The sequence below is a fragment of the Salmo salar genome, chromosome 01 (assembly GCF_965601325.2).
Source record: "Salmo salar chromosome 01, fSalSal1, whole genome shotgun sequence".
NCBI lineage: Eukaryota > Metazoa > Chordata > Actinopteri > Salmoniformes > Salmonidae > Salmo > Salmo salar.
The window spans coordinates 64098166-64386523 of NC_138291.1; the positions used below are offsets into that span (position 1 = coordinate 64098166).

Consider the following 288358-nt stretch of genomic DNA (forward strand, 5'->3'; position numbering starts at 1 on the left):
CTCTCTCTCTCTCTCTCTCTCTGTCTCTCTCACGATCTCTCTCTCTCGCTCTCTCTCACAATGCAAAGCGGAAAAACTACTTTACAGCACACTGCGTTCAGAGAGAAGCTCTCTTCTGTTATGTAAATCAGAAAAGATATTGCCAGAGACTCAAGGTTAGCCTAACACCAGCTTGTTTGGTCGCTATGCTGTGAGTGTTTTCATTTCCTCACAAACAACACACTCACTCTGGTACTGCAGTCAAAGTCATTATGTGACGCTGTTAGTAAATGTATTTTTCAAACTGACTTAGCCTGTAAGTGATATAGGACTGTGTCAGATTCTATTGAATGACAGGTAGGACTGAATTCCATCCATTACGTAGTGTGGGTGCGTGTAAATGCTTAGATAAGTACATTTTAAAAGGTGCTTGACAGACATTCTACCAATGAGCATCCTAGGAATCGATTCCTTTATAGTGGCAGATGGGTCATTTAATGGGATTATGAGTCTTAATTGACACTGTGTGTGTGTGTGTGTGTGTGTGTGTGTGCGTGCGTGCGTGCGTGCGTGTGTGTGTCTTGTTGCTGACAAGGGGAATGACATAAGCTCTAGAGAAAATCTTGAGGAAAGCTGTGGTCGACAGGTTGACAAACAAAGACTCCCTTACTCCTCTCTGGTTTTACCTTTATTGGTAAATTCTATTTGAGATGTAGATGCTGGTATCAAGCCAATTGATTAGACCTAGAATTGCCTCTATACAGCACACCACTTTACATTACAGTATATGGAGGGATGAAGTACATAAACAGAAACCTCCATCACCTCTTAGGAGGATGAAATTGGGTATAAAAAAAAAATAAGTATTTGCGAAATTCCAATAAATACATTTTCCGGGATCGATTTTGGGGCTGGGAGTAAATTCAATAGCATCTCCATCCTCTTCCCCATAAAACAACTAATGTCATCAACTGCAAACCTGTGCCAACTGAGTTATGCTGGAGGGAAATGTATTAGCTTGTCTCCAATTTACACAATAGGGAGGACGGAAAGTCATTTCAATGCTAATGGCATTGACAAATGCCTTGTAGACTTTCCATTTGTTGAGAGGATCTGAATTGTCTCTAAATTGAATTGTACTCTAAATTATCACTTAAATCGGGTTCCATAGTGAGTTATGCATATACGATGGAAGACTCGTTTGTTGTCTTGGGATGTAGGGAGTCTTCAGTTGGTCTGGGAGCTAACTAGATATTTCTCTCCATCAGTAAACATCCACCTCCTTCCCCCGCCATCGTTTTCTCTCCCTGTCTTTCTTTCTCTTTCACTCTCTATGCTGTATTACCAGGATGACAAAGAGTAGATTGGACCCAGGGTTATCTCTCTCTCTCTCTCTCTCTCTCTCTCTCTCTCTCTCTCTCTCACAAACACACACTCTTTATCTGTGCCACTATTGTTCTCCTGCAAGTGTCTGGTGATGCTACCTTCTTTTGTGTTTTTGTGTGTGTGTGTGTGTGAGTGCGTGCGTGCGTGTTGTCTATTACTGAGGCCTCTCCAGACAGGTGAGATAGGCTATACACTTAATTGTTGCCTCTAGCAAACACATCACTCTGTTTCATGCTCCCTTGTCTCTCTTACTCAGACCAACTCCTGTGACATTTGACATGATGTCAGATAATAGCCAATCCCTTGGGCAAAGAAACAACAGAACCCAGCTCTGATTTCCACCATCAGAACTGATAGTGAGGCATCCATTTCTCATAGAACCCCTCATCATGTAATTCCCAATAGCAGAGAGCACTGTCAATGTCAATACCCAATAAGAATGGAGTATCTGATGGAACTGGGGCACTGACAAGACCCCAGTCTGACAGTTGAATGACAGGTACATGCTGATTGCACAGAGCCTATGAGGGGGAGAGGAGGGTGGAGCTAGATGTGGGGAATGAGTAACTGACTAGTCATAACTCAAAGAAGAGATTTCACTTCATGCTGACATTGAAAAATGCACTCAATATTTCAATATTTATGTACTGGTATAGATTTAATCTTTTAAACCAATTGACAATAATGAAATGCAAATCAGGCTCTATTTTTTTGCTCTATTTATAAAATACCAGAGTCTGGCATAACAGAAGCTACAGTCCAATTTAGACTGTTAGGCTACATACGAGATTAGGAGTGTATGAGTGTTCCTTATCACTATAGGATAATAAATAACACCATCTTTGTTTTCAATATTTTCCAAGCACAAGCAATTAATTGCATCTGAACAAATAGGGTACCTGATATGGGAAAAACCTCCTGAATATCCAAATAGCTGGTGACAAGTGCCCACAACCATGTAAGGATGATCAGCATCAAACTGAAAGCCTATTTCCTGCAACTAATATAAAACACACTTGTTCACATAAGTAATTAGTGTTTATTTCAAGATTATTTACGATAGTGGGTTGCAACGAGACCGAGTCTAAATTAATGTCATGCTGTAGGCTACTGATTTCCCTAGCTTCCAGAGAGATGTCTTTATTTCTATTCATTGAACGCTGCCAGCTCAATCGGTCTGGTGTGGACAACTTGCAGTTCAAATCAAAGTTTCCGATTATCATTTAGAACGAAAGCAAACGTTTTATCAAAAGATGGTGCTTCTCTCTCTCTCTCTCGCTCTCTCTCTCTCCCTCTCTCTCTGTCTGTCTGTAGGGTGAGTTTATCTCCATCCTCAGCGGACACTGACGTGCTTCTCTAGCAGCATAACAAAGTCTCCCTTTCTCACTCCCCTCCTCCTCTCTTTCTCTCCCTGTCCATTCCAATCTTTCCCGTCCCCTCTCATCGCTGTCTCTCCTCTCTCTGCACTGACGCTCCCGCACCTGCTTCTCCCCACTGCCCATCAGACACCGACTTAAGCCGCATTCAGCCCGGGAATGATGTCCCTTTCTCCCAGACACTACGGGAGTAGCGGCCGGTGGATATCTGCGAAAAGCTATTTCTGGTTTATCGAAAAGGTTGTGGGCTGAACGCATGTGAAGATTGCGTTTGGGATTAAATGTTTTTTTGTTGTTGAGGGGTTCGTTTTGTCGCTCTCTCGTTCGAGGGATATGAGGCACTTCTCCACTTTCATCTGGGAGGAGACTCATCAGCAAACAGTCCCTACGGGACGCGGACGTGACTATGTGTTCATAACCCTAAACGGGATGAATTTTGATATTTATTAGTTTATTGGAGATAAACAAAGTCCTCATTTCTAAAAATGGGTCTTACGTGGTCACTTAAAATCGCTTTGGAGAGTGCAAATTGTTGTTGCACGATCGTGGTGGGATGCTTGGATGTGATGGAGTGAGTGAAATAGAGTGAGTGCACGGCTCGTTTATCACCTAACTTCGGCAAAATGAAATCGCTCTTCTACAGCCGCTTCTTCATTCTCCTGCCCTGGGTCCTCATCGTCATCATCATGATCGATATTGACACCAAGAGGACACCCGTCCGAAGTCCAGTCCTGGGCCGCGCTGGGGGCGCACAGCAGCATGACAGAACCAGACTTCCTCGGGCCAATCGTTCCGCTCTCCAAGTAATCTACGCCATCACCCCGACCTACAACCGGCCAGTCCAGAAAGCTGAACTTACCCGGCTCGCTAACACCTTCTGCCAGGTTCCTCGCTTCCACTGGATCGTAGTGGAGGACTCGAGCGTGCGCACAGAGCTGGTGGCTCGCTTTCTCTCCCGCTCCGGGATGCCATACACACACTTGAACATCTTTACACCCCGCCGATTCAAACGGACCGGGATGCCTCGTGCTACTGAGCAGAGGAACACGGCTCTGTCGTGGCTACGGTCGCATCGCTCGCGGAAGGACGTGGGGGTGGTATTCTTCGCAGATGATGACAACACATACAGTCTGGAACTGTTTGAAGAGGTAATAAAGCACATTAATGACGGATAGGCTACATGGCATGTGATGTCATTAACACACACACAACAAAACTTATCAGTTTTCTAGTACAAGAGTTTTCAGATAGCCTATCTGTGCAATCAGACAACGTATTGAAATAAGCGCGGGATATCTTCAAGGGTCATCTAAGGTCCTTGAGGGCCACTGTGTCCAGGCACTGATTCTGGATAGAACAAAAACCTGCACATACATTTTACATTTGAGTAATTTTAACTCAAACCCAGAGTTAATTTGCCTAAAACTTGTTTCGAGCAAGTTGGATCTGTGATCTTCTAAATAATTTTCTATTCAAATAACCTCATCGACAGCAGGGGCTCATCTCTCATTGATTTAAAAATGTGGTTGTGCATCAGCAGTTTTTCGCTTGTTATGTTAGTCACTGACAGTCACTCAATTAGCCCATGTCAGCTAAAACGTTTTAGATTGGTAAATTAGCCTAGCGGCCTGCTATCTAAACTTGTCTTAGTTATGGTCGAATAACCGACTGGGGGGCGCCATTGATCATAGATATCACATTAAAAACTGCAAACATTTGTGTCCACCCTATGGCAAAATGTGTACAATTATAGGAAATTAGCTGTAAAAATGCAATTTTTTTCTCTCCACCCCACGAAAAAAGATTATAGAAATGCATGAAATTAGTTATACAATTGCAAAAACTTCTCTCCGCCCCATGGCAAAATGTGTAGAATTTCAGGAAATTTACTCTAAAACTGCAACATTTTCCCTACGCCCCATGACATAATGTTCACTGCACCCCACTGATTAACATTTTTTGTTGTTGAATGAAATGAATTAGAAAATTGCTAAATCTTCTCTCCGCACCATAGAAAATGTGTAGTATTACAGCAAACTTGCTTTAAAATTGCAACATTTTCCCTACGCCCCATGACATAATGTGTAGAATTGCAGGAAATTAGCTGTAAAACTGCTAATTTTTCTCTCCGCCCCATGGAAAATGTTCTAGAAATGCATGAAATTAGTTATACCATTGCTAAATATTCTCTCCACCCTATGGAAGATGTGTAGTATTACAGAAAACTTGCTTTAAACTGCAACAATTTCTCTACAAAATATGTAGAATTGCAGGAAATGTAAATGTAAATGTAAATGTAAAACATCAATGTTTTCTCTTCACTGTCAAGAGGGTGGCCTTAGGTTTTTAACCTAAATGCCATCAGACCTCAGTATAAGACCCAGATGCTGACAGTTCGAAGTAACAAATGTTTATTACATAAACAGGGGGCAGGCAAACGACAGGGAAGGCAGATGTCAGTAATCCAGAGCAAAGTCCGAAAGGTAAAGAACGGCAGGCAGGCAGACTCAGGGTCAGGGCAGGCAGAATGGTCAAAACCGGGAAAACTAGAAAACAGGGACTAGAGAGAAAAACAGGAGTACGGGAAAAACACTGGTAGACTTGACGAGACAAGAAGAACTGGCAACAGACAAACAGAAACACAGCTATAAATGCACAGGGGATAATGGGGAAAATGGGCGACACCTGGAGGGGGGTGGAGACAAGCATACGACAGGTGAAACAGATCAGGGTGTGACAAATGACCTGTAATTTAAGATTTGAAACTGCTAAATTGTCGCTATGCCCCATAGGAAAATGTGTAGAATTGCAGGAAATTACCTTGAAAACTAGACAGAAATTATTGGATTTGAAGAGGGGGCCCAAGACCTGGTTAGTCAAATCAAATCAAATTTTATTGGTCACATTCACATGGTTAGCAGATGTTATTGTGAGTGTAGTGAAATGCTTATGCTTTTAGTTCCGACAGTGCAGCAATATCTAACAAGTAATCTAACAATTCCACAACAACTACCTAATACAAAAAAATCGAAGTAAAGGAATGGAATAAAAATAAATACATATAAGTATATGGATGAGTAATGACTAAGCGGCATATGCAAGATGCAATAGATGGTATAAAATACGTTATATGCATATGAGATGAGTAATGCAGGATATGTAAATATTATTAAAGTGGCATTATTAAAGTGACTAGTGATCCATTTATTAAAGTGGCCAATGATTTCATGTCTGTATGTAGGCAGCAGCCTCTCTGTGTTAGTGATGGCTGTTTAACAGTCTGAGGGCCTTGAGATAGAAGCTATTTTTCAGTCTCTCGGTCCCAGCTTTGATGCACCTGTACTAACCTCACCTGCTGGATGGTAGCGGGGTGAACAGGTAGTGGCACGGCTGCTTGTTGTCCTTGATTATCTTTTTGACCTTCCTGTGACATCAGGTGTTGTAGGTGTCCTGAAGGGCAAGTAGTTTGCCCCGTTGATGCGGTGTGCAGATCACACCACCCCTGGAGAGCCCTGAGGTTATGGGCGGTGCAGGTGCCATACTAGGTGGTGATGTAGTCAGACAGGATGCTCTCAATTGTGCATCTGTAAAAGTTTGTGAGGGTTTTAGGTGATAAGCCACATTTCTTCAGCCTCCTGAGGGTGAAGAGGCACTGTTGCGCATTCCTCACAACACTGTCTGTGTGGGTGAACCATTTCAGTTTGTCCGTGATGTGTACGCAGAGGAACTTAAAACTTTCCACCTTCTCCACTGCTGTTCCATCGATGCTCCCTCTGCTGTTTCCTGAAGTCCACGATAATCTCTTTTATTTTGTTGATGTTAAGTGAGAGGTTGTTTTCCTAACAGCACATTCCGATTGCCCTCACCTCCTCCCTATTATCTGTCTAGTTTGTTTTGGTAATCAAGCCTACTACTGTTGTGCCATCTGCAATTTTGATGATTGAGTTGGAGGCGTGCATGGCCACGCAGTCATGGGTGAACAGGGAGTACAGGAGGTGGCTGAGCACACACCCTTGTGGGGCCCCAGTGTTGAGGATTAGCGAAGTGGAGATGTTGTTTCCTACCTTCACCACCTGTGGGCGGCCTGTCAGGAAGTCCAGGACCAAATTGCACAGGGCGGGATTTAAACCCAGGGCCTCAAGCTTAATGATGAGCTTGGAGGGTACTATGGTGTTAAATGCTGAGCTGTAGTCAATGAACAGCATTCTTACATACAGTTGAAGTCGGAAGTTTACATACACTTAGGTTGGAGTCATTAAAACTCGTTTTTCAACCACTCCACAAATTTCTTGTTAACAAACTATAGTTTTGGCAAGTCGGTTAGGACAACCTACTTTGTGCATGACACAAGTCATTTTCCAACAATTGTTTATAGACAGATAATTTCACTTATAATTCACTATATTACAATTCCAGTGAGTTAGAAATGTACATACACTAAGTTGACTGTGCCTTTAAACAGCTTGGAAAATTACAGAAAATTATGTCATGGCTTTAGAAGCTTCTGATAGGCTAATTGACATCATGTCAAGTGGAGGTGTACCTCTGGATGTATTTCAAGGCCTACCTTCAAACCCAGTGCCTCTTTGCTTGACGTCATGGGAAAATCAATAGAAATCAGTCAAGACCTCAAAAGAAAAATTGTAGACCTCCACAAGTCTGGTTCATCCTTGGGAGCAATTTCCAAATGCCTGAAGGTACCACATTCATCTGTACAAACAATAGTACGCAAGTATAAACATCATGGGACCACGCAGCCGTCACACCACTCAGGAAGGAGACACTTTCTGTCTCCTAGAGATGAACGTACTTTGATGCAAAAAGTGCAAATCAATCCCAGAACAACAGCAAAGGACCTTGTGAAGATGCTGGAGGAAACAGGTACAAAAGTATCTATATCCACAGTAATAGAAGTCCTATATCGACATAACCTGAAAGGCTGCTCAGCAAGGAAGAAGCCACTGCTCCAAAACCGCCATAAAAAAAAACTGACTACGGTTTGCAACTGCACATGGGGCCAAAGATTGTACTTTTGGAGAAATGTCCTCTTGTCTGATGAAACAAAAATATAACTGTTTGGCCATAATGACAATAATTATGTTCTGAGGAAAAAGGGGGAAGCTTGCAAGCTGAAGAACACCATCCCAACCGTGAAGCACGGGGGTGGCAGCATCATGTTGTGGGGGTGCTTTGCTGCAGGAGGGACTGGTGCACTTCACAAAATAGATGGCATCATGAGGCAGGAAAATGATGTGGATATATTGAAGCAACATCTCAAGAGATCAGTCAGGAAGTTAAAGCTTGGTCGCAAATGGGTCTTCCAAATGGACAATGACCCCAAGCATACTTCCAAAGTTGTGGCAAAATGGCTTAAGAACATCAAAGTCAAGGTACTGGAGTGGCCATTCCAACGCCCTGACCTCAATCCAATAGAACATTTGAAAGCGTGTGCGAGCAAGGAGGCCTACAAACCTGACTCAGTTACACCAGCGCTGTCAGAAGGAATGGGCCAAAATTCAACCAACTTATTGTGGGTATCTTGTGGAAAGCTACCCGAAATGTTTGACTCAAGTTAAACAATTTAAAGGCAATGCTAACAAATACTAATTAAGTGTATGTAACCTTCTGACTCACTGGGAATGTGATGAAATAAATAAAAACTGAAATAAGTCATTCTTTCCACTATTATTCTCACATTTCACATAAAATAAAGTGGTGATCCTAACTGACATTTCTAACTCACAAGGAATTTGTACTAGGATTAAATGTCAGGGATTGAGAAAAACTGATATATTTGGCTAAGGTGTATGTAAACTTCCGACTTCAACTGTAGGTATTCCTCTTGTCCAGGTGGGATAGGGAAGTCTGCTGTGTGATGGCGAATGCATCGTCTGTGGACCTATTGGGGCATATGCAAACTGAAGTGGGTCTAGGGTGACAGGCAAGGTGGAGGTGATATGATCCTTGACTAGTCTGTCAAAGCACTTCATAATGATAGAAGTGAGTGCTACAGGGAGATAGTCATTTAGTTCAGTTACTTTTGCCTTCTTGGGTACAGGAATAATGGTGGCAATCTTGAAGCATGTGGGGACAGCAGATTGGGATAGGGAGCGATTGAATATGTCCGTAATCACACCAGCCAGCTGGTCTGCGCATGCTCTGAGGATGCGGCTAGGGATTGCGAGGGTTAACACACTTAAATGTCTTACTCACGTCAGCAACGGAAAAGGAGAGCTTACAGTCCTTGGTAGCAGGCCGTGTCGTTAGCACTGTATTATCCTCAAAGCGGTCAAGGAAGGCGTTTAGTTTGTTTGGATGTATGACGTCGGTGTCCGTGACGTGACTGGTTTTCTTTTTGTAGTCCATGATTGTCTGTAGTCCCTGCCATATATGTCCCTTGTCTGAGCCGTTAAATTGCGACTCCACTTTGTCTCTATACTGACATTTCGCTTGTTAGATTGCCTTGCGGAGGGAATAACTACACTGTTTGTATTCAGCCATATTCCCAGTCAACCTTCTATGGTTAAATTCGGTGGTTTGCACTTTCAGCTTAGCGCGAATGCCGCCATCTATCCACGGTTTCTGGTTAGGGTAGTTTTTAATAGTCACAGTGGGTAGAACATCTCCTAGGCACTAAAAACTCACTCACCGAATCAACATTTAAATCAATATTATTCTCTGAGGCTATCCGGAACATGTCCTAGTCCGCGTGAACAAAACAATTTTGAAGCGTGGATTCCGACTGGTCAGACCAGCGTTGAATAGTCCTTGTCACGGGTACATCCTGTTTGAGTTTCTGCCTATAGGAAGGGAGGAGCAAATTGGAGTGGTGGTCAGATATGCCGAAGGGAGGGCGGGGGAGGGCCTTGTATGCATCGCGGAAGTTAGAGTAGCAGTGATCCAGAGTTTTGCCAGCACGTGTACTACAATCAGTCAATATGCTGATAGAATTTAGGTGGTCTTGTTCTCAAATTTGCTTTGTTAAAATCCCCAGCTACAATAAAGGCTGCCTCAGGATATATGGTTTTCAGTTTGCATAAAGTCCAGTGAAGTTCCTTGAGGGCCGTCGTGGTATCGGCTTGAGGAGGGATATACATGGCTGTGACAATAACCAATTAGAATTATCTTGGGAGATAATACGGTTGGCATTTGATTGTAAGGAATTTTTGGTCAGGTGAACAAAAGGACTTGAGTTCCTGTATGTTGTTACAATTACACCATGAGTCGTTAATCATGAAACATACACCCCCACCCTTCTTCTTCACAGAGATATGTTTATTTCTGTCGGTGCGACGCACAAGAATCCCGGTGGCTGTACCGACTGCGACAGCATATCCCGAGAGAGCCATGTTTCCGTGAAACAGAGTATGTTACAATCCCTGATGTCTCTCTGGAAAGTAACCCTTGCCCTAATTTCGTCTACCTTGTTATCTAGAGACTGGACATTAGTGAGTAATATACTCGGAAGTGGTGGGTGGTGTGCGAGCCTCTGAAGTCTGACCAGAAGGCCGCTCCGTCTACCTCTTCTGCAGCGACGTTGTTTTGGGTCAGCCTCTGGAATCAGTTCAGATGCCCTGGCTGTTTTGGACAAAGGAACCGCTTCGGAAAAGTCGTATTCCTGGTCGCAATGCTGTAAAGTTGATGTCACTCTGATATCCAATAGTTCTTCCCGGCTGTATGTAATAACACTTAAGATTTTCTGGGCTAACAATGTAAGAAATAATACATAAAAAACTAAATACTGCAAAGATTCCTAAGGACTAGAAGTGAGGCGGCCCTCTCTGTTGGCACCATCTAGTCCGGTCATGTCCTGCAGCAGTCATAGTAAAACTCCTTGTATGCTATTTTTATCGAACTCTAAAAGTCGGAGCTGTGTTATGATTTTGAAGGGGTCCCTGATGAAAGTGCTATCAAAAAAGGGGTCCCCGTGCCCCAACAAGTTTGGGAAAGTCTGTCTTAAGTTACGATTTGGGGAGATAAAGAGCCTTAATCTGTGCTTAATGGCAATGTCTAGCTACAGCTCCAAAGATAGGCCTGTGTAAATATCAGTTATATGATTGGCTGATAGTCAGCCTGCTCTCCCCACCTCATCCAGGACATTACAGAACTCCTCTCCATGGTAATAGTCTGTCATAGTTTGGTAATGACCTGTCATATAGTGATAATAACCTGACACATAGTGGTAATAACCTGTCAAACATGTTATGCTGTTGATTTTAGCATTGCACAAATAGTGCTGCTGTCAAACATAGGCACATTTTTTCATTTAGCAGTTTTGTGTCCAAAATAAATAATATAGAGATAGACCACATTAGAACTGAATTTGTAGTCAATGAGCAAAAACATTATGAATAGCCTATAAATGCATTCTTAATAACATCCTATTCAATTCTCTCACAATACCACCACTATTCAATTACTACTAAGTGAGTGAGTGACGTCACTATAGGCTTACTGATTTTAGAAGAGGTATTTTATCATCCTCGACGCGATGAAACAACACCTGAAAGAGATTCTGTTATTACTCTCTTATGTATTATGTCTGAGTTGAAGAGGAAACCATCCAGAAACAATTTGCATAAAGACAGATTATTGTTGTTTTCTCTGTTCTGAAGCATTAACAAGTCACGGCTCGGTGCAATTCATTATGTGCGCAAGACATTCCGCCAGCTTTGCTGCCTCGAAATGGGGTGTCAGCAAACAGAGTCGTCCACATCATAGCCTAGCCTACCTCTCTCCTCTCCCCACTCACAGACAGGCCAGACGGCTACTTTCGGTGAGATTGCATTTTGCCCTCGGGCTGTAGGGAGTCGTGAGCTAGCTGTAGCGGTAGAACTGCAGCATCGTAGTCAATACTGAATGGCTCCCAAGTGTTTAGTTAAACATAGTCTGTCAGTCAGAAATATGTATTTGTCTGACTTGAAAATTACTGCAACCAGACAGCTTGTCAAATAAACCTGTTCACTTAAAGGCTTACCAATGGCTGAAAAGAAGAGGACACAATTTGATCTCTCCTGCCTCAACATGGGTATAAACGACTTGCGAAATGAGAAGAATATTAATTGGTGTGAAGATAGGCATACATACGTGACAATAATTGGACTTGAAATACACTGACACATCGTCAGGACAAATTAAATCAAGGGCCATAGTTTCGGAGTGTACAGTAGGCCCATAGAGAGGGCACAAAGGAACCGCAAGAAAGAACAGAAGAGCAAAATCCAATTCCATCAAACCGATGTGAGCAATTATCATAATTACATACTGGATAGTTTTCTTCTCTCTGGGAGCTAAAGCAGAAAGGAGAGAATCTCACAGAGAGAAATTGTCTGTGGCTGAGTGGATAGAGGGGAGAAGGGAGAAAGAGAAGGGTATTGTACTGAAGAAGATAGAGGGGTGAGAAAGGTGGAGGTGAGAGGGTTGATGAATGCAGAACTTCCTCCAGGGGAAGGCCTGCCAGCTCAATGACCTCTCCATTACGGTTGACAACTCCACAGTGTCGCCCTCACAGAGTGCAAAGAACCTTGGCGTGACCCTGGACAACACCCTGTCGTTCTCTGCAAACATCAAAGCAGTGGCCCGCTCCTACAGGTTCATACTCTACAACATCAGTAGAGTACGACCCTACCTCACACAGGAAGCGGTGCAGGTCCTAATCCAGGCACTTGTCATCTCCTGTCTGGACTACTGCAACTCACTGTTGGCTGGGCTCCCCACTTGTGCCATCAAATCCCTGCAACTTATCCAGAACGCAGCAGCCCGCCTGGTTTTCAACCTTCCAAGTTCTCTCGTCACCCCGCTCTTCCGCACACTCCACTGGCTTCCAGTCGAAGCTCGCATCCACTACAAGACCACGGAACAGTAAGAGGAACTGCCCCACCCCACCTTCAGGCTTTGCTCAAACCCTACACCCCAACCCGAGCACTCCGTTCTGCGACCTCAGTTCTCTTGGCCTTCCCACCCCTGGACTGGGCAGCTCCCGCTCAGCCCAGTCCAAGCTCTTCTCTGTCCGGGTACCACAATGGTGGAACCAGCTTCCCCTTGAAGCTAGTACAGTAAAGTCCATGCTCATCTACCGAAGACATCTGAAACCCTATCTCTTCAAACAGTATCTTAAATAATCCTCCTCCTCACCTTGACCCCCCCCCCCAAACAAAAACACTTAACCAGCACTTGCACTTGAACGCCACCCCCCCACACCAACCCCGTTCTAGCTCTGACTCTACTGGTAGCTACGTTATTGAAGAAAAATCTACGTTCTATGCCTTTGATGTATGGTTGTCCCTCCTAGCTATCTAAATCGTGCTGCTAAATGTATAAAATGCAAAATGTAGCACTCACATCTGTAGCCATGAAATGCTTTAAACGGCTGGTCATGACTCACATCAACACCATCATCCCAGACACCCTGGACCCACTCAAATTTGCATACCGCCCCAACAGATCCACAGATGACGCAATCTTTATTGTTCTCCACACTGTCCTCTCCCACCTGGACAAGAGGAACACATCATGGCGTACACATCACGGACAAACTGAAATGGTCCACCCACACAGACGGTGTGGTGAAGAAGGCCCAACAGAAATGTGGCTTATCACTGAAAACCCTCACAAACTTTTACAGATGCACAATTGAGAACATCCTGTTGGGCTGTTTCACCGCCTGGTATGGCAGCTGCACCGCCCACAACCGTAAGGCTCTCCAGAGGGTGGTGCAGTCTACATAATGCATCACCGGGGGCAAACTACCTGCCCTCCAGGACACCTACAGCACCCAATGTCACAGGAAGGCTAAAAAGATAATCAAGGGCAACAACCACGCGAGCCACTGCCTGTTCACCCCGCTATCATCCAGAAGGCGAGGTCAGTACAGGTGCATCAAAGCTGTGACCGAGAGACTGAACAACCGCTACTATCTCAAGGCCATCAGACTGTTAAACTGTCATCACTAACACAGAGAGGCTGCTGCTTACATACAGACTTGAAATCATTGGCCACTTGAATAAATGAATCACTAGTCACTTTAATAATGCCACTTTAATAATGTTTACATATCTTGCATCCCTCATCTCATATGTATATATGTATTTTATACCATCTATTGCATCTTGCCTATGCTGCTCTGTCATTGCTCATCCATATATTTATATGTATATATTCTTATTCCATTCATTTTCTTAGATGTGTGTGTATTAGGTAGTTGTTGTGGAATTGCTAGATTACACGTTAGATATTCCTGAACTGTCTGAACTAGAAGCACAAGCATTTCGCTACACTCGCAATAACATCTGCTAACCATGTGTATGTGACCAATGCAATGTGATTTGATTTGACCAAGTCTGGAACCAACAGGATCCTGAATAGCTTCTATCCACAAGCCATAAGACTGCTAAATAGTTAACCAAATAGCTACCCAGACTATTTGCATTGACCCTTTTTTCACAGAATGAAAAAAGGGTCATTATCCTGTTATTATCTATCCTGTTACCTAGTCACTTTACCCTTACTCACATGAACATATGTATATTGTATATAGCTAAGTTATAATTCCTCATTGTGTATTTAGTCCTCGTGTTATTCTTTTTTTCTATTATTTTTCCATTTGTCTCTGCATTGTTGCGAAGGGCCCGTAAGTAAACATTTCACTGTTCGTCTACACCTGTTGTTTACGAAGCATGTGACAAATAACATGTGATTAGATTTATTCCTCCATCCTGTCCTCTCCCATTTCCTTCCTTCTTTCCTTTTCCATACTCTCCCCCTCTTCTCTGTCCTCCTTCTCTCCCTTTTTTTCACATCCCTGTCATGTTCTACCCCCTGCTCCCCCCCTCCTCATCCCTGTCCTTGTCTATTCCCTCAGGAGCAGTGTGAGTCTGTCTAAATGCTGGCATTGTCTACCCTTCAACCCTGATCCCAACCCACCCCCAGCTGGTTTGAAAGGAAAGAGATAGAAACAATGCCCTTAGAACACAAACACAAACACAAACACACACACACACGCGCGCATACACACACACACACACACACGCCCGCCTGCGCGCACACATGTTATTATTCACGCAGACACAGCAAACTCACCTCCATCCCCCACACAAACACATCATGCATCACTGCATCACAATTTCATAACCTCTTAATTTTCTCTCCTCTAATTTGATTCATTATTTTTTTCTCCCTCTCGCTCTCTCATTGCTCCTGCTATGCATATTAATGACACATGGAGAAGGCTTGATTAAAATCCGAAAGTGCATTTGAGCACACAATGAAATGACAGCTTCTTCTCTGGGGGAGAAACACATTTATAATGGATTTGTACTGCATAATTTAAAGTCCCATTGTATATGCATACCCTTCATATATTACCTCTGTTAATATGGTGTAAACAAAGGTAGCCTAGGCATTCACTGACTAAGTTGCTACTCAATATTAGATAGATGACATGGCTGCATCTCAAATGGTAACCTGCTGTATTCCTCCATTCCCCTGGTTCTGGTCTCTACCACTCAGTCAGATGATGCCTCTGGACAGTACTTCCCTTTCAGACAGAGACCGGGAACTCAGCCACTGTGTCTCACTCCAACTTAATGGGTTCTGGTTTCCTCCATGTCCCAAATCGCTATCAAAGAGCCATTGGATGTTATGGCTCACAAAAACAATATTTTTTTAATATTCACTTTTCCACTTTTATAGCTAGAATTCTCTGCAGATGGATTCTGTCTGAAGGGTATTGACTAACTCAGGTGTTAGAGGTTGATGTTGGTTTTGACAGTCTGGGTCTATGGCTGCAGAGGCTGGAGCTTTTAGTCAATCTTTACAGTTCCCAGGTCTCCCTATGCTTTTCGCTTTGAGGCGCTGGTCCAATTGAACATTCATCCTTCTTTCCTCCCTTCCTTGAAGTAATCACTGATCTGTATGTGATTGGATAAATGAAACCACAGTTCTTTCATCCCGCTGCTCTCGTCAATGCTATTCTCTCAGATTAACATATGACTGCTACCCCCGTAGGCACTCCTGTAGATCTGAAAGTATCAGAGAGAAGCAACACTATGATAGACGTTTCCTTCTGAAAGGCTGGGAGGAATTTCCACTATATTGCTCACAACTATCCAATCATGTCAGACTTATAGGAGTGCCTTGTGGGTAGGACAAGAAGTACATTTGTAAGTCAAAATACACTGGATGCATTTTTAAGGATGCATTTTAAACACCTGAACCATCCCTTAGTCTCCATTAATTGGAGGAATTATGCATATCCAAATGGGCCACAGAAGCTGGACAAAACCTAATTAGAACCAAATGAATGTCCACTCATTTATTTTGCTGCTCCCTAGTGTCATCTATATGATTCATCCACAACAGTCGTCATCAGGCTACTCAGGTTAAAAACCATTCAAAGACCGTTACAGGTAGAAACGATGCTGTACCACGAAGCTAAAATAAGACTACACACGGGAGCAGAAAACATTGAGTGAACGGACACTCTCTCTCTTTTCGTTACCATTTTTATAGACCCGACCAGAAGCCTTTTGGAGCAAAAAACTGTAGTGGAAACAGAAAGGGGGGAAGGGTTTTAGTGTCGCGCAAGGTCAAGGGCCACAGCATTAGAAGAGAGGGCTTCAAAGATGTGTCCATCGCTCAGGGGTAAAGGGGGGAGAAGGAAGGAGAGAGAGAGAGAGAGAGGAGAGAGAGAGAGAGAGAGAGAGAGAGAGAGAGCCTTCCCATCAGTCTATTGAGTGTTGAGAGTAAGAGAGGAGACATGAAAGATGTAGGCCCTGCCCTGACCGTTTGTGTGACAAATCACACAGCAACATTGTCGCTCTGTAATCCAATATTGTTTTGTATGTTTTGCCCCTTACAAGTGACTTCTTTCAGGTGGTTTGATGTTCTGTAAAGAGAATTGCACTAGAATGGGATCCGTAGTGGGGTTGGAATAAGGAATGAAATGGCACACACACACACAAGCGTACACACACAAGGGTACATATGCACACACAAGCAAGCATATACAGTGCCTTCAGAAAGTATTCACAACCCTTGAATTTTCCATATTTTATTTTGATACAGTGAAATGGAGTAAAGTGATATTTTTTGTTACTGGCCTACACACCATAACGTCAAAGTGAAATTATGTTTTTGGAAATTCTTACAAATTAATTAAAAATTAAAAGCTGAAATGTCGAGTCAATAAGTATTCAACCCCTTTGTTATGACAAGCCTAAATAAGTCCAGGAATAAACATTTGCTAACAAGTCACATAATAAGTTGCATTAACTCACTCTGTGTGCAATAATAAGGAGGATGGGAGGAGATGTGCACATCCTGTATTTCTTAGAGATGGGACTTAGAAACAACCTTACGCTTCTTTTAGAATGAATATGCAGTCATATCGTTTCACACCGTCACACGAAGCACTGGATATGTATGTGCATCAGTTAATCAATCAACAAATCAATCAACCAATCAATCACACACACATTTCCATGACATGTTTTACCTCTGTTCCATAGCTAACCCTGCTGCTTTGTCTTCAGAAAGTATTCAGACCCCCTGACATTTTCCACATATTGTTGTTACAGCCTGAATTTAAAATTGATTACATTTAGATTTTGTGTCACTGGTCTACACACAATACCCCATGATGTCAAAGTGGAATTAGGTTTTTATAAATGTTTACAAATTAATACATTAAAAGCTTAAATGTATTGTGTCAATAAGTATTCAACCCCTTTGTTATGTCAAGCCTAAATAACTTAAAGAGTAAAAATGTCCTTAACAAGTGTCATGGCCATGACACAAGTCAGATAATAAGTTGCATTGACTAACTCTGTGTGCAATAATGGTGTTTAACATTAGTTTTGAATAACTACCTCATCTCCGTACCCAACACCTACAATTATTTGTAAGGTCCTTCAGTCGAGCAGGGAATTTCAAACACAGATTCAACCACAAAGACCAGGGAGGTTTTCCAAGGGCTTGCAAAGAAGGTCATCTATTGGTAGTTGGATAAAAAAAGCAGATATTCAATATCTCTTTCTGCATGGTGAACTTATTTACACTTTTGATGGTGTATCTATACACCCAGTCACTACAAAGACACAGGTGTCCTTCCTAACTCAGTTGCCGGAGAGGAAGGAAACCGCTCAGGGATTTTACCATGAGGCCAATATTTAAGAAAAATACATATATATATATTTGGGGTTTGTTTCAATTCTCCCCAATTACGGGATATCCAATTGGTAGTTACAGTCTTGTCCCATCGCTGCAACTCTGGTACGCACTCGGGAGAGGCGAAGGTCGAGAGCTGTGCATCCTCCGAAACACAACCCTGCCAAGCCGCACTGCTTTTTGACACAATGCTCGCTTAACCTGGAAGCCAGACGCACAAATGTGTCGGAGGAAATACCGTATACCTGGTGAACGTGTCATCGTACATTGCCACATGAGTCGCTAGAGCGCAATGGGACAAGGATAACCCGGACGACGCTGGGCCAATTTTGTGCCGCCTCATGGGTCTCCTTGTCGCGGCCGGCTGTGATAGAGCCTGGGATCAAACCAGGATCTGTAGTGACGCAGCTTGCACTGTGATGCAGTGCCTTAGACTGCAGTGCCTTAGGCCCTTCCATGAGGCCAATGTTGTAAAACAGTTACAGAGTTTATTGCCTGTGAAAGGAGAAAACTTAGGATGGATCAACAACATTGTAATTACTCCACAATGCTAACCGAATTGTCAGAGTGAAAAGAAGGAAGCCTGTAAAGAAAAAAAAATATTCCTAAACATGCCTACTGTTTGAAACAAGGTACTAAAGTAAAACTGCAAAAAATGTGATAAAGCAGTTAACCTTTTCCTGAATACAAAGTGTTATGTTTGGGGCAAACCCAATACAGCACATTAGTGAGTACCACTCTCCATATTTTCAAGCATAGTGATGGCTGCATCATGTTATGGGTATGATCGTAATCCTTAAAAAAAATAAACAGAATGGAGCTATGCAAAGGCAAAATCTTGGAGATGAATTCACCTTTCAAAAGGACGATAACCTTAAACACATGGCCAAATCTACTCTGGAATTTCTTACCAAGAAGAGTGAATGTTCCTGAGTGGCCGAGTTACATTTTTGATTTACTGGAAAATCTATGGCAAGACCTGAAAGTGTGTTTTGTTTGACAATGTCACGTCCTGGCCAGTATAAAGGTTAATTAGTATTGTAGTTTGGTCAGGACGTGGCAGAGGGTATTCGTTTTATGTGGTTCGGGGTGGTGTGTTTGTTGAAGGGGCATTTTATTTAGTATTCCGGGTTTTTTTGGCACTGTTTGGTTTCCATGTATTCTATGTTTAGTCTAGTATGTCTGGTTCTATGTTTGGTTAATTGGGGTTGGGACTCTCAGTTGAAGGCAGGTGTTGTCTATCTGCCTTTCATTGAGAGTCCCATATATTAGGTTGTGTTTGTGATTTGTGGGTGATTGTTCTGTGTTGAGCCTTATGCTTTGCCAGACTGTTTGTTGTTGTTCGTTCGTTCTAGTGGTTTGTTATTTTGGTTTTCATTTTGAAATAAATAAACGTCAAGATGAGCCTGCACTTACCTGCTGCGTTTTGGTCCTCCTTCACCGACGACAACTGTGACAGAATCACCCACCAACTATGGACCAAGCAGCAGAAGAAGGAGCAGAGGGACTTCGAGTTGGACTGGCGGGAGAAGTGGACCTGGGAGGAAGTTCTGGACGGGGCCGGACCTTGGCACCAGGCTGGGGATTATCGCCGCCCGCAGTGGGAAATTGAGGCAGCCAAGGCAGAGAGGCGGAGGTACGAGGCCATGGACGCGCTGAGGGTGAAGCACGAGAGGCACCCCCAAGAATTTTTTTTGGGGGGGCACACGGGTAGTTTGGCTAGGCATAGGAAGAGCCGGAAGCCAGCTACCCGTGGTTATATGGAGGAGCGTATGGGGTGGAGAGCGCCATGTTTCGCTGAGGAGCGCACTATCTCACCCATACGCACGCACAGTCCGGTGAGCGTTGTTCCAGCCCCTCGCAGGTGCCGTGCTAGAGCGGGCATCCAGCCTGGTAGGAGGATGCCTGCGCAGCGCATCTGGTCGCCGGTACGCCTCCGAGGACCAGGCTACCCAACTCCCGCTCTACGCACGGCTACCATCAGGCCCCTGCACAGCCCAGTCTGCCCTGTACCAGCACCCCGCTCGTACAGGGCTACTATTTCCATCCAGCCAAGACGGGTTGTGCAGGAGGTAAGATCAAGACCGACTGTGCGCCTCCATAGCCCTTGGTTTCCAGCTCCTGTCTCTCGTGCGGACCCGGAAGTGCGTCAACCCAGTCCGACTCGTCCTGTTCCCGCTCCCCGCACTAGCCTTCAAGTGCGGAAACCCAGCCACGCCAGTCAACAGTCGTCGGAGCTGCCCGCCAGTCAACAGTCGTCGGAGCTGCCCGCCAGTCAACAGTCGTCGGAGCTGCCCGCCAGTCAACAGTCGTCGGAGCTGCCCGCCAGTCAACAGTCGCCGGAGCGGCCAGACTGCGCTGAACTGCCGGAGCGGCCAGACTGCGCTGAACTGCCGGAGCGGCCAGACTGCGCTGAACTGCCGGAGCGGCCAGACTGCCCTGAACTGCCCCAAGTTGCCAGACTGCCCTGAACTGCCCCGAGTTGCCAGACTGCCCAGACTGTCCCGAACTGCCAGACTGCCCAGACTGTCCCGAACTGCCAGACTGGCCCGACTGCCCCCCGGCGATGCCAGAGTGGCCCGACAGCCTGGAACGGCCGGAACCAGAGCCACCTCCAGATATAGGTGGGTTGGGGAGGGGGGGTGTAGCACAGTGCCGTCGTTGACGGCAGCCACCCTCCCTTCCCTCCCTTCAGTAGAGAGGAATTTTGGTTTTGTTGTTTGGGGTTGTTTTTTTTGTTTTTTTGTTTTTTAAGGTGCTTCCGGGGTTAGCACCTTTAAGGGGGGGGGGGGGGGTACTGTCACGTCCTGGCCAGTATAAAGGTTAATTAGTATTGTAGTTTGGTCAGGACGTGGCAGAGGGTATTCGTTTTATGTGGTTCGGGGTGGTGTTTTTGTTGAAGGGGCATTTGATTTAGTATTCCGGGTTTTTTTGGCACTGTTTGGTTTCCATGTATTCTATGTTTAGTCTAGTATGTCTGGTTCTATGTTTGGTTAATTGGGGTTGGGACTCTCAGTTGAAGGCAGGTGTTGTCTATCTGCCTTTGATTGAGAGTCCCATATATTAGGGTGTGTTTGTGTTTGTGATTTGTGGGTGATTGTTCTGTGTTGAGCCTTATGCTTTGCCAGACTGGTTGTTGTTGTTGTTGTTGTTGTTGTTGTTGTTGTTGTTGTTGTTGTTGTTGTTGTTGTTGTTGTTGTTGTTCGTTCGTTCTAGTGGTTTGTTATTTTGGTATTCATTTTGAAAATAAATAAACGTCAAGATGAGCCTGCACTTACCTGCTGCGTTTTGGTCCTCCTTCACCGACGACAAGCGTGACAGACAAGTAATTATTTTTTCTCAAAAAGAGAAGGGGCAAAATTATTGGCACCCCTGTTTTCAATACCTCACCTTGGAAGATAACGGCACTGAGACTAGAATCTTTTATTTGATTTGAGAACACAAAATCAACATTTTGCAACGGTCATTTCAGTCTCTGGACTTGAACCCCATTAAAAACCTGTGGTTTGAATTGAAAAGGACAGTCTAGAAGCGCAGACGAAAGACATCAAGGATCTGGAAAGATTTTTTTATGGAGGAATGATCTAAGATCCCTCCCAATGTTCTCCAATCTCAAAAAACATTTTAGAAAAAAGTCTCTGTGCCGTTATCCTGGCAAGGTGAGGTATTGAAAGGTATTGAAAACAGGGGTTCCAATACTTTTGACCCCTATCTTTTTGAGCAAAAAAAATAATTACTTGTTTTTGAGAATTCAATATAGCTCAGTATATATATGTATTATTTGTTTTATAGTCTTTTTTGCTCATCTTTATCAAGGATGCCAATTATTTGGACTTGGTTGTAGTAACTGTCACACACACACACACACACTCCAAGGCTACACACTTCCCCACACAGAGTCTGGATCTACACTGCTCCCGTCTGTGTGTGAATTCATTCACAGTGAAAATGTACCATTTAGTGTAGAATCCCGAGAAGAAAGCCGTCTAGCCAAGCTTATTTTCCTCTTTTCAGATTTCATCAGACATCTCTGCTTTTCCACGAAAGCTAATTTAAAGGGAACCATAGTGCTCTCCCAGAAGTTTGGTTGGTGTGTAAAACCCATAATTTCAGATAAGCAAAAGGGTGTGATGGGTCTGCACTCAAAAAGATGTTGCATAAAACATACTTAAATGTTTTATTTGTTGTATTTTATCACTGTATCAGGGATAGCGTACACAGACGTTTGCAGCCTTCAGTGTGTGGGTACACATTTTTCTTGAAAAATTATATTTTTCAGTGAAGATAATATCAAAAAAATTATATTTTTGGTTTTCCACAAAATAAATGTGGTTGTTGATCAACTTCATAGCTTTATCTTTTTTTAGGGGGGCAGGGAGTTCTACATATGGACACATCTCAAAAGTCTATAACAGCCTTCTTGTCTGCTATCCTCTATCTACACTGATATGAAAGAGCTGGACAAGCCTGGAGAAAATTCACACCAAGAATCCTATTGCTTTGACCTCTCCTGTGTTTTCAGATCAGTGTGTCTGTCTGTGTGGCCCATGGGGCTTCTGTGTGTTTGTGTTTGTGTGTCTAACTCTCTCTACCTCTCTGTGTCTCTAGATGCGTTCAACACGGGGTGTGTCAGTGTGGCCGGTTGGGCTGGTCAGTGGGCGGCGGTACGAGCGTCCCATAGTGGAGAAGGGCAAAGTGGTGGGCTGGTACACTGGCTGGAGGCCCGACCGTCCCTTCGCCATCGACATGGCAGGTAAAGCGCATTTACTGTAGTTAGTCATCTACGGTAGAGGAACAGACACCAGTGGTTCCCTTTCAGTTGTTCAACTTCTTACAGCACAGCTATGGGGAGTTTGCTAGCGACCTCTACTGAAGAACATTAGAATCATGCCTGACATTGCCAATGAACACCGTGACTCACATTTTTTTTTTTTAAACGTTGGAAGACTAAATGTATCAGGCTTTGCTCCAACTTAATTGTCCCACGTAAGGAGGGCGTGCTCATCCTTCTGGATGTTGAGTTTGGTAAAGTTTGGTAACTATACTAACCAAAATATAAACGTAACATGTAAAGTGTTGGTCCCATGTTTCATGAGCTGAAATGAAAATCCCAGAAATGTTCCATGCGCACAAAATGACTACTTATCTCAAATTGTGTACACAAATTTGTTTACATCCTTGTTAGTGAGCATTTCTTATTTGCCAAGATAATCCATCCACCTGTCAGGTGAGGCATATCAAGAAGCTGATTAAAAAAGCATGATCATTACACAGGTGCACCTTGTGCTGAGGACAATAAAAGGCAACTCTAAAATGTGCAGTTTTGTCACACCACATGCCACAGATGTCTCAAGTTTTGAGGGAGCATGCAATTGGCATGCTGAGTGCAGGAATGTCCAACAAAGCTGTTGCCAGATAATTTAATGTTCATTTCTCTACCATAAGCTGCCTCCAATGTTGTTTTAGAGAATTTGGCAGTATGACCAACCGGCCTCACAAACGCAGACCACCTGTAACCATGTCAGCCCAGGACCTCCACATCCGGCTTCTTCACATGCGGGATCGTCTGAGACCAGCCACCCCGACAGCTGATAAACCTGTGGGTTTGCACAACTGAAGAATTTCTGCACAAACTGTCAACTGTCATGGAAGCTCATCTGTGTGCTCGTTGTCCTCATCAGGGTCTTGACCTGACTGCAGTTTTGGCGTCGTAACCAACTTCAGTAGGCAAATACTCACCTTCTATGGCCACTGGCACCCTGGAGAAGTGTGCTCTTCACTGATGAATCCCAGTTTCAACTGTACCGGTCAGATGGCGTGTGGGCGAGCGGTTTGCTGATGTCAATGTTGTGAACAGATTGCCCCATTGTGGCGGTGGGTTATGGTATGGGCAGGTATAAGCTACAAACAACGAACACAATATATTTTATTGATGGCAATTTGAATGCCCAGAGGTACCGTGACGAGATCCTGAGGCCCATTATCGTGACATTCATCCACCGCCATCACCTCATGATTCAGTATAATAATACACGGCCCAATGTTGCAAGGATCTGCACACAATTCCGGGAAGCTGAAAATGTCCCAGTACTTCCAAGCGTGTTCCAGTTCCCGCCAATATCCAGAAACTTTGCACAGGCATTGAAGATGAATCGGACAATATTCCGCAGGCCACAATCAACAGCCTGATCAACTCTATGCGAAGGAGATGTGTCTCGCTGCATGAGGCAAATGATGGTCACACCAGATACTGACTGGTTTTTACATTTAACATTTACATTTAAGTCATTTAGCAGACGCTCTTATCCAGAGCGACTTACAAATTGGTGCATTCACCTTATAATATCCAGTGGAACAACCACTTTACAATAGTGCATCTAAATATTTTAAGGGGGGGGTTAGAAGGATTACTTTATCCTATCCCAGGTATTCCTTGAAGAGGTGGGGTTTCAGGTGTCTCCGGAAGGTGGTGATTGACTCCGCTGTCCTGGCGTCGTGAGGGAGCTTGTTCCACCATTGGGGTGCCAGAGCAGCGAACAGTTTTGACTGGGCTGAGCGGGAACTGTGCTTCCTCAGAGGTAGGGAGGCGAGCAGGCCAGAGGTGGATGAACGGAGTGCCCTTGTTTGGGTGTAGGGCCTGATCAGAGCCTTTTAGATCCATGCCCCTACCTATTTTTCAACGGTACGGTACTGTGACAACAGTGCCTCCGTGTTTGGCTATGGCCGACCTGGGTACATTGTCGGCCATTGCTGGAGTTCCTGTACCCATTAAAGGGCCAGGTTTCAGGCGGGCTGTACAGTACCAGGCGCTCTTTGCCCAAAAGAGCGCACCCCTCCCCTTTTAGATCCATGCCCCTACCTATTTTTCAAAGGTACTGTATCTGTGACCAACAGATGCATATCTGTATTCCCAGTCATGTGAAATCCATAGATTAGAGCCTAATTCGTTTATTTAAATTGACTGATTTCCTTATACGGACTGTAACTCAGTAAAACAATGAAGGCTAACAAGCTGAGTTTGGGTTCAAGTCCATGGCCAAATAACATTAATAGAAACTCACATTTTATTGCCTGGTATGTCTCGGTGTGGTGCATGCTACGGCTGCCTCCGCTCGGGTCAGTAACAGTGACTTGCCCGGCGGCTGGCACTGTTCCCCTAGTCCATGGTGTGCGCAGGTTCCCTTGGCAAACGTGTGGAATTCTTATGGCTTCCTCTCACAGGTGCCCATACCTTGGCTAGGTCTGAGTAAAGGGACCCGGGGATGAATTGGGGCCTGGGCCGGATCAAATGCCTTGTCTGCCTGGGCTGAGGCATGCAGAAACTGCCCTAACTCAACCCAGTTGCTGTGCGCTCTGTCGCCAACTAAGGGCGAAGTGAGGCGACTTGAAGGGAGAGGGCAGTGGGGTCAGTGAGCACTCCCTGCCTGCCGCCTGTGCCTGCCTCAGTCAAGCACCGTTCACCTCTCTTCCCAGACTTGGTTGATTATCCAATCTTATGTGGACGGGATCAGGCTAGCTAAACAGCGCTGCATAGCATGCTAGCCAGGTTAGCTGACTTTTAAAGGCGAGCTAGTGTACTGCCACTGGCTATTCCTACCTCCCATGGTGGGATTTTTTGTGTAGCGCAATCTCTCTCTCTCGTTTAGCACACGTAGCTTTCAGTCACTTGGTTATTTTAGATGAACCGTGTTGCATTCGGAGAGATCGAGACCGAAGGAAGACACCATTCATTGTTCTTTGGCTAGTTCTTTGTTGGCAGCGGGCTTTGCAAGTGCTAGCCCACGAGGATAATGCAGATAGCTGGGTTCTGGCATAGCAAGACTAAGAAGCTGTATGGCTGACGTTGGCTAGCATACGGTACTGTGACAACAGTGCCTCCGTGTTTGGCTATGGCCGACCTGGGTACATTGTCGGCCATTGCTGGAGTTCCTGTACCCATTAAAGGGCCAGGTTTCAGGCGGGCTGTACAGTACCAGGCGCTCTTTGCTCAAAAGAGCGCACCCCTCCCCACAGGTGGCATATTACTGGATTCATTGCTGATTCCTCCCTCTAGCTCACTAGTCCCTTTGAGGTGCTTAGTGATACAGATTATGGACTCGGTAGGTGGTTTTGCAATCATGCTTTTATCCCACACACTGTCGCTGTGGTTCTTATGAACTCCAAAATGAGCTGTCTGTCTCCTGGTCAATGCGTTTCATTCCTGGGAATTGGATTCAATTATGTATCGCCCTGTCTGTTATCACCGATGGGTACATTTTTCAGCGCTGTCTGTCCCTTTTTCCAGCTGGGTTACAAGGTGCAGTGTCACCGGTACCTATGACTGGTGGGCATGATAACCTCTATGATAAAAAAAAATGTTTTACATGCATACAGGAGTTATTTCAGCATGTCATGTGGGAATTGATGGTGCCACTCCAGGGGCTCATCCCCTGGCAGTGCAGTTTTTAAAAGGTATGAGCAGTCTTAGGCGGGTTTCTAAACCAATTGCGCCCACTCGGGATTTGGGTGCAGGTAGCCTATGACCACAGGTAACCTAGGGGTTAGAGCATTGGGCCAATAATCGAAAGGTCGCTGGTACTAATACCCGAGCAGACAAGGTGAAAAATCTGTCAATCTGCCCTTATGGCTGGGGCAGGAGAGGGTCATTAGGCAGCGCGCAGATTGTGAAATACACAGGTACAGCAGGATTTCCTATTGGGTTGGAACTCTGAATGGTTTGCCGGTAGGCCATTTCATATTTTGTCAGCAAAAGTCGGGCCAGGACGTGATTTCATATCCCCATAGCTGTGTTGTACCGATTTGTCAGACTGAAAGGGAATGTACAGTTATGACTATAACTACTGTTCTCTGAAGGAGGGAAACGAGGAACAACAGCTATTCGGACCCGTTCCGCCCAGTTCTGGGCTTGGTGAAGAGCGGTACTGAATTGAAAGAATGAATTTGTGCCTGGTGTTTATCACCTGTGGAAGGCGGGGCTTCCGGTGAGGCCCTGTGTTCATTGGCCTTGTCAGGCATGATTCTAATGTTCTTCAGTAGAGGTTCGTAGCGCACAAACTCCCGATAGCTGTGTTGTACCAAGCTCCCTCTTTCAGGAAACAATTGTTATAGTCATAACTGTACGTTTTAAGTTTGGGATGCATCCCATCTTGGTGGTGTAAACTGCTCCACACTATTAATGGCCTTTTGTGTTTGGGGTGAGGAGTGGGAGACTGTTTTTGTTCCCTCTCTGAAAGGGTCAGTCAGGGGCAAGCTTCTGTAAGCACATTTAAAAGTTAAGTGGGACGCTGTGATGCTGCTCACCACTTCAGCCCCCTCTCTCTCTTTCTCCTGTCTCTCTCTTGCTCTCTGCACAAAACAAACCCATCTAGTGGTCCCTCCGGCATTAATGGTCCCACTAACCACACACACTAACACTCAAGCGTGCACATAAATGGACACAGCCAGACAAGTCATACACACAAAGACACCCACGTGTGCTTGCATACACATGCACAATAACCCCCTTTAATCACTATACATATACATCCAATGTAGAATGGGCAGTGTTGAGCAGTGAATAAATTGCAGCGTTTGCCTTAATAACTTGTATTGTGGTATTGGAGGCTATTGTTAGCAGCTAAGTGAGCCAACTAAGCTGTCCCATCTCTACTCCATCCCATTTAATAGGCCACAATTCGACCAGAGAATGTGGAGATGGTTTAGTATTCTTCTGGTGTAGGCACAAACACACACAATTCTGTACATCTCTACCCTTATTTTACCTGGTAAGTAATAAACATTTCAAAACGAAGATGTCTTGATTGCGTATCAAATAAAATACCATTTTAATTGTCACATACACCGAATACCGTGAAATGCTTACTGACAAGCCCTTAACCAACAATGCAGTTAAGAAAATTACTAAATAAACTGAAGTAAAAAATAAAAGAAGTAACACAATAAAAAAACAATAATGAGGCTATGCAAATAGTCCGGGTGGCCATTTGATTAATTGTTCAGCAGTCTTATGGCTTGTGGGTAGAAGCTGTAAATGAGCCTTTTGGACCTAGACTTTGTACTCCAGTACTGCTTGCCATGCAGTAGCAGAGAGAACAGTCTATGACTTGGGTGACTGGAGTCTTTGACAATTTTTGGGACCTTCCTCTGACACCACCTAGTATATAAGTCCTGGATGTTAGGAAGCTTGGCCCCAGTGACGTACTGGGCCATACGCACTGCCCTCTGTAGTGCCTTCCGGTCGGATGTGGAGCAGTTGTTATACCAGGCAGTGATGCAACCAGTCAGGATGCTCTCAATGGTTCAGCTGTAGAACCTTTTGAGAATCTGGGGACCCATGCCAAATCTTTTCAGTTTCCTGAGGAGGAAAAGGCGTTGTCGTGCCCTCTTCAAAACTTTCTTGGTGTGTTTGGACCATGATAGTTTATTGGTGATGTGGACACCAAGGAACCTGAAACTCTTGACCCGCTCCCATGTGAAAGGGGGCGTGTTTGGCCCTCCTTTTCCTGTATTCAACAATCTCCTTTGTTTTGCTCATGTTGAGGGAGAGGTTGTTGTCCTGGCACCACACTGCCAGGTCTCTGACCTCCCCCCTATAGGCTATCTCATTGTTGTCGGTGATCAGGCCTACCACTGTTGTGTTGTCAGCAAACTTAATGATGGTGTTGGAGTTGTGCTTGGCCACGCAGTCGTGGGTGAATAGGGAGTACAGGAGAGGACTAAGAACGCAACCCTGAGAGGCCCCCATGTTGAGGATCAGCGTGGCAGATGTGTTGTTGCCTACCCTTACCACCTGGGGGTGGCCCATCAGGAAGTCCAGGATCCAGTTGCAGAGGGATGTGTTTAGTCCCAGGGTCCTTAGCTTACTAATGAGCTTTATGGGCACTATGGTGTTGAACACTGAGCTGTAGTCAATGAACAGCATTCTCACATACAGTACCAGTCAAAAGTTTGGACACACCTACTCATTCCAGGGTTTTTCTTTATTTTTATTATTTTCAACATTTTAAACTAATACTGAAGAGATGAAAACTATGAAATAACACATATGGAATCATGTAGTAACCAAAAAAGTGTTAAACAAATCAAAATATATTTTCTATTTGAGATTCTTCAAAGTAGCCACCTTTTGCCTTGATGACAGCTTTGCACAACCTCTTGGCATTCTCTCAACCAGCTACATGAGAAATGCTTTCCAACAGTCTTTCTTGAGCACAGGGACTATGGTGGTCTGGTTGAAATATGTAGGTATTACAGACTCGGTCAGGGAGAGGTTGAAAATGTCAGTGAAGACACTTGGCATGTGGTCAACGCATGCTCTGAGTAGATGTCCTGGTAATCCGTCTGGCCCCAAGGCATTGTGAATTTTGACCTGTTTAAAAGGTCTTGTTCACATCGGCTACGGAGAGTGTGAACACAAAGTCGTCAGGAACAGATCCGGCGTAGTAGGATTCAATCTTAGTCCTGTATTGACGCTTTGCCTGTTTGATGGTTCGATCGGCATAGCGGGATTTATTATTAGCATCTGGATTAGTATCCCGCTCCTTGAAAGCGGCAGCTCCAGCCTTTAGCTCGGTGCAGATGTTGCATGTGATCCATGGCTTCTGGTTGGGATATGTACATACGGTCACCATGGGGATGACGTCGTCGATGCACTTATTGATGAAGCCGGGGACTGAGGTGGTATACTGCTCAATGCCATTGGATGAATCCCAGAACATATTCCTGTCTGTGCTAGCAAAATACGCATCCGCGTCATCTGACCACTTCCATATTGAACATATCATTGGTACTACCTGCTTTAGTTTTTGCTTGTAAGCAGGAATCAGGATGATAGAATTATGGTAAGATTTGCCAAATGGAGGGCGAGGGAGAGCATTGTACGCATCTCTATGTGTGAGCAATACCTCAAGACGAGCAACACCTCAAGACAACCTTAATATTATTTCCCGGAAAACCGGAAAGTTGTATATTATCCGTGTCGTCGTTCAGCCACAACTTGGTAAAACATAAGATATTGCCGTTTTTAATGTCCGTTAGTTGGATAGTCTCAAACGGAGCTCATCCAGTTTATTCTCCAGTTATTGCTCGTTGGCCAATAGAACAGATGGTAGAGGCGGGTTACCCACTTGCCGACTAATTCTCACAAGGCACCCTGATCTGCACCCCCAGTATCTTCTTTTCTTAATGTGAATGACAGTGATTTGTACCTTTTCCGGGAGCAACATTATATCCTTTGCGTCAGACTCGTTAACCTGTTAGGGCTAGGGGGCAGCATTTGCACGTCTGGATAAAAAAAATGTACCCGATTTAATCTGGTTACTAATCCTACCCAGTAACTAGAATATGGATATACTTATTATATATGGATAGAAAACACTCTAAAGTTTCTAAAACTGTTTGAATGGTGTCTGTGAGTATAACAGAACTCATTTGGCAGGCAAAACCCTGAGACATTTTCTGACAGGAAGTGGATACCTGATGTGTTGTATTGACTTTAAACCTATCCCATTGAAAAACACAGGGGTTTAGGAATATTTTGGCACTTCCTATTGCTTCCACTAGATGTCACCAGCCTTTACAAAGTGTTTTGAGTCTTCTGGAGGGAGATCTGACCGAACAAGAGCCATGGAACGATGATGTCCCATTAGACACCTGGCGCGCGAGTTCATGTTGGGTACCCTCGTTCCAATACGTTATAAAAGAGTATGCATTCGTCCACCTTGAATATTATTCATGTTCTGGTTAAAAAAGGCCCTAATGATTTATGCTATACAACGTTTGACATGTTTGAACGAACGGAAATATATTTTTTCCCCTCGTTCATGACGAGAAGTGCGGCTGGCTGAGATCATGTGCTAAGAAGACGGAGATTTTTGGACATAAATGATGAGCTTTTTTGAACAAAACTACATTCGTTATGGACCTGTGATACCTGGAAGTGACATCTGATGAAGAGAATCAAAGGTAATGGATTATTTACATAGTATTTTCGATTTTAGATCTCCCCAACATGACGTCTAGTCTGTATCGCAAAGCGTATTTTTCTGGGCGCAGTGCTCAGATTATTGCAAAGTGTGATTTCCCAGTAAGGTTATTTTTAAATCTGGCAAGTTGATTGCGTTCAAGAGATGTAAATCTATAATTCTTTAAATGACAATATAATATTTTACCAATGTTTTCTAATTTTAATTATTTAATTTGTGACGCTGACTTGACTGCCGGTTATTGGAGGGAAACGATTTCCTCAACATCAATGCCATAGTAAAACGCTGTTTTTGGATATAAATATGAACTTGATAGAACTAAAAATGCATGCATTGTCTAACATAATGTCCTAGGAGTGTCATCTGATGGAGATTGTAAAAGGTTAGTGCATCATTTTAGCTGGTTTTATGGTTTTGGTGACCCTGTCTTTGACTTGACAAAACATTACACACAACTCTTGTAAATGTACTGTCCTAACATACTCTAAATTTATGCTTTCGCCGTAAAACCTTTTTGAAATCGTAAAACGTGGTTAGATTAAGGAGATGTTTATCTTTCAAATGGTGTAAAATAGTTGTATTTTTGAAAAATTTGAATTTTGACATTTATTTGGATTCAAATTTGCCGCTCTTGAAATGCACCTGCTGTTGATGGAGTGCACCACGGGTGGCACGCTAGCGTCCCACCTAGCCCATAGAGGTTAAAGAAAGAATCTTTGTCCAGTTCGAGGTGAGTAGTCGCTGTTCTGATATGCAGAAGCTCTTTTCGGTCATAAGAGACGGTAGCATGAACATTATGTACAAAATAAGTTATAAACAATGCGTAAAAAACACACAAAATAGCACAATTGGTTAGGAGCCTGTAAAACGGCAGCCATCCCCTCCGGTGACATTTTCCAATAGTATGTCTTCACACTGCAGAGTTCATTTGGCAGCATTAGAGCTGTGAATCATTTTGAATAAGATTCTACCAACATTGCACAACTCTTAGGGTAACATACTCTATATCCATTGTTTTTGTAGAAATCGCTCAAGCTCATCCATTCTGTTGGTAACAAGGACGTTAAGTACTACTGCAAGACAAAACAGCAAACATTTTAATCTACAGGATCAGGTCAAATCCAATACAACATAGCTCAGAGTGAAACCCTGTGTATTTTCAAGTATTGTGGTGGCAGCATCATGTTATGTGCAAAAGGTGTGTAGACTTTCACTACTTTACATATGATGCACAGAAACAGAAACATAGAGAAAAGGACACAAGGAAATGAAGCCAGGAAAGGAAGCTGGATGAAACTATTGAGACAGAAACTGCATTGATAACAGGCAGGCATTGCTAACAGATGCACAAATCTTCATACCATTTTAGCTGCAGGTTAAGAGATTAAGAGTCTATTTTATAATGGCTTTCATACCCATCTATCACACCTGTTACAGCTTCTGGGCTTTCACTGTGGTATCACTTATTGTTCAGTAATATGCCTGATAGAACAAGGAGGCAAGGACACATAATACGCTATTCCATGCAGCCATTAGCACACCCCATTCCCAACGTGAGTAAAACATTTAAACGTGTTAACCCTCGCAAAGCTTCCAGCCCAGACGGAATCCCTAGCCGCGTCCTCAGAGCTTGCGCAGACCAGCTGGCTGGTGTGTTTACGGACATATTCAATCAATCCCTATCCCAGTCTGCTGTTCCCACATGCTTCAAGAGGCCCAGCATTGTTCCTGTTCCCAAGAAAGCTAAGGTAACTGAGCTAAACGACTATCGCCCCGTAGCACTCACTTCTGTCGTCATGAAGTGCTTTGAGAGACTAGTCAAGGATCATATCACCTCCACCCTACCTGATACCCTAGACCCACTCCAATTTGCTTGCCGCCCCAATAGGTCCATAGACGACGCAATCGCAATCACACTGCACACTGCCCTAACCCATCTGGACAGGAGGAATAACTATGTAAGAATGCTGTTCATCGACTACAGCTCAGCATTTAACACCATAGTACCCTCCAAACTCGTCATTAAGCTCGAGACCCTGGGTCTCAACCCTGCCCTGTGCAACTGGGTCCTGGACTTTCTGACGGGCCGCCCCTTGGTGGTGAGGGTAGGAAACAACATCTCCACCCCGCTGATCCTCAACACTGGGGCCCCAAAAGTGTGCGTTCTCAGCCCTCTCCTCTACTCCCTGTTCACCCATGACTGAGTGGCCATGCACGCCTCCAACACAATCATCAAGTTTGCAGATGACACTACAGTGGTAGGCTTGATTACCAACAATGACGAGACGGCCTACAGGGAGGAGGTGAGGGCCCTCGGAGTGTGGTGTCAGGAAAATAACCTCACACTCAACATCAACAAAAAAAGGAGATGTTCGTGAACTTCAGGAAACACAGAGGGAGGACGCACCTATCCATATCGACGGGACAGTAGTGGAGAAGGTGGAAAGTTTTAAGTTCCTCGGCGTACACATCACGGACAAACTGAAATGGTCCACCCACACAGACAGCGTGGTGAAGAAGGCGCAACAGCGCATCTTCAACCTCAGGAGGCTGAAGAAATTTGGCTTGTCACCAAAAACACTCACAAACTTTTACAGATGCACCATCGAGAGCATCCTGTCGGGCTGTATGACAGCCTGGTACGGCAACTGCTCCGCCCACAACCCAAGGCTCTACAGAGGGTAGTGAGGTCTGCACAACGCATCACCGGGGGCAAACTACCTTCCCTCCAGGACACCTACACCACCCGATATCACAGAAAGGCCAAAAAGATCATCAAGGACAACAACCACCCGAGCCACTGCCTGTTCACCCTGCTATCATCCAGAAGGTGAGGTCAGTACAGGTGCATCAAAGCTGGGACCGAGAGACTGAAAAACAGCTTCTATCTCAAGGCCATCAGACTGTTAAACAGCCATCACAACATTGAGTGGCTGCTGCCAACATACTGACTCAAATCTCTAGCCACTTTACTAATTAAAAATTGGATGTAATAAACGTATCACTAGTCACTTTAAACAATGCCACTTTATTTAATGTTTACATAACCTACATTACTCATCTCATATGTATATACTGTACTCTATACCATCTACTGCATCTTGACTATGCCGTTCGGCCATCGCTCATCCATATATTTATATGTACATATTCTTATTCATTCCTTTACACTTGTGTGTGTATAAGGTAGTTGTTGTGAACTTCTTAGATTACTTGTTAGATATTACTGCATGGTCGGAACTAGAAGCACAAGCGTTTCGCTACACTCGCATTAACATCTGCTAACCATGTGTATGTGACAAATAAAATTTGATTTGATTTAGAACTGACCCAATAGGCAGATCTCACTGGACTAACTCATACACTGTGGATCTGTGTGTTAAACTGGTGACTTCAAAATACAGGAAATACACAACACACTCTCGCACATACACATAAACGTGCATGCACACTCACGCATAAACTCTCACACAAACAATCTCACAATGTCTCAGTGGAGAAGTAGCATACCCATGTGAGTAGTTTTTTGGCCTAGAAAACAGTGTGCTCACTGGAAACGAGGAGGCAAGGACACATAATACGCTATTCCATGCAGCCATCAGCACACCCCATTCTCAGTAGGATGGCATATTCATTGAGTGTACAAATCATTAGGAACACTTGCTGGAACCCCATGACAGACTGGCCAGGTGAATCCAGTTCAAAGCTATGATCTCTTATTGATGTCACTTGTTAAATCCACTTCGATCAGTATAGATGAACGGGAGGAGACAGGTTAAAGAAGAATGTTAAAGCCTTGAGACATGGATTGTGTATGTGTGCCATTCAGAGTGTGAAGGTCATGACGAAAGATTTAACTGCCTTTGAATTGGGTATGGTATTAGGTGCCAGGTGCACCGGTTCGAGTGTGTCAAGAACTGCAACGCTACTGGACTTTTCAGTTTCCTGTGCGTATCAAGAATGGTCCACCACCCAAAGGACATCCAGCCAACTTGACACAACTGTGGGAAGCATCACTGTGGAATGCTTTTGACACCTTGTAGTCCATGCTATGACGAATTGAGGCTGTTTTCAGGGCAAAAGGCAGTGCAACTCAATATTAGGAAGGTGTTTGTAATGGTTTTCACACTCAGTGTATACTGTAACTGAGATAAGGAGGGTAATATGAGATACTGTAGCGGGCTCTTCCTGTGTCAAAGCTTGGCATTCTCAATGCATAGTCATGAACAACAAACACACGTGCACACACACTCAAATGTCTTACCTGATCTCTAGTATGCAGTTCACCATAGTGGGATAGGGACCCAGTTCCAATAGTTCAAGGTTATCAATGATCTGTATATAATTACGTCAAGGAGTGATGCAAGAAATGAATTGATCCTGTTGCCCCTCTCAATTGCTCTCTCCGAACAGTATAGCACATCCAACTGAATTTTTGTGTAATCCTCTGACCATGATCATAGAAGGCCTTAAACCCTCCTCTTCCTCTTCTCCAGGTTTTGCAGTAAACCTCCAGGTGGTTCTGGGGAGCCCGCGGGCGCTGTTTAAGCGCAGGGGTTCCCAGCCCGGCATGCAGGAGTCTGACTTCCTGAAGCAGATCACAAAGGTGGGAGACCTGGAGCCGAAAGCCAACAACTGCACAAGGGTGAGTAGTCTAGCCTATCACTGTTACCGTGGCAACAGTGTTATTAGGTCAACAACAAAAAAGTTGTCCTGACAGCAACACTGTTTCCATTGGTTAAACTTTCTGGGATGAAACGCAATCTCCTAATATAGCCTCTTGTCTGACTGTGTCATCTCATCAGTTAGGCTAACCCTCTCCCTCCTCTCCTGTGCAGCATAAGACACTAGTAGAGTCATCATCATTATCAGCCCATTAAGTTAATGGGGCCGCTGTAGGCTGATATTAATATACACCATTAGCAGGATGTGACATCATCACTTATCACCCACGGTTACATTGCCAGCAGGACGTGACATCATCCCTAATAACAACCCAGCCAGGCTCCATGTACAGTAGGTTTCCCTTAGTTACAGATCTGGGATAAGCTTACATTCTTCACATGCTAACCTTAAGCATCAGAGAGGAAATATACTGAACAAAAAAACCAACAACATATAAAGTTTTGGTTTCATGAGCTGAAATAAAAGATCCCAGAAGTGTTCCATATGTACAAAAAGCTTATTTCTCTCAAATATTGGGTACAAATTTGTTTACATCCCTGTTATTGAGCATTTGTACTTTGTCCAGATAATCCATCCACCTGACAGGTGTTGCATATCAAGAAGCTGATTAAACAGCATGATCATTACACTGGTGCACCTTGTGCTGGGGAAAATGAAAGGCCACTTTAAAATGTGCAATTTTTTCACACAACACAATGCCATCACAATGCCTCAAGTTTTGAGGGAGCGTGTAATTGGCATGCTGACTACAGGAATGTCTACCAGAGCTGTTACCAGATAATTGTATGTTCATTTCTCTACCATAAGCTGCCTCTCCAACGTTGTTTTAGAGAATTTGGCAGTACATCCAACCGGCCTCACAAGCGCAGACCAGGTGTAACCACTCCAGCACAGGACCTCCACATCCGGCTTCTTCACATGCGGGATCGTCTGAGACCAGCCACCCCGACAGCTGATGAAACTGTGGGTTTGCACAACTGAATCATTTCTGCACAAACTGTCATGGAAGCTCATCTGTGTGCTCGTCGTCCTCACCAGGGTCTTGACCTGACTGCAGTTCGGCATTGGAACAGAGATCAGTTGCCAGATGCTCACCTTCGATGGCCATAGAAATGCTGGAGAAGGGTGCTCTTCACGGCTAAATCCCGGTTTCAACTGTACCGGGCAGGTTGCAGACAGCGTGATTGAGGAGACTTATCACTAGACACACTGGCACAGGGCAGTCTGTCCACACTTTGGGTGTGAACAGACTGGACTGCACGCAGGCACCCCCCCCACCCCACCCCCCAATTCTTCCCAACCTCTCCCAGAACATCTTATAACACATGGATTCTAACTAGATTCTGATCTTCCCTACAGACAGGACTAGAATATTGGTTGGGGTTCGGGAGAACAATGGAATGCACACAAACTGCGCAGAAATGTTGACACACACATGCTGCTCCCCACCCTCTGCACCGCTTCGCTGGCTGCAGCATTGGTCTCATTGGATATGCACAGCGGGAAAATTAGCAGCCACGTGCAGGAAATTACATGTGGAGACGGGAACGGATAGCACCACACACCAAACAATCAATCACTGCATGTGTGTGTGAACACAGAAATGACCACCATCGACTGGGTTGGAAATAGAAGTGAGCCACTTCCACATGTACTATAGTCAAAGGTAGAACTATCAGTCTGTTCAGTCTGAAACACTCCCTCAGCATTTGAACAGGCACCATTCCTTTTCACAGGGTTGTCTCTGCTATAGTGGAACCCTTGCTTTCGCATACCCAATTATATCAGTTCACTGGTGTGCACTCTAATCCTCTCTCCCCCTCTGTCTCAGGTGTTGGTGTGGCACACTCGTACAGAGAAGGTGAATCTGGGCAACGAGCCCAAACATCGACAGGACAGTATGGTCATCGAGGTCTAAGGGGCGGGATAACCAGGGAGGAATAAACAAGCCCATTGGTCGGACAGACTGCCAGTAATTTATGGAACTACACTACAGATAGCACCTTGCTTGACCATAACCTTGACTACACTACGATGGACACTTTAGACCAATTGCATGGATGGGAACTGCTGCCTGAATGTTGTGATTGGCTCAATGAGGTCCCCGATTCATTTGTAACTCAAAGTGGACCAAAATGCACTGAGGTGACCTGTGCATTCCCAGTGGACTCTGCTCTTGTACTGCAATATGTGGACCAGTCCCTTATGAGGGGACTTCCTCTGAAGTATGTGGGGTAAACCTGTCTGTCTGTGTGTGTGTCTGTCTGTGTGTGCCTGATCATTGAGTATGTAAGTTCAGTTTGTATGAAACGGAACAAGATTTGTGTTCAGTATGTGTGTTTATCTGTAAAAGGAAGTGCGAAGTAGATCACTTGCTGGGTGCCGATGAACGGTGGACATTCAACATGTTGAATAGTTGGGAAAGGACCAGAAAATGCAATCGGATGTTCTATGGTCAGAGGTGACAGGATAGCCACCAGTTGTGTACTGCCGACATTAATTTTGGTCTTCTTGGCTTCAAGTGTCTGTGGATCTGACACACTGGACTACAAAGAACAAACTCCAGGAGTACAACTTTGATTCCAAATGAACCCTCTTGTAAAAGAAGGAAAAAAGAAAAGAAAATAACCAAAAGATAAACTACAACTTTACAATAAAAGAGTCATTGGACAAAAATGGTCACACAGTTCATGGCTATTCACTGTTTAATGCACGGAAACTTTTTTTCTCTGTACTAGGCACCAGAAAATGTAAACACCATTAGAAATAAACCTGGAGTACGCGCTGTGTGTATGTGTGTGTTCTCATGAGTGTATATATGTGTGTTTGTGTGTTCTCTCGTTATTGCTTGGCAGAGGGATAGAATCTCCACCTTAGAACTACACTACACAATATCTCTGTGTGTGTATGTCTGTGATTGGGTGTGTTTGTTCTGTTGTATGTTTGTCCCATATTCCCCCATGTCCTATAGTATTTCTTTACTTGGATTTCCTATTTCCCCACTATAGAATCTATTGAATGACACAAAGCAGGATTAGACAGAGATTATGACATAATAGAGACCAGGAAGTACACATGATTTTGAGACAACTGTTCCAATCCCTGACAGCTCCATTCGGTTCCCAATGTCAACACAGTTCCTGAATCATCTGGAGCTTTATGTCGTCACTGTTATCATATCTTTCTTCATATCAGTCTGGTCTCCTTCCCCACCCATCCCTTGTTAGCTCCTTGCCCCACTGACTGTCTTCCAGGTTTGTTTGCCTCAATCTAATGTCTGATTCATACTATATGGCCGAGCCGAACCATACTGCGCCGGCTCAGATATTGTCTTTTCACATTGTCATGTCCAGCACGGTTCTAGCAACTAATGTGAACACGTAACCAGGCTTGGCTCTATATAGTGTGAATCATACATAACTGTGGGTCTTGTTGTACTGCACACAACCAAACACCACAGTAAGATAGGGGACAGTAGAACACAACATGACGGGGAGGGATAGGTGGGAGGCCTCTATCTCAGACACACATACAGTAATACAGTACTGGATCATACAATGTTTTGCTACAGGGGCTCTGATTGCCCAGAGGGGAGGAAGGGGGAGGGTACAGTACAATATACACACATGAGATTGATTGGGTCACCAACATGATAGCCTTATCTTCCATTTCAATATCTATTTAATCTCTATCGGTTTTGGTAATGATACCTTATTATTATTAGACGCTTGTTTCTCTTTCGCCAATATGTTTTTGTTTTTTTACCAAATGAAAAAAAGGTAAAAAGAAGATGAAAGTGAAAGTCACATGTAGAGATGCCAGTCTGTTTTCACTCGAGACTCCGCCCCCTTTCCCTTTGACTCTCCTCAACACACAGAGAGAGGTAGAGAGAGGTAGAGGGAAGGTCTCTAAAGGAATGATAAAAGGGAAGGAGGGAGGACAGTGGAGCAGTCCATAGATTACCATCTGTGTGTTTCCTGTTTTGGGGTTGGTGGGAGAAGGTAAAGGAGGGGATTTGGGGGGTACATGGAAGCTCTGCCTCCCGTTCACATTTTTCCCCTGTCCCCTCCCTCACTTCCACAGCTGGGTGCTGAGGGTCTGGCCCGAGGGGGGTCCCACCCACCCCCCTACAGGAGCACCTGGTTGGACAAAGCTGGGTGGCGCTGACACACTACCACTCATGGCGATGCCCGACATCTGCTGGGTCATCTGAGAGAGAGAGAGAGAGAGAGAGAGAGAGAGAGAGAGAGAGGGGGCAGGGCAGAGAAAACAGAAAGGTTAGAGGGTTGTACAAACCCAGTTAAAGAACTCTAGAATAACATGAACAACCTGCTTAACACAGCAGACATTATTCCCTTACTGCATATATAAGGACCAGAGAGTAGACCCTCCTTCTCTCTTTTCTCCTTCTCAGTCCATTTCCTTTATTTCACTCCCATCAATTCTCCCTTCCCTATCTCTCCTCTGCTCTCCTCCCCCCTCTCCTCTCTTGCCTCCTGTCCAGTTCCAAACCATTATAAATGCACCTTCATGCCAGGGGTTTCCATTAGCCGCTTTGGTCCGCATTTCTTTTGGTGGGAAAAGCCGATATAAAAAAATCCCATTGCGAAATAATGCTTTCTAGCTTATTCATTGATGGAAATACCAGTTGATGGAAATACATTTGACTGGTCATGCTTATCGGTCTATAGGTTAATTAGCATAATTTGGTGGAATTCCATTGCCGCGTGTGTACAGTATATTTGTTGTATATCTTATTTATCACATGCACACAGCATACAGATACAGAACCTTTGAGTGGAACATCTTTCAGATAAACGCAAAAGCTGCTGCTGCATCTTGTGGTGCTTTCAAGACAACTGGAAACTCTGAAAAATGCGAGTTAAAATCATGACGTCAGTGATCTTCAGTGATCTTCAAGTCGGAGCTCTAGAAAGAGGCCCGAGTTCAAATTCCGAGTTGGTGATTGTTCAAAGTGATTTTTCCCTGTCTGAGATTTTTTCTTCTTCTCCCAATTCCCAGTTGTTTTGAACGTGGCATCAAACGCGAACAGAAGGCAGGCATCATCAGCACATCACACACCCCTTTGCAATGTGCTAGAGGCAGTATGCCTTTTTCTAAACATATACTTACTAATTGTTTGAAATCGGAATGTTTTAATACATATTATGAGTCATATCTTACCTTGCTTCAAAGTAGCCTATTAGATCTACATTTCTAACAGATATTTTCATATACAGTCCCAGTCAAAAGTTTGGACACATCTACTCATTCAAGGGTTTTTCATTATTTTTGCTATTTTCTACATTGTAGAATAATAATGAAGACATCAAAACTATGAATTAACAAATATGGAATCATGTAGAAACCAAGAAACCAACAAATCAAAATATATTTTAGATTTTTCAAAGTAGCCACCCTTTGCTTTGATGACAGTTTTGCACACGCCTGGCATTCTCTCATCCAGCTTCACCTGGAATGTTTTTCCAACAGTCTTGAAGGAGTTCCCACATGAGCACCTGTTGGGTGCTTTTCCTTCACTCTGCGGTCCAACTCATCCCAAACCATCTCAATTAGGGTGAGGTCGGGTGATTGTGGATGCCAGGTCATCTGAAGCAGACCTCCATCAATCTCCTTGGTCAAATAACCTGGTGGTGTGTTTTGGGTCATTGAAAAACAAATGATAGTCCCACTAAGCACAAACCAGATGGGATGGCGTATCGCTGCAGAATGCTGTGGTAGCCATGCTGGTTAAGTGTGCCTTGAATTCTAAATAAATCACAGACAGTGACACCAGCAAAGCACCCCCACACCATCACACCTCCTCCTCCACGGTGGGAACCACAAATGCCGAGATCATCCATTCACCTACTCTGCGTGTCACAAAAACACGGCGCTTGGAACCAAAAATAAAACATTTGAACTCAACAGACCAAAGGACAGATTTCCACCAGTCTAATGTCCATTGTTCGTGTTTCTTGGCCCAAGCAAGTCTCTTCTTCTTATTGGTGCCATTTGGTAGTGGTTTCTTTGCAGCAATTCCACCATGAAGGCCAAATTTATGCAGTCTCCTCTGAACAGTTGATGTTGAGATGTGTCTGTTACTTGAGCTCTGCGAAGCATTTATTTGGGCTGCAATCTGAGGTGCAGTTAACTTTAATGAACTTATCCTCTGCAAAAGAGGTATCTCTGGGTCTGCCTTTCCTGTGGCGGTCTTCATGAGAGCCAGTTTCATCATAACGCTTGATGGTTTTTGCGACTGCACTGGAAGAAACTTTCAAAGTTCTTGAAATTTTCCGGATTGACTGACCTTCATGTCTTAAAGTAATGATGGACTATCATTTCTCTTTGCTTATTTGAGCTGTTATTGCCAAGATATGGACATGGGTCTTTTACCAAATAGGCCTATCTTCTGTATACCACCCCTACCTTGTCAAGACACAGCTGATTGGCTCAAATGCATTATGAAGGAAAGACATTCCACAAATTAACTTTTAACCTGTTTGGGATAGGGGGCAGTATTTTCACGGCCGGATAAAAAACGTACCCGATTTAATCTGGTTCTTACTCCTGCCCAGAAACTAGAATATGCATATAATTTGTAGATGTGGGTAGAAAACACTCTAAAGTTTCTAAAACTGTTTGAATGGTGTCTGTGAGTATAACAGAACTCATATGGCAGGCCAAAACCTGAGAAGATTCCATACAGGAAGTGCCCTGTCTGACAATTTGTTGTCCTTCTAGGGCATCTCTATCAAAAATACAGCATCTCTGCTGTAACGTGACATTTTCTAAGGCTTCCATTGGCTCTCAGAAGGCGCCAGAAAGCGGAATGACGTCTCTGCAGTCTCTGGGCGAAAAAAAGCAGGGGTTTTTGTGAGTGGTCAGGCAGGGAACAATGACAGTGGAGTGCACGAGACGACTCGATTATTGCTATTTTACGAGAAAAATAGCATACAAATTGATTTTAACCTCTTACATCTAGACGTTCCGCTAGCGGAACACCTGCTCCAATATCCAATGATAGGCGTGGCGCGAATTACAAATTCCTCAAAAATACAAAAACTTCAATTTTTCAAACATATGACTATTTCACAGCATTTTAAAGACAAGACTCTCCTTTATCTAACCACACTGTCCGATTTCAAAAAGGCTTTACAGCGAAAGCAAAACATTAGATTATGTCAGCAGAGTACCAAGCCAGAAATAATCAGACACCCATTTTTCAAGCTAGCATATAATGTCACAAAAAACAAAACCACAGCAAAATGCAGCACTAATCTTTGATGATCTTCATCAGATGACAACCCTAGGACATTATGTTATACAATGCATGCATGTTTTGTTCAATGAAGTTCATATTTATATCAAAAACCAGCTTTTTACATTAGCATGTGACGTTCAGAACTAGCATACCCCCCGCAAACATCCGGTGAATTTACTAAATTACTCACGATAAACGTTCACAAAAAACATAATTATTTTAAGAATTATAGATACAGAACTCCTTTTGCACTCGATATGTCCGATTTTAAAATAGCTTTTCGGTGAAAGCACATTTTTCAATATTCTCAGTAGATAGCCCAGCCATCACGGCTAGCCATTTAGACACCAATCAAACTCCGATTTACTATTACAAAAGTTTCATTACCTTTGTTGTCTTCGTCAGAATGCACTCCCAGGACTGCTACTTCAATAACAAATGTTGGTTTGGTCCAAAATAATCCATCGTTATATCCGAATAGCGGCGTTTTGTTCGTACGTTCCAGACACTATCCGAAATGGTAAAGAAGGGTCGCGCATGGCGCAATTCGTGACAAAAAAAATCTAAATATTCCATTACCGTACTTCGAAGCATGTCAACCGCTGTTTAAAATCAATTTTTATGCCATTTTTCTCGTAGAAAAGCGATAATATTCCGACCGGGAATCTCCTTTTCGGCAAACAGAGGAAAAAATCACAAAGACGGGGGCAGCCAGGTCACGCGCCTAAGCCCACAGTCCCTTGATCGGCCACTTGAGAAAGGCGATAATGTGTTTCAGCCTGGGGCTGGGATGACGACATTCAGGTTTTTCCCGGGCTCTGAGCGCCTATGGACGACGTAGGAAATGTCACGTTAGAGCAGAGATCCTTAGTAAAAGATAGAGATGGCAAAGAAGTTCCAGAAATGGTCAGACAGGCCACTTCCTGTAAAGGAATCTCTCAGGTTTTGACCTGCCATTTGAGTTCTGTTATACTCACAGACACCATTCAAACAGTTTTAGAAACTTTAGGGTGGTTTCTATCCATATATAATAAGTATATGTATATTCTAGTTACTGGGTAGGATTAGTAACCAGATTAAATCGGGTACGTTTTTTATCCAGCCGTGAAAATACTGTCCCCTAGCCATAAGAGGTTAAACAGCGTTTGACATGCTTCGAAGTACGGTAATGGAATATTTTGAAATTTTTTGTCACGAAATGCGCCCGCGCGTCACCCTTTGGATACTGACATGAACGCACGAACAAAACAGAGCTATTTGGATATAACTATGGATTATTTCGAACCAAAACAACATTTGTTGTTGAAGTAGAAGTCCTGGGAGTGCATTCTGACGAAGAACAGCAAAGGTAATCAAATTTTTCTTATAGTAAATTTGAGTTTGGTGAGCACCAAACTTGGTGGGTGTCAAATTAGCTAGCCTGTGATGGCCGAGCTATCTACTCAGAATATTGCAAAATGTGCTTTCGCCGAAAAGCTATTTTAAAATCTGACACTGCGATTGCATAAAGGAGTTCTGTATTTATAATTCTTTAAATAATTGTTATGTTTTTTGTAAACGTTTATCGTGAGTAATTTAGTAAATTCACCGGAAGTTTGCGGTGGGTATGCTAGTTCTGAATATCACATGCTAATGTAAAAAGCTGTTTTTTGATATAAATATGAACTTCATTGAACAAAACATACATGCATTGTATAACATAATGTCCTAGGAGTGTCATCTGATGAAGATCATCAAAGGTTAGTGCTGCATTTAGCTGTGGTTTTGTTTTTTGTGACATATATGCTTGCTTTGAAAATGGCTGTGTGATTTATTTTTGGCAGGGTACTCTCCTGACATAATCTAATGTTTTGCTTTCGCTGTAAAGCCTTTTTGAAATCGGACAATGTGGTTACATTAACGAGAGTCTTGTCTTTAAAATGGTGTTAAATAGTCATATGTTTGAGAAATTGAAGTTATAGCATTTTAAGGTATTTGTATTTCGCGCCACGCTGTACCATTGGATATTGGTGAGGCGTTCCGCTAGCGGAACGTCTGTCCCTAACAGGTTTAACAAGGCACACCTGTTAATTGAAATGCATTCCAGGTGACTACCTCATGAAGCTGGTTGAGAGAATGCCAAGAGTGTGCAAAGCTGGCATCAAGGCAAAGGGTGGCTACTTTCAAGAATCTCAAATATAAAATATGTTTTGATTTGTTTAACACTTTTTTGGTTACTACATGATTCCATATGTGTTCTTCCATAGTTTTGATGTCTTCACTATTATTCTACAATGTAGAACATAATAAAAATATAGAAAAACCCTGGAATGAGTAGGTGTGTCCAAACCTTTGACTGGTACTGTATGTCACATGAAACCGCTCGCATGTACAGTGCCCTTTTGACAATGGTGTTTTCCCGCTAATTGCATTATGGAACGAACATTGGAACAAATGCGTAGCCTACTGCATTGTGCACATTGCTGCTCTTATACTGTGAAGAAATAGTTTATCAACATTTTAAGCTAAACATTCTGATCTTTTGCATCAGACTCATATCTTTTTAACGTTTTTATTTTCTGTAGCCTAGGCCTACTGGTTGTATGAATTTGGGCTCTATTGTCCCACAACTGTCCCAGAGTCTGCTTGGAATAAGCCATTTCTTTCTCGACCAGCTGATGAATAGAACAGGTAGCCTAAACTTTTCTACTATAGTAGATTGAGATAGGCTAGTGATTTTGCTGTTCGTTACTCGTCTTGTTGGCTGAGGAAAAGTTAATGAGGATAGTTCATGTTCAAAGTGCACATCAGAATTCAATAAGAAGGACCACACATAGTGGCATCCTCCACTTGCATGTCCTGTTCATATGAGTTACCATATTCTAAATGTGATGTCTGTCATTCTGTGCACTGTGGGGGGACACCCTAATTAGGTAACTCCCCAATGCATATGAGTCTGGTAAATAAAAACGATGCCTTTCCAATGTCTGAACTATCAGGCTTGTGTGAGACGCGTGTGTTTGTGTGTGTAACACAGACGAGCCTAATGACTCCAGAGCACTTCGGAGTGTCGCCCCCCCCCCCCCCCCCCCCCCCCCCATCCTTCCCAAAGGTTAAAGTCCAACAGCTTGCCCTGAACCCATTACAGTACACACACGACCGATCATATCACGTACTTGACAAAGGCAGAGTGTCTGTGTGTGTGTCGGTGTTTGGTGTGTGTGTATATATGTGTGTGTGTGCGTTGTCAGTGGGAGCACAGTGATTTATTATCTCTCATTAACCTCCTGCAGTCATCAGGATAATGACAAGAGCTCACACACACACAGCGGTCGGATAAGGGAACAGGGACACACACAGGGGGGGGGGGGGGTTCCCCCATGTTCACCCACTGTGTTGCTGCATCACTGATGTGTGTGAGAGGGGGTGTGTATGTTAGTTACCTGGTTCATATTCCACTGCCCCTGCTGTTGTTGTTGCTGCATGGCAGCGTACATCCGGGGAGTACCCGCCCCCGCTGGCATAGCTCCGCCCTCAGGCCCCGTGATGCCTTGCTGCATGCCCATGTAACTGTTGGGCATCGTCAGGCCGACCATCACACCAGAGTTCTGCCCCATCATGGCTCCTCCTCCCTGGGCCATAACCCCACCCATCATGGTGGTGGGTGGCATAGCTCCGCCCACTCCTAGGAAGGTCTGGAAGGTTGGCTGGCCGGAGGGCTGGCTGGGGAACTGCTGCATCTGAGGCTGGCCCATATAAATAGCAGCAGCAGGAGGAGAGGATACGCACAAATACACACAGAAAGGGAAAGAATTTGGGTCAACACTTAATATTAGCAGAGGCAATACATCCACAAGGTTACCTGCACTCGATTTCTGCTGCAATAACACTACATAAAGAATGGGTTCACACTACTGTGTATGTACTATGTATGTATGTAACGTTACCTGGGGCAGCAGGCTGTGGGTTGACCATAGTGTTGCTCTAGAGGGAGAGGATGGAGTCCTTGGAGAGCAGTTTCTTGGTCACCTCCTCTGTCTTGATGCTGCTGGTGGTGCTACTGTTCTTCTCACTGAAGAGGTCCAGATCAGCCTGGGGGGCAGCTGCACCCCCTGATACCCCCATTGATGCTGCTACCGCTGGGGCACCTGGGACTGCACAGGAGAGGGCCTGGAGGGACAGAACAACACATAGGAACATCAGAGAGAATGGGTAAGTGTGTGTGTGTGTGTGTGTGAGTGAGTAGGTGAGTGAGTGAGTGAGTGAGTGAGTGAGTGAGTGAGTGAGTGAGTGAGTGAGTGAGTGAGTGAGTGAGTGAGTGAGTGAGTGAGAGAGAGAGAAATGTGACCAAATGTATTTACTGACGTCAACCATGAGCAGAATGCACCAACACACATATATTGCAAAGTCTACACACTCTTTGCTTCACATTTTGATGCCAAAGAGTTTAAATCTAAAAAGGGATTACATTCTCCAAATTAATAACAAATGATGTCTTCACACTTCAGAGCTAATACTTGGTTGAAGCACATTTGGCAGCCATTACAGCTGTGAATCATTTGGAATAAGATTATATCAACTTTGCACAACTCTTAGGGCAACATATCCATTGTTTTTGTCAAAATTGCTCAAGCTCAGTAAATTTGGTTGAGAATCATTGATGGACAGCAATATTCAAACCTTCTCAGATTTTCAAGCAGATTTGAGCCAGGACTGGGACTGTACCATTCAGGAACACAACGCGTCTTGGAAAGCCATTCTGGTGTGTCTGTCTTTGGCATTAAAATGAGTGTAATTGTTCCACTAAAAAATACCACTCTACCTCAGGGTTAGGTTTTCATATTTCTTTTGATTCTGACAAACTCACTGGTCCCTGCTGGTTGCAAACACACCCATAACATGATTCTGCCACAACAATACTTGAAAATATAGAGGATCAACAACATTGCATTCATTCCACGTCACTGGCTTGTATGACAAAGTGAAAAGAATGAAGCCTGTGCTAAAATAGCCACTCTAAATCATCCATTCTGTTTGCAACAAGGCCATTAAGTAAGGGTGCGTTTGTAAATTCACTCTGACTATCTACTCAGATTTCAGAGCGCTCTCGTCTGAGTGTGCCAGAGCACAGAATAACTGACGAAATTACAAATACAAAACACGTGTTGAATATGTCCGGTGTCAGTAAAGTCGGCAAAAAAGCATAATTAAATTGTTGCCAGCAGCACAGTTGCAGTCACCAACGCTCTGGATAACGTGAAAACAGCCTAACCAGCTCTGCTAGGGCAAGTTAAATGGTCAGAGTGAGGTGTTCTCTCATTTTTGTCTGGAAGTAGCTTGCAAGCTTGCTAACTTTAGCCAGTTAGCATGGGTGTTTGACTGCCATTGAGGACAGAACGATCGGATGAACCCTACTCCTTTGCCAGAGCGTCCAGTGTGCGCTCTGAATGCTCCGACAGTGAAACGCTCTGAATTTACGAACAGACAATCTGACAACGCTCTGAATTTACGAATGCCCAGAGCGCAGTCTGGCACTCCAGAGTGAATGTGACATCATGACAAAGAAATTAACTTTTTGGCCTACATTTAAAACAACAGGTTTGGGTCAAATCTAATACATTTTATTTTTACATATTAGTCATTCACCATATGCTCTTATCCATAGCAACTTACAGTAGTGAATGCATACATTTCATACATTTTTTTTCTCCATACTGGTCCCCCGTGGGACTCGAGCCCACAACCCTGGCGTTGCAAACACCATGCTCTACCAACTGAGCCACACAGAAACCCTCTGCATTTTCAAGTATTGTGGTGACAGCATCATGTTATAGGTATGCTTGTCACTGGCAGGGATGGGGGAGTTTGTCCAGACCAAAATAAAATGTGAAAGGAGCAAAGGCCAGATAAGAGAGGAAAACCCACTTCAACCTAATCCCAGGACAAAAAAATAAATATAGTGTGACAATTACACAATGTTAATTTCAAAGACACACCACAATAGCTTTCCAAGAGGTGCTGAGTGTTCCCGAATGGTCCAGTCTCAGTCCTGACTTAAATTTGCTTGAAAATCTGAGACAATATTCCCAACCAAATTCTTCAGCAATCTCGACCAAAACAATGGATATACCCTGAGTGTACAAAATATTATGAACACCTGCTCTTTCCATGACATAGACTGACCAGGTGAATCCAGGTGAACGTTTTGATCCCTTATTGATGTCACTTGTTAAATCCAATGTTAAATCCACTTCAGTCAGTGTAGATGAAGGGGGGGAGACAGGTTAAATAATTATTTTTAAGCCTTGAGACAATTGGAGACATATATTGTGTATGTGTGTATGTGTGCCAAGAAGAGGTGTTGTCACCTTAAGTGAGTTGGACGATATTAATTAGACTGGCACAGGAGAGAAAGATGAAGTGAGGTTGAGCATGAGGAGACACACACCCTTTATAAAAAAAACTTTTAAACAGAAATATACCTTCCCAATTCCGACACCCATTAAGTCTAATGGATGGGGAGGGCGAATATGAAAAGGTGCATGTATGTAGGCAGGGAGGGCTAAGGTAGAGGCTGCCGAGAGGAAGAGAGGCAAAGGGGAGAGGACAGGTGAAATGAGAGGAGGGAAAGAGAGGAGAGAGCAGAAAAACGGAGTGAGCTGATGAATAAGATAAGGTGAGACAGGATGGAAGTTGTGCGTGATTACCGAGCTTCACACACACACACACACACACACACACACACACACACACACACACACACACACACACACACACACACACACACACACACACACACACACACACACACACACACACACACACACACACACACACACACACACACACACACACACACAGGAAGGGCTTTGTGGCATTCGGCTGCTTAACAGGCAGTGCTGGACTCCCATCTGTCTGCAGTCCCTTTGAACACTGAGGGTATGAACAGAGTGAAGTAGACGAGCAGTGTCTCGTACTCACACCTGTACACATGCCCTTGTACAAACACAGAGACTGAGACAGACAGCTGATACAGACACAAGCAGGTGATTAAGCACATGATATGTAATTGGAGCAGGGACTTAAACATCCATGAGCATGACCTTCTACTGTCTGTGCACACACACACACACACACACACACACACAACTCATGATGGATCAACAACATTGTAATTACTCCACAATACTAACCTAATTGTCAGAGTGAAAAGAAGGAAGCCTGTACAGAATAAACATATTCCTAAACATGCCTACTGTTTGAAACAAGGTACTAAAGTAATACTGCAAAAAATCAGTTAACTTTTTCCTGAATACAAAGTGTTATGTTTGGGGCAAACCCAATATAACACATTAGTGAGTACCACTCTCCATATTTTCAAGCATAGTGGTGGTTGCATCATGTTATGGGTATGATTGTAATCCTTAAAAAAAATAATAAACAGAATGGAGCTGTGCAAAGACAAAATCTTGGAGATGAATTCACCTTTCAAAAGGACAATAACCTTAAACACATGGCCAAATCTACTCTGGAATTTCTTACCAAGAAGATAGTGAATGTTCCTGAGTGGCCGAGTTACACTTTTGATTTACTGGAAAATCTATGGCAAGACCTGAAAGTGTGTTTTGTTTGACAAGTAATTACTTTTTCTCAAAAAGAGAAGGGGCAAAATTATTGGCACCCCTGTTTTCAATACCTCACCTTGGAAGATAACGGCACTGAGACTAGAATCTTTTATGAGATTTGAGAACACAAAATCAACATTTTGCAATGGTCATTTCAGTCTCTGGACTTGAACCCCATTAAAAACCTGTGGTTTGAATTGAAAAGGGCAGTCTAGAAGCGCAGACGAAAGACATCAAGGATCTGGAAAGATTTTTTTTATGGAGGAATGATCTAAGATCCCTCCTAATGTTCTCCAATCTCATAAAACATTTTAGAAAAAAAGGCTCTCTGCCGTTATCCTGGCAAGGTGAGGTATTGAAAGATATTGAAAACAGGGGTTCCAATACTTGTAATTACTTGTTTTTGAGAATACAATATAGCTCAGTATATGTATTATTTGATTTTTATAGTCTTTTTTGCTCATCTTTATCAAGGATGCCAATTATTTGGACTTGGTTGTAGTAACTGTACACACACACACACACACACACACACACACACACACACACACACACACACACACACACACACACACACACACACACACACACACACACACACACACACACACACACACACACACACACACACACACACACACACACACACACAGGAAGGGCTTTGTGGCATTCGGCTGCTTAGCAGGCAGTGCTGGACTCCCATCTGTCTGCAGTCCCTTTGAACACTGAGGGTATGAACAGAGCGAAGTAGACGAGCAGTGTCTCGTACTCACACCTGTACACATGCCCTTGTACAAACACAGAGACTGAGACAGACAGCTGATACAGACACAAGCAGGTGATTAAGCACATGATATGTAATTGGAGCAGGGACTTAAACATCCATGAGCATGACCTTCTACTGTCTGTGCACACACACACACACACACACACACACACACACACACACACACACACACACACACACACACACACACACACTCGGGAGAGGTGAAGGTCGAGAGCCGTGCGTCCTCCGAAACACAACCCCGCCAAGCCGCACTGCTTTTTGACACAATGCTCGCTTAACCCGGAAGCCAGACGCACCAACGTGTTGGAGGAAACACCGTATACCTGGTGACCGTGTCAGTGTGCATTGCACCCGGCCCGCCACAGGAGTCGCTAGAGCGCAATGGGACAAGGATAACACGGCCGGCCAAATCCTCCCCTAACCCGGACGACGCTGGGCCAATTGTGTGTCGCCTCATGGGTCTCCCAGTCACGGCCGGCTGTGATAGAGCCTGGGATCAAACCAGGATCTGTAGTGATGCAGCTTGCACTGTGATGCAGTGCCTTAGACTGCAGTGCCTTAGGCCCTTCCATGAGGCCAATGTTGTAAAACAGTTACAGAGTTTATTGCCTGTGAAAGGAGAAAACTCATGATGGATCAACAACATTGTAATTACTCCACAATACTAACCTAATTGTCAGAGTGAAAAGAAGGAAGCCTGTACAGAATAAACATATTCCTAAACATGCCTACTGTTTGAAACAAGGTACTAAAGTAATACTGCAAAAAATCAGTTAACTTTTTCCTGAATACAAAGTGTTATTTTTGGGGCAAACCCAATATAACACATTAGTGAGTACCACTCTCCATATTTTCAAGCATAGTGGTGGTTGCATCATGTTATGGGTATGATTGTAATCCTTAAAAAAAATAATAAACAGAATGGAGCTGTGCAAAGACAAAATCTTGGAGATGAATTCACCTTTCAAAAGGACAATAACCTTAAACACATGGCCAAATCTACTCTGGAATTTCTTACCAAGAAGATAGTGAATGTTCCTGAGTGGCCGAGTTACACTTTTGATTTACTGGAAAATCTATGGCAAGACCTGAAAGTGTGTTTTGTTTGACAAGTAATTACTTTTTCTCAAAAAGAGAAGGGGCAAAATTATTGGCACCCCTGTTTTCAATACCTCACCTTGGAAGATAACGGCACTGAGACTAGAATCTTTTATGAGATTTGAGAACACAAAATCAACATTTTGCAATGGTCATTTCAGTCTCTGGACTTGAACCCCATTAAAAACCTGTGGTTTGAATTGAAAAGGGCAGTCTAGAAGCGCAGACGAAAGACATCAAGGATCTGGAAAGATTTTTTTTATGGAGGAATGATCTAAGATCCCTCCTAATGTTCTCCAATCTCATAAAACATTTTAGAAAAAAAGGCTCTGTGCCATTATCCTGGCAAGGTGAGGTATTGAAAGATATTGAAAACAGGGGTTCCAATACTTGTAATTACTTGTTTTTGAGAATACAATATAGCTCAGTATATGTATTATTTGATTTTTATAGTCTTTTTTGCTCATCTTTATCAAGGATGCCAATTATTTGGACTTGGTTGTAGTAACTGTACACACACACACACACACACACACACACACACACACACACACACACACACACACACACACACACACACACACACACACACACACACACACACACACACACACACACACACACACACACACACACACACACACACACACACACACACACGGTCCATTTGCACTGTATTAGGGCAGAGACCGATTAAGGTGACAAGCAGGCGGCTCTGGAGTGTTGAAATAGGTATCAATGTTCTATAAATACCCAGGCATTTGCATGTGGCCCAATGAGGAGCATTTTCCTAATGTTGGATCTGTGTGTCTGCCTGACTACCTTCTGGATCATTAGCGAAGTGGGAGTAGGAGAGAGAGGATGAGAGAGAGGGAGGAAGGGGGGGTGTGTCTGGTCAATGTGGAGGGAATAAATAGGTAAAAGAGGAAGTTACAGTGGGGGAAAAAAGTATTTGATCCCCTGCTGATTTTGTATGTTTGCCCACTGACAAGGAAATGATCTGTCTATAATTTTAATGTTAGGTTTATTTGAACAGTGAGAAACAGAATAACAACAAAAATATAGAGAAAAACGCATGTCAAAATGTTATAAATTGATTTGCATTTTAATGAGGGAAATAAGTATTTGACCCCATCTCAATCAGAAAGATTTCTGGCTCCCAGGTGTCTTTTATACAGGTAACGAGCTGAGATTAGGAGCACACTTTTAAAGGGAGTGCTCCTAATCTCAGTTTGTTACCTGTATAAAAGACACCTGTCCACAGAAGCAATCAATCAATCAGATTCCAAACTCTCCACCATGGCCAAGACCAAAGAGCTCTCCAAGGATGTCAGGGACAAGATTGTAGACCTACACAAGGCTGGAATGGGCTACAAGACCATCGCCAAGCAGCTTGGTGAGAAGGTGACAACATTTGGTGTGATTATTCGCAAATGGAAGAAACACAAAAGAACTGTCAATATCCCTCTGCCTGGGGCTCCATGCAAGATCTCACCTCGTGGAGTTGCAATGATTATGAGAACGGTGAGGAATCAGCCCAGAACTACACGGGAGGATGTGGTCAATGATCTCAAGGCAGCTGGGACCATAGTCACCAAGAAAACAGTTGGTAACACACTACGCCGTGAAGGACTGAAATCCTGCAGCGCCCGCAAGGTCCCCTTGCTCAAGAATACATATACATGCCCGTCTGAAGTTTGCCAATGAACATCTGAATGATTCAGAGGACAACTGGTGAAAGTGTTGTGGTCAGATGAGACCAAAATGGAGCTCTTTGGCATCAACTCAACTCGCCGTGTTTGGAGGAGGAGGAATGCTGCCTATGACCCCAAGAACACCATCTCCACCGTCAAACATGGAGGTGGAAACATTATGCTTTGGGTGTGTTTTTCTGCTAAGGGGACAGGACAACTTCACCGCATCATTTGACGGGGCCATGTACTGTCAAATCTTGGGTGAGAACCTCCTTCCCTCAACCAGGGCATTGAAAATGGGTCGTGGATGGGTATTCCAGCATGACAATGACCCAAAACACACGGCCAAGGCAACAAAGGAGTGGCTCAAGAAGAAGCACATTAAGGTCCTGGAGTGGCCTAGCCAGTCTCCAGACCTTAATCCCATAGAAAATATGTGGAGGGAGCTGAAGGTTCGAGTTGCCAAACGTCAGCCTCGAAACCTTAATGACTTGGAGAAGATCTGCAAAGAGTGGGACAAAATCCCTCCTGAGATGTGTGCAAACCTGGTGGCCAACTACAAGAAACATCTGACCTTTGTGATTGCCAAGGGTTTTGCCACCAAGTACTAAGTCATGTTTTGCAGAGGGGTCAAATACTTATTTTCCTCATTAAAATGCAAATCATTTTATAACATTTTTGACATGCGTTTTTCTGGATTTTTTTGTTGTTATTCTGTCTCTCACTGTTCATATAAGCCTACCATTAAAATTAGACTGATAATTTCTTTGTAAGTGGGCAAACGTACAAAATCAGCAGGGGATCAAATACTTTTTTCCCCCCACTGTAGTTTTTTTTCCAATTGTTTAAGCACAATTTTGAAAACAGGGCCCGGTTTGTCAAAACACTACACACAATTAGCACAACCCTACACCAAAGTAGCACAACACTTCAGATCATTTGCAAAATGGAACACTTTTGTCAAAACTATACACGACTTCATAAAAACAATATTTTGTTACCATACGAAACACACATTTCATATGACTTCAATCTTTTTGAACCAGTTACACACTGCTGTTGCTAACCTAAAACACTTTTTGCAAGTCTAATTGTCAGTGATTAGAGTACCTTAAATGAAGTACACAGAGAAAGTGCAACTATACAAACACTACACAAGACCACTGCTGCAGACTGAGGAAAATATCATTTATTTCTCTCCATATACCCAAATCAGTCAACATGTCAACATGGAGAATCACAACAAAACATGTCCCAGTTTTCACGCTACTACAGTAGTGTGCATAACACTGGTAGCTCAGCAAACAGACAAACGTAAAATACTGTATCCAGTACAGGTTACAATTACAGTAAACAACAACAAAAAACATAAAAAAATAATCTGAAAAAAACTGACAATATTGTACAGAAAATACTACAGTAAACATACTATACATTATCTCTTCGCCTAGCTGGATCTGGCCAGAGAATTTCATCAACATCACAAGCAATATCCTCATTAGCAAGACAACATGGGAAAAACCGTCTTGAATGTCGAATCCATCCTTGCACAGCTGCGGCGTCGACTTGGTCACAGGCGTCCTCCATGGCCTGAATGAGGGGTACCTGAACCTGGGGCTGGAGATCGTAAACCTTCCACCGCCATGCAGAGAAAAACTCTTCGATAGGGTTTAGAAACGGAGAGTATGGTGGAAGGTATAGTACTGTCAACTGTGGATGGTGTTGAAACCAGTTCTGGACCAAAGCAGAGCGGTGGAATGACACATTGTCCCAGATGACAGTGTAATGCATCTGGTGCATTTCATTACCTGCTGTGACGATGTGGTGCAATCGGTCCAAAAATGCGAGAATGTGAGGTGTTGTAAGGGCCCATTTTGGCATGACGGAGGAAAACCACATGCTGTGAAATGGCAGCGCAAAGGGTGATGTTACCCCCACGTTGCCCTGGGACATTGAGTATAGCCCTGTGGCCAATGATATTTCTGCCTCTCCTTCTTGCTTTTGTGAGGTTGAACGCTGCCTCATCAATATATATGAATTCATACAGAATTTCCTCAGCATCCATCTGCAAAACTCCCTGAAATACAGAGAAAGACAAGATTGTGTAGTTCAGGATCGGTCTAGTATACAGTCAATGTAAAAAAGTAATGTGTGCAGTATGCAACATCACAGTGCTAAAGTGAACAATACAAACCTCCACATACTCATGCCGCAGCCGTTTGACCCTCTCGGAATGCCACTCAAAAGGCACTCTATAAAGTTGTTTCATTTGAACCTGATGTCTTTTCAGGATGCGTGCCAGTGTTAACTGAGAGACCTGATGGACATTATTGAAAATGCTATGGTCACCGATAATGTTGGCTTGTAGTTCTCTGAGCCTGATAGCATTATTGGCCAAAACCATGTTTATTATCTCTCTCTCTTGTTCTTGCGTGAATATGGGCCCCCTTCCTCCTTGTCGTTCCCGACCCTCAGTCCTATGTAGAGAATAATACATGTAACTTACTGTACAATGACACAGGAAGGGGTATCACAAGTGCTGATATGGTGCATACAATAAGCGGCTGATTACTGTAACTGTAGACAGATCTTTTACATGTTTTCCTGTCGAAAAGTCCTTATGACAGATGCCACTGTATATCTGCTAAGATTTGGATGAACTCTCAGTCCAGCCACCCTCAGCGTCAATCCGTGGTTCACAACATGGTCCACTAGTGTTGCATGAATGTAATTTGCTAAGTTTGGTCCTCTTCTTCTTTGTGCACGTTCTCCTCCTGCTTCAGGTCTGCCTCTGCCTCTGCCTCTGCCTCCTCCTCCTCCTCCTCCTCTGTGTACTCCTCCTCTCACCCTCACTCTTCTTCTGACTTCTTCCATTTTGGTTGAAGGCAGGTGAACCTACCTGCAGCATTTTTATAGTGCTTAAACCTGATTGGTGTGTCTACAATTTAGCAATCATGTGTTTGTGCACCTGATGGCTGTGTTTAACAGATTGGCTCATAGGTGTGGTAATTTGACAGTCAGTGCTTTGGAATTGCAAGGAAGTGACATCATGATATACTTCTGTGTCTGATGTATACAAGTGTGTTTAGTGTTTTGCAAATCACTGTGTGTAATGTTTTGCAAATAGTGTGAAGCTGACAATGTGCTTACAGTTGTGCAAATCTAGCCTTGTGTTTTGCTCCTTGAGTGTAAGGTTTTGCTAATTGTGGGAAAAGTTACATTTGAGTGTGTAAGCAATCGTAAAAAACTGCAAAGCAGGGACTGTCCTTCTAGTGGACACAGTCAGGTACACAACACACACACACAGATCTGTGCATAGCTGGGCTCCCACTTTAGCACACGTTGTTCCAGTATCCATATTATATTCCCCTCTGTTGAATCCCCACAAAGCTGTGAATTAGAAGTGGCATTTCCATCCAACAGCCATTTCCCACTGTGTCAGTATTCATACACTTCTACACTCAGACCCACAAACACTAGCAGCGTGTGTTCCAGCCAGCCTGAATCTGGCAGAATGTACACACACTCAGGCATGCAGGCACACACTATCCCCCTCTGATACACCATCTGCAGTCAACAATCCTACTGAGCAATGTGTCCGACAGACAGAAGGTTTTGTGTGTGTCTGTGTCTGTGTGTGTGTCTGTGTGTGTGTGTGTGTGTGTGTGGAGGGGCGGGGGTGTTATTTTACTGGCCAGGGAAGAAAGAGAGAAAAAAAGAGAGAACAGATTGAAAGACTAAAAACCGACTAGTGGGAGAACCCCTTCTCTATTTCTCTCCATCTCCATCAATATTTCTCTTCCCACTCCAATCTGTCAGCCTCTGTTTTTCCAGAATATTCAGAGAGAAAAAAGGCATGCTTGGTTGAAAAGCTGGGGATAACACAAATCCCAGATCATGAAGAGCTCTAATCATATTTTTATAATTGACATATTCAGAGATAGCAGAGCATACCCGAAATCCTGTTTTATAGTTGAGGGAAAGCAGCTCAGTGCTGTCTTGTGTGTGTGTGTGTGTGTGTGTGTGTGTGTGTGTACGTGTGTGTGTACGTGTGTGTACGTGTGTGTACGTGTGTGTGTACGTGTACGTGTACGTGTGCGTGTACGTGTGTGTGTACGTGTGTGTGTGTGTGTGTGTGTGTGCAGCCACAGCTCAAACCAGTAGCACAAAATAATAATGGGCAGCCAGTAGGAAAGTGATGTGTGTATTCATGTGTATTCTTTCTTTGTGTGTCCGAATTCATTCCACATGCAAGCAGTGCAAATGTATTGAGTGTGTTCTAGATGCACGGTATGAAGGCAGGGAGGGGGAGACAGGGATGGGAAATCAAGGGGAGGGGGGGAAGCAGAGAGGACAGAAGGAGGAAGGATGGAAGGAGGGACGGAGGGAGGAGAGGAGTTGAGTGATAGATGGAGGGAGGAGAGGGGTAGAGATGGATGGAGGAGAGGATGGAGGGTAGTGGGGATGAGTGAGGGATGGAGGGAGGAGAGGGGTTTAGAGATCAAAGGAGAGGCTGAGAGAGAGAATGCAGGGGGTTGGTACCAGGCTAGCAGTGGTAGTTTGAGGTACGTGTAGCGGGTTGTCGGGGCTCCCAGGTGGCATGTAGCCGGCGTGTGCTGGGAGCCATTCAACGAAAGAGGGGAGATCCATGTTCTGTGTGTCGGCAGGGGAGGGCCAAGGGAATAGGGGAGTGGGATGGGGACGAAGGTAGGGGTGGGGGAATAACTGTGGCACCTCTCAAACACACCTCATTGACAAAAGTTTAATTTAAACAACTGTTTTCCCTCTCTCTCTTTTTTCCACATCTGTTCTCGGACTGGTGAGACAGCTGAGAATGCCAGCTCGTCTCTTCCAGTCTCTGTACGACTCTCAGACTATACTCTCTTTCTGTTCCTGCACTCCGTCCCAATCTCCCTCTTCTCCATCCCTCTCCGTTCCCCTCTCATCCTCTTCCCTCTCCTCCCCCGTGGTAATGTACAGACATTATTGAGGTGTGTCCTTTCTTCTGACAGACCTGTAACCGACAGTGTTAGCTGTGGCTGGCGAGCTGGAACACACTGCCTTTGTTTACACTGTGAAATGTTAACAATGCACTCCAACCTCGCTCCAGCTCTCTGAGGACATGGAATGGGAGACTGCACACTGTGTGTGTGTGTGAGGGGTGTTTGAACTAGGGTCAATGTGTGTGTGTGTGTGTGTGTGTGTATGAATGAATACAGAGGTGTGTGTGTGTTCTTACTGCAGAGGAAAACAAAGCCCAGTGCTGCAGTCTGTCTTCACTGAACACAGCAATTGTGTCCATAGGGGAGAGGACATAGGCAGACAACACTGGGAGGTTGATGGGGAGAGTGGTGAGAAAGAAGATTGTGAGATATGGGATTGTGGAGATGTTGGGTGCGCTAGAGCAGGGGAGTCAAACTCATTCCATGGTGGGCCCAGTGCCTTCTCGTTTTTGGTTTCTCCTTTCAATTTGTGTCCAATTAACACCTAAACAACTAGTTGAGGAGAGTTCCTTACCAATCAGTGACCTTAACTCATCAATTAAGTACAAGGGAGGAGTGAAAACCTGCAGACGCTAGGCCTTCCACGGAATGAGTTTGACGTGCTCTGGAGGGAGAGGTGGTATCTGAGTGTTGTCGGAGGACGGCAGAGGGTTGGACACCATTGGACCAAAGATGTCTTCATCGCTGATGGGTGCAGCAGCCGAACTGGTTGCAGCTCTGCCTGCAGGTGCATCTGAGAGAGAGAGAGAGAGAGAGAGAGAGAGAGAGAGAGAGAGAGAGAGAGAGAGAGAGAGAGAGAGAGAGAGAGAGAGAGAGAGAGAGAGAGAGAGAGAGAGAGAGAGAGAGAGATTAAACATTGACTTGTAGGCAGGATTGATTGGGTGTAAAGTCTTATCTGTCGTGTGTGTGTGTGTGTGTGTGTGTGTGTGTGTGTGTGTGTGTGTGTGTGTGTGTGTGTGTGTGTGTGTGTGTGTGTGTGTGTGTGTGTGTGTGTGAGAGAGAGACTCCTGGTTATCCATGATGTGTGCTGCCTACACCCCTTCCCTCCTCAAGATGTAGGAGGATGTTTTCAGAGATGGATTTATGTGGGGTTCAGAACCTCAATGTGCAACGAAAAAGCACAGTCATCTCTCTCGAAACAATGCCATCTCAAAACAGTCAACTAAGAGAAATAATAACTATTGTACCATTTTACCATTCCTTTCTGTTGGATATGGATTTTAATTAATTGAATCCTCAGTGATTTCACTTCCTAAGTTCAAATGGAATTGAATTTGTGGATACATTATTTTTGGAACCATTAATCAGAATTCCAAAGACAAGTCATACGGAGGATATACATGTATATGATGGGGATTATGTAGGGATGTGCATCTCTCATTTCATGAACGCCTCGATACGCATCTAGATGCATGGGCTCCGATAAGAGACAGGAATGATACCTTTTAGTTTGACATGAATCAGTGAGATTCGTTTTGATTCGGAGAACGAATTGATGTGATTTGGGTTCGATACACTAACATTTTTGCATGAACATTCATTTTCTATTTTAAATTCATATCTGCTGGTGATGGGAGCTCAGGAGCTGGGCCTCTCTGAGCTGAGCCATTGGACAGACTGAGCATCTACCGCCCCACTATCAGATTAGGGGTGGGGGAAATGTAGGCATTTTGTCCCCCCACCTTTTATCTTAAATAACCCACTGATTAACTTGTTATATTTTGAAATCAGCATGTAATTTAGCCAATTAACATAATGCAGCTTTGGATTTTACTCCAGTCTCGAAATTGAATGATTTAGGCTGTTTGGAATTTTACAGATAGCTTCTCCTGCGCTGACCAATAAATGTGAAATTATTTCTGTCCTTTATGAAATTAGGGTCCAAACCTGTTCATGTAAAAATGACCAAATATACTAACTGTTTAAAGCAAAATTATGTCTTATGGAGTACCTGAACAGCCTAAATAAAATCGGAATGATTGAAAACCCCAATCAGCAGTTGGATGTGAGTTGCGTCCACTCTAGTAGGCTACACAACTCAGGTAAAACACAATTTTCTACAGTGCATTAGGTAACCCAGCAAATTACAATGGTTGTCACTCAACTGATAAAGCCTATGATTTGACATTGCGAAAGCCATTTTACATGCTGAAGGGGCCAGATGTACGAATAGCCTATTAGAATAACGGGCAGACCTGCCTCTCATTGGCGCAGCTGTATCTCCCCCACTGTGCGCACTTATCTGACAGTCATTCACAGTTACATGCATAAAAGTTTGATAGGCTACCGAACTGAAGGAGAGGACCCTTCAATTAAGTCACAACAGATAAGAGGTATTTTCAGAAGAAGAAAATATGAGTAAAATAACAGTGAACTGGAGATTCATAACGTTTGAATTGGTTTTCTGACCTATGCACGCTTCATTTGGATCGGTTTGGGCTCCCACAGACCGATGCACTCATATCTTAAACATTTGAACCAGGGACCCCTACATACAATACCCCATAATGTAAAAGTGGAATTCTGTTTTTTTCCTCTACATTTTTACAAAATAATAAAAAATGAAAAGTTGAAATGTCTTGAGTCAATAAGTATTCAACCCCTTTGTTATGGCAAGCCTAAATAGGTTCAGGAGTAAAAATGTGCTTAACAAGTCACATAATAAATTGCATAATTTTAAACCGCAATAATAGTGTTTAACATGATTTTTAAATGACTAATTTATCTCTGTACACCACACATACAATTATCTATAAGGTTGCTCAGTCAAGCAGTGAATTTCAAACCCAGATTTAACCACAAAGGTTTTCCAGTGCCTCGCAATGAAGGGCCCCTTTTGCTTGATGGGTAAACGTTCAAAAAGCAGACATTGAATATCCCTTTGAGCATGGTGAAGTTATTAATTACACTTTGGATGGTGTATCAATACACCCAGTCACTATAAAAGGTACAGGCATCCTTCCTAACTCAGTTGCCGGAAAGGAAGTAAGCCGCCCAGGGATTTCACCATGAGGCCAATGGTGACTTTAAAACAGTTAGTGTTTAATGGCTGTGATAGGACAAAACTGAGGATGGATCAACAGTAATGTAGTTACTATGTGTACAAACACATTCCAAAACATCCATCCTGTTTGCAACAAGGCACTAAAATAATACAGAAAAAAAATGTGGCAAAGCAATTCACTTTTTGTCCTGAATACAAAGTGTTAAGTTTGGGGAAAATCCAATACAACAGATTACTGAATTCCACTTCATATTTTCAAGCATAGTGGTGGCTGCATCATGTTATGGGTATGCTTGTAATCGGTACGGACGGCAGTTTTTCAGGATAAAAAATGTACATAATGGTGCTAAGCACAGGCAAAATCCTTGTAGAAAACCTAGTTTAGTCTGCGTTCCACCAGACACTGGGAGATGAATTCACTTTTCAGCAGGACATTAACCTAAAACACAAGACCAAATCTACACTGAAGTTGCTTACCAAGAAGACAGTGAATGTTCCTAGCCGAGTTACAGTTTTGTCTTAATTAAATCTACTGGAAAATCAACAACCAATTTTACAGAGCATGACATTTTTTTTTAATAATGGGCAAATGTTGCACAATCCAGATGTGTAAAGCTCTTAATTTGGGAAAGGTGTGCCGCTAGCGGGACACCTCGACAACATCCGGTGAAATTGCAGAGCGCCAAATTCAAATTAAATTACTATAAATATTTAACTTTCATAAAATCACAAGTGTAATACATCAAAATAAAGCTTAACTTGTTGTTAATCCAGCCGCCGTGTCAGATTTCAAAAAGGCTTTACGGCGAAAGCAAACCATGCGATTATCTGAGGACAGCACCCCACATACCAACACATGAAAAACATATTTCAACCAGGCAGGTGTGAAAGTCAGAAATAACGATATAATTCATGCCTTACCTTTGATGATCTTCTTCTGTTGGCACTCCAAAAGGTCTCAGTTACATCACAAATGGTCCTTTTGTTCAATAATGTCCTTCTTTATATCCATAAAAACTCAGTTTAGCTGGCGCGCTTCAGTCAATAATCAATCCAGTTTCCCTCCATCAAAATGCATACAAAATGAATCCCAAACGTTACTAATAAACTTTTCCAAACAAATCAAACAATGTTTATAATCAAACCTTAGGTAACCTAATACGCAAATAAACGATAAAATTTAAGATGGAGAATAGTATGTTCATTACCGGAGATAAATAAAAAAGAATGCACTTTCTTCCACACGCTTGGAAACACTCCAGCCAAAATGGGAGCCACCTAGAAAAACTACAATTTCTGGGTCATATTTCCAAAAACCAGCCTGAAACTCTTACTAAAGACTGTTGACATCTAGTGGAAGCCCTAGGAACTGCAATCTGGGAGGACTTGGGCTTATAATTATAGTACTCACCATTGAAAATAGTGGTAAGCTGATGGGGGGGTGGTTTGTCCTTGGGGTTTCGCCTGCCATATCAGTTCTGTTATACTCACAGACATCTTTTTAACAGTGTAAGAAACGTTAGAGTGTTTTCTATCATTATCTACCAATTATATGCATATCCTAGATTCTGGGCCTGAGTAACAGGCAGTTTACTTTGGGCACTCTTTTCATCCGGACGTGAAAATACTGCCCCCTATCCCAAAGAAGGAGACTTGCCCAGAAAGACTCACAGCTGTAATCACTGCCAAAGGTACCTCTACAAAGTATTGACTCAGGGGTGTGAATACTTATTTAAATGAGATATTTCTATATTTCACATTCAATAAATTAGCAAAAATGTCTAAAAACATGTTTTTACTTTGTCTTTATGTGGTACTGTGCGTAGATGGGTAAGAAAATAAATATAGGCACTGTAACACTGATAGAACACCCATAATTGATCCCTTTATGTGTGAACAAAATTGAGCCCCTTGAGAGAGACAGAACAAGGGAAATCATTTAGAGAGAGAGAGAGAAAAAGAAAGAGAGGGATGAGTCGTGAGTGCATGATGGGGAGTTTGACCAGAGAGAGGGAGAGGGCGATGAAACGAGAGACAGCGCCACAGGCTTTTCAATTTCTCTTCTCCCCTTGACAATAGCCTCCCTTCATTCTTATGGTGAAAGGTTGGCCATCATCTCAGTCAGCCGGCTACATCTGACCATCAATTATGGGATGGCCACTCTGGGAGCGAAGGCTGGGGGAGCCATGGAAACGTACAGGGCTCCATTAGGAAGACACATGGTTTAATTTGAGGGTCCTTTCAGACAGACCCAATCCTCCACCCCACTCCCCTGGCCACATCAGTTTAAACAACTTGACACCTCTCGCGCCTCTACACGCCTCTTACACTCTGTCACACTCCCACCCCCCCGACACACACACAGCGAGACAGGGAGAAAGAGAGCAACAGAGAGAGAGAGCGAGACTCGGGCTGTGACTGGTAATTGAATAAATGACCATTATGGATGAAGACGGTCATGAAAATAAAATAACTGTCAAAACCATTTAATAAGGCATGCATGCATTTTTCGAAAAATTTGTAAAAAAATGTATATACATTATTTTCATGCAGATAAGCTTTACCTAATTGCGTGAGTATTTACTAATGATTATAAGCAATTGTTTTGCTAACTTAGTTTGTCTATTTAACTGTCTACATCTCCTCCTCTTTCCAACTGTCACTTGATGCTCCAGCAGCAAAACCACTAGATGCATGGGTGTGTAGAAGCTCTAGCTTATAGGCTATGGCACTTGATGTGCGTACTTTCTTTTGTACAATGCGCATTTTCATAGCATGCTAGTAAATAAATAACATCAGTCTTCTTTTAAAAAAGGTTGGATGTGTCTGACTATTCGTTCATTATTCAACAGCAGTTGACAAATTGAGCACGGCCTAATTTGACACGGAGTCTTCTCTTAATTTATAGATGAATCATTGCTGATAAATAGGCCAAGCCCGTCGTCCGGGTTTGGCCGGGGTAGGCCGTCATTGTACATAAAAATTTGTCCTTAACTGACTTGCCTAGTTAAATAAAGGTTAAATAAATAAACAATACATTTCATCTACACTGATTGAAGTGGATTTAACAAGTAACATCAATAAGGCATCATAGCTTTCACCTGGATTCAGCTGGACAGTCTATGTCATGGAAAGTGCAGGTGTCCTTAATGTTTTGTACACTCAGTGTAAATGTTCATTCAGTTTCCTAAAGTAGCCTTTCTGGACTCCATCTCTTTAATAAGAATCAAATGCTGATTTCATCTTGTAAAAGGCTTATTTTCAGTAGCTTAGGCTACATCATTTCTCTCATTACAGCGTCCTCTCTTTGAAGAATATATGCCAATGATGGTGTCAAATCTGATTAAAAAGTCGAACGAGCACTAGATGGAGCGTGCAAGCAAGATGAAACATCATTACGGGAGCAAACACTGAGTCGAGAGAGAAGATATGTGGTCAAGCGATCAGAGGATCGGTCCCGCGAGTGCCCAGGCCAGTCGAGAGCACAAATTAAACTTGTGTGACTGAGTGAGCAGAACATCATTGTCACAGATCAAAAATAAACATTTCTTAAACAGTACATATATAACTGTAAGCAAAGAAACGTGATTTAAACATGTAAATTGTCCACCAGCAATAGTCACTTGTAATTGTCAAGTTCTCTCTCTCATGTCTTGGCACCTTTGGGTTTGGATTTCAGGCTGATGGGGGTGGCCTTAAAGATGGGTGCGTGTCTAGAAACCTTAGATTGGCCACTTACACTGGAGTCAATGAACTAACAAATTCCTGACATTGGCCAGTCCAGTGTTGTGATTGGCTATTACTAGCCTTCTGTTTGCGATGCACTGCAGAGCCATCTGTTAAGCTAGCTACCCGGTTTGAACAGTAAGCACCGGACGACTCGGGAAACCCAGCAGTTTAGCCAAATTAATTCGGAAATAAGTTCTAATGGGTATACTATTTATACCGTGAGTTGAGTGTAATCTACCCGCTAAAGTTAGCTAGCTTATTACGTGTTAGCCAGCAAAGTTTGTCTGTAAAACAAAAGCAGACAGTCATAGCAGACACCATAAGGAGTCTCAGCAGATCAGATGTTATCAGAAAGCCAGAGCCATCTGTGGAAAAAGTACAAGTAGAACAAAGATAAAGTGCAAACAGAATAAATGTACCATTCAACATAAGTTCCCACCTAAAACAATTCATCTCTGCTTAACTCCTCACTTCCTCTCTACCTGCCTCCTTCTCAAAACCTGTCTGAGGCGGGGAACCTTCGGTCGTCTCCTCCAATGGGATTTTAGAAGGAGGTGTGATGGTCAGTCATTGCATCTATAGCACTGCCTATGAATTTTAGTGTCTCCAGCCCCATCCCTCAGCTTTTTACCTAAACAGGGGCGGGGAGAAGGCTTTGTTATTGTTCAGCTCCTGATTTCCACTTTAAGAAACACTTAAATGAGCATGTATGTTCACGCATACATGACTGTTGGGAGTGTGGTGCCATACCTTTAGCTCCCAGGTGCAGCAGAGCTGACACACTAAAGATGATGTTTCAGCAGATGTCTTGATCACCCTCTGGCTGTTGTCCAGACAGCGGTAGCGCTGGAAGGTGTCCCAGTGACTGTTTGTGGCCACGTTACCTCCCTCAGAACCAGTGAATACCTACAAGTTCTTACAGTGGGGCATCAGCATAATCTATAGACAGGCAGAACGATACAGGAGCTGGAATTAGATTTAAAATGGAATCAAAGTCCCAACTTAAAATCCTTGTACAATCCATAGACATTGGTAAAAAGGTAAACAAAAGTAGGGCACTGGAGTTTGAGGAAGGTGGAGCGACACATAGGTGCTGAGTTGTGTAACACGGAACCCAAACCGGCTGTGCACGTGCGCCATTGTGCGCTATCATGCATACATTTATTTTGTCCCCCTACACCAAACGCGATCACGACACGCAGGTTAAAATATCAAAACAAACTCTGTACCAATTACATTAATTTAGAGGCAGGTCGAAAAGCATTAAACATGTACAGCAATTTAGCTAGTTAGCTTGCACTTGCTAGCTAATTTGTCCTATTTAGCTAGCTTGCTGTTGCTAGCAAATTTTTCCTGGGATATAAACATTGAGTTGTTATTTTACCTAATCCACACATAAAATGGTCAACTGAATAGTTTCTAGTCATCTCTCCTCCTTCCAGGCTTTTTCATCTTTGAACTTATATGGTGATTGGCATCTTAACTTTCATAGTATTACCACAATGACCGGCAAAACAGTTCGTCTTTCAATCACCCACGTGGGTATAACCATGAGGAGCTGGCACGTGGGTACCTGCTTCTATAAACCAATGAGGAGATGGGAGAGGCAGGACTTTCAGCACGATCTGCGTCAGAAATAGGAAGGAGTTCTATTTTAGCCCTTGGCAACGCAGACGCTCGTTGGCGCACGCGAGGAGTGTGGGTGCAATAATTGAATAACATTGATTTCTACATTTATTTTGCAACGCTCACGCACGCGACGTGTCCGGTCTGGTCAGCATGTAAGGCGTAAGATGAGTTGGTGACTAGCTGGTCCAAACTTGGCGTCCTCTGCCTCATTGGTGTAGTGGTCCTGGCTCCACCTGGTCAAACGTGTTCTCTCTACATATACGGACCTGTCTCCTGAAAACAACTGGATTGAGAGAGAGGAAAATAAGATGTCTGGAAATGTCACAGACAGAGTTCAATTGGAGTTGAAATGTTTTAGTATCTTAATGTTACATTCAAGGTAACAGTCCATTTTAAGACTGCTGTGGCTGTGTCAAAAGAGGCAACTATGGATAATAATTTAGCCAAATGAGTGATAACACCATGTGGGACTGAACTGAGTCGAGCTTTAGGGCAATTCCACTGAGTCAGATTTTTCACTTTAAAATGTATGTCAAACAAAAACCAATGATGTCAAAGTGAAACAAAATGTATAACTCTATGCACAATGACTACTTTTAACAATTTGCAATCATTGGTTTCTTTGACATCTTTTAAATGGAAAAATCTGAGTCTCAGCAGTACTCTGTTACTGTGGAATAAAAATCTAATGTTCAATGTGTTTCCATTGTATTTTCAATTCTACTGATTGTAACAAAACTAACTGTTGCTTTAAATAGAAAAGGTGCCTACTCTGGTCTTGGCATGTGCGCTCTGCAGGTAGGTTAGTCTACATGATGAGATGATAATGGATAAGAGCGAGAATATTTTTATTTGTCAAACAGCAGTCAAGCATCGATCATCATGTCACCAGAATAATTTATTGGACATTTATTGGAAAGAAGCATCAAGCTCATACCTTGCACTTTCACCACCCTGTGAAGTTCATCATAATTTATTTAATCTGTAGTTTAATAAACTGCATGGGTTCCAGAGTCATAGTGGGAGGACCACACACCATTTCGTTGCGTGACTCCAAGTTTACTTCGATATGATAGTTATTAATAGGGATGCACGATATATCGGTGAACATATCGGAATCGGCAGATAATAGTTAAATATGGCAACATTGGTATCCGCCCGATGTCTAGTTTAACGGCGATGTTAAAAACCGATGTCAAAGCTACCGTGCATACCTATATAACGTAGGTACATGATGTAATGATGCCACGTAAAATTTTGCACAACACGTGCAACACAGCATTCCTAACCTAGCCCACAATGTCTGCTGTGTGGTTGAGCAGTCATTTGAAAGAGTAAGAACATTTCAGCGAGAAAACTCAAAGGTGAAATCCATTAAAGCCAAAATAATGGAATTCATTGCCCTTGACAATCAATCGTTCTCTGTCGTGGGTGATGATGGCTTTCGCCAACTGGTCGAGCACTGGTACACACTACCAAGTGCGCTATTTTTCAGATGTTGCCCTACTGGAGTTACACAGTAATAGCGTCACTGCTATTAGCTTCACGACATACATACTATGGAATGCCATTTGGGTCTTTGCGTGTCAAAAAAGATACAAAGCTGTGGGGGGGGTTCAAATTTGATAGCCATTTGGTAGCCATTTGATTAGCTGTTCAGGAGTCTTATGGCTTGGAAGTAGAAGCTGTTTAGAAGCCTCTTGGACCTAGACTTGGCGCTCCGTTACCGCTTGCCGTGTGGTAGCAGAGAGAACAGTCTATGACTAGGGTGGCTAGAGTCTGACGATTTTTAGGGCCTTCCTCTGACACCGCCTGGTATAGAGGTCCTGGATGGCAGGAAGCTTCGCCCCGGTGATGTACTGGGCCGTACACACTACCCTCTGTAGTGCCTTGAGGTCGGAGGCTGAGTAGTTGCCATACAAGGCAATGATGCAACCCGTCTGAGCTCGATGGTTTAGCTGTAAAATCTTTTGAGGATCTGAGGACCCATGCCAAATATTTTCAGCCTCCTGAGGGATAATAGGTTTTGTCGTGCCCTCTTCACGACTGTCTTGGTGTGCTTGGACCATGTTAGTTTGTTGTTGATGTGGACGACAAGGAACTTGCTCTCAACCTGCTCCACTACAGCCTCATCGATGAGATTGAGGGGTGTGCTCGGTCCTCTTTTTCCGGTAGTCCACAATCATCTCCTTTTGTCTTGATCATGTTGAGGGAGAGGTTGTTGTCCTTGCACCACATGGTCAGGTCTCTGATCTCCTCCCTATAGGCTGTCTCATTGTTGTCAGTGATCAGGCCTACCACTGTTGTGTCATCAGCAAACTTAATGATGGTGTTGGAGTTGTGGCTGGCCGTGCAGTCATGAGTGAACAGGGAGTACAGGAGGGGACTGAGCACGCACCCCTGAGGGGCCCCTGTGTTGAGATTCAGCGTGGCGGATGTGTTGTTACCTACCCTTACCACCTGCAGGCGGCCCGTCAGGAAGTCCAGGATCCAGTTGCAGAGGGAGCTGTTTAGTCCCAGGGTCCTTAACTTGGTGATGAGTTTTGAGGGCACTATGGTGTTGAACGCAAAGCTGTAGTCAATGAATATCATTCTCACATAGGTGTTCCTGTTGTCCAGGTGGGAAAGGGCAGTGTGGAGTGCAATAGGGATTGCATCATCTGTTGATCTGTTGGTGTGGTATGCAAATTGGAGTGGGTCTAGGGTTTCTGGGATAATGGTGTTGATGTGAGCCATGACTAGCTTTAAGCACCAGCTGTCAGAGCAGCTCACAGATCACCGTACCTGTACATAGCCCATCTATAATTTAGCCCATACAACTACCGCTTCCCCTACTGTACTTATTTATTTATTTATTTAGCTCCTTTGCACCCCATTATTTCTATTTCTACTTTGCACTTTCTTCTACTACAAATCTACCATTCCAGTGTTTTACTTGCTATATTGTATTTACTTTGCCACCATGGACTTTTTGCCTTTACCTCCCTTATCTCACCTCATTTGCTCACATTGTAAATAGACTTACTTTTCTACTGTATTATTGACTGTATGTTTGTTTTACTCCATGTGTAACTCTGTGTAGTTGTATGTGTCGAACTGCTTTGCTTTATCTTGGCCAGGTCGCAATTGTGAATGAGCACTTGTTCTCAACTTGCCTACCTGGTTAAATAAAGGTGAAATAAAAATAAAAAATAAATAAAAATGGTCAGCCCTTCAAAGCATTTCAAGGCTACAGAAGTGAGTGCTACAGGTCGGTAGTCATTTAGGCAGGTTACCTTAGTGTTCTTGGGCACAGGGACTATGGTGGTCTGCATGAAACATGTTGGTATTACAGACTCGTACAAGGAGAGGATGAAAATGTCAGTGAAGACACTTGCCAGTTGGTCAGTGCATGCTCGGAGTACACGTCCTGGTAATCTGTCTGGCCCAGCGGCCTTGTGAATGTTGAACTGTTTGAAGGTCTTACTCACATCGGCTGAGGAGAGCGTGATCACACAGTCATCCGGAATAGTTGATGCACTCATGCATGTCTCAGTGTTACTTGCCTCGACCCGAGCATAGAAGTTATTTAGCTCGTCTAGTAGGCTTGTGTCACTGGGCAGCTCTCGGCTGTGCTTCCCTTTGTAGTCTGTAATAGTTTGCAAGCTCTGGTACATCCGACGAGCATCAGAGCCGGTGTAGTACGATTCGATCTTAGTCATGTATTGATGCTTTGCCTGTTTGATGGTTCGTCGGAGGGCATAGGGAGATTTCCTATAAGCTTCCGGGTTAGAGTCCCGCTCCTTGAAAGCGGCAGCTCTACCCTTAGCTCAGTGCGAATGTTGCCTGTAATCCATGGCTTCGGGTTGGGGTTTGTACGTACAGTCACTGTGGGGACGACGTCATCGATGCACTTACTGATAAAGCCAGTGACTGATATCGGTTATCAGTATCGTTTTTTTGGGGCAAGGAAAATATTGGATATCGGTATCGGCCAAAAATGTCATATCGGTGCATCACTAGATATTATATCAATATTTGAGTATAAAGGTGTTTACGCTGTCATTTCTCGCATAATTCCTTTTACCGACACAAAAAGATCCCACCATGTAGAACAAACAAATTATCTTTCTGCATTTATAAAATTGTAACTAAACTTCTTGTTTCCATCACAGCTGTCGTACACTTTTTTTATATACGGTATTACTTTACTCGCATAAAAACTGAGGATGGAAACATGGTTAATAACTTTCACAAAAACGCAGAATAGAACCATCTTTCTAACCAATAAAGTTAACAGTTAGCAGCTGGTCATCATCCTCTCTACGTGACAAATGTCCTATGCACACTGCCTTCATACAGCATCAAAGAAATGAGAGGAAATCTCAGTACCACTAATGATTACGTTACGGGGGTGATTGGTGGATGTCATGGTTACCTACAGGAAGTCCCAAGAGTGCTGTGCATAGAGGAGAGCCAATATAATGGAATTCTGTATCATCTGTCTCTGTCAGCTGAGCAGAGAACAACTTCACCACCACATATTAGTAACAGTGGACTGCATGGAAAGAGGGATGGAGCAAGAGAAATTGTTTGAAGTCATTCTCGTTTTACTGTGTATACAGATACTTTTGTACCTGTTTCCTCTAGCATCTTCACAAGGTCCTTTGCTGTTGTTCTGGGATTGATTTGCACTTTTCGCACCAAAGTACATTCATCTCTAGGAGACAGAACGCGTCTCCTTCCTGAGTGGTATGACAGCTGCATGGTCCCATGGTGTTTATAGTTGCGTACTATTGTTTGTACAGATGAACTTGTTACATTCAGGAGTTTGGAAATTGCTCCCAAGGATGAAGCAGACTTGTGGAGGTCTACAATTTTTTTTCCTGTGGTCTTGGCTGATTTCTTTTCATTTTCCCATGATGTCAAGCAAAGAGGCACTGAGTTTGAAGGTAGGCCTTGAAATACATCCCCAGGTACACCTCCAATTGACTCAAATTACGTCAATTAGCCAATCAGAAGCTTCTAAAGCCATGACATCATTTTCTGGAATTTTCCAAGCTGTTTAATGGCACAGTCAACTTAGTGTATGTAAACTTCTGACCCACTGGAATTGTTATAATTGTGAATTATAAGTGAAATAATCTGTCTGTAAACAATTGTTGGAAAAATTACTTGTGTCATGCACACAGTAGATATCCTATCCGACTTGCCAAAACTTTAGTTTGTTAACAAGAAATTTGTGGAGTGGTTGAAAAACGAGTTTTAATGACTCCAACCTAAGTGTATGTAAACTTCCAACTTCAACTGTATATCGACATAACCTGAAAGGCCGCTCAGCAAGGAAGAAACCACTGCTCAAAACAGACATAAAAAACCCAGACTAAGGTTTGCAACTGCACATGGGGACAAAGATCGTACCTTTTGGAGAAATGTCCTCTGGTCTGATGAAACAAAAATAGAACTGTTTGGCCATAATGACCATCGTTATTTTTGGAGGAAAAAGAGGGAGGCTTGCACGGCGGTGGCAGCATCATGTTGTGGGGGTGCTATGCTGCAGGTGGGACTGGTGCACTTCACAAAATAGATGGCATCATGAGAATGGAAAATTATGTTGATATATTAAAGCCACATCTCAAGACATCAGTCAGGAAGTTAAAGCTTGGTCGCAAATGGGACTTCCAAATGGACAATGACCCCAAGCATACTTCCAAAGTTGTGGCAAAACGGCTTAAGGACATCAAAGTCAAGGTATTGGAGTGGCCATCACAAAGCCCTGACCTCAATCCTATAGAAAATGTGTGGGCAGAACTAAAAAAGTGTGTGCGAGCAAGGAGGTCTACAAACCTGACTCAGTTACACCAGCTCTGTCAGGAGGAATGGGCCAAAATTCACCAAACTTATTGTGGGAAGCTTGTTGAAGGCTACCCGAAACGTTTGACCCAAGTTAAACAATTTAAAGGCAATTCTACCAAATACTAATTGAGTGTATGTAAACTTCTGACCCACTGGGAATGTGATGAAAGAAATAAAAGCTGAAATAAATCATTCTCTATACTATTATTCTGACATTTCACATTCTTAAAATAAGGTGGTGATCCCAACTGACCTAAGACAGGGAATTTTTACTAGGATTAAATGTCAGGAATTGCAAAAAACTGAGTTTAAATGTATTTGGCTAAGGTGTATGTAAGCTTCCGACTTCAACTGTAGCTAGCTGACATTAACCTAGCTTGCCTCACCAATAGCCTGGTTTAATAACAGAAGAACAAATAACTACTTATTTCAGTATTGAAATTGAAGTCATAGTTGATTAGCTGGCTAATTGGTTAGCTAGTTTCTCTACTGAAAAACTATAGAACTTACCTGTTTATTATTGTCAGCCATCTTTTACCTTTCATCTCTATGGTCAAAAATCTGGTTATGGAGCAGTCAATCTGTGATTTGTCCAAAGACCTGACCAATTGCATTTCAGGAGACTGCTACAATGTTCCTTGGCTAGAATTTCTCCTTGTTATAAAATTATAGTAAGTGGTTGTGAGAGCAAAATGGATTTTGGAGAGCGAGCTGGAAAATGGGTGTGAGAGGGAGTCAGGACGTGGTGTATTTGTGAGAGTGCAGTAATTTTTTAGTTTTGACATGTAGTAAGTAATTTACTGCATGCGGAAATGCAGTTCTGCTCACTCAAAGCCACACTCGCCAGCTCTCAAGTTAAAATTTGTGCTCACCACGCTGGCCTGCGCTCGCAGGACTTGCTCTCTCACTCAATGATGTTTCATCTTGCTCGCGTGCGCCATCTTGCGCCCATTTGACTTTTGAATCGGATTTGACACCATACCAATGCTATTGCCATCGATGAACGCAGCAGCCTTTATGGTAATGTTTCTGAAAAAAAAAAACTGAAAAAAAACAGACTTCAAAAATACCTTTAAGAAAACAATGAACAATTATGTCCAAGTCAGGAATTTATCAAAGTGACATGAGTGAAGAAACACTATACAGGAAGTAGCTAGCTACATAGCTGCATTAGGTTGTCTGCCGGGTTGTTTATTATTAACTTTAAAAAAGGACATACTTTTGAAGGCAAATAAATTCTTTTTTTTACAAGGTTTACAGTACCTTGATCTGATGATGCACTGATATACTGGTGAGTCTTCAATTCCAGTTGTGTTACTGATGGAACATCTTATTCTAGGTAGGACTGCTATGTACACGCAACAAGCATTGTACCGCCACCATTCACAATACTTGATTATGCCATTCTGAGTGCAAATTTAGACAAAATAAAAAGACCTAGCTAGCTAAGACAAAGTCAAAAAGTTCCTTTAAAAATTGTAATTCATTTATGCGTCGAAATAGGATCGTATTCATTTTTTTTATTTGCAGAAAAGCCAACAGACAAGGACAAGGTAGGCATATATCTTTATTTTGACCTCGTCATGCGCTAATGTTGTGTCAATCTGAAAAAATGCGATAGATCCTCTCCAACCTGGCATTTCTCCATTTGTGGATTAATAGTTATGAGTAATATGAAATGCCATGAAAGAAGTGAAGTGTAATGTCTTGTTTGAAATAGGTTTCATTAAGAAGCATATCCATGTAAAAGAAAAGTGTATGCTACTGATAATAATGAAGTGTAATGGTAATAGTGAAGTAGCAGAAAAGCCATGTGTTTCTTTTGAGTCTGATATGCTCCAAATTACCGTAACCTCAAATTCCAGAGAGAGAGAGAGAAAGACAGAGACAGACAGACAGAGCGAGGGAGCGAGTCGGGCATTTGGAGTATCCATTTCTAGGATCTGGGATATGTTGGTCATGCCTTACCCAGGCCTAGAAGGTCGATGGCTGACTTGGGGCTCCTCTTGGGACTGACTTTGGACTCTGTCTGAAGCTCCACCTTCTTCTGTGAAGACTGGAAGGAAGAGCAAAGAGAGAGCAGAGTCAGCACACAATCAAAGATATGTAGAACACAGCACTAAGAAACACATTTACACAGGTCTAAACAGGATTCCATATGGTTGGACAGTTGTATATTGTTGTAAAGGGTTGAGCAGAATTACTGTGCACCATTATCATTCCATGTTCATCAGGCACACAGTTATGGTTACATAGTTGAGCTACACAAAGGCCTACAGTAGTCATTCTGAAACACAGACACACATTGGCATATGCCCTCTTTCGTAAACGGTTTACATCTCTAGGAATCGGGACTAACTGATTGTAATTGGCCATCATCGCTGACTAGTTGGTGACCGGATCTCATGGCTGGCTCTAGATTGTGATTGGATGTAAGGACTGGCTCTAGCTTTATTGACTGGTTATCAGGGCTGGCTCTAAATTGTGATTGGATGTAAGAACTGGCTCTAGTTTGTGATTGGCAATTCGGCTGTCAGGCTAGGCCTATTTGTTGTTGACAGTGGAAACCTAATCTGAAGTGAGCCCAGAGATCGATACAACTTCAGCAACACCGGTCAAACAAAGTGAGCATTCTAATCTGTCACCATCCTGCTAGGAAGGAAAACAAGCTGCACACTGCCTTCCATGCCCATTACCATCACCTTTCACATCTACAGCAGAGCATCACAGAACTGCATATCAAGTAGAGGACAGTTGAAAGCTGTAAACGTCCACACAAAGTAGCCTAAACGCCCACACAAAGTAGCCTAAACGGCCCACACTAAGTAGCCTAAAAGCCCACACAAAGTAGCCTAAACGGCCCACACAAAGTAGCCTAAACGCCCACACAAAGTAGCCTAAACGGCCCACACAAAGTAGCCTAAAAGCCCACACAAAGTAGCCTAAATGGCCCACACAAAGTAGCCTAAACGCCCACACAAAGTAGCCTAAACGCCCACACAAAGTAGCCTAAACGCCAACACACAAAGTAGCCTAAACGCCCACACAAAGTAGCCAAAACGCCAACAAAAAGTAGCCTAAACATCCCACACAAATTAGCCTAAACGCCAACACAAAGTAGCCTAAAAGCCCACACAAAGTAGCCTAAACGGCCCACACAAAGTAGCCTAAACGACAACACAAAGTAGCCTAAACACCCACACAAATTGGCCTAAATGCCCACACAAAGTAGTCTAAATACCCACACAAAGCTAAAAAGCAGACGAGGCTGAAATGCTGCGAAGATCAGCACAAACTAACCCGTCGACCGATTAATCAGAATGGCCGATTAATTAGGGCCGATTTCAAGTTTTCATAACAATCGGTAATCGGCATTTTTGGACACCGATCATGGCCGATTACATTGCACTCCACGAGGAGACCGCATGGCTGGCTGACTAACTGTTATGCGAGTGCAGCAAGGAGCCAAGGTAAGGTGCTAGCTAGCATTAAACTTATCTTATGAAAAACAATCAATCAATCTTAACATAATCACTAGTTAAAACCTGTTGGGGCTAGGGGGCAGTATTGAGAATTTTGAAAAAAATATGTGCCCATTTTGAACTGCCTCCTACACCAACTCAGAAGCTAGGATATGCATATTATTAACATATTTGAATAGAAAACACTCTGAATTTTCAAAAACTGTTTGAATGGTGTCTGTAAGTATAACAGAACTCATATGGCAGTCAAAACCCTGAGACAAATTCTGACAGGATGTGGATATCTGATGTGTTGAATTACTTTTAAGCCTATGCCATTGAAACACACAGGGACGTATTAATCATTGAGCACTTCCTACGCCATCCACTAGATGTCACCATTCTTTACAAAGTGGTTTGAGTCTTCTACTGTGAAAACTGACGGAACAAGAGACTTGGAACGTTGGTCATAAGCGGATGGCCGATACTGCTCTGGCGCGCGTGTGCATGTTTGGGTACTCTCGTTCCAATACGTTTTAAAAGAGAATGCAATCGTCCGCCTTGAATATTATTGAAGTTCTGATTGAAAAAGGCCCTAATGATTTATGCTATACAACGTTTGACATGTGTGAACGAACGTAAATATTTTTTATTCCCTCTTTGATTAATAAGACAAGTCTGGCGGGTGACGTTCATGTTTTTGAGTATCCTACAGGACGCGTTAACAACATGGAGCTTTTTGGACATAAATTATGAGCTTTTTCGAACAAAACTACATTTGTTATGGACCTGGGATTCCTGGAAGTGCCTTCTGATGAAGATAATCAAAGGTAAGGGATTATTTACATAGTATTTTTGATTTTAGATGACTCCAAGATGGCGCCTAGTCTGTATCGCAAAGCGTATTTTTCTGGGCGCAGTACTCAGATTATTGCAAAGTGTGATTTCCCAGTAAAGTTATTTTTAAATCTGGCAATGCGGTTGCGTTCACGAGATGTTAATAACCTCTTACATCTAGACGTTCCGCTAGCGGAACACCTGCTCCAACATCCAATGATGGGCGTGGCGCGAAATACAAACTCCTCAAAAATACAAAAACTTCAATTTTTCAAACATATGACTATTTCACAGCATTTTAAAGATATGACTCTCCTTTATCTAACCACACTGTCCGATTTCAAAAAGGCTTTACAACGAAATAAACATTAGATTGTCAGCAGAGTACCAAGCCAGAAATAATCAGACACCCATTTTTCAAGCTAGCATATAATGTCACAAAAACCCAGAAGACAGCTAAATGCAGCACAAACCTTTTATGATCTTCATCAGATGACAACCCTAGGACATTATGTTATACAATACATGCATGTTTTGTTCAATCAAGTTCATATTTATATCAAAAACCAGCTTTTTACATTAGCATGTGACGTTCAGAACTAGCATACCCCCCGCAAACTTCCGGCGAATTCACTAAGAATTTACTAAATTACTCACGATAAACGTTCACAAAAAGCATAACAATTATTTAAAGAATTATAGATACAGAACTCCTCTATGCACTCGATATGTCCGATTTTAAAATAGCTTTTTGGTGAAAGCACATTTTGCAATATTCTAAGTACCTAGCCCAGGCATCACGGGCTAGCTATTTAGACACCCGGCAAGTTTAGCACTCACCAATATCAGGTTTACTATTATAAAAGTTTGATTACCTTTTGTTGTCTTCGTCAGAATGCACTCCCAGGACTGCTACTTCAATAACAAATGTTCGTTTGGTCCAAAATAATCCATCGTTATATCCGAATAGCGGCGTTTTGTTCATGCGTCCCAGACACTATCTGAAATGGTAAATCAGGGTCGCGCGCGTGGCGCAATTCGTGACAAAAAAAATCGAAATATTCCATTACCGTACTTCGAAGCATGTCAACCGCTGTTTATCCTCTATGGGCTAGGTGGGACGCTAGCGTGCCACCCGTGGTGCACTCCATCAACAGCAGGTGCATTTCAAGAGCGGCAAATTTGAATCCAAATAAATGTCAAAATTCAAATTTTTCAAAAATACAACTATTTTACACCATTTGAAAGATAAACATCTCCTTAATCTAACCACGTTTTACGATTTCAAAAAGGTTTTACGGCGAAAGCATAAATTTAGAGTATGTTAGGACAGTACATTTACAAGAGTTGTGTGTAATGTTTTGTCAAGTCAAAGACAGGGTCACCAAAACCATAAAACCAGCTAAAATGATGCACTAACCTTTTACAATCTCCATCAGATGACACTCCTAGGACATTATGTTAGACAATGCATGCATTTTTAGTTCTATCAAGTTCATATTTATATCCAAAAACAGCGTTTTACTATGGCATTGATGTTGAGGAAATCGTTTCCCTCCAATAACCGGCAGTCAAGTCAGCGTCACAAATTAAATAATTAAAATGAGAAAACATTGGTAAAATATTATATTGTCATTTAAAGAATTATAGATTTACATCTCTTGAACGCAATCAACTTGCCAGATTTAAAAATAACCTTACTGGGAAATCACACTTTGCAATAATCTGAGCACTGCGCCCAGAAAAATACGCGTTGCGATACAGACTAGACGTCATGTTGGGGAGATCTAAAATCGAAAATACTATGTAAATAATCCATTACCTTTGATTCTCTTCATCAGATGTCACTTCCAGGTATCACAGGTCCATAACGAATGTAGTTTTGTTCAAAAAAGCTCATCATTTATGTCCAAAAATCTCCGTCTTGTTAGCACATGATCTAAGCCAGCCGGACTTCTCGTCATGAACGAGGGGAAAAAATATATTTCCGTTCGTTCAAACATGTCAAACGTTGTATAGCATAAATCATTAGGGCCTTTTTTAACCAGAACATGAATAATATTCAAGGTGGACGAATGCATACTCTTTTATAACGTATTGGAACGAGGGTACCCAACATGAACTCGCGCGCCAGGTGTCTAATGGGCCATCATCGTTCCATGGCTCTTGTTCGGTCAGATCTCCCTCCAGAAGACTCAAAACACTTTGTAAAGGCTGGTGACATCTAGTGGAAGCAATAGGAAGTGCCAAAATATTCCTCAGCCACTGTGTTTTTCAATGGGATAGGTTTAAAGTCAATACAACACATCAGGTATCCACTTCCTGTCAGAAAATGTCTCAGGGTTTTGCCTGCCAAATGAGTTCTGTTATACTCACAGACACCATTCAAACAGTTTTAGAAACTTTAGAGTGTTTTCTATCCATATATAATAAGTATATGCATATTCTAGTTACTGGGTAGGATTAGTAACCAGATTAAATCGGGTACATTTTTTTTATCCAGACGTGCAAATGCTGCCCCCTAGCCCTAACAGGTTAAAATCCATTTTTATGCCATTTTTCTCGTAAAAAAGCGATAATATTCCGACCGGGAATCTCCTTTTAGCTAAACAGAGGAAAGAAAACAAAGCATTCGGTCGACGCGGGCACGCGCCTGAGTCTCACAGTACTGTAACCAGCCACTACCCAAACACGCTACTTTGTTTCAGCCAGAGCCTGCAAAGCCACGATTCAGCTTTTTACCGCCTTCTGAGACCCTATGGCAGCCGTAGGAAGTGTCACGGGACAGCTAAGATCCTCACTCTTCAATAAACAGAGACAAGAAGAACGACACCTTGTCAGACAGGCCACTTCCTGCCTGAAACCTTGTCAGGTTTTTGCCTGCCAAATGAGTTCTGTTATACTCACAGACACCATTCAAACAGTTTTAGAAACTTTAGGGTGTTTTCTATCCATATGCAATAAGTATATGCATATTCTAGTTACTGGGTAGGAGTGGTAACCAGATTAAATCGGGCACGTTTTTTATCCAGCCGTGAAAATACTGCTCCCTAGCCATAACAGGTTAATCTATAATTCTTTGAATGACAATATAATATTTTACCAATGTTTTCGAATAGTAATTATTTAATTTGTTGTGCCGATTGACTGGCGGTATTGGAGGGAAAATATTTCCTCAACATCAACGCCATAGTAAAACGCTGTTTTTGGATATAAATATGAACTTGATAGAACAAAAAATGCATGTATTGTCTAACATAATGTCCTAGGAGTATCATCTGATGAAGATTGTGAAAGGTTAGTGCATAATTTTAGCTGGTTTTCTGCTTTTGGTGACGCCTGTCTTTGCATTGACAAAACATTACACACAGCTATTTTCAATGTACTGTCCTAACTTAATCTAACTTTATGCTTTTGCCGTAAAGCCTTTTTGAAATCGGACAACGTGGTTAGATTAAGGAGATGTTTATCTTTCAAAGGGTGTAAGATAGTTGTATATTTGAGAAATTTGAATTATGACATTTAATTGTTTTCAAATTTGGCGCCCTTGATATTTCACCTGCTGTTGATAGGGTGTACCAGGGGTGGGACGCTTGCGTCCCACTAGCCCGTAGAGGTTAAATACACATGTTTGGTGATATTAATAGTTAATCTAGCTTGTCCTGCGTTACATATAATCGATGCGGTGCCTGTTAACCTCTCTGTGCTAGGCGGGACGAATTCGTCCCACCTACGTAACAGCCAGTTGAATCCTGTGGCGCGATTTTCAAAACCTTTGAAATGCTATTACTTCAATTTCTCAAACATATGACTATTTTACAGCTATTTAAAGACAAGACTCTCGTTAATCTAACCACACTGTCCGATTTCAAAAAGTCTTTACAACGACAGCAAAACATTAGATTATGTCAGCAGAGTACCCAGCCAGAAATAATCAGACACCCATTTTTCAAGCTAGCATATAATGTCACAAAAACCCAGAAGACAGCTAAATGCAGCACTAACCTTTGATGATCTTCATCAGATGACACACCTAGGACATTATGTTATACAATACATGCATGTTTTGTTCAATCATGTTCATGTTTATATCAAAAAACAGCTTTTTACATTAGCATGTGACGTTCAGAACTAGCATACCCCCCGCAAACTTCCGGGGAATTTACTAACAATTTACTAAATTACTCACGATAAACGTTCACAAAAAGCATAACAATTATTTTAAGAATTATAGATACATTACTCCTCTATGCACTCGATATGTCCGATTTTAAAATAGCTTTTCGGTGAAAGCACATTTTGCAATATTCTAAGTACCTAGCCCGGCATCACAGGGCTAGCTATTTAGACACCCAGCAGGTTTAGCACTCACCAATATCAGATTTACTATAAGAAAAATGGTCTTACCTTTCCTGTTCTTCGTCAGAATGCACTCCCAGGACTTCTACTTCAATAACAAATGTAGGTTTGGTCCAAAATAATCCATAGTTATGTTCCAACAGCGACGTTTTGTTCGTGAGTCCCAGACACTATCCCAATGGTAAATAACAGTCGCGCGCACGGTACTGGGCAGGAGTAGTAACCAGATTAAATCGGGTACGTTTTTTATCCGGATGTGAAAATACTGCCCCCTAGCCCAAAGAAGTTAATTTATCATTGAATCACAGCCAACTTCGCCAAACAGGGATGATTTAACAAAAGCGCATTTGCGAAAAAAGCACAATCATTGCACAAATGTACCTAACCATAAACATCAATGCCCTTCTTAAAATCAATACACAGAAGTATATATATTTTAAACCTGCATATTTAGTTAAAAGAAATTCATGTTAGCAGGCAATATTAAACTAGGGAAATTGTGTCACTTCTCTTGCGTTCATTGCACACAAAGTCAGGGTGTATGCAACAGTTTGGGCCGCCTGGCTCGTTGCGAAGTAATTTGCCAGAATTGTATGTAATTATGACATAACATTGAAGGTTGTGTAATGTAACAGCAATATTTAGACTTATGGATGCCACCAGTTAGATAAAATACAGAACGGTTCCGTATTTCACTGAAAGAATAAACGTTTTGTTTTCAAAATTAGCGTTTCCGGATTTGACCATATTAATGACCTAAGGCTCGTATTTCTGTGTGTTATTATATTATAATTAAGTCTATGATTTGATAGAGCAGTCTGACTGAGCGGTGGTAGGCAACAGCAGGCTCGTAAGCATTCATTCAAACAGCACTTTCCTGCATTTGCCAGCAGCTCTTCGCAATGCTTCAAGCATTGCGCTGTTTATGACATCAAGCCTATCAATTCCCGAGATTAGGCTGGCAATACTAAAGTGCCTATTAGAACATCCAATAGTCAAAGGTATATGAAATACAAATGGTATAGAGAGAAATAGTCCTATAATAACTACAACCTAAAACGTCTTAACTGGGAATATTGAAGACTCATGTTAAAAGGAACCATCAGCTTTCATATGTTCTCATGTTCTGAGCAAGGAACTTAAACGTTAGCTTTTTTACATGGTACATATTGCACTTTTGCTTTCTTCTCCAAAACTTTGTTTTTGCATTATTTAAACCAAATTGAACATGTTTCATTATTTATTTCAGACTAAATAGATTTTATTGATGTATAATATTAAGTTAAAATAAAAGTGTTCATTGTTCATTCATTATTGTTGTAATTGTCATTATTACAAATATATATATATATAAAAATCCGCCGATTAACAGGTATCGGCTTTTTTTGGTCCTCCAATAATCGGCATCGGCATTGAAAAACCATAATCGGTCAAACTCTAAACCCAACCCCCAAAAATACCATCACAAACCAATATAGCCTACTACAAACCAACCAAGTCTACCAAACCCTACACATTAACATCACAGAGACCAACAGGGAGGAAGAAGCCGTATACACAGTTCCCTGATACTGTGCTTCTCATCTTTGGGAAAAAAGCTTAAGCTGGAGAAAAACAAACAGTTCTGTGAGTCTGGCCCCCTCTGTCACACAGAGATGTCACCAGCCAGCCCGACAGCTGCCTTATTAACACTACAAAAGACATTGATAAAGCTGCCACTGTCTGGAGTTGTGTGTCAAGACAGCCCCGGAATGAAGGAGAGACGGAGAGAAAGAGAGAGAGAGACTTTACGACTTTAAAATGCTCTTTAGTAAAACTAAAAGACAACGAAGGGCATTATGAAATAGGAGAGGACTGACACTGAAGCATCACTGTAAGGAAAAACAAGTCTTCATCAAAAGTAGGACACACAGCTCCATAGCAACACTATACATAACATTGAAGCTTAAGTCGAAACACAAAACAGCTCTCCAAATCATGGACTGACTAGAAACCTGTTCTGAAACACACCTGAACCCAAGCATTATTCATCAAGCCCAGGGTATCTGCAATGTTTCTCTGGGCTGGGAGTCTTGGTTGTTTGATGTATGTGTGTGGTGGCGTTTGGGGGTGATGGAGCCTTACTGTGGTGAATGGTTCAGAACTGCTGCAGCCTGACAGACTTTAACAGTCTCTGACAGGCTCAACACACACACACACACACACACACACACACACACACACACACACACACACACACACACACACACACACACACACACACACACACACACACACACACACAGCTTCTCTAAGAGGTTTTGTCACAGAGGGAAGATCCTAAGCTGCCACACAGGAGTGTTTCTTCCAGAGCTAAATTAATCTGACAGTCTCACACACACACACACACACACACACACACAAACGATGTTCACACCCCCTTGAGTCTACCTCTAGATTGTTGGAGAAAGGCCAGGGCCAGTGTTTGGGAGTTGATGTGAAAAAAATGAATCAAATCCCCCCCCCCCACACACACACACACACACACACACACACACACACACACACACACACACACACACACACACACACACACACACACACACACACACACACACACTCTTTGTACACGCAGACGCACAGAGCTGATGAGGGGACCATTCAGAAACAGGAGTCAACACGCGTGTGTGCGCACGTGCAAGTGTGTGTGTGTGTGTCTGTGTGTTGTGTGAAAGCCTGCCACTGATATCTGTACAGTTCCACACCAACAATGCAGAAAGCTTGCAAATGTGGAAACTGCCAGACAGTGGCTATAAAGCTGGGCTTTAGAGAACGTGTGTGTGTGTGTGTGTGTGTGTGTGTGTGTGTGTGTGTGTGTGTGTCTTTTAAGTGTAGCTGCTTGGCTTGGAGGTGAGTTGTTTAGACTGAGCTCACACTAAAGCTACCTCTCTCTCCATCTCTTTGCAGATTCCCACATTAAAGACCTCCGTGATAGGCTCACAGGGCACTGTTCAACGCAAGCGAATGCAGCCCTGTTTTCCAATTTTGCTCTTATTATACAACATTATTCAGCCACCTCGCATAAAGTAATTCGATGTATGTTTTTTTACACCCCATCCCAGCTCGCCCGCACAGGGGGTGTCACAGAATACTTTCATATAAGCCTGAATTAGAGACTCTTTGGTGTGTTTGTGTGTAATTCGAGTGTGTCTGTGTGTATTGCGATGCTGTGTGTGCTATCGCACAAAGGGCAGATACGTGGTCATTCGCTCCCTGTCTGCGAGAGATAAAGTTTTAATTGCGAGTTTTTACACAAAAGGCTTTATAAATGCTTATCTCTTGGCTTCGCAGGAACAGAGCGAACACTGTTTGAGTCAGTCATGGTGAAAGACCAAACGAGCTCAATGCTGAGCTGACTGTGGTTGGACAAGTCACACATTCAAACTCACACACACTCAGAAAGGACAGAAGGTAGAAATGTAGAGTTCCTGGAAATTCAGCTCTCTTTTTTTACTGTATTTTCCCAGGGTGTGCTCTGGTTGAGAGCGTTTGAGATATAGCCTATACAAATCTCACCTAGGGCCCCCCAAAAGGCTAGGCCAGCCCTGTTTGTGTGAGTGGGCAAGCAAGGAGGTAAGCTGTTAGTCACAGGGTACTTCTGCTTTCACACCATGTGCTCAAACCAACTCCCATGGACCAGAGATGTGGTGTAGCATGTGTATGGGACGTCTCTCCGTGTGTGTGTACAGTGCCTTCAGAAAGTCTACACACCCCTTGACTTTTTCCACATTTTGTTGTTTTTACAGCCTAAACTAAAAAATGAATTACATTGAGATGTTGTGTAACTGGTCTACAAACAATACCCCATAATGTCAAAGTGGATAAATGTTTAAAAATTAATAAAAAATGAAAAGCTGAAATGTCTTGAGTCCTTTGTTATGGAAAGCCTAAATAACTTCAGCTGTAAAAATTAACAAGTTACATAATAAATTGCATTGACTCACTCTGTGTGCAATAATAGTGTTTAACATTATTTTGAAATGACTACCTCATCTCTGTACCCCACACATACAGTTAACTGTAAGGTCCCTCAGTTGAACAGATTCAACCACAAAGTCCATGGAGGTTTATCAATGCCTCGCAAAAAAGGGAACATCAGGTAGGGCCTTTAAATGTTTTTATAAAATCAATAACTAGGGTAAGGGCAGAGCTCAGGGATCACTAACATTTTGAAGCTGTGCCATTTGCTCGTGCTCTGCTGCGCAATACAGTCTTATCTGACTAAGATCATAACATATAACAAGTTCTTCAACCTCGTCAAATATAAGACAGTACAGATTATTACACAATAAATAATAATGTTTCTTGAGTTTTGTTGGGGTTTAGAGTGACGAAAAGTAGCTTACAGCGAACTGCTGTCTCATGTCTCTTCATTGAGCAATGTTTGGAATCAAACATGCTTTTCATGTGTTTGAAACCATTCCATTTCAGCCATTACTCTCCATTCTAGCCATTATTATGTGCTGTCCTTCCCTCAGCAGTCTCCACTGGTTGCTATGGATACTCACCAACTCAGAGCCACCATGAGCAGCGCGCAGGGAGCGAGTGACAGACAGAGAGAATCTAATGGATTTACTAATGGAGGAAGTGATTTCTGATTTCAGGCCGGGCCTTGAATTTGGCAGAAGCAACCGGGCTTGGGTAGGGTAGGCATGAACGTTGTAGGCATGGTAGGGCTCAGGCAAAAAATTGCCCTTGAAACGGTCTCAGCTGATCTTCCTTCTCCAGCAGTGTATATCGAGGCTATCGACTAGCCTCCCTGTGGCTATGCTATCGATCCATGGCCCGCTATCCCCCCACTGAGAGAAGAGCGCGGTCTCTGTGTGTGAGTGTGTAAAGAGGGGGAGGCAGTTATTAGTCACCTGGATGCTGCTCGTTTGGGCTGCCAGTACATGTGTGTGCATGTTCGTGTGTGTGTGAGTGTGCATGCAAGAGGGGTAGGCTGTTAGTCACAGGATACTGCTGCTTTGAGCCCCATTCAAACCATTTGCGCAAACTAACTCCTATCAACCAGAGATAGCACATGGTGTAGTATGTGTATGTGACGTCTCTGTGTGTGTGTTGTATCCTATATCCCTCTCAGAGCCCATCCCTGCCCAGATGTGCTGTGCCCCCCTGTCCCTGATACAGTACCCCTGAATCCCCAGACTGTTACAGTAGCTGTCACACACACACACGATCGATGCAGGGAACAGCACTAGTTCTCCTTTGATATTTATTTAAGGACTGAAAAAAATAAAACATACGCTTCCGCTCCGATGGGAGGGAGAAGCCTTGTTGTTTGGCAGGAGGGAGGGAAACAGAGAGCGAACGAGAGAGAGACGGTGAGACAGAAACTGAGAGAGCTCAGAAAAGCTTGTGAATGATAGAGTGAGTGGAAAGGATAGATAGAGGGACTGCCTTGTGCATGGCTGTCTATGCACAAGGCAACACACCTGTGTGTCACCCGAAATCACACCACTGTTGTATATGCCATTACCTCAAAATGTACCGCAGTTTGTGTACATGTTTTGCCCTCTCCATCTCTGTACCCTTCCCCCTCCCAATAAAATACACTGCCTCACCACCCCTCTTCCCTCACATCCTACACACTATCACACGTACACACTCACTGCAGGTGTCACACTCTGACTTTGCACTCAGCCAGAATTCAGCCAATGAGAATTGACACAGAGAGAGGCCAGCAGATGGCCAGAATCATGGCTAGAGCTTAATTAGGACTACAGCCCAAAGGCAGTGGACATACAGGGGACGAGGGGGGGAGGGGGGGTAATAGAGATAGGAGAGAGGAAAAGAGAGTACAGATGGAGAGAGAAAAGGAAGGGCAAAGGGATGAGAGAGAGGGGTGTGATGGATAGATGGAAAAGAATAGGTGAGAAAGCATCTGTGCACGTTGAATTTGTTTATCAAAATGTAGAACTACATAGCCTTCAATAGCGAAGAGAATCATAATAATACTAGTTAAACCCAGTCAGTAGGCTATCCAACTAATCAGATGCTGAGGGAGGATCACTCTGATGCAAGTAAGTTACCTAACAGCAGCCAGATGTTATTTCATACCACTAGTCCACGGATGGGCAACTGGCGGCCTGGACGCGGACCCAATGTTTTTTTGGAACTCAGCCAAGGTCTCAATTTACTGTTGAGAGAGAGAATACACAAGTTGCAATTTCGAAATGTGCTTGTGCATCAGCAGTCACTCAATTAGCTCATGTCAGCGATTTTGTTTTTTTGATTGGTAAATTAGTCTAGCGGCCAGCTATCTAAACTTCTAGTAGGCATGGCCAAATTACTGACCAGCGTGGGGCCCATGAATCATCAGTTATCACATCACATGGCAAAAAGCGGGGAATTTCATCAAATTAACTTTAAAACGTACATTTTAAAAGGGGAGGGGGGGGCGGGGAATGCAAACCAACGAGCCACTGAGGACCCTCATGACGAGTTCCGGTCTTTTGTGGCCCCCACTCCCATCAAAGTAGACCATCCCTGCTATAGTCTTTACAGCTGAGCCTAGGTCTATACGTCCTCATCTAACATCTTCTATACGTTATCACCCCATCAAAACATTATCTAGTATCTATCTGCTAGTGGTCCCTAATGGAAAAGCATCTAAACCATAGACTGTGCAACGCTTTCTGCATCTCATAACATTGATTATACCATATCTCTCCCCTATCTCTGAATCATCCTAGAAGACAAAAGTATGTGGACACCTGCTGGTCAAAAATCTCATTCCAAAATCATGGGCATTCATTTGGAGTTGGTCCCCCCTTTGCTACTATAACAGCCTCCACTCTTCTGGGAAGAGTGCTGCGGTGACTTGCTTCGATTCAGCAATAAGATCATTAGTGAGGTCGAGCACTGATGTTTGGCAATTAGGCCTGGCTCGCATGTCGGCTTTCGAATTCATCCCAAAGGTGTTCGATGGGGTTGAGGTTAGGGCTCTGTGCAGCCCAGTCAAGTTCTTCCACACCAATCTTGACAAACCATTTCTGTATGAACCTCGCTTTTTGCACGGGGCATTGTCATGCCTGAAGCAGGAAAAGGCCTTCCCCAAACTGTTGCCACAAAGTTGGAAACACAACATCGTTTAGAATGTCACTGTATTCTGTAGAGTAAGATTTCCCTTCACTGGAACTAAGGGGCCCGAACCATGAAAAACAGCTCCATACCATTATTCCTCCTCCACCAAACTTTACAGTTGGAACTATGCATTCGGGCAAGTAGCGTTCTCCTGGCATATGCCAAACCCAGATTTGTCCGTCGGACTGCCAGATGGCGAAGCGTGATTCATCACTCCAGAGAAAGCGTTTCCACTGCTCCAGAGTCCAATGGTGGCGAGTTTTACACTACTCCAGCCGACTCTTGTTATTGCGCATGATGACCTTAGACTTCTGTGCAGCTGCTCGGCCATGGAAACTCATTTCAAAAATCTCCCGAAGAACAGCTCTTGTGCTGACGTTGCTTCCAGAGGCAGTTTGGAACTCGGTAGTGAGTGTTGCAACCGAGGCCAGATGATATTTACGCACTTCAGCACTCAGCGGCCCCATTCTACGAGCTTGTGTGGCCTACCACTTCACGGCTGAGTCGTTGTTGCTCCTAGATGTTTCCACCTCACAATAACAGCACTTGACTGGGGCAGTTGGCCGGAGCAGCTCTAGCAGGGGAGAAATTTGATGAACTGACTTTTTGGAAAGGTGACATTCTATGACGGTGCCACGTTGAAAGTCACTGAGCTCTTCTGTAAGGCCATTCTACTGCCAATATTTGTCTATGGAGATTGCATGGCTGTGTGCTCGATTTTATAGACATGTCAGCAACGGGTGTGGCTGAAATAGCCGAATTTACTAATTTTAAGGGGTGTCCACATACTTTTGTATACAGTACCAGTCAAAAGTTCAGACACCTACTCATTCAAGGGTTTTTCTGAATTTTTTACTATTTTCTACATTGTAGAATAATAGTAAAGATATCAAAACTATGAAATAAGACATATGGAATCATGAAGTAACCAAAAACACATGTTAGAATCACCTTTGGCAGCGATTACAGCTGTGAGTCTTTCTGGGTAAGTCTCTAAGAGCTTTGAAACCTGGATTGTACAATATTTGCCCATTATTCCTTAAAAGATTCTTCAAGCTCTGTCAAGTTGGTTGTTGATCATTGCTACACAGCCATTTTCAAGTCTTGCTGATTTAAGTCAAAACTGTAACAAGGCCACTCACGAACATTCAACGTTGATAAGTAACTCCAGCGTGTAATTGGCCCTTCGTTTTAGATTACTGTTCTGCTGAAAGGTGGATTTGTCTCCCAGTGTCTGTTGGAAGGCAGACTGAACCAGGTTTTCCTCTAGGACCTGTGCTTAGCACTATTCCTTTTCTTTTTATCCTAAAAAACTCCCTAATCCTTGCCGATGACAAGCATACATATAACATGGTGCAACCACCACTATGCTTGAAAATATGAAGAGTGGAACTCAGTGATGTGTTGTGTAAGACATAATACTTTGTACTCAGGACAAAAAAAGTGAATTTCTTTGCCACATTTTTTTAAGTATTACTTTAACGCCTTATTGCAAACAGGATGAACGTTTTGGAATATTTTTTATTCTGTACAAGCTTCTTTCTTTTCACTCTGTCATTTAGGTAAGTATTGTGGATAACTACAATGTTGTTGATCCATCCTCAATTCACCTATCACAGCCATTTAACTCTGCAACTGGATTAAAATTGGCCTCATGGTGAAATCCCTGAGTGGTTTCCTTCCTCTCAAGCAACTGAGTTAGGAAGGAGTCCTAGATCTTTGTGATGACTGGGTGTATTGATACACCATCCAAAGTGCAACAACTTTCCCATGCTCAAAGAGATAATCAACGTCAGCTTTTTTATTTTTTACCAATAGGTGCCCTTCTTTGTGTGGCCTCCCTGGTCTTTGTAGTTGAATCTGTGCTTGAAATTCAGTGCTCGACTGAGGGATCTTAGAGATAATGGTATGTGTGGGTTACAGAGATGGGGTAGTCATTCACAAATCATGTTAAACACCATTATTGCACACAGAGTTAGTCCATGCAACTAATTATCTGACTTGTGTCAGGGCCGTGACACTTGTTAAGCACATGTTTACTCTTTAGGCTTGACATAACAAAGGGGTTGAATACTTATTGACGCAATACATTTCAGCTTTTAATGTATTAATTTGTAAACATTTCTAAAAACATAATTCCACTTTGACATCATGGGGTATTGTGTGTAGACCAGTGAAGCAAAATCTAAATGTAATCAATTTTAAATTCAGGCTGTAACAACAATATGTGGAAAAGGTCAGGGGTCTGAATACTTTCTGAAGACAAAGCAGCAGGGTTAGCTATGGAACAGAGGTAAAACATGTCATGGAAATGTGTGTGTGATTGATTGGTTGATTGATTTGTTGATTGATTAACTGATGCACATACATATCCAGTGCTTCGTGTGACGGTGTGAAACAATATGACTGCATAATCATTCTAAAAGTAGCGTAAGGTTGTTTCTAAGTCCCATCTCTAAGAAATACAGGATGTGCACATCTCCTCCCATCCTCCTTTACCTTGAATTCCTGCTGCTTTGAGAGGAGCAATTATTCTAAATGTCCCATCTTCCTTTCCTCCTCCCCCCTCCCCCCTCCTCTCCTCTCCCCATCCCTCATTCCCTCCCCCCTCCTCCTCTCCCCATCCCTCATTCCCTCCTCCTCCTCTCCTCTCCCCATCCCTCATTCCCTCCCCTCCTCCTCTCCCCATCCCTCAATTCCCTCCTCCACTCCCCATTCCTCATTCCCTCCCCCTCTCCCCATCCCTCATTCCCTCCCCCCTCCTCCTCTCCCCATCGCTCATTCCCTCCCCTCCTCCTCTCCCCATCCCTCATTCCCTCCCCCCTCATCCCTCATTCCATCCCCCCTCTCCTCTCCTCATCTCTCATTCCCTCCCCCCTCCTCCTCTCCCCATCCCTCATTCATTTCCCCCTCCTCCTCTCCTCTCCCCATCCCTCATTCCCTCCCCCTCTCCTCATCTCTCATCCCTCCTCCCCCTCCTCCTCTCCCCATCCCTCATTCCCTCCCCCTTCTCCTCTCCTCATCTCTCATCCCTCCCCCTCCTCCTCTCCCCATCCCTCATTCCCTCCCCCTTCCTCCTCTCCCCATTCCCTCCCCGCTCCTCATCCCTCATTCCCTCCCCCCTCCTCCTCTCCCTATCCATCATTCCCTCCCCCTCCTCATCCCTCATTCCCTCCCCCTCCTCCTCTCCCCATCCCTCATTCCCTCCCCCTCCTCCTCTCCTCTCTCCATCCCTCCCCCTCCTCCTCTCCTCTCCCCATCCCTCATTCCTTTCCCCTCCTCCTCTCCCCATCCCTCATTCCCACCCGCTCCTCCTCTCCTCTCCCCATCCCTCATTCCCTCCCCCCTCCTCCCCTCCTCTCCTCTCCCCATCCCTCATTCCCTCCCCCTCCTCCTCTCCTCTTCCTCTACCTCATTCCCTCCCCCTTCCTCCTCTCCTCTCCCCATCCCTCATTCCCTCCCCCTTCTCCTCTCCTCTCCCCATCCTTCATTCCCTCCCCCCTCCTCCTCTCTCCATCCCTCATTCCCTCCCCTTCCTCCTCTCCCCATCCCTCATTCCCTCCCCCTCCTCCTCTCCCCTTGCTGGGGTGTTCTATAACTGGATTCAGTGCGTGGGAGTGCGGACGTTGGGACGATTAGAGTGAGTGAGTGTGTGTGTGTGTGCAACCACTTACAGATTGCGTGTGTGTGTGTGTGAGTGTGGTCATTTAGAGAGAGGGCTCGGATGGAGTCATAAAATGACACATTCAAGGAGGGGGATGAACAGAGAGAGAGAGAAGAGCCAGGCTGTCAGCATGTTCCCTCTGCTATCCTCTCTGAGATTAGCAAGCTTTTAGCGTGTCAGCACCACACACACAGACCCTTGAGCTTATACAGTATACGGAAAGAAACACGTAAGCACACACACACACATAAATATTTCCCAACAAACACACAGCCTCATAAACATACAGCCCCACACACTAAAATATCTCCTAGACTCCGGGTCCGATCGACAGCAGGAGCCCAGTTGATAAGCATAAGTGAGGAACAGAGATGAGCAAGTGACAGAACTGCAAATCCACTACACACACTGCTGCATCACACACACACACAGTTGTCATCACATAGACACACACACAGCTGTCACCACACAGCCGGACACACACACACACACACACACACACACACACACACACACACACACACACACACACACACACACACACACACACACACACACACACACACACACACACACACCACGTCAATCAATCTGCTCTCAGACTGCAGGTCAGCACAGAGGGCACATTCTCCTGCTTTCTGATTCCCAGCATGCTTTGCCTTGAGTCTGGGTCTCTGACAAGGTCGGGTGGAGTCAGAAAAGGACTAAGCCGGGTCACTCACTGTTGCGTCATTGAAGTTGTTGAAATAAAGCTGTGGATAGCTGGTGTGTGTTCAGTGAGTCACAATTTAGGATCCCTGTGTGTTCAGCAAGAGGGTTGGATGTTCCATGTTCAGTAAGAGCAGTTTATGTTCAGTATGTGTTCAGCTAAGACTAAGAGTACTTAGAGTAGTGTTTCAGACTGTGTTCAGTGTGTGTTGAGTAGCGGGTGTGAAGCAACAGAACTAGAGAATGTTCAGTGTGTGTTCAGTATGGGTAGTGTTCAGTAAAGCCTGGGTACAGTACAGTGTTTTTTTCCAGGCAGTCTCTATTCCCTGTGGCCAGTGGAGCAGAAAGCCCCATCATCACTATATAAACCAAGACAGAGCACACTATTCCACAGGCCATGGAATTATTCACATAACTAACCTTGACCCAGCAAACACACACACACAAAAATCAAATTGTATTTGTCACATGCTTCTTAAACAACAGGTGTAGACTAACAATGAAATGCTTACTTAACAGGCCCTTCCCAACAGTGCAGCGCACAGTCTGTCAGGAGCCTGTCGAACGAATGCGAGAATGGCGTGGACGCGCGCAGACACTGCATTATTCACCATGGCCTAGAGCCACTCAGTCCGAACAGGAAAAGCTCCGCAAGCACGCGTGCGTGAGTGTGCACATAAATACATGCACGTGACTCACCATGACCCCAAACTACCGTCTTGTCTTTACCTTCCCAGAGGAGTCCTTTCCTCCCTTCTTTTCCTCCTTCTTCTTCTCTCGTTCCGTCTATCAAGAAATAGACACTGGAGGTTAGGTCAGCAATGACAACACATAAAATAACACACCTGGATGGGGCACACACAGTCTGAATTAAGAAACACACACACACACACACACAAACAAATTCATCAGAGGTTGAAAAACTCCCTAAAAATAGGTTTACCCCTTATTCACTTTTACACAGTGGCACACGCACGGCAAGAGAAGTGATTCAGCTGCACTCACACCGACACGTGTATAAACTCTCACACCTTCTCTTTCAGACGATTTGCCCTCTTGTGGAACAATTTAGTGTAGCTATGAGCAATTCAAATCTCATATGGAGTTACCGTCTTCTCTTTCAGAGCAATAAGAGCTTGATGATTCCCTGTCTGAGTCATTGTGCTTAGTGAGGGGCAGTGGGCTGGTGCATCCATTAGCAGCCTCCATTATTCAGCCATTCAACCTCTTCACCATGGGGTTCATTCAGGATTGAGGTGGTTGGGGCGGCAGGTAGCCTGGTGGTTAGAGCATTGAGGCCTGTAACCGAAAGGTTGCTGGATCGAATCCCCGAGCTAAGGTAAAAATCAGTCGTTTTGCCCTTGAACAAGGCAGTTAACCCACTGTTCCCCGGTAGACCGTCAATGTAAATAAGAATTTGTTCTTAACTGACTTGCCTACTTCAATAAAGGATAAATAAATACAAATTCCCTCATGTCATGCACGTAGGGCTGGCACAATTACTGTATAACCGATGGTTACGGATGAAGATCGCCGTCCAAATCTTTTATTAGAACGGTTATTACAGAGACCGCGGTCAATTGGCTGGCCAATTACCTCCATCCAAAATTCCATGCCCGTCACAGCCCTACAAGCATGCTGCAAACACTCACACACACACACACACACTTGGAAGTGTACTGTGATGGTGCTGTATGTGATGAGGGGGCATTGGAAAACCATTACAAGAAAGAGCACCACAGCGTAGCAGAGCCCAGCACACAGAAAGGACCAGCACTGCACAGGTAAGCAACACAACACAACACCAGGTGGCATGACGGTAAAACGTCAGACCCCCTGCCTGTTCTTCTCAGCAGCCTTTGAGGAGGGAGAGGCTGCCGCTTCAGAACACTTCTACAGGGAGGGAAAGAGGGAAGAGGGAAAAAAAGAGATAGGATTGGGGGGCAGGGGAAGGATGAATGGAGAGAAAGAGAGGGGTATATAGAAAGAGGTGGTTAGAGGCGGAACAGGGAGAGAAAGAAAGAGAAAGAAGAAAGGAGGGAGGCATTAGAGGACATGGAAGAGAAGGGAAAACGGAGGGAGAGCGACAGCAGGGGGGATAGATAAAAAGAGGAGGATTAGTAAGCAGCCAGTTGTGTAAGCTAGGGCATTGTCACTACCCAGCCTAGCAGAGCCTGAGACAGACAGTCGTCATCACATTCACCAGAAGGTCACACACACTCCCACAAGATCTAGAAGCAGAGGACAAACTCATATGGTGAAGGATATGGGAAATCACACACATGCGCAGGCAAACACACATGCCAAAGGCTAGAACAATTCTGCTGTGATTGAAAGACCTCTGTGGGCCAGAGATTTACTGTGTGTGTGGGTGTGTGTGTGTGTTGGACACCACAAAGGCCCTTTCTGCCTGGGCCAAGTCAAGTGGCTGTATCTGATCACCTGAGTGACAGCCTTACTCAACCTCTACCCTCCCTGAGAGAGAGAGAGAGAGAGCACCTAAAACCCTCTACTATTCACTGCCAACTAGGCTTCTCCTAGCTTCTCTTGGCCAACCTCAGTAGGTCACTGACTACCTGAAGCTGCACTGAGAGCACTTCAACACAGGGGAGCAAAGCTAAGTTATGCTATCTCCCTAGCCAGATCAGCCCTGCATACAGCGCTGTTTAGGCTGTTAGGAAAAAGCCACTAGCGCTCGTTAGCAATCGGCATCTGGGGGTAGGCAGAGTGTGTGTTCAGAGAAAGTGAGAGAGAGCGTGCATCATTTTCCAAATCTGTGTTTATATCCCCCGTCCCTCTCTTTCCCCCTCTCTAAACTACCTAAGGGGAAAAACACACACGGAGCAAGTCTTGTTCTATCTGAAGGGAGTTTTTAGCTCTGTCCCTGTCTGTTATTCATCAAACCAGCCTTTCTCTCGCCTCTGGATAAAAAGAGGGCCTAGGAGAGATCTGAATTCAGGGTATTTTCTTGAGTGTGACTTTTGTTCTGTCTTTTTTCCCTTCTCTTACTTTGATGCTAAGAACGGAGACGGAGAGGCAGAAACAGCAGTAACAGGCACATTTAGGATGAAGCTGAGGAGTGGTGGAGAGAGAAAAGAAAAGAGGGGGTAAGTGATAGAAAGCGAAACACAAGATGCAGAGAGAGAAAATAGAGTAGAGGAGACAAAGAGAAAAAGAAAGAGGGAGAGAGGGGGGGGGTAAATGATAGAAAGAGAAACATAAGATGCTGAGAGAGAGAGAGAGAGAGAGAGAGAGAGGGAGAGAGAGAGAGAAACAGAGGAGACAAAGAGAAAAAGAAAGAGAGGGGAGTAGATGACAGAAAGAGAGACAAGATGCAGAGTGAGAGAAAAGGGGAGAGAGAAAGAGACAGGGATATAGAGGAAGAGACTCAAAAGAGTGTGTGAGAGAGAATGTGAGAGAAAGGACAGTTCTGGTGAAGGATATAAAATATGTTGGTATCAGAGGCAGGTCAGGAGTGTAGTGTTAAAATGGTGACCCATGTGACAGCCTGTTCCCTGCTGAGGGGTGGAACACCAAACTGAGGAGCCCATCTCTAAAGACACCCTGTTTGTTTTTGATTTCATCTAGCTAGGACAGCATGACATTTTCACTATATATAGAGGCTGATTTTGGGATTAGGTGGATCTCTTTATCTTGTGCCATTATCTCGTTCTCAAGCCCCTTGTCACTATCTTCTTCTGGGCTTTTGGAGTGAACTGATTGGCCAAGTAGTGTCAGGTGGTCTTAGACAGCGAGCTTGTGAGGTCTTGTTGACTTCAGTAAAATTGACGTAATGTGACGTGCGCACTTGCCCACTCGCACAAGCACACACAGGCCGTACCATGTTACTCATGGCAGAACAATGGGCTCATGCATGGACTGCTACAACAGATGTGTTCACCCACAATGCATCATTGTTTTCTGAGTGATGTTGGACTTGACACAAGGGCTCTATTCTCCCTCTCTCTCTCTCTCTCCCCACACACACACACACACACACACACACACACACACACACACACACACACACACACACACACACACACACACACACACACACACACACACACACACACACAATATAAATTCACATTTCGCAAACGAACACATTAACATGCACATACAGTACACACCCTATTCACAATCTATGTACACAACTAGACATCTTTTCCGAGCTCTCTTAACACGTATCCTCAACCTCCATCTGTGCAAAACGACTTAAAGGGGAAGTTGACCCAAAAACACTTCTGGGCACTTCTGGCTGTTTGTCAGTACCCCAGACAGTTTTTAGGTCCATTGTTGGAGTATTTAGAGTTCTGTATTATTATATCAAAATGCTGAAATTCTAAAATTACCTAAAAAGCATAAAAAACTGTGTAGTTATTATTACATAAAAAATGATTGATGTCTAGGCATTGATTTGCCAAATAAATGTGTTGTTTAATGTAAAAAGTATAAAAAACAAAGACCTACAAAGGTCTTCCATATAGTTTGTAATCTGGTACATACTCTTCTTCGTGGTTCTAAGATGGATAATTACTGGAGGCAGGGCGAATGAGCGTCTTACTATATCGGTCTTCAAGAAAGGAAATCAGAACAAAAGGGAGTAAAAAACAAAGATGGTAGCTAGCTAGGCTAGCGGTTAGTAATCTCTGAAGTAATGTAAGTGTAGGCGAATAGCGTTAGTAGTCGAGTAGCTGAATGACGTTGGCCAAATGACGTTGGCTGGTTGAAACCTGGTTCTGTTCCCACTGTCTTTCCACCATGGACAGAAAAGCTCCAACCATTCAAGGTACACTACATGACCAAAAGTATGTGGACACCTGCTTGTAAAACATCTCATTCCAAAATCATGGGCATTAACATGGAGTTATTCCCCCTTTGCTGCTACAACAGCCTCCACTCTTCTGGGAAGGCTTTCCACTAGATGTTGGAACATTGCTGTGGGGACTTGCTTCCATTCAGCCACAAGAACATTAGTGAGGTCGGGCACTGATGTTGGGCGATTAGGCCTGGCTCACAGTCGGTGTTCCAATTCATCCCAAAGGTGTTTGATGGGGTTGAGGTCAGGGCCAGTCAAGTTCTTCCACACAGATCAACAAACCATTTCTGTATGGACCGCACTTTGTGCACGGGGGGATTGTCATGCTGAAACAGGAAAGGGCCTTCCCCAAACTACTGCCGCCAAGTTGGAAGCACAGAATCGTCTACAATGTCATTGTATGCTGTAACATTAAGATTTCCCTTCACTGGAACTAAGGGGCTTAGCCTGAACCATGAAAAACAGCCCCAGACCATTATTCCTGCTCCACTAAACTTTACAGTTGGCACTATGCAATCGGGCAAGTAGCGTTCTCCTGGCATCCGTCAAACCCAGATTTGTCCGTCAGACTGCCAGATGGTTGTTAATATGTGTATGTGAATAACTCACGTCAGAGAGTTAGATAAGATACAAGCATAATCCTTTACTCATGTATTACATGTTACAGGTCACTACACCCTAATCAGACACTCATAATGCACCTGTTTATCTATCCTAGATCGGTGCCCCACTAGCGCCATCTCTAGGTTCGCATTATGTCCATTATCAACATCTTCCTTTTCATATAGAATTAGATTGAGCACTTCATACCATTTTAATACCACAGTGAAAATACCTATTTACATTATCAACACCTTATTTTTTAAAATGTATTTATAGATTAAAAAAAATCTCCATCTCTTAAGGGACATAGACAGGGGTGGTCTTATGTTAGCCCTTGTCCTAGTGTGGCACACTGGTAGCATATTGGGCACCTCTGGGAGCCTCAGGGCCTCTCCTTCCTCTTCCACATCCTCCTGAAATTGTCGAGGCACAGTCGGCAGAGATAACTGCCCTGGTGGGGTCTTCCCCTGTCCTGCCCACACCATCCAGAGGATATTCACAGTCTTCCCATGTGGACCTCCTGTGCCCTATGCTCTCCTGAACTGGGCGTATGTCCCTCCGGTTCCTTCGATACTGTTGGCCCTTTACTTCCACTTCATATGACCTATGCATCAGGGATCCCTGCTCGATGGAAATGCAGGTTTTAACTAATTAAACAACAAAGAATATGATCTACATGATCAGTCTCTGTGTGTAAAATAAAAAAAGTGGTTAATGTAAACCCAACTCACAGCTAAAAAAATGTAAAGAAAGCAATCCAATGTTATTTGTTGCCTAGACTTTACTGCAAATGATACTCAAGTCTTGAGAATAAACAATACACTAATATTGCAGTTAGCCATGACAGCCTTTATAATAGAACACTTGTGACCACACACATCTGAATATTGCACTTGGGAAAAAAACATCTTAAAGTAGAAATAGAATGAAACAAACAGGCATTCTATTTTTGCTCTATTATAGTGGCCACTATAGACATCGATAAAGTGCACAAGGCTACATGTGTGCAAAAGTAACGTTTACCGAGTAAAAGAAAAGTATAATTCCCCCTCACTCACACGTGTTACTGTCAAGTTCAACACAACAAAAACAATATCTTTGGGCTACAATGCACATTATACACTTTCTGTCTGTGGACATCTGTTCTACAATGTGCCAGCAAAAGTGAGAAAGAGGGAAAGTGTGCGGTGTTCCGTTCACCTCTATAGTGGCTAGAGGTCGACCAATTAATCGGCATTATCGATTAATTATGGCCGATTTCTAGTTTTCATAACAATCGGTAATCGGCCTATTTGGACACCGATTATGGCTGATTACATTGCAATCCACGAGGAGACTGTGTGGCAGGCTGACCACCTGTTACACGAGTGCAGCATCAAAAGGATCTTGTGGCTGCAAGGAGCCAAGGTAAGTTGCTAGCTAGCATTAAACTTATATTATAAAAAACAAATCAATCTTCACATAATCACTAGTTAACTACACATGGTTGATGATATTACTAGGTTAACTAGCTTGTCCTGCGTTGCATATAATCAAAGCGGTGCCTGTTAATTTACCATCGAATCACAGCCTACTTCAACTTTGCCAAACAGTCTGCAACACCACTAAGCAAAGGGTACCACCAAGCAAGCGGCACCATGAAGACCAAGGAGCTCTCCAAACAGGTCAGGGACAAAGTTGTGGAAAAGTACAGATCAGGGTTGGGTTATAAAAAAATATCAGAAACTTTGAACATCCCACAGAGCACCATTAAATCCATTATTAAAAAATGAAAAGAATATGGCACCACAACAAACCTGCCAAGAGAGGTTTGCCCACCAAAACTCACGGACCAGGCAAGGATGGCATTAACAAAAGCACATTTGCAAAAAATCATTGCACAAACGTACAGGCTGGCAGGAACATCAATGCCCTTCTTAAAATCAATACACAGAAGTATATATTTTTAAACCTGCATATTTAGTTAAAATAAATGCATGTTAGCAGGCAATATTAACTAGGGAAATTGTGTCACTTCTCTTGCGTTCAGTGCAAGCCGAGTCAGGGTATATGCAGCAGTTTGGGCCACCTGGCTCGTTGCGAACTGTGTGAAGACCATTTCTCCCAAACAAAGACCGTAATTAATTTGCAAGAATTTTACATAATTATGACATAACATTGAAGGTTGTGCAATGTAACAGCAATATTTAGACTTAGGGATGCCACCCGTTCGATAAAATATGGAACAGTTCCGTATTTCACTGAAAGAATAAACGTTTTGCTTTCAAAATGATCGTTTCCGGATTTTACCATATTAATGACCAAAGGCTCGTATTTCTGTGTGTTTATTATAATTAAGTCTATGATTTGATATTTGATAGAGCAGTCTGACTGAGCGGTGGTAGGCAGCAGCAGGCTCGTAAGCATTCATTCAAACTGCACTTTACTGTGTTTGCCAGCAGCTCTTAGCAATGCCTGAAGCACAGCACTGTTTATGACTTCAAGCCTATCAACTCCCGAGATTAGGCTGGCAATACTAAAGTGCCTATAAGAACATACAATAGTCAAAGGTATATGAAATACAAATGGTATAGAGAAAAATAGTCAACGTGTCATAATTCCTATATTAACTACAACCTAAAACTTCTTAACTGGGAATATTGAAGACTCATGTTAAAAGGAACCACCAGCTTTCATATGTTCTCATGTTCTGAGCAAGGAATTTAAACTTTAGCTTTTTTACATGGCACATATTGCACTTTTACTTTCTTCTCCAACACTTTGTTTTTGCATTATTTAAACCAAATTGAACGTTCCATTATTTATTTGAGACTAAATAGATTTTATGTATGTATTATAATTAAGTTAAAATACTCAGAAACTCTTTGATTAACTAGTATAGGCCTACTATTCATTTATTTTATTTCAGACTTGTATAGCCTACTGGATTAATAGAGATCTACTTCCTCAAGTTATATTGTTAGGGTGAGTGACTCAACTTACAATGGCTAGTCATTTAATTTTTTTCTTGTGCTTTATGCTATTTTCTCCATGACTCCTGCTCGCTTTGTTGACTATGAACTTGCTTGTTTACCCGAACGTGAGACAGACGATGTTTGTTACCACACTTGCAACTCTTACTCTCTATTGGTTACACAGCCTCACATCCTATTCTAACCACCTCTTGCCAGCTTTGAATTCATGTTACCTGATGAAATTGCTGTACAATATGATCTTGTTGCCATCTGATGCACACTCAAATGTCATAAAAAAATAAACACTGCAAAGCCTTCCCTGTCCTCTGCCATTCCCTGATTGTATTACTTCTAATGATATCTGGAAATGTGTATGTACACCCTGGCCCATCTACTGTCGCTAGCCCCAATTCTGACTTGTGCACTGATTTCTGCTACACTGATTTCTGCTATCGTAAAAGCCTGGGTTTTCCGCATGTTAACACTAGAAGCTTATTACCAAATGTGGACCAATTGAAAGTGAGTGTAGGTTCACAACTCCAATCCAGATGTGTTGGTCATTACTGAGACGTGGTTAAGAAAGAGTGTTCTAATCACTGATGTGAACCTTTGTGGTTATAACCTTTTTCGGCAAGACAGATTTTACAAAAGGTGGTGGAGTGGCAAACTTTACCAAGGGACACCTTCAGTGCTCAGTTGTCTCCAAGTCTTTGCGCTCTCCTGGCCCCTTACACTAAGACTGAATTTTTCCTGCTAGGTGACCTAAACTGGGACATGCTTAAACCACCTGACCAAGTCTTAAAACAATGGGACTCCCTAAATCTCTCTCAGATTACATCCAATTCCACAAGGTATGACTCCAAACACACAGAAAAGGTTACTCTCCGTGATGTTAACCTCACAAATAATCCTGATAGGTATCAGTCTGGTGTTTTCTGTAATGACCTTAGTGATCACTGTTTTACAGCCTGTGTTGTAATGGTTACTCAGTTAAATGACTTGTCCTGATCTGTCAGATGCTGTAAAACCTTCCTTAATTACTGTAAATGTGTATAGAATCAGCTTGATCCCCTCTGTCAAAGATGCTTGGACCTTTTAAAAAAATATATTTTCAGTGGTATTGTTAACAAGCACGCCCCATAAAGAAAAGTGAATTAAGTTCAGCTACTGGTTCGACTGTCATCTGGCAGAGTTACTCCACCTTAACAACCCCATTTGGCGAAAGGCTCGGCACTCAAATACTCAGGCTGACTGGCTGTTGTTCAGGCAAATTACAAATAAGTGCACTCAGGCTATCCGGAAGGCCAAAGTTAGTTACTTTAAGGAGCAGTTCTCTCTCTGTGGCTCTAACCCCAAGAAGTTCTGGAAAATGGTGAAAGACCTGGAGAATAAACCCTCTTCCTCACAGCTACCCATGTCCTTAAATGTTGATGATGTTGTTACTGACAAGGAGCGTAAGGCTGAATTTTTTTATGCACTACTTCATTAAGTCAGGGTTCCTATTTGACTACTCCATGCCTCCTTGCCCGTCCAACATTTCCTCATCTCCCAGCCCTTCTAATGCTCCTCCCTCTTTTTCCCTTGCCCCACTACACAGTTTCTCCCTGCAGGCGGTGCATTCTTTATTTAAAGCAGGAGATCAAGCTGATCCTAACTGTTATAGTCCAATTTCTATCTTGCCCTGTTTATCAAAAGGGTTAGAAAAACTTGTCAAAAATCAACTGACTGGCTTTCTTGATGTCTATAGTATTCTCTCTGGTATGCAATTTGGTTTCCGCTCAGGTTATGAATGTGTCACTGCAACCTTAAAGGTATTAAATTATGTCACCATTGCTCTTGATTCTAAGCAATGTTGTGCTGCTACTTTTATTGACTTGGCCAAAGCTTTTGATATGGTAGACCATTCTATTCTTGTGGGTCAGGGAAGGAGTATTGGTGTCTCTGAGGGGTCTTTGGCCTGGTTTGCTAACTACCTCTCTCACAAAGTACAGTGTAATTAGTCACAATATCTGATGTCTCAGCCACTGCCCAACACCAAGGGAGTACCCCAAGGCTCGATCCTAGGCCCCACGCTCTTCTCAATTTACATCAACAACACAGCTCAGGCAGTAGGAAGTGCTCACATCCATTTATGTGCAGATCATACAGTCTTACTATATACTCAGCTGGCCCCTCCCTGGATTTTGTGTTAAATGCTCTACAACAGTGGTCACCAACCTTTTCTGAGTCAAGATCACTTTCACAGTTAAAACGCAAGCTGAGATCTACTGCTCAGATTTTTTTTTTTACATTAACCTCACACAAATATTTTGTAGGAATGAGGTTTGGGCAGTAGGCCTAATACATTATCACAGCATACTGGCTATATGATTGGCCTGCAATATTGTTAATCAGACCATATTATATTTCAAAACTCGAGCTTTGATAACAAAATTGATCAGTTGGTTTAGCACTTGTGAGGCACTGTGGAGCATTAAATGAAATAATTTGCTTTTTTATTTTCCTGGACTGATGGTACCTGCATCGGATGGTCAACGAGGTCAAATCATGACGTCAGTGATCTTCAGGTTGAAAAGTCGGAGCTCTAGAAAGATTCCCGAGTTTACGACTTGGAATTCCGAGTTGGATGATCGTTCAAAATGATTTTTGCAACCGCCTCTCATGGTCCCTGCTCTCTCCTTCCTTTCCTCCGATGAGACTGACCAGAGAGAGGAAACAGTCTTCCACCTGATGGCAACACTCGAGTCGCACCGCATCTGCCTCATGCACAAATTCATGTTGTTCCTACGACTAGAGAAAGTTCAATATACCTTACTATTAAAATCAACACGACGAGCTGCTAATAATAATAAAACGCAGGGCAATCGATACTTGACTACTCATTCATTGCAGCTGCAGCCCGAGCGGAAATACAGAGAAGCGCGTTTTGTAATAGTATTGAATAAAAACAGTGGCAGTGCTGAATATAAACTTAAACATGAACACACTCAGAAAAACAGCAGCTCTTTGCTGTATTCGTTGACAGTGTCTCTGTGGCCATAGTTTTAAAAGTTATTAAATTAGACTTGGCTGTGGCCAGGGTTCCATCTTTACGACGGACTTGACACTTATAGGACACATCACCACTCTATACTCCTCTGTAAACTGGCCATCTCTGTATAACTGGCACAAGACCCACTGGTTGAAGCTCATTTATAAAACCCTCTCAGGCCTCTCTCTCCCCCATCTGAGATACCTTCTGCAACCCTCATATATTTTTATATATACACATATATACACACACCCGTTCTGCCAGTCACAGCCGAGTCACTCCTCTTTTCAGTTCACTGCAGCTAGTGACTGGAACGAACTGCAAAAAAATAAAAAATAAAAACTCAGCCTGGACAGTTTTATCTCCATCTCTACATTAAAAGACTTAATCATGGACTCTACCTTTTTGCTGTTGTCTGTGCCCAACAATGTTTTTTCTGCCACCATGTTGTGCTGCTACCATGTTGTGCTGCTACCATGTTGCGTCGCTGCCATGCTGTGTTGTCTTAGGCCTCTCTTTATGTAGAGTTGTCTCTTTTGTTGTGATGTGTGTTTAACCTACATTTTTATTTTTAATCCCAGCCCCCATCCCAGCAGGAGGCCTTTTGTCTCTTGGTAGGCCGTCAGTGTAAATAAGAATTTATTCTTAACGGACTTGCCTAATTTTATAAAGATTTAATAAATAGAAATTGTAAAAAACTCCCAACATCGCCCTGGTTGAAAAACCAACTAAGGTGACATGTTTCAACTTTGCAACTAACTCTAGCTAGCCTAATGATGGCAGTGTGATGTTGTGGAATGCCATCAATAACATGGCATGCAATAATTGGTGGTTGCGTTCAGTGTGACTGCTATGTACTGTAGACTACCAAGAACAGCACCATTCTCTACCTCAGGTGTATTCATTCCGGTAAACTCATGAGCATAGAAATCAGAATGAATAGAACAGGCTTGGAACCTCTAAACCTGGCAATTTGACTGGTCAACTCATGGGTACACTTGCAATAGCTGCCTTGTCACATTTTATTTGTCACATTTCGTGAACAACAGGTGTAGACTAACAATGCTTACTTATGGGCCCTTCCAACAATGCAGAGAGAAAGAAAATAGAGAAATAGAAAAGTAATAACACGTAATAATAACAACACGTAATAATAAAAGTAATAAATACACAATGAGTAACAATAACTTGGCCATATACAAGGGGTACAAGTACAGAGTTGATGTGCAGGGGTACAAAGTAATTGAGGTAGATATGTGCATATAACTAGGAATAAAGTGACAGATAATAAACACTAACAGCAGCGTATGTGAGGAGTCAAAAAATTTGGTGCCAAAAGGGTCAGTGCAGATAGTCCAAGTAGCTATTTTGTTAAATATTTAGTAGTCTTATGGCTTAGGGGTAGAAGCTGTTCAGGGTTCTGTTATTTCCAGACTGCATTGGAACCGATTGCCGTTCATGATGCAATAATTTCCATGGTAATGTAGAATGTCCATTCAAATGATGCTAACTGATGTGGCTCATACAATGGAATGTATTTTTTTTATGTCAGTTGAGTTGATTCAACAAATACCAGCATAGATTGATGGCTACACTTCCTGCTTTTACTTCCTGCTTTGCTCCTATGGGTAAACTCACAATGGCCAGCAGTCCACCCATTATGCCATCATTGTCTTGAATGGGTACACCAGTTCTATTCAATGAGGAGATTTGATTAATCTGGCCCGGGCAGGCATGTTTTTCACCAGTGAAGTTTGGAACCGGGCTGCCTCCCAGGCGTGAGTCAGCACATTGAGTAATGAGTAAGATTCTGTGTTTTACATAACCCCACAGTTCTCAAACCTTGTACCTAGAGATCTACCGTCCTATAGGTTTTCAATCCAACCCTAATCAAGCTCACCTACTGGAGTGAAAACCTACAGGACGGTTGCTCTCCAGGAACATGTTTGTAAATCCACGGTCTAACTAATGCTGAGTGACGGTGTAAATGGAATAGTAACTGTGTAATTGTTGTTTTATAATAACATTAAATAGTTTCGATTTTTTTTTTTACTAGAATGCTATTTCTTGAAAATGTTATTTGTATATGACGCTATGAGCCTGGGGTAAGGTTGGTTGGATGTAATTGTTGCCACCACAGAGGCTGAGAGTACCCGTCATTGGCCTGTTCTCCCCCTCAGCATCCACTCCAGGGTGATCCGACGAAGGACCAGTCGGTATTGTCTAGATAGACAGAAAATAAATACATGGCAGTGTTATATACAACAACAAAGAAATAAATAGGCCTAGGCCTATACAACATAAAATAACAGTCTCAGGGATCATTAAGCATATTCACTTATAAGCCATATTGATGATGTTACAATACATTTAGCTAATATAGCAGATGCTCTTCTCCAGAGCGACTAACAGGAGCAGTTAAGATTAAGTGCTTTGCTCATAGGCACATACAGATTTTTCAACTTGTCGGCTCAGCGATTCGAACCGAAAGGCTACCTGCTGCAATACTATTGACAGCTCTCTTGGTCTTGTATACTTGAAGACTGTAATAGCCAACTCAAGTGTGAGGCTTTTTCTTCTTCTTCTGTGTGGGTTTACAGGCTCTTTAGAATATTATTGGTATAAAAGCTAGACTGGCAACTGCAAGAAACATGTTCTTCTCTACTACCAGTATTGACTTTATACTTCTTACACTTTTCGGTAATATAGACCCAGATTGTGAGGTGCGCGTCCCATACATACTATTTCTATGGCGCACATCCACTCGTTCTAGACACTGTTTACCTAGCCAACATGTCATCATTGTCAGACAAACTTGAGAGGGACTACAATAGCCAGTTACATTATGGTATGCAGGCAGGATACTCAAAAATACAGTTGGAAGGGTGTCATTAGGTAAGCTATTTATTATCTTAGAGAGTAATATAAATATCCTGTGAGTAATATTAGCGAAAACACTTACGCTTCAAAGAGCTTCCCATTTGGAACGCCAGGTGTGGCACGTCGTTTCCAGTTGTTCCTGGGCATTCTGAAGAAAGTCTCCAACACACCAGGATTGATGAGACACAACAAATCGGAGTGTTAGTTATATATTACATTTTACATTTACGCCATTTAGCAGACGCTCTTATCCAGAGCGACTTACAAATTGGTGCATTCACCTTATGATATCCAGTGGAACAACCACTTTACAATAGTTTGCTCCAACTTGTTCCACCATTGGGGTGCCAGAGCAGCGAACAGTTTTGACTGGGCTGAGCGGGAACTGTGCTTCCGCAGAGGTAGGGAGGCGAGCAGTCCAGTGGTGGATGAACGCAGTGCCCTTCTTTATGCGCCATTTTCTGCTGCATTGTCAGTCTGATGTTCTACCTCCTCAATTATCGGAATAAGCAGGTCCCATTCAGACATTCACTGTCTGTTGGTAGAGGTAGGTATCTCCAGCAACTGCACCACCAGTCAATGTGCGTTCTGGGAAGAGCCTGTGTTTCCTCAACATCTGCTCACTCATTTCTCTCAGTCAGCCCGCAAATGAAACTCGGCCTCAGAATAATCGATATGGCACAAGAGTACCATTCCGAAAATAAGGCAGGTCTCCAATTCCCTCTTCATTCTTAGTCTGACATTCTTAACTATAATTAGATTTGACGATTGTTTACATCCTTCAACCACACCCACCTCGGAAGTCCCGATCTTGGTCAAAAACAACAAAATACATTGGTAAAACTTAGCATACTAAAATAAGTTAGATGAAAAATTGTGCAGAGCAAGTCATTAAAATGACTATTGGGGTCATGGGAGAGCGTTGTGTTTGGGAGGTATTTATGATGGACTTTGATGTTGCATGTGGTTTCTATGGGGAAGGCAGGGGTAGAATCAGCTTATTACCTACATCTAAATGCTCAAGCAATGGACATAAAAACTGTCTGGAGACCTGACAAACAGCCAGGAAATTGTTATAAAGGGCCCAGAAGTGTTTTTGGGTGAACTTTCCCTTTAAATGAATAATGAGTCATTTTTAATAATTCATTTGCATATAAAAAGGCAGTGTCTGTGTAGGTGGCAGAGACAGATACTAGATCAGAGTACGCCTGCTAGCAGAACCTGAGAGAGGGAGAGATTTCATTTTTGTTTATCATCTATTCCACTAGCTTTGGCAATGTAAATATGTTTCCCATGTTAATATAGCCCTTTGAATTGAGAGAGAGAGAGACATCTCTCTCTGTGATGTGAGAGTCTGCATAAAGTGTGCATACGTCATGACTGAGTATGTGTGTGTGTCAGCTGAGCTATCAGGCGAATGCTAGCTAGCAGGTGTGAGTGGACAGGGGGCCCCTCAGGTGGAAAATGGGCTTTAGACACTCAGTGATCTGAGAGATGTGTGCATATGCAAGCATGAGTACAAACAAACACACACACACAGATGGGCATGCATTCAATCACCCACGCATACTTTACATACCAGTACGCAGCCACCCACACAAATAACTCCCATACGCAGCGGATTCACTTACAAATCTCACACAAATAATGCTAACCCCACACAATGTGCACAGACACACGGCCATTATACATGCCAATTGCTGTGTAACAGATCAGTGTTGTGGACAGTGTGTGTGCGTGTGTACACTTACTGGAGCTGTTTTGAGGCCATTCTGGTCATAGCATTTCCTCCTTTCATACTTATCCCGGATGAAGAACTCCACTGCTCTGAGATCAGGGGTTAAGGAATACCACTGTGGTTCACACACACACACACACACACACACACACACACACACACACACACACACACACACACACACACACACACACACACACACACACACACACACACACACACACACACACACACACACACACACACACACACACACACCACTCGCTCCAGTGGCATTATTGTATTATGGCCTGGGGGTAGAAACTTTGATCATAACACTATAGCACCGCTACTGAACCAGGAGGAAGAGTGGAGGGAGAGAGAAGAGAGATGGAACTAGAAGATGCAATGGATAGGGGGCAGAGAAGGAGGATAACAGGAGGCAAAAGGTGAGAGGATGGAATGGTGTGAGGAATAGGGGAGAAGCGAGAGACAGGGGAGGAAAGGAGGAAAGAAAAGGAGAGACTGAAATTCACAACGCGGAACGACAAGAGAAAGAAGGAGGACACTGTCAGAGCAGTAGGAAAAATACAGACCCTTGACAAAAAGTGTGTGAATCTATTTGGGTGCTTCTACTGTAGGCACATCTTTATTCACGCTGGAATGTATATGAGATGAGTCAGAAGCCAGGGCAGTGTGTGTGTGTGTGTGTGTGTGTGTGTGTGTGTGTGTGTGTGTGTGTGTGTGTGTGTGTGTGTGTGTGTGTGTGTGTGTGTGTGTGTGTGTGTGTGTGTGTGTGTGTGTGTGTGTGTGTGTGTGTGTGTCAAGACAAATAGAGGGAAACTATCTGACAGAGAAGTAAAAGAAGAGGAGGAGATGGGAAAGATGGGAGCGAAGAAAAGAAAGACAGACAAAGGAACCATGAAAAAGGAATGGCACTTCATCAATACAAGAATTTGAAGGACAACTTGAAAGCTAAGCAACACACAGCCTTACATTTTAAATACTCCAACTACCCACACAGTGAATATACTGTACGTAGGCCTACATATTCTTTCTACCTCTATGCCTTAGAGCTACCGTCAGACCTAGCAGTAGCCACCAAAAACGCAAAACTGATGACCACACCAAAACAAAAGCTAGATATCAGATATATTAGAGAACTATCTTGAAACAAGCTGACGGTGTGAATTCAGTCTGAGTTTGAACAGGAACAGATGCTATTAAGAACACACAGCTGTCCTGTCCTCGTTATCAGAACAGCAGGCAAACCAGATACCATGCTGTCATGCTGCGTTATAACCATGCACTCAAAAGGTGCTGTGTCCAAATGTGTGTCTCATCATAATATTGGTTCCAAAGTGAAATGGGCAAAGGAACTGTGTTTTGAAGAGTAGGGTGGTGGTCAAATGCAGATGCACACAGAGGCATTAATTATTATAACTACACACAAAAAGGATACTGGTCTGCCTGTGGCCATCTGAAGTTGTCTGGGAGGAGGGCTTCATACAGCTGTTTGGCCTTGGTGTTTCCTATGTCCACCATACTCTACACACACACATACACACACAGGGAGAGTGATCTTAAAGTCTTCAATATATCATAACAGTAACACTTTACTTGACACTGTGTCATAACATGTTATGACATGGTCATAGCCACGCAATATGTCATAACAACTGACAGCCTGTTAAATGATCATAACACTGTCATTACATATATTCAGACCTGTTGTGACAGTGTTATTGTATGGCTGTTATGACCCCCTACATAAGAGTGTCAAAACCCACAAAACGTACCACGGTAGAGATTTTACTGCTGTTATGACACCTACATAAGAGTGTCAAAACCCACAAAACCTACCACACAAGGCAAAACCTTTAATTACACCATAAATATACTGTTGACATGTAGGCTGTGTTATATAAAATGCTTTGAAATTGACCATATTAAATTATCATTGCAATTGCGCACACATTGATGTCAGACATTCACCTTCCTCAGTGCTCTATTGCTGATGACTGGGATCAAATCAAATCAAAGTGCTGTACAGAAACCCAGCCTAAAACCCCAACAGCAAGCAATGCAGGTGTAGAAGCACGGTGGCTAGGACAAACTCCCTAGAAAGGCCAAAACCTAGGAAGAAACCTAGAGAGGAACCAGGCTATGAGGGGTTGCCAGTCCTCTTCTGGCTGTGCCGGGTGGAGATTATAACAGCACATGGCCTAGATGTTCAAATGTTCATAAATTACCAGCATTGTCAAATAATAATAATCATAGTAGTTGTCGAGGGTGCAACAAGTCAGTAACACAAGAGTAAGTGTCAGTTGGCTTTTTCATAGCCGATCTTTGAGAGTATCTCTACCGCTCCTGCTGTCTCTAGAGAGTTGAAAACAGCAGGTCTGGGACAGGTAGCACGTCCGGTGAATAGGTCAGGGTTCCAGCAGGTCTGGGACAACAGGTCTGGGACAGGTAGCACGTCCGGTTAACAGGTCAGGGTTCCATAGCTGCAGGCAGAACAGTTGGAACTGGAGCAGCAGCACGGCCAGGTGAACTGGGGACAGCAAGGAGTCATCAAGCCAGGTAGTCCTGAGGCATGGTCCTGGGGCTCAGGTCCTCCGAGAGACAGAAAGAAAGAAAGAGAAAGAGAGAATTAGAGACAGCATATTTAAATTCACACAGAACACCAGAAAAGACAAGAGAAATATTCCAGATGTGACAGACTGACCCTAGCCCCCCGACACATAAACTACTGCAGCATAAATACTGGAGGCTGAGTCAGGAGGGGTCAGGACACTGTGGCCCTATCCGATGAAACCCCCGGACAGGGCCAAATAGGTAGGATATAACCCCACCCACTTTGCCAAAGCACAGCCTCCACACCACTGGAGGGATATCTCCAACCACCAACATACCATCCCGGGGCAAGGCCGAGTATAGCCCACAAAGATCTCCGCCACGGCACAGCCCAAGGGGGGGCGCCAACCCAGACAGGAAGACCACGTCAGTGACTCAACCCACTCAAGTGACGCACCCCTCCCAGGGACGGCATGGAAGAACACCAGTAAGCCAGTGACTCAGCCCCCGTAATAGGGGTAGAGGCAGAGAATCCCAGCGGAAAGAGGGGAAACCGGCCAGGCAGAGACAGCAAGGGCAGTTCGTTGCTCCAGCCTTTCCGTTCACCTTCACACCCCTGGGCCAGACTACACTTAATCATAGGACCTACTGAAAAGATGTGTCTTCAGTAAAGACTTAAAGGTTGAGACTGAGACTGCGTCTCTCACATGGGTAGGCAGACTATTCCATAAAAATGGAGCTCTATAGGAGAAAGCCCTGCCTCCAGCTGTTTGCTTAGAAATTCTAGGAACAATTAGGAGGCCCGCGTCTTGTGACCGTAGCGTATGTGTAGGTATGTACGGCAGGACCAAATCGGAAAGATAGGTAGGAGCAAGCCCATGTAATGCTTTGTAGGTTAGCAGTAAAACCTTGAAATCAGCCCTTGCCTTAACAGGAAGCCAGTGTAGGGAGGCTAGCACTGGAGTAATATGATCAAATTTTTGGGTTCTAGTCAGGATTCTAGCAGCCGTATTTAGCACTAACTGAAGTTTATTTAGTGCTTTATCCGGGTAGCCGGAAAGTAGAGCATTGCAGTAGTCCAACCTAGAAGTAACAAAGGCATGGATTAATTTTTCTGCGTAATGTTTGGACAGGAAGTTTCTGATTTTTGCAATGTTACATAGATGAAAAAAAGCTGTCCTTGAAACAGTCTTGATATGTTCTTCAAAAGAGAGATCAGGGTCCAGAGTAACGCCGAGGTCCTTCACAGTTTTATTTGAGACGACTGTACAACCATCCAGATTAATTGTCAGATTCAACAGAAGATCTCTTTGTTTCTTGGGACCTAGACCAAGCATCTCTGTCTTGGCCGAGTTTAAGAGTAGAAAGTTTGCAGCCATCCATTTCCTTATGTCTGAGACACAGGCTTCTAGCGAGGGCAATTTTGGGGCTTCACCATGTTTCTGTCACGTCCTGGCCAGTATAAGGGTTAATTGTTATTGTAGTTTGGTCAGGACGTGGCAGAGGGTATTTGTTTTATGTGGTTCGGGGTGGTGTGTTAGTTAGGAGGGCGTTTGATTTATTATTTCCTGGTTTTGGGTTATGGTCTATGTTTATGTATTTCTATGTGTAGTCTAGTGAGTGTGTTTCTGTGTTGAGTTAATTGGGGTGGACTTCCAATTGAAGGCAGCTGTTTGGTGTTGCCTTTGATTGGAAGTCCTATATTAGTTGGGTGTGTTTGTCTTGTATTTTGTGGGAGATTGTTCTTGGATTGCTGTGGTGCCTTCAAGGCTGTCATTTTGTCGTTCATCGTTTTGTTTATTTTTTGTATACGTGTTTGTTTGGTTTTTCCTTCTTTTCCGGTAAATAAAGAAGATGAGTATACACATACCTGCTGCGTTTTGGTCCGCCATTTCTAACGACGAGCGTGACAGAATCTCCCACCAACTAAGGACCAAGCAGCAGAAGAAAGGGGACTTCGAGTTGGACTGGCGGGAGAGATGGACCTGGGAGGAAGTTCTGGACGGGGCTGGACCTTGGCACCAGGCTGGGGATTATCGCCGCCCGCAGTGGGAAATTGAGGCAGCCAAGGCAGAGAGGCGGAGGTACGAGGCCTTGGACGCGCTGAGGGAGAAGCACGAGAGGCACCCCCAAGAATTTTTTTTTGGGGGGCACACGGGTAGTTTGGCTAGGCCTAGGAAGAGCCGGAAGCCAGCTACCCGTGGTTATATGGAGGAGCGTATGAGGTGGAGAGCGCCATGTTTCGCTGAGGAGCGCACTATCTCACCCATACGCACACACAGTCCAGTGCGCGTTATTCCAGCCCCTCGCAGGTGCTGTGCTAGAGCGGGCATCCAGCCTGGTAGGAGGATGCCTGCGCAGCGCATCTGGTCGCCGGTACGCCTCCGAGGACCAGGCTACCCAACTCCCGCTCTACGCACGGCTACCATCAGGCCCCTGCACAGCCCAGTCTGCCCTGTACAAGCACCCCGCTCGTACAGGGCTACTAGTTCCATCCAGCCAAGACGGGTTGTGCAGGAGGTAAGATCAAGACCGCCTGTGCGCCTCCATAGCCCTGGGTTTCCATCTCCTGTCTCTCGTGCGGACCCGGAAGTGCGTCAACCCAGTCCGACTCAACCTGTTCCCGCTCCCCGCACTAGCCTGGAGGTGCGTGTTGCCAATCTGGTACGCCCAGTACCAGCACCACACACCAGGCTTCAAGTGCGTAAACCCAGCCTCGCCAGTCAAAAGTCGTCAGAGCTGCCCGCCAGTCAAAAGTCGTCAGAGCTGCCCGCCAGTCAACAGTCGTCAGAGCTGCCCGCCAGTCAACAGTTGTCAGAGCTGCCCGCCAGTCAACAGTCGTCAGAGCTGCCCGCCAGTCAACAGTCGTCAGAGCTGCCCGCCAGTCAACAGTCGTCAGAGCTGCCCGCCAGTCAACAGTCGTCAGAGCTGCCCGCCAGTCAACAGTCGTCAGAACTGCCGGAGTGGCCAGACCGCCCCGAACCGCCGGAGCGGCCCGACCGCCCCGGACCGCCGGAGCGGCCCGACCGCCCCGGACCGCCGGAGCGGCCCGACCGCCCCGGACCGCCACCGCCCCTAGCTGCCAGACTGCCCAGACTGTCCCGAGCTACCAGACTGTCCCGAGCTGCCAGACTGCCCAGACTGTCCCGAGCTACCAGACTGTCCCGAGCTGCCAGACTGTCCCGAGCTGCCAGACTGCCCAGACTGTCCCGAGCTGCCAGACTGCCCAGACTGTCCCGAGCTGCCAGACTGCCCAGACTGTCCCGAGCTGCCAGACTGCCCAGACTGTTCCGAGCTGCCAGACTGCCCAGACTGTCCCGAGCTGCCAGACTGCCCAGACTGTCCCGAGCTGCCAGACTGCCCAGACTGTCCCGAGCTGCCAGACTGCCCAGACTGTCCCGAGCTGCCAGACTGCCCAGACTGCCCCGAGCTGCCAGACTGCCCAGACTGTCCCGAGCTGCCAGACTGCCCAGACTGTCCAGAGCTGCCAGACTGCCCCGAGCTGCCAGACTGCCCCGAGCTGCCAGACTGGCCAGACTGCCCCGAGCTGCCAGAACCGGAGCCACCTCCTGATATAGGTGGGTTGGGGAGGGGGGGGTGTAGCACAGTGCCGTCGTTGACGGCAGCCACCCTCCCTTCCCTCCCTTGTAGTAGAGGGGAATTTTTGTTTTCTTGTTTGGGGTTGTATTTTTTTTTTTAAGGTGCTTCCGGGGTTAGCACCTTTAAGGGGGGCGTACTGTCACGTCCTGGCCAGTATAAGGGTTAATTGTTATTGTAGTTTGGTCAGGACGTGGCAGAGGGTATTTGTTTTATGTGTTTCGGGGTGGTGTGTTAGTTAGGAGGGCGTTTGATTTATTATTTCCGGGTTTTGGGTTATGGTCTATGTTTATGTATTTCTATGTGTAGTCTAGTGAATGTGTTTCTATGTTGAGTTAATTGGGGTGGACTTCCAATTGAAGGCAGCTGTTTGGTGTTGCCTTTGATTGGAAGTCCTATATTAGTTGGGTGTGTTTGTCTTGTATTTTGTGGGAGATTGTTCTTGGATTGCTGTGGTGCGTTCAAGGCTGTCATTTTGTCGTTCATCGTTTTGTTAATTTTTTGTATACGTGTTTGTTTGGTTTTTCCTTCTTTTCCGGTAAATAAAGAAGATGAGTATACACATACCTGCTGCGTTTTGGTCCGCCATTTCTAACGACGAGCGTGACAGTTTCATTGAAATGTACAGCTGTGTGTCATCCGCATAGCAGTGAAATTTAACATTATGTTTTCGAATGACATCCCCAAGAGGTAAAATATATAGTGAAAACAATAGTGGTCCTAAAACGGAATCTTGAGGAACACCAAAATTTACAGTTGATTTGTCAGAGGACAAACCATTCACAGAGACAAACTGATATCTTTCCGTCAGATAAGACCTAAACCAGGCCAGAACTTGTCCATGTAGACCAATTTGGGTTTCCAATCTCTCCAAAAGAATGTGGTGATCGATGGTATCAAAAGCAGCACTAAGATCTAGGAGCATGAGGACAGACGCAGAACCTCGGTCTGACGTCATTAAAAGGTAATTTACCACCTTCACAAGTGCAGTCTCAGTGCTATGATGGGGTCTAAAACCAGACTGAAGCGTTTCGTGTACATTGTTTGTCTTCAGGAAGGCAGTGAGTTGCTGCGCAACAGCTTTTTCAAAAAATGTTGAGAGGAATTGAAGATTCGATATAAGCCGATAGTTTTTTATAATTTCTGGGTCAAGATTTGGCTTTTTCAAGAGAGGCTTTATTACTGCTACTTTTAGTGAGTTTGGTACACATCCGGTGGATAGAGAGCCGTTTATTATGTTCAACATAGGAGGGCCAAGCACAGAAAGCAGCTCTTTCAGTAGTTTAGTTGGAATAGGGTCCAGTATGCAGCTTGAAGGTTTAGAGGCCATGATTATTTTCATCATTGTGTCAAGAGATCTAGTACTAAAACACTTTACTGTCTCCCTTGATCCTAGGTCCTGGCAGGGTTGTGCAGACTCAGGACAACGGAGCATTGGAGGAATACGCAGATTTAAAGAGGAGTCCGTAATTTGCTTTCTAATGATCATGATCTTTTCCTCAAAGAAGTTCATGAATTCATCACTGCTGAAGTGAGAGCCATCCTCTCTTGGGGAATGCTGCTTTTTAGTTAACTTTGCGACAGTATCAAAAATACATTTTGGATTGTTCTTATTTTCCTCAATTAAGTTGGAAAAATAGGATGATCGAGCAGCAGTGAGGGCTCTTCGATACTGCATGGTACTGTCTTTCCAAGCTAGTCGGAAGACTTCCAGTTTGGTGTGGCGCCATTTCCGTTCCAATTTTCTGGAAGCTTGCTTCAGAGCTCGTGTATTTTCTGTATACCATGGAGCTAGTTTCTTATGACAAATGTTTTTAGTTTTTAGGGGTGCAACTGCATCTAGGTTATTGCGCAAGGTTAAATTGAGTTCCTCGGTTAGGTGGTTAACTGATTTTTGTCCTCTGACGTCCTTGGGTAGGCAGAGGGAGTCTGGAAGGGCATCAAGGAATCTTTGGGTTGTCTGAGAATTTATAGCACAACTTTTAATGCTTCTTGGTTGGGGTCTGAGCAGATTATTTGTTGCGATTGCGAACGTAATAAAATGGTGGTCCGATAGTCCAGGATTATGAGGAAAAACATTAAGATCCACAACATTTATTCCATGGGACAAAACTAGGTCCAGAGTATGACTGTGGCAGTGAGTAGGTCCAGAGACATGTTGGACAAAACCCACTGAGTCGATGATGGCTCCGAAAGCCTTTTGGAGTGGGTCTGTGGACTTTTCCATGTGACTATTAAAGTCACCAAAAATTAGAATATTATCTGCGATGACTACAAGGTCCGATAGGAATTCAGGGAACTCAGTGAGGAACGCTGTATATGGCCCAGGAGGCCTGTAAACAGTAGCTATAAAAAGTGATTGAGTAGGCTACATAGATTTCATGACTAGAAGCTCAAAAGACGAAAACGTCGTAGTTGTTTTTTTTTTGGTAAATTTAAATTTGCTATCATAAATGTTAGCAACACCTCCGCCTTTGCGGGATGCGCGGGGGATATGGTCACTAGTGTAACCAGGGGGTGAGGCCTCATTTAACACAATAAATTCATCAGGCTTAAGCCATGTTTCAGTCAGGTCAATCACATCAAGATTATGATCAGTGATTAGTTCATTGACTATAACTGCCTTTGAAGTGAGGGATCTAACATTAAGTAGTCCTATTTTGAGATGTGAGGTATCACAATCTCTTTCAATAATGGCAGGGATGGAGGAGGTCTTTATACTAGTGAGATTGCTAAAGCGAAAACCGCCATCTTTAATTTTGCCCCACCTAGATCGGGGCACAGACACGGTCTCAATGGGGATAGCTGAGCTGACTACACTGACTGTGCTAGTGGCAGACTCCACTAAGCTGGCAGGCTGGCTAACAGCCTGCTGCCTGGCCTGCACCCTATTTCATTGTGGAGCTAGAGGAGTTAGAGCCCTGTCTATGTTCGTAGATAAGATGAGAGCACCCCTCCAGCTAGGATGGAGTCCGTCACTCCTCAACAGGCCAGGCTTGGTCCTGTTTGTGGGATGAATTCAAGGGCAGATTTCAGGAGCAGGACAAGACACCCTCTTTTTGATTGATGACTGATATCAGGGCATGTACGTGATAGGCCTATCTGGCTTATATGATTATGATGGTCACAATGCTTCTTGACAGTGTCATGAAGTGTATATTCTTAGTCGAAGTGACACAGGTTGGTCACGTGGCATGACAGTGTCAAAGTGTATTTCTACAAGATATTTAATATATGATGAACAAAAAAGTGACTGTAAAGAATTAATTACATCAAAAGGATTTAAGAAAAAAACGTTGAAACAGAAAGTGTCATAGCCGTGTGTGTAGGTGGCAGGAAAGTCAGGCGCAGGAGAAACCAACTTGGTTAAACTGGAGTATTTTAATTAATAGAAAAACAAACACCAAAACCAAAATATAAAAATAACATGGGTAAAAATAACCCGTCGCACACCGATACAAAATACACGCGTACATAACACACAAACAATCACTGACAAGGACATGAGGGAAAACAGAGGGTTAAATACACAACATGTAATGAATGGGATTGGAACCAGGTGTGTAGGAAGATAAGACAAAACCAATGGAAAATGAAAAACTGATCAATGATGGCTAGAAGACCGGTGACGTCGACCGCCGAGCACTACCCGAGCAAGGAGGGGCATCGACTTTGGCAGAAGTCGTGACAGAAAGGAAACTTCTTGGCAGGGAAAAAACGAATTTGAATAAATGTGGGTGTTGACACTTTTGCAGGTTTTGTCATAAAATAATACAATAAAGAATCAAGTCAAATTTATTAGTGACATACACACGTTTAGCAGATGTTATTGCAGGTGTAACGAAATGCTTGTGCTTCTAGCTCCAAAAGCGCAGTAATATTTAATAATTTACAACAACACACTCAATAAACAAACCTAAAAGTACAAGAATGACATTAAGGAATATATAAATATTAGGATGAGCAATGCCGGAGTGGCATACACTAAAATACAGTAGAATAGAATACTGTATTTACATATGAGATGAGTAAAGAAAAATGTAAACATTATTAAAGTGACTAGCATTCCATTATTAAAGTGACTTGTGATTTCAAGTCTATGTATATAGGGCAGCAGCCTCTAAGGTGCAGGGTTACCTAACCGTGTGGATGCCACCTCATGATGGCTATTTAACAGTCTGATGGCCTTGAGATAGAAGCTGTTTTTCCAGTCTCTCGGTCCCAGCTTTGATGCACCTGTACTGACCTCGCCTTCTGGATGATAGCGGAGTGAACAGGCAGTGGCTCGGTTGGTTGTTGTCCTTGATGATCTTTTTGGCCTTCCTGTGACATCCGTTGCTGTAGGTGTCCTAGAGGGCAGGTAGTTGTGGATAGGGGCCTGCTCCCTCTGCTGTTTGCTGAAGTCCACAATCAGCTCCTTTGTTTTGTCGACATTGAGTGAGAGGTTATATTCCTGGCACCACACTCCCAGGGCCCTCTCCTCCTCCCTGTAGGCTGTCTCGTCATTGTTGGTAATCAGGCCTACTACTGCTGTGTTGTCTGCAAACTTGATGATTGAGTTGGAGGTGTGCGTGGCCACGCAGTTGTCGGTGAACAGGGAGTAAAGGAGGGGGCTGAGCATGCACCGTTGTGAGGCCCATGTGTTGAGGATTAGCGAAGTGGAGATGTTTTTTCCTACCTTCACCACCTGGGGGCGGCCCGTCAGGAAGTCCAGGACCCAGTTGCACAGGGCGGGGTTCAGACCTAGGGCCCCAAGCTTAATTATGTATTTATTTTATTTCACCTTTATTTAACCAGGTAGGCAAGTTGAGAACAAGTTCTCATTTACAATTGCGACCTGGCCAAGATAAAGCAAAGCAGTTCAACACATACAACAACACAGAGTTACACATGGAGTAAAACAAACATACAGTCAATAATACAGTAGAAAAATAAGTCTATATACAATGTGAGCAAATGAGGTGAGATAAGGGAGGTAAAGGCAAAAAAGGCCATGGTGGCAAAGTAAATACAATATAGCAAGTAAAACACTGGAATGGTAGATTTGCAGTGGAATAAAGTGCAAAGTAGAAATATAAATAATGGGGTGCGAAGGAGAAAAATAAATAAAATAAATAAATACAATAGGGGAAGAGGTAGTTGTTTGGGCTAAATTATAGATGGGCTATGTACAGGTGCAGTGATCTGTGAGCTGCTCTGACAGCTGGTGCTTAAAGCTGGTGAGGGAGATAAGCGTTTCCAGTTGAGATAAGGGGGGACTTTACCTAGCAGGGTCTTGTAGATGACCTGGATCCAGTGGGTTTGGCGACGAGTATGAAGCGAGGGCCAGCCAACGAGAGCGTACAGGTCGCAGTGGTGGGTAGTATATGGGGCTTTGGTGACAAAACGGATGGCACTGTGATAGACTGCATCCAGTTTATTGAGTAGGGTATTGGAGGCTATTTTGTAAATGACATCGCCAAAGTCGAGGATCAGTAGTATGGTCAGTTTTACGAGGGTATGTTTGGCAGCATGAGTGAAGGATGCTTTGTTGCGAAATAGGAAGCCAATTCTAGATTTAACTTTGGATTGGAGATGTTTGATGTGAGTCTGGAAGGAGAGCTTACAGTCTAACCAGACACCTAGGTATTTGTAGTTGTCCGCATATTCTAAGTCAGAACCGTCCAGAGTAGTGATGCTGGACGGGCGGGCAGGTGCAGGCAGCGATCGGTTGAAGAGCATGCATTTAGTTTTACTTGTATTTAAGAGCAGTTGGAGGCCACGGAAGGAGAGTTATGAGAATTATGAGCTTGGAGGGTTCTATGGTGTTGAATGCTGAGCTATATTCAATGAACTTACATAGGTATTCCTCTTGTCCAGATGGGATAGGGCAGTGTGATGGCGATTGAATCGTCTGTGCATCTATTGGGGCGGTAAGCAAATTGAAGTGGGTCTAGGGTGTCAGGTAAGGCTAGGTAGAGGTTATATGATCCTAAACTAGCCTCTCAAAGCACTTTATGATGACAGAAGTGAGTTATACGGGCCGATAGTAATTTAGTTCAGTTGAATTGAATTTATTTGGGGTACTGTAACAGACATATACAACAAAATGTACAATGTGGATCCAGAGGATATCACCTGAAAGTATTAATTTAAACGCTAGTCTCCAAAGTGGTCCTCGATTGTAAAAACAATAACACATAATGATTAGAAGGCAAGACCAAATTAAACAAAAAATACATTAATTTATTGAGATCCTAAAAAGTGGCACTATTCACTGCACTTCTCCATAACCTTAAAAATCAACCATATTCATTTCACATCATACCGATCCTTCAAATAAATACACCTGACCAACAGTAAGGGGCACAAGGGGCAGTGGAGTGGTGTCTCCTACTTAGACAAAAAATAAAACCTTTGCCTGCTTTTTAAGCTATTTTTACTTTTTCTTTGCTTTATCTCCAAGGGAAGGCTATTCCATAGACCAATGCCTGTATGGAAAAACGTGCACCTCGCAGTACTGTTTACTCTTTTACAAGACATAACACTAGCTCTGGTATTGTGACTGTTGGTTATAGACCGTATCAATGTGGTTTTTCATGTAACCTGGGGCACGCTCATTTAAGACGTCAAACATATGATTAAGTTGAAGTTGGTCCACTCTGGACTCCAAAGGCAACAAGCCCACCTCCCGGAACTCCTGTACCCCTATGTGGGTCTTAGGGGGGACATTCAGCATATACCTCTATTTCAGCTTTGTTGATAGGCCACTATACCAAGCAGAGCAGGCATAATCAAAATTATACTGGATCAAGATTGAAATAAGCAGTTTCTTAACTTTAATGTTAAAGTATCTAGTGTTACGATATAAACATTTATATTTGTTCGCCGTTTTAGAAACATTTTTAGCAGCAATCAGATCTCCAGAAAGGGTTTGATCTAGGGACACACCAAGACAAGATACACTTGTTTTAGACTCAATCTCCTTGCCTGTACAGGTTACTGTCATCTTGTCAGCCCTAAGCAATCTACCTTTTGTTCCAAACAAAATCGATTCAGTTTTTCCCAAATGTAGTGACAATTTGTTGTCAGACAACCAATCTCTAACAAAATGTAATTCCTTACTCAGGGTGTCCTCTATGTAAACTGTATCCTTCCCTGATACCAGTATGGATGACTCATCAGCACAAAGCAAGCGTTTGCACTTTATTGTATCTGGCATATCATTAACGGATATAAGAAATAAGAGAGGCCTTAATATTGATCCCTGCGGTACTCCACGGGATATGTCTTTGGCCTCTGACAGGACATTATATACAGTTGAAGTCAGAAGTTTACGTACACCTTAGCCAAATACATTTAAACTCAGTTTTTCACAATTCCTGACATAGAATCCAAGTAAATATTCCCTGTCTTAGGTCAGTTAGGAACACAACTTTATTTTAAGAATGTGAAATGTCAGAATAAAAGTAGAGAGAATGATTTATTTCAGCTTTAATTTCTTTCATCACATTCCCAGTGGGTCAGAAGGTTACATACACTCAATTAGTATTTGGTAGCATTGCCTTTAAATTGTTTAACTTGGGTCAAACATTTCAGGTAGCCTTCCACAAGCCTCCCACAATACGTTGGGTGAATTTTGGCCCATTCCTCCTGACAGAGCTGGTGTAACTGAGTCAGATTTGTAGGCCTCCTTGCACGCACATGCTTTTTCAGTTATGCCCACACATTTTCTATAGGATTGAGGTCAGGGCTTTGTGATGGCCACTCCAATATCTTGACTTTGTTGTCCTTAAGCCATTTTGCCACAACTTTGGAAATATGATTGGGGTCATTGTCCGTTTTGAAGACCAATCTGTGACCAAGCTTAAACTTCCTGACTGATGTCTTGAGATGTTGCTTCAATATATCCACACAATTTTCCTACCTCATGATACCATCTATTTTGTGAAGTGCACCAGTCCCTCCTGCAGCAAAGCATCCCCACAACATGATGCTGCCACCCCCGTGCTTCACGGTTGGGATGGTGTTCTTTGGCTTGCATCAGACCAGAGGACATGGTCCTACCCAAAGTTGCAAAGACAATGTTGTGATCTATTTAATAAACACAAGAAACCAGCAAAATGGATAAAGGGTGTGTCAGTTGCAGGAACAGCAGCATCTAGCGGGCAAAACCTGTTACTTTCACACTAATTTATGGTAAAAAATGTAATCGACTTCAATAGCAAATTTTTCTGAACTGGGGAAAAAAAGGACATTTCCAGATTCACAGGGAATACATAACATAGGACGAAGAAGCAATAGCCTACTCCAAGCCTCAGCTCCATACTTCTTGTTAGACATAGAGAACTGATAGTGTATACTGGCTGTTGGATTAGGATTGGCGTGGGGGGTCCATGGGTGGCTTTTGATCATTTTAGTGAATTCCTCATCTTACTCATTGTTAGGAAGAATTATAGCCCAAATCGGATGTTAGGTACTATATTTATTGAAGATTATATGAATCCTATCAATTAAAAAGAGACAATTTGGATGCAATCTCTTTAGCTTAATTTCTCAGAGATCAAATTATACTTAAATAAAATAATCGTATATGTTTTGAACTACAGAAACAATTTGAGCACAATTTCAGATGGTGGGTGTTGAAATCCTCTTGTGCTTTTGAGGTAAAATGACTCACATTCAAATGGAAGGCAAGGTCTTCAAAACAAATGGAATGAAGAGAAACTGAAAAAGTCACAACCTGACTGCTTTGAAATATTAAACTTACATTCTAGGCAGTTTGTACTTGGTAATGCCACACACACACACACACACACACACACACACACACACACACACACACACACACACACACACGCACACACACACACACGCACCCACACACCGCACACACACACACACCACACACACACACACACACACACACACACACACACGATGGCACCCGGAAACCACACACACTTGCCAGACAGATGAGGATGATGGCGTTGGGAGGAGGAATGAATGAGCTGGAGTTGGAATAATCACCCATCAGGAATGAATTAGGGTTAGCAATTAACATTGAGAGAGAGAGAGAGACTCACGCTCTATCTAACCACACAGATAACAGCTATGCACTCTCTTCAATAAACCACAGATAGGCCTACATTTTGCGTTTGCGTGCACAAATATTTTCTTTTTTCCCCCCTCACAAATATACACACACACTCCCCCCTCCCCCACATCGGTCTTACTCACACTGCCTCACATCCTCCCATACTGAACACCCCCAAAACTACCCACAGACCACACTGTCCTTCACACACACCCATTTTATTTATTTATTTAGCTCCTTTGCATCCCATTATTTCTATTTCTACTTTGCACTTTCTTCCACTACAAACCTAATATTCCAGTGTTTTACTTGCTATATTGTATTTACTTTGCCACCATGGCCTTTTTTGCCTTTACCTCCCTTATCTCACCTCATTTGCTCACATTGTATATAGACTTATTTTTCTACTGTATTATTGACTGTATGTTTGTTTTACTCCATGTGTAACTCTGTGTTGTTGTATGTGTTGAACTGCTTTGCTTTATCTTGGCCAGGTCGCAATTGTAAATGAGAACTTGTTCTCAACTTGCCTACCTGGTTAAATAAAGGTGAAATAAAATAAAATAAATAAAAATACACGCATTCCCATGTTACCTGGATCTGTTCTTGGGTCCATTGGTCCAGGTTGACAGATTTGACTCTGGAGATGTGGACGCCCAGGTTCCTGTGGATGCCAGCACAGTGTATAAACATGAAGACCCCCAGGTTCCATGATGCCCACCGCAGACCTACGCAGACGTACATAAACTCAGCAAAAAAAAGAAACGTCCTCTCGCTGTCAACTGCATTTATTTTCAGTAAACTTAACATGTGCAAATATTTGTATGAACATATCAAGATTCAACAACTGAGACATAAACTGAACAAGTTCCACAGACATGTTACTAACAGAAATTGAATAATGTGTCCCTTAAAAAGAGGGGGTCAAAATCAAAAGTAACAGTCTGGTGTGGTCACCAGCTGCATTAAGTACTGCAGTGCATCTCCTCCTCATGGACTGCACCAGATTTGCGAGTTCTTGCTGTGAGATGTTACCCCACTCTTCCACCAAGGCACCTGCAAGTTCCCGGACATTTCTGGGGGGAATGGCCCTAGCCCTCACCCCCCGATCCAACAGGTCCCAGACGTGTTCAATGGGATTGAGATCCGGGCACGTCGATGGCCATGGCAGAACACTGACATTCCAGTCTTGCAGGAAATCATGCACAGAATGAGCAGTATGGCTGGTGGCATTGTCATGCTGGAGGGTCATGTCAGGATGAGCCTGCAGGAAGGGTACCACATGAGGGAGGAGGATGTCTTCCCTGTAATGCACAGCATTGAGATTGCTTGCAATGACAACAAGCTCAGTCCAATGATGCTGTGACACACCGCCTTAGACAACGACAGACCCTCCACCTCCAAATCGATCCAGCTCCAGAGTACAGGCCTCGGTGTAAAGCTCATTCCTTCAACGATAAACGCGAATCCAACCATCACCCCTGGTGAGACAAAACCGCGACTAGTCAGTGAAGAGTACTTTTTACCAGTCCTGTCTGGTCCAGCGACAGTGGGTTTGTGCCCATAGGCGACGTTGTTGCCGGTGATGTCTGGTGAGGACCTGCCTTACAACAGGCCTACAAGCCCTCAGTCCAGCCTCTCTCAGCCTATTGCGGACAGTCTGAGCACTGATGGTGGGATTGCGCATTCCTGGTGTAACTTGGGAAGTTGTTGTTGCCATCCTGTACCTGTCCTGTGGGTGTGATGTTCGGATGTACCGATCGTGGGCATCTTTCTTTAGGGTGTTTTTCAGAGTCAGTAGAAAGGCCTCTTTAGTGTCCTAAGTTTTCATAACTGTGACCTTAATTGCCTATCGTCTGTAAGCTGTTAGTGTCTTAACGACCGTTCCACAGGTGCATGTTCATTAATTGTTTATGGTTCATTGAACAAGCATAGGAAACAGTGTTTAAACCCTTTACAATGAAGATCTGTGAAGTTATTGGGATTTTTACGAATTATCTTTAAAAGACAGGGTCCTGAAAAAGGGCTGTTTCTTTTTTTGCTGAGTTTATTAATTATTCTGGTACTGTTTTTGTTCCAGTCCAGCATTGACACCAATTCCTTCAACTATGCGTGGTCCTGTCTGAAGAGCATTGATTAGCCGATTAGTCAGAACCCCCTGCCATAGATCAACCACTGACGGACTACAGACCTAAAATCAGCCAACCTAACAAACACATCCACTAAAACGCACACACACAGGGCCCTGGAGCCTCAATGAGTGACAGTGGCTCTTTCCAACTCGGGGTGACAGGCAGTCGAGCTTGAAATTAAAGCCCCTACCGTCAACCTGAGGACAGGGCCTTACGTATGTGTGTGTGTGTAACAGGGGAGCTGGTGGCCGTCAGGGATAGCAGACAGTTCTCCAGAAGACACTGACAGGTTGTCTCAGGAGCTTCTTACTACTGGCCTTATCTGTGACACCATTGTTCAAAGCTGTCGAAAATTAAATCCACACTGAAAGTGCTTGAGGAACAAGTGGCTGTAGATAAAGTTGCACTCAACCACTCAAACAGGGTTAGGCTCGATATTTTTGTCATACCCATGATTTTATGATTGGCATGCCTATCTGATCCTAGATCTGTGGTTAAGGGGACAACTTCTACCTCTGGAGCTGAGGAACAGTGCTTTGCTGCTCCCTGGTGGGGGCTGGATGCTGTACAGTCCAGGTTAGGTCGTGGCTAATCTCGTTCCCAGACACTTCCACCCAAATGTGTGAATAGGTCTGGTGGACCAAAGCATCAGACTTGGCCAATACAGAAAGATCGGGAAAAACTCCCAACGCATAGGCATTGGCTTACAAATCGGCTTCCCCTTAATCCTGCCAAGTATGTGTCTTCTGCGCACCACAAGTTTCTGCCTCCATTTGGAGCCACGCCTCACTGTCGTGTGATTCGCTAAAATTAAAGACAAATAGTTTACTCAGTAAGGTCCCACTAAGGCCAATTTTTAATCATTGATGTTCCAGGCTTTTGTGTGCAATAGCCTGGGGACGAGGTTAGGTTGTAGCACTAGCTCTCACAGAAGACCAGCCGTGTTCAGATTAGTAAAGGACTGCCAGTAACTCACACAGCACATGCAGTACATATTCTACAAGCAAGAATGCCACATGCATACACACTAGGGGTGTACATCTTCCCTTTCAATAACAATTTGATACACATCTAGATATATGGGCTCCGATATGATACAGCAATGATACGTTTTAGTTCAAAGCGATTCGGTCGATTTGGTTTCATTAGAGGAATGAAACGATGCGGTCGATTTGGTTTCATTAGAGGAACGAAACGATGCGGTCGATTTGGTTTCATTAGAGGAACAAAACGAGGAGATTTGGTTCGATATGATGCGGTTCGATGCACTAACATCTATTTTCCATTCAAAATTGTCATCTGCTGCTGACGGAGCTCTGGAGCTGGGGCTCTCTAAACTGGATCTGTGTGTGTGTGTGTGTGTGTGTGTGTGTGTGTGTGTGTGTGTGTGTGTGTGTGTGTGTGTGTGTGTGTGTGTGTGTGTGTGTGTGTGTGAATGTATATGTCTATTGTGAATGTAGGCACCTGGGCCTGTATCCATAAATAGCCTGCATCTTATGTGGGGATACCACCCACACATCACACTCCAATTCTTGCCCATAAGTCATCAAGGAAGCTCAGAGCAGTGTGGTAAGTGAACAGAAATAGAATTCATTGATATCCTCTCAGACCAAATTAATCAAATTACTAGGCTACTTCTGTCACCTGAAGAAAATGAAGTGCAGTGGTATTATGGATAACACAAAGTACTGTTTGGTTGAGAGATTATCAGATTGGGCCTCCGTCAATTCCCTGACTCTCTTTCTCTCACAGAGTTAATGGGCTTATGTTACCACCTGTTGGCGATGACAGGAACAGTAGTCAGGTCATGATGAGGACACAGAGAAGATGGCTTCTCTCACTATTTGGAGCAATGTTTCCCAAATGTTGAGAGTTGTTGCAGAAACAAGTCTACCTGCAGGACATCCGACAAGGTGTTGTGTGAGGCTAATATCCAGTTCCACTGGATCTGGCTCTCACAGGTTTGCCACAGATAATACGTTCTAAATTGATGCATCTATCACCATTATCACCAAGCCAAAGTGGCGGGAAGAGGAAGAAGACAGAGCTAGATGAAACTTGTCCGACATTCTGCTTACTTCCTCATCGATGAAACATTCCATCTCAATACAATTCTGTTCCCAAAACTAGAATCTGTTACAAACAGAGTTCACTAGGTTTTGTAGACTTGACCCTTTCTAAAAGTTTCAAAGAATTTGATTGTTTAGAAGGAGTGCAAGAGTGAATTGAGTTATTGCACAGGTGCACTTCACAGAGTAGTTATTCCCTAATGGAAATATGCAAATACATGTTAAAATGTGCCACTAGGATCTTACGAGCTCATGCTTGGCTCTGCCCACCTCCTTGCTTGTTCTGCCCACTATGCTTAATTTGCTCCCAATTGGAAACAACACTGGTGGTGTTGGGTTAGTTACTAGTGTCTTTAGGTTTACCTTGGCTAGGCCTACATTTGGTAGCGACAGAAGTTGGCTGCCCTCTCCTTCATACAGCAGGCTGAGAGAGAGAGAGAGAGAGAGAGAGAGAGAGAGAGAGAGAGAGAGAGGTCAAAACAACCCTCTGTGCCAAGCTGCCTTCTTGCCAAGCTTGCTGTACCAACACAGAGAAAATCATGCCAGTTCAGAGAGAGAGTCCCACTGTTATGAACATGACATGCCATGCTGGGTTGGCAGGTAGCCTAGTGGTTGAGAGCGTTGGGCCAGTAACCAAATAGTTGCTGGTTCAAATCCCAGAGCAGACTAGGTGAAAAATCTGATGATATGCCCTTGCACAAGGCACTTAACCCTAATTGCTACTTTAAGTCGCTCTGAATAAGAGCTGATTCAAAATGCAAAATGTAGACAATACCCCTAGAAACAAGGGAGTAGGCTAGTTTAATGAGATAAAGGCCGGCACTCTTTTTTAGCATAGATAGGCTTACAAACCTCAACACATAGCAGCAGTACACAAAAAGACTGGTTCAGGGCAGTGTGCACACTGTACAGGCACGGAGACACAGGCAGGCAGGGTGAAATTACACCTGAGCAGCTCTGCAGAGTCACTTACTACACTTTAGGTGACAAATCTGCCGGCCAACATCCAGTCTAATCACCATTATTACAGGTATGTTACACATAGTCCTGGGTGTCTAGGAACACACACAGCCTAGCACTCCTCTCCCTGTTTCACAGCAGAAGCCCTTGTCACTGTGGTCAGTAGAGGTAAAGGACACAGATTTGGAGAACAAAGAATGACAAAAGTTGATTGAAGGAATATGAGTGGGCATAGCCGTGGGAAGCAAGGGTGCAGAGGGTGCTGCAGCACCCCCTGAAAAATCTGAATACATTTTTTTTTTTACCATTTCCTATGTTGCAGAACAATAGTGAAGACTTCAAAACTATGAAATAAACACATATGGAAACATGTAATAACCAAAAAAAGTGTTAACCAAATCAAAATATATTTTATATTTGAGATTCTTCAAAGTAGCCACCCTTTGCCTTGATGACAGCTTTGCACACTCTGGGCACTCTCTCAACCAGCTTCATGAGGTAGTCACCTGGAATGCATTTCAATTAACAGGTGTGCCTTGTTAAAAGTTATTTCCTTCTTAATGCGTTTGAGCCAATCAGTTGTGTTGTGACAACGTAGGGGTGGTATACAGAAGATAGCCCTATTTGGTAAAGGCCAAGTCCATATTATGGCAAGAACAGCTCAAATAAGCAAAGAGAAACAACAGTCCATCATTTCTTTTGACTGACCTTCATGTATTATCCGGAACATTTCAAGAACTTTGAAGGTTTCTTCAAGTGCAGACGCAAAAACCATCAAGCGCTATGATGAAACTGGCTCTCATGAGGACCGCCACAGGAAAGGAAGACCTAGAGTTACGTCTAATGCAGAGGATAAGCTCATTAGAGTTACCAGCCTCAGAAATTGAAACCCAAATAAATGCGTCAAAGAGTTCAAGTAAAAGACACATCTCAACATCAACTGTTCAGAGGAGACTGCGTGAATCAGGCCTTCATGGTCAAACTGCTGAAATGAAACCACTAACAGACACCAATAAGAAGATACTTGCTTGGGCCAAGCAATGGACATTAGACCAGTGGAAATCTGCTGTTTGGTCTGATGAGTCCAGATTTGAGAATTTTAGTTACAACCGCCGTGTCTTTGTGAGACGCAGAGTAGCTGAACGCATGATGTCCGCATGTGTGGTTCCCACTGTGAAGCTTAGAGGAGGTGTGATGGTGCTTTGCTGTTGACACTGTCTGTGATTTATTTAGAATTCAAGGCACACTTAACCAGCATGGCTACCACAGCACTCTGCAGCGATATGCCGTCCCATCTGGTTTGCGCTTAATGGGACTATAATTTGTTTTTCAAATGGACAACGACCCAAAACACAACTCCAGGCTGTGTAAGTGCTATTTGATCAAGAAGGAGAGTGATGGAGTGCTACATCAGATGACCTGGCCTCCACAATCACCCAACCTCAACCCAATTGAGATGGTTTGGGATGAGTTGGACCACAGAGTGAAAGAAAATCAGCCAACTAGTGCTCAGCCTACACTACCGTTCAAATGTTTAGGTTCACTTACAAATGTCCTTGTTTTTTAAAGAAAAGCTATTTTTTTGTCCATTAAAATAACATAAAAATGATCAGAAATACAGTGTAGACATTGCTAATGATGTAAATGACTATTGTAGCTGGAAACGGCTGATTTTTAATGGAATATCTACATAGGCGTACAGAGGCCCATTATCAGCAACCATCACTCCTGTGTTCCAATGGCACGTTGTGTTGGCTAATCCAAGTTGATCTTTTTAAAAAGGCTAATTGATCATTATAAAACCCTTTTGCAATTATGTTAGCACAGCTGAAAGCCGTTATTCTGATTAAAGAAGCAATAAAACTGGTCTTCTTTAGACTAGCTGAGTATCTGGAGCATCAGCATTTGTGGGTTTGATTACAGACTCAAAATGGCCAGAAACAAAGACCTTTATTCTGAAACTCGTCAGTCTATTCTTGTTCTGTGAAATGAATGCTATTCCATGCAAGAAACTGCCAAGAAACTGAAGATCTCGTACAACGCTGTGTACTACTCTCTTCACAGAACAGCGCAAACTGGCTCTAACCAGAATAGAAAGAGGAGTGGGTAAGAGGACAACTGAGCAAGAGGACAAGTTCATTAGAGTATCTAGTTTGAGAAACAAACGCCTCACAATCCTCAACTGGCAGCTTCATTAAATAGTATCTGCAAAACACCAGTCTCAACGTCAACAGCGAAGAGGCGACTCCAGGATGCTGGCCTTCTAGGCAGAGTCGCAAAGAAAAGGCCATATCTCAGATTGGCCAATAAAAAGAAAAGAATAAGTTGGGTAAAAGAACACAGACACTGGACAGAGGATGATTGTAAAAAAGTGTTATGGACAGACGAATCTAAGTTTGAGGTGTTCAGATCACAAAGAACAACATTAGTGATACGCAGAAAAAATTCAAGGATGTTGGAGGAGTGCTTGACGCCATCTGTCAAGTATGGTGGAGGCAATGTGATGGTCTGGGGGTGATTTGGTGGTGGTAAAGTTGGTGATTTGTACAGGGTAAAAGGGATCTTCAAGAAGGAAGGCTATCACTCCATTTTGTAATGCCATGCCATACCATACCCTGTGGACAGCGCTTAATTGGAGCCAATTTCCTCCTACAACAGGACAATGCCCAAAGCACAGCTCCAAACTATGCAAGAACTATTTAGGGAAGAAGCAGTCAGCTGGTATTCTCAATCTCAACCCTATTGAACTGTTGTGGGAGCAGCTTGACCGTATTGTACGTAAGAAGTGCCCATCAAGCCAATCCAACTTGTGGGAGGTGTTTCAGGAAGCATGGGGTGAAATCTCTTCAGATTACCTCAACAAATTGACAACTAGAATGCCAAAGGTCTGCAAGGCTATAATTGCTGCAAATGGAGGATTCTTTGACGAAAGCAAAAGTTTGAAGGACAATTATTATTTCAATTAAAAATCATTAATTATAACCTTGTCAACATCTTGACTATATTTCCTATTAATTTTGGAACTAATTGCATGTATGTTTTCATGGAAAACAAGGACATTTCTAAGTGACCCCAAACTTTTGAACAGTAGTGTTTGTGGGAACTCCTTCAATACTGTAGGAAAATAAATCCTCATGAAGCTGGTTGAGAGAATGCCAAGAGTGTGCAAAGCTGTCATCAAGGCAAAGGGTCGCTACTTTGAAGTATCTGAAATATAAAATATATTTTGATTTGTTTCACCATTTTTTGGTTAGTACATGATTCCATGTGTCATTTCATAGGTTTGATGTCTTTGCTATTATCTACAATGTAGAAAATAGTAAAAATAAAGAAATACCCTTGAATGAGTAGGTGTCCAAACTTTTTACTGGTACTGTGTGTGTGATATATATATATATATATATATATATATATATATATATATATATATATATATATATATCTATATATATATATATAGATATATATATACAGTTGAAGTCGGAAGTTTACATACACCTTAGCCAAATACATGTAAACTCAGTTTTTCACAATTCCTGACATTTAATCCTAGTAAAAAGTCCCTGTCTTAGGTCAGTTAGGATCACCACTTTATTTTAAGAATGTGAAATGAATGTGAAATGTCAGAATAATAGTAGAGAGAATTATTTATTTAAGCTTTTAATTCTTTCATCACATTCCCAGTGGGTCAGAAGTTACATACACTCAATTAGTATGCAAAATCCAAGATGGCATAGCAGTCAGACGTCCATTGTCCTCGTCTTGTCGTGTCCCGTGTATGTATATATATATATATATGTGTATGTATATATATATACTTTTTTTAAAACAATTGGTGAGGCGGGTTGCAGGAGAGTGTTTTGAAGTTGAGTTGTTAGAAAAAATATATATAAAAAGATATGCGAAGAAAATATGTAAATATATATATTTACAACAGTTCACCGGCTAACGTTAGTATTCAGCTAACCACGGTTGGCGGTCATCAGCTATCCTTTAGATCAAAAAGCTATCGCCAGTTTTTTTGTACAACGTGACTCAGACCAGAGCATACCGTACCTATTTTCTCTCCATATCCACGGATTTCTACCGCAAGCTCTGGACATTGACACCTGGATCTTGCAGCTAGCTAGCTGCTATCCGAGTGACTATTGGCTAACGTCGGTCCCGGAGAAAACATCAATTATTCCGGAGTTAGCCAGCTGAAGAGTTCCATCAGCCACTCCTGGGCTACAGTCACCTATCCGGACCCGTTTTACTGCCGATGCGGAGCCCCACCGGGCCTTCACGACTGGACTACCGACGTTATCTGCCCGAGGGAGTTATCCAACTGGTCCCTCCGTCGCGACGTAACCTGAACGCCCATCTGCGGCCCGCTAATCGTTAGCTGTCTTATCGGCTGCTAACTGAATAGGTCTTTCGGACAATTTTCTTGGGCCACTATAACTATAACTATTTTGTCAATTGGATTGGTCCCCTCTACCACACGGAACCCCACTAATCTGCCGACGGAAACGCACGAGGTGGCTAAAAACAGACCATCTTCTGCCAGCTTGCTACCCATGGCCCGGCTAGCTGTCTGAATCGCCGTGACCCCGTCACCTCACTACTCACTGGACCCTTATGATCACTTGGCTAAGCATGCCTCTCCTTAATGTCAATATGCCTTGTCCATTGCTGTTCTGGTTAGTGTTTATTGGCTTATTTCAGTGTAGAGCCTCTAGCCCTGCTCATTATACCTTATCCAACCTTTCAGTTCCACCACCCACACATGCGATGACATCACCTGCTTTCAATGATGTTTCTAGAGACAATATCTCTCTCATCATCACTCAATGCCTAGGTTTACCTCCACTGAGTTCACATCCTACCATACCTTTGTCTGTACATTATACCTTGAAGCTATTTTATTGCCCCCAGAAACCTGCTCCTTTTACTCTCTGTTCTGGACATCCTAGATGACCAATTCTCATAGCTTTTAGCCGTACCCTTATCCTACTCCTCCTCTGTTCCTCTGGCGATGTAGAGGTGAATCCAGGCCCTGCAGTGCCTAGCTCCACTCCTATTCCCCAGGCGCTCTCTTTTGATGACTTCTGTAACCGTAATAGCCTTGGTTTCATGCATGTTAACATTAGAAGCCTCCTCCCTAAGTTTGTTTTATTCACTGCTTTAGCACACTCTGCCAACCCGGATGTCCTAGCCGTGTCTGAATCCTGGCTTAGGAAGACCACCAAAAACTCTGAAATCTCCATCCCTAACTACAACATTTTCAGACAAGATAGAACGGCCAAAGGGGGCGGTGTTGCAATCTACTGCAGAGATAGCCTGCAGAGTTCTGTCCTACTATCCAGGTCTGTACCCAAACAATTTGAACTTCTACTTTTAAAAATCCACCTCTCTAAAAACAAGTCTCTCACCGTTGCCACCTGCTATAGACCACCCTCTGCCCCCAGCTGTGCTCTGGACACCATATGTGAACTGATTGCCCCCCATCTATCTTCAGAGCTCATGCTGCTAGGTGACCTGAACTGGGACATGCTTAACACCCCAGCCATCCTACAATCTAAGCTTGATGCCCTCAATCTCACACAAATTATCAATGAACCTACCAGGTACCACCCCAAAGCCATAAACACGGGCACCCTCATGGATATCATCCTAACCAACTTGCCCTCTAAATACACCTCTGCTGTTTTCAACTAAGATCTCAGCGATCACTGCCTCATTGCCTGCATCCGTAATGGGTCAGTGGTCAAACGACCTCCACTCATCACTGTCAAACGCTCCCTGAAACACTCCAGCGAGCAGGCCTTTCTAATCGACCTGGCCCGGGTATCCTGGAAGGATATTGACCTCATCCCGTCAGTAGAGGATGCCTGGTTATTTTTTTTAAATGCCTTCCTCACCATCTTAAATAAGCATGCCCCATTCAAGAAATTTAGAACCAGGAACAGATATAGCCCTTGGTTCTCTCCAGACCTGACTGCCCTTAACCAACACAAAAACATCCTCTGGCATTCTGCATTAGCATTGAACAGGCCCCGTGATATGCAACTTTTCAGGGAAGTTAGAAACCAATATACACAGGCAGTTAGAAAAGCCAAGGCTAGCTTTTTCAAGCAGAAATTTGCAACACAAACTCAAATAAGTCCTGGGACACTGTAAAGTCCATGAAGAATAAGAGCACCTCCTCCCAGCTGCCCACTGCACTGAGGATAGGAAACTCTGTCACCACCGATAAATCCACTATAACCTCTCTAGGGTAGCGGGCAGTATTTTCACATCTGGATAAAAAACGTACCCGATTTAATCTGGTTATTACTACTGCCCAGAAACTAGAATATGCATATAATTGTTTGATTTGGATAGAAAACACCCTAAAGTTTCTAAAACTGTTTGAATGGTGTCTGTGAGTATAGCAGAACTCATATGGCAGGCAAAAACCTGAGAAGATTCTGTACAGGAAGTGCTCTCTCTGACCATTTCTTGGCTTTCTACACTCTATTGAAAACTGAGGATCTCTGCTGTAACGTGACACTTTGTAAGGCTCCCATAGGCTCTCAGAAGGCGCCAGAACGTTGAATGATGACTCTGCTGTCCCAGGCTGAAAAACGGTATTGCATTTGGTAAGTGGTCGATCTGAGAACAATGAGACGGGGGCGCGCATGCAAAAGATGACTCCATTTTCAACTTTGAGTCTTTGAACGAAAACATGGTTTCCCGGTCGGAATAGTATCGCTATTTTACGAGAAAAATCGCATAAAAATTTATTTTAAACAGAGTTTGACATGCTTCGAAGTACGGTAATGGAATATTTTGAAAATTTTTGTCACGATACGCGTCCGCGCGTCACCATTCGGATAGTGTCTTGAACGCAAGAACAAAACAGAGGATATTTGAACATAACTATGGATTATTTTGAACCAAAACAACATTTGTGGATGAAGTAGAAGTCCTGGGAGTGCATTCTGACGAAGAACAGCAAAGGTAATCCAATTTTTCTTATAGTAAATCTGAGTTTGGTGAGTGCCAAACTTGGTGGGTGTCAAAATAGCTAGCCCGTGATGGCGAGCTATCTACTCAGAATATTGCAAAATGTGGTTTTGACGAAAAGCTATTTTAAAATCGGACACCGCGATTGCATGAAGGAGTTCTGTATCTATAATTCTTAAAATAATTGTTATGTTTTTTGTGAACGTTTATCGTGAGTAATTTAGTAAATTCACCGGAAGTGTTCGGTGGGAATGCTAGTTCTGAACGTCACATGCTAATGTAAAAAGCTGGTTTTTGATATAAATATGAACTTGATTGAACAAAACATGCATGTATTGTATAACATAATGTCCTAGGAGTGTCATCTGATGAAGATCATCAAAGGTTAGTGCTGCATTTAGCTGTGGTTTTGGTTTTTGAGACATTATATGCTAGTTTGAAAAATGGGTGTCTGATTATTTCTGGCTGGGTACTCTGCTGACATAATCTAATGTTTTGCTTTCGTTGTAAAGCCTTTTTGAAATCGGACAGTGTGGTTAGATTAACGAGAGTCTTGTCTTTAAAATGGTGTAAAATAGTCATATGTTTGAGAAATTGAAGTAATAGCATTTCTAAGGTATTTGAATATCGCGCCACTCGATTCCACTGGCTGTTGAGTAGGTGGGACGATAGCCCAGAGAGGATAATTGAGAATTTAAATAATCATTTTTTTACGGCTGGCCATACTTTCCACCTGGCTACACCTAACCCGGTCAACAGCACTGCACCCCCCACAGAAACTCGCCCAAGCCTTCCCCATTTCTCCTTTTCGGAAATCCAGTCAGCTGATGTTCTGAAAGAGCTGCAAAAACTGTACCCCTAGACAGGGGCTAGACAATCTGGGCCCTTTCTTTCTAAAATGATCTGCCGAAATTGTTGCAACCCCTATTACTAGCCTGTTCAACCTCTCTTTCGTGTCATTTGAAATTCCCAAAGATTGGAAAGCAGCTACGGTCTTCCCCCTCTTCAAAGGGGGGGGGGGGGACACTCTTGACCCAGACTGCCAAACTATCCTACCCTGCCTTTCTAAGGTCTTTGAAAGCCAAGTCAACAAACAGATTACCGACCATTTCGAATCCCACCGAACCTTCTCCGCTATGCAATCTTGTTTCAGAGCTGGTCATGGGTGCACCTCAGCCACGCTCGAAGTCCTAAACGATATCTTAACCGCCATCGATAAGAAGCAATACTGTGCAGCCGTATTGATTGACTTGGCCAAGGCTTTCGACTCTGTCAATCACCACATCCTCATCGGCCGACTCAATAGTCTTGTTTCTCAAATGATTGCCTCGCCTGGTTCAACAACTACTTCTCTGATAGAGTTCAGTGTGTCAAATCGGAGGGCCTGTTGTCCGGACCTCTGGCAGTCTCTATGGGGGTGCCACAGGGTTCAATTCTTGGGCCGACTCTTTTCTCTGTATACATCAATGATGTCGCTCTTGCTGCTGGTGAGTCTCTGATCCACCTCTACGCAGACGACACCATTCTGTATACTTCTGGCCCTTCTATGGACCAGACGAGCTTCAAAAGCCTCCAACTGCTCTTAAATACAAGTGAAACTAAATGCATGCTCTTCAACCGAACGCTGCCTGCACCTGCCCGCCCGTCCAGCATCACTACTCTGGACGGTTCTGACTTAGAATATGTGGACAACTACAAATACCTAGGTGTCTGGTTAGACTGTAAACTCTCCTTCCAGACTCACATCAAACATCTCCAATCCAAAGTTAAATCTAGAATTGGCTTCCTATTTTGAAACAAAGCATCCTTCACTCATGCTGCCAAACATACCCTTGTAAAACTGACCATAATACCGATCCTCGACTTCGGCGATGTCATTTACAAAATAGCCTCCAATTGTATGCAGTCTATCACAGTGCCATCCGTTTTGTCACCAAAGCCCCATATTCTACCCACCACTGCGACCTGTACGCTCTTGTTGGCTGGCCCTCGCTTCATACTCGTCGCCAAACCCACTGGCTCCAGGTCATCTACAAGACACTGCTAGGTAAAGTCCCCCCTTATCTCAGCTCGCTGGTCACCATAGCAGCACCCACCTATAGCACACGCTCCAGCAGGTATATCTCACTGGTCACCCCCAAAGCCAATTCCTCCTTCGGCCGCCTCTCCTTCCAGTTCTCTGCTGCAATGACTGGAACGAACTACAAACATCTCTGAAACTGGAAACACATCTCCCTCACTAGCTTTAAGCACCAGCTGTCAGCGCAGCTCACAGATTACTGCACCTGTACATAGCCTATCTATAATTTAGCCCAAACAACTACCGCTTCCCCTACTGTATTTATTTATTTATTTAGCTCCTTTGCACCCCATTATTTATATTTCTACTTTGCACTTTCTTCCACTGCAAATCTACCATTCCAGTGTTTTACTTGCTATATTGTATGTACTTCGCCACCATGGTCTTTATTTGCCTTTACCTCCCTTATCTCACCTCATTTGCTCACATTGAATATAGACTTATTTTTCTACTGTATTATTGACTGTATGCTTGTTTTACTCCATGTGTAACTCTGTGTTGTTGTATGTGTCAAACTGCTTTGCTTTATCTTGGCATTTAAATTGTTTAACTTGGGTCAAACGTTTCAGGTAGTCTTCCACAAGCGTCCCACAATAAGTTGGGGGAATTTTGGCCCATTCCTCCTGGCAGAGCTGGTGTAACTTAGTCAGGTTTGTAGGCCTCTTTGCTCGCACATGCTTTTTCAGTTCTGCCCACACATTTTCTATGGGATTGAGGTCAGGGCTTTGTGATGGCCACTCCAATACCTTGACTTTGTTGTCCTTAAGCCATTTTCCACAACTTTGGAAGTATGCTTGGGGTCATTGTCCATTTGGTAGACTCATTTGCGACTAAGCTTTAACTTCCTGATTGATGTCTTGAGATGTTGCTTCAATATATCCACATAATTTGAATTCCTCATGATGCCATCTATTTTGTGAAGTGCACCAGCCCTCCTGCAGCAAAGCACCCCCACAACATGATGCTGCCACTCCCGTGCTTCACGGTTGGGAAGGTGTTCTTCGGTTTGCAAGCCTCTGCCCTTTTTCCTCCAAACATAACGATGGTCATTATGACCAAACAGTTCTATTTCTGTTTCATCAGACCAGAGGACATTTCTCCAAAAAGTACAATCTTTGTCCCCATGTGCAGTTGCAAACCGTAGTTTGTCTTTTTTATGGCGGTTTTGGAGTAGCGGCTTCTTCCTTGATGAGCAGCCTTTCAGGTTATGTCGATATAGGACTCGTTCTACTGTGGATGTAGATACTTTTGTCCCTATTTCCTCCAGCATCTTCAAAAGGTCCTTTGCTGTTATTCTGGGATTGATTTGCACTTATCGCACCAAAGTACGTTAATCTCTAGGAGAAAGAACGCATCTCCTTCCTGAGTGGTGTGACGGTTGTGTGGTCCCATGGTGTTTATACTTGCGTACTATTGTTTGTACAGATGAATGCGGTACCTTCAGGGGTTTGGAAATTGCTCCCAAAGATGAACCAGACTTGTGGAGGTCTATAATTATTTTTCTGAGGTCTTGGCTGATTTCTTTTGATTTTCCCATGATGTCAAGCAAAGAGGCACTGAGTTTGAAGGTAGGCCTTGAAATACTTCCACAGGTACACCTCCAATTGACTCAAATGATCTCAATTAGCCTATCAGAAGCTTCTAAAGCTATGACATCATTTTCTGGAATTTTCCAAGCTGTTTAATGGCACAGTTAACTTAGTGTATGTAAACTTCTGACCCACTGGAATTGTTATAATTGTGAATTATAAGTGAAATAATCTGTCTGTAAATATTTGTTAGGAAAATTACTTGTGTCATGTACAAAGTAGATGTCCTAACCGATTTGCCAAAACTATAGTTTGTTAACAAGAAATTTGTGGAGTGGTTGAAAAATGAGTTTTAATGACTCCAACCTAAGCGTATGTTAACTTCCAACTTCAACTGTAACATATATATGAATAATACGCAGCACCCCCCATCCAACTCGGAATTCCAAGTCGGAAACTGTGGCACCTTTCTAGAGCTCCAACTTTCCGACATGAAGATCACTGACGTCATGATTTGACATCTTTTTTTTTTCCCCCCTGAGTTCCAATTTGTTTTGAAATCACTATCACAGCTATGTCAACGTGTGACTCACATCTCAAATGCCTGAGACAGACCAGAGAAACTCTTCAGGGCAATAGGGACACGTCATGCTGTTGACTGATCATTGCTCAAATGGACAAAAATACTTGTTTCGTGTGCCGACCTTGTCCAAAGGCCGGCAGATTGCGATATTGAGTAGTTTCCATCTTACCGTTCAAATGCATTGTATTCAGCCGGCAATACACTCGTATCCCCCGTGGACCAGATCGTACCTAAAATTCTACCTTCAGGCTGCAAAGGTGTCGAGTTCCTCCTTACCTAGATTTAATGGCGTGAAAGTGAAAAAAATGGGAAAATATCCATACTTTCTATATGAAACGTCATTGTCCACTACCATGCTAAAGTGGTTAATGACTAGGAATGCTAGTCCCAGATGTTGCGTATCGCTTTCAGCCAATCAGGTTACAGCAGTCTTGTTTAACACAACATCAGGAAGTATCATTAGCCACTAGCATCACAGATAGAACAATGAGACAGGTATTTCACCAGATGTATAAATGGGAAGCATCTGCTTGGCGTTTCCACTCACTACCAAATATGGTAGTGAGAGGAAGCCCAGTGGCCGGCAGCGGGAGAAGATGGAATGAGGTGGATTTTGGTTGACATTCTGCAAATGTTCTCATTGATGAAACATTTTATGTCAATACAGTTTTCTGTTCCCAAAACTAGAATCTGTAATGAACAGATTAAAGTCTACATAACGTAGTTCAATCTTTGCCAAGTTGTAAAAAAAAATGTATTAATGGTGTTGTTTAGGAGCGCAAAGGCAAATTGAGTTTTTGCACAAACACACTTCAGAGTAGGCGTTCCCTAACGGAAATATGTAGATGTCTGCTAGAACGGGCTAATAGGAACTTGCTAGCTCATGCTTGGCTCTGCCCACCTCCTTGCTTGTTCTGCCCCTTTGTTCCCATTGGAAACGCCAGGCTGTCGTCTATCTTGGTTTAGTTACAAAAATCTTTGCTAGCATGATGGTGGAAAATGGTGTTTCATAAAGAAAGTATGCATATTTTCCATGTTTTTTTCTGCCATTAGAGGCAATCAACACCTTGCAGCCTGAATGGAGAAGGTTTTAGGTTCCAACCGGTCCACGGGGATACCAGTGATTTGCCAGCTGCATACAACACCTTTGGAAGGTAGATGAAACCATCAATACCAGTTCAATATCACCATCTGCCGGCCTTTGAGCTAGTGTTGAACATGCATTTGCAGCTAATAGTGAAATTAAAACTGACTGGCAATAAACGAGGGGTAATGTCACGTTCAAAAGAACTGGAAACTCTGAAAAATATGAGATCAAATCATGACGTCAGTGATCTTCAGGTCGGAGCTCTAGAAAGAGGCCAGAGTTCCTGAGTTGGATGACCGTTCAAATCGATTTATTCCCAGTTGAAGTTCGTTTTTCCCGAGTTGTTTAGAACGCACTGAGGTCGGAGATTACCGAGTTCTAAGTTGTTTTGAACACGACATAGATGCTAGTAAAACCCATCGTAAAGATGCAGGCTTTTATTAATCACAGGTGAGTGGTTCGCTGAGCTGAAGCAAAGCCTGCTTGACAGTCAATACTGGAGAGGCTGATTACTCTGACCATAGACTGCTCTCGGACAACGTGTTTTCCGCTCATAATTAAATTAGAGGAAAGCACATCGGAGCCATTACATTCTATTCTCTTTTGCTTCCATCGTGCTAGGCTAGCAAGCTAACAAACCTGTCAAAGGGAATGACCAGTGTAGCTTGACTAGGTAGCCATTGCGTCTGTGTTATTAGCTTGCTCGTTCACACAGTCAGAAGTCGAACTCCATGGGTGGCTAGTTGGGATGGCGTATGTGGAACACCACAACCTTTCATTTCCAGAACATACGACATCAGGAGGGCTAGCTTGGAACATCTGAAAATGGATTAAAAAAAACTGATTTCAGCATTAAAAGACTCCAAAAAACAGCCAGTCATTTCAGGTCCAGTACCATCGTTGGGCCGTGGGTGTGAAAGATTCAGCATGCTACTGGCATTATACATCTAGCTAAAAGATTACTGTCGCTCTGCTGGTTACTTTTATAGAGAACTTTGACACCTTCTGGAAACACCTTCCATCCAAATCATCTTGGGTCCAAATCACCTAAAAGAAAAAACAAACCCCCAAACAACAAAAAATATCCCCTAAACAATAAGGGAGGGAAGGGAGGGTGGCTGCCTTCAACGACGGCACTGTGCTACACCCTCCCTCCCCAACCCACCTATCCTGGAGGTGGCTCAGGTGCAGGACGTGGATCTCGCTCCACCTTCGGCGTCGCCCACTTCGGTGGCTCCGCTAGCTGCACCGGGCAGACGGGCCACTCGGGCTGACCCTGGCAGACGGACCACTCTGGCTGGGCCGGAGGACAGGCGGGCCACTCGGGCTGGGCCGGAGGACAGGCGGACCACTCGGGCTGGGCCGGAGGACAGGCGGGCCACTCGGGCTGGGCCGGAGGACAGGCGGGCCACTCGGGCTGGGCCGGATGACAGGCGGGGCAATTTGGCAGACCCGGAGGACAGGCGGGGCACCCTGGCAGATCCGGGCAGGCGGGCCGCTCTGGCGGCTCCGGGCAGTCGGGCCGCTCTGGCGGCTCCGGGCAGTCGGGCGGCTCTGGCGGCTCATGACTGGCGGGCAGCTCTGGCGACTCATGACTGGCGGGCAGCTCTGGCGACTCATGACTGGCGGGCAGCTCTGGCGACTCTTGACTGGCGGGCAGCTCTGGCGACTCTTGACTGGCGGGCAGCTCTGGCAACTCTTGACTGGCGGGCAGCTCTCGTGACTCTTGACTGGCGGGCAGCTCTGGCAACTCTTGACTGGCGGGCAGCTCTGGCGACTCTTGACTGGCGGGCAGCTCTGGCGACTCTTGACTGGCGACTCTTGACTGGCGGGCAGCTCTGGCGACTCTTGACTGGCGACTCTTGACTGACGGGCAGCTCTGGCGACTCTTGACTGGCAGGCAGCTCTGGCGACTCTTGACTGGCGGGCAGCTCTGGCGACTCTTGACTGGCGAGCAGCTCTGGCGACTCTTGACTGGCAGGCAGCTCTGGGGACTCTTGACTGGCGGGCAGCTCTGGGGACTCTTGACTGGCGGGCAGCTCTGGCGACTCTTGACTGGCGGGCAGCTCTGGCGACTCTTGACTGGCGGGCAGCTCTGGCGACTCTTGACTGGCGGGCAGCTCTGGCGACTCTTGACTGGCGGGCAGCTCTGGCGACTCCTGACTGGCGGGCAGCTCTGGCGACTCCTGACTGGCGGGCAGCTCTGGCGACTCCTGACTGGCGGGCAGCTATGGCGACTCCTGACTGGCGGGCAGCTATGGCGACTCCTGACTGGCGGGCAGCTCTGGCGACTCCTGACTGGCGGGCAGCTCTGGTGACTCTTGACTGGCGGGCAGCTCTGGCGACTCCTGACTGGCTGGAAGCTCTGGCAGCTCCTGACTGGCGAGGCTGGGCTGACACACTAGACGCCTGATGCGTGGGGCTGGTACTGGACGTGCCAGCCTGGAGACACGCACCTCAGGGCGAGTGCGGGGAGCTGGCCTGGGGCTCCATTCCTGCCCCGCAAAACTGCCCTTGTGCCCCCCCCAAAAAAATTATTGGGGCTGCCTCTCGAGTTTACTTAACTCTTCCATAGCCCTGGAAATGCTCATCCTTAACTCCGCCCACGTCCATCCATCCATGCTGTTCTCCTGTGGCTCCCTCCTCTTCCGCTGCTTGGTCCTTTTGTGGTGGGTAGTTCTGTCACAGCTGTCTTCAAGAATGGACCAAGGCGCAGCGGGAATGTGGATACTCATATTTTTTATGAATCAGAGTAAAGCATCCACAGGAAAACCAATAATAACCACGACAGCAACAGTTTTGCAGGCACACAAAACGCAGTGCAAAAACAACTACCCACAACCCCAAAGAAAAACACACACTACTATATAGAACTCCCAATCAAAGGCAACTCAACACACCTGCCTTCAATTGGGAGTCCAATCACCAACACAACACTTAACACACACAAAAACCCTGCCACATCCTGACCAAAACTAACACAATTACGCCCTTAGACCTGGAGGGAAGCTAAAGTCATTCCGCTACCCAAGAATAGTAAAGACCCCTTTACTGGCTCAAATAGCCAACAAATCAGCCTGTTACCAACCCTTAGTAAACATCTGGAAAAAAATGGTGTTTGACCAGATTTAATGCTATTTCACAGTAAACAAATTGACAACAGACTTTCAGCACGCTTATAGGGAAGGACACTCAACAAGCCCAGCACTTACACAAAGTACTGATGAATGGCTAAGAGAAATTGATGATAAAATGATTGTGGGGGCTGTCTTGTTAGACTTCAGTGCAGCTTTTGACATTATCAATCATAGTCTGCTGCTGGAAAACCGTATGTGTTATGGCTTTACACCCCCTGCTACAATGTGGATAAAGAGTTACTTGTCTAACAGAACACAAAGAGTGTTCTTTAAAGGAAGCCTCTCAAACATAATCCAGGTAGAATCAGGAATTCCCCAGGGTAGCTGTTTAGAACCCTTGCTTTTTTAAATTCTTTACTAACGACATGCCACTGGCTTTGAGTAAGGCCAGTGTGTCTACAGTTTGTATGCGGATGACTCAACACTATACACGTCAGCTACTACAGCGACTGAAATGACTGCAAAGAGCTGCAGTTAGTTTCGGAATGGGTAGCAAGGAATGAGTTAGTCCTAAATATTTCCAAAATTAAAATAATTGTATTTGGGACAAATCATTCACTAAACCCTAAACCTCAAGTATGTCTCGTAATGAATAATGTGCAAATTGAGCATGTTGAGGTGACTAAACTGCTTGGAGTAACTTCCGCCGAAGTCGGTCCCTCTCCTTGTTCGGGAGGCGTTCGGCGGTCGACATCACCGGCTTTCTAGCCATCGCCGATCCACCTTTCATTTTCCATTTGTTTTGTCTTGTTTTCCCACACACCTGGTTTCAATTCCATCATTACATGTTGTGTATTTAACCCTCTTTTGGGTTTTGGGGTTTGGGGTTTTTGTTTACCCATTGATTTATTGTTCTGTTATGGTGGTTTTATTTATTAAGCTGCGCCGTTGTAAATCAGTTTTTGCTCTCCTGCGCCTGACTTCTCTGCCGCCAGTACGCACCTCCTACAGGATTGTAAACTGTCATGGTCAAAACATATTGATATAACAGTACGAAGATGGGGAGTAGCTGCTGAGTGAAGGGTCTGTATACTTATGTAAATGTGATATTTAACATGTTTATTTTTAATACATTTGCAAACATTTCTAAAAACCTATTTTTGCTTTGTCATTATGGGGTATTTTAGAATAATGCTGTAAGTAACAAAATGAGGGAAAAGTCAAGGGATCTGAGTACTTACTGAATGCACTATAAGCTGTGCCTAGTAGTGTCCTTTTTTGGCATGGTAGCAACATGATTTTACTAGGATACTACCTCAAAGGTATTTTCTGTGTAAGCCCAAGCGATTGACCTGATGCATTTCTTTACATGTCAAGACAGGTCTTACACTGATTTTAAATGTGTTAATGTGCAGCCACTACTAACAGCATTAGGTTCATATGATGAAATTGCTGTACAATATGATCTTGTTGCCATCTGATGCACATTCAAATGTCATAAAAAAAATCAACACTGCAGAGCCGTCCCTTTTCTCTGCTGTGCCCTGATTGCTGCTGACGATATCTGGAATTGTGCATGTACACCCTGGCCAATCTACTGTTGCTAGCCCCAATTCTGACTTGTGCTCTGATATCTGTTTCATTGATTTCTGCTCTCGTAAAAGCCTGGGTTTTCTGCACGTTAACACTAGAAGCTTATTACCTAAAATTGATAAATTGAAAGTGTGGGTTCACAGCTCCAATCCAGATGTGTTGGTTATTACTAAGACATGGTTAAGAAAGACTGTTTTGAATACTGATGTTAACCTTTCTGGTTATAACCTTTTTCGGCAAGACAGATCTTCCGAAGGTGCTGGAGTGGAAATCCTTACCAAGTAACACCTTCAGTGCACGGTTGTCTCCACAAAGTCTGTCCCCAAACAATTTGATTTGCTGGTTCTAAGCATTAAACGTTCAAATCACTCTTTGTTGACTGTTGCTGTGTGTTATCGTCCACCATCAGCCCCGGCCTGTACCCTAAGCTCTCTCCTGGCCCCTTACACTAAGTCTGAATTTGTCCTGCTAGGTGACATAAACTGAGACAACCACCTGACCAAGTCCTAAAGCAATGGGACTCGATTATTACCAATCCCACAAGGTATGACTCCAACCACCCAGAAAAGGCTACGCTCCTTGATGTTGTCCTCACAAATAATCCTGAAAGGTATCAGTATGGTGTTTTCTGTTATGACCTTTATGACAACGTTTTTAAAGACTGTGTTCGTTTTGCCTGCTCAGTGAAATGACCTGTCCGGATTTGTCAGACGCTTGCTAAAAAACTTTAATGAGCAAGCCTTCCTTCATGACCTGTCCTCTGTAAATTGGTATAGAATCGCTTTACAGAGACGCTTGGACCTTCTTTTTTATATTTTCAGTGGTATTGTTAACAAACACGCCACCATAAAGAAAATTTGAATTAAAAACGGGTTCAGCCCTTGGTTCGACCGTGTTCTGGCAGAGTTAATCCACCTCAAGAATTCCATTTGGCGAAAGGCTCGGCACATGCATACTCAGGTTGACTGGCTCTCATTCAGGCAAATGAGAAATAAGTGCACTCGGCCTGTCCCGAAGGCCAAAGTTAGTTACTTTAAGGAGCAGTTCTCTCTATGGGTCTAACCCCAGAAGTTCTGGAAAATGGTTTAAGACCTAAAAACCCTCCTCCTCACAGCTGCCCATGTCCCTTAATGTTGATGATGTGGTTGTTACTGACAAGGAGCATATGGCTGAGCTCTGCAATCACCACTTCATTAAGTCAGGATTCCTATTTGACAAAGCCATGCCTCATTGCCCGTCCAACATTTCCTCATCTCCCACCCCTTCTAATGTGACTATCCCCAATGCTCCTTTTCCCCCTGCCCCGCTACAAAGCTTCTCCCTGCAGGCAGTCACTGAGTCTGAAGTGCTAAAGGAGCTCCTTAAACTTACCCCAAAAAACATCTGGGTCAGATGGTTTAGAACATAATTTCTTCTTTAAATTTGCAGCCCAAATCATCACCAAGCCTATCTCTGACCTTTTTAACCTGTCTCTCCTCTCTGGGGAGGTTTTCATTGCTTGGAAGGCATCCACTGTGCGTACTTTATTTAAAGGGGGAGATCAATCTGATCCTAACTGTTATAGGCCAATTTCTATTTTGCCCTGTTTATCAAAAGTGTTGGAAAAACTTGTCAATAATCAACTGACTGGCTTTCTTGATGTCTATAGTATTCTCTCTGGTATCTGGTTTCTGCTCAGGTGATGGATGTGTCACTGCAACCTTAAAGGTCCTAAATGATGTCACCATTGCCATTGATTCTAAGCAATGTTGTACTGCTAACTTTATTGACTTGGCCAAAGCTTTTGATACGGTAGACCATTCCATTCTTGTGGGTCGGCAAATGAGTATTGGTGTCTCTGAGGGGTCTTTGGCCTGGTTTGCTAACTACCTCTCTCAAAGTGCAGTACATAAAGTCAGAACATTTGCTGTCTCAGTCACTGCCTGTCATCAAGGGACAGAGATGTTCACAAGTCTTTGAGGTAGAGTCCAAGTCAAGTCTCAAGTCCCTTTTGGCAATGGCTTTCGGCCTGTCTATAAACTTTGTCAATTATTTGAAGAGACTCTCTTGTTCATTAGTCCATATTTGTATGAAAGAAAGCACATCAGGCACTATTTAAATCAAAATAAATGTCATTTTAAAATGTAGACAGTTTACATTAATAAAAGTAATTGTACCTTATATGAAAAAAAGCAAACATAACATTTTGAAGTGCATGTTTTTTTTGTGGCAGTCATTGTCTATGTTTCACTTCATTCTGTCACACAAACAGAACATTATTGGTGAGGGAAGATAAATGACAAGCATGAATGTAACCCAAAATGACTGACAACTGTTCAATAACTGCACTACTAAAGTGGCGTATATATCAAATGTAATGACCTTTTATCCCTAAAATATACTTACTGACCTGGACACTTAACAGAAATACGATTTCCTGTAACAAGTAGCAAATTACATCCTGTGCCCTTAGACGGAGAACATTTATGTTGCAGACAGGTTACATTTCAGAAAGATCAAGTTTGTCAGCGTTCTTGCACAGAGCCTGGCACAATGAGGGCGCATGATGAGGCCTCCATGGTGGCAGGCACCTCACTGGTGGCAGGCACAGCCGACACTGTCATTGCTACCTGCTTGAGCCTTGGAAAGTCTTTTGCATGGATTCTCCAAAAATCCAAGTAATCAACTTCATTTTCATTAGCAGAGTTTTTTCACTACACTGAAGTATCTTCTATGACAGATCATTTTATGTCTCCTTTCTTTTTGCTGATCTTGTTGCGGTAGCCAGAGAACAGTCTGGAGGTTTTGGCAGGTGGTTCTTCTTCTCCACTACTGCTCTCCGTAACGGTGACTTCCTGTGCCTCAGTCAAAACAAGGTCTGAAATGTACAAAAAAAAAATGTATATGATCAAGAATATAACAGTATTCATTACACATAAAAAAAACATTATTTGAATGCAAGTGACATAGAAAACGTTGCATGTTGCAATGCATTGTACCTACCAATCAGACTCTCCTTCAATTCAGCTTTATCTTCATGTGGTATGAGGACATCATGATCAAGCCAGAACAGGCAGAAAGATGGGTCCAGCAGTGCAGTCATTATGTATACATTGTCACCAAATGGATGTTTTGTTGCCTGTTCATCCGAGTGCTCCATTCTGACATTCACAAACACCCCCTGGAATCTGCGTTTGAGTGACTGCTGCAGTGCTTTTACTAGACTGACTAGGTGACGACTTGTGCTCAGTATACTTTGCAGATGATAGTTGAGTGTCAGTACACAAGGAAGGGCAGCACTGAGTCACCACTTTCTCCCCCTGAGTAAGGTCGGTGGCCAGGACAAAAGGGTCCAAAATGTCCACTAGCTCCAATAGCTGAATCCATTCCCCTGGTGATAAGCAGAGCTCCTTGTGTCCTTGGGCCTCAAGTAGAGTATTGAGACTTTGTTGATTCAGATTGGTGACTGCTTTAACAAGCCGGAGGATCGAATTCCATCTGGTAGACACAGCAGCAGGAATACTACGATTGGCTCCGAACTCGGCATCAAATGCTTCTTTCAGACCACAGGTAGTATGTCGTAAGCTGCAACGTTTAGTTACCTTAGCCATCACACTGTTTATGATTTTTGGTTCCTTTAGTCGATCTGAAAGCACTGTAAGCACGGTTGCCTGCAGTAGGTTTGGGTAGCTTCTACATCAGCATTGTACCCATCACCAAATTCTTCCCATAGGCTGGGGTTATCCACATCATCATCATGATCATTGCTTGCTTTGGGAAAACAAACTGTGAAGGCCTTTTTCATATTTACAGCATTATCACATATGTTATCTAATTTATGTTTTATGCCAAAATTATCACATACTACTTCAAATATATCACTGATTCTTTCCCCACTGTGACCCTGTAAATCTATCACAGCTCAACAGAACTGATTCCAGTCTGGGAGTTTTTTTCTCTTCTATGGCCATGTAATGGGCTGTTACTCCCATGAAGCCGCTCATGGTCTTGTCAGTCCGTATATCTTCAGTGACAGACACTGATTTTGTCTTCTCTACGGCACTTTTGATGGTAGCCTCTTTGTTCAGTGTTAAGTCATGCAGGCACCTGGTCAACGTGGGCCTACTTACTGGTCTATATTTGTCATCTACCACTGACATGAAATGTCTAAAGTGAGAGTTGTCCACTAAGGACATAGGCAGGTTGCAGGAAATGATCAGGTCTTGCAGTTTAGCCTCTGCCATGGCCTTCAGCCTGGGGTGGCCCTGGCTGTACACATGGACACCTGTGGTGGTCAAGAATGAGTCAATGCTGCTCTGTCCTTCTGTCCCTGCGCTGACCACCTTTGCTTTGCAAAATTCAGTGAACCTGCAGATGAACAACATGATGGATAGTTGTTGCTGACTTGAAATGCAATTACAAGGACTCAAACAAATATATATGGTCTATGGGATTTTTCAGCAGAAATGTCCAAGAAGTTGCATGCTTTGAACTTTCGTTTTATACTAAGTTACTTCATAGGACCAGACTATAACAGAAGGTATATTAAATCTCAGAGTGATATGCATATCGCTGAGATGTAATTTAATAATCTCTGCTAACAAGTAGGCCTAGCTATCTGACAACCCACCACTTAAACTTTCAACAAATATTCCAAAGTAATACATTTCCAGTTAGCAAAAGATGACACACCAGAAAGCTAGCTATATCAAGCTGGCATCTGCTAAACAGGCTATTATTAGTCTAACCACATTGTAACGTTGTTAGCTAGCTAGCCTAACTGACCTTTTCACAGTGAGTTTTCAAATGTCGGATGAAGTTAGATGTAGTTGTGTCAGCATCTTTAATGTTAATTCCACAAGTTCTCTCTCTCATCTAGAGTCCAAGTCAAGTCTCAAGTCAATTGATGACGAGTCTAAGTCAAGTCGCAAGTCCTATTCTTTGCGACTTAAGTGTGACTCGAGTCCGAGTCTCAGACTCGAGTTTCCATCTCTGGCTAAGGGAGTACCCCAAGGCTCGATCGTAGACCCCACGCTCTTCTCAATTTACATCAACAACATAGCTCAGGCAGTAGGAAGCTCTCTCATACATTTATATGCAGATGATACAGTCTTATACTCAGCTGGCCCCTCCCCGGATTTTGTGTTAAACGCTCTACAACAAAGTTTTCTTAGTGTCCAACAAGCTTTCTCTGCCCTTAATCTTGTTCTGAACACCTCCAAAACAAAGGTCATGTGGTGTGGTAAGAAGAATGCCCCTCTCCCCACAGGTGTGATTACTACCTCTGAGGCTTTAGAGCTTGAGGTAGTCACCTCATACAAGTACTTTTGAGTATGGCTAGATGGTACACTGTCCTTCTCTCAGCACAAAGCTGCAGGCTAAGGTTAAATCTAGACTTCGTTTCCTCTATTGTAATTGCTCCTCTTTCACCTCATCTGCCAAACTAACCCTGATTCAGATGACCATCCTACCCATGCTAGATTACGGAGAAGTAATTTATAGATCGTCAGGTAAGGGTGCTCTTGAGAGGCCATCAGATTTGCCACCAAAGCCCCTTATAGGACACACCACTGAACTCTATACTCCTCTGTAGACTGGTCATCTCTGTATACCCGTCGCGAGATGCTTATTTATAAAACCCTCTTAGGCTTCACTCCCCCCTATCTGTGGCTCAGTTGGTAGAGCATGGTGTTTACAATGCCAGCATGGTGTGTGCAACGCCAGGGTTGTGGGTTTGATTCCCACGGGGGGCCAGTACAAAAAAAAAAATGCATGAAATTAAATTAAATGTATGCATTCACTACTGTAAGTCGCTCTGGATAAGAGCGTCTGCTAAATGACTAAAATGTAAATGTAAAATATCTACTGCAGCCCTCATCCTCCACATACAACACCTGCTCTGCCAGTCACATTCTGTTAAAGGTCCCCAAAACACACACATCCCTGGGTCGCTCCTCTTTTCAGTTTGCTTCAGCTAGCGACTGGAACAAGCTGCAAAAAACACTCAAACTAGACAGTTTTATCTTTTGGGCTGCTACCATGTTGTGCTGCTGCCATGTTGTGTTGCTACCATATTGTTTTCATGTGGTGTTGCTACCATTCTGTGTTATCATGTGTTGCTGACTTAGGTCTCTCTTTAGTGTTGTGATGTGTTTTGTCCTATATTTTTAATCCCAGCTCCCGTCCCTGCAGGAGGCCGTTTGCCTTTTGGTAGGCCGTCATTGTAAATAACAACTGCAACGCTGCTGGGTTTTTCACACTCAACAGTTTCCCATGTGTATCAAGAATGGTCCACCACCCCAAGGGCATCCAGACAACTTGACAACTGTGGGAAGCATTGGAGTCAACACGGACAAGCATCCCTGTGGAATGCTTTTGACACCTGTCCTGACGAATTTAGGCTGTTCTGAGGACAAAAGGGGTGCAACTCAATATTAGGAAGGTGTTCCTTATGTTTTGTACACTCAGTGTATATTTGTATTTTATTAACTATGTTTAATTAAATATAGCCTACACAATAGCTTTCAACATACCAGTATTTGTGTAAACTTTTAAAAGAAACAGTTGTACTGCAGTAGAGTCCAGTAGATATTCCCAAAGTTTAGCATGTCTTTGAAGTGGGATCCTGCTGCCAGCATAATATCCTGCTGCTAGTTTATTATGGTGACCTGTGTTCCGTTGTCAGTTCCAATGCCGCACAGACATGGGAACATCCGGTGTTGAATCCTCAAAAAGTCTGTAGACTTTTATTTGAGGTAGACAGCACTCCCAAATGCTGGTAGCAATACGCAGCAAAGAAACGTTTCTAGCTATCGGACCCAATCACAGTAACGCTTTCGAGACAGCTGACTGAGGTCCTGTTGGAAAACATAAAAATCCTTCTTATCTTCAGGTATTCAGATAATTAATAAGATGACAGCGAAGCTACCATCCTCCAGCTTTCTCCAATTCAACCTTATCTCAATGAAGTAAGAATGTATCACTAAAACATGCTGAATTAAAAAAATAAGATTTTTCCCTAGGTTCACTCACAAGCTGAAAATATAGGTGTGTACATTGTACAATCAATTGGTGAGAGAGTGAGAGCCTCAAATATCACACTAATTTGCTCAAATGCATGGATACATGAATTGCAGCAAAGTTGGTTCCAGTTTCAGTCATGTCTTTGGTTACGTTTGCGTGGGTCATACAAAAACACCCTAATGATTGGTTGATAATAGAGCCCCCTACAAAGCAGGCAATGGCTGCAGGATAAAATTGGTGATGAGCAACTGCAGAAACTTGCAGTCAAAACTTCATGAGCCTTGATCACATGATTTATGTAAAGTATATGTAGGATAAGTCTGACAATTTTTATCCCCAAAATGCAACACATTTTGAAGGCTTGACAAAAGTGATCCGCCCATTTTTTTTTACTGAACTTCCTCTTTAATTGGTATATTTGGTTGAGTTGGGGATCTGAATCCAACATATAATTTGTTAATTTGTCGACAAGTTAATAAGGATCCGCCCCTTTTTTTCAATTATTAGCTTGTAGCTCAGGACCTGAAGCAAGGATATGCATATTCTTGATACCATTTGAAAGGAAACACTTTGGAGTTTGTGGAAATGTTAAATTAATGTTGGCGAATATAACTCATTAGATCTGGTAAAAGATAATACAAAGAAAAACCAGTGTATTTTTATTTTTTACCATCAGCTTTGAAATGCAAGAGAAAGGCCATAATGTATTATTCCAGCCCAGACACAATTTTGATTTTGGCCACTAGATGGCAGCATTGTATGTGCAGTTTTAGACTGATCCAATGAACCATTGCATATCTGTTCAAAATGTTGTATCAAGACTGCCCAAACGTGCCTAATTGGTTTATTAATACATTTTCAAGTTCATAATTGTGTACTCTCCTCAAACAATAGCATGTTATTATTTCACTGTAATAGCTATAGTAAATTGGACAGTGCAGTTAGATTAACAAGAATTTAAGCTTTCTGCCCATATCAGATATGTCTGTGTCCTGGGAAATGTTCATGTTACTTACAACCTCATGCTAATCACATTCGCCTACGTCAGCTTAACCGTCCCATGGGGGGACACCGATCCTATAGAGGTTAATTAAAACCCTGAATGGGAGACCAAAGGGTAGCTCTAGATACATCAATTCTCAAGTAGGTGCTGCCCAGCCTATAGTTTTTTTTCTGGCAGTGGATATAATGTTGAAGATCTGACGTTGTTTTAAAGGTACAAATCCAACATTTTTTACAAGGTTTGTCTATGTTGAAATTTGGTTACCATGATTACAATCCTGTGGTGAAATTTCACCCTCAAAATAACGTTGATGACTTTTTTTCAAATCCAATGTATTTGACTGTACGTTTGTTTATTCCATGTGTAACTCTGTGTTTTTGTGTCGCACTGCTTTGCTTTATCTTGGCCAGGTCGCAGTTGTAAATGAGAGCTTGTTAACAAATGGCCTACCTGGTTAAATAAAGGTGATTTTTTTTTTTTTTTATGTGGTTTGTGACGTATTCAACTCTCAATTATACAAGTTGTTTCTTAGTCTCACCACTAGGTGTCTCTCTTTACCATGACGCTTTTCCCCTCATTTCAAAAGTTTCTACATGACGTGTCAATGGAAAAATCAGTTTCTATCTATTTCCTACTGCAGTCTCAAAACATATACGGTAGCCTCCTTTTCTAATTACTACTTTATATACATTCCACCGCACAATTTGAGATATTTCTTGATATTCAATAGTCTTCGGTTTTGCATGTATAATTGATTATTGAAGATTGTGCCTCGTGAGCTTAGTACAACAATATTGCCATATCACAATCCAAAATATAATTTTTTGTCTTTGTTAAAACAATAGCCTCAAAATATGTCATATCATGTCAATTATGGACTGTCATCGCTTGAATCCATGATTTTGAGAGTGTTTACGTCTGTCTGTCTGTCTGATATTTGAGACCATCTGTCAAAGAAAAGTGTTGTTCTGCAGGAATGATCAAGCAGGGAGGCAAAGGTGGTCCAAACATAGGGGTCCATCATCCAACTCAGCTGACTCCGTGGCTGTGAAGATGAGTCATGATGACTGCTCATGGAAAGGTGAGATTCATTATACTCAACCCAGTAGCAGTAAAAAATAAAAACGATATGACATTTAAGCCTATCCTATTTTACATGGTTGATGATTATTTTAATTGACATGCTAAATAATGTGTCAGAGGCACTCAAATCTGCTTCCATACGTGGCCACTATGTCCCAAGGAAAACTATACTGAATAGAAATATGAACGCAACATGATTTTACTGAGTTACAGTTCATATTTTTTATTTTATTTCACCTTTATTTAACCAGGTAGGCAAGTTGAGAACAAGTTCTCATTTACAATTGCGACCTGGCCAAGATAAAGCAAAGCAGTTCAACACATACAACAACACAGAGTTACACATGGAGTAAAACAAACATACAGTCAATAATACAGTAGAAAAATAAGTCTATATACACTGTGAGCCAATGAGGCGAGATAAGGGAGGTAAAGGCAAAAAAGGCCATGGTGGCAAAGTCAATACAATATAGCAAGTAAAACACTGGAATGGTAGATTAGCAGTGGAAGAAAGTGCAAAGTAGAAATAGAAATAATGGGGTGCAAAGGAGCTAAATAAATAAATAAATAAATAAATAAATAAATACCGTAGGGGAAGTGGTAGTTGTATGGGCTAAATTATAGATGGGCAATGTACAGGTGCAGTGATCTGTGAGCTGCTCTGACAACTGGTGCTTAAAGCTAGTGAGGGAGATAAGTGTTTCCAGTTTCAGAGATTTTTGTAGTTCGTTCCAGTCATTGGCAACAGAGAACTGGAAGGAGAGACGGCCAAAGGAGGAATTGGCTTTGGGGGTGACCAGAAAGATATACCTGCTGGAGCGCGTGCTACAGGTGGGTGCTGCTATGGTGACCAGTGAGCTGAGATAAGGAGGGACTTTACCTAGCAGGGTCTTGTAGATGACCTGGAGCCATGGGGTTTGGCGACGGGTATGAAGCGAGGGCCAGCCAACGAGAGCGTACAGGTCGCAGTGGTGGGTAGTATATGGGGCTTTGGTGACAAAACGGATGGCACTGTGACAGACTGCATCCAGTTTATTGAGTAGGGTATTGGAGGCTATTTTGTAATTGACATCGCCGAAGTCAAGGATCTGTAGGATAGTCAGTTTTACGAGGGTATGTTTGGCAGCATGAGTGAAGGATGCTTTGTTGCGAAATAGGAAGCCGATTCTAGATTTAATTTTGGATTGGAGATGCCTAATGTGAGTCTGGAAGGAGAGTTTACAGTCTAACCAGACACCTAGGTATTTGTAGTTGTCCACATATTCTAAGTCAGAACCGTCCAGAGTAGTGATGCTGGACGGGCAGGCAGGTGCAGGCAGCGATCGGTTGAAGAGCATGCATTTAGTTTTACTTGTATTTAAGAGCAGTTGGAGGCCACGGAAGGAGAGTTGTGTGGCATTGAAGCTCGTCTGGAGGGTTGTTAACACAGTGTCCAAAGAAGGGCCAGAAGTAAACAGAATGGTGTCGTCTGCATAGAGGTGGATCAATGACTCATATAAGGAAATCAGTCAATTGAAGAAAAAAATGTATTAGGCCCTAATCTATGGATTTCACATGACTGGGAATTGTCACGTCCTGACCCTAGTAAGATGTCATTTTCTAGAGTAGTGTAGGGCAGGGCGTGACAGTGGGTGTTTTTGGTTTATCTATGTTTTCTATTTCTATGTTTAGGTTCTAGTTTGTCTATTTCTATGTTGGGATTGTTTGGGGTTGATCTCTAATTGGAGGCAGCTGATCCTCATTGCCTCTGATTAGAGGACATATTTAAGTAGGGTTTTTTCTCATTGTGGTTTGTGGGTTATTGTCTTTTGAGTAGTGTGTTGTCCTCTCTGCGTCACGGTTTGTTGTTTTGTATTTTCAAGTATTTCAGTGTATTGCATTCAGTTTCACTTTTAATAAATATGTGGAACTACGAACACGCTGCATCTTGGTCCGCTCCTTCAAACAGCTGTGACAGGAATACAGATATACATCTGTTGGTCACAGATACCTTTAAAAAAAAAAATGGGCCTCAGGAATTCGTCACGGTATCTCTGTGCATTCAAATTGCCATCGATAAAATGAAATTGTGTTCATTGTCCGTAGTATATGGCTGCCCATACGATAATCCCACCGCCACAATGGGGCACTCTGTTCAGAACTTTGACATCAGCAAACCGCTCGCCTACACGACACCATATACGTGGTCTGTGGTTGTGAGGCTGGTTCGATGTACTGCCAAATTCTCTAAAACAATGTTGGAGGCGGCTTATGGTAGAGAAATTAACGTTAAATTCTCTGACAACCGCTCTGGTGAACTTTCCTTCAGTCAGCATGCCAATTGCACACTCCCACAAAAGTTGAGACATCTGTGGCATAGTGTTGTGTGACAAAACTGCAGTGGCCTTTTATTGCCTCCTATTGCCTCCAGCACAAATCAAAGTTAATTTGTCTCGTGCGCCGAATACAACAGGTGTAGACCTTACAGTGAAATGCTTACTTAGAGGCTCTAACCAATAGTGCAAAAACGGTGTTAGGTGAATAATAGGTAAGTAAAGAAATAAAACAACAGTAAAAAGACAGGCTATATACAGTAGCGAGGCTATAAAAGTAGCAAGGCTACATACAGACACCGGTTTGTCAGGCTGATTGAGGTAGTATGTACATGTAGATATGGTTAAAGGGACTATGCATATATGATGAACAGAGAGTAGCAGTAGCGTAAAAGAGAGGTTGGCGGGTGGTGGGATACAATGCAGACAGCCCGGTTAGCCAATGTGCGGGAGCACTGGTTGGTCGGCCCAATTGAGGTAGTATGTACATGAATGTATAGTTAAAGTGACTATGCATATATGATAAACAGAGAGTAGCAGCAGCGTAAAAAGAGGGGTTGGGGGGGGCACACAATGCAAATCGTCCGGGTAGCCATTTGATTACCTGTTTTATGGCTTGGGGATAAAAACTGTTGACAAGCCTTTTTATCCTAGACTTGGCACTCCGGTACCGCTTGCCATGCGATACTAGAGAGAACAGTCTATGACTGGGGTGGCTGAGGTCTTTGACAATTTTTAGGGCCTTCCTCTGACACTGCCTGGTGTAGAGGTCCTGGATGGCAGGCAGCTTAGCCCCAGTGATGTACTGGGCCGTACGCACTACCCTCTGTAGTGCCTTGTGGTCAGAGGCCGAGAAATTGCCGTACCAGGCAGTGATGCAACCTCTTGCAGAAGATTTGCTGGTACTGCACGTCTCCTGGAAAGACATGGTTGTGTTATGTGGTGTTACCATTTTACACTTTTTGTGGAAGGGACATAAGGCAACACTCCATTGTCCTGTGTTTACAGACATATTCAATATCTCCCTATCCCAGTATGCTGTCCCCACTTGCTTCAAGATGTTCACCATTGTTCCTGGAACCAAGAAAGCAAAGGTAACTGAACTAAATGACTATCGCCCCATAACACTCACGTCTGTCATCATGAAGTGCTTTGAGAGGATAGTTTAGGATATATGACCTCTACCTTACCTGACATCCTAGAGCCACTTCAGTTTGCTTACCGGCCCAATAGATCCACAGACGATGCAATCGCCATCGCACTGCACACTGTCCCATCCCATCTAGACAAGAGGAATACCTATGTAAGAATGCTGTTCATTGACTATAGCTCAGGGCCCTGGGTCTGAACCCTGCCCTCTGCAACTGGGTCCTAGACTTCATGACAGTCTGCCCCCAGGTGAAGGTAGGAAACAACACCTCCCCTTCACTGATCTTCAACACAGAGGCCCCACAAGGGTGCATGCTCTGCATCCTCCTGTACTCCCTGTTCACCCATGACTGCGTGGCCACGCACACCTCCAACTAAACCATCAAGTTTGCAGACGACACAACAGTAGTAGGCCTGATTACCAACAATGACGAAACAGCTTACAGGGAGGAGGTGAAGGCCCTGGATTGAGTGGTGCCAGGAAAATAACCTCTCACTTAACGTCAACAAAACAAAGGAGCTGATCGTGGACTTCAGGAAACACCAGAGGGAGCACGCCCCTATCCACATCGACGGGACCGCATTGGAGAAGGTGGAAAGCTTCAAGTTCCTCAGCGTACACATCACTGACGATCTGAAATGGTCCACCCACACAGACAGTGTGGTGAAGAAGGAACAATAGCAACAGCGCCTCTTCAACCTCAGGAAGCTGAAGAAATTTGGCTTGGCCCCTTAAACCCTCACAAACTTTTACAGATGCACAATTGAGAACATCCTGTCAATGTCACTCCTGCTCCCCCCCTCCGGCGTTGCCAGAATACTAACCACGGGTCCTGGGATTCACCATTACGCACACCTGATAATCATTATGATTCACACCTGGACTCCATTACCTTCATCATTTCCTCCCCTTTATATGTCACTTTCCCATGTTCACTCACCAGTTGGCAGCTCACCATTGATTTGAACACTTTAAAACTGTGTTTTGACATTGGACTATTTATCAAAATGTGTTATCAACAGGAAACAACGACTGCATAATTTTAAACTGAAGTTTTAGGAATATAAAAATAAATATCCAATGGTATTGTACTTAATCAGGTAAAACCTTCTGAATATAATTTATACTGTAAATGTAAATATTATCCACAAAACATGACTTGCCCCTTATAATTACACACACATCAGTTATGCAAGCTAACAACCAGCATAGACAGCAAGCTACTGTAGCTTGCTAGCTAACTATCTGCATTGTTCCATGCATGTTCGGCTGTGGTCTTGAGGGCGGCTTACAACCTGGGAGACCCAGTTGCCTGTCAGGCATCGTTCAGGGCTTAAAAGCCCAGCATCAGGATCAATGCAGCCACAGGGCTCATTGATGAAGTGATTATCTTGCATCTGAACAAATAATGGATGATGCGTGATCTCAACAAAACAACTTTTGTTATGTGGTGATCATGAGTTAAATAAGTTGTGATCTCGACATAATGAGGTAAAAATGTGTTTTATTCATATGTCCTGGACTTCCATCCTTATGTTATCTTGTACACTTCTTATTATAGATTTCTATTTCAATATACTTTAATTTACAAATAAAAGCATGTTAGTGTGGAGAAGTTAATAATGGCATTTCTCAAGCTGCACACATTGGCAGCCAGGATCTTTAGTCTCCACAGAGTGTTAACAGGAAGGCCAAAAAAGATAATCAACGACATCAACCACCCGAGCTACGGCCTGTTTGCCCCGCTATCATCCAGAAGGCGAGGTCAGTACAGGTGCATCCAAGCTGGGACCGAGAGACTGAAAAACAGCTTCTATCTCAAGGTCATCAGACTGCTAAAACATCTTCAGGATCGGTGGGTCCCTTGCAGGACGGTTGAGCTAATGTAGGCTAATGTGATTTGCATGAGGTTGTAAGTAACAAGAACATTTCCCAGGACATAGACATATCTGACATTGGCCGAAAGCTTAAATTCTTGTTAATCTAACTGCACTGTCCAATTTACAGTAGCTAATTACAGTGAAAGAATACCACGCTATTGTTTGAGGAGAGTGCCCAGTTTTGAACATGAAAAATTATTAATAAACAAATGAGGCATATTTTGGCAGTCTTGATACAAAAGTTTTAACAGAAATGCATTGGAACAGCCTAAAACGTGTTATATACACTGCTGCCATCTAGTGGCCATAATGTATTATTCCACCCCAGGTGCAATTTAGATTTTGCATTTCAAAGATGATGGTACAAAAACAACACAAAAAACTGTTTTTTTCTTTGTATTATCTTTCACCAGATCTAATGTGTTATATTCTCCTACATTCCTTTCACATTTCCACAAACTTCAAAGTGTTTCATTTCAAATGTTACCAAGAAAATGCATATCCTTGCTTCAGGGCCTGAGCTACAGGCAGTTAGATTTGGGTATGTCATTTTAGGCGAAATTTGAAAAAAGGGTCCAATCCTTAAGAGGTTCAGCCATCACTAGCACATTAGAGGATGCTGCATATAGGCATAGACTAGAAATCATTGGCCACTTTAAGGAATGGAACACTAGTCACTTAAAATAATGTTTACATATCTTTCTCATATGTATGTACTGTATTCTATACGATTCTACAGTGTTTTAGTCACTTAATAATGTTTACATATCTGGCATTACCCATCTCATATGTATACTGTATTCTATACTTCTACGGTATCTTAGTCACTTAATAATGTTTACATATCTTGCATTTCTCATCATATGTATATACTGTATTCTATACTATTCTACTGTATCTTAGTCCTTTCCTGCTCTGACATCGCTCATCCATATATGTATATAGTCTTAATTCATTCCTTCTTAGATTTGTGTGTATTGGGAATATGTTGTGTAATTTGTTAACTATTACTTGTTAGATATTACTGCACTCTCGGAGCTTGAAACGCAAGCATTTCGCTACACCCGCACTAACATCTGCTAAACACGTGTATGTGACCAATCAAATTTGATTTCCTTTGATTTTAACGCACCATGTTCCCCTTATCCTACAGTCGATAGAGAAATCAACTTGAGTATTCAGAGATAACGCTTCTGTTATTCCAACTGGCATGGAAGTGGCTAGAGTCTTCAGAGGTTTAAGGATAATTAGTCTGAAACTAGGGGATTTGGTGCAGTGTGCTCCCTCACTGCTTGCACCCGGTTCAGCTTAATCGAACTCCCTCGTTGTCCGAAACGAGGCGGGGCTTAAATTCCAATGGGATGAGTTGGATGAGTTTCCTCCTCTACGTCACTCTGGGATAGGCTGCTAGATCTCCACCGAACTAGTACGCTGTCAGCGGTGTTTCAGGGCTGGATAGGCACCTACGGCCTCGGAAAACCATTGCAAAAATATATCAAATACCATCGCACATATCCGTGTTATTTCATCGTTTTGGGTAATGGCCAGGCAATAATTTGCGATTCGAACGCAATGCGTTTCCGTCCACGACTACCAACTTCTAAGCAATACAATCGCCACTAAAAACTTTCTTTTCCAGAAGGCCTTGCATTTTGTCACAACAGGTCCACGGCATATGAAGAGAGGAGACTGATTAGGCTATTAGACAACGAAATAAATTGTATTATCTTTGCCCTTTTTTACAATTCAACAACAAGAAGAGAACTCATCGTCTCGATTATATCGGACAGGCTACGGGACAGGATCAGGATTAAAAATACATTGAGCTGCAACGCCACCAGCTTTCCTAGATACTACGATCCAAGGAATTATTTAACTGGTTAAATGCGGTACGAAGCTAAAATGATGCCGGTGAGAATTTCTGCCTTTAATTACTTGAAAAAAGTTGTCACTATACTCGCCTATTTGTTTCTATGGTAGATATCTTACGCAACATTGTAGCGTTCTCGTCGGGCATTAAATTGACACATGGGGCCTTGCCATACTGTTGGTTACATTGTTGTGATCTCCACCAGTGTGTTTTCAGACATAAAGAAAAACTCAAGTTACATTACACGTTATACATTACAATTTACAGTTTCATTGTATGTATGTATGTATGTATGTATTGTGTGTGTGTGTGTGTGTGTGTGTGACTTTGTTTCTATAGGGTTGATGCAATTTAATGGTAGGCTGCCTAATTTATGACACATTATAGACATTTAACAGATTTTCAGATAGTGTTCGTTCTTTTAAAAACGGCAAATCTTGAAGTTTTTGTAGTGCCTACTAGGCTAAAACTTTTATGGTGGTTATAACCTTTTAATTATTTATTCACTAGGAAGCTATTTATTATTGTTTACATTGGAAAAACCCATACACAGCACTGACTTGCAGAGAAGCCTAATGCATAATCAATCACCCGAGTGTCTAAATGTATGTCCATAGGAGATTGGGCATTTCTAATCGATCTTTGTTCAAAAGCTCATTAATCCGATAGTTTTGACACAGATACATAATTTTGAACGTGGCAGTTATTGTTTTTCCTTGAACAAGTCACCCACCAACTCTGTAGTAGAGGGCTGCATTCCCGACGGATTGCAGGTCCAGACAGATCATTTCCGCGCGGTCTTTTTTTACATGCTGCGTGCGGTCAGACAGAACTTTTGGATGAAACTATTTTTTTCTACCTATTGTATTAAAAACAGCTCTGTTTCATTATTCACAGACTCAGAATTAGCTGCGTCAAGTTCAGTAGCCATTATAGCCTGATGAAGACAGCTTGTCTGTCGAAACATTGGTTATTCAATTATTGCATCTGAGCTCCTAGAGTGCGGCTCTCCTTTTCTTTTTCCAGTTCAGTAGCCTGCCTAGTTGGGTGTGTAAGATCAAGTACGCCTACAGTGGGCTATATCAGAGATACTGACGAGATGCTTCTGTCTCCGCCCTAAGAATGGAATTTGTTGACCACAGGGTGGAACGGCGGGCTGTCAAGCACACGCCTATTCCTAGCTTGGAATTGTTAGATACATCTTGTTATTTGAATACTTTTTTAAAAAATATTCGATGAGGGGTGTTGACGTCAACTGTCTGTGTTCAATGGAGAGTGAGATGTTATGCTAGCTTTCTGAATGTGCATAGACCATCTCAAATTCCAACAGGGACCCCCCCCCCCCCATACAAAAACTGCTTGCTTAATAATTATCTGCTTAAAGTGGACAGAGTTTTGGGCTGAGTAAACCCTCTTGCTTTGCCTCTTCTCTGGCTATATGAAAGAGTAGGCTGCCTTTGTCTATGCATGGGTGTAGAATCAGGTGGCAGTTATCTTTCCAAGGAAATTAACTCAAATATAATTAGGCAATAGTGAACTACATTGCCTAAAAATAAATATTGATCCCCATCTGAAAATCGTCCCACTACTAAAAGATATGTTTTGCATATAGCCTATCTCAAGAGAATGTGCAAGTGTCCACTCTCTCTCAAACGCTGCTCTCTTCAAACTGCATCTAGCCTATTGGCTGATATAGCCCAGTAATACCGATAGCCTAATATATTGGGCCACGTGAGAATCTCTGGTAATTTAACCTATTCCTTTTAGCACATTTTGATTTTGCCTTTAGGGTGCAAAATTGCTGGGACCATGGTTGGCAAGTGAGCTGTGTCACATACACCTAAAATAACATTGCAGGACTGTGGTTGAGTTCAGGAGCGGGTGGGAGTTGGACAAAAAGCGAGCGGGTACGGAATAAAAAGCTGCTGGCAGGAGTGGGATGAAGTGATCATTCCCACACATACCAGTTGGTAATGTGGACCCCTGCCAACATGAGAGATCCATTCCTTTTGCTGCAGTGCTGAGCTCCATCTTTCATCACTTTTATTGAAATAGTATTACTTACTATACAGATAGGTAGCCTGCAGTGTGTGCATCTCTCCCCCTCATTCCTCTCTTTCCTGTAACTGGATGAGTGAGTGAATGAATCATGTTGTCAGGCAGCAGTGTCAGAGTACTCTCAGGATGACTCCCGTCTGCTAGATTTGTCCTAGCGCCACTATTCACACCCAGCCATTTATCACCAACCTCCATTCACATGGATATCAATATAAATCCTTATTCTTACCATACCATGTAGCTTTTTATAGGCACAGGAGACCTTGGGCCCGCTGGGGTGTGTCCGTATGTGCACGTGCTTTTGGTGTGTTAGCTTCTACTCTGTGCTATCAGTACGATCAGCATAATCCCTATCACAATATAGCCACATTAGAACATGAGGTATTGTCTGTGCTTGTACAGTGCTCTGTGGGAGTTAGAATGTAGTAGCATTGTGGCTGCCTTGAGTGGGGGAGGGCGATAAAGGGGGTCACTGTTTTCTTAGGACAATGGGCAGCGACTCTTTATGATCATGTGGAATAGGTGATTATGTGTGTCTTGTCGGTCTATGAAAAGAGATGCTCTCCATTTATTGGCCCATTGTGGGTGTAGGCTAGTTGTACACAATAGTTTTACTCTGATTTACCTTCTGTCACAGCTAGCACTGATTAACACATTTGGTCTTGAGCTGTGTACACAATGTTGTAATCAAAGCTTGTTTTTTTTGCAGGTTTATTTTAGGGAGGTTAGTGTGGTTTTGAATTGATTAACCCCTGCCATGTTCCAGTTTTGAAGGGTAATGAGGTAATACTCAGGTTAGCCTATAGGCCTAACTTTCTTTATTGGCCAAATCTCATGTTGAATGATTTAAAAATGTATACTGTTACAATGAGTTCTTAAACCTATACACGTTTGTTCCTAAACAGCAATGAAGTGTTCAATGTTGACTTAGACATATTGTCTTAATCAACCAAAACAACAACCACATCAAACTAGGCTTGTGGTGATAGAATGGTGGGAAAATTAGGTAATGATGTGGGCAGCCCTGCTTTACTTTGCTGTAGAGTCAACAGAAACCTGAGGAGGCTTTCTCTGTGTGACGACTGACTGGCTTTGTGTTGACTCTCTGGGAGGGCTCCTTATGCAACACCTGACATTCACACCAGTCAGGTGGAGGTTAGCAAGGCTGGGAGATCCAAGGACACATATACAACTGTAAACAAATGGACCTCCACATGAAATTATCATGGAACCATAATGAATCAACTGCTGAAGGCTAGTTGTAAAAAAAACAACAAACAATGCCGTTTAATAATAAAATAGGCAAGGTGCGGCACGAATGTCATGGATTTTTCTGCCATTGAAATCCTTGGGCAGCCCTCTTAAGTGCTTTTTTGTGTTGTCTTAGTCCAAACAGTGTAAAATATTTAAGCAATAAGGCCCGAGAGGGGTGTGTTATATGGCCAATATACCACGGCTAAGGGCTGTTCTGCCTGGAAGCAGCCCTTAGCTGTGGTATATTAGCCATATAACACAAGCCCCGAGGTGCCTTATTGCTATTATTAACTGGTTACCAACGTAATTAATAGAGTAAAAATATGTTTTGTCATACCCATGGTATACAATCTGATATACCTCGGCTTTCAACCAATCAGTATTCTGTGCTCCAACCACACAGTTTATAAATATATTCATACACTTTAAGCCTGAGACCCAAATTAGAAATTCTGTGTTTTCCTGGGACCCAAGTTTTTGAAAACATGCAACTATATGTAAATATCAGTACATTTCATTGCCCTTATGCCCATTAACAAATGCAACGTAGACTAATAACAATTAAATGAAATGCCCATAAATAGCTATTCATGTTTATTTTTCCCCATTAAAAACAACACTCTTACATATCTGTCTAGGTTGGAACTGTTGCTGTTAAAATACAATAAATAATTACAATTCTGAACTGATTGATCACATCAATCAGATGTAGACTAGAAAACAACACACTCACAGTCCTAATGAGAGGTGTGTGGCTGGTTGAAGTTTTCAACAAGCAGGTCTATTCTGGGCTCAGGTTTTAACAGTGCAACCCTGAGGTCATGCTCAGCATTGAGTCTGTTTCTTTACTTGTTTCTTAAGTATGCCAGAGTTGAGAACCTTGACTCATAGGTTTCTGGTGCCAAACTGGATCAGAACCGCTTCCTGCTGTAGATGAGCAACCCATAACTGTGTGAGTGTGTTTGCCTCAAAAATCATCTTGCGTCAATCAGTGTATTCCAGTTAAGAATAAAAATTATCACTTGTGTTTTAACAGCAACAGTTTTTTCCCATTTTCATCTGTACTGTTACATAGTGCAACACTATCAGTAGCTAGATAGCTTGCTTTGGCTAAAGTTAGCTAGCTAGCTATTAGGTGTGTGTACAAGGGGATTGTTTGAAAGATAAACTCGCATCGACTACTATGAGAAATAGTATTCCCTTCTGCTTATCATCACCTGTTATAAAATTACAAAAATGCCTTGCTAGCTGATTTACTTTTCCACTGTCGAAGCACTGTTTCCTGAAGCATTTCTGTCCTGTTCTGAAAGAAGTCCCTGGGTTTACCGTCATGCTGTGGATGTTTGGTCAGGACCTGTCATTTTAATCTGTTCGTTTTGAGAGACTCATTACTAAGCACTTCCCCGCACAAAACACATTGTGGGCGCTCCTCGTTATTACTCCAAGTTTGTATTAAACCAAGAGAAACACATCGCTGTATTTGCGTTTCATGACAATTGAGCTCAGTCAGAACTTGTGGATCACTTGAGTCCATTACATGATGGCGAGTGGGAATGACAAGCCAGTGGCTGACAGCGCATCATCTGCTGCTAAAGAAAACTGCAGTTAAATATCTGGTAAATCGAAGCACACTGGCATCTTCCACTCGCGCAGCTGCCAACCTGAGCAGAGACACTGCTGCTAAACAGAGAGCGCACTGAACAGAGTGCGGTTGTACTTGGCCAAAATAAATTCCAGTAATTAATGAAATAATTATGAATTTACTGTGACACGTTGCGACCCACTTTGCGTCGCGACCAATATTAAAAAAAGGCTGATTTGATAACAAGGCATTTATGAATACTAGTTTCTGATTGGCTTGAAGGGCATTCTAGAGTGTGCATTATTTCCATTTAACGCATGGTATAAATGTATGGTTTTGAAGTTCTTACATGTTATTTCGATTTTCATAATAGCAAGGTAGGATGATGGTTTGTTAGCTGACATCTAACATCACTAACATCAAGGCGGTGACCCGATCCTGTAGGTTCATGCTCTACAACATTCGCAGAGTACGACCCTGCCTCACACAGGAAGCGGCGCAGGTCCTAATCCAGGCACTTGTCATCTCCCGTCTGGATTACTGCAACTCACTGTTGGCTGGGCTCCCTGCCTGTGCCATTAAACCCCTACAACTCATCCAGAACGCCGCAGCCCGTCTGGTGTTCAACCTTCCCAAGTTCTCTCATGTCACCCCGCTCCTCCGCTCTCTCCACTGGCTTCCAGTTGAAGCTCGCATCCGCTACAAGACCATGGTGATTGCCTACGGAGCTGTGAAGGGAACGGCACCTCCATACCTTCAGGCTCTGATCAGGCCCTACACCCAAACAAGGGCACTGCGTTCATCCACCACTGGCCTGCTGGCCCCCCTACCTCTGAGGAAGCACAGTTCCCGCTCAGCCCAGTCAAAACTGTTCTCTGCTCTGGCACCCCAATGGTGGAACAAGCTCCCTCACGACGCCAGGACAGCGGAGTCAATCACCACCTTCCGGAGACACCTGAAACCCCACCTCTTTAAGGAATACCTAGGATAGGATAAAGTAATCCTTCTAACCCCTCCCCCCCCCCCCCCCCCCCCCCCCCCTTAAAAGATTTAGATGCACTATTGTAAAGTGGTTGTTCCACTGGATATCATAAGGTGAATGCACCATTTTGTAAGTCGCTCTGGATAAGAGCGTCTGCTAAATGACTTAAATGTAAATGTAAATGTAAGCTGAGCTAGCAAGTCTGTTTGTATGGTTACCAAGGCAACTACTCTAGCTAGTATGCTAGCTACTTCAGTGGATGTTGTCACCTTTCTACTGGCAAATGAATACATTTCTAACGGCAAATATGTTCATTTATAGCGATGGTGTCAAAGGGATAATCAACTCAGGGCTCTGTGTTATCTAGAAAATAATGTAATGCCATGGAAGGTCATGCGTTGTGGAACACACCTTCCACGTCTTGTACTATTTTCCAGAGAACATAGGTCCTCGTTGAGTGTCCCTAGATATTTTGGGACAGAAAAACACTTTCAATGTAAACTCAAATGACTGAAACAGATATAAAGTATGTAGAAAAGATTATGGACCTATACAATTTTTAAATAATATAGGCCTAATCTTTGAGAACTAACAATCGCCAAAATAAAAGCCAGACAGTCCGGGAGAATTGCAGGAAATTTGCTTTAAAACGACAAGAACTTGTCTCAGCTCCATGGAGAAAATTGTAGAATAGCAGGAAATGGGTTGAAAAATGTCTACGCCACCAAGATGGGGCCTCTAAAATGTGCTCTAAAATTCAGACGGGCTGACTGTGCTCCTGCCATGCCCACCACTTAAGCCCCTCTTTGATCCCAATAAATCCCTGGAAGGGATTTGTAGAGGACTGATTGTTATATGCTAATATTAATATCTAGATAGGCTAGTGTGTAATGTACTTTACATCTGGAGACTCCACTGAATAGCCTCAGTCATAAATGTTCTGAATGGGTTTCCTCCCCATAGTAGATTAATGAGAATGGTTTTGGGTGTAGTTACTGAACCTGACCCTTCAGAAGAAGGCACGGCACCATAAAATCACCCTGTAGGTGTCTACTTACCTGGCATAGAATCCAGAGTGCCTGACGCGACGTCCATGGTGGATGCAGGTGAAAGGGGTAAGGGTATGTGGCTATAATGTAGAGAGACTGACACAGTGAGGACATTGGGTGTCATGTCAGGGGCATTAATCCTAGTTCACCCATGGGCATGAGAGAGGCCAGAGTAGAGCACTGCCGCAACCAGGGTTGGTCAGAGGAAGATTGTGTCCCACACTCACTCACCTGTGCCAATGATCTTGTTATACTTTATCCTGCTCATTCCAAATTCGGCTTAATAAAGACATTAAAACCTCTTATGGATCTGACCCTTTTTTTCAATTGTCGCCTAAAATGACATAAACAAATCTAACTGCCTGTAGCTCAGGACTTGAAGCAAGGATATGCATATTTTTGATACCATTTGAAAGGAACCACAGAAGTTTGTGGAAATGTGAAGTTAATGTAGGAGAATATAGCACATTAGATCTGGTAAAAGATGTTTTTTTTTTCCTCTTTGAAATTGCAGAGAATGGTCATACTATAATATTGCAGTTTAGGCGCAATTTAGATTCTGGCCACTAGATGGCAGCAGTGTGTGTACAGTTTCAGATTGATCCAGTGAAGCATTGCAATACTGGACAGTATTTGTGCCGAATTGGTCAATTGATACGCTTTCAAGTACATAACTATAGAGAACATACAAAAATGATATGGTTATACAAAATTTAAGTTTACACACTACCAGGAATGTCATACATGATGGATCATTAGCTTTATACACTAACCTTCACACATCTAGATGGCCAGGCGTGGTGGGTGTGGAGCCAGAGACAGCAAGGATTCAAACTGTAGAGCCCAGTTCTTATATTTGAATATAAAAATTGATTTTATCAATCATAACTATGCTACATTTTATCTCTGGGACCCACAGGATGACAAATCAGAGCAAGATTACTGAATGTAAGTATATTATTATCCTTCAACGGTGAATGTATCAAACCAGTTGCCATGATACATTTGTTGTTGTGCACTCCTCAAACAATAGCATGGTAATTTTTCACTGTAATAGCTACTGTATTTTGGACAGTGCAGTTAGATTAACAAGAAATTAAGCGTTCTGCCTATATAAGACATGTCTATGTCCAGGAAACTTTTCTGTTACTTACAACGTCATGCTAATTATATTAGCGCACGTTAGCTCAACCGATCCCGTAGAGGTTAACTTGTCCCTTCTAAAATATGAATAAATGGGATTGGGATTGTTGCTCAACTCATTTGCCTAGTTACATTTTTTTTAAAACAGTTTGTCTAGGATAGGGAAGAATAAGATTCTTGTTAGTTGGCTCATTCTGATTAATTTGGCTCCCATTTGTATTTTCTCTTGTAGAAGGCTCATAGTTGCCTTGTATCACAATATAATATGCAGAATGGAGAGACCATGAAAGGAGGAGTTTGGAGGGAAACATGGTGCAGTGCAGACAGAGACTGGAGGTTATGCTGAATTTAAGTAGGGAGTGACGTAGCCTACTGCAGACTACAGCACAAGTTGTTAGCTACTGCTCTCACCAATGACCTTCTCTCCTCTGTCTTCCCCTTTAGTGGAGGTAGATGAACAGGATTAATGTACAGATTATTCTGCCATGCGTAGATGAAAAGGAATAATGTATAGAGTATTCTGCCATGCGTTTTTGAAGGACTGCCCAGCTGGAGCAGAGCCAAGTCTTCAGGCCCAGAGTTCTGCAGAGAGGACGGAAAAACAGATGCACACACTGAGAAATGCAGCCTGTCTTGATGCAGTCTATTGACTTCCTTAGAGGGGGCTCGCTCAACAAGACCTAGCTGGATCGCTTTATCACCCCAGGAATATATATAATGGACAGAGACTGTGTGCGCTTGCATATGTGCGTGTGGGACCCGGCAGCATGTCGTAGGTAGCTCTGACTAGGTGCACACGGTGGTATTGATGTTTGCTCTCTAAGCAGGCCTTTAGTTATTTCCTAGTTACTTTGACATTGAAGTCTATAACTCTTACTGTGCCTCATGTTTAGTCCTGGGGATCTGATAATGGAAACTGCTAAGGGGACAGTTTTGATACCCCCCCTCCTCTTCTCTCACGGTAACTCAACAAAATAGATATTGAGTTTGTACTAAAGGTAAATAACATACAGTGGTATTGACCCTTATTTTGCGGGACAGTGTAGCCTACATACATCGTATTTCTTTTGCAGCACCACATGTGTGGTAGGTAATGTGTTCATTCTGTTTGAGTGGGAGTGGCACACACTCACACAGACTGCCCTCATACTACTTCTTGTAATTGGCTATTTTAAACCCAGTAGATCTGAAAGCATGCCTAAACAACTGGAGATAAGCCCGTTCCCACAGCAATCTGCCTTAATGGTTAACGTTAGGATTGGGAGTAGACCAGTCTGATCTTAGATCAGGGCAGTCAATACCTCAATCCCATAGGGCTAGGTCATCTACAAGGTGTGTGTGTGTGTGTGTGTGTGTGTGTGTGTGTGTGTGTGTGTGTGTGTGTGTGTGTGTGTGTGTGTGTGTGTGTGTGGTGTGAGAGAGAGAGAGAAAAAGGCACAGAATTGACAATGGTCAATCTTGTTTGGAAGGGCAGCAGGATGTAGCATGCACGCAACACACGCACGTGCACACAGGAACCCCCTGGGTCGTGGTTGAGAGGGTACGGTAGTGTCATCAGCTGTGGCTGCTCCTGCTCTCAGAAGTGCTTTCATAAAATGAATCACAGACAGACAGGGTTTGATGTTGTTCTGCTACCAGCGGCTTTCATCAGACAGACCCATGCCCGTCAAGTCACAACAGAATATTGTGTGCACCTGCAATTTATAATTTGACTGGCAGCTGGCACTCTCTTTTAGGACATTATTAGAAACCACCCATATTCCTCAAGTGGGTAATGCAGCACAGCATCTGGTTCCATCCCCCCTTTTTTTGGTTATGATACTGAAAGTAAACCTTCACTTTCAGGGCTGATATACTAGGCTATGTTTTTGATAGTGTATAACTATTGTATCTTAGCAATTGCTCCTGATTGCTGATCTGTGCAGGTTTTTGTCCCTGAAGTGTCTTATCTCCATTCAGACCACGTAGTACCCTTGGCCTGTGTGTTACTGGAGATCTACGGTGATGCCGAAGCTGCTACACTCTCTTGGTTGAAAGTGTTAAGGTTTAGACTAGTACAGTGGTTCCCAACCGGGGTACTAGGACCCCTGGGGGTACTTCGCCTATCCCTAGGGGATACTTGAGAAGACTCATGAGACCATAGGCTTACTGGTAAAATGCACATGAGGGGTTAATTCAGGGTTACTCTGAGCAGAGCCTAATTCAGTTGGTGGTACATTAACCGAAAAAGGTTGGGAACCACTGGACTAGTACAATGCTTTTTTTTATGGCTTGGGTTAATTGTTTTGATACTGAATAGGAATATCAGGTTAATGTAGGCCTATTTGTCTTAGATATTTTTTGCACCGCTTTGTTAAGCAGCTGTTATGCTGTTTTGTTATTTCTTAATCGGCTCATCTAGTTTTTATTGACCTGTGTTTATTTCTCTGGCTGTGGCGTTAATTAATATTTTAATGAGCTCTGGGGTAGTGTCTCAACACCACTCTCCACACTTTAGTGCAATTTTCTACTGCACTTCCACTCTCCCGTTCTGCTCTAGCGTTTGTATTAACTTCAACATTATTATAGATCACGTTGACATAAGAGAATGAGCGTCATAGAAAATTGTTTCATCAGGACATTGAGAAAATAAATGGAATTTACAGGTAACTGCCAAAATAAAGGAAACGCTAACAACTTGACTTAATAGGGCATTGGGCCACCACGAGCTGCCAGAACAACTTCAATGTACCTTGGCATAGATTCTAGTGTCTGGAACTCAATTGGAGGGATGTGACACAATTCTCCCATGAGAAAGTCCATCATTTGGTGTTTTATAGATGGTGGTGGAAAATGCTGTCTCAGGCGTAGCTCCAGAATCTCCCGTAAGTGTTCAATTTGGTTGATCTGGTGATTGAGACACACATACCCTTTAAACCCCCTATGGTCCTTTGAGACCCCCTCTTTGAAAGTCACAGATTTATCCTAGCCATGGTAGCCAAAAAAATGAGTAACTGGGCATTTCTATACATGACCCTAAGCATAATGGGATGTTATTTGCTGAATTAACTCAGGAACCACAACTGTGTGGAAGCACCTGCTTTCAATATACTTTGTCTCCCTCATTTACTCGTGTTTCCTTTAACTTTTCAAGTTACCTGTATGTGCTACTTGTTGGCAACAAATGGGCAATATACAGGCCATAATATGCAGTACTGTATATATTTTTACTATCCACCACTCCTCTCTAATCTCTTCCTCTTCCTCTCTCTCGTGATATATTCAGAAGTATTTTACATATAATGTATTTTGTGTGAAAGGGAGAGGGAGGTGGATGAAGGTCAGGAGCAGAAGCCACCAAGTGCCAACTCATCCAGTGTAGGCTGAGAGAGAGTGCAATGGCATGGTCTGTCTGGATCATTAACTTTAGTGCTGAGCCCCAGAGGGCTTAACCTTATGTCACAACTCTTTCGCTCTCTCTCTCTCTCTCTCTCTCATTTCACTCTCTCCCTCCCTCCCTATCCCTCTCTCCTAACATTAACAGGGTCCTCTGGATGTCCTACATTCCTTGCAAGAGCTGATGTTGTCAACTGCTGCCTGTAGTGATTTCTGGATGACTTTTCCTGTCCTGCTGGGATTTAAAGCACATTTGTCCTCCTGTAAAAAAAGGGCTAATCTATTGCATTGAAGCGTCAAAGGGAACTCCATGCTTCTCTTACATGATTTGTTGCCCCACACAACAACCAAGCAGCCATAAACGATCATGTATCTGGGTCACTGTTATTTGAAACCTTTCAGAGCAAATCTGGCAAACCCTCCTGCAAAGCTGAAGCTACTACTCTCCTAGAGCTGTTGAATGATCCACACACGCTGTAGTCCAGTGGTTCAAAAATCAAATCACATTTTATTGGTCACATACACACATTTAGCAGATGTTATTGCGGTTGTAGTGAAATGCTTGTAAAGAAGTGGAGTGCTGGCTCGAGGTTGAGGTTTCCCTTCTACGCAAATGCTGATCCCAGATATTTGGCACAGATCTTGGATAAGATTTAAGCACAGATCTAGGACCAGGACAAAAAAACAACAGCAACTAAAAACTGTTCAGAGTTTAGGAACTTAATGAGGGCAGGGGGCTCCCCTTTTAGGTGACGTTTGTGAAAGATTTGTCTGTCATTGTTAACCCTTTCTCTTTATCTGGGGTGGTACTTTGGAGGGTTGGCCATGAATCACTGAAACAACTGTGACCCTTTCATTTACAACCCCCCCCATCACCCTACTGTAGTAAGCCAAGCATGAGCAATGGCTTATTACCTAATTGTTCTATAAAGTGTCCGTTTGCGTCCTAATTTACCAAAGCTATTGGTTAGGTCTGGACCACCGAGATTACCTGCATCATCAGCAGTGATTTTAATTGTTTGTATTTGGCGGTTGCTTTTGATTACTTACACCTGCACATTTAAAAAGAGAGAACATTTATTGTTAGAATGGACTCTTAGAAGTATGGCTACCTAGTTAGGACAATGTCAGTGTTCTGAAAAGACAGAATAAGTGAATGGAATGTAGTTGATGTCTTTTTGGAATCTGCTCTAACCGTTCTGGTGCTCTCACATAAAGCCACACAAGGATAGGAACCCATTTTAGACCATTGAGATGCAGTGACGTGTGTGGAGCCCACTCCTTTGAACATTGTGCCTTCGGAAAGTATTCAGACCCCTTGACTTTTCCACATTTTGTTACATTACACCCTTATTCTAAAATATATTTAAAAAACAATACCCCATAATGACAAAGCAAAAAGTTATTTAGAAATGTATGCTAATTTATACAAAATAAAGAATCATACCTTATTGACATAAGTATTCCGACCCTTTGCTATGAGACTCATTTGAGCTCAGGTGCATCCTGTTTCCATTGATCATCCTTGATTTTTCTACAACTTGGAGTCCACCTCTGGTAAATTAAATTGATTGGACATGATTTGGAAAGGCACACAACTGTCAATATGAGGTCCCGCAGTTGACAGTGCATGGATATCATAAGGTGAATGCACCAATTTGTATTTGTAAATGACGTAAATGTAAATGTAATGTCAGAACAAAAACCAAGTCATAAGGTCGAAGGAATTGTCCCTAGAGTTCCGCGACAGGATTGTATTGAGGAACAGATCAGGGGAGGGTACCAAAACATTTTTCTGCAGCATTGAAGGTCCCCAAGAACACAGTGGCCTCCATCATTCTTAAATGGAAGAAGTTTGGAACCACCAAGACTCTTCTTAGAGCTGGCCGCCCGGACAAACTGAGCAATCGAGGGAGAAGGGTCTTGGTCAGGGAGGTGACCAAGAACCCAATGGTCACTCTGACAGAGCTCCAGAGTTCCTCTATGGAGATGGGAGAACCTTCCAAAAGGACAGCATTCCACCAATCAGGCCTTTATGGTAGAGGGACCAGACAGAAGCCACTCTTCAGTAAAACGCACATGACTGCCTGCTTGGAGTTTGCCAAAAGGCACCTAAAAACACGATTCTCTGGTCTGATGAAACCAACATTGAACTATTTGGCCTGAATGCCAAGCGTCACATCCGTGCTCTTACGGGAACTGTCAACTGTAGGACCTTATATAGACAGGTGTGTGCCTTTCCAAATCATGTCCAATCAATTGAATTTACCACAGGTGGACTCAAATCAACTTGTAGAAACATCTCAAGGATGATCAATGGAAACAGGATGCGCCTAAGCTCAATTTCGAGTCTCAGAGCAAAGGGTCTGAATACTTATGTAAATAAGTTATTTCTGTTTTAACATTTTTAATACATTTGCAAAAATGTCAACCGTTTTTTTGCTTTGTCTTTGGTGTATTGTGTGTAGATTGACGAGAAAAACAATTTAATCCATTTTAGAATAAGGCTGTAATGTAACAAAAAAAAAAGAAAAGTGAAGGGATCTGAATACATTCCGAATGCACTATACACTTAGTGTACCAAACATTAGGAACACCTGCCCTTTCCATGACAGACTATCCAGGTGAAAGCTGTGATCCCTTATTGATGTCACCTGTTAAATCCACTTCAATCAGTGTAGATGAAATGGAGGAGTCAGGTTAAAGAAGTAATTTAAAGCCTTGAGACAATTGAGACTTGGATTGTGTATGTGTGCCCATTCAGAGGTTGAATGGGCAAGACAAAAGATTTAAGTGCCTTTGAACGGGGTATGGTAGTAGGTGCCAGGTGTACTGGTTTGAATGTGTCAAGAACTGCAACAGTGCTGGGTTTTTCATGCTCAAGTGTCCCATACGTATCAAGAATGGTCCACCAGCCAACTTGACACAACTGTGGGAAGAATTGGAGTCAACATGGGCCAGCATCCCTTTGCAATGCTTTTGACACCTTGTAGAGTCCATGCCCCGACAAATGTAGGCTGTTCTAAGGCCAAAAGGGAGTGCAACTCAATATTAGGAAGGTGTTCCTAATGGTTTTTTTTTCTTCAGTGTGTTTATATGGACACACCTACTCATTTAAGGATTTTTCTTTAGTTTTACTATTTTCTACATTGTAGAGTAATAGTGAACACATCAAAATTATGAAATAACACATGGGAGCATGTAGTAACCAAAAAAAGTGTTAAATAAATTAAAATGTATTTTATATTTGAGGTTCTTCAAAGTAGCCACACTTTGCCTTGATGACAGTTTTCTACACTTGACATTATCTCAACCAGCTTCATGAGGTAGTCACCTGGAATGCATTTCAGTTAACAGGTGTGCCTTGTTAAAAGTTAATTTGTTGAATTTCTTTCCTTTTTAATGCGTTTGAGCCAATCAGTTATGTTGTGACAAGGTAGAGGTGGAATACAGAAGATAGCCCTATTTGGTAAAAGACCAAGTCCATATTATGGCAAGAACAGCTCAAATAAGAAAATAGAAATGACAGTCCATTACTTTAAGACATGAAGTTCTGTCAATCTGGAAAAAGTCAATCCGGGAAAAACGTTTAAAGATCCTTCAAGTGCAGTTGCAAAAACCATCAAGCGCTGTGATGAAGCTGGTTCTCATGAGAACCGCTACAGGAAAGGAAGACCCAGAGTTACCTCTGCTGCGGAGGATAAGTTTATTAGAGTTAACTGCACCTCAGATTTCAGCCCAAATAAATGCTTCATAGAGTTCAAGTAGCAAACACATCTCAACATCAACTGTTCAGAGGAGACTGCGTGAATCAGGCCTTCACGGTCGAATTGCTGAAAAGAAACCACAACTAAAGGAAACCAATGAAAAGAAGAGACTTGCTTGGGCCAAGAAACATGAGCAATGGACATTAGACCTGTGGAAATCTGTCCTTTTGATCTGATGAGTCCAGATTTGAGATTTTTGGTTCCAACTGTGTGTCTTTGTGAGACGCAGAGTAGGTGAACGGATGATCTCCGCATGTGTGGTTCCCACCGTGAAGCATGGAGAAGGAGGTGTGATGGTGTGGGGGTGCTTTGCTGGTGACACTTTCAGTGATTTATATAGAATTCAAGGCACACATAACCAGCATGGCCACCTCAGCATTCTGCAGCGATACACCATCCCGTCTAATTGGCACTTAGTGGGACTATCATTTGTTTTTCAACAGGATAATGCCCCAACACACCTCCAGGCTCTGTAAGGGCTATTTAACCAAGAAGGAGAGTGATGGAGTGCTGCATCAGATTATCTGGTCTCCACAATCACCCAACATCAACCCATTTGAGATGGTTTGGGATGAGTTGGACTGCAGAGTGAAAGAAAAGCAGCCAACAAGTGCTCAGCGTATGTGGAAACTCCTTCAAGACTGTTGGAAAGTATTCCAGGTGAAACTGGTTGAGAGAATGCCAAGAGTGTGCAAAGCTGTCATCAAGGAAAAGGGTGGCTACTTTGAAGAATCTCAAATTTTAAATATATTTTGATTTGTTTAATACTTTTTTGGTTACTACATGATTCCATATGTGTTATTTCACAGTTTTGATGTCATCACTATTATTCTACAATGTAGAAAATAGTAAAAATAAAGAAAAACCCTTGAATGAGTAGGTGTGTCCAAATTGTTGACTGGTATTGTGTGTGTGTGTGTGCGGTCACACAGGTAACTGCCAAAATAAAGGAAACACCAACATAAAGTATCTTTAGTAGGGCGTTGGGCCACCACGAGCCAGAACAGCTTAAATGCACCTTGGCATAGATTCTACAAGTGTCTGGAATTTTATTGGAGGGATACGACGCCATTCTGCCACGAATTATTCCAATATTTGGTGTTTTGTTGATGTGGTAGAAATACTATCTCTAGCATCGCTCCAGATTCTCCCATAAGCATTCAATTGGGTTGACATCTGGTACCTGAGACAGCCATGGCATATGGTTGACATCGTTTTCAAACCATTCAGTGACTACTCTTGCCCTGTGGATCTGGGAATTGTCATCCTATGGGAGCATAGACATGGAAGCCAAAATAATGGTCAAAATTACAATGTTAAGCACTTTTAGTACCTCAGTAGGTAGAACGACGCTATATAAAGCCAATCCATTATTTTAATTTATTTGTTTAATTTTATTTAACTAGGCAAGTCAGTTTAGAACAAATTGTTATTTACAATGACGGCCTACCAAAAAGCAAAAGGCCTCCTTAGGGGACGGGGGCTGGGATAATAAAAAAAGAAAAAATATAGGACAAAACACACATCACAACAAGAAAGACCTAAGACAACCACATAGCAAGTCAGCAACACATGACAAAACAGCATGGTAGCAACACAACATGGTAGAAGCACAAAACAGGGTACAAACATTGTTGGGCACAGATAGCAGCACAAAGGGCAAGAAGGGAGACAACAATACATCACGCAAAGCAGCCACAACTGTCAGTTAGAGTGTCCATGATTGAGTCTTTGAATGAAGAGATTGAGATATAACTGTCCAGTTTGAGTGTTTGTTGCAGCTCGTTCCAGTCGCTAGCTGCAGCGAACTGAAAAGACGAGCGACCCAGGGATGTGTGTGCTTTGAGGACCTTTAACAGAATGTGACTGGCAGAACGGGTGTTGTATGTGGAGGATGAGGGCTGCAGTAGATATCTCAGATTGTTATTAAAATGGCCTGCCCAAAATTTGTATACATGAGCCTAAGCATGATGGGATGTTATTTGCTTAATTAACTCAAGAACCACACCTGTGTGGAAGTACCTGCATTCAATATACTTATTATCCCTATTATTATTTTAAACACCAAGAAAACCAAAGTTATGTTGGTCTGTTCCACTAGGAAAAGGCCAAAACAGCATGGGATACAATTAAGTATGGGAGGAGTACAAATTGAAGAAGTGGCAGAAACCAAACTATTGGGAGTGCAGCTAGACAACTGCTTATCATGGTCGTCTCAAATAACTAATCTATGTAAAAAAAAAAAAATTAAACAGCATGCATAATCAGAAGGATAGCTAAATATTTACCAGGAAAAATTATTCAGCAAATAACAAAAACATTCATTGAGAGTCAGGTGAACTAATGTTCTGTGGTCTGGGGAAATGCATCATCAAGTGAAGTTAGGAGGTTGCAGAATGCACAGAACAAAGCAGCAAGGATTGTTTTAAGGTGTAGATATGGTTCTTCTGTTGCAGTCATGCGCAATGTTCTTGGTTGGTCATCAATCGACAAGATAATTGAAAAAAACATGCTTATTTTATTTTATAATATACATCATTTAAAACGGCCAAGTTCTATTCACAACGGTATTTAGTTGGTAAGAGACAGACATTCCGTAAATACTACGAATAGATTGTCCACTATCTATGCGTTATCCAGACAGAAAAGAGAAATAGGCAAAATAACATTTCGATTTAGAGCAATAAAGAAATGGAATAAATTAACTGAGAAAACCAGAAACATTTCAATATATACATTTAAACATTATTTTAAAAGTATTTAAATATAATACATAGAAATGTTGTGGGATTATAGTAGATGAAGAATCAATATTTTTTAGATTGAGTATTTATTGGATCATTATGTTAGTATATTATGTATGTTTGTAGTAGTGTGTTATATGTGAAAATGTGTTCGTATTGTAAATTGTATGTTAATGTTTAAGGACTCTTGGAAGATTAGTCCAAATGGGGACTAAATGAGATCCAAATCAAATCCCTCATTTACTTGTGTTTCCATTATTTTGGTTCGTGTGCGCTACTTTCAGAACTACTAGCTAAAAACTATACAAAAGTACTGGGAATCCCTTTAAAGGATGTCATCATGTTAATATCCTGTTTTTGTCTCTCTCTACCCCCCAGATGTTCTTGACAGTGTACCTCAGTAACAATGACCAGCATTTTACCGAGGTGCCCGTTACCCCGGAGACGCTGTGCCGGGACGTGGTGGAGCTGTGTAAGGAGCCCGGAGAGACAGAATGCCACCTGGCTGAGATGTGGCGCGGATCTGGTGAGCCTTTTCCCCTTTACACCTGTCGATGCCTGTCAATCTGACAACTAAGACCTGTAGAGGCCTGTGAAATAAGGAACCTGGACCAATAACAAAACCTATGATCTAGTGATTACGTGAGGAAAACACATCTAGGCTAATCTTCTTATCAAACTTCAAGAGCATATGAAACATAAATAGGGAGAGTTTTGAGACAAAATACGATTTTGGAAAGCACACAAAGAATAGAGGTGTGCTGACTGTGTGCCAACTGGCCAGACTTGTATGCCATCTGTAAATACGACTACAGTTGTTACATTTATGAGCCTAGTTGGTTTAGCCACGGAAAAAGTCAGGAACCTTTTCACTAGCCATGCTTGGCAGAGATAATGGATGGGCTGGACATGCCGAGAGATGAGTTCGGATTGGTCTGCTATGTAGCACGCTTATGTCTAACAACAAAGGGCTACTCTATATGTGTAGGTAATCCTTTCTAACACAGCTTTTTTTAAGATATCACAATTAACTACAAAAGTGTTGCTCTCCACTTTCTGGAGCACAGTTTTGAAATCAGTGGAATGCCCAGTGGAAACAGAGTATGATAGCTAAGGAGATGGAGAACATTCTGGCATTTGATTGCAAATATGTCAAGGGAGTCAAAGAGAACACACAGAAGGCTGTTGTATAAAACACCAGTCTCCAGATTACATCTTCAAACTAAGGGCAACCATGGCATCTGTGACAGAGAGGGAGAAGAGTTCATCCATGGTTACGGGTAATTGAGTCCAGTTAGCTACATTTTCAGATATTATAAGTTTCTCTAATTTTGTCCGAAAGTCGTTTCCATCAAGTTGAAGCGTGCTGTTAGCTAGCCAGTTAACATTACCTAGCTGGCTCGCTAGCTAAAGTTACACGTATGATCTGTGTAGTAATATTATTCGTATCTCAGAGCCATTTGCATTGCTAAATGTCTAAACAAAAGACTCCACTATGCAAGGTACCATTTCACTGTACCGTTTACACCTTCTGTATCCTGTGACAAATACATTTAGATTTTAGTTGATATAGTGTGTGTTTACCAGAGATAGTAATGTGAAGAACAACATGATCTGCACCAAATTCAAATTAGGATACAACGTTAGGCCAAGTTCTAAAATTCTCTGGGAGAATGCCCTGCTTTTATTTCGTCATGATCACATCCGTAAGCTATTTTCTGTAATTAGCTTGCCATCAACTTGTTGTGCGTTTATTTTCTTGTAATAATGAATACAAATTAGCTGAAGTTAAGACGTTGTCAGCTATATAATTTGGTCATTATTTGAACTGCCTAGCCTGCTAACTTAACATTTTGCTAGCAAGCTAACAAGCTAGAAACAAACCAAAACATTGCTTATAAAGTTGCGTATTGTTGCCTGGTTTGCTAGATTGACATATACTAAATTCATTTTCAAACGGATCGGTTTATTGGCGTTAAAATATACCAGTTATGCAACCCACATTACGCACACCTGGCAACCATCGTTATGCACACCTGGACTTCATCAGTACCTTGATTACTTCCCCTTTTATTTAGCCCTCAGTAGCCTCAGTTTTCAGGCAGTATTGGTTTGTTTTCATGTTCAGTACACATCTCCTGTTTTGTTAATTTGACTTTCATCATTGTTATTAAACTCTCCTTCTACACCTGCTTCCTGACTCCCTGTGTATACATGACAAAGGGCCATTTTCTCAAAAGTGGGGATACACGTTTTTCAACTTTCAAAGCAGAATTACTTTCCCAGTGTTCCTCAGCTGTAGTGTATGATGTACCATTTTCTAGCTCTGAGTCTCTACTTTTATCCAATGTAAAAAATCAAAAAAAAAACACAATTTCAGGTTTTGCTACTTAAGTCTTGATTAAATGCATATCCTCAAAATGTTGACTAGCCTCCACCAGTCAGTCAGTGTGGTCTGATTGGATTCACAAACCACACGACACATGTCATACGACACACACATTGACTGCTTTTCTTTTGAGACAAAATTACTAACATTTACAGATGAATGTATGTTTGTCCAATGTATGGATGCTGGATTGGCAGTCGCATGCGTGTAAATTTTTTCTACTCTTGTCACTTTCCAAATCTTGGGGGGGTGCAATGATTTGATATGGTTTACTGTTTCCACAAGCATCCACTAACTCGATTCCATAACATCCTAAACCTGTGTGTGTGTGTTCTCTAGTCTAACCCCTTCTTCTCTTCCCCACCTCCCCTCCTCATCAGAGCGACCTGTAGGAGATGGGGAGCAGATGTTGGACGTGCTTCAGCGCTGGGGACAGCACAGGGCAGAGGTGCGCTTCTTCCTGCGTCACGACCGAGCACCCAGCAGAGAATCAGGTTAGTTCCCAACCACCTAACAGGATGAGATGGATACAGAAGAACAAAAGCATGCCACACACGACACATACAGTACCAGTCAAAAGTTTGGACACACCTACTCATTCAAGGGTTTTTATTTATTTTTACTATTTTCTGCATTGTAGAATTATAGTGAAGACATCAACACGATGAAATAACACATATGGAATCATGTAGTAACCAAAAAAAGTGTTAACTTCTCTGGGCTAGGCGGGACGAATTCGTCCCACCTGCTCAACAGCCAGTTGAATCCTGTGGCGCGTTATTCAAATACCTTAGAAATGCTATTACTTCAATTTCTCAAACATATGACTATTTTACAGCATTTTAAAGACAAGACTCTCGTTAATCTAACCACACTGTCCGATTTCAAAAAGGCTTTACAACGAAAGCAAAACATTAGATTATGTCAGCAGAGTACCCAGCCAGAAATAATCAGACACCCATTTTTCAAGCTAGCATATAATGTCACATGAACCCAGAAGACAGCTAAATGCAGCACTAACCTTTGATGATCTTCATCAGATGACAACCCTAGGACATTATGTTATACAATACATGCATGTTTTGTTCAATCAACTTCATATTTATATCAAAAACCAGCTTTTTACATTAGCATGTGACGTTCAGAACTAGCATACCCCCCGCAAACCTCCGGTGAATTTACTAAATTACTCACGATAAACGTTCACAAAAAACATAATTATTTTAAGAATTATAGATACAGAACTCCTTTGTGCAATCGAGGTGTCCGATTTTAAAATAGCTTTTCGGTGAAAGCACATTTTTCAATATTCTCAGTAGATAGCCCAGCCATCACGGCTAGCTATTTAGACACCCACCAAGTTTAGCCCTGACCAAAGTCAGATTTACTATTACAAAAGTTTGATTACCTTTGATGTTCTTCGTCAGAATGCACTCCCAGGACTGCTACTTCAATAACAAATGTTGGTTTGGTCCAAAATAATCCATCGTTATATCCAAATAGCTGAGTTTTGTTTGTGCGTTCCAAGACACTATCCGAAGTGTAAATAAGGGTCACAAGCATGGCGCAATTCGTGACAAAAAAAATCTAAATATTCCATTACCGTACTTCGAAGCATGTCAACCGCTGTTTAAAATCCATTTTTATGCAATTTTTCTCGTAAAAAAGCGATAATATTCCGACCGGGAATCTGCGTTTAGGTAAACAGAGGAAAGAAAACAAAGCATTCGGTCGACGCGGGCACGCGCCTGAGTCTCACAGTACTGTAACCAGCCACTACCCAAACGCGCTACTTTTTTTTCAGCCAGAGCCTGCAAAGCCACGATTCAGCTTTTTGCCGCCTTCTGAGAGCCTATGGGAGCCGTAAGAAGTGTCACGTTATAGCAGAGATCCTCAGTCTTCAATAAACAGAGGCAAGAAGAACGACACCTTGTCAGACAGGCCACTTCCTGCATGAAATCTTCTCAGGTTTTTGCCTGCCATATGAGTTCTGTTATACTCACAGACACCATTCAAACAGTTTTATAAACTTTAGGGTGTTTTCTATCCAAAGCCAATAATTATATGCATATTCTAGTTACTGGGCATTAGTAGTAACCAGATTAAATCGGGTACGTTTTTTATCCAGCCGTGTCAATACTGCCCCCTAGCCCTAACAGGTTAAACAAATCTAAATATATTTTATATTTGAGATCCTTCAAAGTAGCCATCCTTTGCCTTGATGACAGCTTTGCACACTCTTGGCATTCTCTCAACCAGCTTCATGATGTAGTCACCTTGAATGTTTTTCAATTAGCAGGTGTGCCTTGTTAATTTGTGGAATTTCTTTCCTTCTTAATGCGTTTGAGCCAATTAGTTGTGTTCTGACAAGGTAGGGGTGGTATTCAGAAGATGGACCTATTTGGCAAAAGACCAAGTCCATGTTATGGCAACAACAGCTCAAGTAAGAAAAGAGAAATGACAGTCCATCATTACTTTAAGGCATGAAGGTCAGTCAATCTTGATGCAAAAAGCATTACGCGCTGTGTTGAAACTGGCTCTCATGAGGACCACCACAGGAAAGGAAGACCCAGAGTTACCTCTGCTGCAAAGGATAAGTTCATTAGAGTTACCAGGCTCAGAAATTGCAGCCCAAATAAATGCTTCAGAGATCAAAAAAAGACATCTCAACATCAACTGTTCAGAGAAGACTGCGTGAATCAGGCCTTCATGGTCAAATTGCTACAAAGTAACCACTACTGAAGGACATGAGTAAGAATAAGAGACTTGCTTGGGCCAAGAAAGATGAGCAATGGACATTAGACCGGTGGAAATCTGTCCTTTTGGTCTGATGAGTTTGGTTCCAACCACCTTGTCTTTGTAAGACGCAGAGTAGGTGAATGGATGATCTCTGCATGTGTGGTTCCCACCTTGAAGCACGGAGAAGAAGGTGTGATGGTGTCGGGGTGCTTTGCTGGTGACACTGTCAGTGATTTATTTAGAATTCAAGGCACACTTAACCAGCATGGCTACAACAGCATTCTACAGCGATATACCATCCCATCTGGTTTGCGCTTAGTGGGACTATTATTTGTTTTTCAACAGGACAATGCCCCAACACACCACCAGGCTGTGTAAGGGCTATTTAACCAAGAAGGAGAGTGATGGAGTGCTGCATCAGATGACCTGGCCTCCACAATCACCCGACCTCAACTCAATTGAGATGGTTTGGGATGAGTTAGAGCGCAGAGAGAAAGAAATGCAGCCAACAAGTGCTCAGCATATAACTCCTTCAAGACTGTTGGAAAAGCATTCCAGGTAAAGCTGGTTGAGGGAATGCCAAGAGTGTGCAAAGCTGTCATCAAGGCAAAGGGTGGCTACTTTGAAGAATGTGAAATATAAAATATATTTGTTGAACACTTTTTTTGTTTGTTACTATATGTGGTTTCATAGTTTTGATGTCTTCACTATTATTCTACAATGTAGAAAATAGTACAAATAAAGAAGAACCCTTGAATGAGTATGTGTGTCCAAACTTTTGACTTGTACTGTATATACACATGTTCATAAACACACCAGACAGTGTAAAGACACAGCCCTGTTATCAATTACGTAACAAGTTGTTCGAAAGTAGAAACTCGGATGGCCCTCCCTCCCCACAAGACATGGATTGTACAACAGAAGCCTAAGACCCCCTTGATCCACATATGCCTACAGATTTCTATTACAAATAGAATAAATGATCTTCAAATCCCAGACAAGCCTTCATTGACCTAATGCTCCAGGGCTGTCATTGTGAAGGGGTGTTCAAATCACATCTCTAAAAATGAGTTAGTCCTCTGGTGGTGGGGATCGTCTCAGCCCCTCATTGCGTAACTACTAAGCCCTTGACCCCTCACAGCTTGGATCTGGCTCTGGGATTAGATGGCTGTTTTCCTTTCTGGCCATTTTAGCCTGCTCTTTTTTTCCTCACACTGTTAGCTTGTTTGTACTTAGGCCATGTCTTTGTAGTTGGCTCCCATTGCGTTCTTTCCAATAGAGTTAGTTAGCCTTGTTAGTTAGCCTTGTGATACAATCAGCTAACTAAGCATTGTGTTTTCTCTTATAGAGAGAGCTTAGCCTTTTTTTCTCCCATCACCTTTCTTCTTTCTCATAAAGTGAGCTTAGCTAGCTACCAAAAGAGATGGCAATTTGCTCCATTAAGTTAACTAAGTAGCCTATTAAGTTAATTTGCCAATGTGATATCATTACCTTGTAGGCTAATTATTTATCCAGAGTTAGTTTAGTGTATTATTTTGCCCATGAGTAGTCCCCAGACATAGCCCATGATTGTAACAGAGGTTGTCCAAAACTATTATTTAAGTTACTTGGTAAAGGCTTTATCTAGGGCCGGTTCTCAAGGGATTAGATCAGGTTCATTGGCTCCCTAAAATCTCCCCAACCACACAAATGCGCTACGCATGTGCACATACACACATTCTGACTCGATGAGCAGCTCCTCAGAAACCCAGAGTGCTGTAGTAAATTTTGAGATTATGACCTGTCTCTGGCAACACTGATCTCTTTGTGCTGGCTGAGTGGTTTTGCTCGTTGCTAATGCTGGCCAGTCTGTATTTGTGTAACCTCCTTGTGAACCCTACTCTCCAGCTGAAGGAACCTTTTGCAGAACGTGTGTCAGTGTATGGTATCTGAGCAAGCAATCGCTTTTTCAGTCACTCATATCAGCTGTAATTCCAATGAACACTTTGCGAGAGTTTCTCATAGTTTCCTAAACAGACTTGGTGGCTTTTTAATGTTTCCAGTCTCCAAAACAACTTCTGCTACTTTAGTCTTCTCTCCGAGTGTCTTTGACTGAGGTTTTGGACGTGTGTTTCAGGTGGCTCCCGAGGATCAGACTCAAAGAGGAATGGAGTGAAGAGCCCCTCAGATAGACGGATGGAGAACGGGGTGAGTTCAGAAACCACTGACTTTAGACAAACACTTGGAGACCTTTTTGAAACAGTTTTTCATTCAGTCACTCACTGTGTGCAGTATACAGTTGCTAATTGCAGAGTGTACATGTACATTTCCTATTCTATGAGTTGTTGGACTGGCCTATGTTTGACCATTTCCTCTCCCTGCTCTTGGTATGCTGGTGTTAGTTTCAGACTTTTAAACCTGTAACAGCTATAGCTTTCAAAGAGAAGGAGCGGGAAAAACGGGTTTGGTTACTCCTGTGTCACCAATCACGCAAAAAAAATCCCTATATTTGAGCTTGTGCTATTTACCCACATGCAGAGACTGTACTTGTTCTACTTGGCTTCAGACCTGTCCTGACAGATGCAAAACACATATTTCCCTTGGTTTGGAGTGAGAGAAAGATGGTGTTTGTACGTAGACTATTCAGAGTTTGTCTTACTTTGCCAGCTCTCGTGTGTGTGTGTGCGTGCACGTTGGCGTGTGTAGCTGACTCTCTCTCTGTTGTGCAGGTGTCGGCCCCACGGATGGACATGACTCTGGCTGAGCTGCAGGAAATGGCTGCCAGACAGCAGCAGCAGATAGATGCACAGCAACAACTCCTCGCCTCCAAGGTAACAAGGGCGGGAGGGTAGAAAGAAAGAGGGGGGTGGAAAGGGGCTAATGAGACATGGATGAAGAAAGAAAGCAAGGGAGAGCAAGTGGGGTCGGATGAAAGAGGGAGATGCTGAGAGCAAGAGAAAGTGAAAGAGGGTGGGTAAAGTGATGGAAATAAATGGAGAGATTGAAAAACAGAGATGGGGTGAGAGAAAGAGGGATGGGACGATTAAAGGTGAGGACAAAGTGATAGAGAAAAGTTGAGAAGGGGAGTTATCAGGGAGTGAAAAAGGTTTTTAAGGAATAGGAAGAGTTTGGAAGATAACCCTTTTGATGAAGCGTCTGGTTCATGGGATGGCCTTGAGCAGGTGGAGTGATGGAGAAGGTAACAAACAGGAAAATCAAAACATGTTATGTCACGTGCACCAAATACAACTGGTGTAGACTTTACAGTGAAATGCTTGCTTATGATCCCTTCCCAACAATGCAGAGTTAAAAAAATAATAATACAAAGAAAACATTTAATAAAATAGTAAGACAAGGAATAAAATAAAATACATAAGAATGGAGCTATATACAGGGAGTACCAGTACCAGATCACTGTGGAGCTATATACAGGGAGTACCAGATCACTATGGAGCTATATACAGGGAGTACCAGTACCAGATCAATGTGGAACTATATACAGGGAGTACCAGTACCAGATCAATGTGGAGCTATATACAGGGAGTACCAGTACCAGATCAATGTGCAGGGGCACGCAGAATGTGAGGTAGATATGTACACGAAGGCAGGGTAAAGTGACTAGGCATCAGGATAGATAACAATAATAGTAAAACAAAGAACAGTAGCAGCAGCACATTATGAATGTAAAAGTGGGTGCGTGTGTGTGTTTGAGTTGTCGGGTTTTGTGTGTGTGTGTGTGCGTGTGCGTGTGTGTGTGTGTGTGTGTGTGTGTGTGTGTGTGTGTGTGTGTGTGTGTGTGTGTGTGTGTGTGTGTGTATATGCAGCATATACAGTAGTCTAGTGAGTGTACGTTGGGTCAGTGCACATAGTTTGGGTAACAATTATTTGACTATTTAGCGGTCTTATGCCTTGGGGGTACGAGTGAGTTTATAAAAACTGTCATCTTCTACCATTCTGATAGATTGGAGTTTGTCAGAGAACGTAGTTGTAACATTAATAACTTGGTTGTTATTCCATTGGTTCCCTCGAGGCAGATGCCCAAGGGGCAGAGTGGCCCACACTCATTGAAGATGGCGCTTTTAAATGTTAGAGCAATCACAACTAAAACCTTTCCTGTGAATGACCTCCATTACTGAGCGCAAAGTTGATTGCATGTGTCTCACTGAAACATGGCTGCCATCAGACTGTAGTGCTGCTCTTATTGAATCTTCCCCCCCGGATAACAGCTTTTCAAATTCTAACAGAAAAGGGGGAAAAGGGGGTGGGATCTGCCTCTATTTTTACTAATGCTCTCCGCTGTAAGGACATTTCATTTGGCGACTTTGGGTGTTTTAATCATCATGCTATACTGTTTAAATGTCAGCCACCAGTACTGGCCATATAGACCACCAAAGCACTAACCCACTTTCTTTACTGATGTATATGAACTATTGTCTATTGTCCTTAAGAACTATGCTAAAGTCATTGTGTTGAGGGATTTTAATATTCATGTTGACAAAGAGACTGACTCCAAGGCCATTGAACTTATGAATCTTTTGAGCTCTATGGACTTTATCCAAAATGTTACTGGGCCCACCCATAACCACGGCCATACTCTTGACCTGGTTATTACCAAGGGGCTTTCTATTGACATATCCTCTATTGTTTGTTGGCTTTACCTGATCACCAATGTGTATTTTTTTACTACCTTGATGCTCATAGCACAGGATAATACTGAATGCATTATTAAGAAACGCTATCTTACCTCTGAAGTTGCTGCAGATTTTTAGTGTATGAACAATACTCCACCTTCCTCTTGTGATGATTTAATTGATAACTTTAATAGCAAATGAAGGGCAACCATTGATGCCATAGCTCCAGTAAAGTTGAAAAAGGCCACATCCAAACATAGATGAGTGAGGAAACTAATCAATTTAAGAGAAATTGCAGAAAGGCAGAGCGGAAGTGGAGAAAGTCAAAGTTGCAGGTCCGTTATGCTATTCTGAGAGAGCAAGTTGGCATATACAGTACCAGTCAAAAGTTTGGACACACCTACTCATTCAAGGGTTTTCTTTATTTTTACTATTTTCTATATCTCATCCATGCCTTACTGCATTCCATGTCTGAAATGTGCTGTGTAAATAAAGCTTGATTTGATTTGATCAACCAGGAGAGAGGCCAAGTTATCATGCCTTGCCAGAAAATACACTATTGTTTTAAAGTATAACCATTCTCAGGAGATTCATGTCATGTTTATGGCGCAATGAGTAAGTTCATTGTTAAACTTAGACTGTAGTGATATTCAAATGTTCAATTATAACTAACGACAGGTACTGTATGTTTGGCAGGATAGCATGCCATAAAAGCAGCATTTAACAGGTCATAGATACACCAAAATGTACATACATTTAAAATTATATAGTAGGCTGTCAATTAAATGATGAAGTAAAAAAATGACTTTGTTCAGGGAAGGTGTAGGAGCAGCTGCTATGGTTTATAAAACAGCAGGCCTCTGTAACCATCCTCATTCTTTTCTCTTACTCTCCCCTCCACAGGAGCTGTGTCTGCTACCTGAAGCCACAGCAGAGGCAGCAAAAACACTGTAATAATGCAATCTCTCCTCTCTACTCCCCCTGTCTTTAGGAGCAGCGTCTGCGCTACATGAGGCAGCAGCAGCAAGCGTCGGAGCAGGAGAAGTTGCAGCATCTCAAGGAGAATGTGGAGAACCAGGAGACCAGGCTGAAGAAGGTCCGGGCCCTCAAGGGCCAGGTGGAGCAAAAACGCCTCAGCAACGGCAAGCTAGGTGAGCACAGTGTTGTTATGAATGGGCAAGGGATTGGTTGTTGTTTGGATTGATTGAGTGGTGAATTGATTGGGGGATTTGTGTAGGATGACTGACTGATCGATTGGTTCTAACCTCCTCTCTCTCGTCTTTAGTGGAGGAGATAGAGCAGATGAACAGTCTGTTCCAACAGAAGCAGAAGGAGCTGGTGGTGGCTGTGTCCAAGGTGGAGGAGCTCAGCAGACAGCTGGAGATGCTCAAGAACGGCAAGATGGACTCCTTCCACGACAACCAGAGCTCTGTGGCTGAACTGGACCGCCTCTACAAGGAGCTACAGGTATGTTTGATTGGGACAATTGAAAATTCCATTGTACTTGAACTAAATCCCAGGAGCTCTGTTGTTAGAACGTGTTTTACATATGCAGGCTATTTAACCCAGGTCTGATTCCAAAGCACGTACATTTTGTATGTGGCTCGTGTGGGACTCAAACCCTTAACTATCTCTACCACCATGCCCTAACTAATCAACTGAGCCATCAGAACCACTGGTTCATAGCCTCATACAGTGCCTTCAGAAAGTATTCACACCCCTTGACTTTTTCAACATTTTGTTCTTTTACAGCCGGAATTTAAATTTAAATTGCGATTATTCTTTTATTTTGTCACTGGCCTACACACAGTACCCCATAATGTCAAAGTGGAATAATGTTTTTTGAAATGTTTACAAATGAATTAAAAATGAGGAGCTGAAATGTCTTGAGTTAATAAGTATTCAACCCCTTTGTTACGGCAAGCCTACATAAGTTTAAGAGTAATAATTTGCTTAACAAATCACATAAGTTGCATGGACTCACTCTTTGTGCAATAATAGTGTTTAACATGATATTTGAATGACTACCTCATATCTGTAAGGTCCCTCATTCAAGCAGTGAATTTCAAACACCAATTCAACCACAGACCAGGGAGGTTTCCAATGCCTCGCAGAGAAGGGTATCTATTGGTAGATGGGTAAAAATAAAAAAAAAGCAGACATTGAATATCCGTTTGAGCATGGTGAAGTTATTAATTACACTTTGGAGGGTGTATCAATACACTCAGTCACTACAAACATACAGGCGTCGTTCCTAAATACCTAGTTCAGTCTGCTTTCCAACAGACACTGGGAAACAAATTCACCTATCAGAAGGACAATAACCTAAATCACAAGCCCAAATATACACTGGAGTTGCTTACCAAGACGACATTGAATGTTCCTGAGTGGCCTAGTTACAGTTTTGACTTAAAACGGCTTGAAAATCTATGGCAAGACTGAAAATTGCTGTCTAGCAATGATCAGCAACCAACTTGACAGAGCTTGAAGAATTTTTTTAAAGAATAATGTGCAATTGTATTGTACAATCCAGGTATGCAAAGCTTTTAGAGACTTACCCAGAAAGACTCACAGCTGTAATTGCTGCCAAAGGTGATTCTAACATTTATTGACTCAGGGGTGGAGATACTTATGTAAATCATATATTTCTGTATTTAATTTTCAGTAAATTTGCTAACATTTCTAAAAACATGTTTTCACTTTGTCATTATGGGGTATTGGGTGTAGATGGGTGAGAAACAAAATACATTTGAGCAATTTTTAATTCAGACTGTAACACAACAAAATGTGGAATAAGTCAAGGTGTATGAATACTTTCTCATGACGCACTGTATGTCCTCTACCCTGTCCTCCATCCTAGTTCAGCTCTCTGACATGTCATTTCTTGTCCCCTCTAGCTGCGTAACAAGCTGAACCAGGAGCAGAACTCCAAGCTGCAGCATCAGAGAGACAGTCTGAACAAGCGCAACCTGGAGGTGGCCTCTATGGACAAAAGGGTCAGTGAGCTCCGAGACCGCCTCTGGAAGAAGAAGGCCGCTCTGCAGCAGAAAGAGAACCTGCCTGTGAGTGTACACACACGCACGTAGTGTACATACGCACGTAGTGTACATGCGCACATACTGTACACGCACAAACACATGCGCACTCGCACACACACATGCGCACACATGAGTGCAGAACACCTACTTTGACATCTCAAGACTTTGTGAAAGAAATGGAAATGTTTACATAGTGAAGCACACCCCATCAAAATTGATAACCTGAGCGCCCCCTTGGGGCTGTAGAGTATAAACACAACTGTATTTTGTTTACCTCTGAAAGCCCCAGATGCCCTGGCCCTCAGAGCCGGCCTCTATCAAAAAAGTAAGACTCCTCAAACCTGTCTCTTGCTGCCTTTCTTCACTGACAAACAAATCACTGACTCACAGGACTGAAATACCCTCAGATATCTCCTTCCACAGTTCACTTTTTCAATCTCTCTCTATTCAACGTTCTTCAACCCTCGTCCCTGGGACCCACAGAGTGGGGAGATCCTTCTCCCAGCCCAGTACTAACACCTGATTAAGGTATTTTAGTGCTTGGCTGGAGCAAAAGCCTGCACCCGGTGGCTCCCAAAGACCAGGAGGGAAGGACACTGGTGGAATTAATCATTGTTTTGATCCTTGTCACAGGGTTGATTTTGCTATCTCAGTTTACACTCAACATTCCCTCTCTTCAGCCCAACTTGCAAAAACAACTCCAGGAGAGGGGAGGAGACTAGAGCATAGGCAGGCAGACAGACAGGAATGCCAGAGGAGATGATATCACTGCCTGGTATCTCTCTGCCCCTCTTCCTCTGAATTGTTTTTGACTCCTGTGGTTTCCATTGCACTTTTTAATCTATGTAAACATGGAACTTTTTAATCTGTCTTTGAAAGATTTTGTGAGGAAATTGTCAGGACACATGAGATTTGCTGTAGCTATTAGTGTACTAGAACAACGTGTAAGGGCGAGGAGTGTTTGTCAAATGGAAACTCAGAGTGGTTGTGGATGATTTGCTCAGGCACTCAAATTCTTAAATTATGTTAGTAAATCCCAGGCATGATTTATTATGATTTTACATGTTTCATGTGGTGGCCAATTTACAGAATCTATCCTCGATCAGTAGTATTTTAATAGAGAAACAAAACCACTGTCAAATGAATAGACATCACCCTTTAATTTCCTCCTTGATAACTCTATCATGTTGTATCTCAATCAAACTAACTTAACGTGGGGATATTTACAGTGCCTTCAGAAAGTATTCACACCCCTTGACTTATTCCACATTTTGTTGTTAGAACCTTAATTCAAAATGAATTAAATATATATATTTTTACCCATCTACACACAATACCCCATAACTACAAACTGAACAAATGTTTTTAGAAATGTTAGCAAATTTATTGAGTATTATTAAGTATTCACACCCCTGAGTCAATACTTTGTAGAAGCACCTTTTGCAGCGATTACAGATGTGAGTCTTTCTGGGTAAGTCTCTAGGAGCTTTCCACACCTGGAAGGTGCAACATTTGCCCATTTATTCCTTTGATGTAATGGGTCCTATGTGTGGCTGGTGTAGAGAGTCAGGCGCATGACAGCAGATATGAGTAATCAATGTACTTTTACTCAAAATGTCAAATATAGAAAGTAACAAATACACGCACACCATGACAGACCGAAAATACAATAAACAATCACTCACAAAAACCCATGGAGGAACAGAGGGTTAAATAATGAAACAGTTATTGTGGGATTGAAATCAGGTGTGTAAAACAAAGACAAAACAAATGGAAAATGAAAAGTGGATCGGCGGCCGGTGACGTCGACTGCCGAACGCCGCCTGAACAAGGAGAGGGTCCGACTTCGGCGGAAGTCGTGACATTTGAAAATGATTCAAGTGCTGTCATTGGTTTTTGATCATTGCTTGACAACCATTTTCAGGTCTTGCCATAGATTTTCTTGTAGATTTAAGTCAAAACTGTAACTCGGCCACTCATGAACATTCTCTGTCTTTTTGGTAACAACTCTAGTGTAGATTTGGCCTTGTGTTTTAGGTTATTGTCCTGCTGAAAGGTGAATTCATCTACCAGTGTCAGATGGTGAGCAGACAACCAGGTTTTCCTCTAGGATTTTGCCTGTGCTTAACTCCATTCTGTTTTTTTTTTATCCTGAAACATTCCACAGTCCTTAACAATTACAAGCATACCCATAACATGATGCAGCCACCACTATGCTTGAAAGTATGGAGAGTGTAACTCAGTAATGTGTTGTGTTGGATTTACCCCAAACATAACACTTTGTAACTACAATGTTGTTGATCCATCCTCAGTTTTCTCCAATCACAGCCAATAAACTGGTGAAATCCCTGAGCGGTTTCGTTCCTCTCCGACAACTGAGTTAGGAAGGACACCTGTATCTTTTTAGTGACTGTGTGTATTGATACACCAACCCAAGTGTAATTAATAACTTCACTTTGCTCAAAGGAATATTCAATATCTTTTTTTTTTTTTTTTTTCCATCGACCAATACTGTAGGTGCCTTCCCTGGTCTTTTGTGGTTGAATTTGTGTTTGAAATTCATTGCACGACTGAGGGACCTTACAGATAATTGTATGTGTGGGGTACAGAGATAAGGTAGTCATTCAACAATTATGTTAAACACTATTATTGCACACACAACTTATTAAGCACATTTTTACCCCTGAACATATTTAGGCTTGCCATAACAAAGGGTTGACATTTCAGCTTTTCATTTTTAATTTACTTGTAAAAATGTCATAAACCACAATTCCACATTATTAAGTGTTGTGTGTGTGTAGGCCAGTGATAAAAAAAAATCTAAATTGAATCCATTTTAAATTCAGGTTGTAACACGACAAAATGTGGAAAAAGTAAATGGGTGTGAATACTTTCTGAAGGCACTTTATCTGTCCGTTTGAGTGACTTTATGCCTACTAATCCAAGTTTTATCATTTAAAGGGACATTTCCCAAATGTTAATCTCCTGCACCACCTAAACTCCAACATAATATTATGTGAAAATGCCAGGTTTCTATGTGTTGTAGTCATAAAGATGCACACAAAGTGTTTTCGGATAATGTCATCTGAAAATATTTTGACATCATCTGGTGTGTATTATGTCATTTTAACCAACTACTACTTACCTTTGCCTACTCATAGTTGGTTAAAATCACAGGATGCACACCAGATTTCATAAGTGTCGCCAGATGGTGTCATCAGAAACACTTAACTTCCTGTTTTTTACTTAACATAGAAACGCACCGTTTTCACATTTTGGTATGGTGCTGGAGATGATGAATATGAAGTTGAAAATGTTTCCTTAAAAGTGTGCATGCCACTGATCACAATATTCCCTGGTTCATATGACATTTGCATAGAGAATGTCATAAAATATATATTAAGCTGTATATGTGCAAATGTGACCGACCGCCTTGATTCGGTCTTATGTAGCAACATTTGAAATTGTGTTTTTTTTTTACATTAGATAAAATAGAATAGAACATGGTATATTGTACACTGCAGTTGAGGAACAATAGGAAAGTAATTCTGGTTTTAAAGTTGATAAACTCGTAACCCCACTTTTGAGGAAATGTTTCTTGAATGTTTTGGTACACCAACTGGAGAGCTCTTTGTCTACACCCATTCAGTATCGTTCACACCCTCTTAAGCCCCACCCAACTCTTTAAGGATTCACATGTGAGGCCATGTGGTAATCAAATAAAATGTATGTTAATTTGTCACATGCACAGGATACAGAAGGTGTAAACGGTACAGTGAAGTGGTTACTTGCATAGTAGCAATATCAAAAACAGAAAGTGTCCAGATAAAAATATTTTATTAATATTTTATTGTTAATAGATGATGCTTACCCGACACACTAAATTGATGGGTTATCTGAAGGAAATGCTATAACCACCCCCCATCTACATCTAGCTAAGTGGATGGCTCACACTTGTCTAGACATGTACACATGTTCATGAAATCCAGTAGATGGCCGCAATCAACCCCAGACACACCTGGCTAATTTGATGGGTCATGTAATAATCCGTCTGAAGTGGAGTCTTTTTGTTTAGACATGTAGCTAGCTAGGTAGCTAGTTAAACAATGAACCGGCATAATCCCAACTCATACTACTACCAATACAAACATTGTCATAGATGTAGTATGAATCTGCAGGCAGCTAAAGCTAACAAAGTAGGTTCAACGTTAGCTAGCTAACATTAGGCTATAACTAGCAATGCAAATGGGTTTCTGATTTAAAAAATATTACTACACAGATCATACATGTAATGTTAGCTAGCGAGCCAGCAAGCTAACGTTTCCTCGCTAACTAACAGTACGCTTTAACTTGCAATAAAACTACTTTCTGACAAAATTATAAACATATCTGAAAATATAGCTAGACTCTTACCCGTATTCATGGATGAATGCTTCATGGCAGACTGGAACCATTTAACCTCATTTTGTTTGTAGCAACATATTGTTTGACCAGCGTTGTGTCAAGTCACTTCGGTTCACATTGATCGTGGTGTGTGCAGAAAGTATCCCATCACTTTTTCCAACTGATCTGTCGATAGCGCCGGCTAAATTCAGGGAATCAATGTTGTTGAGGAAAGTAGAAAGCCATTCAGAACTGCGAAAGTTAACTTTATATCTTTCAAAAACGGCGAGGTAGAAAAGACTGTCAACACATACTGAACAGCTCACGTTATAGACAGAAGCACGCTACATGGCAGACCAATCCAAACTCATCTCTTGGCATGTCCAGCCCATTCATTATCTCAGCCAATCATGGCTAGCAGGAAGGTTCCTGTATTTATCTGTGGCTAAACCAACTAGGCTCGTAATTTAATAATTGTTTTCATATTTATGGTTGGAATACAAGTTTGTTATGGGCAGGTGGGACGGTAGCGTCCCACCTCGACAACATCCGGTGAAATTGCAGAACGCGAAATTCAAACTACAGAATTATAAATATTTAACTTTCAGAAAATCACAAATGTAATACATCAAAATAAAGCTTAACTTCTTGTTAATCCAGCTGCTGTGTCAGATTTCAAAAAGGCTTTACGGCAAAAGCACACCATGCGATTATCTAAGGACAGCGCCCCGCATACAAAAGCATGAAAAACATATTTCAACCAGGCAGGTGCGCCACGAATGTCATAAATAGCGATATAATAAATGCCTTACCTTTGATGATCTTCTTCTGTTGGCACTCCAAAAGGTCCCATTTACATCACAAATGGTCCATTTGTTCGATAATGTCCTTCTTTATATCCATAAAAACTCAGTTTAGCTGGCGCGCTTCAGTCAATAATCCACCCAGTTTCCCTCCATCAAAATGCATACAAAATGAATCCCAAACGTTACTAATAAACTTTTCCAAACAAGTCAAACAACGTTTATAAACAAACCTTAGGTACCCTAATACGTAAATAAACGATGCAATTTAAGACGGAGAATTGTTATTGTCTTTACCGAAGAAATATACCAAAGAATGGGCTCTCTTCCACGCGCTTGGAAACACTACAGCCAAAATGGGAGCCACCTAGAAAAAATATAATTTCTGGCTCATTTTTCCAAATACCAGCATGAAACTCTTTCTAAAGACTGTTGACATCTAGTGGAAGCCCTAGGAACTGCAATCTTGGAGGATTTCGCCTTATAATAAAAGTGATAGCCATTGAAACAGTGGTAGGCAGATTTTTTTTTTGGGGGGGATGGTTTGTCCTCGGAGTTTTGCCTTCCATATCAATTCTGTTATACTCACAGACATAATTGTAACAGTTTTAGAAACTTTAGAGTGGTTTCTATCCAAATCTACCAATTATATGCGTATCCTAGCTTCTGGGCCTGAGTAACAGGCAGTTTACTTTGGGCACACTTTTCATTCGGCCATGAAAATACTGCCCCCTACCCAAGAGAGGTTAAGGCATTTCTGCCAAAAACGCATTCTGATCAAAATTAAATGTTTACGTTCAAATGCCGCTCCTGTGAAGTAGTGACGTAGGACATAAGCCTACTTTCCTGAAACGAGTCACAAATAGTCTGTTTTGTAAACTGCTTTGGATGAAAGTGTATACTAAGCAAAACACATTCTTTAAGACCCCCCTCCAATCTGCAGTGCTAAAACTCACAGAATTAATAATTCAACCACATACTGAAGTGGAATTAATCCTTCCCTTAATAGGCATACTTAATCATTTTATATACATTAAAACCACCAGTGTAGCTCCCACCAGTAACCACGAGCACAACTGTTCCTTGATTTTTACTGGCGGTTTTATTCTGTTGTTTTAGTCAGAATTATCACCTTCCGCGAGAACTATAAAATAAATGAAAATACAGTTAAGCACACTCTTAGAACTTTCTTGTCTAATGAGTCACTTATTAGCTTGATATAACTATGAAGTGCTTACATACATAAAAAACGTTTAGCTGGAGATAACAGTATCAGATTAAACACATGAATAAAGGGAAAATACTTAATTGGCTGCTTATTACAGAAGGGAGGAAATCAAAAACTTCACACTTTTTATTCCTGGCATGAATTTACGCTTCATCCTTAATTATTATAACGTTACCATCCTAACATACACGCTTCAACCTTTACGAACTACACCCGAAGACATGAAAAACCTAGCTAACACAGTGTGGGATTGCCTTCACTGAACAAGTGTTCTGCTTGTCTTACCATTTCCCCCCCATAGCGAACATGGAAACAATTCAAACAACGACATAGACTGACAGGTTAATTGTCAGTTACAACCAGTAGAAAATAATGTATCACATTATTAAAAAAGTCCATCTTTTGAAGTCCTCTCTCCTATGTTGAAGGGAAGAGCTGAGGTAAAGAAAGGAGAGAGCTGAAGAGGTAAAGGTGTAATATGTATGTACTGTAGTTATTACAGATGAAAGCAGAGAATCTGAAGGCTGAATAGAGCAGGATTCTTTGAGGAGGGGATTTAGTGACAGTCTGCCTCGAATTATAATGAGCAGGGCTTTTTCAGGCGGCCACAAAGAGCCGTTACGTTTACCCTTCTCTCTGGCCAACTACACAGCAAGGGTCTGTCTGACATCACCTGGAAGGCATGTTTCTAACACATTTGTCGCGAAACGCTAGCCTGAAAGATGTCAGCCTAGAATCACCTCACCTCGCTCCGTCTGAACATATGGGAGGAACTGATCAATAGCGACTTATGTACTTGTATGGGGTTTGACTACTAGTGTGTTCAACTGCTGTTGCCTTTTGTGTTTTTGTTTTCTCAAGAATGGCTACCCTGGTAAGGAGAGGGCTTCAAAAGACGCTCATCCCCAGGTACAGTAACTAATGGCAGAGCTGGACCTGACATAGACACAAACTGATCTCTTCAGCATGACTTGGTAGAGCAGCAGCAGCCGTCGGATTATCTGCATTTCTGTTTCCAGTAGCGGAGTGCAGTTGATTTGATCTTGTTTTAAAGGGCACGGCTTGATTTATTTAATCTGCTCCATTGCGTAAGACTTCATTTTACACAACTGCTAAAGTTTGTTTTCTGAACCAAAAACTTTCAGAGAAAGACTTTGGTTATATTGGAATGTAAAGAGAGCTGATAGTTTGGTCTGTGTTTTTTTTCCTAAATGTTTCAGAGTTCAACTTGATCAGGCTTTATGTGGGGTAGTTGGAGTATTTTTCAACACTGTTTAGCTCCCTTAAATTAGCTTTTATCATATTTTCATCCATAACTTCAACCACTCCTTTGTGTATTTAGGAGAGTTGCAAATAGACTAACAGCGTAATCTACTACTAAGCTGAGGGAGATGCTTAATAAATGTATTTCTATTTTTGTATGTACTTTTCACTCTTTACATACTGTCTGTCAGTGAGTGACCCTGTTGTTCCTCCACACTGATGACAAGCTGGATCTGTGTGTTTGGCTTGCTCTGAACTGTCTGTCTAACTCTCTCTCTCCCTCCCTTCATATCTCTTTCTCCCCCTAGCTGCCCTCTGACGGTCTGGGGGGTCAGCAGCAGCAGCAGGGTCCTTCTCGTGTGGCGGCTGTCGGCCCGTACATCCAGTCGTCCACCATGCCTCGCGGCCCAGTGAGACACGAGCTGCTGGTCAAACCTGCTGTCTACCCCGACGGCACCGTTAACATGCCTGCACAACCAGATCCCCAGGGCAAGGCCAACACAGGTGAGACAGTGACCTTAACCTTAACACATGTTCATTTCACCTTTCCCCTTTCACTTCTTCCCTCTTGGCCCTGGCAAACGTTTGCCTGTCAATTCTTCTGCTGAAGTCTCCACTTCACCTCTTACGCTCACAGTCTCCTTTTAATTAAGGTTGGTACTCTATATCTCTACCTCAGCTGAGTGATAAATGAAATCCAGATGACGAGCTTGTAAGAGGTTTGACATGTGACTGAGTTCCCCACCCTCAACAGGAGCTGAGGATTCTGAGATACCCCTGTTGATAGATGGGCTCTGGTGGTAAAGTCACTCTGAGCTCAGAAGGTAACCTATGGCCTTGGTGCTCTGTTGTGGCTACTTCCTCTACCAATGCCCCTAACCATAGATCTAGGATCCAATTACCCTACTTATTTGAACCTGAACCATTAGGGGGATTGAAAAGATACCAGACCTTGAATCAGTGGTTATAGTGCTGTTTTGTGGTGCCCGTCTGAGATGATAGCCTACCTTCTCCTTAACCAGAATTCTTCTGCCACTAAATGGTGACTTATGTCTGCCAGGGTGGAATACCAGCCCTCATGTTGCTGTGTGATTGTGCATTCAGAGGTTGAACCAGGGAAAGCTCAGTAGTATTCTCTTCAGATTGGTCAAATAGCTACTATGAATTTACTTAATCTACAGGTAACTGCCAAAATAAAGGAAACACCAACATAGTCTTAATAGGATATTGGACCAAAACAGCTTCAATGCCCAGGTTCTACAAGTGTCTGGAACACTGTTGGAGGATCATGCAACACCATTCTTCCATGAGAAAGTCCATCATTTGGTGTTTTGTTGATGGTGGTGGAAAATGCTGTCTCAGGCCCAGCTCTAGAATCTCCCATAAGTGTTCAATTGTGTTGAAATCTGGTGACTGAGACGGCCATGGCATGTGGTTTACATCGTTGACATGCTCATCAAACCATTCAGTGACCACTCGTGCCTTGTGGATGGGGGCTTTGTCATCCTATGGGGGCATAGCCAAAATAATGGCCTGCCCAACATTTTTATGCATGATAGGATGTTAATTGCTTAATTAACTCAGGAACCACACCTGTGTGGAAGCACCTGCTTTCAATATACTTTGTATCCATTATTTTGGCAGTTACCTGTACATTGCCACTAAAGGCATCTACATGTTTCCCATCCGAAACATTCCAGAACAATTTGTGCATATATTATAATGCCATTCTGTGATGTTTCTGTTCGTTCCCAGCTAGCAATGAGGAATCGGCCCAGAAGCGGCCCTCTTCCGGGGAGCCGGAACTGATTGAATCAGCTCGGTGTCGGACTCGACCCGGAATCAAAATGAATGACTGCCCAGAATCGTCCCAAGTACATCGGGCCGTTTCCGTCTACCAGAATTCAGCCGACTTTGCCGGCATCTTACCAGAATACCCCCAGATGCGACCCGATGCAAATTTAAATAAATGTATACAAAATTACTGGATTTAGTAATTTTAAATATTACTATTATACATTTTATACATACAAATTATACCCATCCACAAAAAAATATTTTGTCTCGGAGGAAACACCATACACCTGGTGACCGTGTCAGCGTGCATGCGCCAAGCCTGCCACAGGAGTCGCTACAGCGTGATGAGACAAGGACATCCCGGCCGGCCAAACCCTCCCATAACTCGGACAATGCTGGGCCAATTGTGCGTCGCCTCATGGGTCTCCCAGTCACGGCTGGCACGGGTCTCGAACCAGCATCTGTAGAAATGCAGTTTGCACTGGAACACAGTGTCATAGACCGCTGCGCCACTCGGGAAGTTCCATCCACAAAGTTTTTAATGCTTATCAATTGCCTTGCACGAAGTATCAAAATACTACACAGGACTCTTAAAGAATTTCATTTAAATGTTAATTGTATTTTTTGATCACAGAAACAATGAGGAAAATATGGAGAAATAAATAAATAATGAAATGTTAATTAATTCTATAAAGCAGCCTGTGTAATCATCTGCCAGAGAGTAGCCCCAATCGGAGAGGCATCATTAAACATTTATGATATGAAATCAAAACTAGTCATTTCATTGGTCCATCTTTTCCTTTACATGTCCTTTTCAACGCAAAATGAGGGAAAAACAGGAGTTAAAGTAAGAGTTTCCCCAGTCTCCTGTGATGTTACATGCAATCACTTCTGCGTGATGAGCCAATATGCAGTGGGAAAGAAAAGCTGAACATCGAACATCTCTTCCCAAATATTTTGCAATCTATATGGCACGGCTGTACATTTGTTGGTCCTTAAATGAAACTGGTATATTTTTTTATTTATCTGAAAGAAAAGAGGGAGACCTTGGGGAGGAAAAATGTGAATCTGCAGCCGGTCCAAACCCCTCCAGAGCTCTTCTCCATCGACGGGGAGTGTCTTTGCCTGGCCCCGGGTCCTCACCATGCCAACACTGGGCCCCCTGCTCTGGCCTATAACGGACCGAATCTTTAACACTAGATATCTGGATATCTAAGGCTCCTCTGCTTTTTGTCTCTCGTGCATTTTTGGTTATTTTAGAATCCATGTTCTTGTTGCTTAAGCCTCTGAAATAGCTGCGGGCTAAGATAAAAAAAAAGTACACACTCCCTGTGGTGCGGTGTGCTCTGTGAGTGTGTCCGCTTGTACTTGCTGTTTGTTACCCTTTCAGTGGATGCACAACTGGGCCAGAGCAGGGGGCCCAGTTGTGTGGGCGTGGCAATACGCTTTGAGGGGATATGTTTGTTATGGAAGAAACATTTTTCTTTTGTATTTTCATCATCATCTCTCTTTCTGCCAGATCTCTGTTGTATGTGTTGCTGTGAGGCAATACTGCCTGTTTGTTGAATTAAACCGTGCCTGTTGCTATTCTCCTTCCACTCTGGATTCGGAAGCATTCTAAATGGGTCCGTTGGAACGAACACATTACCTCCAGCAGAACTGACAGTCTGACAACCATGTGGTTTCGGACTGGCCTGATCAGGTCTAAATCAGTAACTGAGGAAATTAGAAAGATGGAAAGAACTAGCTAGTTCTACCACATTTTGCGCTCCTGTACTGTCTTAATTCTGCTGAGAAAAGAGAAGACCCCGCCACAGGGTATTGCTATATAGCCCAGCATTGGCCAGACCCTTTCTAAATATATTTTGCCTTTCATTGGTTTCAATTGAAAGTATTTTTAGAAAACACCCCTTAAACCTTAAACTCCCTAACCACCACCCTCACCGCCCTTTCTCAGGTAAACTGGCAGAGTGGGGCCCTTCTGGACCAGAGCCCAACAGCAGTAGTCATGGGTCATCCTCCACACTGCCCAGAATGACCTCTCACTCCAGCCCTAACACAGAGGAAGGTAACCACCCCCACAGCACAACAACCACACATAAATATGACTGTAGACTCGACCACACAATGACCAGATATGTAGTGGCCAAATCATATCCGCGAACCCACACAAACATGAAGACTCAAATTGCCACTTTACTTTCCTTGAATATGCACTTAATTACTTACACAGTCCAGATAGGGTTTTGCTATTGTTTTCCCTGTATGTTTGCATAGTTATGTTTTACACCTGTGTTGTTGTGTGTGTAGATGAGACTGAGGGGATGAAGAAGGACAGGAGGGTGCGTCCATTTTCCATGTTTGAGCCCACTGAGGTGCCCGCCGCCTCCCTCCGCAAGAACCAGAGCAGTGACGACCTGGTCAGAGACTCCCAGGTAAGAACTGTGGATCTCAACAAAAATGGCCGCTTAGCTATTTTTACTGCAGACCGAATGCAATGTATGGTGCCCAGAAAGTCAGAAAACTGAACATTCATTAAACATGAGCACTTGACATCAGGAGTTGTCCTTGATCGTGTGTGTGTGCGTACATGCCAATCCTCTGTGGTCTAACCAGCTCCTCTCTGTCCTCCTTTCCCCAGTCTGCTGCTAAACCCCCAGTTAAGGTTCCCCCACCCGTTGCCAGCAAACCCAAAGCCCCCAGTGGTGCCCCCTATGGCAAGCCAGGCCTCAACACAGGCACCTTCCCCAAGGCCAAGCCTCCCAGCCAGCACCAGCAATCCCAGGGGGGCCCACAGGCCCATGTCACCCTGCCCCCCTCCCAGAGCCAGACCCTGCCCCTGCCCTCAAAGCAGGACCCCCCTCTGGCCGCCACTGTCAGACCCTTCACCCCAGAGCTGCCTAAAGACCTGATCAAGCCCCAGACCCTGGCAGCCAGCTCCATCTACTCCATGTACACCCAGCAGCCCACCCCAGGCAAGCCCTTCCCACCGGCCTTGCAGGGGGCTCTCAACAGGAGCCAGAGCCGCGGCAACGGATTTGTCAGTGGTAAGACTACCTTCTGGTTCCTCTTCTGTTCCTATTGACTTTATCAGGGCTACTGTCTGTCTGGAGTCATTTGGCTATTTGTCTTAAGACTGTCAATCAATAAAGTTGTGTGAACCATGGCTCCAAAGCATTTCACTCAACACCAGAGTACTAGAAACAGTCTTGTTTCTGTTCTTTTCTCTGTTTTACACTTACTGCAAGAGTAATTCCTAACAGAGAGGTTAAAGCAGGCTGCCGTCAGTCTTATGTTAAGTACCTAGGAGAGTACCGTAATTGAATTTAGCCAGTGGAGAGGAGAGGGTCCTGACTCAGAACAAGCTGCAGTTAGTGAATCTAATTAAAGGTAATAAGCCCCGAGGCATGGCAATCGTTAAATAAAACATCAAAGTAATCCTCATCATCACCCTGTTACTATTACCGGTTTGCATATGCAGATATGTCTGACTAGGTTTGTAATGAGTTAGTCTCACCAGTGGGATTTCTCCTCTTGAGTGAAACAGAGGACATGAACTCTCAGGGATCTGCTCTGCTCTGGCCAGGAAAAACGTGATGCCCTGGTTATGATAAGACAAACTACTTTTAGGATATGACAAGCACCTAGAGATTTTACTGGTCAGGTCACATGATCAGAATAAACTCTTGGCCCTATCTGAGACTGGCTGTGTCTCAATTTGCAGAAGTGAGGTCTTTAGTGTGCTTTCACAATTTATTAAGAGTCCATAAGGCTATCATCCCTGTGGATCTCCTTCAGGACAAAGCCACCAACCTGACATGTTGACACACATCTTCTCCATCGGCAATCACTCGAGTCGAGTATGATTGTCCTCCATGGGGTCTTCCAGGTGCTGAGTCTCTCCTTGCATAGCTGCCGCTTGTCCTCTGCGGCACGGTGGAGATATTTTTAGTGTAGTGCAGCTCCTTCAATAATTGCTTTTTCTTCAGTTGTCTGTTTTAATGCAGCGTGCTCCTAGTTTTTTTTAATTTAATTTTATATATATATATATATATATATATATATATATATATATATATATTATAAATCCAGTTCATAAAGTTATACAAGCATAGCTAGTAGCTACTGAATGTCATTTTCGTGAGTGTGGACATTTACAAGCGAAAGTGAACAAGATACATTGTGCAAATTAACAAAGTAGTGATGCATTCTTTTCTGAAGGAAAAGCAGCATGTGTACACAGAGCAAAGGGGAGAAGAACGGAGGAGGAAAAAACGCTAGTACATTGGTCACCAAAGGATCAATCGCTATCGACTGGTCAATCTTCAAGGCACTCCTAGTCGATCACTAAACATTTCTGTAGAAAAGCCAATGATGAAGGCGTAAAGGCTTGTGCTCTTTTTTTCGTGTTATTCGTGTTGCGCTGTTGGCGGTAGGTGCACTTGTTTCAGAAGCCCTGCACACCGGGTTGGCAAAGTGTTCCCATTTAATTTGTCTGAAAAGATTCACTCCACGACCCCGGCCACAGCAAAGTTTGATACTGGCATATGTGAGATTTCATAACTTTTAAAACCATGACCAGAGAGAGATTGTCAAAGAATACAGCCCAGAGCTGCTGTTTTTATTACTGAGTTCATGTCTAAGTTTTTAACGTTTGCAGTCAGAATGACTGCTCATTAGCTTGAAGGGGGTCCCTCGGGGCCCAGCGGTGCTTCTGTTAACATCGGGAGACTGATACTAGGGCAGCAACCACATGGTCCTTAACAGATAGGGGCCGGGTCCAGTGGCATGGAAAAAACTGTCAGTGTGCCCTTGAGCAAGGCACTTAACCGTAATTTTCTCAAGGGGCGACGTACTACTATGGCTTTCCTGTAAAATAACACATTTCACTACACCTGTGTGTGTGACAATAAAATATATATTTTTAATTTGTTTAATTATTTTATATACTGCCTGGATGATATTCTTACAAACTGATTCAAATGTTACATGTTCTACAACTCTGGTCCTGGTGTGTCATTGTTTATTAGCAGGAAAAGAGGTTGTCTGTTTGTTGTTTTTATAAAGCCTGCTTTAACTCCTAACCGATTCTCTCTGTTTATTTCTGTCTCTCTTTGTGTCTGAAGTGTACGGTAAGCCTGTGATCCCCAGCGGAGGCCCCCAGCACCCAGAAAATCCTTACTGCGAGCAGCGAAACTCCCCAGACCAGCCCTCTGAGGTGGACCACGGGGCCCCCCATGTCCCCCCTACCGAGGGCCAGCAGGGGGAGACAGAGCGCACCCCTCGTCCCCTCAGCCCCACCAAGCTGCTGCCCTTCATCTCCAACCCCTACCGCCACCAGAGCGACGGGGACCTGGAGGCCCTCAGGAAGAAGCTGTACAACGCCCCGCGGCCCTTGAAGAAACGCAGCTCTATCACAGAGCCCGAGGGCCCCGCGGGGCCCAACATCCAGAAACTGCTATACCAGAAGACCACGCTGGCTGCTATGGAGACCATCCTCACCACGCCCACCACACCCGAGGCTGTGAAGGAGGAGGGAGGGGCAGGGCCTGGTGTTCCAGGGGCCCAGATTGGTGGGGATAGCAGCCAACCGGAGAGTGTAACACTTGAGGCTTGTGAAGTCCTGCCCCCCTCCCCTAACCTCCTCCCCCCACTCCCTGCAGAGCACACTCCCCCACCAGCCATCCCAAAGGGAGACCGAGAGGAGTTCACTCCCCCTCCCCATCCGGCCCACCCTGCACCGCGACCTGACCAGCCCCTGTTCCCTGCACCGACCCCTGTTGCTGCTGTTGGCATGGAGGAGCCCAGCCCACCCAGCCTGACCCCTCCTCCAGAGAGTTTCACGGAGGAGTTCCCCCCCTACCCTCCACCACCCTACCCCAGCGGGGCTGGGCAGGAGAGCCTGGGGGAGGACACTCTCAGCATGCAGGCACCAGAGGTCACCGGACAGGTCACATTGCCACCTGTAAGAAACCTAAGTTACACTGTTGTTTTAATGATGATGATACATTTCATTTTAAGTGCCTTCTATGACATTCATAAACATCAGCTCACAATCAGACACATTTAACACCAGTACCAGATCAAACACATCCACTCTACTTGCTGCAAATAGCTTAACACCAGTCTTAAGCCATAGCATGTATTAACAATAGCCGACTGTACTCTACAGTGCTGTATGTGCCTCATGTTATTAGTCTCATGGTCGGATCATGGGTTGTTCTGACTGTTCAGATTATACAGTACATGTTCACCCTCCACCCTCTCATTGGTTATATAAGCACATTAATCCTGATCAAGTGCAGTAGGAAGTGGAACCTATTCAATCTTCGCCCGTCCAAGGGTGACAATGAAATGAGCTTTGGTTATTTTCTAGCCCTGTAAGTAAACAACAAGCTGCATTCCATTGTTGATCCTCTCTAAGCTGGTTTATCAGTGGGGTCCTACTAGGGCTGGGCGATATGGCCAAAATATCATATCACTGTATTTAAAAAAATAAATAAATGAACAGTATGACTATTTAACATTTTTGAATAACAAAATTCTAAATTTGCTTTATGAGTAGTGCCTGACCCTAGGGTGTCAACACATTCTAAGTGATTTTAATGGGTCTTTCTCCATTCTGATTGTTATACTGTTCAATTCAACCCAAAATTATTTTAAATTTCTGCATTTCCTGCACTTATTTGAGATCATTTCCACACTGCCACGTAGGGCTGCACGATATAGGCAAACAATCCAAGCCTTATTTTTAACCAAATGTTGCAATTGCGATTTAGAGCAAAACACTTGGGTGAACTGTTGGAATCATGACATAGAATCGTAGGCACTTTGAATACAATGTTGTTTGACATGACAGTGAATGAAAATCCCATGGAGGAGTTATTGTGACAGGGTAGGAACCAAAGTGTTGATAAGTGTTACCTAGGGGACCCCATAATCTTTGGCTACATTGAATGTTTTGTCTTAGCCACTTCATGTAGTTAACATATTCTTGCTTCGCGTATTCCTTTTTGATTTAGAAGATACAGTTGCACAAACAACATGCGGATTTAGGTCTACACTGTCACTGGTATTATTAGGCTGTATAGCTAATTATGTATTCTCTGACTCAGTACATTTGTTAGCTAGCTAGCGATTTGTATTTAAGATTAGCATTAGTGGCTAACAATTAGCGGCTAACAAGATTTAGCCCGACTTGCTAAGAAAAGACAAACTAGCTGGCCTCCTGAGTGGCGCAGCTAAGGCACTGAGGCATCACTACAGACCTGGGTTCAATTCCGGGCTGTATCACAATTGGTCGCGATCGGGAGTCCCATAGGGCGGCGCACAATTGGCACAGCGTCGTCTGGGTTAGTGGAGGGTTTGGGGGAGGGGGCTTTACAAGGCTCATCGTGCTCTAGCGACTCCTTGTGGTGGCCCGGGCGCCCACAGGCTGACCTTGGTCGTCAGTTGAACAGTGTTTCCTCTGACATATTGGTGCAGCCGTCTTCCGGGTTAAGCGAGCGGGTGTTAAGAGGTGCGGTTTGGCGGTTCATGTTTCAGAGGACATATGACTCGACCTTCATTTCCTGAGCCCGTTGGGGAGTTGCAGCGATGAGACAAGATAAATATTGGAGAGAAAAATGCAATGATTTCGAAAAAGAAAATACTACCTAGCTGTTTGCAGATGTGAGAAACACAAACTAATAGTGTAATTATACAACGCTAGTGGATTTATATTAAGAAGCAAAGTGAAACAGCATCGTTGTCATCAACATTGTTGCATGTGCTGCATTGACCATGCAGACTGAACTCAAGTGTCTCATGGTCGAGGAACAACAAATGTGCTCCTTGAATGACGGGACAGGGCTAGTTCTGTGTGGAAAGCGGCATGGAGAGAGAGCGATAGCGGAGAGAGTTGACTCAAGTAGTGAAGTAAACTATAAAAATGTACGTTACACACACAACGTACCACATTTAACCAAACATTCAAATACCGTTATAGAAGGTAAAGTAAAAACCCAAACCGGTCCGTGCATCACTACCTGTAAATTGTAAAATACGGTATACTACCCAGTAATAGGTCCTACCCTAGGAGTGTTGATGAATGGTCTGATCCAGTTTTGCCTCCCAGTCCCTGCTCTCTTCCACTGAACCCAATGGGCCCCTGTTAAGACCCAAAAAGGGCCCTTTCTTTCATGGGCCAGTAATAACCATAATCTGGTTGAGTAATAATCAGGTTGCTTAGTGAAACCAGTTGTTTCTTCACTGATTTGGTCCCCTCACAATAAGCTCAGTAATGAGCTAGGAGCTGAAGGAACAGGTCGCTCATACCTTTTCTCTTTTTCAAGCCAGGTTATTCACATTCAATGGATACTCTGGATGCCCTATAGAATCGTTTTTGCAATGTGTTTATTATTCTTTAGCATGGTGTTGCATTGTGGGCTGGCACCCATTCATATGAACTGAGCATTGATTTGGAATGTGGCTCAAGGACGTCCATATATCATCTCTCTATCCGTTTGAGTACAGATGGGACCGGACACTAGCTAAAATCCTTAGACACTTCCTTGTGAGTGTGTGTCAGTGGCTGTGTGACTTCATCAAGGCATGACATTGTTTGAAAAGTGTACTCACCTCCGTGTATCTATTAGGGGAAGAGGACCAACCTGCGTAAGACTGGTTCGGAAAGGATCGACCACAGTATGAGGGTGAAGTTTAACCCTCTGGCCCTGCTCCTGGATTCCTCTCTGGAGGGAGAGTTTGACCTGGTCCAGAGGATCATCTACGAGGTAAGACTATGTCTGTGTATGTATAGATGTATATTATTCCCTAAAGTGGCTCTCTATTAAGCTATTTTGTAAGCAAAGATTTTCATAGACAGTGTTTACAAGTGCTTTTTAACAGGCTTGTGTGTAGTGAAGGAAAATTTGTAAAGGTGTTTTTGTAATAGCAGGTAGCATGGTAGCTGGTAAACCATCCCTCTCAATCAAAATGAAGTACTGTAGTCTTAATGTTTGTTTTGTAGTCTTAGCTGATTATAATTTTTATTAAGTGGGTGTAAAATATACTATGTGTAAAGCGAGTTGTGAAATCGTATCCACCTCTCTCTCCTCTCTCAGGTGGAGGACCCTAGTCTGCCAAATGATGAGGGGATCACAGCCCTCCACAACGCAGTCTGTGCCGGACACACAGAGATCGTCAAGTTCTTGGTGCAGTTTGGTGTCAACGTCAACGCAGCCGACAGTGATGGATGGTGAGTGGATCCTATACTACCAACACCTCTGATTGTGATTCTTACTGCAGTCAGTGATAGGAGTGTTGTAAACTGCAGTCCAACTTGAACTCTTACTTGAAAGTATTTTGGAATGTATGATTTTTTTTCTTAATATCACTCCTTTTTCCTCCCTTTCTCTTTCTTCTTTTCCCTCTCTGGTTCTCTCTCAGGACTCCGCTGCATTGCGCGGCCTCCTGTAATAACGTGCAGGTGTGTAAGTTCCTGGTTGAGTCGGGAGCAGCGGTGTTTGCTATGACCTACAGTGACATGCAGACGGCAGCAGATAAGTGTGAGGAGATGGAGGAGGGATACACCCAGTGCTCCCAGTTCCTCTACGGTTAGTAGCTCAACATATCTACTGATCCTATAGCCTTGAGTGTTATGTCTGGGGAAAGTTTGTTTGAATGCGTGCATATATCTGTGTATGATTTGTACATTTTTGTATGTGTTCTTGCTCTGCTAAACCCTCTTTCTCCTCCTCTTTCCTCCAGGAGTGCAGGAGAAGATGGGCATTATGAACAGGGCCGTGGTCTACGGCCTGTGGGACTACTCCAATGACAATTCTGATGAGCTGGCGTTCCGTGAGGGTGACTGCATGACCATCGTTCGCCGGGAGGACGAGGATGAGATCGAGTGGTGGTGGGCGCGCATGGGCGACACCGAGGGGTACATCCCTCGGAACCTTCTGGGGGTGAGTCAGTGTCACAACTGAGTTTCCTCAAGTTAAACCTTACTGAAAAACTTTGCATTAAGAGGTTAATTATTGTTTGATAATGTTCCAATGTATTTACTAAGCAGTATGTGTGTCTTTCTCAACAGCTTTACCCAAGAATCAAGCCCAGACAGAGAAGCCTGGCTTAGACTGGCTCATCCTGAACTGGACACTGTCTGCATCTTAGGCTAAGTTTACATAGGCAGCCCAATTCTAATATTTTTCCACTAATTGGTCTTTTGACCAATCACATCAGATCTTTTTCAGAGCTGATCTGATTGGTCAAAAGACCAATTAGTGAAGAAAAAAAAAGTAGAATTGGGCTGCCTGTCTAAATGCAACCTAATTGGTCCACAGTGGCTTCCTCTCCTCGTCTCCTCTCCGTGTCTTTTTCTGCTTCATCTGCTCTGACTTGTCATGTCAGGATGGGTACTAGTAATATGTTAGAAGGTTCCAGGGGGATTTGATCTCACTTTGCCAGCTCTTTCACATCAGTGAGGATGGATGAAATGAGGCAAGGGAAGGGAGCCATTCGAGACGATTGAGACGACAATTGATATGGAGATCCACGCAGGCTTTAACAGGACTTTACAAGGACAGGCCAACAATCACATGAAGAAACATTGAAAGACCAAACCACTTGAAGGATTTTAAACTGACCTATGAACACTACTTGTCAGGCGGGCCTATAACCACTGACTCTATGGCCCGACTGTGGCACTTTTATATACCAGCAGAAGAGGTTTTCCACATGTATTTTTTCAGACCACTGTGTGTGTATAAGGCACTAAAGGCATTATGTTTCTCTACATGTTCGTCATATTGTTTTCAGATCAGATTTAAGTATCTTCAGTTATATTGATCGGAACTGTGGGGATAAATGGAACAAACAGTATTTTTATGTAGAAAGGTGATTTTTTTTTTTTACATTTCTAAATAGTCTTTCAAACTGTGTTTTCTTCTGGGTTATTATTTAATTTTAACCCTGTTAGAAAGAGCTGGAGCTGAAGAGAGTATTAGGTGAGTGAATGAATGAGTGTAATGTTTGGTGATGCGTGACATTCTATCTGAACAGTTATTCTGTTACCTCGACAATCCCTGTGGGGGCTCGGTCTGCTTGTCATTTCCTGTTTTTAGTGGCCGTGTCCCTCTGTGTAACTAAAATGTTAACCCATGTTTCAGCATTGACAAGAGTTATTGTGTGTGTGTGTGTGGCGCTATTACCACTGTTCAACGTATCAAATTGGGGGGGAAATGTATAATGTTAATGGTTGGCAAAATGTAGCCTATGCCACTGTTGATTTAGCAATTGCTATTGACTCTTGTTCATTTATGATGCCAATATAGCCTGTGGTATGTTTTCTATGTGAGCAGATTATTAGCATCGCTCATTATGTTTCTCTACACTGGCTTTATGGTTGAGATATAACAAACATAATTGTACTGCGGTTGTGCTATTGTCACAATGAGCATTCCTCTGAAACCAACTCACTTGTCGAATCCATGTGGTCTGTTGCTGAAATGATGTCCATACAATTCATTTGGACCATTTAGCCATGTAGGAAGGATGAGACTAAACTTCAAGAAACCTTTTTCACATGTTATACCTGTGTAGCTTTTGATTGAAGAGTAAGAGATGGCAAAAGATTCATGCTTACAATGGCAGACAAGGATGTCTTTCCTTAGAATCTCTCAAGCAAGTTTAATTGAATGAAAACTCGGTTAGTCAGCTCATTCATAGTAAGGAATTCTGCATCAACTCGCCTCCACACTTACCACTGTCTACTCAACAGATGTATTTATTTTTGTTACCTTATTATCATATTTTTTTTGTCTCTCGTCAAAACTATAACCTCACATGGAGAATTGTAAACATTTACAATAAAATACTTTGCAAACTAATGGCTGTGACTTCTAGACCTGGGGCCATATGTATCAAGAATCTCAGAGTAGGAGTGCTGTTTAGGATACATTTTGTCTTTTAGATCACCATGAACAAGATTACATGGACAGGGGGGAGCTGATCCTAGATCAGCACTGCTACTTTGAGACGCTCGATGCATACGGTCCCAGATAGTTGTGTGCTAGCATTAGAATGATCCTATCCTCTTTTTGTGAGATGAAATAGTGCTCTGTATTCTTAAAAATATGTAAGTATCTTAATCACCTGTGAATTTGTTTCAGGTAAGTCTATTGTTATAGAAGTTTACTTGAGATATGAAGCATTGAAATACACATGAAGCAGTGGACTACATAAACATTAGAATACACAGAGGAACACTGACCTACAGCAGTCTTATATACTGAACAGAAATATAAATGCAACATTTTGCTCAAATTAGTGCACAAAATTTGAGCGAAATAAGCTTTTTGTCCGTATGGAATATTTCTGGGATCTTTTATATTAGCTCATTAAACATGGGACTAACACTACATATTGCATTTATATTTTTGGTCAGTTAAGTTTTTCAGAAAATCCAAAATAATAATCTGTCTTTGTCTAGAATACCTCATCACTGGCAATAATTAAGCCAGCAGAGCCTGCGCAATGAAAAAAACATGACTGTGATAGACTGGTATTAATCCATTTCTGCACCTTACCCATTTACCTTAACCCTACCCTTTCTATTATTATTATATATACCAGTCCTTCCAGATCAGTAACCCCAAAAGACGTAGGGACTAGGGACTGAAATGGAACTGGGCCTAGGTTTGTCATTTAGAGGGACTTCACTCTCTGTTAAGCTGCTGCCACCTGCCGGAGAGAACGAGACCACCTGAATGAGACATGAGTCCCCCTAAAATCAAACAAAGTCAACTGGGGGGGGGGGTTAAGAGCGTACAGGTGTCCCAACTTTTCTTTCTACATAAAAAGGTAATTTTGTCAGCAAGACGCATCAATTCATTCAGGCTACAGGAGTGTAGACCCAATGACAATCGCTGAATGTCATTACACTTTTGGTGTTTTTTGTCTCTTTCCATTAATAAAATGGCTCGAGTGTAGCCTAGGCAGCTGATAGTGGCAGCTAGATCTAGCATTCCCGGTAATAATAGGCTCATACATAAAGCATCCTCCAATCAGGCTGCATAGGCATCATTTTCCTCCTTGGCTAGCTTTAATGGCGAGACGACGAAAAAATATATATAGCAAATATATGTACTGTCTTAATAAAACAATTTTCCACCCCCATTTTTGGATTTTCAGACAATTTAGGATGTTGTACACCCTTGTGTATGTATGAACCGGTCCACGGGGGACATGAGTGTATTACCAGGAATGCACATCAATCCTAGACGATGGGACGATTATGAGATGGAGTTAAATCGGGATGCCACCGGGTCGCTAGCAAAGCCGGGAGAAGAGGAATATTGGGATAGGGACATGAAAAGGTGGATTTCGGAAGAGGAGGAAGAAGAGGTCGAAGAGAATTAGGAAAGCAGAAGTTGAATCTGAATTTGATGAAAATGATGATAAAAGGGAGATGGTGTGTCGAAGAAGACTGGGGTCAAGTACAGACAGAGTGAGATGTCCGCCAGACCGAGCTTTGGATGTGAAATGAAAGTGAATGAGGGAGATTTAATTACACTTTGGATGGTGTATCAATACAACCAATCACTACAAAGATATATGCGTCTTCCTAACTCAGTCGCAGGAGAGGAAGGAAACCGCTCGGGGATTTCACCATGAGGCCAATGGTGACTTTTAAACAGTTACAGTTTAATGGCAGTGAGAAAACGGAAGATTGATCAACAACATTGTCATTACTCCACAATACTAACCTAATTGACAGATTGATAAAATGGAAGCCTGTACAGAATACAAATATTCCAAAACATGCATCCTGTTTGCAACAAGGCACTAAAGTAATACTGCAAAAAATCTGGCAAAGCAATTAACTGTTTGTCCTGAATACAAAGTGTTATGTTTGGGGCAAATCCAATACAACACATTACTGAGTACCATTCTTCATATTTTCAAGCATAGTGGTGGCTGCATATTGTTGTGGGTATGCTTGTAATCGTTAAGGACTGAGGAGTTTTTCAGGATAAAAAGAAACGGAATGGAGCTTACCACAGGCAAAATACTAGAGGAAAACCTGGTTCAGTCTGCTTTCCACCAGACACCAGGAGAGGAATTCACCTTTCAGCAGGACAAAAACCTTGAACAAAAGGCTAAATCTACAATGGAGTTGCTTACCAAGAAGACAGTGAATGTTCGTCAGTGTCCGAGTTACACTAAATCTACTCGAAAATCTATGTCAAGACCTGAAAATGGTTGTCTAGCAATAAACAACATACAATTTGACAGAGCTTGAAGAATTTTGAAAATAATAATGTGAAAATGTTGCACAATCCAGGTGTGGAAAACTCTTAGAAACATGCCCAGAACAACTCACAGCTGTAATCGCTGCCAAAGGTGCTTCTACAAAGTATTGACTCAGGGGTGTGAATATTTATATAAATGAGATATTTCTGTATTTCATTGTCAATAAATTAACAAACATGTCTAAAAACACGTTTTCACTTTGGGGTATTGTGTGTAGATGGGTAAGAAAAAAACTATTTAATCAATTTTGAGTTCAGGCTGTAGCAACAAAATGTGGAATAAGTCAAGGGGTATGAATACTTTCTGAAGGCACAGTATATGAACAATTTCACGGTACCAGAGTAACGCTGAGACTCACATCATGGGTCCTTGATCTGTACTATACAGAAATTGTCACGCCCTGACCTGAGAGAGACATTTTTATGTCTCTATTTAGGTTTGGTCAGGGTGTGATTTGGGTGGGCATTCTATGTCATTTTTTCTATGCTTTGTATTTCTTTGTTTTGGCCTGGTATGGCTCTCAATCAGGGACAGCTGTACATCGTTGTCGCTGATTGGGAGTCATACTTAGGCAGCCTGTTTTCCTTTGGGGTTTGTGGGTAGTTGTATTCTGTTTTGTGTTCTTCACCTGACATAATTGTTAGTGTCGTTTTCGTAATTGTATACGTGTTTCATTTTGTTTCACCTTCTTCAATATTAAAAAGAAGATGAGTATACCCGTCCCTGTTGCGTCTTGGTCCTCCACACACGACACTCGTTACAGAAATGCATAATTATGAATGCCCTTCTCTTCATGGTGATGTATCCTGAATAGGTACACAAATGTAGAACAATTTAATATCCTCCTTTTGCATGTTTGGCTTTTATTCTACACACTGGCTATTATTGTAATAACAGGACCAAATCTGTACCAATCATAGACATCTATGTTTCACAAGTTTGGACATCACAGCAAAGTACATTAGAGTTCAGTAGAGTACAGTAAAATAGAGTAGAATATTTTATTTAACCTTTATTTTGACAAGTAGTCATGCTGAGACCAAGATCTCTTTTACAGTACAGTACAGAACAGTAGAGCAAAGTACAGTAGTGCACAGTAGAGTACAGTACAGTAAAAAGTATAGTTCAGTAGAGAATATTACATTATACTGCACTCTACTCATGTGTGCTCTAGTCTTCTGTACTTAACTATACTCTACTTTTTACTGTATTGTACTCTACTGTAACTGTGGTTTGTGACTATTATGAACACCCAGTTAGTCTAACCATAGGTTACGAAGCATGTGCCGAATAAAATTAGATTTTGATTGAATATACAATTACATTTTGTGTGGCATGAACAAAAACACTCATTCTCAGTCAAAAACAGAAGTCAGAACACAGCCTCTCTATTCTAACAATAATAATAGATTTAATTTATGTAGCCCTTTTAATCACAAGAAGAATCTTAAAGACGCTTAAAAAAAAGACAAGTTAATTGGCTGCATGGTTATCTCTGGTTAGATTGATACATACAGTGCATTCGGAAAGTATTCAGAACGATTGACTTTTTCCACATTTTGTTATGTTATAGCCTTATTGTAACATGTATATATATTTAAAAAAAAATCCTCATCAGTTCTACACACAATACCCCATAATGACAAAGTGAAAACCAGTTTATCATTTTTGCAAATTTATACAAACAAACAAACAGAAATACCTTATTTACATAAGTATTCTATTCAAACCCTTTGCTATGAGACTCAAAGTTAACATCAGGTGCATCCTGTTTCCATTGATCATCCTTGTTTGTTTCTACAACTTGATTGTAAATTCACCTGTAGTAAATTCAATTGATTGGACATACATTTCCAGTCTCATAGCAAACGGTCTGATTTATTTAACTCATTTTAGAATAAGGCTGTAACATAACAAAATGTGGAAAAAGTCAAGAAGTCTGAATACTTTCCTAATGCACTGTGTGTGTGTGTATATGTATAGTCAATACTTAATTACATAACAAAAAAAGTTCATAATTATTTTTTAATTATATAAAAAATAATTTCAAAAAAGATGTACAGGAAAACTCTGCTTAGGCTTCCACTACGGCACCCTGGCAACTATAGAACAATTATACTCATGTGATTTCAGGTCCTCTTACTGGGAAAATGTCTTTCCACAATGAGTGCAGTGGTATGTCTTCTCCTCCTGGGTATTTTTTCATGCTCTTTCAGACCCCTTAACTTGGGAGAAAAATAACTTTACACACTTGGAACAGAAGTTGGGCTATTCTCTTTTGTGAGTCCTCTCATGTGTTCTCATGTGCACTAACTGTGTAAAAGTTTTTCCACACTGGGAGCATTGGAAAGGCTTATCTCCTGTGTGTGTCATCTCATGCTGTTTCAGGTTCCCTACCCAGGCAAAACCCTTTCCACACTGAGAGCATTGGAATGTTTTTTCTCCTGTGTGTATTCTCTTATGAACCTTCAGATGCGATGACTTCATAAATCTCTTTCCACACAGAGCATTGGTAGGGCCTCTCTACATAGTGTGTTCTTTCATGCTTTATCAGGTCCCGTGATGAGAAGAAGAAAAAAATTCACACTGGGAACAATGGTAAGGCTTTGCTCTCATGTGTGTTCTCTCATGTGACTTCAGGTTCCCTAGCTGGGTAAATCGCTTTCCACAGTCTGAGCAGTGGTAGGGCTTCTCCCCTGTGTGTGTTCTCAAATGCATTTTCAGGTTGCTGAACTTGATAAAACTTTTTCCACACTGAGAGCATTGGAAAGGCTTCTCTCCTGTGTGTGTCATCTCATGCCTTTTCAGGTCCTCAACCCTGTTAAAACCTTTCTGACACTGAGAGCATTGGAAAGGCTTATATCCTGTGTGTCTTCTTTCATGGTCCTTCAGGTTCCCTAACTGGGTAAAACCCTTTCCACACTGGGAGCAGAGATGAGGCTTCTCTCCTGTGTGTGTTCTTTCATGATCTTTCAAGTTCCTTAACTGGGTAAATCTCTTTCCACAATGGGAGCAGTGGTGTGATCTTAATGGTTTGGGCATCTCTGGGTCTGATTCCCCTGGAGTACTCCTCCCTCTGTCAGAGTGAGAATCTGGTGTCTCTCCTGTCAAAGACAGAGTTACTAGTTAAATAATGAACAGAGACTTGAATGAAACCTACACATGATAAAACTGTCTTCCTTTGAGGCTTAATCCAAACTAGATCCCTCATAAAATGGTACACTTAGATCCTGGATGCTTATTGGTTTATAGCTGTTAGTAGGGATGTGCATGGTTATTTGAATATTAAAACGGATGTTAGTATTCAAATACTTGTGTGAGTATGCATTTTGATTTAAAAAAAAGAGAGCCTAATATAGGCCAATTTTAAACTGTTTTTAACATTGAAAAGGCTTTTCCTAAATGAAACAAAAATATCCATGTGACATTGTTTAAAAACCTTTTCAATGTCATTTTTATGACGCGCACTGAGCGACCAGTAGCCGACCAGTAGCCTTCATGTGTGTAGCTTGTTGTTTATGTTGGCCAATAAAAGCGGCTCAATGGAATGAGTGGACTGAGAGTTCAGGGACACATTGCAAGATGGGAAAAAAATTATGGAATAAAAGTTTTGAGAAATGAGGAGTAGGCCACGACGAGCAACCAAAAGGTAGGCTGTTGTTTTATCTGAATGGGGTTGTGGAGAAAGCACAGCATGTAGCCTTAATTAGCCTAGCTAGCTATAGCCCTTGATCATGACTCCCAGTTCCATTACATTACACAAAAGTGTCATTGGATGAAGGCATTTTGTTTAGAGCCCCGACGACAGGTCTGAACATTAACACAAAATGGCTTGCGGTGCAGTTCTGGAAGCATAAGAACCTTATCTTTCATATTAAAAAAAATGTCAAACAAAAAGGCTACATTGATAAACACCTTTATTTAGGGTTAGTGTTCCATATCTCCATGTTTCAGCACTTGTTTAAAGAAAACAGACAGAAGTGACCACCTGTGCCAATTAGCTATCAAGTGTGCTCCGAACACCTGCCAATTAGCTATCAAGTGTGCTCCGAACTCGGGAAGTGTAGCGGAAGTGTAGTTTCGTCAGATGGAGGCACCCATACCTGTATGGATCTGTGCAAACTACTACAGTAAGTCTATCTTTTTTATTTGAAGGATTATTTTTCGCTGATGAAAGATAAGGGCCATATGTTTCGAAAGCCGTATCGATGATTATCAATATCTTTTTAATTTATTTTTATTTCACCTTTATTTAACCAGGTAGGCTAGTTGAGAACAAGTTCTCACTTACACTGCAACCTGGCCAAGATAAAGCAAAGCAGTACGACACAAACAACACACAGTTTCACATGGAATAAACAAACATGCAGTCAATAATACAATAGAAAAAAGTCTATATACAGTGTGTGCAAATGAGGTAGGATAAGGGAGGTAAAGAAATAAATAGGCCATATAATTACAATACAGCAATTAAACACTGGAGTGATAGATGTGCAGAAGATGAGTGTGCAAGTAGAGATACTGGGGTGCAAAGGAGCAAAAGAAATAACATTATGGGGGATGAGGTAGTTGGATGGGCTATGTACAGGTGCAGTGATCTGTGAGCTGCTCTGACAGCTGGTGCTAAAAGTTAGTGAGGGAGATATGAGTCTCCAGCTTCAGTCATTTTTGCAGTTAGTTCCAGTCATTGGCAGCATAGAACTGAAAGGAAAGGCGGCCAAAGGAGGAGTTGGCTTTGGGGGTGACCAGTGAGATATACCTGCTGGAGCGCGTGCTACGGGTGGGTGCTGCTATGGTGACCAGTGAGCTGAGATAAGGCAGGGCTTTACCTAGCAAAGACTTATAGAAGACCTGGAGCCAGTGGGTTTGGCAACGAATATGAAACGAGTGCCAGCCAACGAGAGCATACAGGTCGCAGTTGTGGGTAGTACATGGTGCTTTGGTGACAAAACAGATGGCACTGTGATAGACTTCATCCAACTTCCTGAGTAGTGTTGGAGGCTATTTTGTAAATGACATCGCCGAAGTCAAGGATCTGTAGGATAGTCAGTTTTACGAGGGTATGTTTGGCAGCATGAGTGAAGGATGCTTTGTTGCGAAATAGGAAGCCGATTCTAGATTTCATTTTGGATTGGAGATGCTTAATGTGAGTCTGGAAGGAGAGTTTACAGTCTAACCAGACACCTAGGTATTTCTAGTTGTCCACATATTCTAAGTCAGAACCGTCCAGAGTAGTGATGCTGGACGGGCGGGCAGGTGTGGGCAGCGATCGGTTGAAGAGCATGCATTTAGTTTTACTTGCATTTAAGAGCAGTTGAAACGGAAGGAGAGTTGTATGGCATTGAAGCTCATCTGGAGGTTAGCTAACACAGTGTCCAAAGAAGGGCCAGAAGTATACAAAATGGTGTCGTCTGCGTAGAGGTGGATCAGAGAATCACCAGCAGCAAGAGCGACGTCATTGATGTATACAGAGAAAAGAGTTGGCTCGAGAATTGAACCCTGTGGCACCCCCATAGAGACTGCCAGAGGTCCGGACAACAGGCCCTCCGATTTGACACACTGAGCTCTGTCTGAGAAGTAGTTGGTGAACCAGGCGAGGCAGTCATTTGAGAAACCAAGGCTGTTGAGTCTGCCGATAAGAATGTGGTGATTGACAGAGTCGAAAGCCTTGGCCAGGTCGATGAATACAGCTGCGCAGTATTGTCTCTTATCGATGGCGTTTATGATATCGTTTAGGACCTTGAGCGTGGCTGAGGTGCCCCCATGACCAGCTCGGAAACCAGATTGCATAGCGGAGAACGTACGGTGGGATTCGAAATGGTCGGTGATCTGTTTGTTAACTTGGCTTTCGAAGACCTTAGAAAGGCAGGGTAGGATAGATATAGGTCTGTAGCAGTTTGGGTCTAGAGTGTCTCCCCCTTTGAAGAGGGGGATGACCGCGGCAGCTTTCCAATCCATGGGGATCTCAGACGATACAGCGGATCATTTTAGAAAGAGACAGGTCCAGATTGTCTAGCCCGGCTGATTTGTAGGAGTCAAGATTTTGCAGCTCTTTCAGAACATCAGCTATCTGGATTTTGGTGAAAGAGAAATGGGGGAGGCTTGGGCAAGTTGCTGTGCGGGGTGCAGGGCTGTTGGCCGGGGTAGGGGTAGCCAGGTGGAAAGCATGGCCAGCCGTAGAAAAATGCTTATTGAAATTCTCAATTATAGTGGATTTACCGGTGGTGACAGTGTTTCCTAGCCTCAGTGCAGTGGGCAGCTGGAAGGAGGTGCTCTTATTCTCCATGGACTTTACAGTGTCCCAGAACATTTTGGAGTTTGTGCTACAGGATGCAAATTTCTGTTTGAAAAAACTAGCCTTTGCTTTCCTAACTGCCTGTGTATATTGGTTCCTAACTTCCCTGAAAAGTTGCATATCGCGGGGGCTATTCGATAGTACGCCACAGGATGTTTTTGTGCTGGTCAAGGGCAGTCAGGTCTGGAGTGAACCAAGGGCTATATCTGTTCCTGGTTAAAACATTTTGAATGGGGCATGCTTATTTAAGATGGTGAGGAAAGCACTTTTAAAGAATAACCAGGCATCGTCTACTGTCGGAATGAGGTCAATATCCTTCCAGGATACCAGGGCCAGGTCGATTAGAAAGGCCTGCACGCCGAAGTGTTTTAGGGAGCGTTTGACAGTGATGAGGGGTGGTCGTTTGACCGCAGACCCATTACGGACACAGGCAATGAGGCAGTGATCGCTGAGATCCTGGTTGAAGACAGCAGAGGTGTATTTGGAGGGCAGGTTGGTTAGGATGATATCTATGAGGGTGCTCGTGTTTACGGATTTGGGCTTGTACCTGGTAGGTTCATTGATAATTTGTGTGAGATTGAGGGCATCAAGCTTAGACTGTAGGATGGCCGGGGTGTTAAGCATGTCCCAGTTTAGGTCACCTAACAGCACGAGCTCTGAAGATAGATGGGGGCAATCAATTCACATATGGTGTCCAGGGCACAGCTGGGGGCAGAACATTGTAGTTCACATGATCCAGTCGTGGGCTCATGTGAACCTCTGAAAACTGTAGGGAGAAGGCAGTATGCCACCTAGTTTGAGAGCTAAGCTAGCTATAGCTGGTTATTGGGAGTCCCGTGATTGGGAGTCCCATAGGATGGCACATAATTGGCCCAGCGTGGTTAGGGTTTCATGGATTCATTAGGCCAAAGGACAGAATTCCACTGGTCTAATGTCCGTTTCTTGGCCCAAACAAGTCTCTTCTTCTTATTGCTGTCCTTTCAGTAGTGGTTTCTTTGCAGCAATTCGACCAAGAAGGCCTGATTCACGCAGTCTCCTCTGAACAGTTGATGTGGAGATGTGTCTGTTACTTGAACTCTGTGAAGCATTTATTTGGGCTGCAATCTGAGATGCAGTTAACTCTAATGAACTTATCCTCTGCAGCAGAGGTAACTCTGGGTCTTCCTTTCCTGTGGCGGTCCTCATGAGAACCAGTTTCAGCATAGCGCTCTATGGTTTTTGCGACTGCACTTGAAGAAACCTTAAAAGTTCTTGAAATGTTCCGCATTGACTGACCTTGATGTCTTAAAAGTTAATTTGTGGAAAGTTAATTACTTTAACAAGGCACATCTGTTAATTGAAATGCATTCCAGGTGACTACCTCATGAAGCTGATTAAGAGAATGCCAAGAATGTGCAAAGCTGTTATCAAGGCAAACTTCGAAGAATCTAAAATCTAAAATATATTTTGATCTGTTTAGCACTTTTTGGTTAGTACATGATTCCATATGTTTAATTTCATAGTGTTAATGTCTTCACTATTATTCTACAATGTAGAAAATAGTCAAAATAAAGAAAAACCATTGAATGAGTAGGTGTGTCCAAACTTTTGACTGGTACTATATATATACATATATATACAATTTTAATAAAGGACACTGTAAAGTCCATTATTCCACTGAAGAGTATGAATTGGGATGTTTGAGAAGGTTATAATCCTAATCAACCTGCATACACATTGTTTTGAAGTACAATAGATCAACATAGCTACTGGAGTAGGTCAAAGATGTGTGGTGTAAAACCTTGGTAAAGCATGGGTGGAGTAGGCTTTGTGATGCTCACATGACTTTCTTTTTTTTCGGTTTCAGACCCATTTCTACATCTCACATAAAACATACAGTTGAAGTCGGAAGTTTACATACACCTTAGCCAAATACATTTAATCTCAGTTTTTCACAATTCCTGACATTTAATCCTAGTAAGAATGATCTGGTTAAAAGGTCAGTTAAGATCACAACTTTATTTTAAGAATGTGAAATGTCTGAATAATAGTAGAGAGAATGATTTATTTCAGCTTTCATTTCTTTCATCACATTCCCAGTGGGTCAGAAGTTTACATACACTCAAATAGTATTTGGTAGCATTGCCTTTAAATTGTTTAACTTGGGTCAAACATTTCTGGGTAGCCTTCCACAAGCTTCCCACAATAAGTTGTGTGAATTTTGGCCCAATCCTGCTGACAGAGCAGGTGTAACTGAGTCAGATTTGTAGGCCTCCTTGCTCGCACACACTTTTTCAGATCTGCCCACAGATTTTCTATAGGATTGAGGTCAGGGCTTTGTGATGGCCACTCCAATACCTTGACTTTGTTGTCCTTAAGCCATTTTGCCACAACTGTGGAAGTATGCTTGGGGTCATTGTCCTTTGGTAGACCCATTTGCGTTTTTCAATGATGTCTTGAGATGTTGATTCAATATATCCATATAATTTTCCTTCCTCATGATGCCATCTATTTTGTGAAGTGCACCAGTCCCTCCTGCAGCAAAGCACCCCCACAACATGATGCTGCCACCCCCGTGCTTCATGGTTGGGATGGTGTTCTTCGGCTTGCAGGCCTTCCCCTTTTTCCTCTAAACATAACAATGTTCATTATGGCCAAACAGTTCTATTTTTGTTTCATCAGACCAGCGGACATTTCTCCAAAAAGTACAATCTTTGTCCCCATGTGCAGTTGGAAACCGTAGTCTGGCTTTTTTATGGCTGTTTTGGAGCAGTGGATTCTTCCTTGCTGAGCGGCCTTTCAGGTTATGTCGATATAGGACTTGTTTTACTGTGGATAGATACTTTTGTAATTGTTTCCCCCAGCATCTTCAAAAGGTCCTTTGCTGTTGTTCTGGGATTGATTTGCACTTTTCGCACCAAAGTATGTTCGTCTCTAGGAGACAGAACGCGTCTCCTTCCTGAGCGGTATGACGGCTGCATGGTCCCATGGTTTTTATACTTCCGTACTATTGTTTGTACAAATGAACGTGGTACCTTCAGGTACCACGTTCATGTGTATGTAAACTTCGACTTATATGTATATATGTATTTTTTGGAATTTCCATGCTTTTTACACAGGAAGGGGATTATGCAACAGTATTGTACAGTGTTAACATAATACAGCATAACAAGTAAAGTAAAAATACACAATGATGACAAATGGCAACAGAAATAATGTAGTTATCAGTATTTATTCAAAATGAACAGCTGACTTTCCAAAGGGAAGGGAAAACTAGAAACCCATTTTAGGCCAATGTAGAGTAAACTGGAAAAAAATCCCCAATGTCTTTTAACAAGACAATCAAGCAAGCTCCTGGAAAATACACAAATAATCAACATGTAGCCTACCCATTAACTATTTACATATATTATTGACTGTCACATTAGGCGGCTGAGAGAGCAAAACACGAAGAGGCACAAACTGCTTGGTGTTCTGCGCTAGCAGCGGGCCTGTGCTACTTCTCCCACTGAGGTCACCCACCTCAAACGACTTGGGATACATCAAGGGGACGACAGTGGTGTGGCAGATGTGCGGATTTAGAGGTGATCCTCCGAATGTTTCCCGGGCCAACGGTGGTCTTCTCTGATATCGCACAGTGGAGGAGCTGGACGTTCCAGTGGGCCCAGACAAGTGTATAGAGAGGGCCCGTTTCTCCCTCAATCAGCTGGCGTGCGCATTTCAGGGAACAGAATCCATCACCCTGCCAATAAGAAGTGTGACCCGGGGATGTACCATAGGGGTGGAGTGTATCTAATGGATGGGGACAACAAAGTATTCCTGGTAAGGTCTCTGCAGTCTCCACCGTTCTCTCCCCCGTTGTAGCACGCACCACAGTCCCTTGCCATTTCATTTCAAAACTATACACGAAAGAGAATGTTCAAAATGTCTCCTCCGAGAGGCAAACCCAGTCCCATCAGATCCCATGGAGGTGACGTTAACACCTATGCTACGAACCCGGTCATGAACTTTCAATCTATTTAAATGGACAGCCTGGTGATGACAGGAAGCTTTTGTTGTTGTTCATTCACTCAGAAAGTATTGAACGTTTATTTATCTTGCTTGGCAACAAAAGAAAGTCTAAACAGTCTATGTCTCATAGCTAACCAAGTGGCATTTTCCTTTGACTGTGCAAAGGTTGCGCAAATAAGGAATGCTGGGAGCACCTGATGCCACGGAGCTGAGCAGACGTTGACAAACCGAGCTCTTCGAAGTTATTCTATTATTACCTAAATAACAACGTTGAAACAATATTCTAACGTCGGCTGATAAATTGTCAAGTACTTAGCTTCCCAAAAAGCCATGGACCTCGGCCGAGAGGCAAGAAGGACGACCAAAACGTTGTTGATTCCCAAGACAACAATAACGCTACAGCTAGCAAGATTAGCATTAGCCCTCATAACTCAGATGACAGTTCCAGACTGTTGCTCTCAGCAGCCTCTTGTGAGCCTGCCGGCATGCTTGCTACTCTACTCAGGGAAAATCAAGATAGTAACAAAGGTCTTTCTCTGAAAATTGACAAGAAATCAGCTGAACTCCATTCTTCCATTGACGACCTGAAATCCTCCCTGAATGATCTCCTTTTGAGAACGACTAATGCTGAGTTGTGCATTAGCACAGTTGAAGATACCGTCACTTGACATGACCAGGTTCTGATACAACTGCAGAAGGACAATGCCTACCTCAAAAACAAGGTAGACCAGATGGAGAACCAGAGCAGACGTAGCAATATCCGTGTGGTGGGATTGAAAGAGGACAGCGAGGGCCGTGACCCGGTCTGTTTCTTCACTCAATGGATCCCGGATGTCCTAGGCATAATCAACTTCACCAAGCCGTTTGAAATCGAACATGCCCACAGAACATCAGCACCAAAACCCCGGCCAGATGAACCCCCATGGGTCGCCCTGATCAGGTTCCTTCATTTCCAGGACAGAGAAGATACTGCAACTCGCAAGAGCCAAAGGGGACATCAACATCGATGGCGAGAGGGTCAGCCTTTTCTCGGATATGAGCGAGGATCTCGCCAGACGCCGCAAGCAGTTCAGACCTGCCGCCAAAGCACTGAAGGAGAAGAACATCACCGGCTACCTCATTCACCCTGTGCGGATGAAAGTTCAGTACAAAGGCTGAAGCCATCTCTTCGATACACCGGGAGAACTGTTCACTTTTCTCAAAGAACTGAACCGCGTCTGAATCAGGATGGTCTTTCTGTGGGATAAGATGCAGTTTGTTTGTTTTTTCTTATCCGTGCTGTCCTGGGACTGAACTGCTGACATTTTCTTGGAATTTGGATCCGTTTACCCCGCTATCCGGTCGCTACAGTTGATTTGTACATTTTCAACTAACCGTTTTTTCCCCCGGGGTGAGTTCTATTACATTTACAGGAGTGTGTATTTTATGATTTAGTCAATATCCACAGGGCGAAGCAAATTAGTGGGCTTAGGCCCCCCATTTATGTTTCTCCTCTCCTGAAAAGAGACTCAAGCAGCCCTTACTGTGGGCAGTAAATATTCAGCCATAAATGTCTATTCACAATGTTTGTTTTCAACATAGAGAGCTCGTAGGTTTTATTTTACGCCAAGGTTTAGCTAGTGAGAGCAAGATGGAAATCCATTAAAATATGTCACATTCAACGTAAAAGGTTGGGTAGAACAAGTTTTTGCGTCCTCTTTTAACTCCAAAGGAAGAGGAACTGCAATTATGATAAGTAGACATCCCCATCTCTGATCCCTCGGTCAGGTTTGTTTTGGTGCAGGGGCATATGTTTTCGGAGTCTTGGACCCTATTGGATATTTATGCTCCTAACTTCGATGACCATATGTTTATTCAGAATGTCTTCCTTCAGGCTGCTTAAGCACCACCAGGATGGCTACTGGCTGGAGGAGATTTACATTTTTGTTTAGATACAGTTCTTGATAGGTCCTCTGATAAACCCTCCCTTCTTACCAAAGCCGGCAAGCTCACCATGTCATTCATGAAAGATCTTAATTTGCTAGACATCTGGAGACAGATGCACCCACAGGATAGGGACTACTCTTTTTATTCACACCCACACAACACACACACGCATAGATAACTTTTTACTATCGACCCAACTGTTTCATAGAGTGTTAGATATCGAGCATCTCCCCTGATTGCTTAGTGACCATTCTCCTCTGGTATTATCAATCTCCATTCCTACCAAGGTAAATGGAGCATATAGATGGAGACTAAATTATAAACTCCTGAAGCAACCTGAATTTTGTGTGCATTCATCAAAGAGCAAATCAATATTTTTACTTTGACAAACAAACCCTCCACTCCTGACAGTTTCATTCTTTGGGACACATTGAAAGCCTATCTGAGGGGACAGATCATTTCCTATACTAAATTGTTGAAGAGAAAACACGGTGCGGAACTGAATGTCGTTGAATCTGAAATCTCTGAGCTAGAGAGAACCTACCAAAGAGGCCCGACTAAAGACCTATGCAGGCTTTTGGTAAATAAAAAACTGAAATATAATACTCTGAGCACATATCAAGCTGAGAGGGCCATCACTAAATCAAAACAGCGTTACTATGAGCTTGGAGAGAAAGCACACAAAGTATTGGCATGGCAACTGAAAGCAGAGGAAAGTAAGAGGACAAATAATGCTATAGAAACTCTTACTAATGGGATATCTTTTGACCCTATTGAAGTTAATGATACTTTTAAGAAATTCTATTAAGACATCTACACTTCCCAATCAAGCGATGATCTGTCAGAGGTCGACTCCTTTCTCTCCTCTCTCAACCTCCCATGCCTGTCAGAGGAAGACAGAGAGCGCTTGAGTGAACAGTTCTCAGTACCTGAATTGTTGGAGGCCATTAAATCCTTACCTTATAATAAATCTCCTGGGGAGGATGGCTTCCCTCCAGAGTTCTATAAAGAATTTAGGGAGCTGTTGGAACCCTACCTTATGGAGGTACTTAAAAAAGCCAGGGTGGACAACTGCTTTCCAGAGTCTTTCTCTCTGTAACAAGTGTCATTGTAGGTAGACCAAAATGCAGCGGGTATATTTATCATCTTCTTTTAATGAAGGAAAAACAAAACACTTACACAAAACAAATGACGAAAACAGTCCCGTAAGGTGCACAGACTAAACAGGAAACAACCACCCACAAACACAAGTGAAAACACACACACAACTAAATATGGCCTCCAATCAGAGATAACAACAAAGAGCTGCCTCTGATTGGAGGTCATTGTCAAAACTAACAGACATAGAAAAACTAGAAAAACCACAGAAATAGAAAACATAGAACATAAACCAAAAACCCCGAAACACACTAAACAAACACCCCCTGCCACACCCTGACCAAACTACAATAACAAACAACCCCTCAGGGCTGAGGGGCCGCCTCTGGAGACCTCAGGGCTGAGGGGCCGCCTCTGGAGACCTCAGGGCTGAGGGGCCGCCTCTGGAGACCTCAGGGCTGAGGGGCCGCCTCTGGAGACCTCAGGGCTGAGGGGCCGCCTCTGGAGACCTCAGGGCTGAGGGGCCGCCTCTGCAGGCGCCGGACTGAGGGGCCAACCTCTGCAGGCGCCGGACTGAGGGGCCGCCTCTGCAGGCGCCGGACTGAGGGGCCGCCTCTGCAGGCGCCGGACTGAGGGGGCGTCACCGGAAGCACTGGACGGGGCACTGTCGCCGGAAGCACTGGACGGGGCACTGTCGCCGGAAGCTCTCGACGGGGCACTGTCGCCGGAAGCTCTGGACGGGGCACTGTCGCCGGAAGCTCTGGACAGGGACTGCACACTGTAGGCCTGATGTGTGGGGCTGGCTTTGGAGGCGCCAGACTAGTGACACGCACCTCAGGGCTAGTGCGAGGAGCAGGAACAGGACGTACTGGACTGTGCAGGTGCACTATAGGCCTGATGCGTGGGGCTGCTCTTGGAGGTGCCAGCCTAGTAACACGCACCTCAAGGCTAGTGCAAGGAGCAGGAACAGGACGTACTGGACAGGCGCACTATAGGCCTGATGCGTGGGGTTGGTTTTGGAGGCGCCAGCCTAGTAACATGCACCTCAAGGCTAGTGCGAGGAGCAGGAACAGGACGTATTGGACTGGGCAGGCACACTAGAGGAAGAGTATGAGGAGCAGGAACAGGATACACTGGGCCATGAACCCTCACCGGCGGTCTGATGCTTGCAACTTGCATCACCGGTCCTGGCTCGATGCTGGCTCCAACATGACACCTGTGAGGAGCTTTCATCAAGCGCACCGGGCTGTATCTGAGCACTGGCGATACCGTGCTTATCTCCGCATAACATGGTGCTTGCTTGATCCGTCGCTCCCCATAATAAACACAGGTGCCCCTTCGTGCCCTTTCCGCTAGTACCTCTCTCCGGAATCTCGCGTCGAGCTCCTCGCTTGATTCCTGGACTGGCTCCCCACGGTAAGCATGGGGAGTTGGCTCAGGGCTCACCCCTGAACTAGCCAAACTACCCGTGTGCCCCCCCCAAAAAAATTATTTTGGGGCTGCCTCCTCTCCTCCTGAAATAGAGGATATAATGCCTCATACCTCCGTCGTTCTGCCTTAGCTGCCTCCAGCTCCTCCTTCGGACGCTTGCACTCCCCAGCCTGGTACCATGGTCCTTTACCATCTAATATCTCCTCCCATGTCCACGACTCCAAACAGCTTTCCTGCTGGTCCTTCCTCCGCTGCTTGGTCCTTCTTTAGTGGGTGGTTCTGTAACAAGCATTGTTGTAGGTAGACCAAAATGCAGCGGGTATATTTATCATCTTCTTTTAATGAAGGAAAAACAAAACACTTACACAAAACAAACAACGAAAACAGTCCCGTAAGGTGCACAGACTAAACAGGAAACAACCACCCACAAACACAAGTGAAAACACACACAACTAAATATGGCCTCCAATCAGATAAAACAGCTGCCTCTGATTGGAGGTCATTGACAAAACTAACATAGATATAGAAAAACCACATAGAAATAGAAAACATAGAACATAAACCAAAAACCCCAAAACACACTAAACAAACACCCTCTGCCATGCCCTGACCAAACTACAATAACAAACAACCCCTTTTACTGGTCAGGACGTGACACTCTCAAGCAGTCATTACAGTAATTCACAAGAAAGGGAAAAACCCACTAAAGTGTGCCTCCTATAGACCAATCTCTCTCCTTAACACAGATTGTAAACTGGTCACCAAGATGCTATCTAAGAGACTGGAGTCATGTCTTCCCCTGTTGGTCAACCCAGATCAGACTGGCTTCATAATTAATAGATTGTCCTCCAATAATCTCAGAAGGTTCTTTGATATAATTCACCTTGCTAACAAAAACAAAATACCTAGTGTCGCAGTCTCCCATCGATGCCGAAAAGGCCTTTGATAGGGTTGAATGGACATATCTCTCAAGGGACAATGGAACCTAACTAAGATGTCACCTATTGAACAACTCTTGTCACGCCCTGACCTGAGAGAGCCATTTTTCTCTGTTTGGTTAAGTCAGGGTGTGACATGGGGTGGGCATTCTATGTTTTCTATTTCTTTGTGTTTAGCCAAGTATGGTTCCTAACCAGAGGCAGCTGTCTATCGTTGTCTCTGATTGGGAATCATACTTAGGCAGCCGTTTCCCCACCTGTGTTTGTGGATAATTATTCTTTCTGTGAGTGTTTTGTGTGTGCCTCGTTCATTTCTGTTTATCCTGTTTATTGTTTTGTTCGGTTTCACATAAAATAAAGGATGTGGAATTACCGGCACGCTGCACCTTGGCTTATCTATGACAGGGAGTTTGAGGACAGTGAACGTGACAACTCTGCCATGCAGACCAACCACTGTTCAAGACCATTTCCCGTGTTACGATACTCTTATGTCAGGTCTAACACTGCCTGAGCTAGATAAACCCCGACTTCGATGGGAAAAAGATCTGGGTATTAATCTTGTTACTTCCACATTGAACTCCAGATACAGACGGATCCAGTCTAATTTCCTCCATCAGCTCTATATCACCCCATCTAGATTTCACAAGTTCAACCCTGATATCTCCTCCCTATGTTTTAGATGTGGCTCAGATGAAGGAACATTCCTCCATTCCACTTGGTAGTGTTCAAAACTACACGGTTTCTGGCAGGTGGTATTGCGATACCATATCCTCAATTCATGGGGTTGCATTCCCTTTAGACCCGGAGGTCTGTCCACTGGGTAACTTTACTAATTCCAATCTTAGGCAAAGCCATACTATAAAGCCAACAGAAATATTACTAGCAATTGCAAAGAAATGTATTGCCTTGAAATGGAAATCGGATTCCCCCTGCCAGTTGCAATGTGGCTATCAGAAGTTAATTGTTGTATCCCACTGGAGAAAATCACTTACTGCTTGAGGAATAAGTTAGAGACATTTTACAGAATTTGCCAACCTTTTATTGACTATATGGAGAATCTCCCCTCACATCACATTGATTGAATCTCTATATAACCTTCACAATGTTTCACACATAATGTATAATATGTAGCCTATGATCCAATGTCTGATTTTTATTATGATTTTTAATTTTTATATTTCTAAAAAAAATTACGCTCATCTGTTACTGTCACCTTGTCATATTGTCGTCTAATATTTTTTATTTTTGTTTGAATGATCTTATGGACAGACGTTCCGCTAGCAGAACGCCTCACCAATATCCAATGGTAGCGCCTGGCGCGAAATACGAAAAACCTTCAAAATGCTATCATTTCAATTTCTCAAACATATGACTATTTTACACCATTTGAAAGATAAGACTCTCCTTTATCTAACCACATTGTCCGATTTCAAAAAGGCTTTACTGCGAAAGCAAAACATTAGATTATGTCAAGAGAGTACCCAGCCAGAAATAATCACACACCCATTTTTCAAGCTAGCATATATGTCACAAAAACCAGAACCACAGCTAAATGCAGCACTAACCTTTGATGATCTTCATCAGATGACACTCCTAGGACATTATGTTATACAATACATGCATGTTTTGTTCAATCAAGTTCATATTTATATCAAAAACCAGCTTTTTACATTAGCATGTTTTGTTCAGAACTAGCATACCCACCGCAAACTTCCGGTGAATTTACTAAATTACTCACGATTAACGTTCACAAAAAACATAAATTATTTTAAGAATTATAGATACAGAACTCCTTTATGCAATCGCGGTGTCAGATTTTAAAATAGCTTTTCGGTGAAAGCACATTTTGCAATATTCTGAGTAGATAGCCCGGCCATCACGGCTAGCTAATTTGACACCCACCAAGTTTGGCCCTCACCAAACTCAGATTTACTATAAGAAAAATTGGATTACCTTTGCTGTTCTTCGTCAGAATGCACTCCCAGGACTTCTACTTCAACAACAAATGTTGTTTTGGTTCGAAATAATCCATAGTTATATCCAAATAGCTCCGTTTTGTTCGTGCGTTTAAGTCACTATCCGAAGGGTGACGCGCCGGCACGTTTCGTGGCAAAAAAATTCAAAATATTCCATTACCGTACTTCGAAGCATGTCAAACGCTGTTTAAAATAAATTTTTATGCGATTTTTCTCGTAAAATAGCGATAATATTCCAACCGCGCGACGTTGTATTCGTTCAAACACTGAAAGAAAAAAATGGAGTCGTCTCATGCACGCGCGTCTCAGTGTCATTGTTCCCAGAAGGACCACTCACAAAAACCCCTGCTGTTTTTCGCCCAGAGACTGCAGAGCTCTCATTCCACTTTCTGGCGCCTTCCTAGAGCCAATGAAAGCCTTAGAAAATGTCACATTACAGCAGAGATGCTGTATTTTTGATAGAGATGCCCTAGAAGGACAAGAAATGGTCAGACAGGGCACTTCCTGTATAGAATCTTCTCAGGTTTTGGCCTGCCATATGAGTTCTGTTATACTCACAGACACCATTCAAACAGTTTTAGAAACTTTAGAGTGTTTTCTATCCAAATCTACTAATTATATGCATATTCTAGTTTCTGGGCAGGAGTAGTAACCAGATTAAATTGGGTACGTTTTTTATCCGGCCGTGAAAATACTGTCCCCTATCCCAAACAGGTTAATTGGAAAATGCAAAACAAATATATATTAAAGAAAACAAGCAAGGCTGTTGGTGTATAAAGCTGCAATATGTAACTTTTTGGGTGACCCCACCACATCTGCATAGAAATGTGCTTTATAGATCTGTCATTTGCATGGTTATCAACTGTACCACAGAAAGAGAACGTAAATCACAGAAAATAATGTTTGGGTATAAGAGATTTTAATGCAGAAGAGTTACAAGGTGCGTTGATCGATAGTGTCCCGTCTTCCCAGGCTGACAAATAGTGGTGAGGTTTCAATGGGTGTAGGGCTACAGCAGTTGGTAGGGCAGTGTAATGATTTCACACTCCAGTACAGTAGGTGGCAGTGTATGCACCTTTCAGTTAGTTGCAATCCACCAATACAAATTTAAAGAAAAAGGATTTCGGGAATTACATTGGAAATACACTTGAGACCACAGAGTTTCTAAACCCAGAGATGCAACATCGTGAGACTTCCGCAAACATTTGCCATAGGGGTTGAAAAGTCAATGAGAGAAGTGAACAATTCTTCCTTAGTTTTCTCAAAATCTAAAGGCACAGATTCAAGCCAGTGTCTCAGGTGGTTGAACATGTTATTACTACAGCCTTGTGAATGGCAAACTGACAGGTGGATGCTACGGGTGGTTCTGCCCGTTGTCGGGGTAGGTTCCTTGTCAATCATTGGCTTATTGGTGAAATCAGCAGTCAGACAAGATCTTCTTTAAGTAAATAAATCAAACCTTTATTAATGCAATTGCAGACAGAAGTTGACAATGGAAACATCGTTTCAGAGTAAGTTCTGCAAAATAAAACAGGTCAAAATTGCTTTAATATACTATATACACTGCTCAAAAAAATAAAGGGAACACTTAAACAACACAATGTAACTCCAAGTCAATCACACTTCTGTGAAATCAAACTGTCCACTTAGGAAGCAACACTGATTGACAATAAATTCCACATGCTGTTGTGCAAATGGAATAGACAACAGGTGGAAATTATAGGAAATTAGCAAGACACCCCCAATAAAGGAGTGGTTCTGCAGGTGGGGACCACAGACCACTTCTCAGTTCCAATGCTTCCTGGCTGATGTTTTGGTCACTTTTGAATGCTGGCGGTGCTTTCACTCTAGTGGTAGCATGAGACGGAGTCTACAACCCACACAAGTGGCTCAGGTAGTGCAGCTCATCCAGGATGGCACATCAATGCGACCTGTGGCAAGAAGCTTTGCTGTGTCTGTCAGCGTAGTGTCCAGAGCATGGAGGCGCTACCAGGAGACAGACCAGTACATCAGGAGACGTGGAGGAGGCCGTAGGAGGGCAACAACCCAGCAGCAGGACCGCTACCTCCGCCTTTGTGCAAGGAGGAGCAGGAGGAGCACTGCCAGAGCCCTGCAAAATGATCTCCAGCAGGCCACAAATGTGCATGTGTCTGCTCAAACGGTCAGAAACAGACTCCATGAGGGTGGTATGAGGGCCCGACGTCCACAGGTGGGGGTTGTGCTTACAGCCCAACACCGTGCAGGACGTTTGGCATTTGCCAGAGAACACCAAGATTGGCAAATTCGCCACTGGCGCCCTGTGCTCTTCACAGATGAAAGCAGGTTCACACTGAGCACGTGACAGACGTGACAGAGTCTGGAGACGCCGTGGAGAACGTTCTGCCGCCTGCAACATCCTCCAGCATGACCGGTTTGGCGGTGGGTCAGTCATGGTGTGAGGTGGCATTTCTTTGGGGGGCCGCACAGCCCTCCATGTGCTCGCCAGAGGTAGCCTGACTGCTATTAGGTACCGAGATGAGATCCTCAGACCCCTTGTGAGACCATATGCTGGTGCGGTTGGCCCTGGGTTCCTCCTAATGCAAGACAATGCTAGACCTCATGTGGCTGGAGTGTGTCAGCAGTTCCTGCAAGAGGAAGGCATTGATGCTATGTACTGGCCCGCCCGTTCCCCAGACCTGAATCCAATTGAGCACATCTGGGACATCATGTCTCGCTCCATCCACCAACGCCACGTTGCACCACAGACTGTCCAGGAGTTGGCGGATGCTTTAGTCCAGGTCGGGGAGGAGATCCCTCAGGAGACCATCCGCCACCTCATCAGGTGCATGCCCAAGCGTTGTAGGGAGGTCATACAGGCACGTGGAGGCCCCACACACTACTGAGCCTCATTTTGACTTGTTTTAAGGACATTACATCAAAGTTGGATCAGCCTGTAGTGTGGTTTTTCACTTCAATTTTGAGTGTGACTACAAATCCAGACCTCCATGGGTTGATAAATTGGATTTCCATTCATTATTTTTGTGTGATTTTGTTGTCAGCACATTCAACTATGTAAAGAAAAAAGTATTTAATAAGATTATTTCTTTCATTCAGATCTAGGATGTGTTGTTTAAGTGTTCCCTTTATTTTTTTGAGCAGTATATATCAATATATCAACCCCTAGTGGTGTAACTGCCTACGTCAACACCTTCTACTCATGAGACCAAGCCCATGCATATGCAGTTATACAAACTTGCAGAAGAAAACAATAGTCCAGTGTTTAAAGGCTCAGCAGTAATTTTCCATTCACATGTGGCTTACAGTGTGGTATGTCTGACTTGTCTCTTATCTATTTACTCCCCTGCAGGGGTCTATGCCTGTGTATCTCTTTTAGCCTTGAGGCACTTTCTTACAGACACCCTGTTTTGACCGCAATGGCTCACACATCTGCTCAGACCGTTTCTATAAGAGGCAGAGTCTAGATAAGAACTGTGGAACAGTTTTAAACCTTATAATGCATGTATTGCTAATCTGTGGTCCAGGACCCTATAACCGTAGTGGGGGAGGGTCTTATAGCCCTTCCCCTTCTATTAATACAACATAAGCATAAATTATTATACTACATCAATCATTTGGTGCAGCCCCTATCATAACCCCAAGGTGACCCCATCATTGTCACCGTCAAGCCAAAAGAGACCCAGTAAAATTTCACTACAACGTTCAGATAGAAATATGTTATGTAGAACAAACATGCCTCTCCGACATGTTGAACGTCCCAGTCCTTGGAGGCAGTAGTACACTCACATACGCTGGGCTAAAGTAGCTCCATCTTGCCCTCTGATTATCATCATACACCTATCCAACCGCTCAGGTCTATGATTTGAGATTCAGGGATAGGCTCTTTCTCCATTTGTCTTTCTTCAATTTCTCATGTCCTCGCTCTTCTCCTCCTTTTCAAAACAGATTGGAGGAGAATATCAGTGATTCCTCGCCTCAAATTTTCCTCCAATACATTCTAAGGAGACGAGGAGAGAGGATGCGAGGAATAAAAATTGCCACAATCACATAATTACTGACTGCTGTCACACAACTATCATGCTGCAAGAGAAAGAGGAAAAACTCCTGTGCACATGCACAGATGCTTACCATTAACTGTATGGCTGCTGACAAGCGCAACCATTTGCTTCGCCCTCACTTTGCAATATCTCACACTACTGGTTTTATTCACATCATACATTATATATACAAAAGTATGTGGACACCCCTTTAAATTAGTGGCTATTTCAGCCACAACCGTTGCTGACAGATATATAAAAATCGAGCACACCGCCATGCAATTTCCATAGACAAACGTATAATGGCCTTACTGAAGAACTCAGTGACTTTCAACGTGGCAAGGGTCATAGGATGCCACCTGCTAGAGCTGTCCCGATCAACTGTAAGTGCTGTTACTGTGAAGTGGAAACGTCTAGGAGCAACAATGGCATAGCTGCGAAGTGGTAGGCCACACAAGATCACAGAACTGTACCGCCGAGTGCTGAAGCGCGTAGTGCATAAAAATCGCCTGTCCTTGGTTGCAACACTCATTACCGAGTTCCAAACTGCCTTTGGAAGCAATGTCAGCACAAGAGCTGTTCATCGGGAGCTTCATGAAAGGGGTTTCCATGGCCGAGCAACTGCACAGAAGCCTAAGATCAACATGCACAATACCAAGCGTCAGGTTGAGTGGTGTAAAGCTCGCCGCCATTGGACTCTGGAGCAGTGGAAACATGTTCTCTGGAGTGATGAATCACGCTTAACCATCAGGCAGTCTGATGGACGAATCTGGGTTTGGCAGATGCCAGGAGAACGCTACCAATGCATAGTGCCAACTGTAAAGTTTGGTGGAGGAAGAATAATGGTCTGGGGCTGTATTTCATGGTTTGGGCTAGGCCCCTTAGTTCCAGTGAAGGGAAATCTTAAAGTTACAGCATACAATGACATTCTAGACGAGTCTGTGCTTCCAACATTGTGGCAGCAGTTCGGGGAAGGCCCTTTCCTGTTTCAACATGACAATGCCCTGTGCACAAAGCGAGGTCCATACAGAAATGGTTTGTCAAGATCGGTGTAGAAGAACTTGACTGGCCTGCACAGAGCCATGTCCTCAACCCCATCGAACACCTTTGGGATAAATTGGAACGCCAACTGCGAGCTAGGCCTAATTGTCCAACCTCAGTGCCCGACCTCACAATGCTCTTGTGGCTGAATGGAAGCAAGTCCCCACAGCAATGTGGAAAAGCCTTCCCAGAAGAGTGGAGGCTGTTATTGCAGCAAAGGGGGGGACCAACTCCATATTAATGCCCATGTGTTCGACGAGCAGGTGTCCACATACTTTTGGTCATGTAGTGTAGGTTTTACATCGTCCAGATATTTTTCATTAGTGCAGATTAAGAAGACATAGGGAGAGAAAAACATTTGGACTATCGAGATGTTCGCCTTGTTTTTTTTCCTTTGACCATTTACTAATTGATGTGGTTGAAGTTGCACTCCCTGCAGTGATTGTAGGGATTCCAGATGAATGGAGCTTTACAAAAGAAGGGCAACATACTGCTTGTAATTGAGACATTATGCTAATAGAAAAAATACATAATCAGATAATTAATTGTACAATGTGAACATGGAAAATATCTGTTTGTCTTACTGATGTGATTTTTGAAAGCTCATCTTGCATTTCTGTTGTTGCCGGTAGGAATTTGTTTGACAGAGGCCCACACGAACTACCCGCCACTCCATGGTGACACCTTGGAGTTGAGTTTAGTCCGCTACATCCATGCTTGCTTGCAGCTAGCTAAATCAAGGTTTTCAATCCAGTCACAAAGTAAGACATAGGGCTGTTGTAATATCTGTCAGAGTAGGGGGAAGGTTCAGTTTATGACTGGATTGGGTAGATCTACCATTGACATGGCCTCTCGTCTGAGGCAGCCATTTGTTGTAATCCTGGAATTTTGCAAGCTTCTGGGAAAAGGATTTGCAGAGGTGGATGTGGCGGAACTCCAAGGGCTGCAAGCCCAGGTCATTGTATGCAGAGTTGTAGGAGGTGTAGATTGGTTCCATGATGATTTTGGTTGCACTTCGTTGGTTGTGTTGGTGGGCTTTTTTTTGGCATGACATACAGTTCCAGTCAAAAGTTCGGACACACCTACTCATTCAACAGTTTTTATTTTTACTAGAAAAAGTAGGTGTGTCCAAACTTTTGACTGGTACTGTACCTCCTCTTCTTTAGCGGGGGTGGGGGGATAGCTTTTTGAGATCATGGCAGGGGATGTTAGCTAGCTAGTTAGCATTAGTGATTAGCATAGTGCTAGCATTGAGTTTCTAGAGGCCCAACATTGTGATACTTCTGGGAACGCTTGCGAAAAAGACTCGGCAGACAAGACAGAGGTTTGGGAGAAGTGAAATTATATTTTAGTTGTTTATTTTCTCTAAATCTAAACTCACAACCTAGATTCGAGCCAATGTCTGAAGTAGCTGAACATGTTGTTACTCCAACCTTGTGAAAAACTGACTTAAAAAAATATATATTTAAATGAAGCACTTTTGGTGCTAGGCTATCTAACATAAATATGAAATGGAGTAACTAGTAAATACGCAGACAGTTTTTAAACATTTTTATATTTTAGTCATTTAGCAAGTCGCTCTTATCCAGAGCGACTTGAATGCATACATTTCATACATTTTTTTTTTCTGTGCTGGCCCCCGTGGGAATCGAACCCACAACCCTGGCGTTGCAAACATCATGCTCTACCAACTGAGCTACAGGGAAGGCACTAAAGCACTAAGGTTAATACACACAGTGGTTTAAAGTGCTTCAATGTTTCTGTTTTACGTTGGCTAGCAAACTACAGAGGTGATTTAATCAGGGGAGAACGATTGCATCCGCTCATTTAAGCCACGGAAGTTCAAGGCCGACCACGGTACTGCCGGCATTGTTAACAGAAAACAGGATCCCCATTATAGTGAATGAATAAATGGCACCGAAGGAGATGGTCGACATCTTTGTACAGAAAACTCACATCATTATCACCTACTTTGAACTACGAATCGACAGCTACTAACCTCAACCTCGATTTTGGCTCCAACTTCAACTTACCTGTTTGCCTTGTTTACACCAGACCCTACTACATTGTTTTGGCTACCCAAGCGCTGCAAGCGAAGATGCAGGAGGAAGGCTGGAGTCCTTGTTAGAATCAGACATAGAGAAAATTGTCTGGCACTCCCCTCTGTTTTATTGGCAAATGTCCAGTCACTTGAGAAAAATATGGATGAGCTCCATTCCAGAGTTTCCTTCCAATGGGACTTGAAAAGCTGTAATATTCTATGCTTTTCAGAAACTTGGCTGACGGGCAAGAAGGACATAACTTTAGGGTTTCTCCATGCTTCGTCGGGGACGGGGTTGTGCCTCTGTAAACAACAAAAGTCTCAAACTTTTGAATACCTCATGGTAAATTGCAGACGTTTTTATTTACCAAAATAGTGTTCATCTGTAATCATCACTGTCTACATCCCACCACAAAAAGAGAATGGACCTAAGTAGGCACTTAACGAACTGTGTGGGGCCAACCAGGGGCGGAAATCCTGGGGGGACGGGGGGGACACGACCCCCCCATCCTGGGACAAATGTGATTTGTCCCCCCCAATATATCACTGAAACATAACTATGTCATTTAAATAATATTAATAATACGCAATGAAAGCAATTGTGCTGATTATAGACACTTAATAGCGTGTTTTTAAGTTTCAAAAGATTGCGACCCCCGCTCTTTGCCTCACAATGGTTTGATCCACTGCCAGTTCCTTAGCTTGCTACGTAACTGCCATGAGGTTCATCCAGTCAATCGCGCACACACACACTAGCTGAATATGCAGAGCTAGCGCGCAAATATTAACTATTAAGCTAGCTAGTACCTATTCCATGTATGTGGCGTCGTCAAAGATGGAATCAGCATGCAGATGATGTAAGTTAGTGCTTCAAAGTCCCTGTGATAAGGTTAGCGATAAACTGAAGTCCAAACTGAACAGAACTACACTCTCTTCTACCATTGTCTTAAATATATTTAATGGTCTCATTGCAAAAGCTAAATTGTCGCAAGGGAACTTTTATTTATTTATTTTATTTCACCTTTATTTAACCCGGGTAGCAAAGATTATAGCAAACACCACTGAAACTGAATTGGTGCTCGCTAGCTTTGCAAATTCAGCTATTGTTAGAAGCCAGCCAATATGAAACAAACTATTAAAATTACAAAAGGTTGCAGCATATGTTGTGTAAATGGTGAACTCATACAGCTGTCAACTCTTGTCATTTTAATCCGTTTCACATTTGCTAGCTACCTTTTAGATCGAAGCCCATATAGAATGATTGAAGATGATAGAAGCCCATCTCCTACTGTAAATAACCTACACACTGTGTGTGTAGCCAGCCAGCCAGCCAGGTAGAAAAATGGCAGAAAAATAAAAGACGGACATCAGAGTATTTTTCAATGCACCAAAACGCATAGTAAGAACCCTAGTAGCCTAATATCTCAAAGACTAGTTGATAAAATGTTCATAAGAAAGAAATGATATTCTAATGGAAATGTTTCACAATGATGTCATTAGGCAGAGCAGGCAACAGATGGCACACAGACAGCAGAGTTGGGGACAGATATGCAGGGACAGACTGGCAGAGACAGGGAGTCTCAGGTAAGTTTGTTGAGTCTTTGTTTGGCAACATTATGAAAGGTTCTCCATTTTTTTGACTTGTAAAATAGGAACATAATTGGAAAATGCCATGGATACCCCCACTCTCAACTTAAACTGGTGACTGAACTAAGATTTGTTAAAGGCAATGGTATTGCTGTTGTGATTAGTTGTGTAGTTTTGGGTACCGGTAGTTAGGAGTACGGCAAACACCTTATTTCTTTGGTTCCTCAATATACTTTTACCATATTACAATGTAGGCTATGTGTTACAGCACTACTTTTGGTGTCCCCCTCAGGAATTGCTCTTGAGAAAATGTCATGTAATTGTCCCCTCCAAAGTGGATATCAGATTTTCGCCCCTGGGGCCAAAAAAAAAAAACACACGCAGAGGCAGCATTTCTAGTGGGCAGAGTCTGTAACGAGAGGAGCTGGAAATGCCTTTTAACACACGTTTACCAACACAAGGCCCTTGTGATGCGCTCAGAACAGAAGTGGCTGGACGAAGCGGACGATAATCTACAAGAATGCTTCACTAGCATAGACTGGAATATGTTCAGGAATTCATCCGATAACATTGAGGACTTTACCACATCAGTCACAGGCTTTATCAATAAACCCATCGACAACATCATCCCACAGTGACCGTACATACATAAAAACGGAACTACCTTATTTACAAACAGTTGAAGTCGGAAGTTTACATACACCTTAGCCAAATACATTTAAACTGTGTTTCACAATTCCTGACATTTAATTATCTTAAAAATTCACTGTCTGAGGTCAGTTAGCAATCACCACTTTATTTTAAGAATGTGAAATGTCAGAATAATAGTAGAGAGAATGATTTATTTCAGGTTTTATTTCTTTCATCACATTCCCAGTGTGTCAGAAGTTTACATACAATCAATTAGTATTTAGTAGCATTGCCTTTAAATTGCTTAACTTAAGGCACTACAGAGGGTGGTGTGGACGGTCCAGTATTTCACTGGGGGCGAGCTCCATGCCATCCAGGACCTCTATACCAGACGGTGTCAAAGATCCCAGCCACCTAAGCCATAGACTGTTCACTCTGCTACCATACAGCAAGCGGAACCAGAGCGTAAAGTCTGGGACAAAAAGGCACCCGAACAGCTTCTAACCCCAAGCCATAAGACTACTGAACAGTTAATGAAATGGCTACCCGGACTATTTGCATTGACCCTTTTTTGCACTAACTCTCTTACACTGACTTTATGCACTCACTGGAATGACACAGTCCGGTGAATCTCAATAAAATAAGACCCCGGGAGACCATTTTGCAGTGCTCAAACAAAAGTTGATCTTTAATAAAGGTTGGGGGGAACGGGGAGGGGAGAAATACAACTGAAAGGCCTCTCAGGTAACGGGTGGGTCACTGTGTCCGGCGTGGCAGCTCCTCGGTCCGCCTGTGTTAATGAACAACAAAGAAAGAGAGAGATGAGTCCAGGGTTTCAATACTTTCTCTCAACTTGCACCAGGTGGCGTGCTGCACGGGAATGGGTCCTCTTCCTTTGGGCAAAGAAAAGGAAGAGAGATAGGTGAGTCAAACATTGCCTAGTATCTTCTTTGACTTTTGATTGAGGTGCGTATCATACTCACTCCGTACCCTCTACCTGTCCATTTTGGGGTAACGAGGGACAGGTGGGACCAATTCCAGGTGCCAATTGGTTGCGGCGACCGGGCCGGGAAGTATTGGTGTTGAATCACCAGCCCCAGTTGGTGCCTGTGGAGCTGCCCATGGTGCTGACTCACCTTGGCCTCTCTAGCCCTCTGGAGCTGACCAAGGTCCTGCTCCTTCCTTTGTAGCTCCCTGCTCGTCCCCGGGTTGCCACAACACACACAGCCAGAGTTTGAAAAGGAAAATTTAATCACAAAGCGTATACTCTGAAACTGACGTACTCCACATTCAAACAGACATACTCCATATTTAGTTCATGTTTAAATAATAAATAAAATACAGCTGCCTTTTTAAGTCCGCTTTTTACAATTTGATTTCATGTGACATGTCCAAAAGCACAATTTCTCTGTCAAAAATATGTGATAAGTGTGGGAGCAGCATATGTGTTTTCTCATGAACTTGAAGTCCATTTGATGTGATATATTCCGTCCCACACTGGGAGCAGTGGTAAGGCATCTCCCCTGTGAACCTCATGGTCTTTCAGGTTCCCTAACTGGGTAAATATAATTCCACACTAACAATGTTTCCATCCAATATTTTTATGCGAGTAAAGTCCTGCCGTATAAAAACAAATTCACGATAGAAACAGGGAGTGTTGGTACAATTTCATAAATGCCGACGGACAACTTGTTGGGATTTTATTTGCCTATAAAATGAACTACGGAACAATTCTGGTGAATACAATTTATGCACAAATATTGATAGAATAACCATCATGTCGAAGCAAAGTTGCAGTGGCATGACGATATGTTGTGTGGTCCTCCCATCACGACTTAAAAAAACATGCAGTTTATTAGGCTACACATGAAATAAGTTATGATTAACTTCCCATGGTGGTGAAAGTGCACGGTGATGAGCTTGATGCTTTCCAATAAATATTGAGCGTCTTAATAATTTGTATGCTGGCGACATGATGATCAGTGCTTGGCTGCCAATTTACAAATAAAAATGATCTTGCTCTTATCCACAATCTCATCATGCAGGCTATTCTCTGCACTGTATCTGCAAGCTGTTGGCTAGAGTGCACGTGCAAGACCAGAGTGGGTACATTTGCACTTTTTGTGCCAAAATCATCGACAGAGATAAAAATGGGATGGAAACATTTACTTTTTTTTTATTTGGTAGGCCTAAATGAAAAGTTAAACGAGTTAGTGCACATAAAAATCACTATGTCATCACACATAGCTTTTTATTTGCAACAAGTCAGTTTGATGGAAACACACCTCTGGTGGGAAAATGTGAATATTTTTCATGCATATTTTTTAATATTCACATGAAAATCTGTCACAAATTGGATGGAAACCTAGCTACTGGGAGCATTGATACATTTTCTCTCTGGTGTGGATTATTTCATGTGATTGCAGTTGCTTAAACCAGGTAAAGTTCAATCCACAGGAGGAGCAGTTGAAAAAGGCTTCTCGCTTGTGTGTCTTTGCTCATGTTGTTTCAGTTTCCCTAACTTCTTAAAACTCTTTTCGCAATGAAAACAGTGGAAAGGCTTCTCTACTGAGTGTATTCTTTCATGTTTTTTCAGGTTACTCGATGTGGAGAAGTGATTTCCACACTGGGAACAATGGTAAGGCTTTTCTCCTGTGTGTGTCCTCTTATGTGACTTCAGGTACCCTGCTTGGGTAAAACCTTTTCCACACTGAGAGCAATGGAAAGGCTTCTCTCCTGTGTGTATTCTCTTATGATCTTTTAGGTTCCCTAACTGTGTAAAATTCTTTCCACACTGGGAGCATTGGTAGGGCTTCTCTCCTGAGTGTATTCTATCATGGTTTTTCAGGCTTCCTAACCGGGTAAAACTCTTGCCACACTGGGGGCATTGGTAGGGTTTCTCTCCTGTGTGTATTCTTTTATGTTCTTCCAGATGCCCAAACCGGGTAAAACTATTTCCACATTGAGAGCATTGGAAAGGCTTTTCTCCTGAGTGTATTCTTTTATGTTCTTCTAGATGCTCTAACCAGCTAAAACTCTTTACACACTCAGCGCATTGATAGGGCTTCTCTCCTGTGTGTATTCTCTCATGTTTTTTCAGGCTCCCTAACCGAGTAAAACTCTTTCCACACTGGGAGCATTGGAAAGGCTTCTCTCCTGAGTGCGTTCTCTCATGTGATTTCAGGGACCCTGATGAGGAAAATCTCTTTTCGCACTGGGAGCAGTGGTAAGGCTTCTCCCCTGTGTGCATTCTCTTATGTTCTTTCAGGTGCCCTAACTGGATAAATCTCTTTCCACACTGAGAGCAGTGATGTGGTCTTGCTGGTTTGGACGTCTCTGGGTCTGCTTCCTCTGAGGGACTCGTCCCACTTTCAGAGTAAGAGTCTGGTCTCTCCCCTGCAAAAGAAAAACATAGTATTTAGTTAAACAGAGGGTGATTCCATGTTGTTTCAGCAAGCCATGTCTCCCACCATCTCAGATTGTTCTGAAATCATTTCTGTGGTTAGAAACAGATAAGTTTAGCATTCTTGAAACATACTTTTTTTTAAATATAATTTGATCTCTGAGAAACGAGCCAAAGCTATTGTTTTTTTACCCAAAGTTGCAAAGAAAATGTTGTGATCCATTTAATAAACACAAGAGACCAGCGAAATGGATCAAAGGGTGTGGTGGCAGTAGAAGGAACAGTGGCCTCTAGTGTGCAAAACATGGTACTTTCACACAAATTTATGGTAAAGAATGCAAGCAACTTCAACGCCTAATTTCTCTGAACAGAGGGGAAAAAACATCACCAGATTCACAGGGTATGCATTATGAAGGTTGAAAAAGCAATACTCCAAGCAGCAGCTCCATACTTCTTGTCAGAGATAGAGAACTGATACTGTATACTGGTTGTTGGGGAGGGCTATTGATCATTTTATAGGATTCCTCATCTTACTCATTGTCCAAATCGGATGTTAGGTACTATATTTATTTAAGATTATATGAATCGCATAAATTAAAATGGCCAATTTGTGTGGAATCAATTGGGGGCTGATCCTTCACGTGGACTTTAGGAAACAGCAGAGGGAGCACGCCCCTATCCACATCGACGGAACCACAGTGGAAAAGGTGGAAAGCTTCAAGTTCCTCGGCATACACATCACTAACAATCTTAAAATGGTCCACTCACACAGACATTCTGGTAAAGAAGGCGCAACAGCAGCTCTTCAAACTCAGGAGGCTGAAGAAATTCAGGTTGGCCCCTAAGACCCTCAGAAACTTTTACAGATGCACAATTGAGATCATCCTGTCGGGCTGAATCACCGCCTCGTACAGCAACTGCACCACCCATAACCGCAGGGCTCTCCAGAGGGTGGTACGGTCTTCACAACGCATCACCGGGGGCACATTAATTGCCCTCCAGGACGCCTACAGAACCCAATGTCACAGCCAAAAAGATCATCAAAGACATCAACCACCCAAGCCACAGTGTGTTCACCCCGCTATCATCCAGAAGGCGAGGTCAGTACAGGTGCATCAAAGCGGGGACCGAGAGACTGAAAAACAGCTTCTATCTCAAGGCCATCAGACTGTTAACCTCTATGGGCTAGGTGGGACGAATTCGTCCCACCTACGTAACACCCACTTGAAGCCTGTGGCGCGATTTTCAAAACCTTAAAAATCCTATTACTTCAATTTCTCAAACATATGACTATTTTACAGCTATTTAAAGACAAGACTCTCGTTAATCTAACCACACTGTCCGATTTCAAAAAGGCTTTACAACGAAAGCAAAACATTAGATTATGTCAGCAGAGTACCAAGCCAGAAATAATCAGACACCCATTTTTCAAGCCAGCATATAATGTCACCAAAACCCAGAAGACAGCTAAATGCAGCACTCACCTTTGATGATCTTCATCAGATGACAACCCTAGGACATTATGTTATACAATACATGCATGTTTTGTTCAATCAAGTTCATATTTATATCAAAAACCAGCTTTTTACATTAGCATGTGACGTTCAGAACTAGCATACCCCCCGCAAACTTCCGGGGAATTCGCTAACATTTTACTAAATTACTCACGATAAACGTTCACAAAAAGCATAACAATTATTTTAAGAATTATAGATACAGACCTCCTCTATGCACTCGATATGTCCGATTTTAAAATAGCTTTTTGGTGAAAGCACATTTTGCAATATTCTAAGTACATAGCCCAGGCATCACGGGCTCGCTATTTAGACACCCGGCAAGTTTAGCACTCACCATAATCATATTTACTATTATAAAAGTTTGATTACCTTTTGTTGTCTTCGTCAGAATGCACACCCAGGACTGCTACTTCAATAACAAATGTTGGTTTGGTCCAACATAATCCATCGTTATATCCGAATAGCGGCGTTTTGTTTGTGCGTCCCAGACACTATCTGAAATGGTAAATCAGGGTCGTGCGCATGGCGCAATTCGTGACAAAAAAAATCTAAATATTCCATTACCGTACTTCGAGGCATGTCAACCGCTGTTTAAAATCCATTTTTATGCCATTTTTCTCGTAAAAAAGCGATAATATTCCGACCGGGAATGTCCATTTAGCTAAACTGAGGAAAGTAAACAAAGCTTTCGGTCGACGCGGGCACGCGCCTGAGTCTCACAGTACTGTAACCAGCCACTACCCAAACGCGCTACTTTGTTTCAGCCAGAGCCTGCAAAGCCACGATTCAGCTTTTTGCCGCCTTCTGAGACCCTATGGCAGCCGTAGGAAGTGTCACGGGACAGCTAAGATCCTCACTCTTCAATAAACAGAGACAAGAAGAACGACACCTTGTCAGACAGGCCACTTCCTGACTGAAACCTTGTCAGGTTTTTACCTGCCAAATGAGTTCTGTTATACTCACAGACACCATTCAAACAGTTTTAGAAACTTTAGGGTGTTTTCTATCCATATGTAATAAGTATATGCATATTCTAGTTACTGGGTAGGAGTGGTAACCAGATTAAATCGGGTACGTTTTTTATCCAGCCGTGTCAATACTGCCCCCTATCCTAAACAGGTTAAAGTGACTAGTGTTCCATTCCTTAAAGTGGCCACTGATTTCTAGTCTATTCCTATAGGCAGCAGCCTCTAATGTGCTAGTGATGGCTGTTTAACCTGTTAGGGCTAGGGGGCAGTATTGACACGGCTGGATAAAAAACATACCCGATTTAATCTGGTTACCACTCCTACCCAGTAACTAGAATATGCATATACTTATTACATATGGATAGAAAACACCCTACATTTTCTAAAACTGTTTGAATGGTGTCTGTGAGTATAACAGAACTCAAATGGCAGGTCAAAACCTGAGAGATTCCTTTACAGGAAGTGGCCTGTCTGACCATTTCTTGAACTTCTTTTCCATCTCTATCATTTACTAAGGATCTCTGCTCTAACGTGACACTTCCCACGTCGTCCATAGGCGCTCAGAGCCCGGGAAAAAACAGAATGTCGTCATTCCAGCCCCAGGCTGAAACACATTATCGCCTTTCTCAAGTGGCCGATCAAGGGACACTGGGCTTAGGCGCGTGACCCGACCGCCCCCGCCTTTGGGATTTTTTCCTCTGTTTGCCGAAAAGGAGATTCCCTGTCGGAATATTATCGCTTTTCTACGAGAAAAATGGCGTAAAAATTGATTTTAAACAGCGGTTGACATGCCTCGAAGTACGGTAATGGAATATTTAGAATTTTATTGTCACGAATTGCGCCATGCGCACGACCCTGATTTACCATTTCAGATAGTGTCTGGGACGCACGAACAAAACGCCGCTATTCGGATATAACGATGGATTATTTTGGACCAAACCAACATTTGTTATTGAAGTAGCAGTCCTGGGAGTGCATTCTGACGAAGACAACAAAAGGTAATCAAACTTTATAATAGTAAATATGATTATGGTGAGTGCTAAACTTGCCGGGTGTCTAAATAGCTAGCCCGTGATGCCTGGGCTATGTACTTAGAATATTGCAAAATGTGCTTTCACCAAAAAGCTATTTTAAAATCGGACATATCGAGTGCATAGAGGAGGTCTGTATCTATAATTCTTAAAATGATTGTTATGCTTTTTGTGAACGTTTATCGTGAGTAATTTAGTAAAATGTTAGCGAATTCCTCCGGAAGTTTGCGGGGGGTATGCTAGTTCTGAACGTCACATGCTAATGTAAAAAGCTGGTTTTTGATATAAATATGAACTTGATTGAACAAAACATGCATGTATTGTATAACATAATGTCCTAGGGTTGTCATCTGATGAAGATCATCAAAGGTTAGTACTGCATTTAGCTGTCTTCTGGGTTTATGTGACATTATATGCTAGCTTGAAAAATGGGTGTCTGATTATTTCTGGCTTGGTACTCTGCTGACATAATCTAATGTTTTGCTTTCGTTGTAAAGCCTTTTTGAAATCGGACAGTGTGGTTAGATTAACGAGAGTCTTGTCTTTAAATAGCTGTAAAATAGTCATATGTTTGAGAAATTGAAGTAATAGGATTTTTAAGGTTTTGAAAAACGCGCCACAGGCTTCAAGTGGCTGTTACGTAGGTGGGACGAATTCGTCCCGCCTAGCCCATAGAGGTTAATAATGTTTACATACTGCTTTACTCATCTCATATGTATATACTGTATTCTATTCTACTGTATTTAGTCAATGCCACTCCGACATTGCTCGTCCTAATATTTATATATTTCTTAATACCATTATTTTACTTTTAGATTTGTGTATTGTTGTGAATTGTTAGATACTACTGCACTGTTGGAGCTAGGAACACAAGCATTTCGCTACACCCGCAATAACATCTGCTAAGTATGTGTATGTGACCAATAAAATGTTATTTGATTCCTCAGAGATCATATTATATTTAAACAAAATAAATGCTTCAGGAATGCAAAACTCGTCTGTTTCTAACTACAGAAACGATTTCAGAACAATCTGAGATGGTGGGGGTCGAAATCCTATTTCTTGTGTTTTGTTAAGGTGGAATTACTCCAGAGAGACCAGGGTTGTATAAACGGAAGCAAACAGGCCGAAATGGAGGGGGGAGGGCGACTACCTGATCTTGTCTAATAAGAAATGCTTGTTTTCCTTTTAAGTTGCAAAACGTTTTGCTACGGTGTGCACTAATGAATACAACCCTGTATTAAACATTCATATGATAAACCTGTCTTCCTGTGAGGTTTAATCCAAATCAGATTCCTCAATAATCTGAGGCCAAATTTTTCACTACGACAAAGACAAACTGTGCAACAGACGAAAACCAAGTCTGGTATTGGCTTTATACTAACACTAACACGTAGCATGTGTAATATTCTATTAACATTACCCTTGTTTTGGTACATAGAAAACTAGTGTGAATAAACAACTATTATATTCATACCGTGTGCAGGAATTCCAATAAGATAGCTACCTTTATCATAGAAAGCATAAAGTGCTATTTTGTATGTATTTGATACATTGTTATGTTTTGTTGGTGGTCCTCACTCTTTGTAGCTTTAACAGTAAAACGTCAGAAGAATGACCCTTTTAAACCACACATTCAACAACTGCAAAGTTTTTGCCCCAGTTTTTACTTACTGGTGCTAATCAGATCGCCAGTCTCCTCCTCCAATGTGACAGTAATCTCCCCCTCCTTCACTCCAAAAACGTATTCCTCTCCCTTCACTGCGGCAGTCATATCATTCTCCTCTTTAACTCCAAAAACGGTATCCTCATTTTTATTTTCCTCTGTGTCTTCTTTCACAGTAACATCCTCCTCGTTCACTCGGAAAGCTTCGTCCTCTTCTTTCTCTTCTTCTTTCACGGCAATAGACTCAACCTCTATCTCTTTTTTTACGGTGACGGCCTCTTCTTCATTCTCCACTTTCACGATAGTTTCTTTCTCCGTCCAACAGACCTCTTCTTTAGCAGGGGGGGAGTACATTAGAGAGCTCATGGTCGAGGATGTTAGTTAGCTAGCGACTAGGCTAGTGCTACTTTAACCAGCCAGTTAGCTGACTAACAACAACTGCAATTAAATGGGGTAACTAGTAGATACGAGGAAATGATTCAAACACAGTGACTAATAATCACCGAAAGCGTCTAGAGCTCCAATGTTTCGGATATGTTGGCTAGCAAGCTACCGAGATGGTTGACCAGATGTTGTTGTTGAAGAATCGTCCCGTCCACTAGATTATACGTCAGACTAGCAGCATCGCCTGAAAGACGGACATTGCCATCTGCTGGCTAGAGTGGGTAACGCAGTTGGTAATTTGTATTTATTTTCTGACAAAAAGTATTTCATTAAATAATAGTATTATTTGGAAACGTACGTACAAAGTGAAGCATGTGTTAATCAGTCCAGAGTTATGGATGCAACGACTCAGTTGGTAGAGCATGGTGTTTGCAACGCCAGGGTTGTGGGTTCGATTCCCACAGGGGACCAGTAAGAAAAAAAAATGAATGTATGAAATGTATGCATTCACTACTGTAAGTCGCTCTGGATAAGAGCGTCTGCTAAATGACTAAAATGTAAATGTAAGAATAAGACAATTCAGACTATTGAGATGAACCCCAGGAATACCCAGACAGCAGTGCTGTTTAAAATGAGGGAGGATTATTATTTTTTCCTGAGTGTAACAGTATAGCTTCCATCCCTCTCCTCGCCCCTACCTGGGCTCGGACCAGGGACCCTCTGCACACATCAACAACTGACACCCACGAAGCATCGTTACCCATCGCGCCACAAAAGCCGCGGCCCTTGCAAAGCAAGGGGAACAACTACGTCACCCGATTGAAACGCTATTAGCACACACCACCGCTAACTAACTAGCCATTTCACATCGGTTACATGAGCATGGCCTTATTTCTATTACAGCATATTGGATGACTCTCATTCATATTCAATTCACCCAGTTCAATGTAACAGCGATTTAGGCTACTACATGATACTCAAATTCTCCCTATACCCATCATGAGGTTGCTACAACCTCGCCTATGAATGACAGTTTGAGGTGACAGACAGTAATCACAGCCTACATCGTTGTCACCATATTAGCTAAAGTAACGTTATAGTCAGCATAGCTAATAGAAGTAAAGTGTTAGTAAACCCGCTACAATCATGCGGTAAAGTTACAGTGTACAGTCAGTAAGCAGTTACACCTGCGGGCAACGGTGGCAATAAATGAGTAATACCAAAAGCTTACCTTGACTTGGAAGAGTTCCAGTGTTGTGTTAGCTAACTGGCTATGACTTTCCAACATAGCATCTCTCTGTTTGAGCAGGGTGTTTCAGTAGGCTAAACTAGCTAGCTGAATTTGCTAGCTAAAGAAGTGAAACTGAAAGTGGAAAAAAATGACAATCTCTATATTTCTCTCTTGCTTCTCCTTCATTTTGGAATAAATTAATTTGTTAAAAACTGTTCAACTATTGTCTTTCTCTCTCTTTGAGTCAACTACTCACCACATGTTATACACTGCAGTGCTAGCTAGCTGTATCTTATGCCTTCAGTACCAGATTCATTCTCTGATTGGGTGGACAACATGTCAGTTCAGGCTTCAAGAGCTCTGATAGGCTGGAGGACGTCCTCCGGAAGTTGTCATAATTACTGTGTAATTCTGGAAGGGGGTGAGAACCATGAGCCTCCTAGGTTTTGTATTGAAGTCAATGTACCTAGAGGAGGACGGTTGCTAGCTGTCCTCCGGCTACACCATGGTGCTACCCTACAGAGTGCTGTTGATGCTACTGTAGACCTTCTTTGCAAAATAGTGTGTTTTCATCAATTGTTTGGTGACATGATTATATTTAGTGTAGTTTTATCTAATAAGCATAACTTTGAAAATGTTTTACAATTAACATTTTCATGAAATTCACTGAGGATGTTCTTCCACTGCCAGAAAATAGATTAATTTAGGAAGCCTGTTAACCAAATGCCCATATTCTTTTATGTAAAATTAGTCCTTTAGAAACATTTTCTTGGTAAACCATTCTCACCCATATTAGGATGTTGGGTGAAGAAGAGGATACGAATGATGAAGAGGAGGAAGGTCTGCAACCTTGATAATTTCCACAGAATTAAATATAATTTGCTCACTACAGCTCACCATTAAAGATGGATTTACATTTGTTATGACATTATTATGTTGGGACATTACATTTATTATATATATATTTTCTCTTAGGTTGGGACAGGATTTCAGATGGCAGGTAGCCTAGTGGTTAGAGTGTTGGGCCAGTAACCGAAAGGTTGCAAATCAAATCCATGATCAAGGTAAAAATCTGTTGTTCTGCCCCTGTTCCTAGGCTATCATTGAAAATAAGAATTTGTTCTTAACTGACTTGCCAAGTTAAATAAAGGTTTAAAAGGTTAGTCAAGCATCTAGTTTAGTCTTCATTCTTGCTTGGGTTCAAGAATGGCATGGAAAATTTGTTAGACTGTGGTGTCAAAACAAATGGGAACACCATCGTGTTCCGTTCAGTCAGGAACATGATGGTGGAGGAATACAGCGACATTCCCCATGAGTTTGATACCTGGCACACTTCAAAGGGTGAGTTTTAATAATGTATATGTTATTCTTGCAATTCTAACCATCATGTTTAAATACATTTTGATTTAACATTTATTTATCTAAGCAAGTCAGTTAACCTCTCTAGGGTATGTGGGACGAAATCGTCCCACCTACTCAACAACCAGTGGAATCCCGTGGCCTTTGATGATCTTCATCAGATGACACTCCTAGGACATTATGTTATACAATACATGCATGTTTTGTTCAATAAAGTTCATATTTATATCAAAACCAGCTTTTTACATTAGCATGTTTTGCTAACATCAAGGCGGAGACCGGATCCTGTAGGTTCATGCTATACAACATTCGCAGAGTACGACCCTGCCTTACATAGGAAGCGGCGCAGGTCCTAATCCAGGCACTTGTCATCTCCCGTCTGGATTACTGCAACTCCCTGTTGGCGGGGCTCCCTGCCTGTGCCATTAAACCCCTACAACTCATCCAGAACGCCGCAGCCCGTCTGGTGTTCAACCTTCCCAAGTTCTCTCACGTCACCCCGCTCCTCCGCACACTCCACTGGCTTCCAGTTGAAGCTCGCATCTGCTACAAGACCATGGTGCTTGCCTACGGAGCTGTGAGGGGAACGGCACCTCCGTACCTTCAGGCTCTGATCAGGCCCTACACCCAAACAAGGGCACTGCGTTCATCCACCTCTAGCCTGCTGGCCCCCCTACCTCTGTGGAAGCACAGTTCCCGCTCAGCCCAGTCAAAACTGTTCGCTGCTCTGGCACCCCAATGGTGGAACAAGCTCCCTCACGACGCCAGGACAGCGGAGTGAATCACCACCTTCCGTAAACACATGAAACCCCACCTCTTTAAGGAATACCTGGGATAGGATAAAGTAATCCTTCTAACCCCCCCCCCCCCCCACAACAAAAAAAAGATATAGATGTAGTATTGTAAAGTGGTTGTTCCACTGGATATCATAAGGTGAATGCTTTGTAAGTCGCTCTGGATAAGAGCGTCTGCTAAATGACGTAAATGTAAAATGTATTTGACGTGTCAAATAACACTATTTGACACATCAAATAACAGTATGTAAACTATATGCAAATGTTGGCCAATCACTATATGAAAAACTTCTCCTTCACCAACAAATGACTAAGTCATGTCGAACCTTGAAAACATGAGACCGCTTTTTAAGTTTTGCCAGGCAAGTGCAACCACTTTTACAACCACCCCAGGAGGATCGGGTGGTTCAAAGGTAGGATTCATTCTGGTAGGTTAGGTAATACCTGGAAAAAGTCAACATTAACCGTCACAACTACCTAGTAACGTTAGCTAGCTAATGACTGCAACAGCTACCGTGGGGTGCGTGAGTATGGGTGGCGTCGATTATTGTAGATTAAAATGGCTTAAGGACAACAAAGTCAAGGTATTGGAGTGGCCATCACAAAGCCCTGACCTCAATCCTATAGAAGATTTGTGGGCAGAACTGAAAAAGCGTGTGCGACCAAGGAGGCCTACAAACCTGACTCAGTTACACCAGCTCTGTCAGGAGGAATGGGCCAGCATTCACCCAACTTATTGTGGGAAGCTTGTGGAAGGCTACCCGAAACGTTTGACCCAAGTTAAACAATTTAAAAGGCAATGCTACCAAATACTCATTGAGTGTATGTAAACTTCTGACCCACTGGGAATGTGATGAAAGAAATAAAAGCTCAAATAAATCATTCTCTCTACTATTATTCTGACATTTCACATTCTTAAAATAAAGTGGTGATCCTAACTGACCTAAGACAGGGAATTTTTATTTGGATTAAATGTCAGGAATTGTGAAAAATTGAGTTTAAATGTATTTGGCTAAGGTGTATGTAAACTTCCGACTTCAACTGTAATTCCCTAGTATCATCTGTAATCATCTGTTTTTTTCTTAATCTCGAACCAGCCCCTATTCCCACTTTTTGGAAAAGTTTGATTTGGTTCAAAATATTAGCAGAATGACGACATCCCGCTTGTGCACTTCACTCTCTTACTGTTTATACCTGCCTGAGAGGGAATGGACATGAGGATAGGACAATGAACCATACTGTCTCAGATTTGATCTTTGTTCAATTTCTCACATCTTCTGTCTTTGTATCCCTTTTACACCCTTTTCAAAGAGGGGACCCAAGGTTACTCCACTCATGCTTCCTCCAATAATTTTGGAGTATTCCAAACAGGCCAAGGACTGGGTAGAGAAGAGCGTGTCTGAAGAGAAGACATTTAACTTTAGAACCCGATTGGTCCAGCAGGATGTCAGGTGGTGAGGGCAGGCAACAACACCTCCGCCACGCTGATCCTCAACACGTCCCCCTGGGGTGTCTGCTCAGCCGCCTTCTGTATTCCCTGTTCATCCATGAATGTGTGGCCATAACTCAATCATGAAGTTCGCTGACAACATGACAGTGGTAGGCCTGATTACCAACAACAATGAGACAGCCTACACTCTTTGAAAAAAGAGTTCCAAAAGTTTTTTTTGCAGAGAGATGGGGTTCTACCAAGAACCGTTTTGAAAATAAGATCCCTTTTTGGAAGAGAAGGGTTCTTTGCAAGGCAAAGGTGTTACGTTCGTCGATGGAAGGATCGGACCAAGGTGCAGTGTGGTAGGCGTACATCATACTTTATTAGATGAGCACCGAAAACAAAACAAATACAAATGAAATGTCACGTTCAGTAGGGCTACACAGCACAGTACCAAAAACAAGTTCCCACAAACTAAAGGTGGAAATAAAGGCTGCCTAAGTATGATCCCCAATCAGAGACAATGATAGACAGCTGCCTCTGATTGGGAACCATACCCGGCCAACAAAGAAATAGAAAACATAGATTGCCCACGCTAGTCACACCATGACCTAAGCAAATAGAGAATAAAAGGGATCTATCTCAAAGGTCAGGGCGTGACAAAAGGGTTCTACCTAGAATCTTTAACATCCTGTTTTTGGAATAAAGGGTTCTTTAATTATGATTTTGTTGCATGTACATTGATTGGTTGATAAATGCTATGCTACACAAAGATAAATAACACAGTTTTCTAAACTAATCCAATCTGTTGGTTTTATTGCACCTGTTACTGAGATGGTTGTTCATGTTTAGTTGATTGAGGTAGTCTCAGTATTCAGTCTTCTCTACCTTGGCAGTCATTCTTTTTTTTCTGCCAAGAAAATAATCTCTCCCTCAACGTCATCAAAACGAAGGAGCTGATCATGGACTAGAGGAGAAAGAAGAGGGAGCCCCTTCTAGAGATACAGTGGATAGGGTCAAAAGTTTCAAGTTCCTCCACGTGCACATCACTGAGGACCTGAAATGGTCTCACCACGTCAACACTGTGGTGAAGAAGATGCAATAGCGCCTCTACAACCTTAGGCGGTTAAAGAAATTTGGCATGGCCCCTAAGACCCTCACAACCATTGAGAGCATTCTGTCGGGCTGCATCGCCGCCTGGTACGGCAACTGCACTGTCCTCAACCCCATGGCTCTCCATAGGGTGGTGCGGTCAGCCCAACGCATCATCAAGGGCTCGCTGCCTGCCTTCCTCAGTCACCCGAGCCATGGACTGTTTACTCAGCTACGGTCTAGCAGATGGAGTCAGTGCCAAGCCCGAGAGACTAAAAAACAGCTTCTATTACAAGGCCACCAGACTGTTGAACAGCCATCACTAGCTGTCTACCAGGTAATGCACACAAAACACACACCCAAGCTATCATACACACACATCATACTCACAAACACGCACATAGACACTCACTCATACCACTGGACACTTCCCATTTCACACAAGTATTTAAATACTTGATCCTTTACATAGCTCACTCTAATATATCTACTGCTGTACATATCATTCTTGGAACTGTATATCTCGTGTACATTCTTCCAGTGTACATACAGTAAATGTATAGATTGCATTTTGATTACTGTCACAGTGCTATTTGGGTTCTTAATTGGATTGGCCCCGACGTTCTTGATTTATTGTTTTTTTTCATAACTTTTTTTTACATTTCAATTATTTGTGTATTTGTTTGACATTTTACTGCATTGTTAGGAGTGAGAAACATTATCATTTTGCTGCACCCGCTATTACATCTGCTAAAATGTGTATGTGACCAACAAACATTGATTACATTTTTTATCTCATCATGTAGGTAGGCTACTGTACTTGCACTGTATCTGTCCTACCCACACTGTATCTGCGAGCTGTTGGCTAGAGTACACCGTACGTGCCAAGACCAGATTGGGCACATTTGCTAAATAACGCAATTGCTTTTGTGATGAAACCATCAGTATAATTGAAAAAGCATTGGAAACCAATTTAACTTCGGTACATGGGAATATAACCGCAAAAGTTATTTCTATGTGTACTACATCATCATGCACAGCCTTTTATCCGCAATAAGTCAATTTGATGGAAACACATCACTGGCAGGAAAATGTGCATATTGTTTGATGCAGATTTTTGAATATTTGCATGAAAATCTGTCACCAATTGCATAGAAACCAAGCTACTTGCAAGCATTGAAAATGCTTATTTCCTGTGTGTCATTTCATGCGTTTTCAGGCTCCCTAACCAGGTAAAACCCTTTCCACACAGAGCATTGTTCTCCTGTGTATAATTCTTGTATGATCTTTCAGATGCGATGACTGAATAAATATTTTTCCACACTGAGAACATTTGAAAGGCCTCTCTACTAAGTGTATTCTCATGTGATTTCAGGTCCCCTGACAAGTACATTCATTTTCACATTGGGAGCATTGATATGGCTTCTCTCCAGTGTGTGTTCTTTCATGCACTTTTAGATACTCTGAGTGTCCAAGTCCCTTTCCATACTGGGAACAGTGATAAGGCTTCTCACCTGTGTGCGTTCTCTTATGTTCTTTCAGGTAACCTGTTTGCTAGCAAGCAACCAAGGTGTTTGAATCACTAGCTATGTTGTTGTTGAAGAAAGTGCCCTGTCCCGTCCATTAGATTATACGTTATGCAAGAAGCAAAAGCTGAAATACATCACCATCTGCTGACTGGAGTGGGTCCCTCAGCTGACATATTCTATACAACACTTACCCTACGAGGTCTGGAGTCTACTGGTTTTCTGTTCCACATGATCATTAATTGCATCCACCAAATCAGTCCCTGATTAGAGGGGAACAATGAAAAACTGGATTTGAGGCTCTATACTGACATACTATATGCAGTATTCAAAATGACAAACTCCATATTAAGTTCCTGTTTAAAAAAAAAAAACAATATACATTTTTTTGTACATTTTGTTCAATTCGATGTGGCATAAACAAAAGCACATTCTCAGTCAAACATATGAGACAACGGGAGCTCTGTGCGTGTTGTTCCCCTGTGTGTCCTTTCATGACACAACCATTTCGCTACACCCGCAATAACATCTGCTAAACACATGTATGTAACAAATAAAATTTGATTCATTTTCAGGTCCCTTAACTGAATAAAACCTTTTCCACACTGGGAGCAGTGATACTCTGACTCTGCTTGCACTGAACGAACGCAAGAGAAGTGACACAATTTCCCTAGTAAATATTGCCTGCTAACTTGAATTTTTTAAAACTAAATATGCAGGTTTAAAATATATAATTGTGTATTGATTTTAAGAAATTCATTGATGTTTATGGTTAGGTGCATTGGTGCAACAACTGTGCTTTTTTCACGAATGTGCTTTTGATAAATCATCACCCGTTTGGCGAAGTAGACTGATTCGATGATAAATTAACAGGCACCGCATTGATTATATGCAATGCAGGACAAGCTAGTTAAACTAGTAATATCATCAACCTTGTGTAATATCGTCACAAAACCAACAAAAATCGTGGCCAGAAATATATTACAGACATAGTGATAAGACTTACCATAGAGAATGAATAGGAAAAATTAAGGAGGCCCGCCTCAGCACAGCTCAACCAGACCAAGCCCGCCTCACACAGCTCTACAAGACTCGGCCCATCACAGCACAGCTCAACCAGACCCGACCATTATAGCACAATTCAACCAGACCCGTCCATCACAACACAGCACAACCAGACCCGACCATTATAGCACAATTCAACCGGACCCGGCCCATCACAGCACAGCTCAACCAGACCCGGCCCATCACAGCACAGCTCTACCAGACCCGGCCCATCACAGCACAGCTCAACCAGACCCGGCCCATCACAGCACAGCTCTACCAGACCAGGCCCACCACAGCACAGCTCTACCAGACCCGGCCCATCCCAGCACAGCTCTACCAGACCGGCCCGCCTCAGCTCAGCTCTACCAGACCTGGTCCATCACAGCACAGCTCTACCAGACCAGACCCGACCCATCACAGCACAGCTCTACCAGACCAGGCCCACCTCAACACAGCTCAGCCCAGCTCTACACAGCACTGACCACTACCCTAGGGTCTGGCAAAACTGTTGAGGTTAGTGCACCACATGATGCAGTCATCACCATGTATCATTCATGTCAACAGCCTATATATGCTGAGAGATTGGAGCTTCGCCAGCCACACTGCCCTCCACACCACCCTCCTCAATTCCCCCCACAACCTCCCTCCCAGGCTAGTTTTGGCTACCCTCCCAACTCCCTAAACTAACACATGGAATTGTTTTAAGATGGTCATACCATCGATCATTTAGCTATTTGATTTTGAATTTGAGTTCCCCTTGAGGTGTATATAAACAAATATTTATATAACACATTCATAAATGGAAAAAAACAGTCAAAAAATAAATCATAAGGAATATGGTTTTGAAGTGTCTGTCCTATAAAAAGGAGATATAAGAAAGCTCAGAAAATATTTGTATTTCTTTGGACAAATTTAACCCCATATTTTTGTTGGCACAATACTACCTCCATACTTCCATTAGTTTGTATGGGTTACCTTCAGACGAATCCAGTGACACTTGTGGGGGTCATAGAGGAAAACACCATTGTGTTAGTGAGAGTCTCCCCTTTCCATAGTGGGGTCATATTAGTTTGTAGCTCAAAAGGTTCAGAAGCTACAGACAGAAGTTGGCACATCAGCGTTACCGACTTCATACGAGTCCTGTGACACTTGTAGGGGTCGTAGAGGAAAACACCATTGACTTCCCTGCACATGAATGATGACACATGCTCCCTCTTCTCTTGATACTCCTAAACTTTCCGTGCTCCCCCTCTTCTTTCTGGTCTGGGTTCGCCATGCTGTGCAAAGTATTGCGCTATGCGGGACACACGGTCTTCGCTGACACCTACAAAGACAGAAAAAAAAACAATGTTAAAAACATGACCTGTTATAACAAAAGTTTAATACATTGCAGTCTCTCGCACACCCACAGTCTTGTACAGCTAACCTTGTGGGGACACACAATTCAGTCCCATTCAAAATCCTATTTTCCCTAACATTAACCCTAACCCAAAAGACTAAACCTAGCTCCTGACCCGAAACCTAATTCTAACACTAATTCTAATCTTAATTTTATAGCCCCTAGAAATAGCATTTGACCTTGTGGGGACCAACAAAATGTCCGCAGTTGGTCAACTTTTTGTTTGTTTACTATTCTTGTGGGGACTTCTGGTACCCACAAGAATAGTTAAACATGTCCACACACACACACACACACACACACACACACACACACACACACACACACACACACACACACACACACACACACACAGGCCGGCCCAAGCCCTGATCTCTCTTTTGTCAACACTCTATGCAAAAGGTTTATTGGCTTCTCAGGAATTCAGCTTTCTGTGTTGCTCTCCACATCCCCCATTCTGTCACACCTCTGTGAAGCAGTTGGTGCTTCTGTTTTTACATCCTGTAAGTCTAATATCTGATTGGAGGTTAACTCAACAGTAATGCTATTCATCAAAAACTCAGATTTTGAATCTAAACAACTCATATGTTCATTCTCATTCATTGTCTCTTTCTCTTTGTTCCTGACCTGCTGTGGTGAGATATACACTCTCTTTCTACATCTCTCTCTCTCTCCCAAGAGTTATGGGGCATGGCACAAGCCATGGTTTCTTTATCTCGCTTTAATCATGCTTAGATACTTAAAGGACCCTTTCAGATGAAGTTGCTGCCACTAGTTCAACTTAATTCCTGTCCTAGTGCGGAAATGCTGGTTTAGTTCCACCCTCCGAGCAACGACGTATGGCTCCTCATAAATATTGGTTAATTGGGCTTGCACATCTCCACCTTCCTCCGTGTGTACAGCCCATCAGGTCTCTGCCACAGCCCACACTCTGCAAATTGTAAACAAACCAGGGTCAGGGTAGCTTCGCTAATCGCTATGGAGCACAGGACAGCTAGCTAGGTCATGGTGGATGACCATCCACTCTCTACCTCCCTTTTCTGCAATGGAATTCAATGATCAAGGATGAATACAGAGTTTAGCAGTAATACTGGCGTTTTACCGGCGAAGCTAACCTACTCCTTGGACCAATAAAGCGACCCAGGTAGATACCGGCAAGTATTAGCAACTGTGGATAAATGTTTCCAGGTACCTGTAACTATGCTTTCCTAATTATCTGAAGAGTAAAGGTTAGGTAGTCAGTAGCTAGCTATTCAAAATGTAGCTAACTAGCTAGCTACTTGGCTAGCCAACTAAACCACAGCTGGAGCGACCTAGCTGTAATGTTTACAATTATTCCCACTAGCTGGCTTCTAGATGACCAATATAACAGTTGGCCTAAAACTTTTTGTAGGAAGCCAAGAAAAGCAACTATTGCCTGTATCAGTGATGGACAGTAGTAAGAATGTGGACCAATACTTTGATAGCAATATAGCTGGCTACTAATAAATATCCCAACTTGAACATTTTTTTATGAGCCGGTTAGAATAAGGTTGTCACTTGGTCAAATCATAAATCCAACTCTGTACCAAATGCATTGCTTATCAATAAACATCTTACAATGTATACATATCATGAAATTCTACTTTATGTTCCTTATTATTTACTTAGTATTATCAAACTTCATCCAGATATTACACTGTTGATGTGTATGGAGTACATAATTACAAGTTAGCTTGTATTCTGCGAACAATAACACCAGTGCCAACCTTGAAAATATTTTATGAGTACCACTTCAATGCAGTGGTGGCATCCCCAGCCCCCATGACGGCACGCGTGCGACACCCACATTGCTCACATCATAGGCAAATTCACTTTTTTAGCCTAATAAAGATGTTGGCAGGAGATTGCCTCAGTAGAAATGGTAGGTTGTAGACTGTTATAAGTATGTGGCAATTGGCTGCTCTTCAAGAGTTAACTAGAAACATGTTTAAATGTACAATCAGGGCTCTCCCTAGGATTTTCTGACAAGGTGGTGCTGATGTAGGCTTAAGGTTGGGTAGGGGGGAGGTCCGGAGGGGGTCTGTCAACTTCCCCCTCAGAATGTTTTTTTTTAAACCTGTAACTGCCATTTCCTAAAACCTAGCCTTATATTATATCAAGTAATGTAGCCAACACAGAAGTCTTGTGTTTGATCCTAAATGAAATTGAGGTGGTCTCAATGACAATTTAGGGGTAATGATTATTCTAATTAATAGGTGTCTTTATGTGGATAGTCTAGTAAAAATGTAAACTGGCTTCTTAAGTTTGTTAGATAATTCAATTACTGGATGCAACGTAGTAATCTAGTTTACTGTAGGCTATTTGGAATGTGAAACAACTGAACTAGCCCTATATGAGCTTGTTTCAGATCTCCATCTCTGACCTAATCCATCAAATAGTGGCGGGTATGTGGTCTCCAGTTTGTTCAGTGGCCAATGAAGATCTTTGAGAGCATTTTTGGTGTCGGCTTGGTGTGGGATGTACAGTCGTGGCCAAAAGTTTTGAGAATGACACAAATATTAATTTTCACAGTCTGCTGCTTCAGTTTGTATGATGGCAATTTGCATATACTCCAGAATGTTATGAAGAGTGATCAGATGAATTGCAATTATTTGCAAAGTCCCTCTTTGCCATGCAAATGAACAGAATCCCCCAAAAACGTTTCCACTGCATTTCAGCCCTGCCACAAAAGGACCACCTGACATCATGTCAGTGATTCTCTCGTTGACACAGGTGTAAGTGTTGACGAGGACAAGGCTGGAGATCACTCTGTCATGCTGATTGAGTTCGAATAGGAGGGTGGTGCTTGGAATCATTGTTCTTCCTCTGTCAACCATGGTTACCTGCATGGAAACACGTGCCATCATCATTGCTTTGCACAAAAAGGGCTTCAACAGGCAAGGATATTGCTTCCAGTAAGATTGCACCTAAATCAACCATTTACCGGATCATCAAGAACTTCAAGGAGAGCGGTTCAATTGTTGTGAAGAAGGCTTTAGGGCGCACAAGAAAGTCTAGGAAGCGCCAGGACCATCTCCTAAAGTTGATTCAGCTGCGTGATCGGGGCACCACCAGTACAGAGCTTGCTCAGGAATGGCAGCAGGCAGGTGTGAGCGCATCTGCACGCGCAGTGAAGCGAAGACTTTTGGAGGATGGCCTGGTGTCAAGAAGGGCAGCAAAGAAGCCACTTCTCTCCAGGAAAAACATCAGGGACAGACTGATATTCTGCAAAAGGTACAGGGATTGGACTGCTGAGGACTGGGGTCAAGTCATTTTCTCTGATGAATCCCCTTTCCGATTGTTTGGGGCATCCGGAAAAAAGCTTGTCCGGAGAAGACAAGGTGAGAGCTACCATCAGTCCTGTGTCATGCCAACAGTAAAGCATCCTGAGACCATTACTGTGTGTGGTTGCTTCTCAGCCAAGGGAGTGGGCTCACTCACAATTTTTCCTAATAAAGAATGGTACCAACACATCCTCTGAGAGCAACTTCTCCCAACCATCCAGGAACAGTTTGATGACAAACAATGCCTTTTCCAGCATGATGGAGCACCTTACCATAAGGCAAAAGTGATAACTAAGTGGCTCGGGGAACAAAACATTGATATTTTGGGTCCATGGCCAGGAAACTCCCCAGACCTTAATCCCATTGAGAACTTGTGGTCAATCCTCAAGAGGCGGGTGGACAAACAAAAACCCACACATTCTGACAAACTCCAAGCATTGATTATGCAAGAATGGGCTGCCATCAGTCAGGACGTGGCCCAGAAGTTATTTGACAGCATGCCAGGGCAGATTGCAGAGGTCTTGAAAAAGAAGGGTCAACACTGCAAATATTGACTCTTTGCATCAACTTCATGTAATTGTCAATAAAAGCCTTTGACACTTATGAAATGCTTGTAATTATTACTTCACTATTTCATAGTAACATCTGACAAAAATATCTAAAGACACTGAAGCAGCAAACTTTGTGCAAATTAATATTTGTGTCATTATCAAAACTTTTGGCCACGACTGTACACAGCAATGGCGATAATTCCTGAGAACTCTTGGAAGGTAAAAAGGGCAACATTTGATGACCAAGTATTCCATGTCGGGAGAGTAGAAGCTCACAAGTTCCTGTATGTTTCCCCTGTCACACCACATGTTGTTTTTCAAAAAGCAGACCCCTCTGCTGTCATGTTCACTGTCTTCAAACTCCCTGTCATAAATAAGCCAACGCACAACATGCATGGAATTCCACATCCTTTAACTGAAGTGAAAACAAAAAACAAAAAACAAAACAGAAGGGAAATGAAACGTTCTGGGTTGCTCACAGGCAGCTACACAAAAACAAGATCCCACAATCACAGGTGGGAAAAGGGCTACCTAACTATAATCCCCAATCAGAGACAACGATAGACAGCTGCCTCTGATTGGGGACCACACCCGGCCAAACAAAGAAATAAGAAAACTAGATTGCCCACCCAAATCACACCCTGACCAAATAGAGAAAATAGAAAGGCGCTCTATGGTCAGGGCGTGACAGTACCCCTCCCAAAGGTGCGGACTCCGGCCGCAAAACCTGACTCTATGTGGGAGGGTCCGGGTGGGCATCTAGCCTCGGTGGCAGCTCCGGTTCGGGACGTAGACCCCGCTCTGCTCGCTGATCCCTCCGCTTCCGTGGACCCGGACCGTGGATCGTAGCCGGAGGCTCCGGACCGTGGATCGTCGCCGGAGGAACTGGACCGTGGATCGTCGCCGGAGGAACTGGACCACGGATCGTCGCCAGAGGCTTTGGACCGCCGACCGTCGCCGGAGGCTCTGGACTGCAGACTGTCGCCGGAGGCTCTGGACTGCCGACCGTCGCCGGAGCCTCTGGAATGCCGACCGTCGCCGGAGGCTCTGGACTGCCGACCGTCGCTGGAAGCTCTGGAATGCCGACCGTCGCCGGAGACTCTGGACTGCAGACCGTCGCCGGAGACTCTGGACTGCAGGCCGTCGCCGGAGACTCTGGACTGCAGAACGTCGCCGGAGACTCTGGACTGCAGACCGTCGCCGGAGACTCTGGACTGCAGACCGTCGCCGGAGACTCTGGACTGCAGACCGTCGCCGGAGACTCTGGACTGCAGACCGTCGCCGGAGACTCTGGACTGCAGACCGTCGCCGCAGGCTCTGGACTGCAGACCGTCGCTGGAGACTCTGTGCCATGGATCTTCACTGTAGGCTCCGGTCGTGGCTCATCACTGGAGGCTTTGTGCCGTGGATCATCACTGGAGGCTTCGTGCCATGGATCATCACTGGAGGCTTCGTGCCGTGGATCGTCTCAGGAGGTTCCGGACTGTAAGCCGTCTCAGGAGGTTCTGGACTGTAAGCCGTCTCAGGAGGTTCTGGACTGTAAGCCGTCTCAGGAGGTTCCCGGACTGTAAGCCGTCTCAGGAGGTTCCGGACTGTAAGCCGTCTCAGGAGGTTCCGGACTGTAAGCTATTTCAGGAGGTTCCGGACTGTGAAACGTCGCCGGAAGCTCTGAACTGGGAACTGTCGCCAGAAGCTCTGGACTGGGAACTGTCGCCGGAGGCTCTGGACTGGGAACTGTCGCCGGAGGCTCTGGACTGGGAACTGTTGCCGGAAGCTCTGGACTGGGAACTGTCGCCAGAAGCTCTGGACTGGGAATGCGCACTGGAGGCCTGATGCGTGGGGCTGGCACAGGTGGCGCCAGACTAGTAACACGCACATCAGGGCGAGTGCGGGGAGCAGGAACAGGACACCCCGGACTGGGCAGGCGCACCGGAGGCCTGATGCGTGGGGCTGGCACAGGTGGCGCCAGACTGGTAACACGAACCTCAGGGCAAGTGCGAGGAGCAGGCACAGGGCGTACCAGGCTGAATAGACTCACTGGAGGCCGGGTACGTGGGGCAGGCACAGGATATACTGGGCCGTGGAGGTGCACTGGAGATCTCGAGCGTAGAGCTGGCACAACCCGTTCTGGTTGGATGCTCAACCTAGCTCGACAAATGCGAGGCGCGGGCACAGATCGCACCGGCCTGTGAATGCGGACTGGCGACACAGTGCACATCACCGCATAACACTGTGCTTGCTTCTTCACTCGCTCCCCATGGTAAGCACGGGGAGTTGGCTCAGGTCTCCACCCTGACTCTGCCAAACTCCCCGTGTGCCCCCCCCCAAAAAATGTTTTGGGGGTGCCTCTCGCACTTGCCTCGTGGTTGGTATAGTGCCTCATAATAACGCCGCTCTGCTCTTGCTGCCTCAATCTCCTCCCTCGGGCGGCGATACTCCCCAGCCTGACTCCAGGGTCCTTTCCCGTCCAGAATCTCCTCCCGGGTCCACTCCTGATCACGCTGCTTGGTCTTTTGGTGGTGGGTGATTCTGTCACGGTTGTCATAAGGAGAAGAGGACCAAGGTGCAGCGTGTGTGTCGTTCCACATTTGATTTAATCTGTGAAACTATGCAATACATAAATTAACTGAATAAACAAAACAACAAACTGTGACGCAGAGGTGAAACAAACACTACTCAAAAATAATCACCCACAAAACCCAGGTAGAAAAATCCCTACTTAAGTATGATCTCCAATTAGAGACAACGAGGACCAGCTGCCTCTAATTGGCGATCATCCCAAACAAACCAACATAGAAATACAAAAACTAGAATCTAAGATAGAACCCCCCTGTCACGCCCTGACCTACTCTACCATAGAAAATAACAGCTTACCATGGTCAGGACGTGACACTCAGTGTGTTGGGTGCGCAATTACACAGGTACTTTCCCAAAATGGATGACACAAACAACTGGATTCATTATCCCTTTCATGCCCTGCCTCCAGTCCACTTACCGATATCTGAACAAGAGAGCCTCATTGAAATTGCAACAAGCGGTTCTGTGAAAATTGAATTTAATCAGAAGCCACTGCCAGATTTCTGTATTGGGCTGCGCTCAGAATATCCTGCCTTGGCAAATTGTACTGTTAAGACACTGATGCCCTTTGCAACCACGCACCACGGCCCTCACTAGCATGAAAACTAAATACAGGCACAGACTGTGTATGGAAAATGATTTAAGACTGAGACTCTCTCCAATACAACCCAACATCGCAGAGTTATGTGTATCCTTTCAAGCACAGCCTTCTCATTAACAGATGGTGAGTAATTCACAATTTTCGATGAACAAATAAGGTTTTATATGTAAGATGGTTAAATAAAGAGCAAAAATATTGATTATTATTTTAATATTTGTGCACTGGTCCTATAAGAGCTCTTTGTCACTTCCCACGAGCCGAGTTGTGACAAAAACGTACACTCATTCTTATGTTTAATAAATGTATCGTATAGTGTGTGTGTGGCAGGCTTACAATGATGACACAAAACAACTTTTGCGAGTGCGCTGACCCTGCTGCTAGAGGGGGTACGCAGCTGGAGGTTGAATGTTTGAAGGGGTATGGGACTATAAAAAGTTTGGGAACCACTGCTGTATGTCAATGTATATGTACATTCTGCCAGTATCGGTGTGTGGTAAGTTGAGGATCTTAAATTAAAGTGATAGAACCAACATGTAGCTCTAAGGACTGTCATTCTAAATGTGCATTGGATTATCTATCAATAGTTATTATAAAGGCACAGGGCGAGACCCAGATGCAGACACTGGAGGCAGATGGTTAGAGTCTCTGATATTTATTAGTATCCAAGGGGAAGGCAAGAGAATGGTCATGGACATGCAAAAAAATCATAAGGTCAGAGTCCAGGAGGTACAGAGTGGCAGGCAGGCTCGAGGTCAGGGCAGGCAGTATGGTCAGGCAGGCGGGTTTAGAGTCAGGGCAAGCAAGGGTCAAAACCGAGAGGACTAGCAAAAGAGAGATATGAAAAAGCTGGCGCACAGGAAAAACACGCTGGTTGATTTGACAAGACAAGACGAACTGGCACAGAGAGACAGAAAACACAGGGATAAATACACCAGGGAAAATAAGTGACACCTGGAGGGGGTGGAGACAATCACAAGGACAGGTGAAACAGATTAGGGCGTGACAGTTATAATTATGATTTGGAAAGGCAAGGCTTCTAGAGATAGAGCTGTGTCCTAAAATGTGATTGAACGAATCCTCACTTATCATTATCTGCAATTTGGCAGTACGCCCAGACCTTGCTTTGAGAACAAAATATATCTACATTTCAAGGTCTCAGTTTAGAGAGAATAAGCCTCGTGAGGTATTGGTCTGTCACATGTTATGAACCAGTATTAGTTGGTCACATGAATGAAACAAAACGTTAATGATGAATGAATTATGCTAAATCATGCAAATATAACTTCTGACACTATGATACATTAAGTTTGTTGGAACCGCTTTTCTTTATTTATTTGTTTTTTTACACAAGTACGATGGCTCACTTTTCGTTGTTGGTATTTCCTGCCTAAGTTTTCCCACTTTTCCATTGAAGTAATTATAAAAATAATTGGCAACATCAAATGGTTTTGTGATGAATAAGCCTTCTGATTCGATGAAAGATGGAGTTAAATGTGTCTTTCTGCCCATAATTTCATTTAAAGTACTCCAATGTTTTTTTTCCATCATTCTTTATATAATTGATCTTTGCTTCATAATACAGTTTACTCTTCTTTTTGTTGAGCTTAGTCACATCTTTTCTCAATTTGCAGTAAGTCAGCCAGTCAGATGCAGCCAGACATAATATCCACTCCTTTTTCCCCATCTCTTTCAGCCATACAGTTTTTCCAATTCCTCATCAATCCATGAAGCCTTAACAGTTCTAACAGTCTGTCACAGCTGTCTGAATGATCGGACCAAAATGCAGCGTCGGTTTCGTTCCACATATTTATTGGACAGTGAAACTTAATGCGATACAAAATAAACTGAAGAAACAAAACAACAAACCGTGACGCAGGAGGAACAAACACACTCACAAAATATAATCACCCAAAAAACACAAGTGGGACAAACATCAACTTAAATATGACCTCCAATTAGAGACAACGACAACCGGCTGCCTCTAATTGGAGGTCATGCCAAACAAAATCCAACCTAGAAATACAAAACTAGAAACTAAACATAGAAATACAAAAACTAACAAACACCCCCCTGTTACACCCTGACCTACTCTACCATAGAAAATAACAACTTACTATGGTCAGGACGTGACACAGTCAGTTTCTTACCAGGTGCATATTTATCAATAATTGGAAGAAGCAAATTCATAAATTCATCAAGTACAGCGTCTGGATGCTCCTTATTAATCACATCAGACCAAAAAATATTTTGAACATAATCCACATCAGAGTCACAGCAAAATATTTTGTATGATCTCTTATAGCCAATATTGTAATCACTGCATCCAATGGATATGGATACAGGATACAGCTTTAGAACAAACTTCTACAGTATTATAAAAATGTGATCAATCCATGTAGATGATCTTGTTCCTGTAGTGTTTGTAAACACCATGGTAGGTTTATTAATAACCGGAACCAGATTACAGACAGTGGTTACAGTGAGAAACTTTGTCTTGAGTGGATAACTTGATGAAAACCAGTCAATATTCAGGTCCCCAAGAAAGTAGACCTCTCTGTTTACATCACATATCACACTATCAAGCATTTCACACATATTATTTAGATACTGACTGTTAGCACTTGGTGGCCTATAGCAACACCCCAATAGAAAAGGCTTTGGATGTGACAGGTAGACCTGCAACCACAACACTTCAATAACACTTGATATAAGATATTCTCTAAGCATTGCAGGGATATGGCTCTGAATAGATACAGCAACACCTCCCCCATAAGCATTCCTGTCTCTTCTATAGATGTTACATCCTTGTATTGCTACTGTTGTATCATCAAATGAATTATCTAAGTGAGTCTCAGAATTGGCAAATATATGAATGTTATCTGTTGTTAGCAAGTTATTGATTTCATAAACATTTTTACAAAGGCTACATATATTAATATGGGCTATTTTCAGCCTTTCCTGGGTAGTTTATCAGAGATGGACATAATATGGAAAATAGCGAACAAAGCAAGATAAAAAATATACATTCAGCAGTCCATTAATCAGTTGGTGTTTAAGCGCGTGTGTGTGCTGCAGGGTTGAAGCTACGAACCCATAGGCTTGGCTCTCTCATCCCTTCCAGGCTTTTGGGACGGAGGGTGGACAATGAGCATGTCATAGCAGATGTAAGCAATGTTCCCATGGGCTCTGGCAGCTTTCATGGTTGGGATCATTTCTTTCCTCTTCTGGCACACAGCTTCAGGATAGTCCTCATTGAGGAAGATATATGTTCTCAAGTTCTTGGCTCTTTCCAGAACAGCTACCTTCTCCTCGAACCTCAGGAACTTGACCACTATAGGCCTGGGCCTGTAACCTGTGGGTCCATCTTCAGTTTCTCCGAGATCATATCCCTCACTTTGTCCTTGGACTCAGTCTAGGTCTCGTGGAGATTGTGAAATTCCATCCACAACCATGTTGTCCCTAAAGATAATCTGATTTGTCTGTCATTGTTATTGTGGATTCACATACAGAACTGATGTCCTATCTCAATGACTTACAGATTGCTGTGTCTTGCTGTTCTCCTATTTAATATCATCGAGCTGACCCTGGGAGAACTGCAAACTGTTCTTCAGGTCCTCGACGTCTCTGGTCAGGTAGTCCATTCTTTTATTAGTTGACTCCACCAGTATTTAGGCAAAACACTTGAAGCTATTTTCTTGCTGTTGTAACAACTGCTAATAGAACTATTTTTGTTTGTTTAAAAGATCCTTCAACTGTGATAGAGAGACACAACTGTCCTTAACATTATTCCCGTCGGCTTTGATCATTGTCATGGTAACAATGCTAGTACTCCTCGCAGTTCTAGACAGGTTGAAAAACAACAACAGCAAACAGCAGGGGTTTAAGACAGCCACATGCCCTGGGCAATCCGCGGTCCCAGACACAATGGATAATCACATCGCGGGCTGTGGTCAAGCCCTGAAGGAAACCCCGCTAGCTTGATAGGAAGCTAGATAGCAGCTAGGCTAGCCGCTATGCCAAACAGCTCCTCAGACACAGCCTTGGTCGGCAGGATCACTGAACTGATAGTAGCAGTCCCAGCAACTGATGCCAACCGTGTTGCAAAATCCAAACTCAAAAGGTAGCTAGCTAGTAACCAAACTTTTTCAATAGACTTTCCAAAACAACAAACCAAGCTCTCCCTCATTCCATGCTCAACAGGAAGTGATGAGTTTTGTGACAGTTTTGAAGTCAACAACTTTTTTCTTCTCTACTAGCCAGCCCTCGATGCAACACACAGCCCAGTTTGTATTGTGTTTTTTGTTGTTGCTGTTTGTCTCTAGGTCATTCAATGCAGTATCCCCCAAATCTGCATGCCTGTGTATTATTGCCATCTCTTTTGTCCATTTATTCATAGTCATACCGCCAAAAAGATCAAAACAGATGTTCCACTCATCCATTTGAGTTTTCGCAACAAAGTAGCGATTTAGCCAGTCAATTGAAAATAAGTTTTGTATGTTGCTATGACAACCAGCTCAATTTGCTGTCAGTGTTGTTTGGACCCATTCACTTTATATGGGACGGTGGAGATCGCAATTCAATACTGAAACAATAATGAAAAGGTCGGAGAGACAGACAGCAGGTTTTATACTAATCTCTGCTGTTGAAAACCAAATGCCAGTCTAAAAGAAATAGGAGATAATGTCTAGATAATTTTTATAGTGGAGATCAAGTTTATACATTTCCTGGCAGGGTTGATGAGATAGTGTATTGCGCAGTGAGATGGAACAGAGTAAATAGTCATTTCAACGTCACAGATTTAGTCGGTGGTTTTAACCAATTAGCATTCAGGATTAGACCTGTTCTATAATTACAATTACATTGTTTAAAAACAATGGAGAAAAAAAGCTTTTTGGTTCTGATGGGGTACATCAGTTGCATTAAGCTCATGAGGCATTCACAAGTTATATTCTTCAAAAATCTGTGGGTATATATCAACCTCTTAAGGATCGGAACCTTCATCTCAAATTCCGCCTAAAATGCCATACCCAAATCTAACTGCCTGTAGATCAAGACCTGAAGCAAGGATATGCATTTTCTTGATACTATTTGAAAGGAAACACTGAAGTTTTTGGAAATGTGAAATTAATGTAGGAGAATATAACACTTTAGATTTGGTAAAAGATAAAACAAACAAAAAAATATGCGTTTTCTATGTATTTTTTTGTTGCATTGTCATTGAAATCCAAAAGAAAGGCCAAACATTGACCTAGGAAGCTGGGTGTAATTTAGATGTCCACAAGAGAGCAGCAGTGTGTGTCCAAAGCACTACATAATATTTGTATAATGTTTCCCAGGTGTCCCTCACGAGTTTGCCTAAATGTACCCAAGTGGCCAGAATGTACCCAAGTGGCCAAAGTACATAACTAAAAATGCTATGGTAATAAAAAATGTATGTTTACACACTCCCAGGAATGTCATACATGATGGATCATTATCTCCCCTACATAAAAGGTGCTAACCTTCACACCTCTAGATGGTCGGGCGGGGGTGGGTGTGGAGCCAGAGGGGTCAGACTGGAGAAGCCAGTTCCTACATTTGAATGAGTGGGGGACGGAGGACTTTAATGTGGTGTCTTACTCTCACTCTCTACCATTATTGAGGATTTTTTTTAAATGGTTAAAACTCAAGTTTACTATTAAACGTATTACCTTTATTTTAGAAGGGCATGAGAAATGCATCAATACATCAAATACACCAAACGTAACTATAAAAGTATATATACAGTTGAAGTCGGAAGTTTACATAAACCTTAGCCAAATACATTTAAACTCAGTTTTTCACAATTCCTGATATTTAATCCGAGTTAAAATTCCCTGTTTTAGGTCAGTTAGGATCACCACTTTATTTTAAGAATGTGAAATGTCAGAATAATAGTAGAGAGAATGATTTATTTCAACTTTTATTTCTTTCATCACATTCCCAGTGGGTCAGAAGTTTGCATACACTCAATTAGTATTTGGTAGCATTGCCTTTAAATTGTTTAACTTGGGTTAAACGATTCGGGTAGCCTTCCACAATCTTCCAACAATAAGTTGGAGGAATTTTGGCCACTTCCTCCAAACAGAGCTGGTGTAACTGAGTCAGGTTTTGTAGGCCTCCTTGCTCGCACATGCTTTTTCAGTTCTACACACACATTTTCTATGGGATTGAGGTCAGGGCGTTGTGATGGCCACTCCAATACCTTGACTTTGTTGTCCTTAAGCCATTTTGCCACACCTTTGGAAGTATGGTTGGGGTCATTGTCCATTTGGAAGACCCATTTGCGACCAAGCTTTAACTTCCTGACTGATGTCTTGAGATGTGGATTTAATATATCCACATCATTTTCCTTTATCATGATGCCATCTATTTTTTGAAGTGCACCAGTCTCTCCCGCAGCAATGCACCCCCACAACATGATGCTGCCACCCCCGTGCTTCATGGTTGGGATGGTGTTGTTCGGCTTGCAAGCCTCTCCCTTTTTCCTCCAAACATAATGATGGTCATAATGGCCAAACAGTTCAATTTCTGTTTCATCAGACCAGCGGACATTTCTCCAAAAAGCACAATCTTTGTCCCCATGTGCAGTTGCAAATCGTAGTCTGGCTTTTTTATGGCGGTTTTGAAGCACTGGCTTCTTCCTTGCTGAGCGGCCTTTCAGGTTATGTCGATATAGGACTCGTTTCACTGTGGATATAGATACTTTTTACCTGTTTCCTCCAGCATCTTCAAAAGGTCTTTTGCTGTTGTTCTGGGATTGATGTGCACTTTTCACACCAAAGTACGTTAATCTCTAGGAGACAGAACACGTCTCCTTCCTGAGCGGTATGACGGCTGCATGGTCCCATGGTGTTTATACTTGCGTACTACTGATTGTACAGATGAACATGGTACCTTCAGGCATTTGGAAATTGCTCCCAAGGATGAACCAGACTTGTCGAAGTCTCCAATTTTTTTTCTGAGGTCTTGGCTGATTTCTTTTGATTTTCCCATGATGTCAAGCAAAGAGGCACTGAGTTTGAAGGTAGGCCTTGAAATACAGCCACAGGTACACCTCCAATTGACTCAAATGATGTCAAATAGCCTATCAGAAGCTTCTAAAGCCATAACATAATTTTCCGGAATTTTCCAAGCTGTTTAAAGGCACAGTCAACTTAAGTGTATGTAAACTTCTGATCCACTGGAATTGTGATACAATGAATTATAAGTGAAATAATCTGTCTGTAAAAAATTGTTGGAAAAATTACTTGTGTCATGCCAAAACAATAGTTTGTTAACAAGAAATTTGTGAAGTGGTTGAAAAACAAGTTTTAATGACTCCAACCTAAGTGTATGTAAACTTCCGACTCCAACTGTGTGACTAGCAATGGTTCTTTGAAGAACTCCGGTGTTCCTCAAGTCACCACTAATTCTAAGAGCGTGTCCATATGTCAGTGTAAGGGTTTAAATGGTGTAGTGGCCATTTCTCTTACTTATCCATCAAATGGGTTTCCATGATGAACAGTAAACTATGTCACACCTGATGAAACTGCATCAGACATGAACCCCTGCTCCCAACCACGTCTTTCTGTTATGAATCATCCCCATGGTTACCATAATGATTCAAGGCATTGGCAGCAGGGGGTGTGGTTTAAGGTGAGTGCTTTGTGGAAAGGAAATGGGTCAGAGACCAATAACAGAAGGCACTCCTGCTTTCCATTTCAGCCATTAACAATGCTGGCCATTGTCTTTAACTCAGAGACGCAGCAACAGTACTCTTTGCCTGTGGTAATGAGGTCACCAAGAGTCAAAGGTTAAAAGTCACGTGCTGAAAATATAAGACGTTAAGGACAATATAAGACGTTTAGGACAATGGAATGAAAACGAGAGGCTATTTGGCCACACATTTGCCTGGAGCAATGGAATAGCGCATTCAATGGGAAACCATAGAGAATAAATACATTTTATAGAGATAAGATATGAAAAGGCATTTCATAAAATCATGTAAAATTCAGCTGTATAACAGCACATCAATCAGAAATGGTACAGTGACTTGCAAAAGTATTCAACCACTTGGCATTTCCCTATTTTGTTGCCTTACAACCTGGAATTACATTTTTGGGGGGGTTTGTGTCATTTGATTTACACAACATGCCTACCACTTTGAAGATGCAAAATATTATTTATTGTGAAACAAACAAGAAATAAGACAAAAAAACTGAAAACTTGAGCATGCATAACTATTCAGCCCCCCAAAGTCAATACTTTGTAGAGCCACCTTTTGTAGCAATTGCAGCTGCAAGTCTCTTGGGGTATGTCTCTATAAGCTTGGCACATCTTGCCACTGGGATTTTTGCCCATCCTTCAAGGCAAAATTGCTCCAGCTCCTTCAAGTTGGATGGGTTCCACTGATGTACAGCAATCTTTAAGTCATACCACAGATTCTCAATTGGATTGAGGTCTGGGCTTTGACTAGGCCATTCCAAGACATTTAAATGTTTACCCTTTAACCATTCGATTGTTGCTTTAGCAGTATGCTTAGGGTCATTGTCCTGCTGGAAGGTGAACCTCCATCCCAGTCTCAAATCTATGGAAGACTGAAACAGGTTTCCCCTCAAGAATTTCCCTGTATTTCCACCCATCATAACTTCAAATCTGACCAGTTTCCCAGTCCCTGCCGATGAAAAACATCCCCACAGCATGATACTGCCACCACCATACTTCATTGTGGGGATGGTGTTCTCGGGGTGATGAGAGGTGTTGGATTTATACTGGAAATAGCATTTTCCTTGATTGCCAAAAGCTCAATTTTAGTCTCATCTGACCAGAGTACCTTCTTCCATATGTTTGGGGAGTCTCCCACATGAACACCAAACATGTTTGCTTATTTTTTTTTTAAGCAATGGCTTTTTTTCTGGCCACTCTTCTGTAAAGCCTAGGTCTGTTGAGTGTATGGTTTAAAGTGGTCCTATGGACAGATACTCCAATCTTCGCTGTGGAGCTTTGCAGCTCCTTCAGGGTTACCTTTGGTCTCTTTGTTGCCTCTCTGATTAATGCCCTCCTTGCCTGGTCTGTGAGTTTTGGTGGGTGGCCCTCTTTTGGCAGGTTTTTTGTGGTGCAATATTCTTTCAATTTTTTAATAATGGATTTAATGGTGCTCTGTGGGATGTTCAAAGTTTCAGGAGTTAAAAAAAAATAACCCAACCCTGATCTGTACTTCTCCACAACTTTGTCCCTGACTTGCTTGGACCGCTCCTTGGTCTTCATGATGCTGCTTGCTTGGTGGTGCCCCTTGCTTAGTGGTGTTGCAGACTCTGGGGCCTTTCAGAACAGGTGTATATATAATGAGATCATGTGGCAGATCATGTGACACTTAGATTGCACACAGGTGGACTTTATTTAATTAATTATGTGATTTCTGAAGGTAATTGGTTGCACCATATCTTATTTAGGGGCTTCATAGCAAAGGGGGTGAATACATATGCATGCACCACTTTTCATTTATTATCATAATTTTTTTATATAAGTAATTTTTTCCATTTCACTTCACCAATTTAAACTATTTTGTGTATGTCGATTACATTAAATCCAAATAAAAATCAATTTAAATTACAATTTGTAATGCAACAAAATAGGAAAAATGCCAAGGGGGGTGAATACTGCAAGGCACTGTATAAAGAGGTAAATATAACTGGCCTCAGTCTCAGTGCTTTGGCTGTTTGAGGTAATCATGATCTGTTGTAATCGGTCTTCTCTCTCCTGAAGGACAGTGTGTGTGTGACAGGTGAGCAGAAATTACTGCACCTGTCTGTTGATAAGGAGTGTGTTCCAGGAGCGAAGGAGCGTGGCGCTGTCCTCTCAAGGTAAAACACACATCACACACCGAAGCCGACTGCACAACAGGTACCATCTCACAACCTTGACATGCTGACCAGACTGGACACGTTGTGTACGCGAGTGTTGCAAAATAAATGTACACATATATGTTAGTCAGTCATTGCACCCACTCTACTTGCGATCGACAGCGAGCGTCTGCGTGGCCAGGCGCTAAAATAGAAATTGATTCTATTTGTTACGCTTAACGCGCTGCAAGTCCTGCCTCTCAAATATCCTCATTGGTGTTTAGGAGCATATACCCACGTGGGTGATTGAAAGATGAACTGACGTCCACAGTCCAGTCGGTTGTAGTAATGTACCGTAAAGTTGGTTGCCAACCACCATATAAAGTCCAAAGAAGAAAAATAAGCCTGGAGGAAGGAGGAGAGATGACGAGAAACTAATTTGTTTTACCGTTTTATCTGTGGATTAATTGTCAGAGGACCTTGTGCATTTCAGGTAAAATAACAAATACATTTTATATCCCAGGACAAATTAGCCAGCTAGCTAGCTAAATTGCCATAAATGTTCAATGCTTTTAGACCTTTCCCCAAATTAATATAATTGCTTCAGAGTTTGTTTTGATATTTCAACCTGTGTGTCCTGATCGTGTCTAGTGTGGGGGTACAAAATCAACATGTATGCGATGGCGCACACAGTCGCACGTGCGCGAGCGGTTTGGTCAGCATGTGACACACCCCATTGGGCACAGATGTTAATTCAAAGTTGATTCAACCAGTGTGTGCCCAGTGGGACAGTCCGCTCAGAATATTGATCACTTGGTTGATAAAGATGAGCAAAAGTACCCTTCATTGCCTGGTACGGCAATTGCTCGGCCTCTGACCGCAAAGCACTCAGAGGGTAGTGCGTATGGCCCAGTACATCACTGGGGCTAAGCTGCCTGCCATCCAGGACCTCCACACCAAGCGGGGTCAGAGGAAGGCCCTAAAAATTGTCAAAGACCCCATCCACCCCAGTCATAGACTGTTCTCTTTACTACCGCATGGCAAGCGGTACCGGAGTGCCAAGTCTAGGACAAAAAGGGTATCTCAACAGTTTTTACCCCCAAGCCATAAGACTCCTGAACAGGTAATCAAATGGCTACCCAGACTATTTGCATTTTGTGCCCTCCAACCCCTCTCTTTATGCTGATGCTACTCTCTGTTTATCATATATGCATAGTCACTTTAACTATACATTCATGTACATACTACCTCAATTGGGCCGACCAACCAGTGCTCCCGCACATTGGCTAAACAGGCTATCTGCATTGTGTCCCACCCACCAGCCGCCAACCCCTTTTTTACGCTACTGCTACTCTCTGTTCATCATATATGCATAGTCACTTTAACCATATCTACATGTACATACTACCTCAAGCCCTGAGGTAAATAGAGTTGATGTACAGTATCTAAGCAAATTGATGTGTCACAACATGTCATTTTCATCGGCAGGTTTTTCTTCAGGTTTGAGGTATACTGTTCAATTCAAGATGCAATGCACTGAGAAGCTTAATGATCCACCAAGCATTTCTTTTCACACCAATACCTTGACATCTCACTGAACCCAAAATTGAGTTCAATTTAAGAGTTATTTCTCAAGTGGGATAATTTCCCATGAAAATGCATGATAGCATTGGCACTTCCCTAAACATCAGGTGGAAGTTTCTCTTGTGTGAGGACTTTCCGCTCCCGCTGAATCTAGTCTTAATCGAGTCTTAATGTCAAGAGATATGGCTGTTAGTCAAGGACTGTTTTATTGTGTGCAAAGCAGAAAGGCTATGGTAGTGCTTTGGTTTTACCCTTAATTTTTGCCATGCCTCTCCTTAAATGGATTTACAGATTACCGGGGAGACGGGAGAGCAGAAAGAAATAGTTCATTATTTCCATCCACTTAGCTGTAGGGACGTGGCATGTTTCCATCAGAAATTGGCCCTGTCACTCCAGGGGTATTTTGGTTCCTTTATGGCCACTGTGGTTTTGCAGCGCTCTCTGTCTCGGCTCAGTGTAGGCCGGGTGTTTGTCATGACAACCATTTATCCATTGCAAAAGCAGTGAGGCTAATTAAGGCAATTACGTGGTGAAACAAAATTGTGCATGCCTCTGTCTGTGAGAGAAAGAAAGATCAAGTGTGGTGTGTGTAGGTGCTCGTGTGTGTGCCAATGTGTGCGCTTATGTAGCTGTGACTTATATTTAATTTCCCAGCCTACTTGTAGAGGTAGTGTAGCCTGTATGGTCAGTGTAGTGCACCATAACTTAACTACATATTATATAATGAGTCTAAGCCCAATGCTCTGGCTAAATTCCCAATCTGGCATACCAACATAGCACCTAATCATCCCCAGCTTCCAATTGGCTCATTCATCCCCCTCCTCTCCCCTGTAACTACCCAACAGGGCATGGCTGTAAATTAAAATGTGTTCTCAGTCAACTTATCTGGTAAAATAAGTGCTAAATAAATACGAAATAAAATTAACATTCAAATTCAATGCTGTGCTTCGTTGCAATGGATATTTTAATTGTAAAAAGTCCTAACTGACTACATTCTTATTTAAACATGGTTGCACCCTGCATGTGTTCTCTCTATAGAATCCATAATTTGATTAGCTGATACACAATTACTACTCCTCTGAACCGTGATGTACAGTATAGGAGTCCTAAACAGAAGCCAGGGTGATTTAATTTAAGTACATTTTTCATCAAAATCAATTAATATGTTCCATTAGCCTCATATCTCTGTCGTACAGAGAGCTTGTTGCCAGGCTGCTGCTGATAATACTGAGGTCCAGTACAGCTACTCATTAGGAGAAACATGCTCTCATCTCACTGAGTTGTCTAATGTCACATCCTGGGTGACAGCTAGGCATGCACTGACGAACAGGCACAACAAATACAATACAATACAGCGCACACATACACACACACAGAACGTCTAGACAATGATTAGTGTCACGTCCTGACCAATATTTAGGTATTATTTGTATTATATTTTGGTCAGGACGTGGCAGAGGTATATTTGTTTTGTATTTTGGGGTTTTGTGTGTGGTGTAGTGGGGTGTTAGTTGTTGGTATAGGTTCTAGGTTTGTTTTTCTATGTATAGTTAATTGGGGTTGGACTCCCAATTGAAGGCAGGTGTGTTGAGTTGCCTTTGATTGGGTGTCCTATATAATAGGGTGTGTTTGTCTTTGTGTTTTGTGGGTAGTTGTATTTTGCACTGCGTTATTTATGCCTGTAAAACATTCACTAGTCTTATTTCGTTTTCTTGTTTTTCCTCCGTGTTCACATTCGTTTAATAAATTAAGATGATGTGCACTAACTCCTCTGCGTATTGGTCCACGTTCTCCGACGATGATTTCGCTATATCGTCTAGCGACGAAGAAAGCTGTGACAATTAGTGTGTTTTGATCTGCCCCATAATGCATGTTACGTCATCACTACATCTTTCACATAGGCTTCCAAATGAACTAAATAATACCTGCAAACTATGCTAAAACACCTCCAACAATCTAGGTGTTAAAGTGCCCTATAGAATCCTATGTTACAATGTTACAGCACCAAGCTCTTCATGTTCCAGCTGTATGAGTAAACCTTGTGTCCCTGGGTAATCGGATGTTCTTTACAGTCTTTTGCATGGCGGTTTGTGGAGGAGCTGGGTTTGTTAAGCCTAATGGTCCTTGTATTGATTGGCTTGCGTATCCTTCCCCATCTCAGCCAGGGAGTGAGCAATGGGATCCTTATTCAACATCTCCAGACACAAACCAGCCCTTAGTTTTACTGGCCTCCTAACGGATAATGTATGGTTTATTTGAAGTGACATTATATCCCTCTGTGTTTTTATGTCCCACAAGGGGATGATGCATCTTGAAATGGGATATTGGCTAGATTATACTGTGTCTGCACAAACAAAAATTGGACTGAATGTACCCAATACAGTTCATTGTTGGTTTCTTTTCTTTTTGAGATGGTCATACCATGGATAATTTAGCTATTTGATTTTGATAAAATATTGAATTTGGCCTTTACTACTATAGACCATAGAAAAGCATGGAATAACACATTCATAAATGGTATAAAAAAATATTAAAAAAAGAAATAACAAGGAATAAGGTTTTGAAGTGTCTGTCCTATATTTAAGAGATATAAGAAAGCTCAGGAAATATTTTATTTTTTTGGACACATATTTAACCCCTTTTTTTGTTGGCACAAAACTACCTCCATACTTCCATTCAGTCTCATCTTCGAATAGTGTTGTCATATTCATATTCAGCTTCATAATCGTCGCCAAACACATTGGCTCCAGGTCATCTACAAGACCCTGCTAGGTAAAGTCCCCCCTTATCTCCGCTCACTGGTCACCATAGCAGCACCCACCTGTAGCACGCGCTCCAGCAGGTATATCTCTCTGGTCACCCCTAAAGCCAACTCCTCCTTTGGTCGTCTCTCCTTCCAGTTCTCTGCTGCCAATGACTGGAACGAACTACAAAAATCTCTGAAACTGGAAACACTTATCTCCCTCACTAGCTTTAAGCACCAGCTGTCAGAGCAGCTCACAGATCACTGCACCTGTACATAGCCCATCTATAATTTAGCCCAAACTACTACCTCTTCCCCTACTGTATTTATTTATTTTATTTATTTTGCTCCTTTGCACCATATTATTTATATTTTATCTCTGAACTTTCTTCAAACTACAAATCTACCATTCCAGTGTTTTTCTTGCTATACTTTATTTACTTTGCCACCATGGCATTTTTTTGCCTTTACCTCCCTTATCTCACATCATTTGCTCACATTGTATATAATCTTATTTATTTTTTATTTTTTATTTTTTCTACTGCATCATTGATTGTATGTTGTTTTACTCCATGTGTAACTCTGTGTTTTTGTATGTTGTCGAACTGCTTTGCTTTATCTTGGCCAGGTCGCAATTGTAAATGAGAACTTGTTCTCAACTTGCCTACCTGGTTAAATAAAGGTGAAATAAATAAATACAAATAAATACAAATATTAGTTAGTAGGCCAAACCGTTGGCTTTTTGGGATGTCTCCTGGTCGGAAAAACAGCGCGGAAGTCTGACTTAGGCAGATGTGGTTGATTGAGACGCAGCCCATGCAAAAAAATAACAGATATAGCTAGCTTAAATTTTTGTATTATGTTATTTAGATTGACACACGAGTGCGTCAATAGACACTTAAGGATTTAAATCGAGGAGCCAATATGAAAGGCCTAAAAATTGCAGACTGTGAGATTGGTAAGAATCCTCTACACAGACTGAAATGTAACAATATAAGTCATTTGAAAACCATGGCCAAAATACCTTTGTTTGATAGGTAAAACGTTTACAGTGGGGTTCAATAGCAAGAAGAGCAAAAAGTGCAAAGTAATATACACTGAGTGTACTAAACATTAGGAACACTTTTGTAATATTGAGTTGCACTCTGTTTTGCCCTCAGAACAGCCTCAATTTGTCAGGGCATACTCTACAATTTGTTGAAATCAATAAGGGATCACAGCTTTCCCTGTATTCACCTGGTCAGTCTGTGTCATGGAAAGAGCAAATATTTGTAATGTTTTGTACACTCAGTGAATAAAGCCACTGTATACACTGAGTGTACAAAACATGCTCTTTCTATGACATGACCAGACTGACCAGGTGAATCCAGGTGAAAGCTATGATCTCTTATTGATGTCACCTGTTCAATCCACTTCATTCAGTGCAGATGAAAGGGAGGAGACAGGTTATTAAAGAAGGATTTTTAAGCCATGAGACAATTAAGACATGGATTGTGTATGTGTGCCATTCAGAGCGTGAATGGGAAAGACAAAATATTTAAGTGCCTTTGAAAGGGGTATGGTAGTAGGTGCCAGGCGCACCGGTTTGAGCGTGTCAAGAACTGCAACTCTGCTGGGTTTTTCATGCTCAACATTTCCCTGTGTATCAAGAATGTCCACCACCCAAAGTATATCCAGCCAACTTGACATGCCTGTGGAAAGCATTGGAATCAACAGGGGCCAGCATCCCTGTGGAACACTTTCGACACCTTGTAGAGTCCATGCCTTAACAAATTAAATATGTTCTGAGGGCAAAAAGGGGTGCAACTCAATATTAGGAAGGAGTTCCTAATGTTTTGCACACTCAATGTACATTGGAGAGCTTATAGTGTTTGCTACCATCCAGTGCTAACCCATGACCTGGTCAGGTAGGCCCTGAGTCACAGAGAGACAGTGACCAGTAGAGGCTAAGAGCCTCTTCTGTTAGTGCACCTTCTGTCTCTCATTTCCATCAGACCCACAGACAGATGGACAGAGGGTGGTGTCTGAAGAGTAAACACACAATGAGGCCATGTAGAATCGGAGAAAGCCAGGGTACATCATGCCATGGAAAAAACACAGGTACACACACACACAAACCTACAGTAACGTGTCGAGTAGAACACTGTCTGTAATATGTTTACTTCTTCTTGGGGGCTGCCTTCTTGGCCTTGGCTGCCTTGGGCTTGGCGGCTTTGGGCTTCGCCGCCTTGGTAGCCTTTTTGGGCTCCCGAGTGGCGCAGCGGTCTAAGGCACTGCATCTCAGTGGAAGAGGTGTCACTGCAGTCCCTGGTTCGAATCCAGGCTGCATCACATCCGGCAGTGATTGGGAGTCCCATAGGGTGACGCACAATTGGCCCAGCGTCGTCTGGGTTTGGCCGTCATTGTAAATAACAATTTGTTCTTTCCTGACTTGCCTAGTTAAATAAAAGTTATATTCAATTTTTTTAAATAACGCAGGAGCTCTCAAGGCATGTGTGAAAACAAAGTGGTGACAGCTCCAGCTGTGACAATGGAGAAAGAAAGAAACAAACATTCTGAAAAGGTACAGTCAATACCATTGAAACGGACGTTAAAGAACTTAACAAAGAGAACATGTTTCTGAGAGAAGCCTTACTTGAAATACAGACTAGATCTATGCGAGAACATCTGGTACTTCCCGCTATTAAAGAGAATGAAGGTGAAGATCCAGAGAGTGTGGTGAAAGATTTCCTGGTTAACGTGCTACAGATCCCAGATGATACTGTTGACAAAATCAAAATCAAATGTGTATATCGTTTCAGACAGAGAGGACAGCAATACGAGCACCCAATCATTGCCACATTTGCATTCTTTAAGGCTAAAATAATGGTTAAAAGCCTGGGCAAAAGACTTGCTGGCACGAAAATAGGCATGAATGATCAGTTCTCGAAGGAAATTGCAGAACAGTGCAAAGTTCGGCTCCCACTCTTCAAAGTGAAAAGACTAAAAGGGAAACGTGTAGCTCTCATAATCGATAAACTGTACATTGATAACCAACTGTTCCGAGACACCAAGACTACTCCATGGCTATTCTAAATAATACAAAGTTCACATAGAGAAGTCGAATAATGGAAAACCTAATACTATCTATCGTAGGGATTGCAATAAAAAAAGGAAAATAGTAAAATACAACAAGTGATAAAGTAATTAACTACAAATACACAATACCATTCAAGATAGGGAATGTTGTAAAATACATTTTATTCACTTTCTATTTATAGTATTTATAATTATATGAAAGACAGCATTAGAAGAAATGACAATTATTGAAATAATACATCTTCAAATGTAAGGAACTGGAACACAAAAGTACTCAAAAGCCCGAAATTAGGTATGAATCAACATCGTAGAGATAAAAACACAGCAAACAGACTGCATAGAAAGCACATGTGAGTATGTGCGGGTGCATATGTGGGGAGAGTCTGGTTGTGATGGAAGATGGGGTGTGTGTTTTTGTGATTGGAAAAGTGTGGTGAGTTAAGAGAGTGAAAAAGGAATATGGTTGTAAATGCTAGAGCCCATGTGTTGTCTGCGAGCAGGAGTTGTGACAGAGAGAGTTTTCAATTTTGTGCAGATATGGGATACACGTTTCAAAATAAATTACAAATATAGTATATTTATTTATTGCTCTATCATGATGGAACGGTCCCTATCCCTATACCCTAGACACGCACCTGTAGCCTATATGCAGCCAAGACAGAAAGATAAAAGCAGTCAGAGACCCACTAAAGCAGCACTGCCC

The 288358-nt window shown here is 42.9% G+C and overlaps 3 protein-coding genes and 1 pseudogene across 4 annotated transcripts; 2 read left to right on the forward strand and 2 right to left on the reverse strand.

The window, feature by feature from the left end:
- The first annotated feature begins 2508 nt into the window (after positions 1 to 2508).
- LOC106607144 (galactosylgalactosylxylosylprotein 3-beta-glucuronosyltransferase 2) lies at positions 2509 to 38368 on the forward strand. Its single transcript, XM_014203776.3, has 4 exons — positions 2509 to 3889; positions 22515 to 22659; positions 35386 to 35534; positions 37407 to 38368. Exons 1-4 carry the CDS (start codon positions 3365 to 3367, stop codon positions 37491 to 37493), a joined length of 906 nt encoding a protein of 301 aa, XP_014059251.2. The 5' UTR covers positions 2509 to 3364; the 3' UTR covers positions 37494 to 38368.
- Positions 38369 to 39379: 1011 nt separating this feature from the next.
- Positions 39380 to 125380, reverse strand: LOC106605638 (stromal membrane-associated protein 1-like; annotated as a pseudogene).
- Positions 125381 to 162569: 37189 nt separating this feature from the next.
- LOC106607150 (apoptosis-stimulating of p53 protein 2) lies at positions 162570 to 215113 on the forward strand. Of its 2 annotated transcripts, XM_014203789.3 has the most exons (20): positions 162570 to 163077; positions 181369 to 181516; positions 183760 to 183873; positions 188235 to 188305; positions 188827 to 188928; positions 191720 to 191879; positions 192014 to 192195; positions 193626 to 193790; positions 194050 to 194091; positions 201042 to 201089; positions 201752 to 201947; positions 205198 to 205308; positions 205551 to 205675; positions 205882 to 206287; positions 208367 to 209205; positions 211877 to 212014; positions 212345 to 212478; positions 212670 to 212836; positions 212991 to 213190; positions 213319 to 215113. In XM_014203789.3, the coding sequence occupies exons 1-20, from the start codon at positions 163051 to 163053 to the stop codon at positions 213358 to 213360; spliced, it is 3417 nt and encodes a 1138-aa protein (XP_014059264.1). In that variant the 5' UTR covers positions 162570 to 163050; the 3' UTR covers positions 213361 to 215113. The 2 variants fall into 2 exon arrangements, with proteins under 2 accessions (XP_014059264.1, XP_014059272.1); XM_014203797.3 differs by lacking the exon at positions 194050 to 194091.
- A 30071-nt stretch (positions 215114 to 245184) lies between these two features.
- On the reverse strand, positions 245185 to 253721 carry LOC106607165 (uncharacterized). The gene is made up of 2 exons (XM_014203809.3): positions 253119 to 253721; positions 245185 to 247921 (listed from the first exon to the last, which is right to left on the reverse strand). Exons 1-2 carry the CDS (start codon positions 253474 to 253476, stop codon positions 246972 to 246974), a joined length of 1308 nt encoding a protein of 435 aa, XP_014059284.2. The 5' UTR covers positions 253477 to 253721; the 3' UTR covers positions 245185 to 246971.
- Positions 253722 to 288358: the final 34637 nt, after the last annotated feature.

Excerpts from the sequence above, each read along its gene's own strand:
- LOC106607144 (XM_014203776.3), top strand. The coding sequence starts at position 3,365 with ATGAAATCGCTCTTCTACAGCCGCTTCTTCATTCTCCTGCCCTGGGTC. Across the intron at positions 3,890-22,514 it reads GTCTGGAACTGTTTGAAGAG|ATGCGTTCAACACGGGGTGT; the intron begins GTAATAAAGCAC and ends CTGTGTCTCTAG. Across the intron at positions 22,660-35,385 it reads CTTCGCCATCGACATGGCAG|GTTTTGCAGTAAACCTCCAG; the intron begins GTAAAGCGCATT and ends CCTCTTCTCCAG.
- LOC106607150 (XM_014203789.3), top strand. The coding sequence starts at position 163,051 with ATGCGGTACGAAGCTAAAATGATGCCG. Across the intron at positions 201,948-205,197 it reads CCAGGGCAAGGCCAACACAG|GTAAACTGGCAGAGTGGGGC; the intron begins GTGAGACAGTGA and ends GCCCTTTCTCAG. Across the intron at positions 209,206-211,876 it reads GACAGGTCACATTGCCACCT|GGGAAGAGGACCAACCTGCG; the intron begins GTAAGAAACCTA and ends TGTATCTATTAG.
- LOC106607165 (XM_014203809.3), bottom strand. The coding sequence starts at position 253,476 with ATGAGCTCTCTAATGTACTCCCCCCCTGCTAAAGAAGAGGTCTGTTGG. Across the intron at positions 247,922-253,118 it reads TGGCGATCTGATTAGCACCA|GGGAGAGACCAGACTCTTAC; the intron begins GTAAGTAAAAAC and ends TTTCTTTTGCAG.